This window comes from Scleropages formosus, chromosome 5 (genome assembly GCF_900964775.1).
Source record: "Scleropages formosus chromosome 5, fSclFor1.1, whole genome shotgun sequence".
NCBI lineage: Eukaryota > Metazoa > Chordata > Actinopteri > Osteoglossiformes > Osteoglossidae > Scleropages > Scleropages formosus.
In genome coordinates, this window is record NC_041810.1 from 18,364,711 (window position 1) to 18,609,538 (window position 244,828).

Consider the following 244,828-nt stretch of genomic DNA (forward strand, 5'->3'; position numbering starts at 1 on the left):
TGCAAAATTCATGTGAAAACTAGAATCACCATATGGTTTTGCACTGAACTGGAAGATAGCCAGTGTAATAGCAGGAATCGCTTCACTGTAACAATCAGAATATTTATGAATAATGGCAGTAATTTGGAGAGGTAATTGGCTATTTGAGCCTTTCAAACAAATATCTTTCTGTTTCACTTTACTGTCATCACTTAATTATTAGTGTTACTTTGTTGACAGCAGCCATGAGACCTGCTTTAATGTTATGACCCCCAGCTTTGAGGGGATGAGGCTCTATTGCTGTTGTACCGCTCGTGACCACTAGGGGCCACTAAAGCTGCGCAAAATCTGAATGCATGTTTCTTCATGAAGGGTGCATGGGAAGCCAGGGGTCCGGATTCGTTTTTTTTTTTTTTTTTTTTTTTTGAAATGTGCCCTGGACCCCTTAAGAGGTTTCCTTTTAGTTCCCATTTAGCTCCTTGTGGAAAAAAAAATTCACCAGCATTGCCAAGGAACAGTAAGTAGGGAAACTACTTAACCTGAACTGCTCTAGTAAAAGTTCCAGCTGTATAACGGGGTAAAAAATTTAAGCAACAAAGTAATAATGTGGATGTTGCTCTCGCGGAGGAGCAACATCAGTGTGTGGTCGTAGCACAATGAACAATAAAAATGGTGCAAGATGTTATTCAGGTTACCTGGTTGATTTCCCGCGAGGGGGTGCGGTGGTGCAGCGGGTTGCACTGGGTCCTGCTTTCTGGTGGGTCTGGGGTTCGAGTCCTGCTTGGGGTGCCTTGCGACGGACTGGCGTCCCGTCCTGGGTGTGTCCCCTCCTCCTCCATCCCTACGCCCTGTGTTACCGGGTTAGGCTCTGGTTCCCCGCGACCCCGTATGGGACGAGCGGTTCAGGAAGTGTGTGTGTGGTTGACTTCCCAACATGAGATGTTAAAATTGGTCGTATAGCCCTTTTTACTTGGACTTTTTTTTTTTTTTTTTCATAACAACTAACTGGAGGTGCCTAGGAGGAGCAGAGCAAACATAGAAAGTGCTACCTTTTATCATTCTGTCACACACACACACACACACACACACACACACACATTTTCTGAACCGCTTATCCCATACAGGGTCGCAGGGAACCGGAGCCTACCTGGCAACACAGGGCGTAAGGCCGGAGGGGGAGGGGACACACCCAGGACGGGACGCCAGTCCGTCGCAAGGCACCCCAAGCGGGACTTGAACCCCAGACCCACTGGAGAGCAGGACCCGGTCCAGCCCGCTGCGCCACCACACCCCCTCTTTCTGTCACACAACATTATTAAATTATTATTAAAGCCTAAAATCTAGTAGAATTTAAGAGGTGGGTGCGGTGGCGCAGCAGGTTTGGCCTATTCCTGCTCTCTGGTGGGTCTGGGGTTTAAGTCCCGCTGGGGGTGCCCTTGTGACAGACTGCCGTCCCGTCCTGGGTGTGTACCCTCCCCCTCCAGCCTGATGCCCTGTGTTGCAAGGCTAGACTCTGGTTTGCTGCGATCCTGCTCAGGGCAAGCAGTTTCAGTCAATTTGTGTGTAATAGAATATACATACAGACTGTATGTACCAATGTCCCCTTTAAAAACTTTTGAATTATTACTTGTGCATCCAGTTACCTTTGCAGTTTAAAGAATATTCATATTTTAAGGTACTTTCTTACTATTCATTGCTCTTGAAATGTCTAAAAAGAGAGAAAAGAATCACACGCTCTCAAGTGAACTAGCACCGCTCTTGATGTGTTGGTCTCTTTGACTCCGCTTGAGGGTAACAGGGGCATGGCATTATTCTCAGTCTCTGAGTAACTGTTCTCACTTCCTGAAAACATGTCTTTATAATGTGTATTTCTCCTTTGATACTCGTGCTGTACATATATCATGGAATGACATCTGTACTTGACTCATGAATCCTGTTTTCATTCAGCATTAAGTTATCTACAGCTGATAAAGCTAATTTTGGAAACAATGCTGTATGTTGTGACAGATGTCATGCATTGACTGGTATAGGGATTTTATTACATGCAGTAATATTAACAGAAAATGTAACAATAATAAAAACAGTGTGGTTTGGAATAAGACCAACACCATGTTTGCCTGACCATCAAGCACTGAAAAAAAGCACTAAACTCTGGGTGTATGAGCCAGTTAATGTTATTAATATTTCATCACTTTCAGGATTAAAAGGATTTAAGGCATTAACTGGTTAACTAACAAAGATCTGACTAATGTATATGTAATCTTTCCACAGGCATATTAAAACAGCTATGGAAAGGTTTGCTTAACACCTCACAAAACCATCAAGGGTATTTTGCTGCGTTGTTTTGTAATGTCCCTCAGCCTTGTGTTGCAGTTTCCAATCTGGTGTAATTTCAAAGATGAGAAAGTGAAGAATATGAAGAGTGTGAAAGGCCGGGCGATGGGGGGACAATGGAAGGTGAGATGCCAAGCAATGGGAGACAGGGAAGGTGAGATGGAGAGTGTAGAAGGGAAAGAGAAGGGTGCGAGAGAGAAGTGCGTAATAAATTGTAGATAATTACCCACCATGGGCGACATGGGGTGATTGATGATAGCAAGAGAAAGACTGAGATCATAGAACAGACAAAAAGAGGATGAAAGAGTTAATTCAGAGTCAGACTGAATACACTACGTTACTCTAAAGCCACAGAAAAAGAGAGAAAGAGAAAGAGGGAGAGGGGTGTAGACGTTGGTTTCTCCAAGTTCATTCACCTCTTCTTTCTGCTTTAAAGGGTGAAAATGTATCAGTATGGAGTGGTTAATAAGTGCCTCCAAGGTGAAAACCTTTAAATCAGTCAGAGACAAAGAGAAAGACTGAAAAAGAGCATAGCCTGGACACTGACACCCGGGGAGACAAAGAGAACAGCCTGTGCCCTGGAAATAAAACAAATACACTCTGCTATGTCTTGAAAAATGCTTGAGAAGAAGGAGTAGGTCTATAAATAATGACCATGCAAATTTAACTTCTCCTTCCTAAACTTTCTAGGTGTGTTCTGCTTGATTGTTCATTTGCTACTCCTAGTAAATAGCTTGGAAAGTGTTTTTTTTTTTTTTCTTTTTGTCATATTGTAAAGTAAACTGAATTTTGGACAAAGGAAAAAGAGATTCAATTTTAGTTCAATATATAAACCGACTGCCACATTAATATGTTTTAAGTGACTTTCTCATGACTGAAAGTGGAGCCTATGAAATTCCAAAATTTGGAGTGAGTATTTCAAAATAAAAATAACATCTATTGATGCTTCCATCATCAGCTGTTTGTCCTAATGAAGGGTCACGGTGGTCTGGAGCCAGTTGCGGAAGCATGTGTCTGCCGCATTCTATTTAAGTGAAGTTTAAGTTTCCATGAATGTAGTAAAAAAAAGTCGTATGTACCTGTTGCTAAAATGTGAGGTCAGTATCACTTGAGCATGTAGTGTAGTTTGAGGTCCAGAGCTTTGGGGGGGGCGGGGAATCTTCCTTTGACTGTAATATCTCACACTGCTTTCTTTTAATTCGATTTCGCGCGTTGCCTTTGCTGGAAAACGGCTACAGAGTGATTTTGACGGCTGATTATAGGCAAGTAATTTGGGAGACTTTTATGTTGTCAAACCCACGTTCTTAACCGAAACAGAAATTTTGCTCCACTGTTTTGTGAATCGGTCAGCTTTGACCCTGTTGTATCGCCAAAGTCTGAAGTCATTCAGAGCTAAAATATACACTGAAACAATTTCTTCCATGGCCAAACATGTGTGGACAATTTTATTTCAATCAAACAAGTGAGGGGGAAAAACTGGCCCATTTTTAGATTGATTTCATATGGAATGTTTTAGTACTTTAAGTCCACTAATGCTGGAGAAGTGCAGATTCTTTCAGTCTGATTTATATTCGCTGACACCCGGAAAAGCGAGTGACACGGCATCCCATTCAGACAGTAAATAGTTACTCCAAAAGCAGGTGGAAGCTGAAAGACAGTCGTGACCTAAAGAGTAGAGAACGACTCTGTCTTTCGGTGACACTAATGTGTAAAAGTCTGACGGCACGATATTGTCCAGTAAAAAGAACGTGCCCAAAAATTTCTGCGGCTCCAAACCCCTCAGACTATTCTTCGTGTCTTCATCCATCCCTCCATCTCTCTCAACGCCACGTCTCTCCACACCTCCTCCACCTATCTCGTTCAGCGAAGCGTGAATGTACTGCTAATTATGTGTTTTCTTAGCCAAACACGGTTGCGTGTTTTATCGTTCTCGCTGGGTCCTCTTCAGCCAGTGCATGCATGCGAAAATGTGTGTTTCTTCTTCTGGAGTGTGTCTCCTACTGGCGGGTGGGGAGTGGTAGACATCCAATCCAATATAGTACAATTGGTGAAAACTTAAAGCGCTGCCACCAGGGGAACGCTTATAAAATCGCATTCAGCGCACAGACAGTCTAACGCAAGGATATTTTACATTTATAGCATAAAGCATACCTATCAGTATTGTTTCAGTTTGCAAAGATCGTTAGGGTACCCATGCGTGGTGGATGGAGAGTCGAACAAGGGTAGGAACAAGGGGGACAGTCGCTTGCAGATTCGCTTGCGTGACTTCGGGAGGCCCGGGCACTAAATTTAAGGAAAAAATAAAGAATCACTGATATAATTTAAAAAGTTTATAATAAAGAAATTATCGCGCTACAAAACCTTGCACAATAAAAAAAATTCTCTAGTTTTGGGGCTGGCCCAGCAAAAGAGCAGAGATGATCGGAAAAGTTGCCCCCCGCTGAGCAACATCCAGAGAGTGATGGGCATCCCTGTGACCCTGTCCACGCGAAACCCGTCTCGGTGAACAGAAAGTCGGCCGTTGCTGTGTCCGCGAACTCTTCTGTGCATCCCTTTCAGCAGAAATTGTCACGGTTCTTGTTTTCTCCAGTGTTTTATATCAGGATGATGATGTAAGTGAGCAGAGCCTAAATGTCTGTGTAGCAAAACAGAAGACAGCACGCAGCATTGTGTCTTATTTCAGTTTTATATCAATTTATTGAGATCCATATATTTCACTTTCAGAAAGCTTGTACGAAGAGACGTGCGGGAAGCCAGGTAAAATCATGGTCAGGTACAGCAGACAACAGCACAGGTCCAGAAAGGCCACGATCAGCTGTGAGTCTCACCGAGTTCTAACATATGGAATAAATGTTTTTACCATCCTGTGACCCCACACTTCCCTGGTGAATACAGAAGCAAGCGAGTCTTTCGCATCCCTGTCAGCTCATGTCTTTAAGCGTGTGGGTCGCGAACAAAGCAAACAGAACGAGACGCACGGGAAGCGGAACGGAATGACAGCCTGACGTCATGGGCCTGCGGGTCTCGAACTTTTAAAGGGCCAGCGTCTGTGAAAATATACACCCAGCCGTGTGTGTGTGTGCGCGCATTCCCCCCATTCGCTTTCACCGTATCGGTGCTGGTTTTCGCGCGACGTACAGTTAACATTTTCTCGGCAAATTGTAGCCTGCGCCTCTCCCAAAAAAATCCATTTGTAATGTTTTGCCTTGGGTTCTGCTACATCATTTCCTTTTACTTTAGTTGCCTTGTGGTCTTACGATATATCATTTCCCATTACTCCGGTGTTAGCTCCTTATGACAGCGCAATACTCCAGTGTGTGTTTTGCATCCGTCTTCCTGTCAGCTCATATGCCTGTCTGTCTTCTTCCTCTGCTATTCCTATCATCCACTAACCCTCTGTCTAAACATGAGTGCAAATCGCATCCTTTCTGCAGTCCTCTCTCTCTGTGTGGTCCCAGGAGTGCGTGTGGGGAAGAAAAAGAACATCAGATGTGGGGGAAATTCTGTGACTGCTCCCTAATCTCGCTCTTTATGTCTCACGGAGACACTAAAAGCTTTATATTTACGTTTCACGCTTGCTTTAAGGGGGTGGGGGTGGGCCATCAGGTAGAACGTTCAGGGTAACGTTCATAACCGAGCGTCCCGAAGTCCGCACGACGTACGGCACAGCCTACTGAACGGCACAGTTCTTTGTCATCTGCACCAATTTAGCACCCGGTCTTTAAACGGGCCTTAAAGTCCTCGAAAGCCGTGTCACGTTGTCAAAAAAAGTCAAGCTCCATGTTAGTTTTACCGCTCCAGCAGGCCGAGTAGCAGGAGCGATAGACAGCCACTGAATTGACCATGTAAGGGATCGTCTGTTGAAGGTTTGAACAACACGCCTTTGACACTAGAGGATCACTATCGGTAGCGGTTTGCTGCGTGCAGGTATGAGCCGTCCGCTGTTCCTCTCCTCACCTCTTGTTTTCGTTCCTCTCCCAAAGGGCTGCCAACAGGCTCGCCGGGCACATCTCGTTAAATACTGTCGAAGATCTCCTCTGTCGTGTCTTACTCTTCGTCGCACAACTGCACGAAGGCAGTCGGACAGGCCGTAGAGGTACACCCGGACGTGCGCGTGTACGTGCGGCAAGCCGAGACACTCCTCCTGTCTCCCGCACGCACGCACTTTGTATCCCAGAAAGCCAGAAGCATCTATTATGAATTACAGGTTCAGTTGGATTTGATTAGCCTCATTGGGGAGAAACACGCACACAGCACACACACCCGCACGCATGTACACGCCGTTGGAACACACACGGAGAAAGAGGCAGATATGTTTTATTCTTTATAAGTCAAAAGTCATAAAACAATGCTTAATCTCTTCTTGAAACGTGTTAAAAACGCCATTACACGCCAGACGACAACAACATTTGTTTTTCTTAGGAATCTAAGTCAACAAATACTGACATGAAAATGAGCGGGTGTAGCAGTCTTGTGGTTGACGTAAGTGTAATGGATGGACTGATTAGCGCATAAATCATATCATCATAGCCAACTGCCTCAGAGCCCCAGGGCTCATCCCTGGTTTTTAACAGTTTTTGAAGAGCGGCCCTTCCCAGTATGCCCTCGGCGAGGATGGGTGGGTGGGGAGCATTCCAGCACCTGGCAGTGCCCTGGGGCAGGTGTTGTGGGTGGGGGTGCTTGGGGTGGCGGTGGGGTGAAGGTACATGGGTTGGCTGAGGTAAATGAGCGGGCTGGGCGACATCGGGAAACATCAAGGCGGGGGGTATAGAGAGAGCCGGGAGCCGGGAGGTGGGAGGCAGAGGAGAATGCCAGCAGTATTAGGACCGGGGGGGCACGATGAAGGACAGAGGGGCAAAGGGAGAGGACGCGTGCAGGAGCGAATGGAAAAGTACGCCTTTGAAAAGTTACTCCTCCGAAGAGGGCGGGGGTGGGGGGGGTAGAGAGGAGGAGGAATGCAGTAAATCCCTAGGCGACTCTGCAAATCTCTGGAGAAAGAAAAGAGGAATTTTTATGTGCTGCAGGTGAGGAGGACTGAGGAGAGGAAGGAGGGAGAGCGAGATCGAGAGGGCCGGGGGGGGTAAGGAAAATCGGGAGAGCAAACATGCACGGGGGGAGCGTCAGATTGAAAGACGCGTTCTCCTTTCGAGGACCATCGAAGGGCAGGTAATGTGAGGAGGCGATGGAGACACTTTGGCTCAATAACAGGTGGACGAGCACGTGGCAGGCGGATGTGGGAAACGGCTTTGAAGAGAGACGACAAGATACCGGGACTTGGTAGAAAACTTTGCAAAGCGTGGACGTCTTCTGAAACCTGCGAGTGAGACGAAGCACAAGAGGCGAAGAAGTAAATAGGATACGACTCCTCCTTTCGATAAGCGACTTACAGCTAGTCCACCGCTGAGGTGTCCGAGCCGTCAGACTAGGACGGGAGACGTTTAAACGTCGTCATATTGCACTTCTAACCTAAGCAGTTATATCAGAGAGGGCATCGCGGCGAACCCTCGCACACGCAACCCGACACACTCATCGCCGAGACCTTATCGGGACGTGACACACAGAAACACCTACGCGCGGTGATTCACGGCCACGCGCGCATGCACGCACTCACACGTATACTCGTATGCACCAACACAGGCTCGATGTACGGTTTCCCCACACGCCGCGTGACACGCACGCACGCACGCACGCACGCACGCACGCACACACCCAAAGCTGCCGTCGTCCAAAGCCGCGGAGACAAGCGACTCCTTTGATATGGCCACGTGTCTCCCGCGAATAAATGGAGCGCTCCGAGCAAGCGCGTGGGAGGACGTTCGCTCGTGCGCCTCGACCGCACGCCCCGTGGGTCGCTCGCGAAGCGGCCCGGCCCGGTAACCTGACGGGAAGAAGGGCTCGGCCGGGGCGCTGCTCCTCCCTTTCTTTTGCCGGGCATCCCTGTCCCTCCCTGCCGGTGGCGACGGTGAGTCAGAGGGCAGGCCTGCCTCGCACCATTGTTCTCTCGCACCAACCCTCTCTGGCTCCCTGGGTGACTCAGGCCTCCAGTGTGACTGTGTGTCAGCACTTGGGCAGCAGTGACACACCGCACAGTGACACACTCTTTTCACTTTCTCTCACCCGACTGCCCCCCCCCCCCCCAACCCCCTGCCCCCTCCACGTCTCCTACATTTATGGGGCTCTTTTCTCAATGATTCCTGCTTTGCTCTCGTGTCAGTCGACTGCTTTGTCTTTTGTCTCCCTGTAGGTACCGGCGTTGGCATCGTACGTTAGTGGATGGGGGGGGGGGTGACAGCACTGGGGGGGGGTGTGGCAGGAAAAGAAGGAGTGCAGGTGTGTAGCTCGGAGGGAGGGAGACAGGGATTCTCATTGATCCCTTAATTTTACCGCACCAAACACAGCCTGAGGGGTGTGGAGTGGGGGGGGGGGACAGTTTCAGCGTGGGTGACTGTTTATACCTGCGTGCGCTCGGTAAACGTGTCTTCAGACGCCTCGCGGGTTTTACCGCTCGGAATCCTCTCTTCCAACTGCTGTTCTTTCCAGGCATGAGTACAGTTTGGCAGGACAGTGTCTGGTGCGTTGGGGCGGAAAATGGTGCGAAAGCAGAAAGCGGACAAGATAAAGGTTGTTTGTGTGTGTGTGTGTGTGTGTGTGTGTGTGTGTGGGGAGGGGGGTGAGCGGGTGGGTGTGTTCCAAGTTCTTTTTTTCGTTCAGACCCCCCGTATTGATGTCCGGGTTCAAATTATGTCTGCACTGTGCTCTGTCAGCCAGATGTATTACTGTACTGGGGACAGCTGGTTTCGTGGTGGTTAGAGCTGCTGCTTTTGAACCCAAGGGTCACAGGTTCGAATCTCACCTCTGTCCGTAGTACCCTTGAGGAAGGTGCTTACCCTAAATTGCTCCACTAAAATTACCCAGCTGTATAAATGGGTAAATAATTGTAAGTCGCTATGGAGAAAAGTGTCAGATGAATGTACTTGTGTTATTATTTCCAGGTCATACCATGCTTATTTTCACTCTTAACTGGGGAGTGTATGAATCCACCTGTCCCCCATTACAGCATGTTAAAGCTCCACTCTCCTGCCACCATATGTGCAAAGTATTTCACTGATACGCTGCCCCGAAAAGCGTGCAGGGGCGCGGCGGCACGGGGGTGTAGTGGGCTTAGCTGGGTCCTGCTGTGTGGCGGGTCTGGTTTTCAAGTCCTGCTTGGGTGCCTTGCGACGGACCGGCGTCCCATCCCGAGTGCGTCCCCTCCCCCGCCAGCCTTGCACCCTGTGTTGCCGGGTTAGGCTCCGGCTCGCTGTGACCCCGCCTGGGACGAGCGGTTTCATACTGTGTGTGTGAAAAGTGTGCTTTGAAATAGTTGAAAGTATTGCAGTTGTTCTTGATTAGAACATTTCTTTTTCTTTTTTATTTTACCACAGTACAGTGTCCACAATGGCAAATAAATAACAGTCCTAGCCAATAAATACTAACCATAGAAGTTATAATGATGTGGCGCTACAGACAGTTACACACACATCCAAGTGAACACAGGTCATCAAAGATATACATAAGGGTACATCTTTTTAGTCTTTTCGTCAGTTCGTTTTGTTCTCGGAGGCTTACAAAAGTAAATCCTTAGGAAATCACTGTAAACTCACTCACTGATAAAGTATATAAAACAGACAATAATACAGGACGCTCCCTACGTTAGTCTCACAAACTGATGAGTTTGCACAGAAACGGATGCCACGATGATGTTGTACACACGGCACGGCACAGCACGGCTTTCTCTCATTATGATAATTCCCTTCTTTTTACATATATTGTGTCCTAATATTAAAAAAATAGATTCGTCCTATGAGTGTAAACTGATTCACAATGCTACTTGAACAAGCTGGGGGATGTAAACACTGCTGCTAAAAAGAAGCTGGGGGGTAAAATCAGGAAAGGGGAGGCATTATTCCTTGGGATATAAAAACTGGGGTGAGGAGTGAAATTGAATATATGGAAAAGAGGAAAAGAAAGTGTTGTCTCACTCTGTGACTGTACCAGGACAATCACCCCTCACCCCCCCCCCCAGCCACCCCACTGGCCCCTTCACCCCCTCGCTGCCTCCTTTCCACTGTTCAGGCGCTGAGTCAGTGTCTGGCTTTTCAGTTAAACACCCTCTTCTTTCTCCCTGTCATCCTTTCCTCTCTTCCTGTCTTGGTGCACAGCAAATGAATGGGAATACCCAGTCGATCGTTCTCGGCGCTCCGTTAACCCCCTCGGCGCTTCTCGGTCCTCCCCTTCCACTACGGGACAGTTACAGAGCCGTGCCGCCCATGTCGCTGAGCCTAGGCCTCGCTGTAGTAAACCTGTGTCTCCCGGCGGAGCCCAAACAGTCGGTCCGACTGCACTAAGCTGCCTAAAACCACAGCTCTCCCAAAGCGGCGTCCCTCTCAGACTCGGAGCCGCTTCTTCAGCCGGTTGAAGTCTTTGGCTGACCTCCACAGCCAGCTCTGCAGCTCGCGTAGCACCCAGAAGCTCTCCACCTTCCTGGAGAAGTCATTGAGGGACGGCGGCGCCAGCAAGGGGGCGCCGGAGAGGGACGAGAGCATGGGCAGGGGGCTGCCGGGGGCCAGGTCAGCGAGCAGCGTGTGATCCTCACGGGCCCCGAACTGGTAAAGCAGGGAGAAAGGGGAGAGCGGCGGATGCAGCGTGGAGGTGTAGAAGGACGACGGCGCGGAGCGCGGGAAGCGGTGCCGCGGAGCCGGGGAGGTGGAGGAAGAGGAGGCCTCTTCACTCGCTCTCTTCATTTCTCCAGGCCTCCTTCCTTCCTGCGGGTGATCGTGCTTTCTGTCGGGACTCTGCTGGTGGTCCCCTCTGCCCGTGTGTCCTACCGTAGAGCTCTGGCTATTTATCAGCTCCCGTCTCGGCGAAGCCGCACGCGTTGTGGTTCCGGCGCGCTGGCCAGCATCGAAGAGGCGGACAGCTCTGGAATGGCTGTCGTGCGGACGCTTGTTTCTTGGGCCTGTGCGCCTATTCGTGAGTTGCGATCCCTCTGGACCACCCTCTTCTGGTATGCTGAGCAGCCTCCTCGTACTGCCCCATCCCTCGATTTCCTCCTCTCCTGTTAGCTCCTCGGGCCCCTCGTCGCTGTCGTCCCCAGCAGTCCGATCCGCTCGCCACCTCTCCTCCCTCTCTTCCTCCCCTTCCCCATCTCTAGGGCTCGGGTTTGGGCTGCTGTCAAATCCCACCTCGTCGCTGTGAGCGTCTCTCTCATCCGCCTGTCCCTCCACGTCTCCTTCGGGGTTCATCGCTGCACCTCCTCTTGCAGGAACGTTCTGCGAGTACCTGGAGCTCCACGGCAGTGCGACGGGAACGGCCGCAACCCCTGCCTCCGAGCTGTAGTAGGTCGCCGTCAGGGCATCGGGGCTAAGAAGAGCAGCAGCCCCTTTCTGCGAGCTGTAATAACTCGGGGGAAGCGCATAACCCAGCGTGGTCATGAGGCCCGAGATGGAGCCGAGCAGGCCATCCAGCCCCACGGAGAAGTGGATCAGGGAGCTCTGCAGATAGGGGCAGAGCGTGGCCTGCGCAAGCTCCTTAACCGCCCCCAGCAGAACACTGTAGGCTCTGTGGTTCTGGGCCAGCCGAGCCCGGTTCTCCAAGCCTCGCCACAGGTCCAGGCGGGTCGCTGCACTGGGTAGAGACAGAGCCGTGGTGTTGGGCCGCGGAGGGGAGAAGTCCGGATCGCTGAAAGGAGGACCCAAGTAGGACAGCTGGGGACAAGCGGGGCGGGGCGGGCGGGTTACAGTCGCACAAAAACACGCAGAACTCGCGCGTGACACACTAATTTGCATAAAAGCAAAACTTTCGAACTTACATAAGTGTCCTTGATCTCTCTCAGCTGATGCTCCAGGTATTTCGTCAGCTCGTAAGTCCTCTGAATGGAAGAGCGCTCGTTTTCTATGTTGAGAGCGGGGTCGGACAGCTGCTCCGAGGCCACCACCGCGGCCAGTAGCAGAGCCAGCCGGAGATGATGGACTTGAGAAGAGAGTCAATAAGAGGGAGCCGTAAGATGGCATAAAAGACCAGCCGGCGCTGCCGTAGCTTTATCTCAGTTTCACAAGGTGACCTAATGCGGAGGGTTGGCCTTGGTCTGCGTACTTTACAATCACAGAGCTGAACAGCTGTACACATCTGTATTAGCTTGCCTACAAATTAATGCTGCTCGCCCGTTGATTCGGAAAGGAGTCACTGGTAGGAGATACAGAAAGCGGCCGTTCGGAACGTGCGTGCAACCTGATTTCGAAAAATAAAATAATAATCCTCATGCCGGAGCCCGGTGCTCTGTCTTTAAAACAGGCATCGGTGTCCTCGCTTCGAGCTGGAAGTTGACAAGAACGTGCCAATGCAATCGAAGACTCGTCGCGTCCCTTCGCGATAACGTTTCTGTGTATATTTTGCCACTGTAGTGACGAGAAAACATTGCCATCGACCGCGAAAGAACCGCCAATAAAACATTTTTTTCATTTCAATTTAGATCGTGGAGTCACAGGATATTGGAGCTGCTTCCTGAACCCAGAAAACGTTGCGCGTTGAGACTTTAAATCGGACTACGGGACGTCAACGAGGTCCTCGGTAAATCCTGAAAACTGCGCTTCTCTCTTTTTAGATGTCATGAATACATGATTTCTGTTACTATTATTCTTGTTGTTATCACACACACAACCTTTCAAAAGACACTTCATGCGACCGCATAAGACGGTAAATTGTGGTATTTTCCTGCTACTTCTCTTACGACATCTAAGCTGTTGTGTGCGTCTGAGTCGCCTAGGACTCTCTGTGTGTGTGTGTGTGTGTGTGTGTGTGTGTGGTCACACACACACGCACACGCAGAGTATATACATTTGCACACGCGTGTACGTGCGCTGGCTGTGTGGCGCCCCGCACCGCGGCGAACACGAGTAAGACCGTGTTCCCTAAGCACGGCCGTCCCCTCCGGGCCTGCGTTCCGTCTTCGGCCGTCTCCGTCCGCATTGTGCGCGTGCCGTCGGGGGGCACCGGCTCCATAACGCGGGGACACTTTTAAGACCCCCTTTCTGCAGGATCCTCGCTGAGAAAATGGCGGTCAAATTATCCCTTCAATAGGAAACAGCCCAAGCTCTCCGCACTCGCGAGTCCCCAAGAGGGCCACAAAGAACCCTCATCTTCACAGATTGTCTGATCCGCGGAGTTTCTCTGCTTAACCCTCTCCCGCAAACTTTTCCTCTCTCCCCCTCGGACGGCGGGTACGCTCTTCGCGTTTGACGGCGTCCATCTGACCCCCCGCGCCGGTACGGCACGGCCCGAATTCGTTCATTCGAGCAAGGCCGATCAGACGTTTACGTACTGTACCTTGCAACGCTGGTACTTCATCACTTTTATGCACAAAAATATACATGGAGGTGAACTGCTGGCTACCGAATTGCGTAACCACAGTCGCGGCTTAAAACCTTTCGACCGCAGATGCAGTTCTTGTGATCGTCCAAGAAAATTAGCCTGCCTATCGCACGTAGCTCCTTCGTAATTCCGTCTGCCGTTTCCCCCCCCCTTATCCTGACAAGTAGGCATAAATTCGATGTGTAATTACTTGTCAGCTTTGTGCCGTCGTATGTTCTTTTACCACGCGCGAAATATGTCGAATTAGGTACGACCGCCTCTCCCCACTTATGCCTTTCCCTTTTCCTCTGCCGCTGCGTCTCTCGAAACAACGAGGTGGTTTCGCTCAAAAATGGAGATTTGGATCCTTAACGGACCCAAATCTCCATTTTTTTCTGCGAAACCACCTCGTTGTTTGGAGTTTCAGAAAGTATCAGCCGTTCGGCTGAAATTACCTTGATCCGTCATTTCTGCTTCGTTACCGGCACAATAACACGATCCCCGGAACAAGTAGACAGGATTATAATCAATCAGGTTTTCCACTGTGCAAACAGTCAAAACTTCAGAAAGTTTTTTTTTTTTTTTTCTTCCAATTTTTATATTTTGTTTTTTACGTTTAGAGGCCCTCGTCTCTTTTTTTGCCCCAGGCCAAAATAACATCAGCTTATTAACCTCAATTAGTGCTTTCTTTCTCTCTCTTTCTCTTTCCCCGGTCGTTTCTTACGAAACGCGCAAGAAGTGCATTAAAAGGTCACGGGTAACACCAAAACACTGCATCCACAAGCCACGTCACGTACCGCGCGGCCTGTTCAGAAAACAGCGTTCGGCATTACTCTACCAGAACGGCTTTAAAGCTATTAAAGGAATTAACATGTCTCTTTATTTTTCATTAAAAAAAAAAAAAAAAAAAAAGCTGCAAGGGGGATTGTCCAAAAAAAAAAAAAAAAAAAAAACACACACAAAAGCATCATCTATAATACTCTTTCGGATTAAACAAAGAAGTCCATCGAAAATGTTGAATGTACGAGATACTACATGTTAACTTATAATGATGGAAACCGATTACAGTACGTAAAAGGTGCTTCAAAAAATATAACAGATGCTGTAATAGTGACTGGCGCAGTTACTAACGAGGTATTACTGCGGTATTTGAGTTTTCGGCGAGAAAGGACTGCCGCAGTACAGTATATATACAGTTACTGAGTGGACACTATAGTGCATTAGATATGCGCTGGGAGAGTGAGAGAGGGAGTGGAGGTCAGGGTCGTTGTTGTGTGTCTGTATACAGTTAGAGTAGAGATTTATGTGCAGTCTGTACTCAATCAAATTCGCATTCCTTCACTAACTCAACACACACACACGCACACACACGCACACACACACACACACACACACACACACACACACACACACACAGACACTAGGTTGCAAACATGCATCTGTACATATACACGTACAAGCAGCACACACACACACACACACATGTAAGTGCACCCACACACGCAAACACACACATGCACGTACACAGAGACACAGGGGTACTAATTCTTTCGGCTTCTCCCACAAGATCCCCCTTCCGAGTTCAAATTCAATTCGCTCTGCTTGGTATAATCAGGACATTGTGTTGCCGAAGAACATCACATGGCAATAAACAGAGATATAAAAACAACAATAAAAAATACATTTACAATAAAATCTCCCCTCTCCCCCTTTTCCTCTTTCTTCCTCTCTCATTTTTCTGTTTCCTTTTTGTTTCTTCATCTCAGCAGCTCTTTCTCTCGCTCATGTTAAGCGGTCAATTTTAGTCCGACTTTTTTCATCCTACTCTTAACCAAGATCTTCATAAAACAACAATATAATGTTCTCGTCCCTGAAGAATTTCTTTCGACCTCTCCATCTCCTCCTCCTCCCTCTAATTCACCTTCTAGTACTGCCCTTCTAACTTCGCTTTCTTCTCCTTCACCATGTCTCCGTCTCCAGGATCCTTTTTTCAAGCTCTCCTTTTCCTTTCTCCCTAATTACCTACTTCTCTTCCTTTCCTTAATCACCCCCCCCCCTCCCCTCTTCATCTCCTCCTCCCTCTCTTGACCTCCCCCTTTCCTTTCTTTCCTTCTGGCTTCAAGACTTTGGTGTCTAATTAACCCCCCCCACCACCAAGTACCACCACCACCACCACCAAAGTCCTAAAAAATAAATATGTTAAAAAACAGACAAGAGTCCTGTTCAATTCATTCGGTCTGTCATTCCTTTTGAAAATGAAGGAGGGAAGGGGTGGAAAAGAGAACGGTGGAGACAGTGAAAGGGGGCTGGCAAAGTATGGGGCCATGTTAATTTGGGAAAAATGTAAACAGCATGTGTAACTGTTCAAACCGTGACCAACTCATTTTATATCATTCCCTTACTCTCTCTCCCTCTGGGTGCTGTGTCCTGTCAATAGGGAATCTGTACTGCATTAACTCTCTACCTCCATCCTCTCTCCCGCTATTCACAGGATCTATAAGGCACTATTTTTAATCTCTCCCTGCGCACACCTCTCAGGCACAATGCTGCATTCTCTGGTCAGTTGCTGTATTTATACAGTGCATGCTCTCTCAATACAGTGTTTAATCCATGTGGTATTCCAGCACGGAGCCTGCGTACGTCCTGAATACCATTGCCTAAATGACAGAAACATACTACCCAGCACTGCCAGTGGGAATCAGACAGCTTTAAGGGAAGAGAAGAAGAAAGTAGCCCAAAAGTGTGTGTGTGTGTGTGTGAGAGAGAGAGAGAGAGGGGGAGAGAGAGGGAGTTCGCAGCAGTGCCTGAATTGGAATCAAGTTCTGTCCATTACTTTTCAAACGTGGAACGACGCGCCGAGTCTCTTCACACACCCTGACTAAGATGGATCTCACATTCTCTGGTGTAAATGTCAGTTAACAAGACAAGGATACAAGGATATATAGAGCCACATCTGACTTTTGACCTATCACCCCCCCCCCCCCCCCACACACACACACACACACACACACACACACACACACACACACACACACACACCTCACACATGCAGACAGACATTCACTCCAGACAGGTTTAAAACCTAGTTGAAGTTTTCCGCAATGAAGAAATTTTGCCATTGAAATGATTTATGAAAAATGTGTGAGAGAGCCGAGCGGTTTAGAAAATTGTGGAAAACAGCGATCATGATTTGGTAAAAAAAAAAAAAAAAAAAAAAAACTCCAGGAACAAAATATTAATTTACGTTTTAATTATGCAGAACACAAAGAATCAAAGTTGTCCAATTAAATCCGATTAGTCAAAAACTGGATCAATCAATTAATGTAACTAACACGTGTACATTGCTGTAAACTATGAGCAAAACTAATTTACACTAATAATTAATCTGCCATTTAGCACAATTTTTTTCCAGAACAAATTTCTTCCCAAGTGAACGTGTAAGGAAGGATGTGGTAAGCAGCAGTACAGTACCGCACTGGCAGGGTAAAACTAGAAGGCTCGTGCGAGCACAGCTGAGAGAAGGAGCGCCCTACCTTCCCCTTGCCGCATCTCCGCTCTCGATCCCGCGCTCCTCCCGCGACTTACTTGGGCGAAGAAAGTCGCGCACAACTTGCGAGCCCGGATTTTACTGCACACTTACTACACTTTCCAAACTTACTACACTTCACTGCGTCTCTGCGTCTGCGTAGGAAAGGCGCCCTTGCCAAGATCCATTGATTTTATTTTTATATATGCCACTTTTATTTAAATTTTCCTTGTTTTTTTTTTTCTTTTTTTTTTTTCCTTTTTCTTTTTAAATAAAGCGGGCAGCAGCCTCGCGGTCCTTGTCCGCTTTTGCGGTTGCAGAAACTGGGAGACGCGGAGAAGCCCGGCAGTCTGTCGCATGTGATGTAGCCTCAGTCAGTCAGTCAGTGAGTCAGTCAGTCAGTCATTCAGTCAGTCAGTCAGTCACTTTTGATTGACATGTCACGTCCGCGATCTTACGCTGTCAGGACAATGAAGAAGCGCGCGAGTGATCAGTGCGATCCAGCGGCTGCGGATGACGGCCTCCCGACCTGACGGGTTCTGTCTGCGGTTCTGACTGACTGACTGAGTGACTGACGGCGGTGCGGTTTATATACCGCGGGCAGAAAGACAGAAAGTTCTGTCCCCCATTCCACCCCATTCCACCCCATCCCACCTCCTTTCCCTTCTGTCCGTGATTCACACAGTTGACGCATCGTCTAAAAAGTGCCGGAATTAAACTTGACTCGTTCTGGCGCTTCATTATCACTCATTCCGCTTTGCCCACAAGTTTTACATATTTTCCCTTTCGGCAATTGGAGTTTTTTTTTTCCTCTTCTTTTCTTTTTTTTTTTTTTTTTTTCATCAGCCACTTCCTATTTTCAGGACCGATATTTTCTTTTCCGTTGCCCATCCCGTTTTAACACCCCCTCATCAATTCCAAAAATGTCCCTCTGTTCTCGACATCGTCAACACTTTTTTGTTTATCGGTAATATTTTTCTGGGCTGGATCTTTGAAATGCTCGCGAAGCGATCAAGGTTCCTCCGCGTTACATAACTTTGAAACTTTACGTGCTGCCATGTGATGTGACGTGATCTATAGATCATGTGCGCAAATCCCCGAGCGCACAACACAAGCGGGCGCGCGGAGCACGGAAGGAGACCTGAGGGCAAAAACGCACCTGGGCTGCAATCTGGAGCGCGCGCGCCTCCCCTGCTTGCGTGCCGCGTTTCATCTCGCGCCTTTCGTCACACTGGCGGGGGGGGGCGATCGCTGGCCATTAATGAGGGTGTTAGTGGCGTCGTGTAACCCGGGGGATGATATATTGTGGCGTAGCGATTTGTACAAGAGCTAAGCGCTTGACTTTCTGGGCGGCGCGCGGTGTTTTGTACACATGCGCTGCCGCTCATTCCAGGGGCATTAGCTGTATTGACAGTGAGATTACGGTTGAGCTCCCTCTCTCACCTCAACGTGTCACTACCGTGTGCCGCTGTGTGCAGAGCAAGGGCCGATCTGCAACCTCTGTCTTAATGCAGCTGCTCTTATGGCGTTGTACTTCTGTGGATTCGCCGGTATTAAATAATGGAAGAGTTCTGATGCGAAGATTCATGTAGTATTTCCATTTATTCATTCAGCAGACATTTCCTCCGAAGCGACGCACATGGTCTCAGACTACAATGAAAAGGGTTCATTATACGAACAGAAGGAACATTATTGAACAGAACTGAAGTAACAATTGAAAGTAAGTGTAATGTAGAAAAAAGTTACGCACAAAATATTGCACCGAGAAATATTCCTATTTATATTTTAAGTATTTATTTGTGTGATCCGAGCAACGTGAAATTGTGTTAAAAAGTCGTCATAGTTTTGTCTGTCAAATGACTCGTTTTAAATTTGTACATTTCTTATCTTTCTGGTGTGGCGGTACAGCACTATAACGCACCATGACGCCGAGGAGCGCGCGACGCTGCTCTGGTGGACTTTGGCGACACCTACAGTTCCAGTGTTCCGTTACACGCCTTATTTCCCCGCTCCAGGTCCGTGGAGCAGAGGCGGGCGACCGAGGTTTCCTGACCTGTCTGTGGCCACTCAACCGCAGAAATGCCCACACTGTTATTTGAATGAATGAATGAATGAATGAATGGTTTGGAGCTCTGACATTCAAAGTAATAACGCCTTAGCTTGACATTTACGTTTGTTTATGTAGCAGACAGCGACTTCCAAATGAACTCTATGTAGTGTTACCAGCCCACACACCTTATTCACCAAGGTGACTTACACAGCTAGATACACTACTTACACTGGGTCACTCATCCGTACATCAGTGGAACACACTACACAAAACCTTGACAAAAATTTAACAAAACCTGGACATTTTTCCCTAAGTTATATAAATGACAGAAATATTTTGTAAATATTCATTGGATAATAATTCGGTTGATCACACATTTTACGAAATACTCACTAGTGGCCATTGGCCAGTGGGTTGCCCACCGCTTGTCTATGGCGTTGTATTAGGAATTTACACAAGCTAAGTACTACAGTGCAGTGTAAACAGCATTTATGAAATAGCTAGGACTGCTGTGCTTACTTTCCCACAGAAACTGCACTATTTATAGTACAATTTTATGGGGAAAACGCAAAAATGTTGCCTACAAACATATTTAAATGGTTTGAAAGTTGCTCTTAAACATTCTTCAAAGTATTTGGCAAGTACTATACTATAGTATTCATTTTTAACACGATTCTAGATATTTATTATTGAAAGTTTTCATTCCACAGTATATTACCATTCGTCACGATTAAATGATGCACAGTTGAAATAAATATAGTATGGTATTGTGTAGCCTATGATTTGTAGTACTTTGAATCACAACAGGAATGAGTGAAATGATGCGGATAGTTTTGCAGATACAGTGTACACCCTTGGTATCTAAAATCTGTTAAAAAATGTATACAGAAGAATTGTCTTCATTGGTGCGTTGAATTCTCAATAAACTTTGCGGCGCAGCACTCGGTTGTTGTCACTGTGTTGTGTTTTTAACTGTAATGCATTTTTATGTGCCCGTGAAAAACTGTTCAGTTCGCTTGTTCTAAGGCCGAGTAGCTGCTCACCCTAACCTCTCTCAGCAGGTAAACCTCAGGAATGAAACCAGGGAAATATTCTCACACAGTGAGCTTTTCTCACTCACATTTTTGTATTTCATTCTTTCCTTTTTCCAAAAGCAGGGTTCTTACAATACTTGATTTGTGATTCCACTGCTCCGATCAGTTTAACTGACACACCAGAGTACTTGTTACACCGAAAAACTGTTGTCACTTTCTTACTGTGTGAAATACAGAAATTCACCTTGATTGAAAAAAATTATTAAAATTTTGCGCAGGATTCATATTAGAATAATGTATTAAATTAATAAACTTTTATAAGGTGGGGGGGTTCAGTGATTATCATCACACAGCCGTGTTGCGCTGTAGGAGATACGTTACATTAATTATATATTTAATCAATTTAATTAAAAAAATTAATATTTCTCTCAGTTTATTTAAAAATGCACCAATCGCACCGTGCACCACGGTTGTACCGCACTCGAAGCGAAAAGGAGACGCATTCCACGCGAGACCACCAGGCATGCGAAGGGTGAACGGAAGTGAGGTAACGCGCCCAAGAACTTCCGGTCTGGGTCGAGTCGGTGAGTTGACGCTTCACGCGGGAAATAGTAGCATCATCTGCACGCAAGTGAAGCGAGTATTTTTAACGGTGATTTGAAAAGCATATACATTATAGTGTTGTTTGCCCACTGTGAGTATGAACTGTGTAGTTACTTAATAAGGTTGGATTGCGATTGTGAAGTTTTACAAACGTTCCAGGCGAGTTAGCATCTCCAGTGAATGTAGCCCTTTTAGCTAAGCTAAGCTACGCCGCGGCTAGCTGTGTGTGCGCAAACTGAACTGTAGCTAAGTGTGAAACAACAGGTCGTTGCCGTCGCTACGTGGTTTATTGTTTAGCTCGTACTTATGATTGATAGAGAACGCGGAAAGCTTAATAATTGTTCCTATGTATGTGCATGAATCGATGGATTTAGTGGTTTTTTGGTTGTTGCCTGGGTGAACATCCTCCTGATCCAACCAGATCCGATCACTACGCTGCGGAGTCACAAGTGTCTGTGTGTTGAGAGTGGGTATCCAAACTTGGTATCGACATAGTGATAAAGAATGTTACTTCATATAGGAAGAACGTCAGGCTGCAGTGAGTGATTTCTTCTCCATTCTCTGCACATGCCATGGCAGGGCCTCAGTGATGAGGGGTGTCCAGTGTTATAGGCTCAGTGACAGGGCACTCAGATGTGTGTTTTATTGGTCTTATTCTGCAATAAGAGCTGTAAGGGGTCACAGAACACTTTTTTTTTTATTCTGTTCAATTAAGCTGTTCATTCGCTGAATTCTTAAATCCCTGGCTTGTAAATGTCCAGACTTGGTGCCTGAATGCTGACTGAGGTGTCGGGTCCAGTTTCACACTGATTTTCCTGCTGGTTGATTGCTGCTGTATGCATGATCATGGGTGTTTATTTTTTTGTCAGTGGTGTTTTGAAAAACACTTATGTACCTAGAAGGAAATCTTACTGTAAGTTATGAAAAGGTTAAATCAGAGATGTCTGTAAAAATGTGGTAACATTTACTAGTCAGTAATCGCATGGATGGATGGCACTTCAGTTCTTTGCAAGGCAATCTCACACACACATTAAGGGCAAATGAGAACATGTTCTGTGATTCTAACTAAAATTCAGAGATGTCCGAATAAGACACATTAGGATTTTATTAAGCGGTCCTTTTTATTCCAGTGTGGTAAGAAGAATTTTTAATAGTCATCTCCTTTTTTGTAGAATGTAGTATCCATTGTTCATTTTAAACTGTATGCTTTGAGAGTGGAGGAGTGTGTGGGGCCCGCAGTAAACACAATTTGCCATATCTCACCAGGCCAGGGTAACACAGTTTGGTGTTTACGGTAATGACCATGAGTGTTCATACAGTCTCTTTGCTCCCACAGTTGTTTGTTACAGGACCTGGGGGCAAGATGGGCGACACTCTGGAGTTCAATGAGATTTACCAGGAAGTCAAAGGGTGCTGGGTAAGCATTGTACCCCATACAACTGCAATCCTCTACTTATTGTGCTTAGGTCTTCTGCCCTTGGTTTTAGTACCACTTTATTTACAGATCGAGACTTCTAAACAATGAACCTCAGTACTAGGATAGCTGATTACTTGGATGGTAATTATTTTTCAGCTAATGTGTAACTGCTCTGCTAAAGTAAGAACCTGTACACACTGCAGTTTTTCAGAGCTAGGAGTGAAGTCCCTGCTTCTCCTCTCTCCCTCTGCTCTGTTTTGTGCTTTATTCTAAGTGCATTGTAGGTTCGTCTATATGTTGCCTCCATGATGTTCTGCAGCAGCTTTGTGAATCATAAAGCAGCTCTAGCTGCTAGTTGACATACTGTATTGCATTAATCCCCACTGCAGAATGATGGCCGTCTTCGGTTCAGCAAGCAGGCAGTAGTGTATAAGAGCAGCAAGACGGGGAAGGTGGACAGTATCTCAGTGCCAGAGCTGATCCAGGCTCAGTGGAGGCGTGTTTGTCTGGGTCATGGAATCAAGTTGGCAACCAGCACTGGGCATGTGTACAAGTATGATGGCTTTCGAGACACGGTGAGTGTGGCTGTGGAGGAATGGAGTGGTGTGTGGATGCAGCAATGACTGACTATGAGAGGCAGGAGCAGAAAACCCAAGGTGTTTTTACTAAGTTTTAAATTTAGGCCAATTTTAAGCAGTGTTATAAGGATTAATAGCAATTTTAAACACCACTTAGGTTTTTATTGATGTTGTTTCCAATTGAACCGTTTCAAAGTTAATTTGGTTATTTTACCTTGCAAGCCAGTGAAACATTTAATGATTTTTTGAAAAGAATCCACTTTATTAATACTGTAGTAAAACTCTAACAAGGTGAATTGTAGTGAAGTTCTGGCAATCCCCCTTCTCACTGGACAGTCAAATTCACGCTCCATTCTTTACACTCATTGGGTTCCATAAGGTTGTATAAAGAGCCTCAGGTATGTTTTCTGATTGCAGTCTGAGAAATGGAATTTATCATGTCTGTAAGCACAAAATTGTGTATTTGGTAAATGGAGGTTTGGGCGGCTGCAGTTCAGGCAGGGGAAAATTTTCAGTGTGTGCCGGAGAACAGAAGGGTGGCGTTACGGAGGTGCGTGAATGACTGCCAACCCAGTAATTACAGAGATGGTTTCCGGGGGATGACGAAGACTGCTCTGGCAGCAAAGCGCGCGCGCACACACCTGGGGCCGCACATGTGGAAGTCATTGCGGTCCAGATTTGTGCTAATAAACCCTGCTGGATAAATAAACAGCCTGATTGTAAGCGGCGGCCATTGGGGAGCCCCTTTGCAGATTACGTTCACCTCCATATCCTGAGAACAGTGAGACGGGACCGGGCGTATTGAGCCGTGTTTAATCGGCTGTAATGTAACTCGTCTCGATCTGCAAGCGCCACCCTCACTGCTGAAGGATGCAGGGGGAGGGGGTTATGCTGAGTGATGGCTTTTGAATGGGGGGTTGGTAAAGAGGAAATGGGGACAGAGTTGGCGTGAAAGGAATGGAGGGAGCAGGTTTATTTATAAGGATTTGAAGGAAGGGGAGAAACTGGACTGAAACCTGATATTTGGCATGAAGACAAACAAAATCTCTCTTCATTGCTAGAAGCATGAGCTGTGTTCTTTCTGCTGTACCGTTGCTTCTCCATTACCCTTTTCCCAGGATTTTGAGAAGATCTCAGAGTACTTCAAGGCAAACTACAAGGTGGAGCTGACAGAGAAGGATATGTGTGTGAAAGGCTGGAACTGGGGAACTGCAAAATTTTTAGGTAAACAGAATAATAGCAGTCCTGTTCTTTATTCATGACCTGTGTTTGTTTTGAAGAATAAAAACTAGCCCTGCAGCACAGTTTGCCATTGCCAGTATTTTTTGTGCATACAACTGATGGCAGATCAGATGCATGCGTTTGGTGTTTCATTTTTGAACCAATGCCACATACAAAAATGGAGATCAGATGAGAGAATATGAGCCAGAGAGTAATGCTGGCTTTTACCACTGACATGCTATGAAAAATTTAATTTTCAGATCTGATTCTCCTGATGCAAACAACACATTTCCTTTTTACACAGACAAGAAATATAAATCTCAGCATTATGTTCCCTGCAATGTTTCCCAGTCTTACAACATTGCCCTGACTTGCTGCGCTACAATATAGGTAAAAGTATGTTGATCATTCACTTTTTGTTCTCTCGCCAGGTCCACTGCTCTCCTTTGACGTAAACGATAGTCCAGTTTTTGAGATCCCCCTCTCCAGTGTGTCACAGTGTGCAACGGGAAAGAATGAGGTGACACTGGAGTTCCACCAGAATGATGATGCAGAGGTGTCCCTCATGGAGGTGCGCTTCTACGTGCCTCCTAGCACTGGAGACGATGGCGCTGACCCAGTCGAGGTAACTTGTTGGCTGTGTGTCTTTTCAGTGTGATATTGTGAAGTGTTTTTCCCCGTCTTTTTCCTAGTGGTTGTTCGCTTTCATTTTTTGTGGTGGTGTTTAAAATTATTGTAGGATTTAAAAGCCTTGGCTGTGCTGGCTCAGAATATGTGCCACCTCCTAATTAGTCCTGATTGTGCAGTTGTAAAACACTGACTTAGATGTCACAGATTAATTTCCATTAACCAAACTTCTCAAAGTATTGGTACATTTTACTTAACTGATTATTAAAAACTTACATTTTTTTTCTTTACACTGCCCAAGAACCACAGAGATATGAGTAAATATCTACAGTACGTAGGCATCAATGTGTCCGTGTTACAGCAACCAGGTTTGTTCACTTTTGCAATACAGATCTATGTTGAATTTGCTGCTGTTCCACAGGCATTTGCTCAGAATGTGCTATCGAAAGCAGATGTCATCCAGGCCACTGGAGATGCTCTTTGTATCTTCAAAGAGCTGCAGTGTCTCACCCCTAGGGGCAGGTGAGTCGGCCGACACAGGATGCACATCTTCACTTAAACTGCCTTGTCATTTTTATGTAGTCAGGCAGTGTACAAGTCTCTGCTCATCATAAGACATCAGTAAATATTAAATGTTGTGTAATCATTGTATAATAGTGCCGGTCCTTTAAAACATGTTGCTTTTTTCATCTTCCAGATACGACATCCGTATCTATCCCACCTTCTTGCATCTTCATGGTAAGACTTTCGATTACAAGATCCCCTATACCACAGTGCTTCGCCTGTTCCTGCTGCCCCACAAGGACCAAAGGCAGATGTTTTTTGTGGTAAGTTTATACTGTAGATTCATGCTAATACTGCTTTTTATTTGACAAGTTTTTTTTTTTTTTTTTTTTTTAAAGGCAATTGTCCAAACGTATGTAAATTACGTTATCGGTGGATCTTGATCAGCTGTTTGTTGTGTCTCAGATCAGCCTGGATCCCCCCATCAAGCAGGGTCAGACACGTTATCATTTCCTCATCCTGCTGTTCTCCAAGGAGGAGGATATCACTCTCACCCTGAATATGAGCGAGTGAGTATACATGATTACTGAAAGTGGGACTTCTGAGAATATGTGTCTCGAATAAATTCCTCCCTTCTCCCACCCCCTTCCTTACGTCTTCTCTTTTGCATTCTCCCTTTGCTTCCTTCGTTTCCTCCACAGAGAGGACGTGGAGAAGCGTTTTGAGGGGAAGCTGAGTAAAAACATGTCTGGCTCTCTCTACGAGATGGTGAGCAGGGTGATGAAGGCACTAGTCAACAGGAAGATCACAGTGCCTGGAAGCTTCCAAGGGTAATACTCCACACACATTACTGTATACTATTGCTTGCCTGATGTATACCTTTTTTGTACTGGTGCTGTTAATCTCAAGTTTTTAGTCTTTTTCACTGCTGTCTGTCTGCAGGATGCCCCTCAGTCCCTGCTTTTTCAGCACCGTATTAGTGAACAGTTCCTAGTGTACAACACATCAGCTGTTGTGTAACCTGCTGTGTACCCTGGCTTTTTCCTGCCTCTCCCCAGCCATTCAGGAGCTCAGTGTATCACCTGTTCGTACAAAGCCAGCTCAGGCCTTCTCTACCCGCTTGAGAGGGGCTTTATTTATGTTCACAAGCCACCCGTGCACCTGCGCTTCGAAGAGATCTCCTGCGTCAACTTCGCCAGAGGCACCACCACAACGCGCTCCTTTGACTTTGAGATTGAGACCAAGCAGGGCTCACAGTACACCTTCAGCAGTATTGAACGGTAAGGTCACCTCGCTCACTTCTCTGCCCTGTGGGTGGGACGCCCTTCGTTATTGTGGTGTACCGCCATTTAAAGCACACACATAAAAATCTGCTTTGTTGTGCTCTATCCTTTTCTGTCTTTCAGGGAGGAGTATGGGAAATTGTTTGACTTTGTCAGTGCTAAGAAGCTCAACATCAAAAACAGGGGGTTCAAAGAGGTAAAACAACATCACAATCAATCTGGGAGTAGACTGGATATGTTGTTTTTTCTTTTTTGTTCCTTTTAAGTCTCTAACTCCTAGGATATTTCACTGAATACTGACAAAACTTTTATTTACCCTTTATTCCCTTTTTTGTGTTCCTGAAGAAGAAGGTTGGTATTGTTTTTTGGGGTTTTTCTCTCTTTCTTTGCGGTGTTAATAACTGCCTGCTTGCTGTGTTTGAGCTTGCACTTTGGGCTCAATTAACCTGGACTTCCACAGGCCAAAATCAAGCTTGCGGGGGTTAATCCAATTGACTTGGTGTTTATTGTGGGGTGTGGGCAGTGTGAGGTGACAGCAGCAGAAAATTGGCTCTCAGGAGGGGAAACTTGAGGAAAGGAGCTACAGGAAGTGACATTACAGGACGATAGGGCGAAGTACAGGTGAGCCTGAGGACAGCTCAATGAAATGACGCTGCTTTACAAAGCTGCAGCGTAGGTGGCTGTTAGGCATTTTGCAGAAGCACAGTTTAAACTGCAAATTGTGATTTTGTTTAATTTCAATGTATTTGGTAGAGTCTTTAGATCACTCTCAGGTAAACAACAAGCTGTTCTAAATCACCATTTCATGATACTGGCATCACAAGCAGGTTCCTTCCGGTCTTCACAAGCCTTTTGGAACCAAACTTCTGTACCTTTTGACAAGCTTGGAAAAGAGGGAGTGACTTTCCTAAGGCATTGAGCACTACATCACCACAGTTTGTCACAGTAATCTGCAGTGCTGCTTCACTGGACTGTAAATATTAATGTTTCTCACAGCTTGATTGCTGAACTAATATGAAAAGGTGTGTCTTGATCTGAAGAGTTTATGTTGCTGATTAACAAATACAGGACAACAATCAGTATTGTTCTAGTCAGGGCGTTGGTCGGGGTGTTTGTTTAATGCTTGGATGAGTTTGTGCTTTGCTGGGTGATCCTTGCATTCAGTGTGTTGTCTGAGTGACAAGTGCAGGATTTAAAACATTTAGTATGTGTGTGTTTTGCTAACTGCATGTCAGGCACTATTGTGTGTTTTTACACTAAGCAAAAAGCACTTTTCATGCAGACTACACACTGGAAGCCTGAAGCAAGAGTTTTTTTTCTGTACAGAGTGTCATTTATGTAATGAGTTTGTTTTGCTGTGATTGAGTCACTATCTCTGAGTTTATGGCTTTCTTCCTTCCTACCCCTTCCCCACCTGGCTGGTTGTAACTGTTTTTTTTTCTGATTATTTCAAGGATATGAAGGGCAATGACAACATGTACAGCGACTCAGATGATGACCAGCATGATGCCTACCTGGAACGCATGAAGGAGGAGGGCAAGATTCGTGAGGAGGCCAACGACAGCGATGACTCTGAGGGAGAGAGCGGTGAGTGGTGGGAGATGACATGAAGGTGTGATGCTGGGGCAGAATAGTGTGGATTAGATGGGTTTCTACAAAGTTTCCACATGAGTGAACTGTGCTGTTGCCTGATGTTTGTTAGAATGTTTTTTAATTTTTTTAAAATCATCCAGATGAATCTTTTAATCCTGGAGAAGAGGATGATGACATTGCTGAGGAGTAAGTTTCACCTCCTTATCACTCTTTTGTGTGGTTCATGTTCCTTTGTCTAATTTTTTTAATCATTGATCTTGGCTTTCAATTTGTTTTTTTATGGCAGTATTTTAATCATTACTGGATTGTGTAAAAAAAAAAAAAAAAAAAAAAAAAAAAAACAGAAGATTATATGTTGTACATTCCTGACATCTATCACATCTTCATGAAAGTTTTTTTAGCAGATACTCTGCTTTCGTGGTATTAGCTCCCCAGGGTCCCTGATTCTGGTTCACGTTGAGTTGAATAATTAAATTACAGTCACAGATCATTTGTTCGTTCTTCAGGTAAAAGACTTAAAGATTTAAATGATCTGCCAATTTCTCAAAGGTTAAGAATAAAGTGCTGTAATATCAATGATAAAAACATAACTTCATGGCTCATTCTTCTGCTCTACATGTCTGAAAGGCTGCAGTGGTAATTTATAATTGAATAACTGTTATTATTGGGTTCTTACAATTATTATAGTTGAATAAGTTAATTGCTCTTTGACTGCACAAGTGCAGTTTATTTTTTTTCCACACCTGCATATGATGCCTTGCACCTTGGTGTAATAAAAGTGTAAGTTCTCTAGTGAAAGCAGGTGTCATGCGTTATCGCTGCCTTCTTTCCGTCAGGTATGACAGTAATGCCTCTGCCAGCGACAGCAGTGGTGATGGAGGAGATGACAGCGAGGATGACAGCAGGAAAAAGAAGCCTGCAAAAAAGCCCAAAATGTCCAAAGAAAAGGAGAAGAAACCACGGAAATCTGGGGTATGAGAGGGAGAGGAGATGGTGGTGAGAGTGTTTGTGTGAGGGTGGTGGGAAGCTTTTGGCACGTGTTAACACCATTTGCCTTTTATATCGACTCTGCAGGCCAAAACCAAGGACACTGGCGCCCCCAAGCGGCCAATGAGTGCATACATGCTGTGGCTTAACTCCAGTCGGGAGCGCATCAAATCAGAAAACCCTGGCATCTCTATCACAGAGATCTCCAAGAAGGCTGGTGAGATGTGGAAGCAGCTGGCCAAGGACAAGAAGGAGGTGATAATACGATGTCCCGTTCACCACTGTATATAGTTTCTAGATGCATCTCTCTCAAGATTTGATAAATGAGTGCCCATCATTGATCATTCTGCTGGATGCCACATTTTTACCTACAGAAGGCCAAGTCGTATCGCCCTCTGTGCTGTGCTCTTTCACTATGTGACAATGCTCTGTGCTTCTGTCTTAAATGTCTGGGAGCCTGGGGCCACTTTATTTCTCATCAGTTGTCTCTTTTGGTTCATGTTCTCTCTGTCTCTCAGGAATGGGAACAGAAGGCAGAGGAGGCAAAAAAACAGTACGAGAAAGCGATGAAGGAGTACAAGGAGAGCGGAGGGAGCTCCTCGACTCCCTCCAAAAAGTATGAGCCCACGGACAATCAACCATATTTACATTCACAACTTGTGATTCATCCCACTGTAAATATAGCAAAGGCTCAGGTTCGGTACCAGCCCCACACTTACAATTATTTGAACAATAGAGGCAATGATAAGAATTGGAGTAAATGGAGATCGTGGTTGACTGATGATTAGTACAGGATTATGGCAATTGCAGTGGAATAAATGTTGCCAGTAGACATTGCGTCACGTTGGGATATTGAATGAGTATGAGTGTGGCGTTAATGAAGACGCCAGTGGTTTGGACAGTGCTGTTACTCTGGGTTTTCTCGACCTGAATGCTCATCTCTCCTAACCACCCTTCCCCAGAGAAGCAAAGAAGAAGGGAGGGAAGAGTGAGGACAAAAAGAGGAAGAAGCCATCCAGTGGGCGTGGAGTGGAGCGGGAGAAGGAGAGGGCCGGTGGCAACGAGAGCTTCAAGAGCCGGGAGTTCATCTCCAGCGAGGAGAGCTCATCCGACTCGGAGCAGGGGAAGAGCAGCAAGCGCAAGGTACCCACTGATCCCAGTCCGGTTCCATTACACACCCGCCTGTCTGACTTTGGCCCATACAGCTCATATCCCTTATCCTTTGTACCCCGATATGCTAAAGAGTCCGTTTTACATGTAAAGAAAAGGTGTGTCCTGGTACCTGACAGTGCGTTAATACTTCCAACTTTGTTTACACTTAACATTGTTCAATTTGTGCCTGAGCAAAGCAGTCACTTAATTCCCCCCTTTTTCTTTAGGGATCAGATGATGACGAAGAAGAAGTGGTCAGCACACCTCCCAGCTCGGAAGAGTCTGGTTCGGATTGAGCAGGTCGAGTTCCATCGCTGTGGCTGATATCCACATGCTCATCGACAGACAGTGGCAACGTGCAGAACATCAGACTAACAGACTTTGCAACATGTAAATACTGTTTTGTTTTTTTTTGTTACACAGGATCCTTTGGTCACTTTTTTCCTTGTTTTTTGTGGGTTGCTTATCAGTTTTTAAAGTTGCCCTCATTCCAGGAGTCAAAAAAATTGAGTTATAAATTTAAATATTTTTTTTTAATTTTCAGTGTAGTGAGAACTTTTCCATGATGACTTTTGGAATATTTTGAAATCTGTGTCCTATAAAAAGAGAGCTGTAGCACTGAGGAATTTGGTTGTAGGGATGAGAATAGGCTGAATCATTAAATTATCTCCTTTTTTATTTGAAATTGTGTGAAGATCAACTAGAGATGTGCTTTTTTTTTTCCTGATTCAGGTGCTCTTGCTACGGTTAGCATTTTGTTAAAGAAAATAAAAATGATATTCTTTCCTTTGCTTATCCACATTTCTTTGACGCTCATTCACTGAGCAATGTGTTCACAGGTCTTCCTTAAGTTATTTTGTTGATACAGCCTATTAATGTGGACCCTGAACTTTACCACGTTGTCATATCTTAACCATATCGTACAAAATTGCGGTGCATCGACCACATCGTAAACGTGTCGAACAATATTCTTTCAAGGTTGCCTCCAATAATTTTGCTGACATATTCCAAAATAAAATGTTTGGAAATGGTTAGTGGGAAGTGTGATGCTGAATATCCTGAGCTGATGTTTCTGCTCAAGGACATGAGTGAACATGGCTTTTAACGAAATTTTTCTTTTTTTTTTTTTTTTTTTTTAAACTTTGTACACTAAACCAGATGCTCTTGTAACGGTGCACCTTTTTTTTTTTTTTTTTTGTTACCCTCTGTAGGCCGCTGTTTCTGGTTTGTGTTCCGTTCCTTCATCGCCACATGTTTTTAGAGTGCTGTGTTAATACACGTTTATCTGCTCGCTGTTCACCGATACACTTCCTCTGTCACCTACCCCTCCTAAGAGGGTAATGAGATGAACGTAATTGGTATCTGTGGTTTTTGAGTGAATCATGGGTGAGTGTCCAGTGTGGCTTTTGAGTAGTGGTGGGGACAGAAAGTGCTGCATTAGAGTGAAAGGATCGGTGAGGAAGCGTGAACCTACTGGGACTTTCAGTTCTTTTCTAATGCAGCCTATATTTATCAGGCTGAACCCTATATAATTGCGATGTGAAGATAAAAACTCAAAACTCGTCAGCCTTCCAGTAATCTGCCATTGATCAGGGCTGCAACACTGGTACGCCGGGAATTTCAGCCTCCGCTCTTTTGGCTCCTGGGGTCACGGTAGACAGAAGGTCGCCTCAGTTTGACGCCGTTACTTTGTCGACCATAGAAGAATGTGTTACCTGTCTCTCTCTACTGTGATGCAGCAGCGTCCGCTGAGATGTGTGCATGACATTGCATCCTGTAAGTACCCTTTCAAAAATTCAGGAAGCCTTTGATTAGACAAAATTTAAGCAGAATTAAAAAGCTTTCGTATGGGGAACCCCCCCCCAAATATTATGCTGTCAATTTTGCTTTGCTGTCCAATCGTTTTTTTTTTTATATATATATCTGATAACGAATTTACATTTCAAGCTAGAGTTCTCTGTAGGCTTTACTCAGAGTTCTATTCCTGTCCCTTAGACTAGATGTCAATGAGGTGGAAACCTGAGGGAACCTCGCGGATACCATTAGGAGTCCAAATCTCAGCCAGTGACTCCATGGAGCCCTATTGTGTCATCGCGGTTAAAAATTTGCCCAGCCCTCAGTTGTCTTCATTCCAGTCCGCATACCCTAAACATTTTTTTCCTCCTCTTTACAAATCAGGCCTTGCTTTTGCAGTGGCCAGGAAAGGGGTGGATCATACAGCTCCAAACAATGAAAGCACAAAGGATGCGGCAACTGTGGTTTCGCCCTGGTTTGTGTTCTCACTAATGGCTTTGCTTCTGTTCCCTGGCACTAAGTGTATGAGACAGTGTAAAAATGATTTTTTGAGCTCAAGAAGCGTTACTTAGCTGACAGGTTAACAGAAAACCTTCATTTATTACATGTCTTTGTCTGCAGTTGTACATATAGTACTTTAAAAATGTGATAAATGCCATCGACAATTTGTCAGTGGTCCCTACACCTCATGTTTTTATTATATGCGCATCGCTGGGTGCTGAAGTTCCCCTGGATTCTGTAAACCTCTTTAGCGGGTGTGTTTTGTTACACCCCATCCCCTCAACGCACTTAGGGACAGGCCCCTTGCTGAGCACTGAGCAATGGTTGTCTTTCAGCAAACAGAAGAACTAGAGGATGTCCTCAGTACTCACATATGGGCCCAGGTTTGAATGTACACACTCTGATGGTTCCTCATTCCTGTGCCAGGACAACCCCTGCCTTGGCACCCTCAGATTACTGATTAGGAGATAGCATTGTGGTCAGAGGTGCTCCCTTGCAATCAAATCACCCAAAAATAACACCAAGACTTGAATTCCCGCTCCCGCGGTAGTACCTCTGAGCAAGGTACTTACCATGAATTGCTCCCATGTAAATTACTCAGCTGCATAAGTGGTTAAATAATTGCAAGTAGCTTAACGTACAACTCAAACATATTTAGATGCTTTAGAGAAGAGTGCCAACAAATGAATAAATGATAATACTCCAAAACAATGTTCGGCCGCATAAATGGACAAAACCAATGGGAAGTATCTGATGAAAGCCATACCACATAAATAAAAGCGCTAATTGATGTACCATGTATGTCAGCTAGAGTTACCCTTGTCTCTTTGCAGAAACACAACTCCCTGCCATGTCTTTTCTCGCTGAGAGAAGGACCCCAGCTGTTCCTGTGGAGCTTATGAGATCACTGACTAGTAAGCGTTGCTACTGCAGTGTGTTGATTCGTACTGCGGTGATTTAGGCTGGCCGAAGCTGGTAAACATTTTGAGGCTCACTCCCTCCATGTCATTCTTGTTTCGCTCCCTCCAAGTCCTTTCCAGATGATTACAGCCTGAATTTAATGTATTTCTAATGGTCATTGCCGAGCACAGTCCACGACCTCCCCCACATTCCCTGTCTGCCCAGTCTCCTCTTTCATGGGAATCTAATTACAGGAGGGGGACTTGATCACATCTCTGTTGACTTTGTTCCCCGCCAAGCAATTAGGTTATTTCCTTTCTTAATTTGTCATACAGTTGTTTTCCCGCTGCTTTAACACAGTGCGGAATCGATTTAAGACAGACTATTGGGACCAAATTGCGGGCATGGTGACGAGAACACAGCCGTGTTTATGTGATGTGTATCTGGAGCGAGTAGTGTTCAGTGTTTTGTGAAAGTGAACCGCTGTATTGAGTTTGACTATGTTGTGGGTCACGGTGTGTGTCTCTGTGATGGGGCAAGCAGAATCGTTTCACACATGATAGATGCTGTTGAGTGAGAAGTGCACTAAGAGAAGTCAAAGTCCTAGATATGGGCCAGAAGAGAGAATTACTTCCAAGTGTTATGATGCTTATTGTTCACCAGGATATATTTTTCAGAAATAGAAGTGTCTACTATTAGCCTCAGCCTCTCCTAAGAGGTGTGGGGGGAGGGACAATTTGAGGTTGAAGCAGTTTGCAACGGTAGGTGAGTAGGTCAAGGGCTGTGTGGACGACACACTGATTTTCAGCTACTGGATGGACAACTAATTTCTTGGATGACCTTTCCAGGGTACACTTACAGGTCCATTTCCATCCGAGGTTGTAACCTCTGCATTTGAACTGCTTGCGACCTGTTGAAATGCTCTACCTGCCATGCCCTTAGATCGCGGTGAAGGCTTCCCGAGCTGCAGGGACATGTTTTCCCACAACTCTCCCCTTGGCTCCTTTGCGTTGGCTCCCATTGGTCAGTGTAACGTGCATGAGAGAGGAGATGAGGAAGGAAGATGAGAAGGGAGAGATAAAAAGCTCCTGGGAAAGAGGGTTGGAGATAGAGGTGGTTTGAGAGAGCAGGGCGGAGGGGAGAGGACGCGTGAGCGCTGTGGTTAGCGAGAGAGAGGAAGTGAAGGCAGGACGGAGAAAGAGCGAGAGACTCCATTCTTCACCCAGTTGAAAGACGGACAATAGAGGGAGAAGAAGGGGGAGGTTTGTAGTCACGAACAGCAGACAAACTAACAAACGAATTCAAAGCCGTTGTCTGGAAAGCTCATTCTCTCTTGATCAAGATTCCCAAGGACTGGTGAGGGAGACAGAAGGTTATCCAGAGATCCAGTGGTGTACAGGAGGAGCCCAGTTGGACAGTCAGTCACGAGGGACTGGACATCACAAGTAGTCAGAACTTTCTTTGCTCCCTGTCCATGGTTTCCCTGACAGGATGAGTGCCTGCATCGCAAGCTTCTTCAGCTATGAGACCACCAAGTCGGTGGTGGTCAAGAGCTGGACCCTTGGCTTGATCAACCGCATAGTGCAGCTGCTCATCCTTGCCTACTTCATTGGGTCAGTACCGCCGAGACTGTTTTGTGTGTCATGTCACCTATTCATTGGGTGGTTAGTCCTGCAGTCATTTTGTATACAAACGTCTGATTGAGTTTCCAGAATTTTCTGTTCCACAGCTGTTAGGGAAAGGCTTGCTTGGGTGCGGAATTTCCAGCGCTTTATTGAACCTTATTATTGTCCCAAACTGAAGACACACCACATGAAAGGCTTCAAGTCTGCTGGCAAAACAAGGCAGCCACTCCGCTTTGTGCTCAGGATAAAACTAAAAAGTTAAAGTTATGCAACGTGGGGACGGTGGAGTAAAAGATGGTTCGTCCAGGGATGTTCGCTCTTAGATTCATCGAAAAAATAGGAATGGATTCTCTTGTCGGGTTGATGGTTGTGTGAAAATGCGACCTTTTTCCCCCTCCTACAGCTGGGTGTTCCTGCATGAAAAGGCGTACCAAGTGCAGGACACGGCCATCGAGTCCTCGGTCGTCACAAAGGTCAAAGGGTCGGGCGTTTACAATAAGACGATTATGGACATTACAGATTTGGTCAGTCCTCCACAGGTTAGTGATACCTTCGCAAGAAAACTGATTCTCATTGAACATGTGAACAATGCACTCGGTTTCACTCAGACTTTTTTCATGCGGCACAAACCATGGCTCTGGGGGGCGGTGTGGGGGGTGTTGCGAAAAAATGATCTAGGCAGTAAACCCAGGTTTAACACAAGCAATAGTAAAAGCAAAGCTTCTCTTAAACCCTTGTTTACTGCCTAGATCACTGCTTTGCAACACTGGTCTGAGAGACCCTTAAGCTTCCAGCCGAGCTCTTTATTAATTTTCATTGACTGAGATGTTCATTGATGCTTTCACTATTCACATAACGTTAAAATGTTGTTGTGAATTTATTCCAGTTAGATCGAACTAACTAGCTGAGGGCTACCTGACACAGGCCTCCTGAAAATCAGATTGTCAAAAAAATATAATTTTGATATATATAGCTGAGGTTCAACAATAAGTTACTTACATTTTGTTTGGTAAATCGGTTAATAAATTATGCATTTAACTTTTATTTAATATGCAGCGTGAGCTCAGTTTTGTGCTTCATGCCATCAACCAATAAATAACTCAGGTTGGTTAAATAAAAATAAACCAATAAATACCAGGGATGGTCCGCCTTTGGTTCGAATCCCATCTCCAGCTGCAGTACCCTTGAGCAAACTACTTACCCTAAATTGCTCTAGTAAAATTACCTAGCTGTATAAATGGGTAAATGATTGTAAGTAAAAAAAAAAAAAAAAACAGAAAGCATCATATACATTTATATTGCATTTATTCATTTATGTGAATAAGAGTTAAGTTAGTGGAATCCTGACTGGACTCCCTCGGGATAAAGGTTTAGAACCAATGAACTGAACTAAACAGCATACAGTGCGGGCGGACAGTACTGCTAGTACTGGTCAGTTACCGCTACGGACAGTATAGCGGGCAGCTGCAATATTAATGAGAAATACCTCTTCTTTCAGAGCACAAGGAGTTGAGATAAATAACTGAACTGCTTTCGCTCTCCTTGTTTGTCAGGGAAGTTCAGTGTTCTCCATCATCACAAATATGATCATCACTGAGGACCAGAAGCAAGACCACTGCCCTGAGGTTAGTTCAGCAAGAGCTGATCCTTCCACTCGTGGGCCTTCCGGACACATCCGCCAAGAGCCGAATTCCACTTCCGTCTCCAACAACAGGCTTTTCTAAGCCAAGCGCTCATCGGTACTCAGCACCAGGAACATGAAGCTCTCCAGACCCATGAGGCTCTTCTCTTTCTCAGTGTGCACCCTGCTTTCGTATTGCTTTTCCATAATCAGTCAAAATAGATAAGTAGGCAAGCAGGGCAAACGCAGGAAATGTCGCTCAGTTTCCCCTGCTTTTTCCTACGATACCAAGCAGACACTAATGTCTGATCATCTGTGTCCATTAGAAGCAATTAGTCACCATGGCAAAGGGCAATAGTCTGGTTATCTTCTCTCAAGAACGTGGATGTCGGAGTTTGTCGGTAGAACGTGAATCGCCGAGTGAAGCCGAGTATCTTATGCGGCTGCTGCTCAGATGTGTTTTAAAAACTGTTATGCCCCACCTTCACTGACTGATATTCTTCTCCTAATACCAGAGTATCAGCGAAGGTCATCCAGGAAGCGGTGAAGAGCGTTCTGGCAGTCCAGATTAAAATGGAATTGAGTCTTAGTTACACTGACATTTGGCTTTTTTTTAGTTTATTAGTTTATAAGATATAATGCCAGAGGAATTGAATTCAGTTTTTTATTATTCATGCAGTGCTGCTAACGTGATCATGTTCATCTCTGTGTGTGTTAAGAGGAACCCAAAGTACAACTGCACTGGCGATGCTGAATTCTGCGTGCAACACAGGAACGCGTCTGCCGAAAACGGTGAGCCTGCTCTCCGACTCTCTGTTCCTCCCCTTGGATCCTGGGTTGGAATGCAGAATTGAAACGGTCTTGCCTGAGCATCTGGACACACTAGGCCCACTCATCCATTTTCATCTTCATTTTCTCTGTCAACTCTTTCTACCTCTTTTCCCTCCTTTTAACCCTCTCGTGTGCCTGTTACCAGGTATTATGACTGGCAGGTGTGTGAATTCCAGCAACTCTGTCGACTCCTTCTGTGAAGTAAAGGGCTGGTGTCCCACTGAGAACGACACCGTTACCACGTGAGTCTGCTTAGCACATTTCTCTCTTTGCTCCGTTATTCGGCCGCACCCCACTCCTTTCTTAATTTCATTTTAAGTTCTGCCTCATAGCTTCACCCAGTTCTTCTCTCTGCTGCAGAAGTCCCATAATGGAGGTGGAGAACTTTACCATCTTCATCAAAAACAACATCCGCTTCCCAATGTTCGGCTTCGCCAAGTGAGTGACGGTTCCCCTGCGCTCCAGCATGCAAAGCGTTCAGACGCATAACCGGAAGTTATGGAGGAATATACATTGTCATCCTTTTGTTTGTAGGGCCAGCTGGTAGTGTAGTAGTTAAGAGTTGCTGCTGCCTTTGGACCCAAAGGTCGCAGGTTCGATCCCCACCTCCAGCTGTAGTACCCTTGAGCAACGTACTTACCCTAAATTGCTCCAGTAAAATTACCCAGCTGTACAAGTGGGTAAATAATTAATAGCTTAACATTGTCAGTCACTCTGGAGAAAAGCGCCACATAAATGTGATGTTGTATTTTTTCATTACATCTCCCCATTTTCTACACCTTCTCCCACCCCTCATTTCATATCCCTTCTTTCCCGTTTAACGACCGCTTCGCAGCATGGACAGGCCATACATTTATTCATATTTACTCTCTGATACTGAGACTTCTGAATTTCACAATTTCTCTTACGGTCACTTCTATGGGAAAAATATGAATATTACTGGCAGTCAACCCACCGCTCCCTCCATCCCTTTCAGGGGTAATTTGCAGCCCGACATCACTCAGGATTTCCTGAAGACCTGCTCATTTCACACGCAGGACAATATCTACTGCCCTATTTTTAAAGTGGGGGATGTGCTGCGATTTGCTCAGCAGGATTTTTACTCGATCGCCAAACACGTGAGTCTCCTCGCGCTGCCCGTCAGGTGTCGGTCACTCTCTGTCCTCGCTAAAATGAACCCGTGTGCATGCTCTCCTTTCCTCTCTCTTGCTCCGAAGGGAGGCGTGGTTGCGATAAAAATCGGATGGGTGTGCGACTTGGACAAATCGGAGGAGTTCTGCAACCCCTCATACAGCTTCGTGCGCCTGGACAAGAAAAACAACGTGTCCAAAGGGTACAACTTCAGGTGCAGTACCGCATGAACCCGGTGACTTCGCGCCCTCAGATGCTCATGAACCTGTTCTCTAGGCTCTAGGTCAGATCGGCAGCTATAACCCTTCACCAGCGCCATGAAGGATCTTATAAACCTCAGGAGTCATGTCCAGTGATTGTTTCCCAAGACAGCTTCCCTGTTAAAGAGGAAGAAAGCAAGTGAGCAGATTGTCAAACGCTCTAATTGAATAGTTACAACCAAAACCGGTCTTAAAGCGGCATTTGGAGCTTAACTGTGAAATGACTGAGGTGACGCTTTTACCCCGTTTATGCACCTTTACCCCTTTCTTGAACTTCCCCTCCCTTTTGAATACACAGGTACGCCAAATACTACAAGGCGGAAAATGGGACCAAGTACCGCACGCTGATCAAGGCCATTGCCATCAGATTCGATGTGATCGTCTACGGCGCCGTAAGTCTCCAGCGAATCTCCCACGTGCCCTTTGTGGGCCCAGGCTGACATGTTTCCAGGAGTGCCATTGTAAAAGATTGGGAAACGTAGTCATGTGAGCGTGTGCAGTATAACAGGGTCTTTTACTGCGTGCACAAAGCAGTGGTTCTTGTCTCTCTACCCAGGCTAGGAAATTTAACGTGATCCCAACACTCATCAACATTGTGGCCGCTCTAACCTCAGTGGGATTGGTAGGAGCCTCTCATTTTATTGCTCTTTCAGACAGACACTCAGTAAAAGTCTTTTTGCATCCTACTCACTCAAGTAATAACGTTAAATGACTTTATTAGACGCATTAATCCAGGCAGAGCGCATTGAGAAATAAGAAATGGTTTTGTGGAGCAAGCTAATCTTATTTGTTTCATCTGCTGTACTTGTACAAAGCACCGGGAACCCGGAAAAAATGTAGTAAAGCAGTGTAACCTGAGGGTTATGCAGGATATTATTAAATGCACTCTACCGCTAATATATTGGTGAGTCCCAAAGAAACCGAATCAAGAAATCTCGCCTTGTAGGCGGTGTGCTGCCATCCCCCCGGTGCGCTGCGGTATGGATGGAAATCGCTCATTCAACTTGTGAATTGGTTTTATTATAGAATAGAGAATTTAGCATAACAAAAAGATACACACACACACTGCTATGACTGTTCTTGATGCCACTGCAGCACAGGTCTTCCGTTGCCATCCTTTACAGAGCGCTCTTTCGCTTCTCTTTGACCGGCAACAGGGCACCGTTCTCTGCGACATCATTCTGCTGAACTTCCTGAAGGGGGCACAGCAGTACAAGGCCAAAAAGTTCGAGGAGGTCGAAGAGGAAGAGCTGGAGAAGCAGACGATGAAACTGACCTCTACGCTCGACAGCATCGTCGATTAACGTCCCGGGGGGGGCGACCCGTGCTGCATTCTGTACAGCTACACTTGCTATACTCATTCACACCCCAGTAGGTTTTCCTTCTTTCAACTTGCCGCAGAGCCATCGCTTGGTGCGGCTTGTACCGCGTCAGGGGTAAACGTGGGGCTAGGGGTCCCGGCGCTCTGTGTCACCGAATTGGAAATGCAGAATCCATACAAGAACCGTAATGTGCGAATGAAGCTCTGGATGGAAAGCCAGTCTGAGAGCGCTCTTCCATGTTGGCCACATCAAGCTGCCACCACTGTTTCTGATATTTTCTTACATTCCTATTCATAACTAAGCACAGCACTTGTTTGTTTTAATAAAACTAATTAATTCTATCATTTGTGTGTCATGTAACAGTGTTTTTTTTTTTTTGGAGGAGGAAAAATTATAGGAGTATGATTACATCCTGCAACCTATGTATTTGGCAGCTATAAGATTTGGGGGGGGTTGAGCTTCTGCATATTTAATTATGAGGGAATAAGCATGAAAATGTTTCCTTTCGTTCTCCGTGTCATTTCCTTTCTTCCATCCTCTGCTCTTGTATTGTACTGTTCCCGTTGTTCCCTCTCACTCCCTGTTATGGTGTGTTACTGGTTGAGGGAGCACCTTAATCGAGCTCCAGTTCAGATGAGCTATTAGTCCAGGGCAGGAGGGGAAAGGATATGTTGATTGTAGTATTTCACCATGTTTCAGTGTCGCTGTGACTCGTTCAGGGTTTTGTGTTTCTTCAACCAGCGGGGCCAACGGGGTTGTTGCTGGACTCATAGGATCCCGAGGGGAGGAGGGCCGGGACACAAACGCTTGTTCCCGGCGCTCTCCTATCGGACCGTAAACCCGATCACATCCAGCTCGACCCCAGGATCACATCTGGCTTTGTCTGTAAAGCAGTTGCAACACATGAAACAGAGATGAACTTGCCCTCCAGCACACTTACAGTATCTGTGCTTTACTCACACGTAACTCGAACAAACACAAAGTGCGTTCTGAAAAAAATACTGCAATGACTCATCTTACCATGTTTCCCCCACCAACTCACGCCTGTTTAACCCCACAGAATAGCCATTGCTGTCACACTCACACTTATACTATATATGAAGAGATGGTGTGATTTTTAATATCTTGTAAATGTTCCTGTATATCTTTTCTTGGTTCACTTTTCTTTTACCCACGTAATGCAGTTTAGGAGCCGCATTGGCTGCCGTCACCCTGCAAGTACAGGAGAAAGGAAGCGATGGTGTCCAGCGGCCACAGACGTACATTGAGAAGGAGTGAGCGGCCCTGATTTAGACAACAGCACAGCATTTTATGCAGGAACACAGCCTGGAGCCGTAATGCCGAAAGATGGACAGCGCAGCTACTTGAGAGCCAATGAAAATAAAATCGGATATAAACGGGTGGAAAATACATTTTAGGAACTGATTTAAAGCTGTAATGTAAATGAAGCAGATTACAGCATATTAAAATATGGTAGAACAAGTATCGGGTAAAAAGATTAAGAATGCAAAACAGGAAAGCAAGGCCTCTAGATAAATGTAGCACCGTCGTTATGTGTGTTGAAAAAGCTGGAAAGGGAAGAAAAAAAACTTAATTTTTCCAAATTAAATCTTGTGATCGTAATGCTGCTTTAGAAGTTTTACTCTGTTTTGAGGTACAGCACAACTCCATCAGTTTGGTATTCAGCTCGCACTCCTGTGATCCTACATTAATTATCCTCTTATATTATAACATTAATCACTGACTGGTCAGCAATACGCAGAAACTTGATTTTAATTCTGCATACTGTCTTTTGCCTCTTTGCATAGAACTTGAAAGCATTATTAATTTCTGTAAAGTTTTTACGTGTGGCTGACAAATGATTTTTACACTACTCTGTATACAGTATGACAGGAAGCGAACAATTCTCACTGCTTCAGTGTGAAGGTGTTACAGTCTGCATTGTGTTTTAACGGTTCCGTAATTGTAGAGTAAATCGTGAGACATACGCTGCAGACTCGACGTTTACAAACTGCAACGTTTTTGGTCTTCGCCTTCCCCTCTAAAACAATTAACATTAAAATTTAACATATAGCTTTTATTTATTTTAGCTGCAATAATAAAATGTAGAAGGTCTTTAATTCCCAGGCATCTAAACAACACACATTGATGCCGCACACAAATACTTTAATTGCAAATAATAAGTAGAACTGTGTTCTCTTAGGGGGCGTGGTGGGGCAGTGGGTTGGCCCGGGTCCTGCTCTCCAATGGGTCTGGGGTTCGAGTCCCGCTTGGGGTGCCTTGCGACGGACTGGCGTCCCGTCCTGGGTGTGTCCCCTACGCCCTGTGTTGCCGGGTAGGCTCCAGCTCCCTGCGACCCTGTATGGGACAAGTGGTTCAGAAAGTGTGTGTGTGTGTGTGTGTGTTCTCTTAATTTGCAATTTACAACTACGGGGAAATTAAGGGAGTTTAACGTTTAGCTGTACTGCAGGCGATGGAAATGATAAAATAATACTACCCGGCAACACAGGGCGTAAGGCTGGAGGAGGGGACACACCCAGGACGGGACACCAGTCCGCTGCAAGGCACCCCAAGTAGGACTCGAACCCCAGACCCACTGGAGAGCAGGACCCGGTCCAACCCACTGCACTACCACACCCCCCATGATAAAACAACATTTTAAAAGTAAACAAAAACAGGCTTTCAACACCTTCCAGGTCCAAAAAACATGGAATCCCATATATTTTATTCTTTTCAGGTGATAGAATTGTAGTTAGTGTGTGGAATACTTGATTTGATTTTTTTTTGGGGGGGGGGGGTTTAAAAATTTGCATGAATTTATGTGCTGAGTTACATCTTTAGGTGTAAGGTTTTTTTAAAGAAAGTTTAGTTACTAGTAAACATTTGAATGTACAGTTTTTTGCATTTATTTTACTTGTCAATTATTTTCCTCCTTGTTGTAAGCTGTAGGAATCAACTCTGACTGCAGGAAACTCTGAAAGTACCAGAAAATTATTGCTTGGGATTTTTTTCTACGAATAATGATAGATGATAAATATCTGTTGGTCTTTTGTTTTATTTTTTATTACGTTAGTGCATTACGTCTCCACTTTGTATTGCCCAAATCTACCAATGCAGAAGCATGACCAAAAATTACTGTGATCTTTGTTTTGAGCAAGCAGGCTGCAGCTGAGGACCTCCCTGGATGTTTTTTTTTTCTTGTGATGCAATGAGGGGGAAGCTTACAAACACCTGAAGTGCCCATAAATCAGACACCAGTAGCACCCAGTGACCCCATCTGGAAATGTTCCTTCTCCCCAACATGTGTTCAGAGCAAGAACTGACTCAGCAGCTCATGCATCATCACAGCACGTCAGCTATTAAAGATGTTCACAGTAAATGCAAATGCACTGACATTTATTACATGTAGTCAAGATAAGAACTCAGAATAACCATCTGATGCATGCATGTGGTTATTTTTATTTTTCATATATTTTGCCAAGCATAATCAATTTCCCCTTTATGATTTTTTCTTCTTTAACCTTTGCGCAAATTAATCTGTAACCCAGTTTGCCGTAATAGTTTCTTAGCATTGCCAGAAAGCACTTGCAATGATGTTTATTCAGACTTTGCTGCTGAAGGAACACATATAGCTCTTCTTTACGTGGCATCGATCGTCATTCCAGTGCCCCGTGTCTGAAAGAGAAATAGGTCTCGGAACACAGATTCCTGATTTCACGCAAAAACATAAGGTGCCGAATCTTATTTCCCCGACTAGCAATGCAATCATTAAAAACAATTAATTTAAATAACAGGAATTTAGTTATGTTGAACTTTAGGGGTTCCTCACACTAACTTGTGATCATGCTCTATGCTTTTGATTCATACAACGTAAGCAGAACTGCTCTTTTTGTTTTAGGAACTTTTACACTGAAGTATTATGACACCAAATTTGCACTGGACAAGCAAGGTATGTTCTCACGTAACACACGTATATTTTACTGACACCATCTCACAGACTGGCACACCTCCCTTCCTCTTCTATTCTTCCCTCCTTCACCCCTTACTTTTCCAGTTCATCTCCACACAATCCTCCTGGTTCGCTGTGTTGTCAGGCTGACCCGGGACCCAGAACTGGAAATTCCATTCCGAACCGTCTGTCCAGATGAACTGGTTTGACTGCAGCAATAGAATGGGTAGAAAGAGATGGTCACTGGGGTCATCAGGCCAGTATGGGCCTGGCTGTCATGCAGTTGTATTGCTCATAGGAATTTTGTCATTTTTCCCTGCCCTCTCTCACTGTGAACAGCTCCAAAGCCCCCAGCCAGACGCGCGGATTGGTGTAGTTGTACTTCATCACCAAGCACAGGAGATTCGTGTTGGCCTGGTCATTGTGCACTGACACCAGGTGACCCCCTGGAGCCTTACTCCTACAGCTGAACTGAAAAAGTGCAGGATTGTTAATGCACAGCGGTAACGGCCCTGAAACACACTGGGGCGTAAGCAGTGTGGTGCTGCCACCTCGCTACATGGACTACATGTCGGAAGCTTTACCTCGGCATCGCTGAAGTTTGCAGGAGTGCTGAAATATTTGACACAGAAGGAACTTATTTGATACCAGTCCTGGTAGTCGTTCAGTTTGCAGGCCTTTGGGAAATGGGTGGCACAGTACTGCTGGAGGTCCACAGAGACGGCGCTATTGTCTGGCAGAAATCAGGGCACATGCTGGCTGTCATGATCAGCAGTAGGGAGCATAACCATGCTTTCAGAAAGCAAGAGACCCAAAAAGTGTCAACACACTGATCTAACACATGAACGATCCGCATAAAGAGGAAATGAAGAATGAAAGTGGAAAATGTGACTTAGGGGAGAAAGATTTGTGACAATTCATCTGAAGAGATGGCCTTTGAATGAAGGTGATGCCAGTAAATGATTACCTCCCTCCAGGATCCTGGCGTTAGCAGACAACCACAGCACCGTGATCACCAGCATGTATGAAGCCTTCATGTCTTCGACCTCCAGTCCTCCACAACTCCACCAGTAGGATCATTAACATTAGTCACAATTCATGTATTTCTGGTACAGGTATAATCCTTTACAATCATGTTTTTGACTTCTTTGCATTTGATATTTAAAGAGGTGAGCCATCAACTTAACAGTAAAGCAGATACACACGCCTTCATGGTTTTTGAAATTCCTATTACAATTATTCCCCTCTGCTCATTAATTGAGATTAATCTTTTTGGCCAGAAATATCTGGCATTGTCAACCTGTCTGGATGAAGATTTTAATTAATGTTAAATTATTATTATTATTATTATTATTATTATTATTAATTATTGTTATTATAATTATTATTTGTGTGAACTCTTGCATACAGTAACATCCCTGCAACATTTAAATTAATGAAGAAGAAAGTCTTACCAGCGATGAATGCGTCTTGATTTTACTCACTCGCGTTCTCGTTCTTTCCTTCATTTATATACATGTACATGTCGACTATCACCTCTTGATCCTCCCATACACACCCCCATTTAGCACAGACGCCCCTTAACCACAGGATGTATGCAGAACATCAAAGGCGTTGCCAAAACAGTTCAACGATAAATATTTCACACCACAGCAGGTGACAAATGAGAACCAATGGCCTTGACTTACTGAAGAGTTCATATAAAGACAGTAAAGACAGAAGCAAATCAAATAAAGCTGTGCTTTGTTTTATCCCATAGTGCAGAAGCCCCCTACCATTTATATTGCAAAATATAAATATGCGCAAATGTTAGGAAACTGACTTTGATACAGTATAGTTCAGCAACAAAGCTCTTCTGGGAATGTTTAAGTGAATTGTTGATTAAATCATTTTGATTAGTCTTGTCTAAATAAATGGTCTGAATTCTGATTGACAAGAACTATAGGCTCAAGGATGGGTTGTAAGTGCTGTGACGATTAAAATAATTATTGCCCCCAGTGACTTTTAATCTCAGAAGTAATACTACCTTACAGTCTGAAGTAGTATTTTAAATATACATTGCAATTTAAAACTCCCCGCAGAAGTATGGTGTATTATTAGCCATCATTAACCATTATTCATATTTTCATGTATCAAAGATTTTTATATCTCCAAAGCAGCGACCATCACGGAGTAGCCAAAAGAGCATTTCACAAAAGGCAAAGAGTAACATCTGAACTTGTTTTTTTTTTTCAGTAGGTATTTTTCGATGAGCTTAAGAGAAAATATCCAGCTGCACAAAAACCTTCAGTCTTTATTACTTAAATATATTTCCACAGACAAACCAAGTGTCGGTATGCTGTGATCCTTTGTACCTTTTTCACTATTATCATTAAATCTCAAGCCCTTCAACACTTAAACAGGAAGAGTAACACTGGCCATGACTAAGGAGTAAAGATGTGTATTTCTGTTTCTACACTGACCACTCAGTATTCATGGAAACTACAGGGTCAACATGAGCAATAGTGTAAGAACACAGTATTTCTGAAGTATTTCTGTCTGAAAGCCTTTCCATGTACTGGCTTTTTGGAAGGAGTTCCCATTGCTGCTCTTCCACTCCACCGGGAAAGGATTCAGTGCCTTGGCTTCCTCTCTCCCCTCTTCTTCTTCAGAGCCAAGATCCATTGGGGGAGGGATGACTCTGAGCCCATCTCATCTTCAATGTCAAAGTCATAGGATGGGCCACATGGTATGGCAGTGACCAACTCCTCTGCAAACCAGACATGGCGGGTGTCCTGAGGGAGGTCCCTTATCTTCCTCTGAAAGAAAGGGAATGGAATAAGGGAGGGGGTTTGGTTAGGGTTAGGGATTGTTTAATGTTAGGGTTAGGGTCTGGATTGGGGTTAAAGTTAGGGTTTGGGTTAGGAATCATTTAAAGTTAGGGATCATTTAGTGTCAGGGTTAGGGTCTGGTTTAGGGTTCGGGTCTGGTTTGGGGTTAGGGTTAGGAATCGTTTAGGGTTAGGGACCATTTACTGTTAGAGTTAGGGTCTGGATTGGGGTTAAGGCTAGGGTTCGGGTTAGGAATCGTTTAGAGTTAGGGATCATTTAGTGTCAGGGTTGGGGTCTGGATTGGGTTTAGGGTTAGGAATCGTTTAGGTTTAGGGACCATTTAGTGTTAGGGTTAGGGTCTGGATTGAGGTTAAGGTTAGGGTTAGAGTTAGGAGGGGATCATTGCAGGACTGGGGTGTTTCCTCAATGACGTCCTCACCTTTTTGATGACCGTTTCAAAAGAATCTGCATTTGGAGAGTCAAACGGGTGCCGGGAGGAAGGCAGAAGACAGGATAGTGATCGATGAGGGTCCCGCAGGGGATACAGCGGTATTATTTCAACATCTGCCTCCCTTTTTTCATCACTCGTCTGTGCTTCAGGAAGAAGCTGCTCACTTCCTGGACCTGTCAGCAAGAGAGGCACACTTCCTGTCATGTATTCTGTTTGAAAAGGCACTACTACAAACAGACTATATTTCTGAATGTTATTTTACCTGCAGGGTCTCGAAACCTCCAGGATCTCTCCTTTCCTTCCAGAAGCTCTTCCAGCTCCCGCTTCCTCTGGTCCCAGATGCTTCGTGCTGGCATGCGGCGCTCCCTCTTGCGACTCACACGGATCCGGCTCAAAAGACCAGAGTTGTCCAGAACATCTACCGGCTGTCGGAGGAAAACGTGGAGGGCAAGAACAGAAATGTTCAGCTGAACATGTGTGATGACAAGTGTCTCTTGGTGTCACAAAGCAGCTGGTATTGTAGTGCTTAGAACTGCTGCCTATGGATCGGAATGTTGCAGGTTTGAATCCCACCTCCAGCTGTAGTTCCCTTGAGCAGGGTCCTTACCCTAAATTGCTCCAGCAAAAGTTGCCCAGCTGTATAAATGAGTAAATAATTGTAGCTAGCTGAACAGTATGCATTTCATTGGGGGAAAGGGTCAGTTAAATTAATAAATGTGAACATGTAGAAAGCGATTAGTACCGGAAAACCAAATCCAGTACGCTGCGGCGGTAACGCATGTTACCTTTAAGAAAGAGAAGTCCACTTCTTTTTCTGGTTCCACTGTTGGCACTGTGTCCATCACAAGAGGCATTGCGCTTCTGAACCCACGGGTCTTTGGATCACAGAATACATAACTTTGACAGCCACTCTCCCCAGCATCGCTGCTGTTTTCCTCTTCCATGTGAACTCTTGCCTCCGATGGGATGCTTTGGCATCCTGCCTCCTGTCGTCCACCATTGGTCCACTCTTTCTGAACCCAGATCCCCCTGTCTATTTTTGATAACTGTGAAGTCCCAGTGGGCATGGGACCTTCTTTCTGCGACAAGAAGTGTGACCACTCCTCTCCAGTGAGAATTTCCTCCACCAAGTTTATGGGGCTTAAGTTGAATTGAAAGTCACTGAACGTCCTGGAGAATTGCAGATAAAAATACAAATTCACCGATCTTGTGACAGCAGGAATAAGAGGCACGTTCCCACATGCTCTACATAGCCATACCAGCACACCACAAGAATGCTCTGCCAAATATGTCACCGGTAAATGTGTAATTCAGGCTGAATTTTACTATTTTGGGAAGCTTCATACAAGTTGGTGGTTTTCTGCCTGTCGTTTCTCTGGTCGCAAGAAATGGACAGAATTAGTGTCCAGACTGAAAGTCCACGTAATGTATGTCATCGTGTCCATGTGATGCAGTGACAATGATATGACAAGTACTCTAGGAATCCAGTCTACATTCCTCTCTGAGACAGAACTTGTGAGAGCAAAATTCTTGGAAGGCAGAAAAATGACTACATCACTCAGCAAAACAATGGCATGTGGGCTTATTACAGTAAGGATGATATGAAAACAGAGCTGGATTGCTATACCTCACATGTCTCCCAGGGTACCTCCCCAACTGTGACTGGCAAGATGTATCCTCTTCCTCACCAGGAGTGTTTTTTACCAGGACCTCTGTAACTTGCTGTTGGTCTGCATCCTGCAGAGGAAAAAGACTGTCAGATTGTTTGATTTGTGTTATTTTACATATCTGGGTTTCCATAATACATGTATATTATAGACAAAGATACATTGTACAGAGTACATATAAAAAGCACAAAGGATGTATATTGTGCAAATGTTAATGACATATTGGAGGCAGGATCTCAATGACTTTGTCAAGCTCACAACCTGTGCTTTTGTCTTCTCCACTGCTTCTTTGCCTTCCTGTGTCTCTCTCACACCATAGCCCATGGCTCCAACACCACCCCTTTCTCCTTTCTTCATACTGTCTTGTTTTGATCGCCACCTCTCTCTTATTCTCTGGCTCCAGTGCTTTGTTTTCTTGTCGATCCAATTCCTCTTCTTCTTGGCAGCTCTTGGTGGCGTATTCTCTGCTTCTCTAAGGAGTGAAACGTGCTTGTTCATCCCAGCTGCTTGCTCCGGAATTTCAGTCGTGCTTCCAAAGCTAACATTCCCACCTAACCAGCCTTGACTGAGATCGTTGCATGGTCCAGAAGAAGAGGCCACATTGTTTTGTAATAAGTTGCCATGTGAAGCTGTGTAATTACTCAGAAATTTGAAAGGTGAGGCATCATATGTAAGGCATTCTCTTCTATCTGGGTGCTGTGAAGAGATTGACATTTCACCTGGCACCATGAAGGAAACTTCAGCGGTAGAAATGTTACCCTCTGGAATTTTGGCTAGGGTGGAGCTGTTGACATTATGATGTTTTAAAATATTAATCTCCTGGAAGCCAAGTCCATGTGTCAAGCCTCGTGTAGGAATTAGATCATCTCGTCCCATTTGTCCCATGTGCTCTGTCCTGGTAGGAGTTCCTGCAGCTCTCCAGTGGTAAAGTTTCAAATGTGGAACCAAGCTGCCGTTCTCCCCCTTGGCAGTGTCACAAAATGCAGCAAAATTTAACTCGCTGTGTGGTTTCACTTCACCAATGTCTGCCGGGACAATAGGCATGGGGTCCATAATGTCCCGGTGGCCTCCAAGCTCGGTGCAGAAAGATTTCATGTCATTGTTTGGGTATTTACCTGCTGTGTCCAGAGTGGGTACATTCTTGCATGCCAAAGTCAGGTTTTTTTCAGGTTCCTGTCTGGGAGAGACAGAGAGTGTGTCCACAGCACCTGTAGTTGGTAGCAGCTGCTTCCTTCTCCATCTGGAATCAGTGTTAGGAGAGCCTAGGCCACCATTAACAGGTGTAGAAGCTCTGAAACCATTTGAAGTGGAACCTGTAGGACCCCATGCTGAAACCTGATTATCAACATCAGAATGCCTATCTGAACCAACGCTACAAACCCATTGCTTGGTGTGATCCTCATGTTCTGTAGCACCATCAGTGCTAGATACACATTGCTCCACTCTGTTATTTTGACCCAGTGTCACAACAAGGCCAGATACCCCATCATTCTGGCTCTCTGAAGGTGTTTGCTGGCATCGCTTAACTTCTGAGGAGTTGATCTTCAGCCTCTCCAGCATAGACAGCAAGACAGACTCTGTGTCTGTGGCACAGTTTTGTTGAGACATTCAGAAGAATTATTTGGTATTTACCATAGCAGAGGAACTTGATTCGTCCTTCTCAGTCTGATGTTCCTTCTTGCTGTGATTTTATATATTGCAGTGTCCACTGAGTCTCACGGTGTGTCAACGGTTGTATCCTCTAAGCACAGTGTGATCTCCTGTGGTGTCCAGACGTGTCTTGTGTCCACAATCCTCTGTAAAAACAGAATTTTTCTCTCTATCTTTTTCCTCTGTTCTCCTTTTCATTGCTCCTTCTACATGTCCTCCTAATGCTCTTCTTATATATCATGTCTTCAAACCCTCTGAAAATGACAGGTTCTTTATTTATTCTCTTTCTCCTTCATCCCATCTGTCTCATGTGGTACAAAGGCTATGAATGTCCTCATCTTTTCTCTTGGATTGTGTTGTCCTACACCGTCAAAGCTCTAGTATCCATTTATTTCTCAGGGTCTGCTGTACAAGAGTTCCAGCCTCATTCGCTGCCTGTGTGGCTTTTAAAGTGGAATGAGAACATGGAAGCAGACAAGTTTTTTAGGTGTGAAGAGGAACCTGAAGAACTAGACAAACGAGTGGGATGGTCCAACAGGTTTATTTCTCCTGCTTTCACACAGCTGTTCGCACCAGGCAGCTTCTGCTGCCCCACCCTCTTTATAACTGTGGTTTTATAATGTGTGTGTTTGTGTGTATGTGAGAAAGTGAAACTCAGAAGTGTTAGGTGAACAGAAAAAGGGCAACTCTTTCTCAAAATAGGGTAAATGTAATGTTAATTTTAGTGCAGAGGCATATGAATAAACCTGCACTTTGCAGCAGAATGTCTCAGTATGAAAAACAGGAACTCTCCTCAGGAGAGAGCAACAAGCTCTCTCAATGATTTTTTCAACAAGTAAAGAAAGAACATAGATTATCATGTAGGCATCAAACGTAGAAAAGAAGGGATAAGGAGTTTTGGAACGTTAAGGTAAGATATTACTAGCACTCAATGCTATTTACAAGACTTGATCGACCGCTACACCCCAGCCAGACCCCTTGCTCGTCTACTTCTGATCGCTTGGTGGTCCCGCACACGAAAAGTAAAGTGTGGAGGTTCTCAGTTCTGGCTCCTTTGTGGTGGAATGACCTTCCCCTCTCACTCAGAACTGCGGAAAATCTGTCTACGTTCAAGAAGGGTCTGAGAACTCACCTTTTCTGGACCCATTTCACCCAAGATCTCTCCAGCTCATGTATGGTGTAAATGTTCATTCACCGTAACTTCATGATCTTCCCCAGATAGGCCTTTACACAGCTGCTACTCCTGTATTGTATGTGACTGTTTGTTTGTGTACCTTATTCTTAAAATCTATCCTGTGTTTCATGCACCTACTCCAGCGATGAACATCGGTGCATAAAGTGGAAAAAAACAAACTAGATTTGCTTAAGAATCACATGTCTGCAGCCATGACTTTCTCTTAATGTAATGCACAAATTGTATTTTCTATGAGATGTACGTCACTTTGGAGAAAAGCGTCTGCTAAATGAATAAATGTAAATGTAATATGAATCTATATTAATCTGTCTACGAATGTTGTAATGATACTAGACTGAGGTTTAGCAGAAGCATTCACCTTTGTTTAAAAGTGGACAAAAAATCTTTTCTGCTTATTAACTACCAATGCAGATAAACCAGAGTGAAAAAACAGAGTTTATGGCAGTTGGGCCTGCAGGTGCTAGCAAAGCAGAGCACAGAATTGTAGGGAGTTTTCTGTGGATACCCTGGTCTCCAACACCAAAGTCAGTAATAATGAAGGTACCCCCAGTGGGCTAAAGCCTCTCCAACCCCTTTATGCAGAGCCATAAAAAGGCAGCTTCCCCACCGGCAAAACTGCCAGGTACCGGCTGCTTTCACACCTCTATAACCGCTCTTGACTCTCAGCAGGTGCTGTCGACTCACGTAGGGCCTTTCGCAACAACTAGCTAGGAAGAGCAGAGCACAAAGTGTAGAAAACAGGGCAGTGGAAAATGTAACAAAAATTCTAAACCTTAACATGTTTTCTTCTAAGATCTTAACGCCAGTAATACTGGAATTGAAGATACTAATCAGCATTGAACTGGTGTCACATCCAAAGTGCTTGTACAGCACTCTGTGCTGCGGGGATTGGCTTTGGACCAGCAAGAGCCACCACCACATCGTCTGAACCGCCTGTCCCATACAGGGTCACGGGGAGCCGGAGCCTAACCCGGCAACACAGGGCGTAGGGTTGGAGGGGGAGGGGACACACCCAGGATGGGATGCCAGTCCATCACAAGGCACCCCAAGTGGGACTGGAACCCCAAACCCACCGGAGAGCAGGACCCGGTTCAACCCACTGCGCCACTGCACTCCCCCCCCCAGCAAGAGCCTACACATCAAAATGAGTCATGGAGAATGAATGAATGAATGAATGAATGAATGAATGAACTGCTTATAATCACTCGAATGATTTTTTCTTCAAAAGTTTCTTAAGATAAAAAACATTTTGATGCAGAATTTCTTGCAGCGTGTTTGACAAAACAGGGTATGTTCACGGTTTTTATTTAGCATATTAATAAAAGCGTAAGGTCCGTCACGTTGTGCATAAACACAGACTATCCATTGTGATACAACGAAACGGCGATCATTCTGCACCAACGTGTTCATCGATTTAAAGACTTCTTTCGTTTCGTAGTACAGCGCTAATATGAACTCCAGGACAGTAGATGGCAGCAGCGCTCCATGCAGCGAATTTGCACACTCATAGAGTGGCTGGCGAAGAAGAAGAAGAGCCAATGGGAGGCTCCCATATTCCAGCCAATGGCGTGTGGCGTAAGACGCGCCTTCTGGTTTCAACGGAAGTGAAATTGTAAGTTTATTGTTATGGCGATTTGTGACACATGCTTGTCACTCTTATTTTAGTTGTGACACTGTCCGGAATCCTTGTGCAGGTGCTTTTGCTGTTGCAGTGATCCAACCAGCTAAATGTTAGATTTGTGAAGCGGTGTTTTTGTAACATTATATTTCATTATTTGTGAGTTCAGTGCAAATTTAGGTTAACATCTGCAGTGTGGTAGCTAAAGATTATTATTCTTGATCTCAGAGCTAAGTGACATACTTTTAAATTTAGTCCTGGTTTAGCATTGGCGGTGTAATATATAAGTATTGTAATATGGAGTATGACAGAGACTGATGTGATGATACTAGTTTGTCCCCTTGCGATGGCAGTGCTGATCATGATGTTTTGTTTTATCTAAAAATCATGTTGCCCACGATAGTTTTACTTTCCTCCAAGTTCTAATACTTCTGTCAATCATTTCTGATAATCCTATATATTGAACCCACTTCCAGGAGTTCTATTACATAACTGGGAAAATTTCTCTGACTGAATTGAACATTGTTTACAGTTGAGAGAGAGATTATTGATTTTTACTTTTTTTTTTGCTGTTCCTGAATAGGTGGTTTTTCAGGCTGACACTATGACATCCACCAACATTTAGATACACAGCCACGCATGCTTGTGACTGCTCATCCCATCCTGCGGACACCTAGTCCCCCAAACAATGGACTGCGTTGTGACAGGAAGCAATGTAAAAGGTAATTCAGTTTTACTCCCTGTCTTAGATCTTTACCAAAAGGTGTCATTACATTTGGTATTTGAAGAAACAGTGACAGATGTATGACCATGTGGCAAATGTTACAAAAATGCAGGTGATAAAGACATACTTCTTGGGGAAAGAGGTTGGTTTAGATCACTTTTTATTGTTACTGTATACATATATACTGTTCGCTTCTTAATCGTCATCTGAGTTGATGTATTTTGGATTGTTGTGACGAATTCTGTATGTCTCCATCCCAGTGCTGGCAAAAGCTGTCCACTCGCTGTCCCGCCTGGGGGACGAGCTGTACCTGGAGCCACAGGAGAATGGGGTAAGAAGCGATGCTTCCACTTTTTATCTTGTTTCTCTCGCAGAAACTCCCCTTCCCCCACTCAGGTTACAGTACGTGTTGTTGTGGAAGATTCTATTTTTCTCAAATCTGTAATATGGTTGAAGCTGAAAGCTGAGTAACAGCACCCTAGTTTTCCCTCACCTCCCTGGTTTGTCACTTGTCATAACCATGGCATCGCTTTAGACAAGTGTTGTGTGAAAAGCATGCCTTTTTGTCCTTCCAGCTGGCCCTACGCACGGTGAACTCATCACGCTCAGCGTACGCCTGCTTCCTGTTCTCTCCGCTCTTCTTCCAGAAGTATTGCTTTCCTCAGAACTCAGTTCTTCGCTGCAAGATAGTCGCCAAGGTGTGTCCCGTACTGACAGGTCTACCTCCATCTTTTACTTTTGTTATCTGTCCCTCAGTCCCTCGCTGCTTTTGCAGATTTCACTCTGACATGTGTATAAAATGTGTTTTTAATCTTGGTTCACCCTGGAAATCCTGCAGACATTGGTCCAGGCTCAGTTCACCACTACATCAACAACTGCAAGATCAGTATTATCAGAAAGTTTAAAAGTAGTCTTTGCCTTTCAGTCTGTGCAGGCTGTATTCAAGTCCCTCTCCTCTCTGGAGAAAACGGTGGAGAAGTGCCGCATTGAACTCAACAGCGAGAAGAGTCGTTTGACCTTTACTCTACACTGCAAACATGGTGACGCATTTACTTTCATGTTCACCCTTCCCCTGTTTTCAGGGCTCAGCTGCTTTTTTGATCTACAAGCCCTGCTTTGTGTAACGTCTTTTGGACACTGTCTCCCCTTAAGCTCTCCTCCTTGTTACATGTGAGACTCTGTGTCTGCGTTTGTCCTCTGACCTATAGGCTTGCTGAAGACGCACAACCTGTCCTTCCAGGACAGCGAAAGCCTGCAGGCTGTCTTCGATAAGGACAGCTGTACCAACGTACTTACAGCTCAGCCCAAGTATGTACACTTTCGCCTCTATTTTTTTCCCCTTCTGTTCTTGCCATGTTGCATGGGTGAGGATTTCATTCAACACAACTTCTCATTCTTTACTGGAACAAATCAGCTTAAGTATTTTGCTTAATGGTTCTGCTGCTAAACTCTTATTGGGAATCAAAGCAGCAATTCCATATCCTTAACCACTTTGCAGTCCGCAGTCCACATTCACTTCAAGGGTGAGAAGTGGACTGTTATCAACCACCATGTTAAAGGTTTCCTCCTCCTGCTCATTCAGGTTGCTGGTGGACACTGTGCTGCATTTTCCTCCCTCCTTGGAAGAAGTGACCATGTCAGTGAATAATGAAAGAGTGTTGTTCAGAAACCATGTGGAGGAAGACACAGGTTTGTATCATAACCGGTGCTGAAAGTTTCTCCTGTCTCTGTATGTAAAATGAATATGCTCTACATACTGTGTTTCTCAGAGCTGTCCAAGGCCATGATGACCGAGCTTTGTCTCAGTGCAGTGGAGTTTGACCAGTTCACTGTGGACACACAAACAGAAATCACATTCTGTCTTAAGGAGCTAAGGGTGAGAGTCTTGGGAATGGACAGGGAGTTGGGATCAATGGACGATGTGTTTTAGTAATGTGGGCGAGTGCTGTCCGAAGAGACAGCGAATACTAAATTATTACGTAATGTTTCTCTCTCAGGGCCTGTTGGTTTTTGCAGAGTCTTCCAGTCTCCCTGTCTCAGTGTACTTTGATGAGCCTGGCAGGTACTGTCCTAGTGCAGATTGTCCTCCTCCCAGTGTTCGTGTTCGTTTACCTGCCTATCCCCTGTAAACCACAACCATTTTTTTATATTTCTTCTTCATAGATCCTTTTTTCCAAGCCTACGTTTAGATCCAAGGGTGCACTGTGTTCTTCCTTAATTAAGTTACAAACTGTGTTTGAATAATTAACAAGCACATTAAAATAACAATTTATAGTTATGTTTTATGTATATTTTTCTTTTCTCTGTTGATCAGGCCTGTGGTGTTCAGTCTGACAGACAGTGTCTTGGAGGTGAACTTTGTTTTGGCCACTCTGTCTGAAGAGTTTCACCCACATAACTGCAGCAACAGCAACACAAACCGGTAAGTCATGGCCACAATAAAACAAAACACTGTTTCAATTACTGGAAGAAAACTCAAACCAACACTAACTGAAAAGAAGAAATAAGTGTGGTTGTGTCTGAGTACTGCAGTACAACTTTGTAGCTGCACAGCATTAACAGGAGCTCTGTACATCTGTGCATGTTGTTTCCAGACTCCCAGCCCCACCTGCTCCTGACGACTTCATGAACGATGACATGGACTCGTACATCATTGCCATGGAGACTAGTGAGGTTGCTGGAGACTCCAGTTGTCCACTTCCCCCCCAGGATCCTTTGATTCCCCAACAGTCCAAATCTAATGAAGAGCAGCACAAATTTAGGGTTGAAAGTGAGAGTGAGGATGAAGATGAGCAGCAGGAGGAAGAGCAGGAGACAGTGGAGGAGAATGGCAGACCTCCCAACAAAAAGGTAAATGTCACTCAGTAGAGAAACCTTAGTCCTGCAAAAAACATGGCCCAGTCCTCTGCTTTCCTGAGAGTGCAATGATTCGTAAGCGCGAATTCCACAGTGACAAGTACGTACAGGCTGTACAAATGACTGTTTCATTAATATCTCACTGCCCACCCTTCTTTCTCTTCCATCAGTTCCGCTCCCTCTTTTTTGGGTCAGTGCTGCCATCATCCTCCCAGATGTCCAATAAAACTGTCCGGAGCCAGAAGATCCTGGCCAGTGACAGCGAAGATGAAACAGCACTTGACTCACCATAAAGTCAGTCGGCCCACAATGATTCAGGATCAGCAAGAAAAGGAAAATGACTGGTGAAGGATGTTTTCTCTTTTCTGGTGGACACACTGCTGCATGAGAGAGTAAATCCAGCAGTTTACCCTGACTTCAATGCAAAAGTAATACTGCTGCCAATTCAGAGACCAACCCAAAGGGACAGATTGATCATGTGGGCACGTTTGTAATGATTTCTTTTGTATCACAAAGGCCAGAAGTTATTACTGTAAAGATGACTGTAATGATCTGTGGAAATAATGGAAAGAAATAAAACACCCACACTTCTTTTTGAAACATATTCTAGTTATTGGACAAATTCAAAATAATATTGTTTTCCAGACATATTTGTTTTATTTACATTTTGTACAGACCATAAATGTTGGGTTACATTTTTGTCAGTTTTTTTTTTTTTTAAATATCACATTTTTATATAAAACAACTTTGTTCACCTCATCTTCTCAGATATTTTATAATTATTGTATAAAATCATGAAGTCCCATTTCTATCTACAGTTTTTTCCTTCTCTATGTCCCTCCATCACTTAGAAGTAAGTGTCAAAATATGGAGCAGAGTTTCTCTTGGAAACCGGAATAGAAGAGCTGCTGTTCCTTTGAGGAGGAATGACACTTTCAGCCTTGCTGCTGCTCTGCACTTGGAAACTCTTTCCCCTTGTTTGTGGTTTCCTTCTCTCCTTGCTTCTTTCCTTCTCAAGTTCCTTCTCTTTTTTCTTACGTGCTTTCTCTTCTTCTTTCTGTCTCCTTTCCTGCTCTCTCCTCCTCTTCCTCCTCTCTTTGGCGTTCAGGGCTTCCTCTGGTTCCTCCACCACCTCACTGAAGTCCTGGATCACTATGGTTGGCACAGTCATTTTGGTCTTGCTCTTTGCTCCCCCATCGCTATCCTTGGCGTGGTCGCCTCGGAGCCTGCGGAAGAGGCCGAAGCGTTTTGGGGAATCTGTGTGCTCACTTTGAGATGTTTTGCGATGTCTGTCCGTGTCCTGGAAGACTTCAGGACAGGGAGAAGGCTGAGAGCCCTCAGAGTGTGGCTCTTTGAAGGTGTCCTCCGAAAGCCTCCTGGGATGGGAAGTCCTGGAGCTGGACGTCTTACGGAGTTTATATTCTGCAATGCCTCCTGACTTCCCTTTTTCAGCAGACATCTTGAGGGACTTGCTCTTATCGTCCGTTGTTAAAGGAGGCTCGGTCAGTGTGGAGGAAATGGGTTCATCCTTCTGGGTTTCATCCTCTTTTTGTGAGGTACATTCTCTAGGTGGAACTGTGCTACTGGGTTCTTTATGATAGGTATCCTGCACATCAGAGATGGAACATCTGATATCCTTTGTATCTCCCTCTCGTTTTGTGTTCTCCTTCTGCCCCTCTACATCTTCTGTGGTTTCACTGGACTGAGCAGAGTAACATGGCTGTGGTGTTTCTGTGACATTCTCATTTATTTGAGTTTCAGCTCTCAGTTCCACAGTCGATCCCTGGTTGTTGAAGGATTGCGCTTGGTTTTTACTTGCAGTGGCAACAGTTTCGTTGGGCTTTACAGATTCCAGTTCCTGTGCTTCGTTTTGGTTTATAGGACAGGATTGCTGCAATTCTATGCTGTTGCTCTCATTACAGGGAATTGGATCTGTTGCTTCAACCTCTCTGAGATCTGTATGCTCTGTAGGTTCCAATATCGCATCATTCTGATCTGCGGGCTCTTGGGCTTCTTTCATGTTGTCATCATCAGACATTTGAAATTGCTTGCATTCTTCGTGTCCGAGTGTAGACGCTGTTGCTGCAGGTAAACTCTCTGGAGGTTCAGTCTCATGAGTCTCATCTGTCACTGCTGACTGAAACACCGGGTTTTGTTCTTCCTTGCTGGTTACAGTGGTCTCACCCTCTGATGCTTCACTTGGGGTGTGACCCTGAGTTTGTAAGCAGAGGTCTGACACCTGCAGGATTTTTGTAGTATCCTCAAGTGTTGGTGATTCACCAGCAACCAGATTTTCACTTAAACTTTTTTCTATACAAGAATCGCATGTTATGAGGCTCTCTTGTACACTCTGGTTGTTGACAGAGTCTATGTCAAAAGCCTCAGTCTTGGTGGAGTCATTGGAATGCTCCTGCTGCCCTGGAGGACAACTTGAGGATGAAGACTCCTCTGATGAAGACTCCCCTTTGTCCTCAAGCTCTGAATTGTCTGACGGTTCATCCATATCAGCTCCACTGGAAACAGGATTCGTTTGTTCAGAAGACTCCCCTTTGTCCTCAAGCTCTGAATTGTCTGACGGTTCATCCATATCAGCTCCACTGGAAACAGGATTCATTTGTTCAACGTTTTCTGACAATTCACCCAGGACTGACTGGGTTTTCCTTGAAACTTCAGTTTCGCCTGATATGGGGAAAGACACTCCGGATTCCTGGATTTCTTTGGAAACCGGACAAAGGGTTATTGAGATTTCCACACTGCCAACAGGTTGTTTTGTGGTGTTTTCATCTGGTGACAGTTCACCGGCTTCGTCAGACGCCTCTGCGATCTCCTTGTTAAACTGCTCAAGGGTGCAGCTACAATCCTGCACCAGCTGTTCTTTGCTTTCTTCCAGCATTTTATTTTGGTTTGGATCTGGACCTTTGAGATTTTCACTTTGTTCATTTGTGGTACTTTGTGTACAAATGTCTGTCACTGTGTTGCATTCCTCTGTTGCTATGTCTTGTTTTTCTTCATGCAGATTGGACTCTTGTGTTCCGGTCACAGTCACTTCATTCAGCTCCTCAGCAATTGCACATTGCTCCTGAGAGGTGCTCTTTTGCACTGAGGTTTCTGTGGTTTGCTGTGGTATTTCTGACTGACAGTGTTCGATAGGAGACGTACTGCTTGTTAGAACAGTCTCACTATGGTTATTGTTGCACCGGAGCCCTGTTAGTATACCATGTTCCTCTGAAGGGGAACAGTTTGTTGTCTCACTGAACTCAGGGCCTGTCTCCAGAGAGCCAAGTTGCTCTGCATCTTCTTTTATTTCAACATCTTGTATTGTTTTGTCTAAGGTTGGAGTCTGCAGTGCCAGCTGACTTGGTTTGTCCTGAGTCTGTTCTCTAAGATCATTGTCCTCTGTGCTCATTGCACTGTCACCTGGTAGAGCGTGAGAAGAGTTTGCAGCACAGCTGTGTGGTTTGGTGTTTTCACTGGGTGAACCTGCATTAATAATGTTCATGTTAAGTTCATCCCCTGCTACATTCTGATTTAGTTCAGCCCCTTCTATGCTATGCACTGATGGCTTTCTTTGTTCAACTAGGCTTTTGTTCTCATCTGCGGAAACATTTTGTGCCTTGTTATCTTCATCGTTGCTCAAATGTCCTTCCTTGTTGCTTTCTGTATATGTCACTACTTCTGGCTCCTCCGCTAGCACTTTATTCTCTCTGTCTTCCTCTCGCCAATCATTTCCCTCCTTTTCAGTCATCTCTGCTCTGCTGCTCCTCCTCAACTTCCGGAGGAAAGAAGGAGAGAGTGAGGATGGAGACCGGTTCAGAGGTACTGTGAGGTTCCCTTTCTCTCGTTCCTTTCTCTGTAACTCCTCATCCCTCTCCTTTCCTTTGATCCAGGCTGCTCTGTATCCATGGCAGCGCCCCCAAGGGTTAAAAGTTGAAGATGGACGTTCTTTCTTCCACTTCTCCATCTCCTTTTCAGTCTCTCTCTCCAAATCTTTGTCTGACAGAGATACTGAGCACACCTAGGATGTGAGAACATAAGTTACAAGTGTTCTATCAGCCGGTGCCCTTACCTCGATCGGCAGCCAACCTGTGCTAGAATCGGTATCAATATTTCAAAGAGCAGGAGTGAAGCAGACATTGGTGTCTCACCTCCTCGATGAAGGCGTCGTCCTCCTGTGAGATCCAGTCCTTGATACTCCTCAGCCGCTCTAGCGTCTCCATCTGCCCCTCGCACTCATCTCTCTGCTCCTGCCGCCCCAGACTCCTGCGAACCAGAACCACTGCCACCTGGAAGAGAACCCGCACACCTGCCAAACAAAGAGCCAATGGAAATGAGGGAGCGGGCAACCCAGACCTGTGCAGATGTTCAAACAAGAGGTTTACTGTCGGAAATCAGGTGTCAAACATGGTAGCAAATTAAATGGCTGTAAACTATTTGTAGGTTTGAGGGGAGAGGCACACTGACCATAGCAGAAAAAGAGGTCCCAGACCCTGAGCAGAGTATTAAAGGGCAGATGTCTGGTGTAGAGACACATGAGCCAATCTGTGGCAAACATGAGTGGCTCCACCCCATGTTTCTTCAGGTGTTTGGAAGCGGGAGGACATGCCTTACGAAGCACCCTGTTGAGTATGCCTGCATCGAAGAGCACTCCCTCCTGCAGGCGGAGAAATTGTCATAAACAAAATCAGGAGTGGTAGACTACGGTTACGATACTGGCCGACGAAAGATAGATGACTACAGCAGCCAGGGGTACCGAGATCTCACCAGCAGTGGACTGTAGTACCCAGGAAGATACTGCTCGCTGATCTGCACCAGACACCAGAACGCCTCCTGGTGTATGAGGTGAGAGAAAATGTGAAAAGGAACAGCAAGAGGAGAACTGACTGGTGGATTTCAAACACAAGGTACAGAGCCCCACCTCTGCTGGCATGATCATCAAAAGCACCGCAGCCACGGGTCCTTGGGCCTGACAGTAGCCCTCATCTGGCCTGAACTGAGTATATGCCTTCAGGACCCGAAAGAGTCCTCTTTGCCTGTTTAAAGAAAAATTCTGTAAAGATATAGTCAAGTAATAACAGACCTAAGGTATTTTTGTTGTACACTGCATCTGAAAAGGGAGGCGAGTGAATTCAGCTTAATGCACTTACGGAAAGGAATGTGGGGGGGTGAGATAACTGCCAGCTTTTATGTTTTATTTTGGGAAAAATAAAAGTGACAATGAGAGGTAATTTTTCTGCTAGGAGTTGTGCAACAATGTATTATAGACTTAAGGAATGTTTTCACTATATTCAAAAAAGGACATGTCAGTACCCATGACCATCCTTGGAGAGGAACATCTCATGGAAGGGGAACTGTCTGTCAATGTCTCTCTCAATCACGTCAACCCAGCTCTGCAGAGCTGGTGCTTTGTCCAGTTTCTGTGTATGGAAAGAGAGCAAAAACACAGTATAAATTGTACCAGAGTTCCATGTCCTGTGCTTCTTTTTAATCCTCTTCTAAGCAGGGATGGTAGGAGAATTTAAACAGATTAATCTGAAAATAAGGACTGTTGAAGTACATGAGGTGACTGGAGGCAAAACACTTTTCTGCCAGCTGGAGTTCCTCTTTCTTTGATTATATAGCCACCAAAATGGACATTGAGTTCCTATAACAAACAGATGTGTACTGGTGTAGAATGATGCTGTTACCTCATACAGTGCTTCATTTTGGTTCTTTCTCTCTGTAGCACGACAAAGGAGCGGCCAGCACCGGGCCCTGAGGGATGCTGGGATGCCTTTCCTACATTGATCTTTCACCTGGGACAAAGAGGTAGGAGAGAGATTTTAGTGTTTTAAATTTTTTTTGTTATTCATTTTATCATAAGTCAATTAGTCTGACTGATTAAGAACAAATTTTTATTTATAGAATCATCCTGGAGACAGGAATTTTGGTTGTAAAACACTGTATTCTATATCTTTACAAGTCTCAGGAGAATTCTGTCTGAAAAGGTGTTTATTTTCGTTCCGTCTCTGCTAAAGGAACTATATTATTATTGGTTTTTCCATTAAAAAAAAAATCACCCTTCGGTATGTCTACAAAATGTAAATGCTGCAGTACTTCACTGTAGAACTTACACAAGTCACTAGTGCTGGATTTTTCAAGATTGTTTTTCTAATATCAACTTTCACAGAACATTCCTTGTTGACACACGTCCTATATTTAGACATTTATGCTGCAAGGTTCCCACAGACCCTTGAAATGTCTCATCCTCTTTTCCAGTTCCTGTTCCATGGCACCGTTGAACGGTACTTTGTAGCCTAGATCACGACTAGACTGGTGAAAACTACCAAGTCTTTTGAGCCACAGACCAGACAAGAAAACCCTAAAATGCTTTAAAAAGTGTGTGTGTGTGTGTGTGTGTGTGTGAGAGAGAGAGAGAGAGAGAGAGAGAGAGAGAGAGAGAGAGAGAAGAAAAACCACAGTGATATGGGATGGTTTTAATAATGCATGTTGTGTTTGATACAGTGTACAGCAGGTGGAGCGGAACTGGTCAGTGGAGTGGTGGCAGCACACATTGTGTTTTCAAAACGCACACACCTTGTTGGTCTTTTTCGTCAGGAATCGATCCCATTGACTCATGATGTTCAGCCATTTTGTTTCCCTTTGCCGGACCACTTCAGGGGGAGGACCCTCGCTGGCGTCACAAAAAAAAAACGCAGTACAGTCAATTAAATACTATATAATGAACATTATCAATGAATCATGCTTTGCTTTCACAGTATAGAGGCTCTTTCTGGTCACTAGCAAAATGTTTCACAAAGAATCTCTTCAATACATCGATAATAATAATAAGAGTGACACCTCTGTAAGTGACTTTGTTTGAAATGCCTTAAAGATGTCAAACACTTTCATTTTAAGCTGGTGGGAACTATTTCGCCAGTGTAGAAAAAAATGAGGAAATAAGTTTCAACTGAGCAAAATGCTTCCATTCTGTATAATTCATACAAGTGCATTGGTCTGATACTTAAACTGGCACGGATAGCATTGCTTCAAGAGCCAATTTGTTTAAAGCTGCAGAAATATATTACAATTGTCGTATAAATGGCCATTGCCAGACATCACGGTACTTGTACAACTGGACTTGTTAGCTTAGAATTTCAGCTGTAGATATTAAAAGGAACCTTGTGTTTGGGTGTAGCATTTGCGAATATATAATTATACAAAAGGACTGAAAGCTGTTATAAGCTGCAAGTTTCTTTGGGTGCATGTTTGCAGAGTAAATTAATAGGCACGATGGTAAATTTAATTTAACAACAGAGAAAAGAGTGTTTTGATTTGTAACTACATGCCACAATTCGTGAAATGATTTGGAACCATTTATTATTCTTCGCACTGAAACATCTTGCAGTTACTGAAAAGTTTTTAGGGAGGTACAATAATGGCTCAGCAAGTCATTAAATTAATGGCTGCTACTTGGCCTTACACCCAGATCAAAGATCAGCACAACTGGGGCGGAGGAAGAGAAGGCAAGCATTTCTGAACTACAGTATTCCAGTCTGCAAATGCAAGGTCATTAAAAGACCATTCTAACATTATTGCTCGGACTTTTGTTCACACTTGCATCACTAGACCATCTGAGGTATGTTTTGAAAACTATAGATTTTATTATAGGGAACAAAACGAATAAAGTTACATTGTGTTTAGCTTTATGCCAAAAAACAGGAAACAGGAAAACCACAGAGTGACGGTGAGATCGTTTCTATGACAACATGTCAGGATGTTGAGTTAGAGTAACAGGGATGAACATACACACAGTAACTGACAAGCACTTTCACTTGTATTTAACATTTATTTCTCTCTTTGCATTCTGCTCTTCTGCATTACTGACCCGACAGTGGACCCTGTCCCCAGCAGAAACCCGAAGCGATCAGTCTCTGTTGCTGGGATGCTTATGCTTTGGGAGGACAATGCATCAGAGCCAGAACTTTCTTCACTGTTAAAGTCAGACTGGGTCACTGCATCCATCCCTGCATAAGAAAGAAATGGAGAGTACATGTTATCATAATGGGTCATCAAATATATCTAAGGTAATTTCCTGTCTTTAGTGAATGAGAGACTATTATGCATTGTATATTTCAAAATTAAATGTTAATTTCTGAGCTCACTGAACTTTTCTGTGTTCGCTGTATATGCAACTCAGAAATAGAATTTTGGTATATTTGCAATATTTTGTGTAAACTTTCACATACACACACCGGCTAAGGCTGCTTGTCCCAAGCAGGGTTGCAGCGAACCGGAGCCTAACCCGACAACACAGGGCACGAGGCTGGAGGGGGAGGGGACACACCCAGGAGGGGATGCCAGTCCGTCGCAAGACACCCCAGGACTTGAACCCCAGACCCACCAGAGAGAAGGACCCGGTCAAACCCGCTGCGCCACCACGGCACGTCCCCGTCTGTAAACTTTTTATTTCTTTTAATTGCACGGAAGAATAAGCTAGGATGATTCACACAGTAACATATTTTATAAAGAAACTTTTATAATCTAATGTTATCCATACTTCAACATTTTAGATTGGGGGGAAAAGCCCCGAAAATCAGAATTTATCTTGTAGTAATTTAACCTGTCGTAACTGACAGGTGCTGTCAACATCTGCCACAATCTAGCACCTTCTATCAGTCCATTTCCTGCTTGGGATGAAACGCTTTATAATTTTCGTTGCATCTGAAGACTTATAGAAGCAATAGAGTGAATTGTGTTTTAAAATGAAATACCTCAAAGAGCTGCTTCCTGTGTCAGTGCATCAGCAAGACGCTCGCAGGTGGCCCTAGTCCGCTGAACAGAAGACTGACACACACACACGGTCTTCCGCAAAGGAAAAGGCAGTGGGAGTGTGATTTCTCTACCCATCTGTCTGTGTGCATGTGTTTATTTCTCTTCACTTGAGCACATCTTTATGTTTACACATGGTTGGAGCACCTGTGTGTGTGCAGGAACAGCGTGAGCCACACATTAAAAATACTTATTTGAGTTTTTATTATTTGGTTACTTTTGTATTTAACATATTTGCAAATTTACACAACTGTCCGGTGCCTTAAGCCTGCTGTACCATGTCAGGGGGTTGTTACGAAAGGGACAAAAAAACCAGTATGAAAAAACAAAAACTTAACGTTCTGGAAACTTTGACTGGAACAAAAGTTCAATATCTCCTACTAAAAGACATTTAAACATATATAAAAATGTTCCGAACTAACAGTAATCAATTACGACTAAAAATTCATCTCAGTTTTGCCACAGAGGTTGTTAGAATTGCTGGTGAAAGTTGGACAAAGCGATAAAGAAAACGTTGGCGATATGATGAGAAGCAGCCTTCCGTTGTGCCACAATAAAAATGGCGGACGCGCCGCGCTCGAGGCGACCTGTACTCACTTCCGGTTGTCCTCGGCGAAAATCCTCAGTCAGTCGTTCTTCTGACGAAGCGTGAGTGGTGGCGGATCTGTGAGTTTGAAACGCATTTTCCGTCGATTCGTAGTGTTCGCACTTGGCGGGGGGGGTTGCGTGTTTCAGTTACACAGTATGATCTCTGAGTGATTTAATGTAAAGGGCGTGTATTTTGTCATGATTCGCAGCAACGGTCTTTCAGAGTCCTTGAGGCGCGCTGGTCACGTGGGCCGCGTGTACCCCTAGCTGTCAGACACGCGAGTGGTCGCTGCGGGGCTCGTTCCTTGCGCGTGAGGATATACGGATGAGGGGTGAAATGTAGCGTTCCCTGCACTCCTCCTTCGTCTTGGCCTCCCGCGTTCGTCTTACTTCACCTTAGTCACTAATCCTTGTGCTTGAGTTTGAGGTCATTCTCATTGCTGTATGCAAATCGGACCAAACGTAAATGAATTATATTTTTAGCTATTTGCGCAGCCACCGACATTTAGACCTCATTTTCAACTGTAACTGTTAATGTCGTTTTTCATTCTGCATTGTTATATTTGAAATATTATCGAGCATTATTATATTATTTTAATATTTAAATCGTATTTACTAGTTTATACTGAATAATTTCAGTAGATTATTTTTGGGCACTTATTTATTTTGTCACACTTGGATTCTGGAATTGCCACGTCCATCTTAATATTGGCTCCTGATAATAACCCACGGTTACCTTTATTTGGTCATTAGTTTATTGAAGTATTATTTTATTAGTGGTTCCAGTTACATGATTACCAAGAATTAGGACAGGGTGCTTAAGCTCCTGGCAGGAAAGCGGGAGCAGCCTTTGGACAGACGGTTTATAACTCGCTGGTAGCTGTCCAGTGACAGACGGTGACCTCATAAGATGGAGCCCAAAAAAAAACCTGAATTAATTACTTGCTCATCCATTACAGGATCAACATTCTACAGCACACTCTTTAAAAAGTCAGTGGAATTTACATGATATGATCATTCTTGTCTTTGTCTTCAGGTTTGCCCGTTCTCAGCGATGTCTGTGGCTCTGCGGTTGCTGTACTCTGCATCCAGACCTGGTAAGTGTGCATCTGGGAGAAGTATTAATCCAGCATTTTTATGTGGGAGAAATCAGAACACAGCAGGACATTCCAGAAGGAAGAGAAACACTACGCTTCAGTACCAGTATTTATCTTTTCTGTAATAGCATACAAAGATTTGACTTATTTGAAGGTAATATATGTAACAGCTGGTGTCTACTGCTATGTGTGCCACATTTCCAATGTCATTTTCATTGTTACCAGGCACTTTTGCTGCCAGTCCTGGCCTGATTCGTCCCTTCAGCCTTTCTGTCCAGAGAGAGGGATACAGTAAGTCCTTCCTGTGCGCACTTGTTCCAGGAAATGTTTGTGCCAGGACTCCTTGCAGTTTTTAATTTAGTTATAGTTAGCCTAGAAGTTTCAAATTTATTCATTTAGCTGATGCTTTCCTCTAGAGCGACTTACAATGTTAATCTCCTATAAAAGATTTACCCATTAATACAGCTGTCTTTTTTTTTACCGGAATTAGAAAAACAGTATGTGCTGGTGCAATGGAGCAATTCGGGTTAGGTACCTTGCTCAGTAGTACTACAGCAGGAGGTGGGATTTGAACCTGGGTCTTTCAGTTACAAGGTTTTGCCTTTAACCACTATGCCACCTGCTGTCCCTTTGTGTATTCTGTACCAGTGTCTTGTGTTAACCCTTCTGTGCTTCTGTTGGCAGAATATGTCAATGCTCAGGAGCTGCCCACTGATATGAAGTCCATAACTGACCGGGCTGCCCAGACCCTTCTATGGACTGAGCTCTTCAGGGGTGAGATGTGTTCTTTTACCCTCTGTCTTACCACACTTGGTGACCTCAAACCCTTGTTGTTGCTCACCAATGATTCCCTTCACACAGGTTTGGGAATGACTATGAGCTACCTGTTTCGGGAGCCGGCCACTATAAACTACCCATTTGAGAAAGGCCCCCTGTCTCCCCGTTTCCGTGGAGAACACGCCCTGCGCAGATACCCGTCCGGAGAGGAACGCTGCATTGCCTGCAAACTGTGTGAGGCTATTTGCCCTGCCCAGGTATCTGATGTGCATCTGTGATGAGTGGCTCTGTTACATAACACCACTTCCCCCAAACATTAACAGATACCTTGGTCCAGCATTATTTTAGACCATCCTTTACCACTCCCCTTTTTATTGCCAGTCACATCTCTGCTAGCACTTTTTGAGAATTTAAACACTTATGCCACTCCAAGTTGTGCCGTTCAAACTGCCTTGTGGAAGGACCTGGCCTCATCTTGCCATCCCTTCTCATTCTCGAGGCAATCACTATCGAGGCTGAGTCCCGTGCAGATGGAAGCCGACGAACCACCCGCTACGACATCGACATGACCAAATGCATCTATTGTGGATTCTGTCAGGAGGCTTGCCCCGTCGACGCCATCGTGGAGGTACCATACCATAATTCATTCTCCTTCCTGCATCACCCTTTCTCTGTTTTGATGCGTGCAGCTGAAGCAGACTTTGTGTTGCCATGCACTCAATGAACCCCCATTCACTTCTTTATCTCACAGGGTCCAAACTTTGAGTTTTCTACCGAGACTCACGAGGAGCTGCTGTACAACAAGGAGAAACTGCTCAACAATGGAGACAAGTGGGAGGTGGAAATTGCTGCCAATATACAGGCGGATTATCTGTATAGATAAGCAGGTGATGGAAGCGCTGAAACGGGATGCAAGACCAGTAGGATCTGTACACTGACTGACCAAATGACCAACCCACTGCATGCTTCAATATGCTGAGTGACAACATGACTTGATTGGCGCAGAGGACAGCATTGACACACTGACACACCGAGGGATGGACACATGGGTACAAAAGCTTGGAAAATGGACACTAAAAGGACAGGCTAAGATGAATGTGCACAGTGCTTTTCAGTCTCCTACACCTAGAGAGCTCGCCTCAGGCTTACTCAGTTGTCAGTGAATTCAGAATTGCAGTTTTAGGGGTGTTAAACAGTACTAACATGTAATTAGGTGTATTCACACACAAGCAGACGTGCACCTTGTACTCGGTTGTGTAGTTGATTGACGTTCTTGTAGACATTAAAGTTGTGACAAATAAATTTGAATTTCTCTTAAATCTATTGGATGTTATGCTTTTGTGTAATCAAGAAGTAATGTTGCAGAAGTGATTGCTGATACTTATCACAAGGTAAAATCAACAAGTTTTTAATTTGAATTTGAAGTGTTGGGTATTGGTTCTATGTTGGTTCTGTTACTGTAAGTGTTCATTTGTTTTTAGAATTATATACATTTACTGTATATTAAATTGTAGTCGAACAGAGACGAAATGAAGTGTTTAATTCCTGTTTGTTCTGGTACCTCGCAAAATTCTACTGACGCATAAATGGGAAATCCGAAAAAATCTAAAGTTATTAGCCTTTAAAATGTTTAAAGCAAACAGGGCAGGCACTGTTAGTTTAGTTACGTAGAAGAATATACATTGCCTCAGAAAGTATTTCTGCGAAATTTCACTAATTTTGCCATTGCGAATCATCGCCCCCTGGGAGCAACCTTTCGTTTAGCGCGAGCTTCCGTGACACACGACGCAAGCCTCTTGGCCACGGATCACGTGACGCAGGCGGAAGTTACGTCCGACTCACGCTGAAGCTTGTATGGAAGGTACCATTTGCTCTTTTTCCCTTTCCTTCTAGCGCCGGGGTAAGTCCGTAGCCACATTTCTCCTGTGATAATTCCATAATAATGTATCAAAAAGGACCGCATAATGAAAATAGCGCCTCACTTATAACACCGGGAGACTCCGTCAGTACATATTTCGGCATATTTTACTCGTTAATGGAAGAAATACTGAAGTAAGGCAGCTAGTTCGTTAGTTTTCGCGCTAGCCTAGCACGTCGACGCTGCTGTTTCCAGACATGTTTATTGTCGGAGTACACGGTCATGCATAAAAACCGTGTATTTTTGCTAACTTTTTAAAAACTTTAGTATAAGATTGCTAACAAAGCAGCAGGTGTTTTAAGCGGTCGGTAACTAGATTATATGGACTGAAGTACAGCAGAGGAAGTGGCGCGCCGACTCTGCACGCTGGGGCTCGCTCGGCTCGCTAAAACATCAGGACTTGTGACTGGCCCTGTGGCACATTTTCGTGTTGCGAAGTCTTTATTCGGTAACTCTGTGTTAGTAAAGCGTCTAAAGTGTTTCGGATTCCATTTTATGATAACATGAGTCGAATAATAGCGCATAGATGCGCCGTTGAAGTGTATCCGGTTTGGTGAGCGTGGTGCAGGGGGACCTCCTTGAGGGCCTGGCCTCTGTGATTCGGGACGGGTGGCGCGCGCGGTGCGGCGCTGCGCGGGGTGGGGCGGGAGGGGGCGTCACTGCGTCACTCCGCGGGCTCGAGGCCGCCAGAATAATGACCACACTGCAAATTGTGATGTGGTGAGCAACTGCGGCCTGTGCACATGGTGGTGCATAACCCTCCTCTCTGTTCTCCTCTGGCCTCTCAGTGCATCAGACAGTGTCAGTGTGAAGCTCAGACATGGCCGAAGGGGAGCCCCAAGTCCAGTTTAAGGTGAGCTTCATGTCCATGTCGGTAATCGCATAACAATAACATGTCTCATAACACTAACAGGCATGTAAAGTGTGCGTGTCTCTACTAAATTGCTTACAGTGGTTGAATCTGTACAGCTGTAGGATTTTTGCAGTATTAGTTCAGGGTAAGTATCTTGGTCAGCAGAAGCAGGAATCTTTTTATTAGATTTTATTGTGGAAAGAACACTTCAGTGCATTTATTCATTCATTTATACTTTTAGCTGATGTTTCTCTCTAAAGCAACTTACATCATTAAACTGCTTCCAATTATTTGCCCATTTTATAGCTGGGCAGTTTTACTGGTGCAATTTAGGCTAAATGTTTTGCTCGAGGGTAGTGCATCGCAGGGTGAGATTTGAACCAGATACCCTGGGATCCAAAGTCAGAAGCTCTAACCACTGCGTTGTGAGCTGCCCCATATTAAACTAGGCCTTGTCATGTGAGATGTGAGAACTTTTTCATTGAAGCAGTTGATTTTTTATTCTTAATACTAGTTGACTTCTGCATATTAGAGTTCCTTTTTAATATTTCAGCAGAGAACAGAGTGTTATAGAAGTTCCAGCTCTGAAATATGTTGACAAATAATACATATTGTAACATAAAAATTGCTTCCTGGCAGCTGGTGTTGGTTGGTGATGGCGGTACTGGGAAGACCACCTTTGTGAAGAGACACTTGACAGGAGAGTTTGAAAAGAAATATGTTGGTGAGTGCTCCAGTGCCGCCCAGTGTTCCTCAGTTTCCAGCTGTAACATCGAAGGGTTTGGCCTACAAAGGCATATCAGTCACATTCTTATGAATTTTTACATTATATTGTGTCTTATATTAGCCTAGTTTTATCAGCACTTTGTGTAACTGTTTTCACCTCTGTCACTTTAGCCACTCTGGGTGTGGAAGTACATCCCCTGGTCTTTCACACAAATAGAGGGGCTATTAAGTTCAATGTGTGGGACACAGCTGGGCAAGAAAAGTTTGGTGGACTTAGAGATGGTTACTACATACAAGGTAATCAGTCGTTCTATTAAACCCTACACATTTCAGCTTTATTGTGAATTTTGTGTCTGTTCTATGCCATTTTAACCTCTCTGCTATGTATTTACCGACTGTACAGTACAAATTCATTTTATCCCCTTTGTCTTTTTCTCTTTTCAGCTCAGTGTGCGATCATCATGTTTGATGTGACCTCTCGGGTCACCTACAAGAATGTGCCAAACTGGCATCGTGATCTGGTTCGTGTCTGTGAGAACATTCCTATTGTGCTGTGTGGCAACAAGGTGGACATCAAGGACAGGAAGGTCAAAGCCAAGAGCATCGTCTTTCACCGCAAGAAGAACCTGCAGGTACTGGCATTTACCTGACAGCATGCCATTTTCAAGTTGCTTTTTCCTAACTGCTTACTGTTAGCTGTTGGTCAGTTTGCAATCACCATTATGTGGATGTGTGTTTTTACTCATACATTCCAAATCTACTTCACCTAATTGGTGTCATGTAGTTTTCATGACACATCCATATTTTTAAAAATGGGTTTAATAGTGTACATTTGAAGAGGCAAGGGACATTGATAACCTACTCACCAATCCATTACTAAACAGAAAAATTTGATTAAACAGCTGTGTAAGGTGAATTAAGAATACATGGACTCAGCCCTTTTTTCATCATTTCCCTTCTTTCTACCCAATGCCTCATTCTGAAGATTTTTCAAATATTGTTTGCATTGACATTTGTTCTGATTAACTTTATGCCTCTACTTTTCTTGTGTAGTACTATGACATTTCTGCAAAGAGCAACTACAACTTTGAGAAGCCCTTTCTGTGGCTGGCGAGGAAGCTGATAGGAGACCCCAACCTGGAGTTTGTTGCCATGCCAGCCCTTGCTCCCCCAGAGGTTGCCATGGATCCTTCGCTTGCTGCGCAATATGAGCATGACCTCAAAGTGAGTTAAAATGCTTATGGTCTTAGTGATAAAGAAATATTGTGCAGAGCTGTGACGTAGTACTTGGCAAAGAAATATTTGTGTTGGTTTGATCCAGTAGTTATTTGTTGAGACTTTTTTTTTTGCCCCTCACTGAAACACTTGTAAGTCTCTGATTACAGGTCAGCTAGTTACTGCATTTAACATAGATGAGGCTTTGCAATTAAGGTATTACCACTGACATAAATCATGCCTTAACTTTGTCCTTACAGGTGGCATCTGAAACAGCACTCCCAGATGAAGACGATGACCTCTAACCTGTGACCTTTCGATCTTGCCATGTATTTGGCAAGGTCTGTAGGATGCTGGTGTGTTTGGTTGACCCTTAACCTTTTACTGTAAATCCCATTGCAGATTATTTTATTTTTAAACTGTTTTTTGTTTGCATTTCGAATTGAAAATGTCAATATAGTCTCACTCACAGCAAAGTACAGACACACACACACATACACACAAACATACATTTGAAAACACACAGTACGGAATAGTCACTGTCATACAGTTTAGACTTATACAGTACTGATAGATGCAGAGGAAAAAAATGGAAGCACTTTGAACATAGCTTTGAATAAAAATTGTCTGTATTTAATTTTTCTTGTCGTCTTTATATCCAATGAATCCATGTGAAAAGGGTGGGTTTACTTTGCAAATTTATTTTTTGGAAATTTTGATTGTGTGATTGGTGGTCTGTTACCTAAAAAACGAGTGCTGAAGGATGGTGCATTTCTCCATGTTCCACCTATTTCTTTAGAGGCATCCTGTGTACAAAAGAATAAAGCATTGTGGCCAAAAGATACAGATCAGTTGTCCTCATTCTATAATTGTATCTTGGGGGACTTGTGATGCATGTCTCCTATTGTACTGTGTTTGCCTAAATGTAGAATTATTTAGATTTCCTGTATTTCTCTGTGTGGATTATAACTGATTTGTCACTGCATGATTACATCAGGAATAGCTCAGAGCTTTTACATTAGTCTGTAATAAGCTATTCCAATGTGTAAGATTATTGGAAATACTGTAATGTTATCATTAATCTTGTTATGATGCTATTTTATTACTCTGTTCAGCATCTACAAAGAAATTTTACAGTAATTTGACAAAATTTTTGTCTTGAGGAAAACTTGGTAAAAGTAAAATGATGTTCATTCTAGAAACTGACAGTTGCTGATAATTTCTGCTTTGTCATTGAGGGTTTTTAGTTTCTGTAGTTAGTGGGATGTGGTAAGTGTTGGTACTAAATGTTGGTATTAGTGGTAAGCATCTGCCAGCTTTTTCCAGTGTTTTAGCTTTTGCAGTCTTTTTACCAGTCCTGGTTGCGAACACTGCCTCTGCTACCTCCAGATTTCCAGAATCTGACACTTTTCCATAATTTGTTTTTGTCCCTACAAGGAAACTAACAGTTCACTGGTCATTTTGAAAACTCAAAGCAAAATGAGGTATGCTATTGATCCACTAACTGAAGCTGACCCATCAAATTCATTTGTATGTACACAAATGGATTAAATGTGTGAATTTTTTTTTTGTTAGAGGGTTGCATTTAGGGGTGTTGTTTTGTGGCAACAGTTACTTTTTAGGATTTGATGGCTTAGCAGTTTTTTGGTATGCAAATACAAGCTTGTGACCAGCAGAGGACAGACAGTGCTTGAGTGTAAAAAAAAAAAAAAAAATATCTGAATGAAAGTGCACAGCTGAGTAATGGTTCACTTCTGTAAATTAGATTAGTGTTTCGTTTTAAGATGTCTGTAAGAATACAGAATAAGCTTTTTTTAATTGTTACGTTCTATGATTGTTGGTGAGTCCAACTGCTACAGAAGACTAGTTTAAATTTTACAACTTCATAGTTTTGCCTATCAAACTTTTCTAGAGACAGTAGATGTGGAGCTGGAAAAGCTCCAGCCTACTAACTAATTCTGCTGAGGGCTTTCAGTGCATACTGTATATGAGTAATGGAGAAACCTGGTAACTGGGAAGAATGGCCTTCCTAATCTGAGCCCTAGTGCTGAGTTACTGGACTTCCTTGCAAGTCAAGGTTTGGCAATAAAATGCCATGTTGGAGCTCACAAGTGGTACTTTAGGTCAAATGTTGATCTACTTAATGGTTGTGTCATCTGGTCCAAAGTCATGTATTCTGGAAACCAGCTGCCACAGAACACACGCAAGAGGCTACAGTGAGTAGTGAATTGTTCTAGAGATGTCTGGTGGAGTAAGTCTGCAATGATGTTCTACATGCCTTACATGTTATTGTGGGTTAGCGTCAGTGTGTTTGGCGATACCGATTTGCGTGCTGCAGGTTTCATGCAGAGCTATGCACTCCTCTTAGCAGAGTGGACTGCCATTTCTGCAGCAATCTATGCACACATTTGAGGTTTCAAAACATTTTCATCACACTGCTGGTTAACACCAAGGGCTCAGTGCATTTAAGGCTGCGAATGGGCTTTCCTCTTAGCCAAGCAGGCCAGGGTTGGGCAGTTGGTGGTTTGAGCTGTTGCTGGACCCCTCCTTAGTCTTCACCACCACTAAATGCATGGGGAATAAAACGGGAAGGCATTATTAATTTACCTGACATCATTTGACATTGACATGCAGTGACGCTCCCCTTGCAGTCACACGAGTATTTTTTTCCCCACGTTTACAGATGGCGCACCTCCTTCGTGTGATAAAGAACTGTGATAACTATCATCATGTACAAAAAAAAAAAAAAACACTACAGTTCCTCATCCTCTGCAGTAATTGAAAGAGAACAGCACAGCCCTTCAGAAGTTTACTTTTCACAGTCAGAGGTTGAGTGCACGCAGGCACACACGCTGTTTGACTACACACTCCATAACAAACATTGCAAGGCCCTGGATGGTGCAAAACGGGCGCGTCTCCTTTAAGTGCCACCAGGTCGGCATCGGCAGGTAACGCACAGACCCGGGCGTTGCATCCCGGGAGCCCTTCAAGGTTGCGGGAGAGCACGAGTGCGCATGCGTGGACTGGTGGCTCTGCTTTGCAACGTTAGAGCGAGCGAGAGAGAGAGAGAGAGAGAGAGAGAGAGAGAGCGAGCGAGCAAGCAAGCAGATTAAGCGCACCGTACACAACTGCTGTTTTAATCTTCCCTGAGCGGATAGACTTTGCAAAAAAAAAAAAGAACCACACAAACTACTGGGTTTGAAAGAAGCAGCCATATTGCAGCATATTTACGTGTGGAATCAATAATATTTCAACTATAATTATTAGCAGCGAAATAGGCGTGGTGGTGCAGCGAAAAAGCCGGGTTTTCTGTGTAAATCCTGTCGCGGGCGGCTGAGCGCTAAGTCAAACACAATACTATACACAGAGTCATTCGGAAGTAGTCTTTTATTCGTTAATTTTATTCAATTATTGGAAGAAAGTTTGGGTTTTAAGTAGTCGTTGCAGTTTGCGAAGTTTTCAAATCAAGAGATGAAAGATCGTCTGGAGCAGCTCAAAGCGGTAAGTCACAGTGATACAGTGTTACTTTTCCACCACGCACGCACGCACACACACACACCTGTCTGGACAAGCCCTGAGGGACACGTCTCGTTTTCCGTATAACATTAACATTTTTTCCTTTTCGTTTCTCTCCTTGGCGTGTAACTGCATATATAATATGACGAAGAAAAAGTTATAAAACAGTAAACGCGCATGTGACGCTTGAATTGTTGGTGGGTGGATGGGTGGGGGGGGGCACCTGGTTACCTATATATATAATAATATTGTGTCCCGTTAATGAATAGTCATTAAAACACTGACCAAAGGAAGATACAGAATTATTTATTTATAACATGAAGAGCAATGATTGAGTAACGCGTGTTTGTTTTCTTGAGAATTGACGTATGAACACTGCTTCTGCTATTTTCTTGTTATACAACAGTTCTTATTTGTAGAGTGATTGAGATCGTAGTTTTTTCCCTTTTTTAACACAGGAGTGGACAATCATGTGCTGTTGTGTCATCACAACCTGCTCCTATATATTGTCTGTTTTAAATGGTGCCATATGTGCCTTTGTCATTCTTGACCTCTAGCCACTAATCCCCCCCCTCCCCAGTGGTCTCTGTGTCCCCATATGATGATATCCTGTGTCCTATGTCTGTGCATCCTTGACCCCCTGAGGCTGCTGGATGTGTCCTGCTGTGTGGGGGAATCAACAGTTTCCAGGAGCAGTTACGGCCTACAGGCTATTATGGGAGAGCGAGAATGCTTTGGGGATGGGCGTTAATGGCTGTGGTGAGGAGTTAGAGGTTAGGGGGTTAGGGTACCCTAGAGGGTAGGAGTGGGGTCTTAAGGGTCAGGATGCTGTTTGGCGTCAGGGTTTGGGACACCCTGGTACGTGTATGAGATTTGGGACCATCAGGGAAACCAGACCACAAGCATTTTTATAACCTATTGTTTCAATTTATCAGAGTCAACCACTTCTGTTTCCCTGTGGGGTGGCTATTTTTTTTTATGTTTTAAAGGAATGGTATGTTTTCATTGTGCAAGAGTTTTTGTAAATTTATTTCATGTTTGATAGGAACAAGACTGTGTCCTCTTAAGATTTGTTAAATTATTAAAAATTAGTAATTTTTACTTTTTTTCCCCCCCCCCCTTCCTTGTTCAGTTCAGAAGACTGTTGTCTTGAGCAATCGGCATTGTACTTTTTAGCCATATCTGCCTTCAGTAGTTTTCTTGTCATTTTGTGTTGAAGGTAGTAGTAGTGGCTGTATTGTGCCATTGTTACAACTGTAACTTGAAGAAAGAAGGGTGAACCCAAGTGTCTGGAAAAGGTTTCGGTCATGTTGACTTGGCCTTCAGAAGGATTTCTTTTTGCGTGTTTTCAGGGTTTTTTTTTTTTTTTTTTTAAAATAGTTCAGGTGTTTTGTCATGAGACTGGCCAGGCCTTGTCTGCATGGGAGAGGCAGTTGCACATAATAATAGTAAAACTCTATGATCTGTTACCATGGGGAGTGGTTCCTGCTGGTGAAATATTAGCAACAATTTTCTAATCAGATATTGCTTTGTTCACCAAGGTACAGTATAACAGGATATTGTAACCACAGAAAGGGGAAGAGAAAGGAGAGCAGAGAGAAATCCCAGTTGTTTGATATGTGTGACATATGGCAAAGACTTTTATATAAGACTGTTGGGGTAAGGCTGGTTGTGTCCTCATTGTGTTTAGCATGCAACATGGCTGGGACTGGTCTTACAGGTTCACCCTTCTCTGCCCTCTCTCTAATGTTTAACTAGCTGGTAGGGCCTTGATACTCCTTGATTGTGCTGCTTTCAGCAAATACCTGTAGTACCACCTGACAGAAGTAGGTACTCATCTTGCAGTCTCTTACACACACTCGAGTACAGAGCTCACCCCGTGTGGGACGTGATGACCCGCAGCACGCTCTGGTTTTCATTCTTAGTGCATAATGAATTGGACTCAGTTCAGTGTGATATAATTAGTTTGAATTCTCTCAAGGGATGTTTGCCTTCTGGCTTTTCCTCCCACACTTAAACACAGCTTAATTTTTCTTATTAGTAAATTGTTCTGTGGCTGCCTGTATGCATCCTGAGGCACCAGGGTTGGTTGTTGATTTGCTGTACATCCCTGACGAAGTATGAGTCTTATAAGCATGACCGTGAACAGTATTCCCTATAATAATTAAAATTATATCTTTCGGCACTTTAGGCTTGATGTTTATTTTGCTTGTATGCACCAAAGAGCTCTGAGTGCATTAATATAACATGTTAACGTTTGTTCATTTAGCTCTTCTGCAAGGTATATACACAAAGGTGTACCTATTAAAGGTTTGTTCAACAATCACTAGAGAAACGACCTGAGAATCCCCCCCCCCATAACCAACAAAACAATTGAGGGATACAATATTTAATAAGATTGGGTGGTAGAAAGATAAACTGCTGTAATCTTGCCTTTAATTTACACTTGTTATGAAGTAGATGTTTGAAGTTGTATAGGTGTATCACATGCACACTGCAGTAAAGAGTGACAGAAAAGGGTAACATTGACACAAGAAACGGGGGACAGAGATGAAGTCAGAAAGGGAAAGATTAAATGACTACCAAGTACATGAAGTAATCGGCAGGAGTTTTACTGCTCATAATAAGGAAACGTGATGAGTCAAATGCCATAACTTGTTGCATCTGTGTGCATATCAGCTATTTAACCAAAGATTTGTTTCTGAACTCAGCTGTAATAACTGGTAGCAGTGGTTTTAAAGATTTGATTTTTTTTTTTGTTTGTTTTTTCCCCCCGTCAGAGGTTATTCAGAAATGACCCCTAACCTGTTGAGACTTGCTGATGCAATAAAAATATTTTCTTAACTCTTAGCTGTCGTGGTTGTCAGTTTGGTCCAGTTTATTGGTTTGATTAACTGGTGTGATGTGTAGTATCAAATATTTGAGTCCTCGTTGCGGGAAATTTTTTTTTTCCCATCCAGACTTTGGTGAAAAGTTTGAGTATAAAATGAGCTGTCATGTCTTCTGAGCTCTACAGCAATCCCCAGAGCTGTAGGGGCTGCAAGCTGTAGCTTGCCTTGCTTCACTCTTTTATCCTATACTGCCCACCTATACTCAAACTTTTGACTGCTCCGATTAAGTTTGATCTTTTTATTTCATCACCAGTCTAACTCTGTGTCTGCTTCAGATTGAAGAGATCCAGACCTAACTGACCAAAAGATTTAGATTTTTTTTTTTATTTTATTTATATAATACATTATCAAATCGGCACCAAGGCCTCTGAGACAGCTGGAAATACGCAGTAGCCGGTAGTATAGTAGTTAGAGCTGCTGTCCTTGGGTCCAAAGGTTGCGGGTTCAAATCCCATTTCCAGCTGTTGTACCTTTGAACAAAGTACTTACCCTAAACTGCTCCAGTAAAATTACTCAGCTGTATAAATGGGTAAATCATTGTAGGTCACTTCATATTTAAGTTGCTTTGGAGGAAAGTATCAGTTCAATGAATAAATGTATATATTACTGAAAATGAATTTATTTCACAGTGAAGAAAGACAAAATGAACTTTGTGAGGAAAATCAACTGCCACATCTCTAGAATAATGTCATAGCCACACACACTGAGCCCAGTATTATGTACTACCTTGGGAACAGTATGAGCTACTGTAGGGTTGAACTGGTTAGGCCAGGTCAGCAATGCTGACTTAGTGAGATTTGAGAGTTTGTTTGAAAATACTCTTTTGCCCCGCAGCATGGAAAGACTATTGAGTTGTTTGTTGGGAATAAGTTAAGTATCGATTTAACTGCTTGAAGATGCTGTGGTCGGTTGAATATTTCTTGTACATGTCCCGGTGGTGTCTGTCCCCTCTTGGTACAGGGAGGTATGGGTGAAATGATGGCATTTCTTTCTCCAGGCTCTTATCTTCTACCTCAGCTGTATCTCTAGTCTCTCTCGCACTACAGATAGAACATGGTGTAAGAGACAGCAGCTGTCCCGAGCACAGTAGAGTTAGTTGTGCACAGCTTGAAGTTCTTAATGACACTGCTACCATTTGCATGAGTTCTGAGTACTGGTTATTTCGGGCTACTTAGTTTTAAAAGGGCAAAAATAGGCCGCAGAATCATGTTTAAAGTGTAATACTGTTCTTTCGTGCTCCTTCTGATCTGATGACTCATTGTACAAGACGTAGTGTGTGGAAATCTGACTTTGTCCTTGTCATTGTGTGCTGCTTTCTGTGTTGTGAACCCGAGGCCTTTTGTTGTGTGGGACAGAAGTGTTGGAATTGATAGGTGCCTCTGTCGGAAGTCAAGGGGAGATCAGAGCGTTCAGGTGGATGGCCTGTGAAAGGTATAACTGGAGTGTTTAGTGCTCGTCATTCAATGAATGTTTGCCTCTGCAGACGTGTGACACAGATGATGCCGAAGAGGTGGAAATCGCTGTGGACAATGCTGCCTTTATGGATGACTTCTTTGCCCAGGTAACTCTGTTTGTTTGGACATGTAAAGGACAAGAATCTCGTGCCATTGTAACAAAGTGCATACATTTATAAGGAAATTATCTATATGAATTAAAACTTTTTTTTTTTTCTTTTTCTTTCTTTTTTTTTTTTTTTTTTTTGCCTACATTTCAAAATGTAATCCAATGTTGGGTTTCTCACCTGCTGTTCCAATAGCAAATTCCATAATTTTCTTAGAATGTTGGTCTGGACTCAAGCCTTAAACCTTTTCCGTAGCTTCTACTTCTGGCCTGAGACTGAGTTCGGGTGTTTTGTGTTGATCTGAAATTCAGCACTAGTTTTAGTGTAGGAGGTAGAGCTATTACCTTAGGACCTGAAGGGTGCAGGTTTGATTCTCACCTCCAGCTCTAGTACTCTGTAGTAAGCTACTTATCCTGAATTGCTCCAGTAAAATTTACCCAGTTGTATAAAAGGGTAAGCAATTGTAGTTGGCTTGACATTGTAAATTGCTTTGATGAAAATTGGAAATCTTCAACAGCTGAGAGCCCTGTCATATTCAGCTATGAACTGAATCTTGAGACATGTTCAGTAATGTTTTTTTTTTTTTATTTTATTTTTATTTTTTTTATTTAATAGAGCACACTATTTCAAATGTCTTAAACACATTTTAAACCAGCAGTGAGCCAGGGAAACATTTACAGTTTTTATAATTTCAATCTATAGCAGAGACTGATCTAAAACCTAGCAGAACAGTTGTGGCAGAGCATTCATAGCCCGAACTAAAGTTTACTGTGCTGTAGCATTGTCCTGCTTTTTGGGTGAGGGGCCTTTTAAGTTATGGGAAATATTTCACAGTAAAATGTGAAATTAATGAGAACACCGCCGCATCTCGTGTTGAGCTTTCAGTGGTGTGACTGATAGACTGGTGACAAAAAAAATTGAACTAAGTCTGTGTCTGTATCAGATTGAAGAGATCCGGACCAGCATAGACAAGATAGACGAGAACGTGACCGAAGTTAAGAAACTCTATTCTGTCATTTTATCTGCGCCCACATCAGACCAGAGTAAGTGGACTGCAACGTTGTAAATGGCCCGTGTTTCTGCTGTCTTTTGAGTTTTGCGTTTTGCTTCCTCGTATTCCCAACATGCTCTGGTCTCTTCCCCTACACCATTGTCTTCCTGACAACACAGCTCATCAGTTCCTCTTTCTAACCTTCTTTAAGTACCTCTGTTTTCTCTCGTGCTCCCCAGAAACACAAGATGACTTGGAGGCAATCACGAACAACATCAAGAAAATGGCCAACAACGCTCGAAACAAACTGAAAAGTACATTTAGAGAAATTTATTTATTTTTTTTTCCTTTGTATAATTATTGCTTTCATTTTTAGCGCTCATAATTGCAGAAGAATGCAAAGTAGGTATGGCGGGTACAGAATGAGTCTCAGTTTGCATTAATATGGATTGTTTGGCAGGTATTGAGCAAAACCTTGAGGCGAATGAGGAAAGGGTGTCGGCCGACATGCGCATCCGGAAATCACAGGTAGCACAGGGATCTGTTTCCTCACAGCGATGGCACTCGGACACCCTTTGTGTGACACTGTCGGTGACTGCTCTTGATGTTCCCAGCATGCAGTTCTATCCAGAAAGTTTGTTGAGGTGATGACTAAATACAACGAGGCACAGGTGGACTTCAGGGAGAGGAGCAAAGGGCGCATTCAGAGACAACTGGAGATCAGTGAGTCGTCACCCCGTGTTCTGGGTTTCCTCTTCCTCTCCGCGTGCCATTTTTACAGGCCAGGTTTTTTGTTTTTTGTTAAGGCATTTGTAATCATTTTGAGCTTTCCTGGAAACTATTTTTAATTGTGACTTTGGGATAAATGCAGATGTCTTCTGGGTTTCTTCTGTCATGAATCCTGTACCACTTGGTTTAATGGCAATAAATTAATTTATCCCCGTCGGCTTAAACTATGTACTGTTTTGTAGTTGTATGGATTCTTGCTCTGCTTTAGTGTTTTTTTTTTTTTTTTTTTTTTTTTTTTCCCTTTTTCTCCCTGCTTTTACTGAGATGGTTGTATGTTTTGTTGCTGTATGAATTAATATTGTTTTAACCTTCTCCCTTGTCATGCTCCAGCTGGTAAAGCCACAACTGACGAGGAGCTGGAAGAAATGCTGGAGAGCGGGAACGCGGCTGTTTTCACCGCAGGGGTAAAGTGCTCGTACTGGGCCCAGTGTATGTGTGCATCAGCCAAATATGAACGCGTCTGAATGAGGAGTGGAAAAATCTGTAGTGTTTGAGTGTGTTTTTGGAGGTGAGTGTTATGTCGTAACTTTTTTCCCAAGCCTGATTCATAAAGTTTTTTTTTTTTTTTTTTAAATTTACATTTTTGATAGCAGTTCTTTCTAAAAATTTCCCAAGAACAAAATCTTTGAATTTAACAATTTTCTACAGCACAGTTTTACTTGTTTTCTAAATTTGATTGTTTGAATTAATGGACTTCTGAGATGCCTGATTAATTATTTTGATGGTCATGTTGTGTGTCTAGGCTTATTAAGAGACAATCTTTATAAATATTTAGTGTCTGTACAAGTGTTATGAGTTGATGTTTTTAATTTTTGTGGTTTGGAGGTGTAATGGTATGTGAGTAGCTTTGCTTCCTTTCTTGTATGTTTTATAACATGATACATTGTATTTTGGCAACATTAACAGTCATTTGAAATTGTCTTAAGTTCACCCCTAATAGCAGTAATTAAAAGGGTGGCACAGCAAGTAGCACTGCTGTCTCACAGCACCTGGGTGGTGCGAGAGGACGTGGGTTCGATCTCCGCTCAGTCTGCGTGGAGTTTGCATGTTCTCCCCGTGTCTGCCTGTGTTTCCGTCTGGGTGCTCTGGTTTCCTCCCACAGTCCAAAGACATGCTGTTCAGGTTCCCCCATAGTGTGTGAGTGACAGAGAGTGTGTTCCACTGATGTATGGATGAGTGACCCACTGTAAGTAGTGTATCTTGCAGTGTAAGTCACCACGGTGAATAAGGTGTGTGGGCTGATCACACTACATAGAGTTCATTGGAAGTCACTTTGGAGAAAAGTGTCTGTCTGCTAAATAAATGTAAAAGGCAGAGTCTTTAATATTTACCATTAATGCTTAAAGTTCATATTCATAATTTTCATGAAGTCCAAATGATAGACCTACAAAATAACACATTTTGTCAGACCCCTAATGCTGATTGTTTTGCCTCTCATTTGTATGTGTGTCTTGTCAGTTGCATTGACCAGTCTGTGCCCGTAGATTGTGGACTCCAGCATTTCCAAGCAAGCACTCAGCGAGATTGAGGCTCGACACAAAGACATTGTGCGACTGGAGAGCAGCATCAGGGAGCTCCATGACATGTTTGTCGACATCGCTATGCTGGTGGAGAACCAGGTACAAGCCTGCTTGAGACTTTGTGGCTAATGCTGTCTATCTCATTCTTTCTCTCTCCGCCTTTCATTTTTGTCTGCTTCTGAATGTCTGTCAGCGTGTGCCATACTTCATTCGCTGACAGCAATGTCTTTTTCCATCTTAGGGTATCTGTTAACGTTAACGCATGAAGCCTCAGAAGGATTACAGTGCTTTGACCGTTATTTTCCTTAATGCGTCAGTATCATTTCAGATACACTAAGACTGTATATAACAATGAGTTTTTTATTAATTATCCATTGCTGCCTGAGGAGAAACTGCCTCTAAGGTAAGCCTTTTAGTGCTTTGTAATAGTTGTTAGCACTTCTGTCTTTCAGCCTGTTTCATTGTGTGTGTGTGTGTGTGTTGGTGTGTCAGTGTTCAGTCTGTCACTCTATCAGTACTGTGCTTTGTCTTTCACTGTTTGTGACCCTGACCCTGTGTTATATTTCAGGGTGAAATAGTAGATAATATTGAGGCCCAGGTGTCTAAAGCAGTTGACCATATAGCTGTGGCCAAAGCAGAAACCAAAAAGGCTATCAGGTACCAAAGCAAGAGCCGAAAGGTATGCTACTCATTCTTTTACGAAACCTTGCTGAGCACAGTGTTCTCTGCAGACCGCCGTATCGTTGCGCGAACAGTCTACGCGCGCTACGCGTAATCTTTCTTTGTCACCTGTTCCGTGCCTATAAATTCTGCTGATTTCTTCCCCTTTTCTTGCTCCTTTTCTTCACCTCTGTCCCCTCCACCGGTTCATTTGTCGCTGTTAGGGAGGCATAATTGACAGGATTGAGAGCAATATGGACCAGTCCGTGGGTTTCGTAGAGCGAGCGGTGGCGGACACTAAAAAGGCCGTCAAGTTTCAGGCTGAGGCCCGTCGGGTGAGTGGCACATCTTGGTGCCCCCCCCCATAAACAACCCCAGACCATAACTGCTGTAAAACCAAAACCCAACATCCCCAATATATGACCACAGCAAGACTCTGATCCCCTCAGTTACTGGAGTGGCTGTGTACTCACTGAGAGAGAACACATTCTGTCTTGTCTAAATTCAAGTAAATGAGTACTTTCAAAAAGGTAATTGATGTTTTCCTTAAGTTTTCCATTTAGTTTTTTCTCACATCAAATTTAACCGAAGTAAACACGGTAAATTGCCTGTTACTATTATGATTAGTCTCCGGCATGTGTTTTCAGTAACCTGAAGCAAAGCCTCATTTATCCCGATAATTCCAACTTACGAGCTACATATGGAACAGTTTGTACACAGACATCGTGTGCCCTTTGCAATGTGGTGTTGAAACTGAACAGGCCAGTCTGGCGAAACTGTGCTTTTTGCATCTCCTTCCTGTGCCTGTTCGGTGAAATGTCGGCCCCTTGTGGTGTCTTCTCTTTGCTGTCCTGGAGCGCTCAGGAGAAAGGGCAACAAGCACCCCTCCCAGTTACCAGCCATACCCATAAAAACAGCCCTTTAAACACTGTACTCTATGCTGCAACGACATACAATGTGTACATACTTATATTTAAATGAAGACCTTGCTTCCCCATTGTATGTTGCAGCATCGGTCAGTATCTCCTTCCTTTCGTATAGAATCCCATCATTGTCCCTCTGGTTTTAGACTGAGCTGTAACTCTGTGCCTTCAAACCAACTTGAGGCTCAAATTCTACTGCAACATATAAAAACACACACTCGCATGCCCTGTCTCTCTTCTTTTCTTATGGCTTTTTCTCTTTCCATTTCTTTCATTCAATTTTACAAAATATTTTGTGTGTCACTGCGTCTGTTCCATACTTAACAGCTTGTGATAGCGTTTGAAGGTCGAGTGGTGGACCGAGCAAAGTTTGGGCGCAACTCCAGGTGATTGTTCAGTGTGTGCTCTGCGTGACTCGAGTGGTATGGTGTTGCTCACGTGACATCATGACAACATGCAGTGTAACTGAGCAGCGTGAGACGTGGTTCGGTGGTTTGGGAGGAGCAGTAGCTTGAGATGGACGACACCCCTGCAGCGCTGCCAGCTTGTCCTTTGTTGTATTTAAGCTATGTGCTCGCTCATGGCAGTTGAATAACCCTGTAGGGACAAGTTGATTGCTTAAAGAAAATAAGGAGCAAAATTTAAACCATTTGTTTATATTGAACTTGACTGTAATTCATTCATTTTTAAAGATTTTATTTATTGTCCCAAAGTGCCAATAAGTGTGAATTTGCGTGACACCAGGCTGTATTCTGTTGTAGCCCTGCAGAGCTGTGTCCTAAAGTTGTACAGTTTTTATTACACTTCTTAGAGAGCTTGGAGGAAAAAAGTGAAACGGATCAGTTCGGCGGGGGGCGCAGGGGGTTGGACCAGGTCCTGCTCTCCGGTGGGTCTGGGGTTCGAGTCCCTCTTGGGGTGCCTTGCGATGGACTGGCATCCCGTCCTGGGTGTGTCCCCTCCCCCCAGCAGCCTTATGCCCTGTGTTTCCGGGTTAGGCTCTGGCTCACCGCGACCCTGTATGGGACAAGCAGCTCAGACAGTATGTGTGTGTGTGTGTGTGTGTGTGTTTATCAGTCCGGTCACATGGGTCACTGCCTCTTCAAGTAGCCTTCAGGACTGTTGCCTTGCTTTATAGTACAGCTGACCCCATGCATAACTGTGTCCTACAGAAAGTGGTGATTGTAGTGGTTGTGCTGCTGGTGCTGCTGGCTCTTTTGGCCCTAATAATCGGACTCTCAGTGGGACTGAAACAAAGGTGAAAGGTGCAAGACAGGTTGCATAAGACCTGTGTGAAGGGTGAGTAATCCTTGAGTGGCCAGTCTAGAACTGACAGTGTTTGGGTGTGGATGCAGTTCTCTTACTGGCATTCTGTGGTTGCTTGCTGTATGGGGAACAATCTTAATTGTAGTGTGGCTAATGTCATGTGGATTGGCTTTTTGAGCTGTGCTGCTGGATGTGCTCCACCCAGCTGTGGAGTGCTGCTTCTCTCATCGTGATCCTTTTTTTGCTATGTGGTGAAGGTAGATGTTTCTGGTGCGGTGAAGGTGCTGCAGGTCCTGCTTTTCGGGTCTGGGGGCCAGTACGTGATTCCAGTGTTCTGCGTGATGCAGTGAGTGTGTGCACAAATGCCGATGTACTAACGCCTGCTTTCTCTCCTCGTAGAAGACGATCATTGTGGCCGTGTGCTGCGCAGTTCTTGTTCTCATTATCCTCGCCATCGTTCTGTCACAGACCGTGTGACAAAACCCGGAGAGGCAGTGGTCCCAGCAAGCCCTTCCCAGTTTCTTCCTCCATCCTTCATCCCCTTTCTACTTTCTGCCCAAATGGAGGATTTAAAAAAAAAAAAAAAAAAAACAAAAGCCAGAGACAATTTACACCTCCTTATGGACAGTTAATTCCCATGGCTCTTGCTAGCCACTAGGGAAAAAGTCTGAAGGATATGTAGGAGTTATGGAAATGTACCCTGTTTATTTTTTTCCCCTGAGATTCTATCCAAACCCCCCTTCTCCTGTGTGGCGTGTGGATAAGCGCAGAGACATGAGTGTAAGGACCAGGAGGACTATTCATCATAATGAATAAAAAACAAAATCCTCCCAGCAAACGCGGGACCTGATGACCTCTAACAATGATTCAAAGTGTACACACCCCAGATGACACACTTACAAGTACTCGCCCAGGCCCAACAGGAGGGCTGTACTGTCGCTTTGTGTACTTAAGATGCGTATTTTTACTGTATGTGTGGCAAGATGTCATTACAATCTGTCAAGCATCTTGCCTGCTGCTCCCTCGCTCTTTTCATCGGAACTAAAAACTTATATCCGCACATCACACTAAAGTGTCTGCGCTTTACCATGATTTACTGATCCCTGTAGGCTGTCCCTCCCCAGTGCTATCAACACTCCAGTGCCATCAACAGGACCACCTCTTTAGATGGTTGTAAATGTTTCGGATCGTTCGTCTTACCACAAAGATTCTCCTGTGAAAATGATGCATTAAAGATCAGTTTGTTTATTACGCTGGATTCTGACACAAGTCATGGTTTCCTCCGCATGTGTGCACAATATTTCCTTCTCAAAAGGACACGCTGGAAACTCGGAGAACTCGAATGTGTAATTTGACTGTGGTTGGGAGCGTGGTGAAAATCTTCTCGTAAAACTGAGTAGTTTGAGTTGGATGTAAAATGTTTTACAAACAACAGGTATTAAATGATTAACTTTTCTTTTCTTGTACTGCTGTTTACAAATGTCAGTGAAGGAATAAAGTTTATTTTGTACTCTCTGGTCACAGTTCACATTCACATCACACCAGTTTATTTGTCACGGTTTGCTTATAACAGAAATCCATTTGCAATTTTCTGCAGTGTTCCAGGGCAATGATTTCTTTCCCTTCTAGTGTTTTGCAGAGGTGTGACATCCCTGCAATGCAGATATGAGCATCATATGGGTCGCTCCATGATTTTATATAACACTGAAAAGAGATTATCTATATTTGGTAAATTAGATCTTAAGATTGTATGTTTTAGAGAACAGTGACTAAATTAAATGTTGTTCTGAGCTGTTGTATAGCAAAAATAAGCTGGATGTGTACAACAGTAAATGAATACATTCTCAGGCATTTCTACTTTACCATAATTCAGTGTTAATTTCCACATTCCATAGAGGATCTACTGTTATGTTTATGGAAACCTGTGTAGATATTGTATGGTAGGCCTGTCTTTTTGTTTTTCACTACTTACCTGCTGGTATGGGTATGGTAAAGTGGTAAGATATGGTGAAGCCTCCTTGGTTTGTGATGGAGTCTGTACAGTCCGTTAGGAAAGAGGTAAGTCATTCTCTCTGGCATACAAACACTACCAACTGATGTAAATGTACGGTAATAGCGCTCAGTCTAATTCCTCCTGCTTCCTTCTCCACCTCTCCCTCCTAGAGGCCTACACCTCCATCTAGATAGGGCTTGAATGTGTTTTGTCTGCAGTGTTAAATTAGAAATGAAGACTGCTATTTGAAAACTGAAGAATTATTGGTAAACCCCTCTCTTCCCCTTTTACAAATGATCTATAATGTATGATCTGTATGGGCCAGAGTACAAGTCCAGCTCTGGGTATACAGCCTAACTTTAGAACTGTACTTAATCTAAATAACAGTTGTACTTATCTATTCCTTTTTCCATACTGTTACAAGACCTCTTGGACTTATCTTTTTTTTTCTGAGTTTTTTCCTTCCTCCTGCCTGCTGTCTGACCTTTTGCAGAAGAAGATGATGATCATGTTATGCTGTACAATTCTTGTCTGTGTCCTGGGTGCAGTGGTGTACAACTTCTTCTTCTCCTGAATGCAGAGACCCAGCAGTAAGTTTGTTATACTGTTTATTAGTGGCAATATGTAGTACTGGAAGTATGAAGGATAATTTTGTTTAGAGGTTAACAATTAATTTTTTTTTTTTTTTTTTTTTTTTTTTTTAACAGGTATACAACAGACCACAACTCTTACTCTTGTCTTTTATTTAAGAAATTGGGTGATTTTCCCCCCCCCCCCCCCCCCCCCTCTCCTCCTCTGATTATGTGCATGCAGTATATGTCATGGACATTAATGGCTATTTTTCAGTTATGTTGTAATTGCCTATTTTTTGTGAGTAACCGATTTCTGAATTGTCTTCCTCATCTGTTACTATGTTGCCACCTTTTCCCCGTAGTCTGACACACAATTTAGTTGTATAATAGACTGGAAACTGGACATAATTTAGTGTCTGCCGAAATATCATCATCAGCAGGGAAATGCTCGGATGCAAAGTTAAACTAATTCCACCGGCAATAAAGACTGATTACAGTAAATGCAATCTACACAATGAAATCCAACAAGAGCAATGGCCTTGCTGTCACACGGAGATTGTGCGGTTGGCAGCTCTCATTAAATGAGAACATTTTAACTAAAATGTGACTGCATGTAAAATTCTCCATAAATACAGCTACAGAAGTATATGTTTATGTGAGTGTCATTTAATGACTAAAATTATGTCCTGTTTGAATGTGGCCTGAAATTGGTGCTCTTACTGTTTGAGATTGAATACAGTGGTCATGATAATCTGTACCTTCACTGTTCTGTCTCAGTTTCTATAAGTTCTGGACATGACAAGCAGGGAAATACGCAGATTCTTGTTTCTTCTAATCTGTTTTAGTGAGCTGTCAACTCACTTTCTGGTTTAGGTTTTGATATCTCAGCACTTTGTATGGTAAGAGCTAAGAGAAAAATAGTATTTATTGCTGTATTTATTGTCTGTGCCTCAAGTAATATAGATGTCTACAGCGTTTAAGAACTACTTAATTTAAATTTCTAATTCGGAGGCATAGAGAAACTGAGTTAATGCCCTAATACATAATTGTAAAAATATGCTCAGTTTGACAGATTAGGTGACAGGTTCATGAGGCAGGAACACTGGTGTATTAGGGTGAATGTGTTGTACACTCAATATGAATATTTCCATATATATATATATATATATATATATACTGTATGGTATGGTATACAGTGTCAAAGGCACACTAATAGTATATAAATGGGTATTTCCCAGTGGACCACGTGCCTCTCTGTTAGTACACACCTCTCTGTTGTGTATCCTCCAATAAAACACATCTGAAATTGTGTAAACTTGCTTTGTTTATGTGGCTGGCACAATTTTTCCTTGGGATCCGATATAATAACCATGCATTAAAAAGTTGTGCACGTGACGTGTACACCGAAATGAGTTGTGTTCACGTCCATGCTTTGAGTTCGCGAGCAATACTTTTGCAACAGTAAGAAATATTAATTTGCACTGAAAACATGTGGACACCTAGCTACAGCAAGGTTTTAAAATCATGAGTTACGTTGATTGTAGTTTCACGCTGATTTGTAACACAGTTCACGAGCATAAGACAGCACAGGTTCGCACGGAGAAAGCGGGCTCAAATGAAACATTCTTCAACACATTAATCGCATGTTTACGATGCAGTTTAAAAGTACATTTTGACATGGTCGCGTCAGCCAAGTCAGCTGTGTGGTACAGCGTTTTAGTGGCATTTTTTTTACACTGTTTCACTACTCCTGTGACCTCATTTCGGAGCCCCAGCAAATGGTTCCCCGTGACGCCAGGCCCCTCTCGAGACCCAAATCTCCCCCACCCACGCCTCCATTGGTTCTCGCCTCGCCACCCACCCACGTGGGTGTGGCCCAGCATTTTTTGTCCACTGTACCCAATCCCATTCGGCCATTTCTCTCGTTGATTGACATCCAGTCTGCCCAATGGCTGCGCAACCGGCTGCGCTTGCCTGCGTCAAACATTGGAGTCAAATGAAGCCGAAGGCGGGCATTTCTTACAGCGTAATAGTGTGTGTGTGTTCTGTGACGAGTTGAAAATGGCGGCGTGAGGCAGATCGTACAAACTTTATCGGATAATAACAAGAAGCTCGGCTATTTAAAACCTCAGTTTGGATTTGGAGGAGATTACAGTTTGGGGAGACGTTGAATTCCATTTACAGTGTTTCCCTGGGTGACATTAATGATTAAGAGCAAGACGCTGAAATTCTTTTTTCCTCCGAATGATTGGTAGAAAGTTCTTCCAAATAATAGCGTTAATTTAATTTTATATACGCAGTGAACTTCGACATTTTGTCTTCTCGGGACGCGTAGACATTTTGTTATTCGATTTGCGTGACATAAGGCAACTTTTCGCGTTATTGAACCGTGTAGCTTCCTCAGTTCCTCCGAAACACTGGGTTGGCTGCTTCTTAGCTAGCTGCTGAATAACACAAACATATGACGGAACTTACATCTTAAAACGCTTTCCGACGAATCACTACAGCACAATATCTCGGCCGTACATCTCTGTGAGACGAGTGGTCGCACTACCCGACGCCCGGTCGACTTGTTTAAATTCTCAGTTTACATTTTGTTGTGGTGCAAGAATGTTACCTTTTAGTGCTGGATAGCTAGCTGGCTAACTAGCTGAACGTCAATGCCGAGGGAAGTTCGTGTTCGTGAGCTCGTCGTTAAATGTAAATTTTCGGAATATACTAGCTCTCTCTGTTATTGCTTTCGTTTGCGGGGGCCTTGTTGTTTAAACTCTACGTGTGTGAATTATTATATTGATAGCTTGGGTCGCTCACTCGACCGCCATGTAGGCTCTGGCTCTCCAGAAGTTGTACGGCGGCGGACGGCGCTTCTGAACAGCGAAAGCTCGTCGGCTCTGGCTCTCCAAAATTGAACTTTGTTTGACACTGACAGGCTACACACGTGACGTTAGAAGATCTTTTGCGCGCAAGGAGCCGCGTCTTTTCTGCCGTGGAAGCGAGGACGTTTTCCGCTCGACATTCTCCGAGGCGCTAGTTTAGTTCGAGACCACCTTCCACCCTGGACATTGATTGAATTTCCGCTGGAGAACTGCAGAGTGGGAGTTGAACGCTGAAGATGGAAGACGCGCCCCGTTACAGCAAGAGATTGGTGAGTGTCGGGTGACCCTCGGCGCGATCCCTCCGCGTCTTCCCGACGCCCTGTCACCCGCCGTTGGCATGGCGATGGACCAGCGCACGCCCCTAGCGCGCGAGCGCGAGACCTCAGCCCGAGCACGTGCCGCACCCAAACAACCCCGCGTACCACAGCGAAGCGCACATGGCGTTTTGTTTTGTCCGTGTCGTTTGTCTTCGAGCAGAGAACGTCTGCGATGAAGTTAGTGGGCAGCGTGAGATGCGCAGATGAGAAGGATGAAGAGAACACTAAAATAAGGATTGCAGTGTGTGTGTGTGTGTGTGTGTGTGTGTGTGTCTCACACTGTGTGTGTGTGTGTGTGTGTGTGCGCGCGCCCGTGCCCCTGCCGACCGTGTTGGCATGGAGAGAGAGTCCGGCTGCGTGAACGTGGGTCTGTCACTCTGTCCACATTCACCTCTATGCATTATCTCGCCCCCTTGTCCTCGCAGGTTCCCTTCCACAGCCCAAAGACACGTGTTTGAGGTGAATCGGTAATAGTGTGTGAATGAACATGTTATCTAACTCCTAGGTGTGGCTGCGTAGATCAGTGTAAATATCTTAGTAAGTACGATTTACTAACTGTTTCACTAAAGCAGCTTGTTTAGGAACTGGCCAGGTACTGGAGAGGTTTGCTGCTGACCCGAATCTGTATTCACCTGATTTATAATTAATCTTTGTAAGCATCTCTGGGCATCTGACACGAATAACATTTATATTCACCTTTAAGTCTGTGTAAGGGAGTTTAAGGTCATTGGGACATCTTTTTGTATAGTTTGGTGGAATGTGGTTTGAAAAGTAACTTTGTGAAGGTTTTGTTGCTCAAACTAAACATAGTAGTTAATGGACTATCTCTTTTTGGTTTGTGAACCAGTTTGGAAAAAGCTTGTTGCCACTGTTGTCAAATGAAGCTTCCTGTCTGAAAAGTGAATATAAGGGTCATGGGTTTGACTCTCACCTCTAGCTGTAGTACCTGCAAGCAAGGTACTTACCCTAAATTACCCCAGTAAAATTAAAAAAGCTGTATAAATTGGTAAATAATTGTAAGTAGCTTAACATTGTAAGTTTGCTTTGGAGAAAGGCATCAGCTAAATGAATAAATGTATATATTATGAGTTTGAGCTTTCCGAATTAAAAAGTTAATTTGAAGCAGTTTGGCTTATACCAGAACAAGTTGATTGGCAGCCTTATATCTATAGCGAAGTGTGTAAATGATAAGCTGGTTTGCTGTATGTGTAGGGGGTTTACTTTCTGTTCCACTGGTACCTTTTCTTTTAATGGGATCTTGAAGATCTGTAGGTGCTGGCAAATGAGAAACGGTTTGTTTTGGAAGAAGGGAAACTATCTATGAAATGTGCAAAGATATTTATACATGGAGGGGGTGCGGTGGCGCAGTGGGTTGGACCGCAGTCCTGCTCTCCGGTGGGTCTGGGGTTCAAGTCCCGCTTGGGGTGCCTTGCGGCGGACTGGCGTCCCGTCCATGGGTGTGTCCCCTCCCCCTCCGGCCTTACGCCCTGTGTTGCCGGGTAGGCTCCGGTTCCCCGTGACCCCGTAAGGGACAAGCGGTTCTGAAAATGTGTGTGTGTGTGTGTGTGTGTGTGTGTGTGTGTGTGTATTTATACATGATATCTAATGAATGGCACTGTGCTTAAACATCTCTCTTCTTTTTCTTTAAATTAATTTAGTATTATGATGATTGGTAAAATCTCCAAATAAATGGCATACATCACTACAGAGGGAGCTACTGGCTGAAAAATGAGCAAAACATTGTCCTCAGCAGACTTTTCTTTCTTCCCTCCTCCTCTTCCCCCCCACTGTCAAAGCATGCGCTTCACTGTTTACACTTCATGTATGTAAACCTGTTTAATTTCTGGAAAGGTTTTGGGTTTAATACCTTGCTCAGTGAAAAGACTGCTCCCAAACTAGTATTTAAAAATAGTCGGAAGTCCTGTCCTTTGGTTTGCTTATGAAGAGTCATACCTTGTATTTGCAACCGAGCTTGTCATAACTTCACTAAATCAAATAATTCTCATTTTATGAGCAAGATGGGTCCTTTTACACAAAGGGAAGTTTTTGGAATATGTGTGTATTGTACAAACAAAAGTTGATTCAGTAGAAACAACAGGGGGAATGTCTAGTTTTAATAGGAGAAATGGCTACACAGCGGCTGGGTGTAAACCCAGTTCAGGCAGAAACATGTCTCCTGGGATTTGGGAAAAAGAGAACATCTGCCTGGATTGAGTTAATGATGCAAGTGAGCTTTTCTGGAAGACATCTGCACACCAACAGTAAAGGGCTATAAAAATCCTTTGGCTTTCTAAAAACTGTACCTTTGCTCAGTCTGTCTTTTTGTTTATGAAATGGGAAAGCACCATTGGTGTGGTGATAGTAATTGTGACATGCTTGAGTAGATACTCAAAACTGTTCCCCCCCCAAACAGCGCTCAGGAACACGACGACGGTACCAGGATGATGGTATCTCTGATGATGAGATTGATGGGAAAAGAACTTTTGATCTGGAAGAGAAACTACACAGTGAGAAGTTCAGCTCCAACCTTGTGAAGCGCATGGAAGGCAAAGGTGCAGACCGACTGTCCTGCATATTCTTTTCAATCCAAATACTAACTACAGCACTGACAACTTTCCTATTTCTGGATTTGTTTTTGCCTTTCCAATTACTACTTTATCATTCTGCAGACTTCACATTAGAGTACATCCAGAGGGAGGGGCTGCGAGACCCCATTATCTTTGAGAAACCAGATGGACTTGGCATCAAGTATGTCTGTCACTCTTCTTTTTTCCTCTGGCAAACTGTCCAAGTACACTGCTTTCTATGTAAATTTTTCACGATTCTGTTTTCATTGGTGCTTTTTTTTTGGATTAATCTGTCATGGTCTCCCTTAGATTTAGATTTTTGTCTAAATGATATATAATTAAAATCTGAGATTAACTTTATAAGCACACATGGGACTGTTTTACTGGTAGCTAAACAATATTGACTTGTGAAATGGCAAACAAAAACATTATTGGGCACATATAATTTCTGGTTACAGCACATGCCTCTCCAGTGTCATTAGTGGATGCTCATGGATTAATCTGTTCCTCTTTCTCAGAATGCCCGATCCAAATTTCAGTGTGAACGATGTAAAGCTCTTTGTAGGTAAGTGCTCTGTTCTTGCTCCCCCTCCCATTGCTTTTCCAGTTCATTCAAATTGTATTTAATCTTCTTGCTTACGTTTCCCTGTCCATCTCTCAGGAAGCAGAAGGGTAATTGACGTAATGGACGTGACTACGCAGAAAGGCATCGAGATGTCCATGGCTCAGTGGAGGAGGTACTATGAGACACCTGCATCTGAGAGAGAGAAGCTTTACAATGTTATCAGTTTGGAGTTCAGCCACACCAAGCTGGAGAACCTGGTCAAACGTCCAGCAGCGGTGGGTCTATGCCTTTCCGTACACCTGCATATATACATGTGCATCATTTACCTCTGGCTACCTGAAAGTACTAATGTAGAGGAAGTAAACATACATAGTTACAGCTTTATTATCCGAGTGACATTGTTGTGTGTCGTTGGGGTAGCCTTTGCTTTGTTTCACCAGAGGTTTCTTTATGCTCTGCAGGTGGATGCCATTGACTGGGTTGACAACATGTGGCCACGTCATCTTAAGGAGAGACAGAGGGACTCCACTAATGCAATAATTGAAATGCAATACCCCAAAGTACAGAAGTGAGTTTTTTTTTTTTTTTTTCCCCCCCCTCCCTCTTCCCTTCTCTACTGCAATTTCTAAATCAGAGTTAAAGTTGTGTATAGTCTCTGTTGTTCCTGCTGTTACCTCTGCTGTTCTGCCCTGCCTTTTCCAACAGGTACTGTTTGATGAGCGTAGAGGGCTGCTTCACAGACTTCCACATTGACTTTGGCGGCACTTCTGTTTGGTATCATGTACTGCGAGGCGGTAAGGTGAGATGGCACTGTAGAGCACATTGAGACAAAACTGTCAGTCTCATCGCTTCCAGAAGGCTACATATTTAAACACTGGAGTTTGAATAAAAGATTTAACTGTCATGCAGGTGACATGTATTGTATACTATTAGAAACTAAGTGTTTAGAAGTTATGCAGAGGTTTAACCACTAAATGTTCATTCAAAATAGGTTTTATCTTCAAGTAGAAACTTGAGCTTTTATAATTGGCCAGTTGTAGCTAAAACTGAAGTAACCATAAACCAGTTACATTACTAATAACTTGTTTCCGCCATTCCTCCTGTTGGAACGAATTTTCCTAAATAACTGAATTTAGCCGGCTGTACAAAAAAGGTGTTTTGGCTGTGAATCTCACAAGCACATCAGCTGATTACCTTGGATTCTCAACTGAGAACAGTGTGATCTTTTGCCCGTGTTGTGGGGTTGGTAGTGACTGAAGAGAAGAGAATACTTTATGGTTGTCTGCTCCACAGGTTTTCTGGCTTATTCCACCCACATCCCAAAATCTGGAGCTCTACGAGAACTGGGTGCTGTCAGGGAAACAGGGCGACATCTTCTTGGGTGACAAGGCCGCAGCCTGCCAGAGGATAGAGCTGAAGCAGGGCTACACCTTCATGATCCCCTCTGGTATAGTCATGTACACATGGCTTCACAAACACAACCAGCTGTGAATACAGTGTCTAATTCTGTCTTGTATTCTCTGGTTCTCTTGATCATCTATATTTAGTTTTTCCATACCACATATTTATTACATTTTGCACAGACAGAATATTTTTGATCTTTAAAAATATTCTCAGATTGCTGGACCAATATATTTGTAACTTTTTCTTTTTTTAAAAAACATCTGAGCTCCCGTGTCTCTAAAACATTTGTCTGATTTATCAGGAAGAGTAATTGGGCTATTGTTTGCTGTACTTGGATTGCACCCTAGGATCATGACTAGAGGTTAATTAGATTCTGGGTTTAGCATGGTGCTACATTATGTCGGCATAGCTTTCTCTTTGATGGCTCAATTTTTGTGCTGTTCATGGATTCAGATGTGCATTTTGTCATTTGCCACTTGTGAAAGGATGCTGATGGTCTTTCTGGGCTGTCACGTGCCTGCAATTTCTGACTGCTAGTGAGGGTTCGCAGTTTTTAAAGAATTCAGGAAGCAGCACAGTGGCACAGCAGAAAAACACTGGTGTCCCACCGTGTATGAGCTGCACGTTTGGGTGTAGGTACAAAACTGACTCGAGGTGTGCAGAATTTGCATGTTTCCACGTTTGCAACCCACATACAGACACCCCTCTACTTAGGTAAATTTGACTTGCGTAATTTGGATTTGGGTTTTAAAAAAAGAATTTCCCAGCATACACATTATTTGCTGTCAGCGCTTATGCATAACATCTGAAATGCATTTAGTGCAAGTCGGCATAGCCAGACCTGGCAAGAAGCTGCATCTTTCCAGTTCTCACGTGTCTTCAGCTGTGAACGCATCTCCTCTCGTTAGCGTAGTGCTCTTTTCGCATATTTTTACTCATTATTCACAATGCCTGGTGGTAAATGTGCACTTGAAGGATTCACTTACTGCTGAATCTCTGTCCGCATTTAAAAAGGGTCTTGAAACGCACCTCTTCTGGACTCATTATGACAATGATGTAAGTTCATGAATGTTCAATATAAATGTTCGTGCTCTGTGACTTTGAGATCATGCCTGTTAAACAGTGGATAAACTTTCATGCAACTACTCTTGTAGTGTGTGTGTGTGTGTGTGTGTGTGTGTGTGTGTGTGTGTGTGTGTGTTTAAAAAAAAAAAAAAAACTAGGAAAGAGTAATTGATATTCGAATATGGTTTTATACAGCTACTTGTATATCAGTTTGCATGGTAGTAAGAAACTAACTGTACTTAAGAATCACACTGTCTGCTAATGTAATGCACACATTGTATTTTCTATGAGACGTAGTCACTTTGGAGAAAAGCGTCGGCTAAATGAAATGTAAGGAAAACGAGAACAGCCTTGCAAGCGTACAGCGATCGATTTGGAGATGGAGTTGAAAATACTAAGGAAGTATGAAGGTGGACCAAGATTATTGTCTATAGCACGGGAAACGGGTTTAGCCGTATGGACTATGAATACAATAGTGACGGATGCTGCACGTGAAAGGAACAGCTAGCATAAAACAATAACGGAAAAGCGTCAGGGTGTAATAACTGAGATTGAAAAATTAATCTTACTACATTGAATGGTGGGGGAGGAGGGGGAATCTGACACATGTAGTTTTTGACTTGTATAGAGGAATAAAGAATTGTCTATTTGCGTAACTTAAGGGGTGTCTGTATGTGTGGAATAAAGCAGTCATAAACCACTTCTGTACCCTTCTTTACCATGTAAACCGCAAGATAGTTGCTATGAGCCAAATTTGACTTGATGGGCCTTACCCCCTCACACTACAGAATTTGAAGTGGAACAAGCACCTGAGTTAGAGAAGCAATGCACTTCAACTTGCATTGTACAATAGTTTGTTGTTCATCTCAGTTCTACATTATGTAGATAATGTTAAAGCAAATGTTAGCTCTGAATGTTTTTTGCAGTTGATAAACAACTTTGACATAATCCTTAATATTTTATTATTTGTAACTGATTCATAGCACTGGAATAGTTGTTAAAGGTGTAGTGGCATTGTTTTCTAATGTCTGTTTCTTTGATCCAGGTTGGATCCACGCGGTCTACACCCCCATGGACACCATTGTTTTTGGGGGCAACTTCTTGCACAGTTTCAACATCCCCATGCAGCTTCACATTTACAACATCGAGGACAGAACACGGGTAAGAATACACAGCAGTGTGCATCTGCCCTCTGCGGTCTGGTCATTTCAGGTGTTTTGTATCTGTGTAACTGGACAGAACTCAGACCCACACCACTGCCTTCCCTCCTTTCAGGTACCAGCTAAGTTCCGCTACCCCTTCTACTACGAAATGTGCTGGTATGTGCTGGAGAGGTACCTGTACTGCCTGACCAACACATCACACCTCACTCCAGAGTTCCAGAAGCACTCTCTGGGTATCGGTCAGTACAAACGTTCTTCCTACAAGCCTTGGTTTTCCATTGTCTGTCCCCCCCCCTCGTAATCACATTGGTTTCCTTATATTGTCAATGTGATTTTTAGCTAATATAGATCATGCTACATAATGGATTAGTAATACAGTGGATCCTTTTTATCTGGCAACAACTTGTTTTTAAATATGTATCAACATGCACCCCCACAGGACTGAAGCGGGAGGACTGCCCATATGTAGAAGACACCCTTAATGACCATGGCAAAGAGGAGGAGGAGCAAGTCACCACTCCCACGAAGCCTGGAGTTAAAGTGCACCTGACTCCGTTTGAGCTCGAAGGCCTGTGGAACCTGCTGGGGAAGCTGGAGTCTCTTCCATCTCACAAGAAGTGTGTCCCAGCTGGGATCCATAATGCACCAGCATTGCTGCATGGCATCCGGGTAACTCCCAGTTGTGTTTAAGTATACTGTTTTGATTAATTGACTCTTGTCCTACATGGTTTACATTTGCAGGAATTATCTGCTTTTCTATATTTACATTAATATGCATATGACTCCAAGCAGTTAGTGTTTTTAGGCTTTTATCCAAACCCTCTTCAAGTCTAAAGGGTGTGTAAATACTACTCCTCTACTTCTATGAAGTATTATTACTTGGAAAAACTGTTCCGAATTTGTAGGCATACATGACAGATGATCAGACTACTTTTCTCAGACTCTTTTGCAGGAGCACGCTAATGATGACCCCAAACTTTCCTGCACTGGAAAACCTATTGTTAAGTGGCCTCAAAGGGTGAGAGATTGTGGCTTTTTTTTTAAATTTTATTTTTTTTAAAAAACTTCCTCCTCTCAAACATGTTCTTGCATAGAACCATGGACCCTTCTAATACTGTCTTTTTTTTTTTTTTACTTCAATGGAAGCCACAAGCTTTTTATATACTCTAAATTGAGTGACTCGCACTACAAGACATCACGACAAGTTGTACTTATGTCTTTTCAATCATTTTGTATATTTTCCTGCCTCATCTATGTTTTTCACATATCTTTCACTCCTCCACAGCCTTCCTGGTACCAGCCCCCTCACCCACCACCCTCCATGTTGCCTCGGCCACGTCTCTCTGGTTCGTTAGCACACCCCTTGCCCCCACCACGGCCTCCAAGGCCCCCATCTTCTATATCGGCGCTACGAAGGAGGCGCGTGCGCTGCAAGCGCTGCACAGCCTGCCTGAGGAAAGAATGCGGCAACTGCAACTACTGCAAGGACATGAGGAAGTTTGGAGGCCCAGGCCGACTCAAACAGACATGCGTTCTACGCCAGTGTCTCGCTGTGAGTTTGCACTGCAATCTCTGTGTGGGGGAGAGCTACCACCCCCTCTGTTTCCATCTTCTTCATAAGCTGACCATTTTTGGCTGCTTGCATGACTGCGTGTCCCCCCCTTGTCTCCCACTAGCCGGGACTCCCGCTGTCAGCGGTGTGTGCAATCTGTGGTGAAAGCGGCCAGGAGCCCGGCAAGACACCCATCTCCTCCCTCACACTAATGGAGTGTTCCAACTGCGCCCAGATCACCCACCCTGACTGCATCAAGGTAGCGGTTCTCCACTTGGACAGAATGCACAGCGTACAAGACATGCACCATAGTGTGGTGGTACTGACTGCAGCATTGGTGGTGACATCCAGGTTTCTGTTTGTTGCTCTCCTTGCAGGTGCAGGGAGAGGGTGTGGTGAACAAAGACCTGCCGAGCTGCTGGGAGTGCCCTAAATGTACCCTGGAAAAGAATGCCAATATGGAGGTACCAGGTTCTCCTCTCTCCTCCCACCTGCCTTCAAACCTGCTTTCCTCACCGCCTCAGTAAACCGATTTCTCATAGAGACGTCCATCATGTTGAAATCTCATGTCTTTCTCAGTCCTCAGATAGTGATGATAACAGTATAGCCTCAACTGGCTCTGAGGCACCAGTGTCCACCACAACCTCGGTGAAACACTCCACCAAGGTGACAATGGGGCAGGGGGATCATGGAGAGGGCAGGGCTACCCGCCGCGGCAGGCCTCCGCTCACTCTCTCCTCACTCTCCCTATCGCGCACTCGTCGCATGGTGCCACCCCCCTCCCAGACTCTTCTGGAGCAGCAGCAGCGGCAAAACAGAAAGCGTGCGAGGGTTTTGGAGACGCGTCTCAGGAAGAAGGTGCGAGTAAATCTGATGTTGGACTGTGGACATTTACTACGTGACATTTGGGATGCTGTTTTTTTTTTTTTTTTTTTCCCCCTCCCCGCCCCCTTTTTTCCTTTAACTTAATATGGTAGCACCCCAATGGTTGTTGACTCCACATACAATTAAAAATATGGGGACAACAGGTGGCATAGTGGTTAGAGCTGAGCGACAGACCCAAGTTTGAATCCCACCTTCTGCTGTAGTACCTTTGATCAAAGTACTTACCCTGAATTGCTCCTGTAAAATTACCCAGCTGTATAAATGGGAAAATAATTTTTGGCTTACTGTGTAAATACAAAGCTATTGGTAATTGGCAAAAAAGTAAGCTAAATGAATTAATAATAAAACTGCAGACAATGCTGCCATGTCATTCTTCTTACTGGTAATCTGAAGTTGCAGTTTTATCTTTGTGACTTTGTATGTACTGCTAATTTCCAATTTTTATTTTTTGCAGATAAAGTTAGATCAAGGCAAAATTTTGCAGGCGGTAAGTATAAAAACTGTCAATCTTTTTTTTTTTTTTTTTTTTTTTTTTTTTTCTTTTTCTTTCCCCCTTCCCCCCCCGTAGATTCTGTGCTTCTAATACTTTTTTTTGTTTTTCTTTTCCTTACAGAAGCGAAAGTCCTCTCCAGATTCCCTTTCTCATAAAGTCCTCCGCCGGTACAGCCAGCGAGAGGACAGTGACAACTGCGTTGGCCGTCGTAATCTCAGGGGCTCATCCCTCATCTCCTCCAGGGGGAGTGGGTCTGGCAGACGAAGTCTCTGGAGGGGATCCCCCTACCGCATCATCCGAGGGGGCAGGTTAGCCACAAACTCACCGCTGAGACGGCATGAACTAGGGATGAGGTGTGACAAGGATGGCTGCAGGGAAAGGGCGCGGGTCATACGAGGCCGTGGCCAGATTCAGCAAACCAGAGAAATCATGGAGGAAAGGAGCATGGATGAAGACCAAGATGTTAAGGGAGATCTTGAGGATGGACAGCGAGGAAGACTACTGGACAAGGAGAACTGCCCACAAGGGCTGGGGGCACAAGATGATGGTGATGAGAGTGAGGAGAGGGAGCAAGATGGAGCAGAGGAAGAGGATGTAGAGATGGATGAATATGTGGGAGAGGGAAATGGGTCAGATTCTGAGCCGGACCCACCAGTACTTTTGGTGTCCGATATGCATGATGATATCATAAATGGCTCTCGTCTGACTGTGACCCTGCAGCGTCCCGCGAAGGCCAAGCGTGACCCTGGAGCCATTGTACCCAAGCTAGAGGCAGCAGTTACTGCCAGGAGCCCCGAGAACCAGGGGTATGTTCAGCGCAAGACACTGCAACGACCTCAGCTCAAGAATGGCCATGCACTCTCGGATGCCAAGTATTCCAGCAGATCTGTCCCTTCTGTCCAACACCCACAAGTTCATCCCCGAAACTCCACCGCCAGAAGAGAGGTGCCTGGGACCCATGCAATAGCCCCACTGCCTGGGCCAGTGATCAGTGTCACCTCTCCATCAACCTCTTCTTCCCAACATTCTGGCTCTGCCCTCTCCCCTTCAGTTAAAGACCTGGGAAGTGAACCAGGATGTGAGAAGGAGGTGTGGGTTTCCGTGTTCCGCTACCTGACCCGGGCAGAACTCTGTGTGTGCATGACAGTTTGCAAGAACTGGTACAAGTGGTGAGTCCATCTGCAATATCCATTTCTGTGTGTCTGTGTCCCACGTTGTTTTAGCAGAAGACTTGCACAGTGTTTGGAGAATAAATGAAGTTTTCTCTTTACTCTGTAGGAATTTGGCAGACTTCTCAGAATAGCTGTATCACACTATAAATGTTGTTATTTTTGGGAGTTCCATAATGCTTTTCCATGGTAAATATCTAGTTCATCAAAGCATGAATTAACGGTACCTACTTTGGAGTGACTCAGTCAGAAATGCATGTTGAGCTGTGGACTTTATTCATAAGCTAACTTTGGAAATTAACAAGGTTCATAAGAAAATGTTTACCTCCTTATTGGTTTCCTGGCAGTAACCCCAAGAAAGACATTTTGAATAACTGCTCTAAGCAGAACATGAGAGGTTACTTCTTCCCAGTGTCACTCTCCCTTCCTTGTTACAGGAGCTGCGACAAGCGACTCTGGACCAGGATCGATTTGAGCCGGTGCCGTTCCATCAGCCCTCAGGCCCTGTCTGGCATCATCAAGCGCCAGCCCGTTTCCCTGGATCTGTCCTGGACACCAATCTCCAAGAAGCAGCTCTCCTGGCTCATCAGCCGGCTGCCAGGTAGCCATCACTATACAGGACTTTTGTTCCTTACTGGAGGTTGCCAGCAGTTTAATGGTCTATCTTGATTTCTTTCACAGGCTTGAAGGACCTGACTTTGTCTGGGTGCTCCTGGTCTTCCGTCTCAGCCCTCAGCTCTTCCAGCTGCCCACTCTTGCGCTCCCTGGACTTGCGCTGGACAGAGGGGGTCAAGGATTCTCAGATCCGGGACTTGCTTAATCCTCCAGGTTTTTTTTTCATTTTTTTAAAATATAGTTAAACTAGGTATTAAATGCTGATTTTACTGTTAAGTGCATTTACAAACTGTAAATATACACTTCAGTTTATCTGTGTTCTTCCCTGCCCCACATTTTGTAAAACAGGTTGCAATAATCGCAGCAAGCTCAGGAACTTGCTCTCTTTCCGGCTGTCAGGCCTGGAGATAAGTGACTCTACATTGCGGCTCATCATCAGGCACATGCCCCTGCTGACACGGCTCGACCTTTCACACTGCCGTGGCATCACCGACCAGTCAGTCAACCTTTTGACTGCTGTAGGGTCCTCCACACGCAACACACTGACCGAGATTAACCTAGCAGGTAGGAAAGAGTGTGTAGGCATGTGGTGTATTCCAGCTGGTTCCTGTTTGCAAATATTCGCTACCTTTTCTAGTCATCTTCCCCTCCCTCCACAAAGTTAAATGAGCAAACTCATTGGACGTATAGTGTACTGCAAATAAACATGGCAATGTAGTGGCAGTGGGATTATAGTAACAGATTGATGCAGAAATTCATTGCATGTGAGTGTCTGAATAAAATTGGTAGCTGTATTTATGCTGCTTACTATGAAAGTACCTGTTCATCTACCTTAGTTTCGATTTCTGTATTATTGATACTCATAATTGGGTCAGCAGGTGGCAGTGTGGTTAGAGCTGTGACCTTGCTATCACAAGGTCTAAATTCAAATTCCTGCTCCTGGCATAGTACCATTATTAAACACACTTATCCTGAAGGGTTCCAGTAAAAAAAACAACAAAAAAAAACCCAACTGTAAAATTGTGTAAATTAACTGTGTTAATGTATAAAATATAAGTTGCTTTGAGCAAAGGCATCAGATGGCTGGATGAGGATAATAATTGAATTGTTTCGGTCACTCCACCACCCCAGGCTGTAGTAAGCTGACAGATGCCTGCTTGCGTTACCTGAAGCGCTTGTCAAGTCTCTCCATTCTGGACCTACGGGGCTGCAAGGGTGTGACACGGAAGGCCTGTGAAAACTTTATCTCGGAGCTCTCCATCAACACACTGTACTGCCTCTCTGATGACAAGCTCATACAGAGGATATCCTAGATATTAACTGCCATTAGGGACAAAGACTGTAGAAGGACCAGTACTGGTGGATGGCATGATGGTTTTTTTTTTTTTTTTTTTTTTTTTCCCCCCCCCTTCTTGAAGTGAAAGACTTCGAGCAGGGGGTCCTTGTAAAGAGTTTTACTGTATATGGAGAAGAAAATGTCTGGCAAAATGACTGGAGCCAGGGACTCTTTATCCCAAAGTTGTAGGAAAACGTATATAGGAGCCTCACTTTCTCCGAAGCCCAGTGTGAGTGACTTCACTGTTTCTCATGCAACTCATGGAGGGGTTTTTTTTTTTTTTTTTTTTTTTTTACATAAAAACTTCCTCAAACTGCCTTTAAAGTCATTAGGTGAAACACAGGTCTGGTTTATCTTTGCTTCTGACCAGAGAAAATGAGGTGCTTTAAAGAAATGGTGCAAATATGGTAAATGGTGCATGGTCTGAAGCAAAAAACTAAATAACACACAGGTATATACCAAGAATTGATCTTTAAAAATGGGAAGTTGTTGTATGAATAGTTGAACATGTAAGGCATGGTTGTGTGAACCATGAATTGGGCAGTCTTTGTCTTGAGTAAGTGTATATTCTGTTCAAATAAACTTTTCTGCCCAGGCTTTTTTTTTTTTTTTAAAAAATGCCCTACAGGATGTAAATTGTACTTTGATAGAATTCCCTTTGTTTCCATTTTAAAATTATTCTCCCTTGAATTCACTTTTCCCCCACTTTCAAAGTGTCTTCTGCAGATCTGATGGATTTCTCCGTATTGTCGTCTTAAATATAAATATATAATATACTTATGTAAATTTGTTTCCTTTGTCTGGTCTACAATGACAAAAAAGCTGTAGCATTTGAATTATTTTCTGAAGTCTTTCTGATTTTTTCCAGGAAAATAAAATAAACAATTTGCTGTTTCATAAAATGAAAGTGATAGTCTGATTTTTCTCTTGCTGGAAATTGTGGAAATGTCAACAAGCACCATCTTTGGTCCAAAAGTCACTGAAATGTTTGCAGGGGGGGCTGTACTTCCATGGTATGAGCTCAGGATGCTCTGGTTTTAACTGCCTTTTCTCACAGGTTGTGCTCTTTGGGGGCAGTGGAGTCCTGCTGTGCAGTATGTAATTTATAACCCTGGTGTCATAGTCCTCCTTATGAATATTAATCTTTTAAATTTCTTCAATATAAATCGGAATTTGTGGGCCTCCTTGCTTACTGGTTAGTATTAAAAAAAAATAAAAATTCTAAATAAGCAACAAAACATCCCAGTAAAATCAGAAATGAGATTTATACTATTGTATATTTTGTTAATTTCATCACTTATATTTGAACATTCGATTTGTCATTTCGGATCCGGAGCCGAAGACCGTTCCCTTACTCATTTTCATTCAACTGTGGTGGTGTAGCGTATCATCATTGGTTTCTTTACAGCTGTTCCCAGCAACTTCTTGAGACAGTAGTAGTAGTAATAATTATTATTATAATAATCGAAATAATTATAGGGCAAACGTTTTCTGATACTATTTGTCACACTTGTAAAGCCTTCTTATAAAAACATTTAAAGCGAGGTCATTCCGTCTAAAACCACATGTGAAATGTCAAACCTTAAAAGTACCTGCTCAACAATTTTCAGAGAAATTCATGAACAAATAAACTAAATAAGGAGGCTGCCTGTCTCTTTTCCATCGCATGCCTCCCTTCCTTCCCACATAACCTGGAACTAAAGCTTTGCAAAAAAAGCTGACGTGAAAATTAAATAAATAACAAAAAAAAAACGTCTCGCCGACAACGAATGCCAAGAGAAAATATTAGAAATAGTGGGGAAAAAAATACGTCGATGCTCGTAGGAAAACGGGATAAAAGTGAAGGGTGCACTGTTTTGGCTAGCGGTCAGGTGTCGCGGAAAGCGGCCGCCCTGGGCATCCCGCACCAAGGCCATTGCGTCAACTCGAGTGACCTGGATGTGAACATGGAAAGTAGGCCGCGCGTCGGTGTTGTGTTTCTGCAGCGGAGGAACGAGGATGACTGAAAACTGGGGGGGCAAACATTATCACCCGAGGAAGTATAACAACGGCTCCAGATTTTTCTTTTTGAAAATACGGCTGATATGGTAATGTAGCTCGGAATGCAAGCTTTCGTGAAATAGGTTGAACTGGTTACTTTTCGAGCTATCATGGGATGGGAATAACGGTGGGACGTGGGTCGTATCACCCTACCAACACACAATATCCGGCGTAGCTTAATGGAAAAAAGGGCGATTTGCAGTTTATTACAAAAAAGAAATGTGTTTTAGATATACTACGTACAGTTAACCATTCTCCTGTACAATTCGTATTTATAATATTTTCTGTTGCCCGGCGTGGGTGAGACGGCTACATGATTCGCACCCCCAGCGAACGAAGGAGTCCATTCATGTGACAGAATATTATTATTAACAGCGACTAACGCTCCGATATATACATTTTTCCAGCTGCTCACGGAATATTATCTCTAAGCAGGGCTTGCGGTTTCGAGGGTCGCTCAGTGCGCGCGCGCGCGCGTGTGTGTGTGTTTGCGCGCGTCTGTGTGTGTAAAAGAAACACGTTGTGTGTGAGCCTCAGAAGTGAGCGATGACGGCCCAGGAGGCGTTTCCCCTGCACCACCTGGTGTGGAGTAACCAGTACCTGGAGCTGGACCGCGAGCTGCACAAGAAACAGGTACAAGGCAGCGCGCTCGTGCCCGGGGCACTCACTGTTCCTAGTCAGTACGGCACTTGGTGTGGTCTACGTGCATGGTGATTTATTTGTGGTCTACATGCATGATGGGTTCTACTTGCATGGTGATTTATTTGTGGTCTGTGTGCATGATGGGTTATGTGTGGTCTTCATTCATGGTGATTGTGGTCTGCATGCATGATGGGTTCTACGTGCATGGTGATTTATTTGTGGTCTGCGTGCATAATGGGTTATGTGTGGTCTTCGTTCATGGTGATTGTGGTCTGCATGCATGATGGGTTATGTGTGGTCTTCGTTCATGGTGATTGTGGTCTGCATGCTTGATGGGTTATGTGTGGTCTACGTGCAAGGTGATTTATTTGTGGTCTACATGCATGATGGGTTCTACTTGCATGGTGATTTATTTGTGGTCTGCGTGCATAATGGGTTATGTGTGGTCTTCGTTCATGGTGATTGTGGTCTGCATGCTTGATGGGTTATGTGTGGTCTATGTGCATGGTGATTTATTTATGGTCTGCATGCATGATGGGTTATGTGTGGTCTTCGTTCATGGTGATTGTGGTCTGCATGCTTGATGGGTTATGTATGGTCTACGTGCAAGGTGATTTATTTGTGGTCTACATGCATGATGGGTTCTACTTGCATGGTGATTTATTTGTGGTCTGCGTGCATAATGGGTTATGTGTGGTCTTCGTTCATGGTGATTGTGGTCTGCATGCATGATGGGTTATGTGTGGTCTTCGTGCATGGTGATTGTGGTCTGCATGCATGATGGGTTATGTGTGGTCTATGTGCATGGTGATTGTGGTCTGCATGCTTGATGGGTTATGTGTGGTCTACATGCATGGTGATTTATTTGTGGTCTGCATGCTTAGTGGTTTACGAGTGGTCTGTTTTCCAATCTGTGTATGATCTACATGTATTATAGTTTTTGCAAGGTTGCTATGCATGATAATGTTGCATATTCTCTTTACGTGATAGCTTGTTCACGTTACTCACGCACAGTAACTGGAGACTGCCTTGCATGCACACTAGTTTGTGCATTTTCGTTGTGTGTGTGTGGCGCTTTGTGCAGGCACCATACATTGCAGTGTGCCGTCGTCTCTGTGTGGCACTGACCTCCCTGCGATTCTGCAGCATGATGTGGAGCAGCTGGACCCACGAGGACGCACCCCACTTGAGCTGGCGGTGTGCCTGGGACACCTGGAGTCCACGCGTGTGCTGCTAAGGCACTCCGCTGACCCCACGCACTGCAACGCTCAAGGCTGGACGGGTGGGTGAAGAGCAGGGGGATGTGGCAGAGAGGTGAAGTGGGAAGGGAGACCAAAAGGCACAGGCCAGTGGCAGCAGCTGAATGAGCCAAAAGCAGCTGCCAGTGTGTTGTGTAGCTCTTTAGTGTGTGCGCTGAAGCATAACTGATGTTGAGTGCTCTGTGTTCAGTGTTGCAGGAAGCAGTGAGTACAGGAGACCCAGAGCTGGTGCAGCTGGTTCTGCAGTACAGAGACTACAAGAGAGCCACAGAGAGGCTGGCTGGCATTCCGGAGCTGCTCAGCAAACTGAGACAGGTGATTGTGTGTGTGGACACACACCAGGATGGACACACACACACACACACACACACACACACACACTATTGTACATGCAACTGAGACTCAGGTCACACCACCATACTATATAGCTGTGTAGCAGTCCGACTTGGTAAACACTGAGACTAGTTTATCTATTAAAATATGAAATATGTTGTTTATATTTTAAATAAAAAATTTTTTAAATTCTCTGCAGTGTCAAGGTGACAAAATAAACCCTTGAAACGAAACTGCCAATGTCTTTTAATTATGATTGACCCCTCTGATTCGAAGCTGTGATTGATTGCATCGATCACTCTGACTTGGACCGAGCTGTTACAGCCTTGATTTAATTTGGCAGGATCATTAATAGCTCATTGACTCCAGCAGCATTACCACAGTAATCTTTAGTAAAAAGTGCCCAGCACTGTGTAGTCCTGGTCCGTTTTTACTGCGCTCTAATGCCTGTGCTATGTCATTTTAGGCACGGGATTTCTATGTGGAAATGAAGTGGGAATTCACAAGCTGGGGTAAGTATTAGTCCGGCCCGACTTTGCCCCTTGTGGGGGGTTTCAGCACCACACCAGGGACAGCGCCCACATGCACTTTCACAGTAATGGGCAGCATTTACTGTGTCGGAACTCTTTTCCCCGTGTCGGCCAGTTGAACAGGATCAGCATTTTTTTAGTGAGATGTTTAATGTAGGTCAGCAAAGACTGGAGTGCAGAATACTGCTGTATTTTTCCATTCGCTTAACTTTGCAGCTTCGGTTTGATGGTTTTTAATGTGGAATAATTTTCTTGTCAGTCATCTCTTACCAACAACTTCCTATCCAGCGCAGCATCACGGTGTTTCAGAGCTTATCCCAGAAACATAACGTGCAAGGCAGGGTATTCCTTTGATGGCACATAACTGTATCACACACTCATTCACTCACGTACACACACACTATGGACAATTTAAGGTTATCCTTTCCCTTGAAACATGGGGAGAACATGCAAGCTCCACGCAGATGGAGCGGAATTGAAATTCACACCCGAAACCCGTAGCACAGGAGCTGCGAGGCAGCGGTGCAGCTCACTGTTCCATCTTCCTGCCCTAATTTTTAAAAAAATCTTCGCATTTACTGTTTTACTGCACATGGCTCTTGTCTCACTGCTGCACATAACCGGGATTTATACGCAGCGTTTGTAAATAAGAATGATGCCGTGCAACATACTGCTGTTGTGAGCATATTAAATATGTGGCAGCGTTTTTGATGATCAGCCTCGAGGTAGACTGTGTACAGTAAATGGTAATAATTACTTTTTTTATACTTCATATAAGTCGTGTAGTCATGATAAAATAAGAATGGAAGCAGAAAAAAATTATTTTAGGAAATCAAACTGTAATGAATTCAGAAAGTACATGTATGTCATCATTCTTTCCATAATTACAAGCTTTGCTGATATATGGAAGGTGGTAATTAGTTTTTTTTTGGAATATGCTTTACACTTGTTCATGTTCTGACCTGTTGTGAACATACCACGCTGTTGAGTCATTGTGTCCCTGTGCTGTAGTGTAAAAATCCCTCTTGTGCCCTCTTCTAGTGCCCCTGGTTTCGAAGGTGTGCCCCAGTGATGTGTATCGTGTGTGGAAGAGTGGCTCGTGTTTGCGGGTGGACACCACGCTGCTGGGCTTCGAGCACATGACCTGGCTCAAGGGCCGCCGCAGCTACATCTTCAAGGGCGGAGGTGAGAGAGCAACAGGACTGGCTCTTAACCCAGCGTGGTGCATGTTCTGTGTGGGTCAGGCACAGCGATGTCGCGTCCATTTCTCCTCCCACAGAGAGCGGTGCTGTGGTGATGGAGGTGGACCACGAGAAGCAGGTGGTCTACACGGAGCCTCTCTCCCTTTCCCCACGCGATGCTCCCTCCCTGCTGGCTGCTATGTTGCCGTCACAGGAGAACACAGCCCAGCGCCTCACCTCTCCCATTGTCTCCACCCACCTTAATACCCGTAACATTGCCTTTGAAAGGTGAGAGCAATACTGCCTTTGGGATGTCTTGATGTCTTTAGCTGGGTGGGGGGCAGTGATAGTACTGTATTTTTTTCTAAAGTTTTATTAAACTCAAAATACCTCATTCAGCTGCCACTTTTCTCCAAACCTACTTACAGTGGTTTTACCCACTTTTACTGTATCAGTATAAGGTAAGTACATTGACCAGGGTGCTACAGCTGGAGGCAGATTTGAACCTGCAATCTCTGGATCTAAAGGTGGCAGCTAAAATCGCTTCTGTTATCTGAAAGAAGCACAACTGATAGCACAGCGTAACAAAAATTTTGTCTTTTTGCATTTTTCATTTAGTTTTGTTAGGATAACAGTTCATATTATAGGTCAGTTTTTAGAAAAATATTCCACATTCTTGAAATGAGTAAATTTTGGTGAATTTTGGCACCAGGTTCCAAGCACCAAATATTCCGGTAGGATCTTTTTCTTTCTGGAATGTTATGGTGCCTTCTAGAATCTTCCAAAGCTGTAAAGTACCAAAGTAAAACTGACATTCAAGGAGAGGCTAGTGGTATTTTTGTAATCAGTAATCTTTAACTAATCATAATCAACACAAAAATGGATATAAGTAAGAACCTTGAAAAATGATGTTGCAATCAAGAAAGTCCTTGTTCTGTACACTGTGGTCTTGGTGCCCTGTCATGGGTGTACCAGACAGTACAGCACGGTGAATTACATTTAGTTACTCACTGCTACAATGTGTGATCCCACTTCCTGCTGTTGTATCCTTTAATAAGGTACTTACCCTGAACCCACACACACACACACACACACACACACACACACACACACACACACACACACACACACACACACTATCTGAAACGGCTTGTCCCAAGCGGGGTAGTGGTGAACTGGAGCCTAACCCAGCAACGCAGGGCACAAGGCTGGAGGGGGAGGGGACGCACCCAGGACGGGACGCCAGTCCACAACAAGGCACCCTGAGCAGGACTCGAACCCCAGGCCCACCAGAGAGCAGGCACAGGCCAAACCCGCTGCGCCACCGTGCCTCCCTCAGTTATCTTGAACTGATACAATGAAAATTACTCAGCTGTATAACTTAAGAAATTGTGGTAACTAGCTTAACATTGAAGGTCACTTTGGAGAGAAGTGTCAGCTGTATAAATGAATGTAAATGTGAAACATTGTGTGAGATAACATTGACGATTAAGTTTATTCATTGCTAAGGTGTCAACAATCAAAGTGCATAATAAAAGGCTTAGAGAAGGAAAAGTAGAATATACAACTGTACTTTGCTGTTAGGTTTTTGGTTTCTTTATCAAGTTAATTTGCATTTCAGAATTTTGTCTTTTAACTGATGCCTATATCATCCCACCATGCAGCAGGGAGCTGAATGAGGGCATTGTATCCCAGTGGGAATCACAGCTCTTCTTTTCATCCCCTTTTGGACTTTTGGATGTGTTTGCTGTGACTCGGTGATGGTGTCAGACATTCCCACTGTTTCCTAAAATATGACACAGAAAGGCAAGGGCTAGAAGGAGGGAGTAATATTCGCATTCTGTGTGAGAGCAATGGGGCAAGAGATGGTGAGAGCCAGGCTGTTGTCTCCGTGGAAATCAGTGCCCTTTCCTCCTTCTCAGGAACAAATCTGGCATTTGGGGATGGCGTTCAGAGAAGACAGAGGTGGTCAGTGGCTATGAAGCCAAGGTGAGTACTATATCCTGCTAGCCATTGCAGAGCATGGGAGACTGATGTCTGCTGCAGCTTACAGGACTAAAGGAATACATCCATTCCACCAAAAATTAATAACACCAGTCCCTCGCAGGGCAATCACACACACTCATTCACTCATATGTACGCACCAAGGGCAATTTGGAGTCTCCGGTTCACCTGAAACACCTCTCTGTGGACTGTGGGAGGAAACAGGAGCACCTGGAGGAAACCCCAGTGAACACGGATAGAACAGACAATCTCCCCACAGACTGAGCAAGATTCAAACCCGTGTCCAATCCCACATTCTAGGAGCTGTGAGGCTGTCCTGCAGTAGGGATTACAGATATTGAAGATTTGTGCTATTGTGAAAGTTCAAGAAGCTACCAGAAAAGTTGGAGGGAGATGCAGCACTCCTATGAGTAATGTTAGAAAGGACGCATGGTGTGACGAGAGCAGCAGTGACCGATGGCATCATTATATCCGCATCCAGATTTCAGCCATTTCAGGTGAAAGATTCCTTCTGTTGTTGAATGCCTGAGCCACAGGCCATCTTTTGGGTCCATCAGCAAGAACGTGAAACGGCGTGAAGGACCGGATCCCAGAAACTAAGAGCCCCTTATGCGGAGCTGTTCGTAAACACACAAACAGATGCAAATGTCACCCACAGACGATGCCATGGGTGTAGATATGTAAAAATAGCATTTTTGAGTCCACGTTTGCTCGTTGTGCATTGTTCACTGTTTGCTCCTGCTCACCGTCCCACAGGAAACAGAGGAAGGGGGAGGGGTGCTCCGTTAGGGTATTCACACTGCAGCTAAAAGGGGCCTGCAGCAGGATGGTTGAGGAAGTTTTTCCATTGTCATCAGCAGTGGGAATTGAGTGGAATAGCTCTTATGTCCGCAGCAAAGGTCATAAAGTGGAATATATCAGGTGACTGTGGTGTGGTTCTCAGGTTAGATGTTTGGTTGCTTTGGGAGCCCACCACTTTTTTGGCTTTGTGACAGCGTACATTAAGCTAATACCCATGTTTTGACCAGACTATTTAATTCCTGATTGGCACAGGTGTACAGTGCTAGTAATGTGGAGCTGGTGACGCGATCGAGAACGGAGCACCTTTCGGATCAGGACAAGTCCCGGTGCAAAGGTACTGCGGGGGTGAAATGGTGGGGGGCGCGGTGGCGTGGCAGGTTCGGCCGGTGCCCGCTGAGTGGCAGGTCTGGGGTCCGTGCCCTGCAATGGACCGGCGTCCCGTCCGGTCCTGGCTGTGTCCCCTACTCCTTCAGCCCTGCCCCCTGCGTTGCCGGGTAGGCTCCGGCTCACCGCAACCCCACTCGGAACGAGCAGTTGTTGACAATGGATGGGGTGAAATGGAGATAAAGTTGGAATGGCAGTGTGGGAAATGGAAAGGTTGACAGTATGATGTTAATAAAAAAAAAAATCATGTTTTGAGTTCCTGACCTTGTTGAAGAACTTTCTCCTGAAACTGTGGTTGGCTCAGCAGTTCATTGTGGGAGGGGAGTGTATCTAAGGCATCTGTGCTCATGGTTAAAGTCTACAGATCCTGTCAGAGTAGAAATGAGAGAAGCTCAATATCTTCAGCATCATCCTTCCATCATTGCTCATTTTAAATATTTTCAGGTTCGAAGACTCCTCTCCAGTCATTCCTCGGCATAGCAGAACAACACGTGTCTCATAATGGAGTGAGTGCTGGAGGCCTCAAGATTTGTGCTGAGCGAATTCTCATTATTTTATCGTTTTGTACATTCGATCATGAATGATTATCATATCGGGGGTAAAGATGGAGCAGATGGAGATGACGGGTCAATTTCATTGCAGAGTCACGTGTCTCAGTGTGCCAGTCCTCACAACCCCACGGCCATCACTGCAGAGGAGTATTTTGACCCAGAGTTTCCCCTCAACAACAGAGACATTGGCCGACCTGTAGAGCTCACCAGCAAAGTACAGAGGTATTTTCTGTCCCTAAAACAGAGCTGAGGTTCAGTGTGTTCCGCTGCCTCACTTCTGATGTGCTGATGTCTCTTCTCCCTCCAAAAGCAGTGATCCCATGCTGCGATTGAGAAAAGGAGCTCACTATAAATAGAAACAGTACAGTAGCGGGCTCAGTCACGTAGTTCCTCTTTCAGAATGTCTGCACTTTATAGCCGGTAGTACTGATGTGTAACACTGGGTATGAGGGATGGACCAGACTGCACTGCACTGCACTGCACTGCAGTGGCTTCTGGCAAAAATAGTCTTTCTTTCTTTCTCTCTCTCTCTCTCTCTCTCTCTCTCTCTTACCAACCCTCCCCCTCCAGATTCAAGGCCACTCTGTGGCTCAGCGAGGCTCACCCCCTGTCATTGGCAGAGCAAGTCATTCCCATCATTGACCTCATGGCCATCTCCAACGCCCATTTTGCCAAACTGCGGGACTTCATCACACTCCAGCTCCCGCCTGGTTTTCCAGTGAAGATAGGTAGGAGAAACAGAAGTTACAGAAAAAGGCAGTTACAGAGAGGTCAGAATTTTGTGCATGATCAAAACAGAAAACCATAGAAATGTGGTTAGGCTTTTTTTTTTTTCTATTTGAGGCTTTTTATTGTTTTTTTATCTGAAACTCTGGAAGGCATCTGCACAGTTGAAGTCCACTTACAAAAGACCACTTAAAAACCAAAATCTCTTAAAGAACTCGTGTCAAAAACATACCTCTCACATCATTTTCTGCCTTTCTTGGGATTAGATCATGCAGACAGGCACTTCTTTATGATACATGAATCATCAAACTTTTGATAATGTTTACTGTTATATATTAAACCTCTTTTTGATGTTATAATTGCAGTTTACCTTTTGTGTCCTCTATCCCAGAGATCCCTCTTTTCCATGTGCTCAATGCCAGAGTGACCTTCAGTAACCTCTGTGGCTGTGATGAGCCTGTTAACGCTGTCACTGTCCACACACCAGAGGCGGCCCCCCAAGCAGGTAACACAGTCATTCTGTTATAGTTGCATCTGTGAAGCAGATACAATTATTATAGGTTCAAAAGTGGAGGACAGTGACAGTTTCCAATTTGAAATGAACAAAGGTGATTTTTTTTTTTTTTTTCTCCTCCTGTGTACTGCCTGCTTTAGAACTGTTGGTCTGTGAACACTGATCAGTTTTATTCTTCTCCTCTCACTGCCCTTATGCCTCCTTGCTTGTTTTTTCTGCTACTAGGGCAGGCCCCTCCTCCCCTGCATTGTGAGGTGGATCCTTCAGTCTTCGAACCCCCAGCAGAATACACTACTCTTGGCCCAGGCCGCAGTGAGCCCATGAGGGATGAAGATGACAACCTCTTGCAGTTCGCAATTCAGCAGAGTCTCCTGGATGCAGGCACTGAAAGTGACCAAGTAAGACCATGCCACTGTATGCTTAGCATCCCTCTAAGGAGAGGAAAAAGGCAGTCTGCGCATTATCTCCAACAGCTTTAAGAAGAGAAGGCAAACAGCAAATTGAACCACTCACTTGCTCAGTTCCTAATACTAAAAAAGGGTTGTGGAGGTCCAAAGCCTATCCCAGATACATGGGGTGCAAGGCTGAGTATGGTACAACCTGGACAGGAGACCAATCCCTACCTGGACATGTATGCATTCACTCACATTTGCACACACTAAGGGCAATTTAGAGTCACCAGTTAACCTGAGATAAATGTATTTTAACTGTGGGAGGAAACCAGAGCACCCAGACTGAACCCACACAGACAAGGGGAGAACAAACGAACTTCACACAGATTGAATAGAATTCAAACCTTTTCCCAAACACCAAACTTCCTTGCTGCCTATATATAACCAGCTGACCATAAATAATGTCCTGTCAAAATAATTTTCTTTTTTGCTGTTTTATAAACAGATCATTGGCAGCTGTAAACATTGATGGTGCTGTTAAAGTTTTAAGCTAAATATAACAATTTCCCTGAATCTTAAACACCTGCAAATTTTTTGTTGTTTAAGAAGTGTTACTTATGTAACTGTGTCAGTTGTTCAGTTTGAAGGAACTTCCTTCCATAACCAAGTCTTTACTGTAAGATTTGAGCATTTATTTCTCACAAGGTGACTATATGGGAGGCTCTCACTAACAGTCGGCCCGTCTCCCATTCGGCCCTGTATGAGGAGGACTCTCAGCTCGAAAGGTTTGTCCTGAACTGTTAATTTATTTTCACCATTTTTGCAGAAGAGATCTTGGTGAGAATTCTTTCCAAGCACAGAAAAACTAAGTGTAGTCTGAAGATATGCGGTGCATGGGGAAGTCCTTGCATGAAGAAACAGAAAAGTAGCCACGTAACTTATGTCTTATCTTTGTTCTGCTTTTTTTAGTATGGTTCTTTGCAGTAATAAGAATCTGAAAATTATGTGTGTGTGTGTGAAAATTAAACCCAGAAACTGCAGTAGGACTTAATAGCTTCAGTACTTGTGGTTGAAATGGCACAGCCTTGGTTTTTTAAATAAATGTCTGGGTCAGATTTTATACTGTTACCAGTGTTTAAAATGATGCAGTAAATAATACCATAATACAGCCAAGTTATGTGCTGTATATAATTGTATGTGGAACATATAGAATATGTGTAGAAAATGGTATATGTAAATGCAAGCGTGAATAAGAATGAGTATAATTAATATTAAAAGGACACATCTCGGTAAAGGAAAATGTGCAAAGTGTAAAATGAAATGCAGCATTTGCTTTCTGCTACAAATGGGTTCGTACTGTATTGCTTTGTCTCCGTCTCCCTCGTGGACAGGGCAATCCAGGAGTCGCTCTCACACTCGTTGGGTGAAAGGGGGGAGACCCTGGGATCATCGGACCCCCCCCAAACACTTTCATCACCGGACCGAGCTGTCCAGTACCCCCCGTCTTACAGCTCGCTGACCGAGTCGAGGGCTCCAGGGGTTGTCGGTGTGGCAACCAGCTTCGATGAGCAGCTGCGCATTGCCATGGAGCTGTCTTGCAGGGACCAAGAGGAGATGGACAGGTGAAGGACAGAGCAGGAGGTTTTAGATTTAAAAAAAAAAAAAAAAAAAAGTTAAAATGTTTCATATGTATGTCCTTTTCTACAAATGGTTTTCTGGGCTGGAAGTCTGCGCAAGAGCAGCGCTATCAAGCAAGTGAAGCGAAGTAGCGTTGGGTCATTGTGGACGCGTGTGTTTCGAAGACCTTGACTGATGTTGACTTGTGCTGATGGGGTTGTAAATTTGGTTTTTTGGCAGGAAGCGGCGGGAGGAAGAGGAAGAGCTGGAGAGGATATTACAACTCTCACTCACAGAGAAGTAATGCAGAGCAGTGCGCCAGCCTGGGGAGGGCCTTTGAAAGGAGATGATGCTATTTATTATTTGTGCTTTTCTTGAAATTAAATTATTGTTATTTGTTCATTATTTGTTGTTTAACAAGTTCGAAACACACCTTTGAAGGCAGGAGGGAAGCAAAAGTGGAGTGAGGGAGGTGTACGGTGTAGTACATCGTGATGTTAGACTCCCTGACTCAACTGTGGAAACAGTGGGGAAGAGGACTGAAGAATTGAAGAGTTTAAAAAAAAAGGACTAGAGTAAACTGCACTGAAGGACTGGGCTTCGTTTTAGAAATGACCGCACAGTAACAAGCACCCGTACTGTAGGGTTATGGTAATTCAGTACATATGATATATTCATCTTAATAATGCAGCTGCGCGCGCACGTCGAAGTGTAAGAGCTTCTAGTTTCCTTCGGTTTCTCACAATCGATCCTGCTGTCGTAATTTGAGGGAACAAAAACATCCTTAAATCTGAACAAAACTAAAACAGGGCCGAGAATGTAACGATTGAAGAAAATGTGTGAATCCGAAGTATGTTGGCTGTCTACTAATGTACGATATGGGAACTGACTAAATAAACTTATCAAACGTGTCTCTTGTGTGTCCTGCTGCTGCTGCTGCTGCCAGCGCTGCGATGCCTCCATTAACTAAGAATGTCGGAATGCAGAACCATCGAGTTTTACTGGGCTGTGTGTAACACACGAAGCACGCGTGTATATCTGAGCTCGGCAAGTTTCGACTGACACTCAGTGTTTGCTTCTTCATGTATCAAATATGTAAGAGACTCCTTGTGAGCGCGTAGTAATGATTATCTGCAGGAACCAGCAACATTCCTGCACTGAGAACACGCTCGCCTGAAGCGAAGAGTTCCGCCGCGACGCGTCCCCTTTAAGAAAACCCGTGCGGAATCGGCCTCTTCCAAATAAGGTCGTGTTTATTTTTCTCGGCCGAAATTATTTCTTCCTGGTCCGATGGCACTACTCCCCTTTAAGTGAATGCCGAGAGAGGAATTGGGACTTTTCACGAGCTGCATCAAAACAGAGGGGAAAAGCTGAGGGACGCTTGGAAAACGGGGTGAAGCCGCGCGGAGGGCCGGAGTGTGGAGGCAGGTAAGAGCAAGAGCAAGAGCAAGAGCGCTCCCTCGGCACTCGACGTGCTTGTTCACGCGCTCTCTTAGTCTTCCTATGTCACGTTTTAAGGAACTACACAAAACTGGTAGAAGAGCAAGAGGCAAAATAAATTGCAAAACGCAGCGGTTACATATGCAGTGCGCGGCTTCGCGGGCTCGGAGCTCTTCGTTCCGTTCGGCCGTGTTCGGCGCGTGGGGTCCACGTCACGGGACACTTTGGGCATGATATACCTGGCGCGCGCGACGACGGTGGACTGAGAGGAAACTGCTGCTTCGTGTCGCGGTGGTGGTGTAAGAACTGCGTTTTTCCCTCGGCCACGGCACGGGCGACGTGTCAGAACACGGTACACGTACACGGTACAGTAGTAGTAGCGTAGATAGTACTGCTGGCCAAACAAGGAAATACGAGTGTCAGTGTGTAGCATCCAAGTTATTAGTTAATCCGATCCGTCCGTGTGTGATCACTGGTGAGTGACGCGAGTGGATACATACAGCAACAGTGTGGAATGTGAGTGGATTCATTGAAAACAGTGTTTCTTTTGTGACAGTCCTGCATGTTCACAGATTTGACTGATACTCTTATATCTGCACTGAGACTGACAGTGAGTGGGGACCCCCTGCAGCCCTGTAACCCCACCTGGTGCTCCCGTGGGTTTGATCACTCCACATGTGACAGGTGAGCTCTGTTTCACACCCACAGAGAGCTCCGTTCCTCCCGTGGATCCTGGTGAGAGACCTTGGTGGACGTCGTCAGGGATGGCGCTGCTGACGCTCCACCGAACCCCATCTGTGTGCACCACGCCAGTGAGTCATGGGGTCGAATCCCCCCCCCCGGGATTGTCCTGTTCATGTGTGTTACGCGAATGACAGTTAGCAGTTCTTTTTCGGGATTTTCACAATCTTCACCCTTTTGATGTCTCCGAAGTCTCTGAGTATTATGCAGCGTGACACGTTCTCGGATTTCCTCTTTGCCGTAGACCTTGGCAAATAAATGATAAATCTCAGCTATTTATGTTTAAAACAGGACTTGGCATTCATGATTATAGGAAAGTATTGTTTAAATGGTGTAATTATATCATGTACAACTGAACATTACATTTAACAGTATTAATGAACGGATTATTTATAAATACCGAATACTGCAGTATGGTGTCTTCCTTACCCTTTAGTTTTTGTGGGGTTTTTCTGTGCTATTAATATGGTATAGTAAATATCTCTTTGTGCTACAGTCTTTCTTAGAAGGTGTTCAGCCTTCGTAAGAACATTTTCATTTATTACCAGTAAAAGAGTGACGGCGCAGGCCGTTATACATCAGTATCAGTTACATCAACACAGTCGTCCTTGCCTGAGTCATGGTTATATCGGCGGCGGCAGCAGCGGCTGATAGAGGATCTGGACGTGTAAACCTCTTTTTCTGACACCATCAGACTTAGCGCGGTGCCCTGTGCTAACATCTCATGGTTGTTTTCTCCTCCTCTTTTCGCCTTCTTTCCCTATTTCTCCCTGTGCCATTCGACCAGCTGACACACATTTTTCTTTCTTTGTTTATTATTTCTAGTTTTTTGCTAAATCATGTTTGAACTAGAAATCATCTCTGGTATGTTTAAACCCTGTTGTTTCCTTTCTTTCTCTGTGCCGGTCCGTGGTGCGAGTCCATGTGAGGCATGCAGTCAATCTAGTGCCTGACTGTATTAACTCATGTTCTGTCTCTTCTCTCCAACCTTGATCGCTGTACTCTACTTCAGCCCCTTTCTGCTTCTTCTTTTTTTCTTTATTCACTGTCTCTGTCTGGACATGTCAGTTGCATAACAGGTAATGTTACTGTATCAAGTTTCACTCCCCTCAGCCCTCGACGCCACTGCTCTCCCTCCCGGCTCCTGGCTCCCGGCTCCCTGCTCGCAGCTTCGCTTTGCTTCCCTCCCTTGTCTTTGTCCCCCTAACCTGCTGTCCACATCTCCACGTCTCCATCTCTCCTCCTCTCTCTCACATTCTCTGCCATTCTCTGTTTGTTTCTCAGCACACTGATAATCTAATATAATCCCCACAAAGAGCTTTTTCCATTCTTTTATTTAAAAATCACTTTGGATAGAGATCTCCTCCTGATCCATGCTGCATAATGTACTGTACTGTACTAGTAAACTGGTCGAAGGGCCACATCTAGTGGAATTTGTGACATTTAACTTATGAGTTATAATTATGCTTCCGTATTAATTATGTCCTGGTTATTTCAAGGATGAAGTCATTCCAAGAAGAGGAAGACTTCAGAAGAGGTATCATTTATCGATTCCATGTGCTTGCTGTCAGGTGGTCCGGTTAAATTTAAAATTACTGGAGCTTTGAGGAACAATTTCGTTCATTTGCCATCATCGTTAGCATTTTTTTGTCTTTGTGGTGCACAAACATCTTCCTTTGAGTTAAATGTTGATGAACCTTTTGCGCTGGCAGGGAAAGTTTCGCTCTGGTGAAAGGGGCGGTGCTTTTGCTGGAGGATGGGGCAGGGACAGGGGATGAGACTCCACCCACTGTGAGCAAGCACCGCCCCCCGGGGGCTGGCAAGGCAGTCATTCAGCACCGACACCTCCATGCCATGGTGTCACTGCTGCGACCCGAAGACACCCTCAAACTGGTGCGAGTCACACAGCATACTGTGTTTCCTGTGTCTCTGCTCTTTCATTTTGAGTTGCGTAGCCCGTGTTGCCCAAGAGTCTCTCTGTGGTCCTGTTTCATTGTGTTCGATGTTTCTGCAGCTCTGTCTCAGGCTCTCCGCCAAACCAGCCTGCATTATTGGAATGACAAGATCATTATTCATAGTCCAAGTCATACACACAGCAATAAACATAATGAAAAAGGACAGAATTCCTGAGAAGACAAAGGAAATGAATCTGCTTTCCTCTCCTTCCCGTCTCTCTGGCAGGCGGTGCGTTTGGAGTCGGTCAGTCCAGTCAGAGTGAGATACTTACTGATCGTTTCTACCACGTGCAATAAGCACGAGAGCCTCTTGCTGGGAGTTGACTTCCCCAACGGAGACAGGTGTGTTTGCATTGTGCTTCTGCACTGTCTCCGTGGCCATCGCACTCCTGGGAATGAAGGCAACGCCGAGGCCCTGCGCAAAAGTGTACCATGCATGTTTGCGTTCTCGTTTCGAAAGGGCCCATTAGTCGGTTAAATATGTTTCACCTTTTTGTCTCCCTCAGCGATCAGTGTACCATTGGTCTGGTCCTTTCCATATGGAGCGATACACAGGTGTATCTGGATGGAGATGGGTAAGGCACGAGAGCGTTTGGAACCCAGAGCTTCGGCTGCGAAGTGGTGACAGTCTGTGAGATGAGCTTACAGCGAGAGAGAGAAGTGCGGCAACGTGAAAAATAGCTGCCGCAAAGCGTGTGTAAAAACACAACTGAGTTGCTGCGGCTAAGGTCGGAACATTAGTCCGAATTTTTCGAGTGTGATTTTTATATAATCCATACCGTTTGAAACATACCTGTTCTGTGGCATATTTCACTTAGTAGTCAGTGTTCCGGCTGTTTACATTATTTATTGATAATTATGTAATAAAGCACTTAGGTGAATGTTGGTTATGCTGCTGTTGTGCCTTTGAAGCTGTTTTATGACTTATTAGTTTACACACCCATATTAGAAAATATTGTTTACATGCTATGGAAGAGACTAACTGGTTGGGCCTGCTTAGAGCAGCTTGGTAAATATTGAAGGTAGAGGTATGGTGGAAGCAGAGGGAGGAACAGCATTGAGGAGAGGGATCTAAAAGTCAACAAAGAATAACAGTCTCATTTCCACGGTGATCACTTCCACCTGTTCCAAGTGGGACCAGCGATTCGCTTACTGTGTTTGCCCTGTAACCCACACCTCAGAGTGTTTCAGCCGCTGAGCCGTGGCCCTGTCTCTCTTCCAGTGGGTTCAGTGTTACCTCAGCGGGTGATACCAGGACTTTCAAACCAGTGTCCATTCAAACCATGTGGTGAGACGGAACTCTTCCCTTGCTTTTCACAGCTTTATTTACATTCCACCCACCCTGCTTAAGTCGAACTGCCTGTAAATGTCCCCAGAACCATAAAATATCTCTGCTGTGTGGAGCAGAATTGAACCTTTGACCGTCTCTTGGTTTTATGGTTCGTTTGCAACTCCACGGCAAATTAACGCTTGACTTACACCCACAGTGTGACCTTCACATGTAGTGCTGCCCACTCAGTCCCCTTCATGCATGGGAGTAACGCCTATCGTGTTGAACCCTGCACACCCAGGTCAGTACTGCAGGCGCTGCATGGATGCTGCGAACGTGCAGTAAAGGGTGCCCTGATTCCTGGTTCTGGACTGAGCTGGGCTCGGAACTACGCTGCCCAGATTGAGTCGGATCAGCTCTGCATCAACGAGTGGTGCGCCATGACGGGGTTGGAGTCGGTCAGGAGGGACGATGTGGGGCACAGGTGAGCTGCCCAGCTCAGCCAATGCTCAACACTTCACTGTGTCTCTGAGTCGTCAACGTTCAGTCGTCCGTCTCTCCTACTAACCCAGTTCCTCGGAGAGAGCGACGGTGGAGAGGAGGATCAAAGCGCAGCTTCGAGAGATCATGCGGAGTGAGGACCTTGAGAACATCACGTCTAAACAGGTGAGACGAGAGAAGTAATGGACGCGACGCTCACGGCCACGTACCGTCCCTGGTCCAGATGATCATGTGATTATGACGATTGATATTTGTACACTGGCAGGTCAGGAGTGCCCTTGAGAAGAACATCGGCATGGACATGAAGGACTACAAAGAGTTTATTGACAATGAGATGATGGTCACCATGGCTCAGATGGACAAGCCCTCCCGAATATTTGACTACCTGTACCTGGTGGGCGAGCCGCATCGTGTAGTGTACTGTACTGTACTGTATTCCATCACAGAACACAAGATCAACTTACTAAAGGCAATTTAGCATAACTCCTGATCGGTGAGAAAACGATCAGATTAAATGTGCTGGTTTCCCAGGAGGAAAAGCTCACTTCAGACTGGACGGATGTATGTGTCATGTGTGACTAGGAGAAGTAACATGGTAAAATGAGACCTTTTGGACTGGTCCTTTACCGCTCTGGGTCTGCCATGACCAGGGCTAGAGAGCCCAGTGCTGCTTTCCTGCATCACCCTTCCTGACTTTCAGGAGGTTGCCCAAGAATTTTTTTAAATTATTATTTAAATGCGGTGTATTTTAAATAGAATAGTCGTATAGTAAATTAATTCAACTTTTCCTTTGTTTTTAGGGCTCTGAATGGAATGCAGCCAACTTCGAAGAGCTACAGAAAAACAAGTATTGGCTTTTCCCTCTTTTCTATTTCCTCTTGTGTTTAGTGTGACGCCGTTGTGTTGATGGTGTTCGTGTCACGCAAGTTATGAAAACACACTCCTTGTTGAGCTCCTGTTTGGTCTGTGCCGTGTTATTGTCTCCCGAAGCGTTCGCTGTGATACTAGAGATAGACAGCTGTGAAGATGGACGCTTTGTGTTGAAACACACAGAGAGTAAAGTGTGTGCGGTTAAGATGCCATCGTTGTGTTTTAACAGTGTCGGCTACATTTTGAACGTAACCCGGGAGATAGATAACTTCTTCCCTGAATCCTTCACCTACATGAATATCCGTGTGTACGACGTGGAATCAACAGACCTGCTCTCTCACTGGAATAACACGTACTCTTTCATCAACAAAGCCAGGTGCGTCTGCCTCCCTCTCTCTCGTGCACCTCTCCGTGCTCGCGATATTGGAAATGAGCGATTGGATCTCGAAACCCCAAGTCCAGCGTACTAAGCGCGTAGAGGGTGTGAATGCTGTGCCCCCGTCCCCCTCGCAGGCAGAGCGGCCAGGGGGTGCTGGTCCACTGCAAGATGGGCGTGAGTCGCTCGGCCTCCACCGTGGTGGCGTTCGTCATGAAGCAGCAGCACTGGACGCTGGAAAGAGCCCTGGCCCACGTGCGCGAGAGACGGCCCATCATTCAGCCCAACGAGGGCTTCATGAAGCAGCTGCACACGTACAGCGGCATCCTCTCTGCGAGGTAGGCGCCGTCCCGGGGTTCCGGCACGTTCTCGGCTGTGAGCTTGCGGAGCCGCCTTGGCCAGAAGGTGACAGAGCGGCTTCGTCTCTCAGTCAGCAGCGTCACAGCACTCTCTGGAGGCGAAAGTCACGGGAGATTAGGAAAATGTCGTACCAGAGCAACGAGGAGGAGGCAAGTGACGAGGAGGAGTTGGAGGAGGGGGAGGAGGAGGAGGAAGAAGAAGAAGAAGAAGAAGAGAATTATGATGAAGAGGAAGAAGGGGAGGTGAGACTGGAAAAGAATAAGCTCAGTGTTCGGTGGAAACTGCTCCAGATGCAGTTATGTCCGTTTTCCTCAGTGATCTGCGTGTCTTGATGTTCCTTTCTCTACATTGACATGCACAAGGAGCTGAGGTTATGTTGATGGCCGATCTCCAGTGTCCTCTCCTCTCCGGCCCCCACCTCCCTCCCTCCCTCCCTCACTCCCTCAGGTGTTCCACGAGCCCTGTCCTCCAGGGGACTCCCTCCCCCCAACACCTGGCCCCTCGCAGGAGTCTCCCTCGTCAACCCACCACATTACTGTCCCAGACAGCGACAAGGTAGCGTCACGTACAGCGTGCCTTCAGACCGCATGAGGCCCGGTTCCCTCATCAGCTCGGGATGACTGAGGGCCAGCGGAGCGCCACGTGTTGTCACTCATTCAGTTTGTCAGTGCGCTGTCTGTAGCAGCAAGTAAATTGAAACGGTTCTGCTGAAAAGAAGCATTACCATACTCTGCAGAGTAGGACGTGTGAATCAATCTTTGTGAAGATGTTACTTGTAATGAGAAGTTCGGTATTTTGAGCTCAGCTGAAGGGCTCCGTTTCCCTCCATCGGGGATTTTGAAAAGCTGTTCAGGGTCTCTGTGTCTGGCAGATTCTCCAGAGCCCCAGTCGGAGTGGGAGAATGAATCTCTTCTCACTGATGCAGTCGATCTGTGAACAGGATGAGGAGGACAGGAACACCGACAAAGAGGTGAAGAAAAGGCCCCTGACAGGTTACAGCTCGCATCATTTTTACTGCTCTCTTTTAAGTTTGTCTTTGCGGCATCTTTGATACAGACTGCTGCCGGTCAGTGGAGGTCACCAGGGGAGCGGAGGCGGAGCCAGGGAAGGAGGGGCCTTATTCATCAGAAGGCCCATGTGGACCTGTCCCCTGAGCCACGCAGCCGTTCCAGATGCGAAGGCGCGGTCAGTGAGAAGGCAGGTGCAGTCAGCCCCTCACCTTCCAACGAAATGAGTGGAGCGGGAAATGGGGGTGGGGGGGACGTGGGACGTGCAGCAGAGAAATAGGTGGGGCCTCGGCGGAGCAGAGAATTGGGAGGAGCCTTGAAGCGGGAGGGAAAAGCTACTCAGGAGATTCAAAACAGGAGAGAAGATTTTCCGCCACACGGAAAAGCGAAATAGTTCCAGGATGGTGACAGCAGTAGTTTTACAGCAAAAATGGAGTGACAGCTACGGATAAAACATACCGGTATACTATCAGTGTGCAGTACCTCACTTAACTGCACAAGCACTGCTTTTTGGATGGACTGGATGCCCCTGTGTCCAAGCCCATGTTCATACTGTATGTTACAGCGGTAAAATACTCACTGCAGGTTCACTTTATACACTGACATTAGCAGCTCTCAGTACTACTAGTCCTTGACTTTCCACTCCATGTGCTCCTTCTGCTTACTCGCTCCACTCCAGTGTTTACCACCTTATGGAGAAATCCAGATGTTTTTACTGAGCTGTATGGGCAAGAAATGTTTTCATAAATATTTGGACATGCATTTTAGGTTTGCTAAGTTATTGTATTACATTTGTGTATTATTTTAGCATTATTCTGACAGAACAATTTACACACACACCTTCACTGTCTCTCTGTTCCCTCTCTCCATTCTATGCAATATTTGATTTTAAGCTGTATTTTATTCCAAGAATGTGAAACATGCAGGAATTAGATAGTAATCAGGGCCATGCATTTTTATTTCTCTCTTGGCAAAAAATACAGGTTTCAACAGGACTCCTAGAGGTAGGAGAGTGTTGATATTTTTTTATGAACATGTGTTTTTCTGGGTAATAGGACTTTTTGCTAAAGTGTGTACCCCATTATAACTGCACATTGCACTAAGAATATGTACAAATTGTACTAGAAGTAAATCAAGAATTCCAGTTTAGTCTTAGCCATAAAGTATTGGTACAAATGTCAGGAGTATTTTTTTTTTTTTTTTTTACAGCTTGGCTGTTTTAGTGCCTTAAGCCAAAAGAGTTATGTTTTAAAAGAATGTGGCCCTCCATATTGAGATTTGATCTTGAGAAAGTTGAGAGCTGGTATTTTTTTCACCTGTTTTTGTCACTGTGCCTTGCTGGGAGTTTATAAATAGTTGGTATGCTTGTGTGTGTGTATATGAAAAGTATGCCTGTATCTAATGCATGAATGTGACCAAATGTATTATACTGTATGTATTATATGCGTGCATTTGCTTTAGAAGTAATGTAGTGCAGTATGTGTGCCTAACCCTCTGCAAACAGACTTAAGAGTTCAAGTTGACATCAGTCAGAATTGAACAAAAACCAAAGATGAACACAGTATACAGTGTATTGTAGTGGGTTGTATTGCATCTGTTATACAAAGCGCTGTTCTGAACTTTATTCTACTGAATGTCTAACACTGCTTGGTTCTCGAGTGTTGTTGCCAGTACCTATATCACTGAATGTTTACAGCTGTATAAATGACTATATTAAAATTGCAGACTGATCTTCTTTCGTACCACTACACTGCACACAGTACCAGTGAATGCCCTCAGTCACTATCCATACATACACTGAATGGACAGTGCAAGAACTACACAGGAGTATGAATAAGTGCGTTTAAGACTGCTACCTAAATAACCATATAAAAAAAAATTCCAAACTGAAGGTTGTCACTGTGTATTTGGCAACTTGGTACCAGAGGCAGAAACCACAGTTTATACAAGAGGACGAGACAATGGTGTATAAAAGACAAGACAACTTCACCCTTTATTTAGTGGAATTCCTGACAAATTCCCCTAGCAGTGGTCAGTCTACATATTTTCTTCTTGGTTCGCACAACTTGATTCCTCCTCCTTTCAGTGCCATCCTGAACTTCTTTACCTGGGAAATGGAGCAAGAGAATATTTCAGGGCCAAGTAAACATATTGCTGCCTGCACTGACATGAGTAGTACTGTACGGAGAGGGCTAGAGAAAGTGCTGAATCAATAGTTCTATATTAACTGAGCATAAGCGGTTGTTGTAAAATACTTTTGTGCATTGGAATTTCTTTTGCCCATAAATATTCCAGAATAAGTTCAAATAGTGATTACTAGGGACTTCAGATTTAAAGCAGTAATTTGTACATGTATAACAAGTGGATTGGGAAAGGTTTCAGTTTTTGAGAAACTCACCGACTCGGAGCGGAACGTCCATGGGACGACCCTGAAGGCGAGTCGTTGGAACCCAGCTTCTCTACAACGGGCTGCCAGCACCTCTCCAACTGCCTGGGAGGCAGCGACTGAGCGGGTGGAGTGCAGCTCCCGCTTCAAGGCCCACTCCTTTGTGGAGCAGGATAGCACTGGTGTGGATGAGTGGGGGGCGAAGATCTCTGCTGTGATGTAGTTCTGAGAGCGGGAGTACACTAATCTGAGGGGGAGAGCAGGACGAGCACACGACTATGTTTATTTACAAACCTGCATTGCTTAGTAAAGTGTTATAAATCAGCTCAGTTTATTATGATAGATGCATTATAAACAGACATTCTTGGTTGTTCAACTCTTTATATTAGGACTTAATTTAGCCAAGAATATGCTTTTTGTCCATAGCCAACTACATACCTTAATACACTTCAAAAACATTTTACTGACAACTGAATACAAATTTGTATTGTGGCTTGAAAAGCAAAAATAAAAATCCAGTTGAGGTACGTGTAAAACAAAGGATTTGTGACTTATAAGTAAATGTTATATGTAAAGAGGGGAACTTCACAAGATTGACTGATAGATAGATATGCAAATAAATAAAACCAGGCAGCTTTAGGCATGTTGACAACACTGTCCAATAAAAACAACTTTCCAGCTCTCTTCACAGTATCAATTTCACCAGTAGCAGTGTTTCTTTTTTTATGAAAGTGCACAAATTTACTTTGCAATTCCAAACTTAAATTTGTGCTTAAAGTAGCAAATCTCTTCTAAATGTGAATAATCATGTTTCAAAGGTCCAACCAAACCATCAGAAGCAAAGGGCTCCGGAATGAGCAACTGTAACAAGTGGGCAAACACAGAGCTTCACTCCAAACTACTTTCAGTACAAACATCCTGGCCTTCAGTATGCTGGAATCTGTCCTTCACGTTACGTAAGTAGCCCGTACATTGCAGCAAGGGGGCGTCTCCTAGGATCTGAACCATCACTGCTTTGAAGACAATCTCTCCATCGCCATCCTGTCCTACAACACCACATGTCAGCTGCTGAGATTATGCACCCTGGCATAAAACAGGTGGGGAACTCCTGTCCTCCCTCTACCTTATATGTGTAACAGAAGAGATACACCCAAGTGGAGGACAGAATCACACACTCCTCCATCCTCCACCCACACATCGCTCCTCTTTAGGTGGATCGATCCATTCGAGCTGGTTTTTCTGGTGTGAGGCAACCACCAAGCGGTCAAACAAGGTCGAAACATTGCAGCTGCTCCACACTTGATACCTGTGATAATAGTGGTTTGAAGGCCACACTGTCTCCCATCCTCTGTCCTTCCTCGCGAGGGCCATTTGCTCCAGATTGCGGGGGTTTCTGTTCAGGAACTCCTCACTGATCTCCTCATCCTCATTGAGCTGTGGCTCGGCCTCGGCAGCTGACTGACTCATAGAGCAGGCTGAGAAAAAAGGAAGGAAACGGCGCACCATTAATTCTCTATTCCGGTTCTTTACCGCACACTGAACTGCACCCCAGGAATAAAAACTACACACACGAAAACAACAAGTCAAGACTTAGCCTAGGCTAGTAAGTTCCAGCAAAGCAGTGGACTGTCAGTGTCATACACAACATCATCATCATCATCATCATCATGTCACGTATAATACATGATAAGTGTTTCAATCGTTAGTAACGTAAACTAGGTTGACAAATTACGTAGCAGTGTGAAACGAAGAATTTGTTCGAACTAACCCGATTTCGTCGACGACGGCGGGCCATGATGAAATGTCTCACTTAGTCTCGTGCCCGCTTTTTGCCGCTGCACCACTTGACCAAGCAGAAGTCTAACTGTGCGACCTAAATTCCCCAAGGCTGCCATTACGGTGGAACGGCCAGTACTCCTACTGCATGCAATTAAGCACTGTCTGTGCTCAAACAACCGTGTGGACAAAACACCGACATGACATTCTAACACACATACTACACCAACACCGCCGATGCACGGGACGGCGCCATGTTTAGCTTACGTATTTCCGCTTCCGGTCGACGGGTGACACTGCGCGAGCGCCCGCGTGTACGCCAATGGTGTAGAACGTTCGAGGTCCGGCGTTATTGCTCTCGTGCGGCGTGTTTTACTAACGCGTGAAACGTGGAATGATGGAAAAATGACAATTCATATTAAAACCGAATGGACTGTAAGCAGCCATATAGTTATTACAAAAATATGTGAGACTCACAGTGAGTCATGCACGATTTACCTTAAAAATATGTAAAGTCAGAGCTACATTCGACGAATTAAACCACACAATTACAATTCATGATAATTAATTACCCTTATAGACTCGTCTCTAATATATATTATATATGTAATTCTTATATAACTAAAAATAATAGAATGACACGGAAATATATATATCCTCCTATATGAGGGGCTTATTATTCAGCCCAGTTGTATTATGGCGGGTTATTTTGATCAATTCACATCCACAACATGCAATTCTGTATCGGAGTTTATTAAAATATCTCCTGAAAAGGTTGCAATAAAGATGCAGAAGACATCAGAAAAGACTGCAAAAGCAGAGAAGAATACAGTACATGTAAAAAAAAAAAAGAAACATAATGCTATGCCCTGGACTACGCTGAAGCCAGATCCCGAGGTACAGTACGGCCTGTGCTTCCAGGATAGGCTCCGGACCACCGCCACCCTGCATCACACGACTGGTTATTGATAATAAATTAAATGAACATGTAGAAATAATAATTTTGTTACAGATGTATTCATTGTCAAAGATCAAATACACAGACATTTTCAGAACCGCTTGTCCCATAGGGGTCGCGGGGAACCGGAGCCTACCCAGCAACACAGGGAGTAAGGCCGGAGGGGGAGGGGACACACCTAGGACGGGATGCCAGTCCGCCACAAGGCACCCCAAGCGAGACTCGAACCTCAGACCCACCGGAGAGCAGAACTGTGGTCCAACCCACTGTGCCACCGCACCCCCTATAGATCAAATACATTTTTAGAGATATTTTAATGAATTGTAGGTGAAATGTTTTTTTATCCAGGGTGGCAAGGTGGCACAGCAGCGTTTGTGGACACCCTGTCCCTATGTGATAGGCTTCAGGCTATATTTTGTCCATGAACTGATGCTTATTGAAAAAACAAATACTGGGAATTTGATCCTCTCACAAGGCAAATTCATCTAATGGGGTGACTTCAAGGAACGAATTGAGTCCATTATGAGGAATAGGTGTATAATGTTGAAGTTGCGAATCCCTGAAATAACATCTGTGACACCAAAGAGTGGTTTGATGTAAAAACAGCAATATTTATAAAGACATTAGAAGGGCAGAGCTGCTTTTTGCCCAGGTCAGCCTGGTAGCACAGTGAGTAATGCTGCTGTTTCACAGCACCTGGATGGTGGGAGAGGCCATGGGTTTGATCCCTGCTCAGTCTGTGTGGAGTTTGCATGTTCTCCCTGTGTCTGTGTGGGTACCCTCTGGGTGCTCTGGTTTCTTCCCACAGTCCAAAGACATGCTGTTCAGGTTTGGCCATAGTGTGTGAGTGACAGAGAGAGTGTGTTTCACTGATGTATGGATGAGTGACCCAGTGTAAATTGTGTATCTAGCAGTGTAAGTCACTGCAGTGAATAAGGTGTGTGGGCTGATAACACTACATAGTCTTAGTTGACTTCCAATCAACTCTAACATCACCTAAGATGTTTAAATGCTTTAATATGAAAGAAACGCATCTGATTTGTTAAAGTATTAAGGACTTGAATTGATTTTTACTGTTTGTACCAGTCTGTACATGTCCAAAGTAATCTGCTTAGGAATACTCAACTTTATTGAAAATGTTCTATCTGAACACTTCACAGAAATAAGCTATCTCTCCTGAAGTTTGTCATATTTTATTAATTCATAATTTCCATTAAAAAATATTACAGGCTGATCTTAACAAAAAGCAGAAACACAGTAACCATAGGGATGAATCTTCTTCATTAAGGCAATTTATGAAATATATAATTTCATGTAAAAGGAAGATAAAAAAAACCAAATAAAAACAAACATCTGCACACAGTTGAAGTACTTTGCTATAAATGTAAAACCTTACAGTATGACAAACAGACACTTTCATGCTGTACTCAAAATGATGCTCAACTCATCAAAAACACCTGTGAAAAGACATACTTGACACACTGCAATACGCTAGTTTTAACAGCATCCCTTTGTGTGGATTACATTGGCGATGAAAAACAGAAGGATGTACGGTAGATCTGTCTGTGCTGACAATGCATGCTTTGCACTGCATCAATTTGCCAGTGTATTAGTTACGTACTAACACAACATGCAAGATATACGTTTTTACAGATTTTTTTAAAAACATTTCAACCACTTTTGTTAATGTGTGCCTTTAAAAACGAACAGGTCCCCTTTAATGATGTCACGTGTTAATCATTTAGTTCAATCAGATTTACAGAGTAAAAGAAAGTAGAAGCACCAGACACGTGCAGGCTTGCCTTGCTATTTCGTCGGGGGCACTGCACTACTTACCTATGCTAGACTTCATGTTGTGGCTCCACTGAGACACAAACATCTGAACCGATCACTTTTCCTGAGTAAGTCAGAGCTCATACAATACAAATAACTGCTGGAAGACTGAAATGAACATCTCTCCTTAAGGACATATTCAAAGAACTTCCTACTCAACAGAAATGGCATAATGAAAACAGAAGCATCCTACAAGTGTTGTACGAAAAGGTACTGACACTCCCGTGGGGGCTCAAATAGTACCCGAACTTATTTGGGGGTGTGAAAGACTGGACTTTTGCTTCAGTAGTTTAGTCTCTGACAACTGAAAGATCTGGAACAATACTCCATTACAGGCAATACTTACAGAAAATTTTTGATTAGACTGAATTGAAGAACCATACCAACATTCCATGGTCACTGTGCATTCAGTATATATAGAATTGGAAGTGTTTCTTCTGAATTTTATCCTTCAAAATTATACAAATAGATGGCCTTCAAAATGCATAAATGGCTCGTGATGATAAATGATCATAAATGAAAATTTTTAATACTAAATTTGGCACTTAATTAGCTACTGAGGAATGTATGATGGAAGCAAAAGAGAATGGGCAGAGCTTGTAGCCAGTTCCACTATAGAACTTGTTTTGAAATTCCACCCTGTACAAAAAAAAAAAGGAGAAAAATTTCAAAATCATAATGGGCAATTCAAAGTGAACCGAATTTAGTGACTAGAGCTCAGCAAAACCACCCTGCAGATGACACTGTTATTAGGTTACTGCAAATTTCCACTTCACATAAAGTCTATGTTCTTTGTCTTCCAACATATCAAAATCTGTCACAAACTCTAGAAGCAAAGTTCATTCGCGTTTACATAAATTCAGACTGTGTCTTCTCTCACCAGTGTAGACGGAGGGCGTGCAGGAAAGCTGACAGCCCCTCCATGACCAGCAGAATGGAAACCGTCAACACAGCAAAGAAGGCAAAGATGACCACAAGGATAATGGAGGCCACATAGTCCTTCCTGGAGAGGGGCATCCGCATCACCATCACCCACAACACCTCTGACAGCTCTGAAAAACAAGACACTCATCGTACATACAATGAAACTCATGACACCTTCTCCAAGCAAGATGATCCTTTCCAATATACCCCGAGGTCCAGGACATCGAAGGCACCATCAAACACAGGGGGACTTAGAAGAAAGAGAACTGCTGAGAATGGACACAGAGACAGGTTGGTTTGTCGCTACGGATACTCACGTGCATGTGCCAAGCTGAGCGCCCACAGCCGTAAGTAAGAGGCAGTGTTGGAGATACAACCAAGGCAATACTCAATAGTATGGATTGCCTGGTGCATGAACACATTTGGCAAGTCAAACTCCTGAAGATTGCAGCAGGAGAAAGCGAGAGAAACCACTGTTTAGTGTTAACTCCTGATGAAAGAAAAGACTTAGCTTTTCAGCAAATACCAATAACTTCAGAAAATGTAGGGATTTTCAAACACTTGGGTGTTTCTCGTTTCTCCACATGTTCCTGACCTCTTCCTCACCCACGTGGCCTTCTTCCACATCCCCCTGCAAAGCATTGATGGCACCGTTGTCCGACAGTAGTGGCCTTTGGTCTCCCTGATGACAACACAAAGCAAACACTGAATTCAGAACCATTCAGATATGGTACATGCTGGATATGAGAGTCAAAATGAGAACCCCCCCGGAAAATTCAGCCAAAACACACACTTACTCCTCGATGTCGCCTCTTTCTCTTGTGCGTTATGTATTGATGGACTGGTTTCCCCAACAACAAGACAGGTACTGAACACACAGCCAAAATTACAAGCACCTTCTGTACTATCAGCTGCAGAGAGAGAAAGAAGAACATTACTGTTCTCTGAGTCCCTTCTTCGTAAATTTATTTATCTGACACTTTCCTCCAAAGCAAATTACAATGTTAAGATACTTACAATTATTTACCCATTTATACAGCTGGGTAACTGTACTGGACCATTTTACTTTGCTCGGGGTACTAAAGCTGGATTTAAACCTACAACCTTTTGAGAGCAAAGGCAGCAGCTCTATCCACTACGCTACAGCTGCCCCTTATGGTTATTCCGCATTAGTCTATTTATCACACAGACCTTTTTGACAGCTTCTACTCACCTGTCCGGTGTACAGTGGTGGATTGGTTTTGTTGTCAGTAAACAGGAACATATCAATGAAGTGTATGAGAATACTAGGTGCCTGGTTTGAGTCCATGGGACCATACGCGATCCACTTGAAGATAACCATGAACACCAGATAACCAAACAGGCAGAGCATGAAGATGAGCTCTGGGATAAGAACCAGGAAAATGCTGCTGAACTTCCTGAAGTGTCTGCGGAGAGCAGGAGCACAAAGCACCGTTAGCTGAAAGCCACTGACTGCACGTGGCGAGAGTAGAAACAGCCAACGAGAGACACAGGAGAGCGACTGACATGTAATTGAAGAAGGAAAGGCAAACCCCAAAGGTCATGTGGATCACACCGATGATCACAGACATCTTCATTTTGTAGGAGTTGAGGAATGTCAAGTGGTTATTTGCCAACCCCCAGATCTGCAGAGGAAAATATTTCATATTTTTATGACTGTCTCTCTAAAGTCATCCTGTATGTAAATGTGGGGAAAAAAGGGGTGAGACCCAATAGTATATCTGCATACCGGGTCAATACCAAATGGGTAGGGTCCCTGAAACACTCCCGTAACATTTGGGTCCAGACTGAGATACTGGTTCGCTTGAAATGTTGCGTCACTGTAAAACAGTGCATTTTTAAAACAAATGTATTACTGAGGGTTGGACAAGCATCAGACTGGGCACTGAAGGCAAGAGAAGGCAACAGCACCTCCAGTTGTAGTGCGCGATCATGGGCTGGATGTGCCAACTGGACGTGTACACACTGAGCCCTCGGCTGAAGCATTCGTTATAGATGGCCCCGGTGTAGATGGAGAAGAGACCCATCAGCAATATCAGGTATCTCCCCCCAAACATCATTCTCCAGATCTAATGTTGACAAAGCAAAAGCAAGAGAGATGGTGACAATTTATTTACAATCCAGTACCAGGAAATGAGTTTGGCTTTCCACACAATATTAATAAATTAATTTTCTGGGCTGGATGGACAGTGCAGCAGTATTTATGTATAAGAGAAACAGTCCTGGCATTGATGGGATATTACGTATATTTAAAGGGAGTAGACGTGATTGCTGATGACTGATAATACAGCTGTGACATATAGAGGACCGTGAAAGTTATTACCTCATTGGTGTTGTTCCTCAACTTGGGGTCTTTCTCCTCCAGGACCATCCAGAGTGCTGCAAGGGTCATGAGTAACCCATGTCCCACATCCCCAAACATTACCGCAAAGAGGAAGGGGAAGGTGATGATAGTGTATACCGCTGGAGGAGGGGGGGGGGTGGGGGAGTGAAGGGCCAGAAAGTATATATCTCAAACCCTAAATTTTACCCATTTCTTCCTGAATCTTTGGATTTTTTTTTTTCTTTTTCATCCTCTGAAAATGTTAGTAACTAGGAAGAGGGAAAATGGAAAGAGGCTCTCCTCTACCTGGGTTCACCTCCCTGTACATAGCCACTCCGTATGCATCTACAATGTTCTGGAATCCAGCAGTGAAGGAGTTGGTGGTGAAGAGTGTTGGTGGAGAAGCTGCTGCAGGCAGGCGGTTGTAGAAGGAGTCCACGCTGTTCCCACTCTTCCGCTGTGCAAGAACAATACCGCAATGCTGTACTCACTCACCACTGGGTTTGGCCACAAAAAGTTTGGAGAGGTTGATGAGCAAGCCAAAGATACACTGGCACATACACTGAGAGAAACACTGCTTTCAAATTCTGTCTGATGAGAGCACAGAACCTCAGTCTCTCATCTTTTCTTCTCTTTACATGAACTGACCCATCAGTTTGTTCTGGAACCAGGGATCGCAGCTGGTTCATGGCTCCGGACCCCATTGAGCGCATCTCTGCCTTGCTCCCCACTCCCATCCCCGTACCATCAACACCCGCCACCCTCCCTGACACATCCCGCCACTCACAGTTCCTTCTCTCAGCGCGTTCTGCAGTGCCGGCAGTTGGCTCACAGGACACCAGGCCTCAGCAATGAGACACTTGTCTGTGACGGACGGGCTGCACAGGTTCAACACCATCTGAACTGCCTTGCACTTCTGAACCCGGACTTTCCAGTGCGGGAGGACTGCCACGGCACGATCCAGCAGCTGCTGCAGGTACTGCTCCGTCTGGGCGAGCACCTGTGTGAGAATAAACCAAAGCTATTAATTGATCCAGCTGGAAAAATAATGTTCAGCATCTCTCTGCTGTCTCAATGAGGAGAAATCCCGTGCGTCCAGGGTTGGTTTTCCACCACAAAAAATGCAGTTTATAAAAGCAGCCAGACTCATCTAACAAAATATTATTCCAACTAGAAACTTCTGTAAAACAGACTCAGGGTAATGATTTTGGCCAAAACCAAAAGACATCTGGAATAGAAAAGTACGGAGTGCCGTGGAAAAAAGTATTTCCAAGGGACTTACTTGTTCACACCTATGACTACATTCTACCTTCCACACCAAGAAAATGACACGGAAACAACACTGGTGTCATTTGTTCCTCTCTTTGTCTCTGCTCATATACTTCTACAACTGACAAAAAGATTAGATTAAATTTTAAATTTCGAAATGCTGCAAAACCGGGCTGAGAAATGACCTGAGACAATTACTTTCTCACGGCACCGTGTTAAACCACACTACCAGTGTAAATATCCCAGTGATAAAAATCTAGGGCTCCCCTCTCCTACCGTTTTGATGTCCTCAATCCTGTTCTCCAGTTTTTGGAGAGTTTCCACTCTTTCTGTTGTACTTTCGGGGTAGGCGAAGGTTTGGGTGTGGAAACTGTTTTTGCAGCAGGAAGAAAACGATACAGCAGGTCGCATATCAGTGCCAACGAACAATGTAACCTCAGGTTTCGTCTATGTTTGCACATCGAGAACTTTCGAAGAAGATGGACAGAGGCAATCTTACCAATCACAGATTTTCTTGACTTTCTGACCAATCTGGTCCCCCCAGTAGGAAATGAGGAAGACTGTCCACTGCACCATTTCTCCCTGTGATTGACAGACATGACGGATGAGCACTTTAAATGGGGCTTTTGTATCTTTCTCATCTACTCATTACTACTCGCTACTAAAAATTACACAGCCCTATGAATAATAGTAAATGGCTTAACACTGGAAATCCCTTTGAAGAAAAGCATCCGTTTAATGAATAATTACCTGAATAAATTCAAAGCATGCATTTGCATTTATTCGTTTAGCTGACACTTTTCTCCAAAGCCACTTACAGTGTGACACTACCCTCGATTATTTACAAATTTATACAGCTGGGTAATTTTATTGGAGCAATTTATGGTTAAATACCTTCCTCAACAGCCAGAGGTGGGATTTGAACCTACAACCTTTGGATCCAAAGACAGCAGCTGTAACCACTACGCTACCAGCTGTCCTTTAAAGACTCTAAAATAGGCCACTTCTCTACTTTCTACATTGTCTTTCATTACAGGGATCCCTCTTTTAGAATCATGTGTCTGCCTCTAAGCGTCTTCTTATGTTCATGTAATGCACTCACTGTCATTTTCTGTGAGACACTTTGGAGAAAAGCATCTGGTAAATAAAACTTAATAAATGTAAATGCAACTTGTACAAAAAGGTCAGTTGTTTCACAAAGTAAAAAGTACCACAATTGGAATTTTAATGAAGGACATCAATGCTGAGCCTCAGTGTCCAGCACTAATTCAATAGTCTCTTACAGAGTCAGGCATTTCCAGTCTCTCTTTCATCTCCTGAAAATCCACTATGATGTAACCTCGACAAGCACGCCACAGCAGCCGTTCAAAGGACGGGACTTTCCACGGATGCACGACACCTGCTACGAAGCTACAAAAAGAGGAACAAGGAAGGTGCGTTGGAAGAGTTTTCACATACAAAACACCCAGCGCACCCTAAGCCGCAATATCCCATGGGGACATGCTGACAGCGCAATGACGGGCACTGAAGTGAAGCATGTGAATGAGAACAGCACCATTACCAGACCCTTCCATGTAAACAGCATTACAGGGTTGGATGGTAAAAAGACCTTGAAGCAAGTGGTCTGTGGACTGAACAGAACACTGATCAATCAAGCTCACCTGAGTCGAATGTCCTGCCTGTTGTCCGAAAACCCAGACGAGTCCAAGGTGTGGGGTGGCATCTGTAAGGATTTGTGCGGGATTAGTGCCGCACAGTATGAAGGAAGGAAAAAATTATTCTGGACCAAAAATCTCATTCTCAGAACACAAGAGTTTCACTACAGTAGCTCTGTTGAGCAGCAAAGGCTAAAATGGACAATGCTGCAACATGGGTCACAATCAAAGTACTTTCTTTACTCATCTTTATACCAGCATGGTTACTTAGCAACAGACTGGGATGTTTACAGCAGCAACCGAGGCCTGATGTATAGTTGTATACTCTATGACCTTTTCATGTGAACACTTTGATGTGACGGACTGTCTTTATAAAGCACAAAAACAAGGAATTTACTGTAACTACTGAGAGATAGAATTTTCTTTACCATAGTACTGCTCATGTACTTCCAAAAAGTATAAAGGAAAATGGTTTGGCAACATAGCTGTGCTAGATTCCAGAATCCAGAACAAGTTGTGACCTGATTAAGTTTTAAAAAAAAAAAAAAAAAAAAACCCACAAGCACACATGCTCGTACTAGTCTGGGCTCTTTACTCTGGATGAAAAGCCAAGGAAGTAACAGCAAATAACCTGTGTTGTAGTAAGGGAGTGCGTCTCAGTCAGCACCCCTCTGTACTGAGAAAGCTGAGTCAGCTGGGCCTGGAGGCTGTCTCGGTTCCGTGACACCTATGGAACGACGACGACACAACTAGGAACAGCCTGACAACCAGCACCGAAGCTAACCAGGGTCCTCGACCCCATCCGTGAACGTAAACTCTAACCCCACGCACCTCCTTCAGCTCTCTGGACAGCCTCTCACTCTCCTCCTCGATGGTGAGCAGCTCTCTGGGCTGGGGTGCAGAAGGGGTCGGATAGGGTGGGGACAGGCGTCCCTCCAGAGGAGGGGACCGGGACCGGTGGATCTCCTGCTCCAGGAATGCTGTGGTCCATGGGCAGAGGACAAGTCAGTAGAAAGGCTGATAAAAATTACAGTACGTTCATAGTTAAAACCAAACTGTGAGACTACAAGGGTGAGAAGCCAGAACTCACAAAACGTTTTCTCGAGCTCCTCGCATCGCCGCACTTCCCCAACAAACTTCCTCTGAAAAGCGTTGACGTTTGGGTTCAGCTAAGACAAGGAATGGCAGAAAAGCATGAATGTGGGTCAAATTAGGAGTCAAATTAGATTAAATGAGGAAGTGAGCTAAAGTGGAGCAGTAGGGGGTCTGTTTTATGGTGACTTACATCTCGGAACTCGACCAGTCCCAGCTCTCCCAGTTCGCTGACGCAGTCGTAGGCCGATCCCGACTGGAGAAAGAGCTGCACCAGACAGACTTCCTCGCTACGAAACAGAGCCCCCATGGCAACCTGAGAGACAGGGAGGCAGAAAGAGTGCATAGAAGGAGGGAGGTGGACGGGGGGTAATGCAGTCGATCATGTGATCCTCTCGTCCTTCCTCAAATCTATTTTCTCTTGACAGGAAAATCTGAGAAAAGACAACTGCCACACGACACAGGCTGACCCCCCGCTGCAAAATCGGAGTGACTAAAGCGGAGTCAGCTGACAGGCAAGGACACGGTGACACAGACAGAAACCCAAAGTGTCACAGAGTGTGTGTGGAAACGAAGCCGTTTGCACAGCGTGACCACACCGCAGGATCCTGAGGACACTATGGAGACACTCATTATCCTTTTGTTTAAAAGGAGGATTTAATTAGCTGGGTATCTGGGTGACATAGAGAGAAACATTTCACATAGCATCTGATCAGCTGTATTTAGTTAACTGAATTTATTGGATGTGGAATAACAAAAGGTCCTGCTTAAGAAAGACAATCAAGGCACAAGGAAAATGAATGATTGAAACTGTCGCCGTTATTCACACATTCCCTTAAACTTAAAAAGAAAAGATCAACACCGACAAACATTCATGGGCAGTTTACTGACTGGACAATATGTGCTGTTCAAATTCCAACAAACACCCAAATCAGATTACTTTGCAGACTTGTGATCTGTCCCCCCATGAGTAGCAGTGAGTCTAACTGAAAGCATGTGCAAATCAGCAGGCTAAGGAGCCACTGGCAACATGAGGAGAAATCAGTGCAGGAAGCAATAATTTTGTTAAAAAAAAAAAAAAAAAAAAAAAAACCACACAAGCAAAAACAAAAAACTGTCGAGGCTAGATTAGTTTCAATATGAGGTACCACTGAAAACTAAACCAATAGCAACTGGAACGACCACACAGCAGCAACAGTCTGTGCTGGATTTCCCGGCGGGACACGCACTGCCCATCACTTTGTTATTCACATCTGACAAAGTAGGCTCGCTGACTTACTATACAGTGTGCTGCTGCCTACTGCAGTGAAGCGAAAATGAATATGAACATCAAACGGGACACGCTTGTTTCGGTAATCTGTTCTGTTCAAGTTATCCCAACTTGTGTCTGCCAAGTATTAACACCAATTTCATGTTGTTTTGTTGAATGGCCAGAGTAGTACTAAATTAGCAAATAACCCGTAGCTGTTTGTTTTCAATTCATGAATTTAAATAAAATCACTGATTTCACACACGTTTAGTTACAGAAACAACGTGCACCACAACGAGCTCGGGTGGAAATAAGTTTCAGTAGTTGTAATAAAAACACTCGTGGATGTCATACCGCTCTCTTGCCGAAGTCACAGTCCACGACGGGCACACAGAGCCGGCGCCGCTGCCGAGTCCCCCGCGATGTGCAAACAGACCGACTATAAAACACACATGAAGAGGCGGAGGAAGAACCGTGATGTCGCACTTCCTGTTTCCCAACGGTCACATGACGCTGCCTTGTCACGTGAGAAAGAACGACGGAGGAGGGGTGGCGTCGACGACGCGCATGACGAGGACTTTTCCAGAGCCCTGCCGCGGTCTGTACTGTAGTACAACACGCTAACGCTGACATGGAACGCGTGCGTACAAGCCGTGCATTAGAGCATTGACATTATTAGAGAATATGATACGTTATAGGGTAGCGCAGAATTACCTTGTGAGGTTCACAGTGCAGGAGGTGGGCAGTTGACCCCTTTGTGTGTGAAATATATTTTATTAAATTATTTTTGTTTCTGAAGGTGAAAGGTTGTGTATTGCATTTTTTTTCCATTAATCACAGCATTCAAGGTATGGGATTTAAAGTATTTATTGAGATTCAAAGTCCAACAGATGCTGCCACAATCTGACACAAAAATATAATTTGTTAGCCATAGCATTCACTAGTCACACACAGGATGTAGAATATCTGAAGGAAGCAGGGGAAAAAAGGAAAAAAAAAAAAAAGTTGAAACATTGAATTTTGCATATGCCAAATTTAAAAGTGTTTAGCAACTCTGTTACAGCAACAAACATATGAATGAACAGACCAAAATCAAATGAAAATACAGTTCATACCCTCCAACACCATCCACAGAAAGCCAAGGGAGGGGGAAAAAAAGATTGCAGTAAATCTACCAAGATCAAGTGGAAGGGAAAAAAAAAAAAGGGTGATGGAATTACTAAAAGCAAGGAGTCTGCATGGTGCTACTGAGTAATCTAAATGCAGTTCATGCTGTGAAGCATGGTGGTATCTGCTAGGACTTCCCATGCGCACCACTATTTTGATACCAAATAAAATACCATCGCGATCTGTTCCTGCCGCCATCTAGGCTGTCATTTTACAGGCTATAGAACTTGAGGCTCCTGTCCATTCCAGCAGAGGTGAGGAACTGAGCATGCTCCCCGAAAGCAACACCCGTCACAAGGCCAGAATGATCTAAAAGGGAGGAGGACGTGGGTTAATAGCTTTATATACATATGACAAAACTAGTGTGCTGTTTGCTAGTGTTACAGTACAAACAGTCCCACTTCCCCTACTCAAAAAAAAAAAAAAAAAAAAAGACATTCTCTCACCGGTGAAGTTGAGGACCTCAGACCACTGCTTGCAGACATACACTCTGATGTCAGAGCCAGCCACAGCCAGGTACGTACCACTCTGGTCAAACACCAGAGACTTCACCTGAAGGGACAAAAGAGGAAAACTGAGTTTACAACACTGTACCAGAACTATAGGGCTATGATCCCAGTAATACATGGGTAACATGTATAACATTGAATTAATAGTCCCCATTGGCTGTGCGTAGTGCTAAGTACTTTGTTTATGTTGGCTTTCCTCCAAAACAGATCTGTTTTTATAATGGTAAGGGAAAGGCTTGCAGTGGTCTAACAACTTCCCAACAGAGACGATAAAGCAATGATGAATGATTGTGGAAGTGTACATATCTGAATTGCATTAATTTTTGTTTCCATATTTTCTTTTCAACAGCTAGACTAAAATAAAGTATTATCCTGAGGATAACGACTGTGGCAATCTTCACCTCATAACCACTGTCAAGTGTAATGGTCTTGAAGTTCTTCAGTTTCCTCAAGTCCCAAAGTTTGAGAGAGCTATCCTGAGCACCTGCATTAGACACATGAAAATTTGTAAGCTTAGCAATTACATACAAGAGAACTCAGGCTGCAAGAAAGATAGGCAAAAGACTCTGTACCATTGAAAAGTGAGTACACTTGCTTGAAACTAGTTCCCCTCTTGCCTGTGTGTACACAAACTTTTGACTGGTACATTCTAACAGACAGCAAACAAACACACAGCAGTAACAAGAAATACAATGCAGTTTACCCACCTGTAGCCAGGTAGTAGCCATTTTCAGAGAAGGCAATAGCAGTCACGGGTCCTGAGTGGCCTGGGAAGTTGGCCACATTAGTGCGCTCCTTCAGGTCCCAGATCTTAATCTGCGAATCCGCAGTGCCCGTTCCAAAAATGAGTCCGTCAGGGTGAAACTGCGCACAAGTCAAAGCTGGGGAAACAAGACGAGAAGAGCAAACTTACTGGGACAACTTTATATTCATTCTGAGGGAAGAAAAGCCAGTTAAGAAGCTAACTGATGAAAATATGAATTATTTTTTTTTTTTTTAAGTACTATCGCTAACTTAACAGGTAAACACCAAGATGATGTAATTCTGCTTGTATTACTAAGGATGAATGTGTTGTTTTTATTGTCATGAATGAAAGAATATCCATCATTCCCTCTACTTCAGTTCAGGCCAGTGTAAGGGATTCCGGCGATATTAGATGCTGTCTACGCTGTCTCGGTATCTTTGACTTAATTACTATAGAGAAAATTACCATGCTAATTTGCTAAAAGAAATGTACTACCTTTCTTTAGACCCAGTCCCTACTAAATTACTTAAGTCGCAGATTCCGTTCCCACGTAACCTGTCATCAATATCTCATTTATTAGACCCCTTATTACCCATTATTAGATTCCTACTAAAGAAACTGTATCTTGATTATAATAACCCAAGTAATTAGACATCGCTACCATTTTTATTCAAAATTTTAGAAAAGACTATAGCTTTCCAAATGTCTTATTCATCATAATGTAATTGAAAAATTTCAGTCTGGTTTGCACCCTGGTAACAGCACTGAAATGGCGCTCACATTAATGATATTATCATCTCCTCTGATGCTGGTCATGTCTCCGTTATGTTACAAGACTTGAGTGCTGCATTTGATACTGTTGACCATAGTATCCTACACAGTAGACTTAAAAACCTGTTTGAACTAAGAGCACTGTTTTGAAGTGGTTCCATTTGTATTTAGCTAAGCGTAAATCTTTATTGAAACTGGATGACTGCGCCCCTTTGTTCTCATCCATGGTTCAATATGGTGTGCCTCAGGGCTCTGTGTTGGGTCCATTATTGTTCTCACTATGCATTGCCATTGGGTGATATTTGCAAACAATGCAAGTTTCCACTCATATGCTTATGACACAGCTATATATTTAGTTTAAGCCTGATGACCCATCAACCTGTGGTGTCTTTAAAAGATTGTTTCACCCAATATAAAACTATGAATACATACATACATACATTTTTTTTTTTTTAAATGTCTGAATGCCAGTAAAACACAGATGTACTTGTGGTGGGTGGTGATGCTGAAATTCTTGACACAATCATATCAATCTTTACCACCAATGCCATAAGCCTGAAACATACAGATTGTGTTAAGGACTTTGGTGTTTTGCAGGACAGAAAACTCAGCTGTCTCATGTGGCTACATTGAATAGGTTGTGCTTCCTTCAGTGGAGAAATATAGCTAAATTTAAGCAATTCTTATGTAGACAAAGTTTTGTTTAAAGCAGGCCAGACCATTGTAATGCTTTATCATCGGGGCGTCCATACCAGGCTGTCCCAAGCTACAATCAGTACAAAATGCTACTGCTGGAAGTGTTACTAAACCTAGGAAGTACAACCATATAACACCAGTACTTATATCACTGCATTGGCTCCTGGTTACGCTTAGAGTTCATTATAAAAACCTACTTCTGACCTTTAAGGCAGTAAATGGCATTACCCTAGCTTACCTTTGCAAGACTATTGATGCTTATATTCCAAGACAGTGTCTTCATTCATTGAATGCAGGTTACCTTCAAGGACCTCTGATCAATAAGATCTCAAAAGGAGGGCATGCCTTTAGTTACAGAGCACCTAAACTGTGTTATAGTCTACCAGTTACTGTTAGGAATACCTCGTCTGCCTCAGTCTTTATTTCCCGGCTAAAGACTTGCATGTTCACTGTGGCATATAAATAGCAGTGCAATTCCAGTTGGCTGTGCTTTTCCCCTTCTGTATTAACATCTCCAATCATCGAGTCTTAGGTCATCATTTACTGATCTTTTTTTTTTTTTTCTCTTGTTGAGCATTATTTTATGATAGGACCTGAGAAGGTCGACTGGCAGTTGACTGGCTGTGATACCAACACCCCATGCTGACTAAAGCTTATGACCGCCTGCCATGATGGGCTAGCCATACCTATGTGACATCAAGTTAACACTCAGCCACAATGTTATGATTAGTTAAATTGACTTAAGTCTTTTTTTTTTTTTTTTAAATCTATAATGCCCAGGAGGGGTGGGCAGCCACTGGCACATGGACCCCCAGGTTTTTGTCCCCCTCCCTTGACTTTCAGCTGGGAGTTTTTCTATTCCTTTCCTCCACGGCCAGTAGGCATACTTATAGCTTTAATAATTGCAAAGATAATGTACTACTCTAGCATACAGTCCACTATTGGTTTATTTGTCTAATTTCTTTTTCAGTGCTCTGTGTCACAAGATCACTCTATAAATAAACTGAATTGAAAAAGCCGGTCTAGTTAAAGACTCACCACAACCTGCAGTTTCATCAGTAACCTTGGTGAGGACACGGCCCGTCTGGATGTCAGAGAATGCCCAGAACTAATGCAGGGAGAGAAGAATGAAATATATATTTCCTGAAGGTAAGTTTCAGAGAAGGCACAAGCAGGCAACACCAAGTGCTTGACAACAACCAGTCACAAATGTGTGTGAAATACTGGTGACCTTACCTGATCCTCAGAAGAGCTCAGCAGGTAATCACCAGTGGCATGCAGAGACAGTCCTGTCACTCCTGCCTCGTGGGCACGGATCACCTGTGCACAGTTCCCTCCAGACACAGACCACACACGAATGGTGCTGTCCGGAGATGCAGAGAAAACCACCGACTGAGGGGAGAAAGGAAACAGCAAAGAGTGGGTGAGTCTGCATGGTTCATTTGGTGCAAAACACCCATACTGAGCATTAAAAACAGGTTTGGCCATCCAATTTCACCTGGGAAGGATGATAGATAACAGAGGTGACTTTCTTTGCGTGGCCCTTCAGAGTGGCCACAATCTGCTCCTCTCGTTTATCAAACACCACCACGTTCTTATCCGCGCCACCTGAAAGGAGCAAATGGGATGAAGCAAGAGCACAGAACATCTACTATCGATATTCATGTGTCCTACGGAGTACTGTGGTGGTCCGCAACCTTTCACACAGGCACAGGGTGAAAAATAGAAGGGACACCCTCTATAGGACAGGGGTTTAATCACAGAGTAAACACACATGTAATAAGGACAGTTTAGAATCACAAAATGACCCAAAATATCACCTTTGGACTGTGGGAGGAAACAAGAGCATTGCAAGGAAGTACACACAAACAAGGGAATCATGTAAATTCCACATAAACTGAGTCAAATTTGAACCCCCAGGTTAGATACAGTGAGGCACCACCGGTATCTGTTGCACCACCATCCTGCCCTGAGCACAGAAAATTATGGGCAGAACCATAAAACATCAGGGAAAAAAGGGGAGTATATGGGCATACCAGTGAGAACTTTGTTGGTGTCTGTTGGGCACAAGTCCAAAGACAGGATTCCAGGAACACTGGCACTGTGCAGACCCTGAGAGATATAACAAAATCTCCAGGTTACACAAATTTCAGTGAAATACAAACACAGCACAGTACACACATACACACACACCGTCAACGAGCTTGCCACTTACAACATGAGATGCCACTTGTCTATACTTGCTGAGGTCCTCAGCCCTGACCAGTTCTTCAGGAACTGTTTTACCTCTCTGACAGGGGGGGACATTTAAGAAACAATTTAAGTCCAGCTGGGACAGAACTAAATACGATATTGCACTGCATCAGTGTACACGGACAGTGAAATTTTACCTTCTTTCTCTCCGTGGTAAGGACAGTGGCCTTGTCTTGCAGCTGTGAAAGAGAGGGAGATTTACCCATGTTCTATCCGTGATGAATTTCCTAAAGGTTACAGGCTGTCCTCTTTACCCAAAATGTAAAAAAAAAAAAAAAATGTAATTCCATCATGGGCTGCTGTTTGTGTGGTTTATTTATGAGCACAGACTGAATGTTAATGTTGCTTGCTCTAGATTCTGACGCAACTGTAAGGTGAAAGAGTGCCAAGCCAGAGGATTTATGAATTAAGCACTTTATTTGCTGGAGTTAAACATTTTAGTTCTGGTGAATTTGAGACTACAGTGGATTTATTAATGTTTTTTAGTTCCAAGCAAGTCAGGAAAAAAGGAACCTGACATTTAAAAAATATTTTTGGATCTTTGCCCTTATTAATTCTTATGCCACTTATCATCATTAAGAGCTTAATCATGCCTCCAGGATCTAATCGTTCAACTAAAAATATAAATTTACAAATCCTAAATTTAATTCTCTTACCTTCTGTATGATCTCAGGGGTCATTCCAACTTGCTCACTGATTTCTATTGGCTCTCCTCCAGCACCCTGTGGGATAGAGAGCAAGACAAGAGAAAATTGGTTTTTTGATTGAAGAAAAGTTAGATTCTCAACATCACCAAAGGAGTTCAGATGGAATGTGAACATAGCAATTCTGTCCAAAGGTGTGACAGCAGGTAGTTTTAGTTTTATCACTCACCACAGCTACAGGCTGTGATGCGGGAGCAGCCTGAGGGACGACCAATCCGGCCTGTGGCTTCAGCGTAGCCAAGGCTACGGGGGGGGTTGTGGTTATCACACAGGGAAACAAAGCGAATGAGACACTGCAACAATAGCAAAAGTGAAATTTCTGCAGATCCGTGGTGAGACCCTGCACTCACCCTCACGAGCGGCAGTAACCTCCTTGGTAAGTCGGGCAATGACCCTGCAGGCAGCATCATGTTGGTACAGGGCATGCGATAGCTCCTGGCGAGTGGTCTGCAGCTGCTGCCTCAGTGTGAAGCTGTGGAGCATCACTGCATCCTTGGGTGGCAGTCAAACACACAGGGCAAATATTTTAGCACCAAAGATTTAAAAAAAAAAAAACATTCAGAATAAGAACATCTGCATCTAACATTACTTATGTTACTATCCATGCACCTATTTACAGCCACTTGTCTAAGATTATGGTGTCCCAGAGCCTATGGTGGATGCATGGAGCATGAGGCAGGGAACACCCTTGATGGGTGCCAATCAACCACAGGGCAGTCACACACATTCATTCACTCAGATATGCACACACTAGGGTAAATTTAGAGCCTGAAACACATGTGGGGAAAAAACAAGAGTACCAGGAGGAAACCTACACAAAGACAGGCAAACTCCACAGAGAATGAGCTGGATTCTAACCCAAGTTGGAATGCAGAACCCAGATATTGTGCGGCATCAGACAAGCTGCTGTGCCATTGTCCGAACCCACTATGTCTTCATGATACATATGATGTAATGATGTGAACTCACCCACTCATCCTGCAGTGCTTTGAGAATAGCAGGAATGCTGGTGGAAGAAGGGGCCTTGGGGCGGATAGGGTGAGACACTGAAAAACAATTCAGACACGGGTGGGGGATATCCCCAACACACTTTAAAAGACAACCTTTTTCACGTATCCCCACAAAGAGGAAAGCGTACAGCCAGAGTATGGCCATTCACCTCACATTGATTTAAATCAGCTCATGTTACTAACGGTTTTAGCTCAGTCGCTAAGAATCTGAATTACTGCAGAGTATAACGAATTTTGATTTACCCACTTAAACATCCTATTAGACTTATAATTCCGTACGTAGCTGGCAGCAACAAGAGGACCAGATGAGTGCAATTCGAAACCGGATTAAGTCGATCAGATCGTTAGTTAGCGTATTATTTCATCATGCCTGAGAGAAATGTAATGATACTGCACGATGATCATGATGATGATGATTATTATTATTGCTGCTGCTGTGCTTATTCTAGACTAGGGCTTAAGAGTCACCCTTGATGTCGACGAGCTGCTCCTCGGACAGCGGCTGGCCCGTCACCGGGTCCGCTCCGTTCTCCGCGATGTACTTCTCCACAAGCCGCCGCTCGAACACCTGGTTCGACACTGGCGACACGCACGGGTGCTCGGGCACCTCGTTCGAGACTGCGGCGGAACACACACACACACACACACACACACACACACAACACGCATATTAAAATCACACAACAATATTAGAGCAGAAGCCCGCGGGGGAGGGGGGAGCTGCGAAAAAAGTTGAACTCACTGGCGCAAATCAACGACATCCTGAGGCAGAGAAGCGCCGCGGATATTCCAAAGAACACCAGATAAAACTGAAAACTACGAAGCCACCCGAAATCTTTAACTCCTAATTCGCGTCTTCTAGCCTCTCGCGTTCGCCTAAATGTTTTATTTTCTTATTCTTTTAATATTTTATTTCGTTTCCACTATGCGCACGCAGAGCTTGCTTCCACGCGCTACCGTGCCGCCGTTGCCGCCGGGAAGCCCGTTGCATGCTGGGATAGCATGGCGCCTTCCGAGTCCGCCGAGCTCCGCCTGCATTTTAAAAGGGCGTCGAACGCAGTCCTGTGCGCCCGCGTGGAGTTCGCTTCAGTTGTGCAGCTCGAGTTGCAGGCGCGTGGACTTCCATTTCTCGTGCAAACCGGCTTCTTTCTTCTACTTCCAGACGAAAGGTTTAGAAAGCAGCACACAGCTCTTCCTTTCCATGTTATGTGCAAAATAGTTTTTATTACATTTTAAACAGGGTCACAAACGCCACACAGTGAAACCTCGTGCAGATTTCTTGTTCGCATGCAGTACATACATTTCGCTCGGGGAACGTGGCAAGGGACGCTAAGCAGTCGCCGAGAGCTTTGCAAGACATAAAAGATGCCTGTTTTTTCGGATAAGACAGCTCTCCCCGTACCAAGTCCGCTTAGATTTGGTCCATAACCTGACGAATCACAAACACGCCACCAAACATGTCTAGTTTCACCTAAGTATCTGTAAAAAATAGTTAGACTTTACTCTGATTCACATCATAGACACTTCTGAGAATTTTGGGTAATGTTTGACTTCAGAACCAGTTTAAATGTTTTTGAGAGTATGTATGTTGATAAGTTCAGTGCTATTTTAGCCAAAGAACTTCTTCAAACCCAAAATGCACATTTTAAGGATCTTAATCAGAAATGTTAAACTCTTATAAAGAGCTTTAAAAAAATAAAATAATGGGTTTTTATGAGTTGAATCAACTATGCAAAAATATCTGGTTAGAGCCGCTCCCTTGCTTTGGACCCAAAGGTCGCCGGTCCGATCCCCACCTCCAGCTGTAGCACCCTTGAGCAAGGTACTTACCCTAAATTCCTCCAGTAAATTTACCCAGCTGTATAAATGGGTAAATAATTGTGACCTTAACATTTAAGTCGATTTGGAGAAAAGCATCAGCTAAATGAATGAATGTAAATATGACAGCAATTGAGTGTCCTTTAAAAATCAGAGGTAGTAGAAAAACGTTACGCAAAGCCAATTGTCCTCAACAATCGCCACGACTGTTCCTCGTCTCCTGCTTGTAGAGAAGGCACTGTTTCCACTGGTTCTTTAACGGGCCACTCCTTGAGGGATGGTGACGGACACCATCTGTGCAGTTGTTCCGATGGAATGACTGGCTAGGAATGTTACGAGCAATATGTCAGCACAGCATCAGTGACGGCACTTCGATGGCAATTAACTGACGGCACGCCTGTATTCACTGCTATTTTGTCATGGGGCTTCCCTTTTACCTGTTCACAGTACACCCAATGGAAGTATAATTTAACAAACTGGATGAATGCTGGCTAACTGTCTGATGTGAAATAAACAATGATCATCTCATCCCATCTACTTAAACAAAGAAGCTAAGGTTAATAAAACAATAATGTTTGCAGATACTTTGCTGCATCGGGTGACTCAAGAAGAATGTGGGCCAGCAGGTTGTGTAGTGGTTAAAGCTGCCACCTTGTACTCTAAGGACCCACCTTCCCACCACCTGCTACAGTACCCTTGAGCAAGGTACTTACCCCAAGTTGCCGTAGAAAAAATACCCAGCAGTACACATGGGCAAATGACTGTAAGTAGCTTATTACTGTAAATCGCTTTGGAGAAAAGCATGATCTAAATTAATACGTGTAAATTGATACAATGTCTTTTTTCCTTGATACAGTTCATAACTGATGGTGTTTAGTCATGGTAAACCAAGCACTGAAATGATAATGTTTCTCACAAACATTCCTTCAACGTTTATGTGTATGGGTTCCCACACAGAAAGAAAACAAAGAAAAAAAAAAAAAAAAAAATCAACACGCTCCCCTTGACTTCCTCGAGTTCTCATCTCCTATAAAAAGTTCAGCTTGTCAGAAGTGTACACACTGCAGCTCTGAGATGTATCTGTGTTGAGCGGCAGTGCAGAAAAGTACTCTTTCCCTTCCTTCCCTGGCTCCTTCTCCTCTTTTTCAATCTGGAACTGGGCACATGAGTCGGAGGAGTGTAAACAGTCGGAGTTCACCGGAAGAGTAATGGACGTCGTCATCGTCGTCGTCGTCCTCTCTCTCTCCGTCTCCTGTGAAATGTTTAACAGCATTAGAGGAAACCTTTTTTTAGCGTTTGTGTGTGTGTTGGTACAGGATGTTCATGATGACCTACTTCAGTGCGAGAAACGAGTGTAGTGGTGCCAGTCTCACTTCTACTTGCACTCTCTTCTTCTACCTCTGTTGCGGCTGGAGGTCCATACGCACCACTGAGCACAGGAGTGTAGGCCTGAAATACACGGACTCGGAGTAAGGTTAAAGACACGAGAGAAGAGAGAAAAAAGATGATGGGAAATGTGAATGTGAAAATTAAACTTACTGCATTCATAGAACCATTGCTCCAGTTAACAAGTGGTTCGCTCCACTGTGGTTGACCTGGTAAACTCTCTGGGTTTGGATGACTGTAGGCCTGCAACACATAACACTGGTCATTGCCAGCCACAGACTGTGAGATCACGACACACTAGAGTTTTGGGACAAAAGGGGCTGCATTTAAATGCCAATTTATTTAGAGATACAGAAAACGAACAAACAAAAAAAAAGATCTACATGCATTTGGGAAATTCAAAACACACAGGGTGGAAAAATGTTCACTTTACCTCATTGTATACATGAGGACTGAAGGCTGTCATATTCTGATTCCTTTGAGCATTTCTGTTCTTCATATTCCACGAGGAATACTTTTTCTTGAAGTAAATGATGAGGGCCACAAACCCAAACCCACTTAATGGGGCTGCTATGGACTTAAAATTTGCTTTCCACTTTGGCTTTTCTGAGGGGACATGAGACAAAGGAAAGAGTCTTTTTCAATAAACTGCCTTAAAGAGCAGGAAACAGTGATATTTCGATTCTGACGGAAAAACTTGCAGCGGCGCTCACATTTAGGGATGAAAGACATTAAATACAGCCCGTGATGCAACAAATTTTAATTCGTCGTGAAATATACTTGGACAAGCAGTTATTGGTGACGGACGGGTTGACGGATGGGTACATCAAGCTATATTGAAAATGAATGATGCAGATCACTGGGATCCGTTATGCAAACAAATGGACTTACTAACAACCTCCAGCCAGGTGGAGGACACAAGGTTTCCCTCCCTGTCTCGAATCTCATACACCCCACTGTCTTCAAGCCTCAGCTGCGCGATAACAATCTCGTTGGCATCATCGACCTGGGCTAATGTCAGCTGCCCTTTGTACCGCTCCTCCTTTGTGACGACCTGTCCGTCTCGCACCAGCAGGACGGTGGCGCGGTGCCCAGCGAAGGAGTGCGATGAGGTAGAGGAAGGGATAAAGGATAGGTGGGCTTTAGAGAAAGGCAGGAACAGAGGGAGGATAAGAGATTCACCAGTGAAGTAAGTGAAACTGAAGGAATGCTCTGGGGAGGAGAGAGAGGGCGAGAAAAAAGGAGGAGAGCACAGTCAGAAGAGGGAGCAGAAAAGGAAGGAAGTGGTTCACAGAGGGACTCTCTCTGTGGTCAGGTTCGTAGGTGTTGTGAGAGCTGGAAGACTGAACGAGCGAAGACCTCCTGCTCCTCAGCCTATCCTCATTCACCTCCAACATTCAGACGGACCGTCGACAGAAGCTGCCTGCTCCCGTCTCTCAGAGTGTAGTTCCCCTGGTCCGCCTGAGTCACTCCTTCCAGGATCCAGTGTCCGCCCTTGACGCTTCCCCTCCCCCGCTGGCTCTCCCAAGGCACCGAGCTGTTCCACAGGATGAGCGACTGAGGAAACGATTGGGATCCCTCGGGGGAGAACTCAATCACAGCGCCTCCATGGGAAATGTCAATCTTGAAGTCATCGCCATAGAAGAGGCTGAAGCTCTTGATGCAGTCTGGGTGAGAAGGAGAGTTACTATTCCTGTATCACACTGATGTTTTTTTATGAGGCAAAATTCACTTTGCTGTGACTTAGTCTGGAGCACAAAGTCTATCAAACTCAGATGAGTTATGGTACGAGAAGAGATCAATAGTCTTGTAAACAAGGGAACAAAAAATGGGACTCAGATCTGCAAATATGAAGTTAGTTATGCGATAGGAGTGAGTGGAAATGGAAATTAACACAGTGAACGGGGCTGTCTTGCCTACAACAGTGAGCCGAATCTTCCTGTAGATGGTTCCAGATGACATCTTCAGTTTAAAGAGGCCCTGGTCTCTTTCTGTCACTTCCTTTAACAATAACATCTTGTCACCTGTCCACTCATACCTGGGGTCCATCACCTGCACAGACGAAAGACTATTACTGCATATATGCAAAGGACTATGAGCACCAACAAGTATAACATGAGGAATAATTTTATTATCTATACCCAGAAACACACACTAAGCTGCAGGACCCTATAATAATAATAAGCATCATCATCATCATCACCACCACCACCACCATCATCATCATCATCATATTTTCAAACATAGCACAGCAGGGCACCTCCCAGCTCTCGTTACCAGCCTGTGCCCTTAATCACTACAGTACCTGCGGCTACTAAGGCTGCGTCCTCACCTTGTTGTTCTCCAGCACCACTCTTGTAGACCCTGGAGAAAACCTCGGACTGAAGAGCACCACTCTCAGTCTCGACTGAACAGGGAGGCTAAAATCCTTCCCCGAACACACAACCTTCTGCTCCTCATCCATTACTAAAGGAAGGATAGTGCCAGGAAGGAAGGTTAAGGCTCACTTAAAATGTATAACATAAACAGTAAGATGCTCAAGCGCATTTAACCAATGTAACAAAGATCAACATGTTTATATACACATTTTCTCCAAGACTGTGCTTACCTGCAAAGGAGTAATCTGGGAAAAAAGGAAAAGAAATGTTGCAAAATTAATGGAAGCAGCGCGAGTGTGTAGAGACATTTAGCTCATGAGCATGTAACGGCAAGGTATCGATCGGTATTGGTTGGATAGATAGAAGGAAATCAGTGCCTTTAGATAATAAAAATTAAAATTAATTTTAAAAAACCTCACCAGCAGAGAGAGCAGCACTGAGCAACATCCACAGGATCATTATCTGCAGGGAAAAGGAAGCAAGCCATTTGCATGTGATCTCAATGTGAGAGATCAATTTCTGCAGCTGAAATGTCTCACATATTTGCAAAGCCGTTCATGTTGGGAGTGAAGAGCAGAGAGGCGGAGCGCTGACCCCGATGACCCCAGAGGACAGAGGGACGGACGGACAGACAGTCGCTCTTACTGTACAGTACAGTACAGTACAGTACTCTACTCTAGCGCCCCTTGTGGTTCTCAGCCGCCACAACATCTTACAGCCAACCTCGTTATTCCGTCCCTTATGGTTTCTTTCATTTTATGTTAATTAAATCAACGCAGACAGTCGCGCCGATCGCTATTCTTTAACAGATCTGATCGCTCATTTTTTAAAAAAAAAAATGCAGATTTACCGCGCAGCTCAAAGTCGGTGTGCCGTTTTCCATTGCAAAGCGTGGCAGTGCGACTCAAACGATGCGCGCGCACCCTGCCAGTTACCCTGTCTGTGTACCGCGGGCAAGAGCATCATGATAACAAAACAGCATAAGAACACAACGAGTTCGCACGTGAGGCTCACCAGCGCAACGGTGTGCAAACGCCCCCTCGACGTGCTTCACGTGGTTCCCTCGCGCGCTACGTGGCTCTTATGCTACAGCTCGCGCATGTTTGAGCGTAAACAAAAGGCAGCGATGCGGCGGGCCCTCGCACGCAGCTGTGCGCGCGACCCCGCACGTTAACTCCCTCTTCTCCGGCCCGGGGAGCCGCGCCACTGCGCCCTATGGCGCCCTCTGCTGGACAGATTTAGTATGTACTCGCCCAAATGGGGGTAATAAGCATTGGAACGATAACGCAGGCTGTCAAACTTGAGTGTGTGTATGTGTTCTCCTAGGTTTCCTCCCACAGTCCAAACACACACACACACACACACACACACACACACACACACACACACACACACACACACATTTTCAGAACCGCTTGTCCCATACAGGGTCACGGGGAACCGGAGCCTAACCTGGCAACACACACAGAGTGTAAGGACAGAGGGGGAAGGGACACACCCAGGACGGAACGCCAGTCCATCGCAAGGCACCCCAAGTGGGACTTGAACCCCAGACCCACCAGAGAGCAGGACCCAGTCTAACCCACTGCGCCACCGCGCCCCCCTACAGTCCAAACAGACGTGTTTAATTTAACCCGGTGACTTTCAACTGCTCTTGGTGTGTGATTGCTCCGAGATGTACTGCCTCATACCCTGTACTTCCAGGATAGGTTCCAGACCACTGTGACCCTACACTGGACAAGAGGTTATCAATAATCAATGAACAGAAGTGAGTGATAACAGAGCTAACAGCTTCGCTTCACCTCAGTGTGTGGTAAAGGTGACACAGTGAAGAAGAGGAACTTACTTAAAAATAAACACTGGGGATTGAACGAAGTCGGCTGCTGAAAAGCAGTTTAGGGCATGAAATATTTCATTGAGTACGTCTATATCCGCATGTTTTTTTTAACTTTGAGAATGTATGCATACAGTAAAAAGTTTTCCATGCATAGTGTATTTAATAGCATTAAATATGTATAATTTGCTCCTTCACGGAAGTGAAAGAGGCCATAAGAATAGAGCATCTGAAGAAATTTTTGGTATGATTCTGGAATGATAAAAGGTTAAATTAAAAGAGAAGTGGTACATGTAAGAGGAACGGTGGCTCTAATAATTTAATGTACCTGGCACTCTTGAAATGGAAAAAAAAGAGCATTCGTTGTTTTACACTTGCAGTCCTCTGTAACTGAAAAATACCTCAAATATTTTGCCTGTTGCTGCAAAAGTTGAACCGATATCGGTGTCTTTCAACATAGTTTGATATTCCTTTTTTCTCCCCTCTCATTAGACTCCCAATCTTTTTGCCCTCACCTTGCAGGACCAGAACGCTCCCAGGAGTGACAGAAGTACTTTGGACGATGACTCTGGAGCACCTCACACACTTCAGTCCAATGAACTGAGAGTAAAACATCTCACAGTTGTCCCATGTTTCTCTCCAGCCCTGATTCTTCCCTAATCACAGATTTAAATTTTTCTGGAAGTTCCACAAAGGGTTGCAACCATTTACACTCTCATTGATCAGTCCAGATTAATTAAGATTATGATTCTGCATAATTATCCCTTCATTACAACCATATGCTTTAGAACACTGTTTTAGCTGGCAGCCATAAATGATTCGCTCAGTGACACTAAAGGCTCAATTTGGTCACTCTGCAAGTATTTAAATTAAAAGCAGAACAGTAGAAACAAACTAGCAGTGTATGATTACATTTACTTTTCACTGTAGGGTAAATAAGCACTAGTGACAGCACTATATGTTGTATGAGTATGACAAATGGACAGACATACATTCCATTTCCCAAACAACGATTATTTTATTACAGATTGTCAAATACAGTGACACAACTCCCCTTCTGCGTGCATTTAGTCCCTTTTTCTCCTGCGTTCCACCTCCCGCAGCCGTCCCTCGAAGCTTTTCAGGCGGCCCTCCAGGTGACTGGACCGGTCTCCTTCGGTCCTGACTCGGCCCAGCCCGAGCAGAACACAGGCGACCACCAGGCACGCCAGTCTCCATGCCGTGATGTCTGTACTGGCGCTGGTGTCGCTTACGATGAGCACGAATAACCACAGTGCCACGCACAGTTTCAACAGCCACAGCACCCGCCTAATTAGCAAGAAGGCCAATCGGAGGATGAGGGACAGGAGCCAGTAGCCAGTCAGTGCCAGCAGAGCCCACTGAGCCACCGAGGCCACGCCTTCCGGTGTGAAATGAGGAAAGGGCAGCTGGACTGGTGACGAAACAGAAAGAGACACAGAGAAGTGATGTCACATGGTGCACACATTTCACATTACAATAGAGTCTATTATCGAACTGATTTTTGTCTCAAGTACGAACAGGTTTGAAAAGGGTGTGGCCCCTCCCGCAGGCCACGGAGCTGTTTATCCAAGGTGTTACAGCTGCTCTTCTGAGTCAGAAGCACAGGGATATTTTTGTAATGTTGCCGTGTGCCCATCGTATAAAGCAGTGCAGTGCGAAATCAGTATTACAAGGACACATTCTCACCGTTTATTCCCGTCGCTCTCAGGATCTCAGTGACATACACAGCGATCACATTCAGTCCACTGGCTGCTCCCTCTGACAGAAACCTGATTGCCACTTGAATGCACTGAAAGGAAAAGAGAGACATTTTGAATGAAGAGAGGGAGTGATTAATTATTTATAGTAATCATAATCCAACCCTGATTATAATCCAAGAATTTGGTAATTCACAAATGTATGTGCGTGTTTGCTCTGTGATGGAATGCATATATAATCACTTCAGTTCAGATGCAGCAGAGGAGCATTTGCTGCTTCCAAAAACTGACAGCTGCAACTCCAACCCCCACTTGCACAGATGTAGCATGTGCTCAGTGCAAAGATGGCATTAGCACAGGACATTTACTGTTTGTCTTCAGCAACCATTATTAAGAACACTGTGGTCTGTCTGTACTGATCTGCATGACGGTAACAACAGAGGAATGATCAGTTATGCAAACATGATCACGCATAACGATAATCTGCAAATATAAATATCATGGAAATGAAATGATGTGTTTATCAGTTGGGGGGCAGAGCTGGCACTGGTGTTTCTCACCTCTAACACCGTTTGCACTTTATCGTGGCCAGGAAGGGAGTCGAGGCACAACTGTGCATTCTGTGTGAGAGGGACAGGGCAGCAGGGCCACAGGCAGAAGAAGGAGGAGGAGGAGGAGGAGGACAGAAAGAAGTACAACAGCAGGGAAAGTTATAGGATGGTTAAAAAGTCAAGAAAAAGTTTAACAGTAGAGGAGTGAGAATCTGAATAGTTTGAAGTGAAGCACAGGTAAGTAATGCTTTAAAACAGAGGTTCTTAACCTTTTCTAGACCATGGACCCCTTTATGAACGCAATGAAATTTAGGGACCCCTCCTAGAAAAATAACCATGAATTACTGATTTTACTCTGTTGCACTTCAGATTACTTTCACAGAGAACTGTGTCAGGGACAGCAACAGCACAGTAATGCTTTTAACTCTTTAGTTGGTGGATTTATAAGCCACTCTTGTTCAGAGGCCCCCAGGAGCCCAGGTTAAGAAGCCCTGCTTTCGGAGAATGTAGGATGGGGGATGATGGCTCAGAAGAAGCACTCAAAGTTAATCACTTAATGTTAATGAAAGGTAAATCGTGGATTTAAACTTAAAAAAAAAAAACGTACAAAAAACTTTAATATAAATGTGTAGATATGAATTTGTCAAACGGGATCTGTGCACAAACGACAAAGGGCTCCTTTCCTTTCTTACCTCCACCGTTCTTTCAACCGTCTGCTTCCCGACGACGGACACCACGTACCGGTGCGCGCTCTCGCACAACTCCGTGAGCGCGCTCCGAACCTCGGCCAGCACTCCGTCCGAGTTTACGGGACCGGAACCGGAACTGGAACTGGACCCGGGGCCATAATCAGAAGCAGTCTGGCGCACGAGCGCGCAGAGCGCGAGCAGCACGGACGCCCACAGCCGGAGACGGGAGGACATTTCAGCCCGCAGCGGACACGCTTTTACTACAAAAAAACGTTCTTATGCGACACTGACAAGTTTACCGTGAAAACGTCGACTCCCAAATATTAATTAATATTTCTCAAAATACACAACGATCTACTGCGCGTTAATAACACTACACAGCAGGCAGATTACAAAAAGTTTTCACTCAGTGAGAAGCAAAGGACTAAAAGTAAGGCGAATGACTCCGTTATACTGATGTAATGTATTATTAGTAACAGCGGGACGGAGAGCTCCGAGTGCCCAGGACAGATCAACTTAACACTAACTGCCCCCACACACAGTGACACACACCGCGCAGAAAACCACACGTGACAGACGCGGTTTAAAACCCAACTACAAAAATCGACATTTCGAGAGGTTAGAGAACAGCTGCGACTTAAAGAAGAGACCTTTGCACCAAATCGGTGATATTTAATCAATGTATACTTTGTTTGGCAGACTAGTCACCCCGAGAGTACAGTAGTTGGCTCTGCTCCAGCTATATTTGGAGCTCAACAGGAATAGAGCCTGACGTACTTGTGCGATTCGTGTAAAACAAGCAGCACAGAATTATAGCGAAGTGGAAAGACGAGGATCCTTTTAGCATGAACCTCCGGCTTCGCCGTGTTAAAAAAACAGAATAAAAACTGTAGCGATGTGATCCAAGCTCGCGCCGGACGGAAAGGTGGAAATCCTGCGGCTCCCGGACACTTGGAAGACTCGGGAGAGTCGCGCGCGCTCGGTACAACAAGGCTGCGGCTTCACAATCACCGTCCTGTCTGTAGCGACCCGGTGGTGACGGTGCGCTGCGCCAAGGGACTCCTAAAGCCGTCCCGTCCCGCCCCGCCCCTCTCCCAAGACTCCGGCTCATTTTCTGAACTTCTCGAGAGCCAAACGTTAACGTGTGGTTTTGGACAGGAGTAGGCTGGAAAAGTGCACGACGGGAGTTGGTGTTTGAACCCGTCATGGCGTCGCAGTTTATGCGATTAACACAGAGCACAACCTCTAATCCTCAGGAAAAAAAAACGGACATAACGCTACTTTATATGGACTTTTATTAGCAAATAAGCAATTACACATCTGCACCATTTTAGGACAACAGAAAACAATATAGGACAAAACAGCTTGTAAATTAAAATGAATAATTAAAAAAAAAAAATATACCAAAGACTCTCAGTAGACCAGCAGCATCCAGCTTTGGAAATATAGTTTGGTGAATTTTCCAAAACCAGTTGGTTAATACCAATATAGATACCTTTGGACCTTTTCCATTTGTATTCCAGAACTTGTAATAAGTCCGTGACAGCATTGCCAGTTTGGGACCAGGATCTGTCCCCACCAGCACTGGCATCAATCATCCAGTAACAAACTAATGAATGATTCAGACATTTTAAACTTTTGCATGACAAGTCAGGTAGGAAACCTCAAAACTCAGGACAACAATTTATAACCAGGATGACTTCTGGTATCCACCATGGTCAGCTTCAGGAAGGGCTAAGCCCTGTCTCCTGAGCAGTGGATATTGGAGGGGTAAAGGAGGCATAGAGGCTGTGCTGCCATGGAACCTTGAGAAGAGGCTTTACTCACCTGATCACTGTCCATGGGTTAAGCACAAATGGTTTACTTCATGGAGTGCAACAACAGTCCCAGAAAGTCACCACACTACACCCCAGACAGGCTTCTGACGCCGTGTGTAGTAATGTTTCCACTAACTTTTATACAACCTCTTTCACTATTCCAAAAACCTCTGTGACGAGATCTGCCCGTTTCAAAGACTAGCGAAGTAAGACATCACTATCTCAACCTTCACACACTACTGGTCAACCTTCATTTTGCCTTCCTCACCCTCTCTACACACCTTCCTGAACAAGTCTCTCAGATGTAGATGCGGTGGAAATCATTGGCCCCAAATGCTGCGTTACACTTGGGACACTTTCTCTGACGGGTGTCGTAGCGTGTTTTTACACACTCAAAGCAGAAGACGTGGAAGCACTTGGTCAAAACAGCATCCTTCACACGAGAGTTGCAGCAGGGACAGGTGAGACGTGCCTGGGTAATATAAAAAGAGTCAGTGTGTTTAAAAATTCATGACATTAATATGAATTTCACTGCAACCACACAGAAGAAATCTACCTTATACTCTTTAATTTCCTCATTAAGAATCTCATCACAGTTTGGAATGTTTTCAGCTGGTTTCTTGGCTTTCTCTAGTTTCCTCCTCAGTTTTGAAATATCCTCCTGCAAAATGATACATAAACATGATGTGGACAAGAAAAAAAAAAGTCAAAGAGCAGCAACCTTGGTATCAGTTACAAAGAGAACACATTTTTACAACTATTAACTTACATGCAGCATAACCAGTGTTGAACTTTAGATACACTAAGAGCTAAAAATCACTTGAAATCTATTTAACCCACTGCTTGTTTTTAATATTACAGCTTCTCTTTTCTGAGGTTCCCTTTTAGTTCTTATCTTCATCACATGAAGCAATTAATAGGTGATTAAGAAAATCTAAATTTTGAGGCACCTGATGTGGCAATGAAGAGTGAACAACTCAGCGGCAAGTGAATCCATTTCAATGTGGTAAGCAATTCTAAAGCAGATGTGCAAAGGAGATTTGTGTTCTCCATGGTGGGAGATTGTGAATACGACATACCTGTGCTCTGCGAGCATTGAATGACTCCTTCTCCCGTGAGATGCTATTCTCAATCACCTCCTCGCGAACTGAACTGAGCCTTTGCTGTACACCCTCCAGCTGAGCACGGATCTCTTCTGAGAGCAATGCTGACTCCTGGGCCTGAGAACAGTACATTTACATTTATTTATTTAGCAGACACTTTTCTCCAAAGCAACTTCAAATGAATTTTATAAAGTGTTATCAGCCCACACACCTTATTCACCAAGGTGACTTACACTGCTAGATACACCACTTACAATGGGTCACTCATCCATACATCAGTGGAACACACTCTTTGTCACTCACACACTATGGCTGAACCTGAACTGCATGTCTTTGGACTGTGGGATGAAACTGGCGCACCCAGAGGAAACCTACACAGACACAGGGAGAACATGCAAACTCCACAGACTAAGCGGGGATCGAACCCATGTCCTCTCACACCAGCCAGGCACTACAAGACAGCAGTGCTACTCGCTGTGCCACCATGCCACCCAGTAAAAAGGAAAGTGGGCACTGGACCTAGCCTGAATTCAAATACATATCTGACCACAGCATTGCTGATACACTGACCCTGCAGGCCTTTTAATCTTTACCAAAATAAGAGCTGTTAATGCAGGACAAAAGTGATTAACATGCATTAAACACAGAACCTGTTTTCTGTGTGGGAAATCTATGCATTTTTTTGGTTAATAATATACAGGATCTTTCCTTTGCAGCCACACTTGTTAAATAACAATTTTCAGAGAGCAACGTCTCTAGTCTGGCATGGCTCAGTAAGATGATCCTACCTTGCGCTTGTTCATGTCCAGGGCCTGTGTCCTCAGTGCTAGCTCTCTCTCTGCAGTACTTATGGTGCCCTGTAAGAGACGCTCCTTCTCTTCTAGCTTTCGAACGACCTGCAACTGGGCATCAACCTGACAAAGAGCAAGAAATATGAAACATGAGAGGTGGAAATCTTGCATGGGAAAATGACAATGTGGGCTATACCTCGCTATAATGATTAATGACTATGGAGCAGACTACAGCTCTGCCCACCTGAGTCCTGAGAGTAAGGAGCTGGTCAGCTAACTCCTCCTTCTCCTCTTTTAGCAGCTTGTGGATCTGGTTGGATTTGATCCTCTCACTCATCAACTTGAAATTGGCATCATCCTTTTCCCTCAGCTGCTGCATGAGACGAATGTTCTGCTCCTGCATGTCTTCAAATGCCTGTCCTGTTACGTCCATTTCACTGAGGAGGGCTTCTTCCTCCTGAAGGGCAAGAGTGCCACAAGAATGACTAAAAATGCTGGCACCCACACATACAGAAACAACACACACAAAAGACACACACCTGTTTGGCCAGAGAAAGCTTCTTGTTCAGTATATCAATCTGCTCTTCCACAGAACGGATCTTCCTCAGTGCCTCCTCGTCAGCCATCTTCTTTCCCTCCCTTCTCTCCCTCTCCTCCAGTTCCCGTAGCCGTTGCCTGAGCTCCTCTGCCTGGTGGACATATTATAATACTCATGTCTCTTTCCATCTGATATAACACCATCCTGTTACTAAAGCCTCATCTCTACTGTGCTTGAAGTTATCACACAACTAGAGCTGCAGCAGCGGAACTCTGATCTGTGACTTATCCGAGCATGTTGACAAAATTCAATATATGACATTAGTGAATGAGTATATACTGATACAGGTTGGGTCTGCACCTCAGATTTGTTCTTCTTCTCTGCAGCCATAAGCTGCACCTTGTCCCTCTGCTCTTTTGGGGCCGAGCGGTACATGTCCAACAACAGCTTCATCTCTCTCTGAGACTCCTGTGCTTTCCTGGTGAGAAAAGAACCATGATCTGGATTATCTCCATCATTGTTGCCAGGACCGCAGACATATCAGTGTAACATATTAAAACTAAATGTGTCAGATTTTCTCATTTGGAATTGCTAGTGGTCTAAGTAGTGGTCTATTAGTTAGTGGTCTAAGCAGATTAAATCTGTCCCATTTGTGCCTGTCTCCCAGCAGACATTGCACCTGACCTCCACACATCACATTGCTGTTGGTAAACCCCCAAGGTGGAACAGCTGGTAGCATAATAGTTACAGTTACTGCCTTTGGACCAAAGGTCACAGGTTTGATCCCCACCTCCAGCTGAAGTGCCCTTGAGCAAGGTACTTAGCCTAAAGTACTCCAGTAAAATTATCCAGTTGTATCTGTGGGTAAATAAATGTAACCTTAAAATTGTAAGTCACTTTAGAGAAAAGGCATCAGATAAATGTAAGGTAGCTCTGCAGTCTTTTAGGGATGAGTCTGTCCCAGTCAGACACTTGCTGATGAACATCACCCCAGGTCTTGATCCAAAGGTGGAGCCTGGTAGCTCCAATTTGGGAGAGGTACCCTCATCACTACTTTGTACTTTCATGCAAGGCTGTTATTTAGATTGCTCTTTGTCTGGCCTCTCATTTTGAACTAATCTGCCAAGAATGACCCCACCAGGAGCACAACTCTTCAGGCAACACAGCTGTCACAATAGATGTGGAGCTCAAGTCCCTCCACCTCAGCGAGAATACTGGGAGGCAGATCTGGGGCAAAACAAGGACAAGCTGGAGAAATTATATGACCAGCCCAACCTGGGAACTTTTAGGGAGCTCATAGAAATTGCAGATTGTTGATGTGGAAAGGAAAATATGTTCTACCTTGCTTGGTCTACTGCCACTGCAATGTTCAGCAGAATAAGGGGTCCTGAAACTAGATGGATGGCTGTTGTTTTTTATCTCAGTGTTTGTAGTTATTCTTTTAATGTAGGAACCACAGTTGCTTTTTGTATTTTTATATTTCAGATATTTAATTTAAAAAATGTTACAGTTGAAATAATCATTAAAAAAAAAAAATCAAAGGGTAACTTACTTCAACTCTGTTTTAACAATCTTCAGCTGCTCCATTTCCTTCCTTTTGGCGCCACCAATTACAGCACATCGTTCTGTTGATGACTCCTCTGATTGGCTGCTTGTACTGGCCCTCTCCCTCTCCTCCTTGACAGCTACACCTTGTCCTGAACGGGCAGTCCTTTCTCGCTCCCTCTCCCGTTCGCGCTCTCTCTCACGCTCTCTTTCTTTCTCTTTATCTTTCTCTTTCTCCTTTTCTTTTTCCTCCTCTTTTATTGCTCCTTCTGTTTCTATTCCAGGCTCAGTCTTTACTGGTACAGCTAAAAGATTGACACAATAGAGGCAACTTCATATTTCAATGATCTACGTCCATAGTTCCAAAAGAAGTATTCAATCACAATATTTGTATTGGGAGAAAAAAATAGTTTAAACCCAAATAACAAAAACAAGTTGAAACAAATATTGGCTGAAGTTGAAAGAAAAATACTCTATACAAAGAAGAGTGAAAGCTACTCCATCACAGGAGACTTACAAGTGCTGGTGGGTGTATTAGAGCCAGTGTCAGGCTCTACCTTGACAGTGATGTCACTCGAAGGTGCTGGGGTTAGTGGTGAGGCGGTTTCTTCCTTGACATCCAGTTCTGTGCTGGACTGTGACTGCAGCACAGAGCTTCCCTTCAGTGCTCTGACCTATTATATAAAGAGGTTGAGGGTAATGCAATGTAATGTTTTCGGGAACAAACTTTTAACACTCGAAATCATAAACTGAAATACTGTATATACCTGGCTCAGTTCACCCTGGGCTTCTCTGAGTCTCATTTTGTACTTCAACACTTCACCCTTCATCTGTTGGTTGTGTGTTTGCAGGGTGCTGATCAGATGACGCATCTCCCTATTAATTGGGCCTGACAGTACGAGAACAGATCTTTGGGTTCCAGAGTTACTATGGCTTCAATTTTACAGCAGTCTCTACAGCATTGCTATATCAGACACCACCACATAGCATTACGGCAATGGTTAAATATCGGTGACAACACTGTGACAGCTTACTATTGTAGTTATTAAGTTGCATAGCTAGTGCACAGATAGTGCTGTTACCTGCTTGCTCATTGGCAGCGAGGGTCTGCTCAAACTCAATCCTGAGCATCTCATACTCCTTGCGAACCTGAGCCAAAGTGTCCTCCAACTGAATTACTTCTGTGCGTACCTTCCTTTGGAGAGAGACCTCATCATTCTGCAATACAATACATATGATCACTACGCACACTGAAAAAGCCGATTTAAAGTGACACAACACATATATATTCTATACAAATAGATATGAACAAATGATTTTTAAGTTAATGCAACCTTCCGGCACTGGAACTGTTTTTCATGACTCTGCAGTTACCACCCAAAGACACACCTCCATATGGTCTAGCTGCCGGAGCCGAGCAGCCCTGGTCGTGTTGAGCCTCGCACGAGTTTCATCAAGCTGGGCCTTCAAGACCAGGGACTCGTTATACAACACAGAGAACTGCGACTGTAGGCAACGGTATTCTGAGGTCTCCCTAACCATCCCCTCAGCACGGCTCAGCAGCTCCGTCTGACACAGACAAGGGAAATAAAGCAGGAGGACACATGAATGGTCCACGAATGCGTGAAAATTTTACTAGCAGATGACTGATACAGTAAACAGCACAGAGGACTGCTGCAGTGGACTTACACTCTACAGGAGAGAGGAATACACTGCAATACACATGCTGTAACTGACTGGAAACTGTATTAAATCTGGAATATCTGGAAGGTGAGTTCCAACAATTTAGATACATTAGCCAGCCAAATTATTTAAATGGGAAAGCATTCCAGACCAATATGTACAGCAGGTCATCTAACACTGGTGCCTTGTGTCTCACCCTCATGCTGCTGTTCTCCTGGTAAACATTCTGCAGGTCCTGCTGCAGTTTCTGCAGTTCACTGAGCCGGTTCTCTGCCAGCTCTCTGTTCTCCTCCAGTTCACTATTCATCTCTTCAAACTATAAAGAAAAACGTAAAAAAAAAGAGAGCAGGAAAGCGGAAAGAAATAGACTACTTCACCACCCCATTCTGAGCTTAACACTACTACAGACTTGCGTACCTTCCTCTTGTTGATGGTAATAGTGCCACACACACTGCTAGCCTCCCCACACACCTTGTAACCTTTACTGTTCACCTGCAGACAATGCAGAACATCATTAGATTTTCCCCCATCAGTCCTACACTGGAAAGATGAATACACCCGTGTGTATATATGCTCAAACACACAGGAAGTAAGGAACAGATGGAATCAGCGCACCCTCTCCAACACCTCCCCGAGGTGGGCATTGAGTCGGTTCTCCCGTCGCCGGATCTTCTCCATGTCCCACTGTAGTTCTTCAATCAAAACTTGAAGCTCACTGATCCGACTGTCAGCACGTGACACAGCACGGCTCAGAGAGCGAGACTGATGGAGAGATCAGTATTGACAGTTAATATATATAGCAAGACAGACAAATTCCATTAAAATTCTGTCACCTGCACTGTGACATAATAAACTAAAAATCGCTGTATATAATTTTAAAGTTTAACAACTGTATCAAAATTTGCACATCATAGGCGATTTATCAAGTAATGCACCTCATTGGTCATATGGCTATGCCTCTGTTGAAGTTCGTCAGTCAGCTGCTGCAATCGCTCATTCTCACTGGACAGGAGACTATTCAGCTGTGACACAACTCTCCAGACACTTCCCTCTGAAATTCCATGCACAAAAAATAATGATCACTGAAGTACAAGAGCAAATGTCAATCATCAAGTGTCTTCACACAATAAAACACAGTTTATAGGCATTCTATACATGCCTTGTAAGACACAAAATTTAAATAAATTAATTCTCGCTTTCACCTCACCTGCCCCTGATTCAAGGTCCTTTTCCATTAAGCCAACTGTGTTCTTAAGACCATTATAGGTCTCAGCCACCCAAGTGACCAGCTTCAGACTTGACTGCACCCGCTCCTGCAGCTCAGCCTCCATCTCTTCGCTGCTGCTGCTGGCAAGGGTGGCCAAAAAGGAACTGGCTGTCTCACCTTGGTGTCCTGGAACATACAGCATCCAACACATCACTTCCAGCAAACACAATGTAATGTAATATATAAACTGTATTGCATAATTCTCACAATCTCCAGTTTAGCTGTTACACTTTATCACTTTTAATGCCACTGCACACAACCATGCATGCCCAAAGCACTTCTCAAAAACTCACGTGTTCTTGGCATGATTAGGTCACTCGCAACTTTATCTCCATCCCTCACCTTTGTCTCTGACCCTCTCCTGGTTAGAGTCTCCATCGGGCTCTGGGGTTTCTGGCTTTAGGCTTCGCCCTTCTCCAGGCATCTGATCTGCAGAATCAGCTCCAGACTGGTCATAGCGTCGACCAATCAGACGTATGTTTTCATCAAACTGCAAAAGGCAAGAGGAGACCAAATGGCTGAAAGCTCAAATGATATACCCTTTTTTGCACAACACTGATTACCTTGTGATAACTGAAGCGATCACCAGAATGTAGTCCAAGATACCTGATTCCAGTACCGGTTCAGGATGAGAAGGCTGGCATCGTCAGTGGCCTGACGTGTCTCTAGTCTCTCAGCTCGCTCCCTTAGCTCATCTTCAATAACCTACAGACCAATTATTATTATTGTTAAAATTAATCCATCCATCTGTATCATTTTATACTGACCTGCAATTGTTCTTTCACAACAGCAAAGCTGTGCAGCCCTGAGACTTCAAAAGGAAATTCTTCTTAAAAATCTATTTCAGCACATCCCAATATCCTGTGACATGACCAGTTAATTTTAAAACAAACTGCTGATGATCAGGACTTTTCTTTAGTTGTCACAAAAGAAACACCTGCAGTGAAGAGCCAGTGTGAGGGGATGTACTGTGTATTACCTGTCTCTGGTCCAGGGCTTCCCCCAGCTTCCTGTTCTTCACCAGAAGAGCTTTGATGTCCTGCTCTTCCTGAATGAAAGAGCCAATATTCAGAACTGTGTTACACATTCTATGCGGCAAATAGAAAACACACACAAGATTCACGCAGACTCATCAAACACAGCGAAGCACAACTACTAGACATTTCACACAGACTCACCATATTGGACACGCCTCCTAGTTTGATGACAGTCTCCACCGCGGTGCTCCCACCTCCTGTGCCCACCCCAGCGCCCTCATCACCTGCGTCACGTTCTCTCCGTTTCTCTGGGGGTGCGCCGGAAGAGGTGGAGCTACAGGGGTCACACGGCCGTTTCTGTCCTGACATCCTCGGCGCTCACAGGTTGGGGGTGGCCCTAAAGACAGCATGGCTTAGTATGATATACACAATATGAGTGAGTTTTTCCTTTTTTTTTTTTAAAAAAAAAACATCTACCATTAAGAAATCAAAAGGCTACATGAAAGCACTGACTCTCAATTCAATAGACCATCATTTGAGTAACATGATGGTCTCAAACTGCTCCATTAACCAAGTGTCTGTAACTAAAGCGCACTCTTTTGTGAACTGCACTTTGTTGACTCCAAATTGTAAATAGTTTTTGAGAAAAATTAATGAATAAATATATAAACATGTGTGGAGCCTCGTATGGTTTTTTTGTTTTATATCAGCTATCATTTACCAAGCCATTCTATGGTCACCCAGAAAGATCTCACTGCACTACCTGGACTCCTAGAGTTGAACAACATTTCAGCTCAGGATTAACCAGCGTTACGATATAAGTTAACTGTTAAGCAGGTAACATTTGGAACTAAAACCGTGAGTGAGAACTAAATAAAACGGCTTCTCTCAGCGCAAACATCTCGAGCCAAGGCAAGGGGGGGGCAAGCCCGTGCGTCTCGTTCTTCTCATTCTGCACGTCAAAACGCCGTTCTTCCATATTTTCTGACACATGAAGGAATAAGTTCCTCAACATTCTCAAAGAGGTGTGAAACGCTTACCAAACAAACGATGTTTCCTAATTCTATTACATTTACCAAAGCAAGTTGACGGTAAAACACAAAAATCATGTCAGAGCAGACCAGTCCAGTGCTGCCCGGGACTAGTATTTCGCAGCAGTGTGTGGCCGACTGAATTAAGTACAAAACCTGAACACTACGTTTAAATGATTCTCCGGGACCTAACGCTTTGCCTGAGGAGTTTATGGAGGCTGTTTTAAGTTAGGCAAAGTACATTCTTACCAAAAACGGAATAATGTTTACCAGTGAAACTCTTCCTGTGTCTTTCCCTCTATGCCTCCAGATCCGCTCCAAGAGAGGGCAAGACCCTGCGCACGTGACAGAGTTTTAGCCAATCACGACTCGCCGATCTGCTTCCAGAAGTCCTGCTGTCGCCACCATGTGGGCGGAAGACTAACGTGACTAAACGCAGGATTCCATTTGTTGAGATGACTGAAGAAGACAAATGGTTTTGTTGATGAAGTCGCGCGCTCGCACACGCACACACACACTGTCTGAACTGCTTGTCCCATACGGGGTCACGGGGATCCGGAGCCTACCCGGTAACACAGGGCGTATGGCCAGAAGGGGAGGGGACACACCCAGGACGGGACGCCAGTCCGTCGCAAGGCACCCCAAGCGGGACCCGAACCCCAGACCCACCGGAGAGCAGGACCCGGTGCAACCCACTGCGCTACCGCGTCCTCCTTACAAATACACACTGTGTCTGAAAAAATTATATGTGTGTCGTTGTAAGTACGTGAGATATAATTGTGGAAATATATTAATTTTTGTGATTGATTTCACATATTGCAGTTATTACAGTTCAACAGAAGGAATTTTTGCAAACACAGAGTACGGAATACGTGAGGGGCAGAACGGTGTCGGCAGCGCCTAACATGCCCGTTCGCTCGTCTTAGGATATGCAGGGTTGTCTAACACTTACACTTATGTAATTTCTCCAACGCAACTTACGATGTTAAGATACTAACAATTATTTGTGCATTTATACAGCTAGGCAATTTACTAGTGTAACTTAGGGTAAGTAGTACCACACTTAAAGATTACAGCAGCTGGGATTCAGACCTGCGATCTTGGGGTCTAAAGGTCTATTTCAAAAAAGGCTTACTAAAGAGAACTTGCAAAAAAGTGCTGTTTTAAATGTGGGAGTTACTCTGTTTGTCATATTTTCAGCACTGCGAAGGACATTTCAGATCGTTATTTCCTTTTCGCAACTGCTGCACCGTCCGCCCATACTCTTTTTACTTAAGTTGTTTGCGCAACTAACTATTGACTGCAACGGCCGATACAATCAGTAAATCTTCAGACCCTCCTGTTTATGATTTTTATTTATAGGAAAACTAACTTTTCAGGGAAATGTGGTTTTTCAGTGGAATAAAAAATAATTTCACGCATGAAACCTTCATTTCGATCGGTGACTCCTCGGGCAAACCCTCAGTGTGTTCAAGTGAGCCCATGATTCGATATGTGCGTGTATAACTGAGCATTCATCACGTATTAATATTTTGGTTCCCTCCAATACCTGACAAGACAAGTAGTTACACCCATGTCCTACAGTAATCACAGCATGCGTTCTGCCAGATAACATACTTTACATTCTTGCGCTTGCATGCACACAGAACGAAAAACACAGCCTTATCTCACAAACTCCAGAACAGACTAGATTGTATTAATACACGAACTCCAGCGAGGGGGAAAAAGAATGCGCGCTCAATCCACGCCCACTCAGTTTCTCCTGACCAATCAGCGCGCCGGAGGCCTTAGACGCCTATGCCACATCGAACGCGGAGTCCCCGCCCACCTCGAGCGCTGCCACCGTTCGGGTTAAATAGCGCGTAGCGCGCGTGCCCCTCCTTCCCCACAGCAGAAGACGCGCACCGACACATCCCTGGACGTCAGGACCACCTCTTTCCCAAGTAAGAGCTCTTAACGTTTCCCTTGTACTTTCCGAAACCTTTACAATTGTTGATCATTCTTTTTGACTTCAGAAGTTGCAAGCTTGAAACTGCACCAAATTCCCGAATTTCTCGAAAGAACAGTAATACAAAGTCAAAAGTGTACATGTGATGTGTCAGTTTCTGACCAGCAAATAATCAGGATCCCATCATCACATTGCAGCTGTCGTCTGCATATAAATGATTTCGGTGAGTGAAATGCGTAATGTAGAAGTTGTAAAAGTCATGTTTTGCGTAAACGATAAAGGTCTGGTCCAGCGCTCACGTGTTTTACTTATTCCATGAAATGCTCAGTGAGTGTCTTTGATTTAGAGTGACATGTCTTGGAGGGCTTGTCAAGAACTGTTTACTACATCAGACACGGTGCAAAGTGTGGAAAATGTGGAGTCTTGCGCAATATCGGGCGGAGCCAACGACTGAAGGAATCGGGGCAAAGGTACACAAAGCTGTACCTTCCTTTTCACATAATTTACCACGAATCATTAACTGATCTGGCCTTTAAAGTACCAGGGTATCAGTGCTGAGCAGATGTGGTGGGTCCTCCATGGTTGTGTTGTGTACTGTGAACCTATTTATGCGGAAGACTTGAACTTTATTCTAAGAGGCCCTTGTTTCAATTCTGGACACAAGACAAATATTGACAGAGGCAGACAGATGGAAGACAAGGGAAGGGAAGCACAGGAGGTGTGACTGAGCTGCATGTGGAAACACAAACATCCTTCTGCAAAACATGCGCTCAGTGGTGTCTCTTTGTATGTCTCTTGTAAATTAGAAACTCATTAGACCTTCAGTCCTTCATGAGCCTCATCTGTGAAAGGTGATAGGCCCCACTTAACCTTTTTTTTTTTTTTTTCTATGGGCTGACTGCCCCGTCCATGAGACAAATTAAATGCAGACTCCGAAGCGTGGCGAATGTGGTGCATTGAGTAAATGTGTTCTTTTTATTTTTCCTGCATTCCAGGATGACTCACCAATACCCATGTCTCACCCCGGAGCAAAAGAAGGAGCTCGCCACCATTGCTCAGCGCATCGTTGCTTCCGGAAAGGGGATCCTTGCAGCAGATGAATCTGTTGGTAAGGCCAATGGTGGTGGAACTAAATGAGGAGGAAACCTGCGAAGATCTTGGTCCACTACGATGATACTGATTTGGTCTCCTCCTCCGCCTGTTCCAGGTACAATGGGGAAGCGCCTACAGAAGATAAATGTGGAGAATACAGAGGAGAACCGGCGCTGTTTCCGTGACATACTCTTCTCTGCCGATGCCTCTATTGCTGACAGCATTGGTGGCGTCATCTTCTTCCACGAAACACTCTACCAGAAGTCTGACAAGGGTGTCCTGTTCCCACAAGTCATCAAACAGAAGGGCATTGTGGTGGGAATCAAAGTGAGATGCCTGAGTGGTTCTGATTGTCAGCATAATCGCTGATCTCTAGCTGACTGCTTACGTAATGCAGCACTCTTCCTAACAAGAAGCATAACCGAAATGCATGTCAAGTGTCCTATGTTAATTTCGCCAGGTGGACAAAGGAACAGCAGGTCTGAATGGGACAGACGGTGAAACGACAACACAGGGTAAATGTCGCTTTCTGTTCCGAAATGCCCAAATTTCCTAACGTCTGTAAATTACAGCATTTTGTTCTTTACCTTGCGCAAGTCGGGTTAAACTTTGAACGAGAACCAAGGTCCAGTAGTCACTATACATGAAAGCTGCGCATGGAGTCCAAAGTCTTCATTTCACAATTCTGTTAACTACATTTCAGTGTTCCCCAATTTAGTGCCAAGGAATTTTGCTGAAGGAAGAGTCATAGGAGTAAATAAGTGATAATGAATGGCAAGGACAGACAGGACCAGTATCACGTAATAGGTGTGATCGTGCACTTTTTTCCCAGTTTCATTTTTCCACAAAGGCATACTGCATTCTTAAGGTGAGTGAGCATTTTCCCTTAGGGCTCGACGGCCTCTCGGAGCGTTGTGCTCAGTACAAAAAAGACGGCTGCGACTTTGCCAAGTGGAGATGTGTGCTGAAGATCTCGGACGGTTGCCCTTCGGCCCTTGCCATTGCCGAGAACGCCAATGTTCTCGCTCGATATGCCAGCATATGTCAGCAGGTGCGCCCAAGCCTTTATATCCGACCCTTTCCTTTTTCACGTTCTAACATCCTGAAGCAAACCTTTGTTATCCTGTCATTTGCTGCTCAGAATCTGTTTGCTTTGTTAACTGCTCCCTTTTTTTTTTTTGCCCCCAGAATGGCCTGGTTCCGATTGTGGAGCCAGAGATCCTGCCAGACGGAGACCATGACTTGCAGCGCTGTCAGTACGTGACTGAAAAGGTGGGTCTTGGAGACGTATCTCTTTGCACGGTCCAGGTCGCTGGCCGTATTCTGTAGTCAGCCTAGTTAATTCTGGGTTTTCCTCCAGGTTCTGGCAGCCGTTTACAAGGCCCTTTCCGATCATCATGTCTACCTGGAAGGTACTCTCTTGAAGCCTAATATGGTCACTGCAGGTCACTCCTGCCCAAAGAAGTTCACCCCTGAACAAGTTGGCATGGCAACGGTCACTGCTTTGAGCCGTACAGTACCAGCTGCCGTCCCCGGTGAGAGGCCAAACGGAGAAAGTGTCTTGACAAATGTATGGGGAAAGCTGCATTTCCTTGTTGGCACCCAGGTGTTTCCATGGAATAAGAATATGAATTCTTTCTATGCTAAGGGGTACCTGGGTTGTTGGGGTACAGTTCTTTTGAGAATCTGGTTTTGGAGAAGTGGGTAGTTTAGTGATTAGAGCTGCTTTATTGCACTTGAAGAACCCAGATTCGAATGCCACATCCGGCTGTTGTACCCTAGAGAAAGGTACTTACTTGATTTTCTTTAAAAAAAAAAAAAATTGGTAAATTACGAAACTGCATAAATGCATTATTACACATAGCTTTAACAATAAATGCATTATTATAAACAACTTAACATTCTAAGTCACTCTAGAGGAAAGCGTGAGCAAAATAAATGTACATTTACATATTAACATATATTAATAATTTTGACAATGCACTTCAATTCTGCTTCCTGTTCCTGACCGTGTTTCCAGGTATCTGCTTTCTGTCTGGAGGGCAGAGCGAGGAGGAGGCCTCCCTCAACCTAAATGCTATTAACCAGACGCCCCTGAACCGGCCCTGGAAGCTGACCTTCTCTTACGGCCGTGCCCTGCAGGCCTCAGCTCTGGCTGCCTGGCAGGGTAAAGCAGGAAACAAACAGGCTGCACAAGAAGCCTTCTGCACCCGAGCCAAGGTAAGCAATATGCTGTTAATGCTGAGATCCCATATTTACTTTCGCAAGTGCTCAGTGACGTACAGAGTGCCGTATGAAAATTGAGAGCTCGGTCTTTGTCCCACGGCAGGACTGAAAACTCGGTAAAAGTAACCAGGAAACGGTTGCATGAAGCACAACTTGAATTTCTTGTTTCCTGTCTTACTCAGATTAATAGTCTGGCATCGAAAGGGGAGTACAAGCCAACGGGCCTGGCTGACAAGTCTGCTACACAGTCCCTCTACACTGCTAGCTATGTCTACTAGATTCTACACCCACAGCTGCGATAGGAACACAGAGCTAACAGTGATGTTGCAAAATTTTAATGAGAACTCATCCTGTCAGCAAATGCGGTTGCATTACATTTGCAACTGGTAACTTGCAAGCTCACCGTGACATCATAAAATTAATACTGACTTGTGGGAAATGGAAAAAAACTGAAATAAAATGATTTAAATGCTATTCTGACTTTTTTTTCCTTTTTCTGCCAAATAGACTGTTCAATGGTCCATGTCTGGTTAGCATTGATTAATATTGATTTTTATTTTTTTTTTTTAAATTAGCAGGTTCTTGCTTTCATGCAGTGGTACCTGGTTTCTTTGTCAAGACAACAGTAAGAAATGGCAAATTTATGACAATTAATACTGAGAGTTTAGCAAATATCCAAAGCGACTTTCACTATGCATAAATAACATAATACGGAAAGTGAGAAGATTCCTGTGGCCTGTTACCTGCTGACTCAACGACGGCCACGGATGACAGTTAATCCAACATGTCCATGCAACCGGAAACAGACCAAAAAGAGTGAACTGTTGACTAATGAAACGGAGGGCATGAAAGTGCAGCCTGGACTGCAATGAGATCATTTACAGCTGCAGGGCTGTGAGTTTGAATATAATCCTAAAGCATGCTGTCATTGGATTTCATTTCTGTACATCTCATGTGATGTTTCAGTTAACTGTTTTACAGCACACGAATGAACTATTTCATGCACAGAGAACCAGTTTTCCTCCTCATTAAGAAATTCTGAGCCGTAGGTAGTTTGAGCTTCGGCCGTGCAGTCAAAGAGCTCAAGTTTGAATCCCACCTCTTGCAGCAGTATTTTTGAGGAAGATAATCTGACAAATCATAGTTGTAGTAATAATCACTGCTTCTCCACAACGTTCTATGTTGGTTTTAATGTGAAGTTCAAATAAGCGACACCAGGTGGCAGTGCTGCCACAAATCTGCCCATACAGTAGCTCCTGGTTGGTTTTATTTTATATATACACACACAGTCTGAAACTGCTTATCTCAAGTTTGAATTGTGTTTCTTTAAAATGCTTTTCACTTTCAGTATTTCACCTTAAACAAAATGCATCTGTCCCCCAATTTTGACCACCTGCTTGTCCTATCTAGGGTTATGGTTGTCAAGAGTCTATCCTGGACATCACCAGTGCAGTTACTGGTACTCCTAAAAATGGACCAAATATAAAAAAATACTGGTAACGAAATTACATACTTATTCCATTAAGTCTTATGCAAAACAGTTCCAATTTGTTCCACACCTATCCTAAGTTCACCCCAAAATCACCTTAAATTGTGTTTAAAATCATAAGGAAAAGTTGTGTAACACATTAAAATAGAAAGAATCATCATTAAAACATTATATTTAAATTTTAAAGACAAAGATAAACTTTAAAGTAAACGCTGTGGCTGTGTGAGTGAACGGGGCTAGAGGAAGATGAATGCTAAATGCCATATTTAAATGAATAAATAATTAGAAAATTATTGTGCAGAACACAAGGTGTAAACACAAATGTGTGTACACATTTACATTTATTTCTTTAGCAGATACTTTTCTCCAAAGCAACTTCCAGTGCAGCCCACACACCTTATTCACTGCGCTGACTTACACTGTTAGATACACTACTTACACTGGGTCACTCATCCATACATCAGTGGAACACACTCTCTGTCACTCACACACTATGGGGGAACCTGAACAGCATGTCTTTGGACTGTGGGAGGAAACCAGAGCACCCAGAGGAAACCCACGCAGACACGGGGAGAACATGCAAACTCCACACAGGCTAAGCGGGGATCAAACCCATGTCTTCTCACAACACCCAGGCACTGTGAGACAGCAGCGCTACTTGCTCTGCCACTGTGCCGTACACGAGCAGGACAACAGTGACACACCGGTGCTAAGAGTGTGGGTACGCTGTTTCTAGAATGCAGTGTGTCTCGCAGTCTTTCTCAGACAGCTGTCTGGCAACATTTTCAAAGGCAGGATCACAGTTTATTGCAGCGGACCGAATGTAGCAGACTGGAAAAATAAAAATTTGGTTTGATTGGGTCTCACACATCATGACGGACTGGATAAGCGACAAAGCAGATAAAGTGTCTCCAAACAGTGGATGATTGTCGTTGGGTTAAATTTTTGAAAAAATGTGACTATAATAAACTGCTTAAAGGGTTGTCTCCACCCAGTGCCTATATTGAGAGAGGAGTCCAGCCGCCACCATTCATAGGTTTACTTTGTACGTTATCCTGTTATTTGAGGGCTCAGAGTGTTTCAAAATTATTCTGGACTTTTTTCACAAACACAGTCTTTTAGGTATTGATTAGTATTAAGCACATAACTTCCTGCAAGTTTAACTGATATCCCAAGTGGAAACAACATTTCAATATATATTTCAGGATGCACTTTCCAATATATGTAACTGGAAAAAAATCCCAATAATGAATTTAGCATGTATAAAAATACATGTGGTAGATACGTCATAGATTGGTAATAAATGTCTAAGTAAATCTGTAATAAGTGTTTGTAGGAAATAAAACATACCAAAATATATAACAAGTAATCTTTGCTTCTTTGAACACCGCAACTATGTTTCACTTTATACGCTATGGACTGTTGCTCAGTAAGATGTTTTTTTTTTTTTTATGTGCCTCTAACTACACTTTGATTACATGCAACTTCAGTAGAGCACACTGTACTGCACAAAATAACACAATGCGCGGCACATTTGGAACACATAAATCACACACAGAAATACACACAGCCCAGATATCCTCAATTATCAGTACATCACAGCTAAAAGTACTGCTGTATTGGGGGTTTACAGTCTGCGCTGTTTCCTATTTATTTTAAGCATCCAATAGCTGAGAAAACTGCTGCTTTCATGCTGTTTAACCTAATTGTTTAATTGAATTCGCTTTCGGCTCTGCCGTCACGTACCAGCCTTCTCTTCTTCTCATTCTTCCCTTTGTACTTCTGCAATTCTCAGCAGTCGAAAGGTCATTACAGTATTTGTGTGCCCCACTTCATATCTCACAAGTGATCTTTCTTTGTCTTCTTTTCCGAGAACAAAAACTACACTGGTTCAAATAAGAGGCCTACAAACATACAAAACGAGTGAAAAAAAATTCAAGATGACCCTTAAGCTGACAAATATTTAGTAACCCGCATGAAAAAAACTTCAGGTCAAAGTCAATGTTAACTCTATTGTCATTCCCACACTCTGTTTAAGACATACAGAGGAGTGAAACAGTGTTTCTCCTGGACCACAGTGTGAACATAATTAATATTATGTTAGATTAATATTTGTTAGGTTCGTTGGGTTGTTAATATGCTGTTTTATTTTTGACATCGGGACAAATAGGCTGGCTTCACTTGGTGTCATTGTTTGAAATTGGCCATTATGTGGTTTATGAATATTATTCTGAAGTTTGTTCTGCTTACTTATGCAGCTGCACATGCCAAAATCTCACTGGTTATTGTTAATTATTTTGCTCACATATCAAATTACTTACACATCTGATGTGGGGCAATAGTGGTTTGCAGTCCTCCTCACCTGCCCGCTATGCTGGTTTTTGTTAAAAGAAAATGTGTAATTAATTACACTTGTCTGAGATATTATTTGAAATAACTGCACGATTCAAACCATGCAAAAGTGGAAATGCTGTTTGAGTTTAGGTATTTATTTGTATTTGGCTGAGTAACACCTGCAATGGCTTGAATTTCAGCTGAAATGGCGATTCCATATAATCCTTAAATTTTGGTTGATTAAATAATTTAGCTGAACTCAACCTTTAGTGTAAATGCAAAAATAATTTGTTCTCTGTTATGTTTCATAAATTACTACACAAAGGGAACATATCTGCAAAATTTCCCAGTATCTTCTGTACAGTAAGTCGTCAAAGCAGATGCAGGTCAACATGGAAAAATACCTACTTTGCTGACAATGAAAGATGCAGAACAAAACATCTAACAGCATAACATAATAACATTATACCCACACAACAGTCCACACACCAAGCCGTGTATTTTTTTTCGGTCGCCTCAAACTGGACTTGCACTGAGAAGTACATGATAAGATACTGGCCAAATGTCACGAGTTCGATTATAACATTCATAATATTTACACTGATATGTCATTTCATAAATATCAGTGTGCATAACAAGTGGGGAGCAGTATATTTACATTGTTTCGTTTAGCTGACGTTTTTCTCTTACAATGTTGAGGTTACAATTATTTACTCATCATTTATTTATTCAGCTGGGTAATTTTACTGGAGCAATTAGGGTAAGTACCTTGCTCAAGGCTTGACTCAAGGGGTACTACAGATGGAGGTGGGGACCGAACCTGCGACCTTGGCAGCAGCTGGAACCACTATAATAGAGTAGAACAGAAGCAGGGGATGGATCATGAACACGTCAACGCAGGACGGACACCGGTACTTTGAGCTACGCGCGCAGGAGAGTCGGACGCAGTGACGGCAGTGAGCGGTGCTGCGCTGCGCGGTACTGTGCTGTACTGTGCTGTACCGTGCTGTACCGTGTGCGTACCTCACCTCTCTCTGTCTGTCCCCGGCAGCGCTGCGCCGTGGGCCAACTCAGCTGTGCTCTGTGCTCCGGCCCACGAAACGTTCACGTGTTTCACCTCGGCTCGCCTCTCCTCCCACTGGGGGGGTGAAGCGCTCGCGCGTCTGCTTTCCAGTGCAAATCGCGCTTCGGACGTCGTCTGATTTACACATGGAATAATATCATATGCGATATCGCCTCTCCTCATAGTCCAAACTAAGTCCCTCGCTTGCTCTTTTATTATAGTGCGTGTGCGTGTGCGTGTGCGCGTTCTCCGTCGCGCCGCTCCCCGCACGCCTCCGTCAATTTCGTGTCGCTCCTTCCAGTTTCTTCTTGAGTGCGTCCGCGCGAAAACACCGCTCGTGGGTCTCTGATGTGGAAAGAGACGGCGAAGCGACACGATCCTACACACTGAGTGAGACAGAAAGTGAGAAAGTGACGGCTGGGGGGGGGGGGCGCGCGCGCGCACACACACACGAGGCTGGAAAATACAGTCACGTACGAGAGAATAGTGTCGGACGGTGGTTTTCACGGGAAAAAGAGACTCACACACACACACACACATTTTCTGAACCGCTTGTCCCATACCGGGTCGCGGGGAACCGGAGCCTAACCCGGCAACCCAGGGCGTAAGGCTGGAGGGGGAGGGGACACACCCAGGATGGGACACCAGTCCGTAACAAGGCACCCCAAGCGGGACTCGAACCCCAGACCCACTGGAGAGCAGGACCCGGTCCAACCCACCGCGCCCCCCCAAAAAGAGACTCATGAATGTTAATCAGGTTGATGTGCGCAGCTGGTAGTGCGGTGGTTCGCGCTCCTGCCTTTATAATTATTACCCCAAAGGTCGCAGGTTCGAATCTCACCTCCCGCTGTAGTACAAGCCAGGGAGGTACTTTACTTTACCATAAATTGCTCCGGTAGAATAACCTAGCTGTATAAATGGGTGAATAATTGTAACTAGATTAACACTGCAAGTCGTTTTGGAGAAAAATCTCAGCTACAGAATAATAAATGTAAATGTTGCAAGAGAGTCACTTGTAGAAGGAGGTTCCGCAAAATCATTAGTTCTTCGCCGATATTCAGTTGTACAGAACTACTGGAACGAATTAAACCCGAAGTATGGGGGCCGAAATAAATATAATCGCACTACGTAGCACGTGTATAATTATAATTATATTTTAGTACGGAGTAAAAGTGAGAGAGAATTAATATTCAGAATAACTGCATATATTTCTCAGCACGTAAGAGCCGCACTGAGTCACAAAGTTGCATCGAGCTGTGAACTCATTATATATGTGTGCAACAATTATTATTTGTAGCCATGATACATGAAGAAAGATAATTGCTTTAGCTTTGTACTAACACCAGACGAGAGAAATTTATTACATTTCGGGTTAACGTTTTTTTTGCCCATTATCTATTTTCAGCGAATTCCGAAAATTCCGAACATTTGTGAGTTGTTTAGTATTAATTTATTCATGAATACACACTTCTTATCAGCAATTTATACTGAGAGCAACATATAATAGCAACATAAACAAAAATACTTAAATACATTTTATAGTACAGATTCTGTATCCCTGTTCCAAGAAAATAAGAGATTTTACTAAGTCGTTAAGTTTTATAATACTTTTACAGTATTTTATATTATATTTACTGTTGTACATTTACTGTTACTGTGTAAATGTACTATTTACTTTGATGCAATCTTCTGTCATACTGTTTAAATGGTTCTCCCGCATAGTTTCCGCAAAGAGTATTCGGTAATGTGTAGTAATGTAAACTCTGATCATACAAAAATCATTGTGAATACAGCGTGGAAAACAATATGACACACATAGTGGGTGTTTTCAGAGAAAACATGTTTGAAAAATATGGATGACCTGGGCAGCAGGCCTACACATTATTTCACAGCAAAATAACTTACTTTGTTTACAAAAAACTTCCAGTGAGCAAAATCTAGCTTTGAGTCGGTAAATAACAAGAGGAGAAAGAAAGAGTTGACGCCATGTGTCAGCGAATCAGGAGAGAGCACGAGAGGAGCCTGTTACGCTTAATGTCTTTCGGTAAATCCGTGAGTCGGTAAACCACCGGCGGAGGATAAAAGAAAGTGAAACCAAAAGAGAGGGCGGCATCGTGAGCGGAGAGAGGTGCAAACGAAGAGAAGAGGAAACAGAGAGAAGTGAGTAATTGAGTCGCACAGACATGTGAGTCGTACGATGACATGTCACCGTGTAATGAGTGGGTGAATGTAACGGAACACGAGGCCTTGAGTTCTTCAGTCTCCATACAACCACTGACGGGATGCTCCATCACCAGGGTACCACCGGAGTACCACCAGTGTACCATCAGGGTACCATCAGTGTACCATCAGGGTACCATCAGTGCACCGTCACTACGGACAGAAAAGGGAGACGAAGATCACCATGGTGTCGGTTTCTCGATCTTGTTTAATGCAGCTTTTGTCACCTTGTCACCTGTTTCTTTTAATTACATTAGCTTCTCTCTGTCACTTCTCCTTCACACGCTCATGTGCTGCACTGCATTCCCCACCCCAGCCCAACCCAGCCCCGCATCTCTCTCTCTCTCTCTCTCTCTCTCTCTCTCTCTCGCTGTCGTTTTTATTACTACCTTTGATGCAAGGAAGTTCTCGTATGCAAAGAGACCAAGCGAGCAGATTAGACGAGGGTGAAGAAGCGGTATTTCACATCTGCACACTTCCTTCAGGTTCATACTGTCTTCGTATTGCCTCTTCTTCCTTGACATTTCTTCTCTGTCATTCCCCAAAATTCGGCATCAAGGTAAGATACTGATGCGTTTTATTTATATTACACCATTTAATACCAGTGTTCTTTGTCAGTGTCCTTAAACGATTGCTAAAAAATGATGGAAGCTATCTAGCTCGTGATCAAAATAACACGATGCATTTTGTACTATACATTGTTCATTCTTTAATCAGATTTGAAATTTCTGGTTTTTGCAGTGTCAGATAATGCTCGTCTTTGTGCTCTGAATTTTAAATATGGATTTACGCATGGTGTTTTTTCTACTTTTTGTTAATGAAACTATAACTAGGTGAACAACAGTATATGAAGCGGCTTTACATGAGCATAATCAACAAAAAAGTAATTTAGCTGACAGTGACAATGCTCTCACTATCAGTTCTATTATCCTTTCAGTTTTAATGATGAAGGTGGCTGTGACGATTATTGCTTTATTTCTGAGTGACGTTGGTAAGTTAATTTTTACTTCTTCCAGTTACTCAGTAAATTGAGTGTCGCCCCTCTTGGAGTCGCTTATTTTGCAAATAAAAGGTTAACGCTAATTTTGTCCTCAGATGTCGTTATGATCCATTCGATTTTGTAAATCGGAACTTTGGCCTGTTGTTCTTACGTCCGAAAGCACAAATACGTGCGGGTTACTTCAGTTGGTTGAACCACTAGTGTCTCTCTTAGTGTGGCCTTTAAGAGGTTCCTTACGACCTAAGGTGTGTTTAAGTAGAAATGCTCTTGACCTCGACAACGATGGCGCTCGGGCACAGTCACTCTCACTTGTGTTCTCGTCTCAAGTGTAGCTTTTGTATACGTTACTACAAAAAGATCACATCAAGTTTAACACTCTATGGATCTGTTACTACTGACAAAAATTATTGCGATGAAATACGTGATTATTTCATTTTAAAATGCTTATTCTGCTTCTTCCGCCCTCCAGTTGCACTGGTGTCTAGTACAACGCCTCAATCTCCCACTGCCTGCCCCACAACAACACCATGCCCCTCGTGCCCTCCGGCTGTTACGTGCCCCCCAGCTTTGACCCCTGCCCCCGCTCTGCCAGTTCTGCGTACCATCCACGTGACCCCTGAGCCAACTCCGTGCTTGGGCAGGGTCAACCTGGCATCAAACGCAACCTTTTGGCTCCCACTCTGCCAGAGCAGCCAGGGCCACATCTCTTCAAAAAGGTTGTGTGACCAGTTGGGTTGCGGACGCTTCAAGTCTTGGAAGAAGTCAAAGGGCGCTAACGAGGGGTATGAAGTCCAGGCCGATGGATATTTGAACAACGTGACGTGTAACGCGTTGATGATCCAGTGCATAGGTAAGCGTTTGCACGCACATGCCTGTTCGCGTTGACTTGACTTGCAGGGATGGATTAGCTCTCCTTGAAGAGCGTAGTCTTTCTCTCTACAGGTGATGCCGTGTGTTGGAAGCGGGCACGTTTGTACGAGACGTGTTTTACTCTTTTCAGAAGCACCTCTAAATGTGTGAAATCCTTGTTTTCCTGTCTAGCGCGCCCTGCCACTGCGGAGCTGGTGGCCTACAAGACCGTGACTTGGCTGTTGAGCACTGTGTTTGTAATCCTGATTCTAATTCGCTTTGGACCTGGGAGGTGTGCCTCCATTAACAAGAAAAGTAAGTAAATGGACGAGGGTCGATTGCACGGACTGGTTCCGCATGCAGACTGGACTCTTTTTGCCCTTCTTTGCCCAGCAGAGCTTAAAACTCAGCCAAAGGCCTATTATTAATTTGGATTTTGTTAGTGAATAGGTGCATTTATTTAAAAAAAAAAATTTTAAAAAAGATAGCGCTGGTACTTTTACAATGTATAACTTTGCAGCATAATTTTACTTTCAGCCTGACATTAACAACGTCTTCGGGTATTTCTTTATTTATCTGTTTGTAGTATCTATTTTATTTATACACTCATTCAGCTGATGCGTTTCTCCAAAGCGAATTACAATGTTATGTTTTTATACTAAGCTACTACCATTATGTACCCATTTGTGTAGCTGGGTAAATTTTTTATTGGAGCAATTCAGGGTTCGTAGCTTTCTCAGCCGGGTTCAAACCCGGATCCTCCAGGTACAAGGCAACGGCTGTAATCCCTACACTACCTGATAACTCAGACCTCATATTTACGTTTAATTCAACTGTTTATAGGAAACCAGTAACGACCCAATATGAAATATTTGTACGATAATATTTCCAGCCAATACTCTGGGACACTAAACAATTTCCATCCACTGTTGTAAAGGATTAGCTGCTATAAACAATGTATATCTGGAGTTTCTGCTAGAATCATAAGTTTAATTACATCATCATTATCAGGTCACTGTGAATTGTGCTCTTCCTACATACCTGTGAGAACTGTGTTCTCTACATGTACAAGTGTGTAAGGCGCATTTTTTTATGCTGCAGTATTTGAGAGACGAAACAGGGAGTGGATCGGACCCACGCAAAGTCAGAGTGGTGAGCCAGGACTTCTTCGTTCTGTCTGTTCTCAGTTGTCTCTTTCTATCTGTAACTCACAATTTTATAAATCGAGCACACTGAAAAGTTAACTGAAGTAATTTGCTTTAAAATTGTCGAGGCGCCGCAAGTTTGGCCGTTTCTGGGACTGGCAGGCAGACCCCTTTTCTGCTGCTGCACACTTAGAGTGTGTACAGTGTATTAGTAATGCTGCAGATTAATAGTAAACGTGCTGTTATCTGATTTTACCTTCATGTCTTCCATGCTCTTTCTTCCCAGTGTCCTTTTACAGGGCACAGGCCGCTCATCCGAACAGCAGCGCCAGCAAGAGGTCGTCGTACCCTGGTTAGCAAACGTGAATCAGTCGGGTATCGCTGACAAATATAAAAACACACGCAAGTAAAACTGTTTAAATCCTCTCTGCACAAAAACAACCTTTGACATTACTCTGTGCTGTCTGGTTTTTCAAGACAGCCCTTTTTGCAATTTTGTACTTGTAGAGTTTTCATTCCCCACAAAGGTGTTCAGCTGATTTGCATCAAATGTGATTTTTTTTTTTTTTTTCCCCCTTCGTGTAAAAGAAGATATGCATATGACTAATTGTTTACGAGGAAGGGCCCACAATTGTAGTGTACCGAGTGTCATTTTGGTTTCCGTTTTATGTGCGACTATTAAAGAAGTTATGAGGGCCTGTAAGAATAAGTTTATATTTATAAATATTTAACAGGAAACGTAAATAAGATACATTTATCCAGAATTTCTGCTATATGATATTTTTAAATTTTGTTTTGTGTTCATGTCATGTACTGCTGTGATATTACTATTAATTGCGTCAAATTAAACTTTATCCATGTGTCACTAAATATGTGGGTGCACCCACAGTCCTTCGGCTACAGACGTGGCTCACGGCTACTGCAGCCGGGGTATTTTAAATGTTCATCTGTCTTTTCGCCCCTCATCCTCTACCTCTGCTCCCAGTACACGATAGCATGTACTTCTGTCCTGTATGCTTGGCATCTGCATTTTCTCCTTGTGAATAATGTCTGCTATGTGACCCTCATGTTAATAATCGTCTTCACCTCTGCATTCTGCCCAGCACTGGAGAGACTGTCCGTCCATCCCAGCAGAGAACCGTCCTCAAACCGGAACAGCTGTGATTCATACAACTGAACAGTCCACCTGGATCATCCTCACCATGAAACTCTATCGTTTTCACCAATGTACCTAACAACACATGCATTCGTAAGTCTTTATTCCGTATGCGTGCAATTTAAAATGACGTATTTTTTAAAGAAAGGCATGTGTTATTTACTGCGTACCGCTGGTGAAAAGTGCCAAATCCCACTGTTCTCAAATGAACCACTGAATCATAAGAAAAAAAAAAAAACTGCAAAATGCCCTCCCCGATAAAACATATAGATACGCATCACTTATTGCAACCGTTGGCCGTGGTTAATGACTTAAGAATCATTGCGCAGAATCTGAGAACTTTTACAATATAATTGCCTGTCCCACGTGAACTTTTAAAATGTTTCTGACGCCACCACTTACCCATCAAGATGTGCTGAGGTTGACTTTTTTGAAAAGGAGGAATTCATAGTAATTTAGTGAAAAAGGGAAACCTTGTCTTGACTGCTCTCGATTTAGCAGGGATATTGCAAGACATATCTTAAAGCCTACTTTAATGACAAATACCATTTAAGGTGTCAGCAGAGAACTATGAATGAATAAACACTGAATTTGGTTCAAATATGTAAGTATATTTGGTCCATAATATGATTATTTTATATTGCATCCTTCCTAGTACGTCTGTGATATAGGTCTATATGACGCTAGTGCTGAATTTAACTGTGTTGTTCTTAATATTTTTCTTCATAAATGGCCAGTTAATCAATGACATCAAAGTAAAGTAAAATTATATGAAGCAGAAATGGGAGCTGGAGAGTCAGATGCGTGAGGAAAGAAAAAGATTTGGGAAGACAGAGGAAAGAGAGATTTAGAACGTTAGTCTATTTTTGTGCAGAAATGGGGTTTCCTGTGCCGTTTTCATCCGTTTCCTGTACTTGCGTTATTTTTGTCTTTTGTTTTACACATGTTTTGGGCCTTTTATTGTTGCATTAAACCTTTGTACTAAGACTATTCCCTGTTTCTTCTTGATTCTCCTTTTTCCCTGTTTTGTCTAACATGCATTGCTTCATCTGTTTGTAGAAATTCTGAACATATTTGAATAATTCTGAAAAATGAAAATGATATATTTAAATTTTTTATGTATACAGTCAGAAACGCTACAATGATGCAATTTGAATTGATCAAAAATACAGACAAAGTCATGGAAACAATAGGTCTTGTAGGCACTAATTTTCAATGCATCCTGGGAGCAGAAATATTTAAGTAAATTCTCCTAAAAAATCAGCACCATTTTCATATGGATTGAACCAATGAAAAATATTTGAACAAGTTGGATGTATAAATATATTTTAAAATTACTTAAAATTCAAATTAGTCATGACATGCAAAACACAAAAATGAATTTTTCAGTGTACATGAAATAAAAATTAGTTTTATATTACTGCATTTAATAAGCACAGACTTTTTTAAAATTTATGTAGCAGAATATACAGATGACAACTGTTACCCACCAACTACCACATGCCCATAATGGGGAGATGGTTGGTGTTTACGTGCCTTAAGAATTAAATTTAAAAAAAAAAATCACAGAAAACTGTGATTACAGTGAATGCGAGTGGTGTGAAATTAAATATTTGTTATTTGTTTTGACTATTAAGCCAGCTTTTAATTAGCAAAGCGCATCGACGGCAGTTAATCCACGTGTTCAACGGACAGGCAATACCAGCTTTCTTTAATAATACTGACATCTCAGATAGTTGTCAGCTTTCAAGATGCTGTGACTTGGACTCCTGTGATGGACCGGCGTCCCGTCCGGGGTGTAGCCTTCAGCCTTGCGGCCAGCGCTTCTGGGATGGGCTCCTGGCCACCACTACCCTGACCAGGGAAAATGTTTAATTAAAGTGTGTGAGTGTGTTACTCCAACTGTACAGTTCATTCAATTCCAAGTACTCAGTGACCATGATCTGAGCCACAAAACAAACGCACACTGAGGGTCTCCAGTACCACAGCTGGCATATACTCACTGTACCTTCGTGTACCTTAAATATCACCAACAAAACTTCTTCATTTCGTGTGTTTACATGTATTTGAAATACAGTGAAATGGCACAAGCACAATAGAATAGTTCACATGATTTCTGCAGCAGGATGACCTATATTTGCGGGAGCAGCAAACCACGGACCGCGTTTGTAAACTCCATGTACTAACTCCCTCAGCCACGTGTTAAACTTTAAGTAAAAAAAATGTGCAAAACCTGCGATGTTTGAGAGATCAAGAAAGGAAAGAGGCGGAGAAAAAGAGCAGAAGTGCAGCGAACATCTGTTGTAGAGCAGTCGGTCCAGTCGGCCTCAGAAAAAGCCCGTTTCCAAAGAGTCGACGTTTTCAGCGGATTCGATTGTTGTCGAAATAGCTGTAACACCTCGAGTGTTAATTTATTAATAACACCTCGAGTCTTCGGTGCTGCCGGCCGGGATACTACTAACTTCTGCTGCTCCGGAAAAGCAATAAATTGGGTTTCATTGTTCGCAAACGAGGAGCTACGAAGGGCAGAAAAAACGACACAGCGCCGTGGCGTGAGAGAAGCGGGGAGCAGAGCTGAGAGCGCGAATATCCCTGTCACGCGTAGCCTGCTGCTGGGTGTATGACGCGCCTTTTTAATTACATAAAAATGTTACTGTTTCGAAAATAATAATGCAAAAAAAAAAAGCGCGTGTCTGAAAGCGGCGGCGCAAACACCGCGACCGAAAAGCGCTTCAAAGCGGAGCGGAGCACGTGACACGTTCCGAACGGAGAGTGACGTTCAGGTGCGTTTCAATCGCGGCACTGGCACCTTCGCGCTTACTGACACTTACATTTACGCTACTAACATTAACGTCCACACTAACACTTACATTTATTTATTTAGCAGACACTTTTCTCCAAAGCGACTTCCAATCAACTCTGTAGTGTTAATATCAGCCCACACACCTTATATTCACCAGGGTAACTTACACTAGATTATACACTACTTACTGGCTGGGTCACTCATGATCCAGTGGAACACACTGACACTCTCTCTCTTACTCACACTTACGGATGAACCTGAACAGCATGTCTTTCTTTGGATTTAAATTACGCTAACGTGATTTACACTTAGATACCGACATTAACATTTATTCATTAGCGGAGCACAGATACACACTTAATCACGGCACTAGAGGAGTGCGGACACCCCGAGCTCACTTTACACTTTACAACAGTTAGAAGAGTCACGAGCCAAGAACGAACCGCACCGGTGAAACGACGTAAAAGCGCTGCTCCACTCACTCACTGACCTCGGCTCGGTAGCTGCCTGCTATACCTCCGGACTCTCGTCATTTCACTTCACGAAACTGTTCCGATTCCATCGCAAGTATTTTTGCTGCTGACGGTCTTTAATATCTTTGATATTTTATAAATATATATTTTTTTTCTAGGGGGTGCGGTGGCGCAGTGGGTTGGACTACAGTCCTGCTCTCCGGTGGGTCTGGGGTTCGAGTCCCACTTGGGGTGCCTTGCGACGGACTGGCGTCCCGTCCTGGGTGTGTCCCCTCCCCCTCCGGCCTTACGCCCTGTGTTGCCGGGTAGGCTCCGGTTCCCCGTGACCCCGTATGGGACAAGCGGTTCTGAAATTAAATATTTTTTTCTCCAGAATGACTAAAGCATCTGTAACCTTTAGAAGCAAACGCCCCCGATCTCCGGAAGGCGGATAATAATAGGCGACAGTAGGGGGCGCTCCACCATAGGGGCCGGGGAGCTCCGTGGACTGGCTTCCTATCCCGAGTGCACTCTATCTCAAGCCCTGTGCTTCCAGGATAGGTTTTGGACCACCGCGACCCTGTGTTAGCCCAAGCGCATATCAGTATGGAATGAGTGAATGGTTCGTAACACAGCTATTTTACACTGATACAGGCTCATTAAGGAGACAATTTAATAAACTCAGTATAATGAAAAGACAAAGTGTTGAATGTAATAAAATCATGTATCTGCTAATAAGTCATCATTATGCAGAGTATTAGGGACAACTGACGTAATGTTCTACTGCCATCAGGGACCTGGGTTGTAAGAAGGTTTTAGGGAAACAACATTTTTCATCTGTAAGTTTATTTTTCATAGAATTTCTGTTTAAATGTAAGGACAAAATGATTGGTTCATCACAGGAATGAGTTAAGACACTAATAATGACATTCAAAAATTACTGGATTATAATAAATCTTTATCAGCTAGAAGACAGTGATTCCCTGGAATAAGACAGCATGGTCTCGGTAGTGCTGCCTGTGCTTCGACACAGTGAACAATATGAGCTGTCAGTGTGTGTGTGTGTGTATGTGTCAGAACTTTTTACCAAATTCTTAATACATACAATCTAACACATACTAGAACACGGTGAAATCAATTAATAAAATATTTAAATAATAATGATAATAATGAATTAGGGCTTTTCTCAAGACTCAGTGGGAGCTATGGGAAGTTTATAAACAGCTCTTCAGGTTGGGTGGAGGTGCAGTGGTGCGGTGGTGCAGTGGTTTAGACCAGGTCCTGCTCTCCGGTGGGTCTGGGGTTCCAGTCCTGCTTGGGGTGCCTTGTGATGGACTGGTGTCCTATCCTGGGTGTGTCCCCTCCCCCTCCAGCCTTACGTCCTGTGTTGTTGGGTCAGGCTTCGGCTTCTCGCAACCCTGTATGAGACAAGTGGTTCGGAGAGAGAGAGAGAGTGTGTGTGTGTGTCCCCCTGTGACCCTGTATGGGACAAGTGGTTCAGACTGTGTGTGTGTGTGTGTGTGTGTGTGTGTGTGTGTGTGTGTGTGTGTGTGTGTGTGTGCGTGCATGTTTTGGATTGGCATGTGTGATATACTTAATGGAAATAGTGGGTTCATTTATAATATATCAGGTATGAGTTTATTCATTTATTGTTGCAGTGTGTGATCCCTCTCACCTCTCTCCCAATTTAATGATCTTAACAACTTTTAAGTGTCTAGTTGTGGTCAGTCAACCACCAGCTCTGCTCTTTAATCCAGCAGACATCCACCCTTGGCAGCAAAACCCTGAATAAGAGAAACACCTTTATCTAAAGCTAGTATGAATATGACTGGGTTTTCTGCATCATAACATCTTGAATTGTTCTTCAACTCTTCTCATGTTTCATGACTATTTAAGCATTGACCCCTGGAAGCAAACCCTTATTAACAGAAGTGCCCATAAAGCTCTCTTCTCTATTTAAAATGAGACAAGAAATACTCGAGATCATAGTGTGGTGGACAGTGCAGTCCCAGTCCTTGGCAAAGGGCCAGGAGACGCTGGTGGGCATCATCAGGTCGGACGCCCCTCACAGCCACATTGCAATACGGCTCCTCGTATTCCCCGGAGATGATCTCGTCCTCCAGCTCGTTGAGCCACAGGGCCCCTTCCTGGTGCAGCTGGCGAAGGCGCTCTGGCCGGGCGATGGTCTTCAGGGCCTGCAGGTGTTGCGACACCACACACATGATGCCGACGAAGTGGCCCAGCGCGGGGAGGGCTGTGGCCGAGGGTAGGCGAGGGGGGATGCCGCACGCCACCATGAAGGCTGCCAGCAGGATGTCTACGCCGTATAGCTGCTGAATCCAATCACGCAGGTAGAAGCCACCCATGCGAGCGTTGATCTCAATGAGACGCGGACCCAGGGTGGTCATCTTGAGCTCCACGTTGAAGACGCCGTCACGCAGTCCGCACGCGAGGCAGCTGTGGTACGCGGCCTGCACCAGCTGCTCCCGCTTATCTGCTGGCAGGCTGGAGGGCATCTGCGCCGCCGTCTCCGTGAAGGAGGGCATGCGCGTGGGGCCATTGTCGGATACAAATGCACCTTCCAGCTGGCCATCAAACAGGAGCAAGTCTACATCGTGTTCCGTTCCACAGATGAACTCCATCAGGGTCATGGCATTGCCAAACCCGAGCCCAATACCCGGGTAATCTGTTTCCTCCCGCAGGTCACCAGCAATCTTCTCCAGATGCGCGAGGCTCTCCTCTAAAGACTCAACCTTCTTCACCCCCACTGCCCCTGCTCCGTATTCCAGCTTCATGATGGCTGGAAACCTCACCTTCTGTCGCTCCGCTTCATCGTTCACGGCGTTCTTCAAGTCCAAAGCGCTTTCAATGTGTGCACAGGGTACAGCATAGGCACTGGGGCAAGGGGACAGAAGGGGCATTCCAGGGCAGGGTAATCTGGTTGAAACAGGAGTATCAGAACCACCACAAAGTGGCTGATGAGTCTTTCCGTACTCCCCTTTGAGCGCCATTTTCTCTCTGTCTCGGCCAAATTCCATCATAGCCCTCAGACTGTTCCTCTCAATATCAGCAACATCATCTATGATCAAATCCAACTGTCTGCTTCTCTCCTCCATCCTGAGCTCTCCGCAATGATTCAGGCTCTCAGAGAGAGCAGTTTTCTTCTTCATGAATGGTCTCGTGTTGGACTCGTTGGCTGGCATGCCTCCAGCGAACAAGGCAGGCCTGACCTTCGTGAGTCCCAGCAGGTGCAGGTGTGTGCTGCTCTTCTCTTTGGCAATGTGGGCGGCTTCGACAGGGAGGCCCCGGAGCCCGAGTTTCTGACATACGAGGGCTGTGAGGATCACGCAGTCATCCCAGAAGCAAACGCACCCATCAGGCTGACGTCCGGCCGCCGCCACCCATTCGCAGATGCGGACGCAATGCTGGTCGTCACGACGATGGTCGGGGAGGTCAGGAAGGGGGAAGAAGTGATCCACTAAGTGAGAGGCGAAGTGGGATGGATCAGATTCCACAAGCATTATCTAAAGGGAGGGAGATAAGAGAAGGATAAATGAAGAGATGACCTCTGAGGTGGAAAGATATGTAAAATTGCTCACCTTCAGATGGTATTTCTTCGCTGCTTCCCAGACAAACTTTTTGCTGAACCCCCCTGCTCCGATGATCAGTATGGTCTTCCCCTCCATCAAATAGCACTGGGAACGGGTGAGCGGGGTGTGGAGGAGGTTACCATGGCAATCAGACTGAGTGCCAGACCCTCCAAACCCTGGCTTCTGGAAGGAGGAGTGCAGACAGAGGGAGGGGTGTAGCCCCAGGACAATGGTGCTGATCACGGAGTTGGAAACAGTGAGGAGGAGGTCCACCCCTGTCGGGGAAAAGTAGTATGGGGGGGTGTCGGAATCAGCGAGTGAAATGTAACCTAAATTCATTTGCATGCATTTCACAGAAATCAAACTAAGCACATGCAGAATGAATACAGCTGAGGTTTTGCTCAATATGCAGAAACAATATGTGTATTCAAAGACAACATGTACCCCTTCTTTTGGCTTTTAGAGGGTTAAAATTTGAAATTGTACTGAAATTATTCTTATCAAAGTATTTCTTGCCTTAATATGAAGTGGTGTTTAAATATTTACCATACACATGTAATATACTTTATAGTGTGAATAAGGAACAGGAACAAGGTGGATTCTGGCCACACACCAATGAGGTCACTTTGAGCACTGATTCCGCCGCGTTGCTCAGGAGTCATCCCAGACTCCGTCTCCATGACAACGCGAAAACAAGCCAGAGCAGCGTTGGTCACCTGGCGGCGCAGGGAGGCCACAGTGGCAGTGTCGGTGAAGCCGAGGTCAGACAGAGTGGTTTCCAGAGACTGGGAAAGGGAGTGCAGGTGGGAGAGGGGAGCGCCGGACGAACCCACTTTACACACCAGCTACGAAAAGACAAGTTGAAGGAGAAAGCAGGGGGAGAGAAAGAATTAAACATGAACCAATGATGCTGTCAACAGCACCTGTGTCGACACTATCTCAGCAACTAGAAAAATGGATGCGGCCTTTTTACACACATTTACACTTTAGTTCATGACAGTTGTTAAACCACTGAGAGATGTGGTGTGGCCTCGAATGGCAATATAAAAGCTGTACCTGGTTTCCTCCAGGTAGGTGTATACAGTGGTGCTCCAAAGTATGTGAACCCTACAAGAATGCTCATTATTCCTGTGTAAAATATTAACCTTATAAAGTCTAAATCTTATCTATTAAAATAAATGTGTAAAACTAATAAATGACTATGATTTACACGCCTGATTCCACTTACCTTCTTGCTTTAACCAATACAACTTGTATTTCACTTATTTTTACACCTGCAATAGTTGTGTGTTTCTACTACACACGATTTTCTGTAAAGCAACATATGGAATTGGTAATTACACACCTATTATGTCACATGAGAAACACTGATTTTCATTAAATAACCACACACACACACACACACACACACACACACACACATTTTCAGAACCGCTTGTCCCATACGGGGTCACGGGGAACCGGAGCCTAACCCGGTAACACAGGGCACAAGGCCGGAGGGGGGGGACACACCCAGGACGGGACGCCAGTCCGTCACAAGGCACCCCAAGCGGGACTCGAACCCCAGACCCACCCGAGAGCAGGACTGTGGTTCAACCCACTGCGCCACCGCACCCCCATTAAATAACCAATGCATGGTAAAACTAAGGGACGCAAGGAGTTCTCACACTTTCAAGCCAGCATCGTGCATTGTGTATGTTATGTTTTTGATGCGATGTCTTACTTTTCCAGCACAGTAAATATGCGTTGACTTAAAAACTGAATGCATGAGGGATCTGTTCGGGTGTTCAGTAGTATGTACAGTGCATTTGTAAATTATCTCACATGTTCAGCTGCCAGTTATACATTTTTGTTTTACATTAATAGTGAAACACCTTTTGCAGTATGTAAAATGGAATGATGAGGGCAGGGGAAGGGAGGATAAAGGAAGAGTTCAGCTAATACTGTAACATACTGTAAACTATGACTAAACTGAAAATAGTACAGACCACTACAAAAATAGTATAAAAATGTCCAGATATGTATGTCATATTTGAATATACAGGTTTACAGTAACAATATGTACTTTGACTTTCACAGAAGACAAAAAGCAAGCGATGCCCATAATGCATCCATAATCTCACCTTGTACAGCAGAGGCACATTTTGGGGGGAGCGAGTCACAATGGCACAGACTCTGAAAGACAACTCAGGGGTCGGAGAGCTGCAGTCTATTAAAAAGAGAACAACACAGAAGACGAAATGAAATTAGACCCCCTCATCACCATGTGTGTTCTTTTCATTTGTTAAAAATGGGTGAGAAACACAGTTTCCCACTTTTTCATGTTTATGGAAGCAAAGTAAATGAACTCCAAATCCCAAATAAACTCTTGAAGAGATCATTTCACTTACAGCTGTAAAATGTACTGTGTAGCCCTTACCAGTGTCCTGTACACATTTACCACTGTTCCCTACATATTTACCAGTGTCCTCTACTGTTCCCTACATACTGTATTTACGAGTGTGCTTTACATATTTACCAGTGCACTGTACATGTCTGTGGTCTTGTACTTGAGGTCCAGGTCTCAAGGGAGCAATGTAGGCCTCCACGAGCACCGACTGCCCAGGGAGCAGCAGGGACAACAACTGTTGCACCTTCTTACACACTTCTTCTTTGTTTCCTTGTGGCAGATAAATTGGTCCAGCAACACCATTCACACATCTGCCTCCGGTGGACCTCAGAACTACCTGCACACACCGTGGGGAGGGGGGGGGGGGAATTCAATTCGTCAAGGAAATGTGTGAAATGACTGTGAATGAATGAATGAATGAGTGAATAACAATCTTAAAATTGTCCTCCCTGTACACAGAGTATAATAATAAATAGTGCTGCATGAATTAAACTCAGTAAATGTCAGGTTGTACCTTTTCTGCTTGTTTCAAAGCGTCACACTCCAGGAATGCATGTATCTTGTTCTGGATGAAGTCCGTCCCTTTTTGTGTCTCTGAGTCAAGAAAGACTACCTCTGTGTCCCCCACATGTCCCTCCTCCACGCCCCTCTGAGCTGGTGGCAGGAGAAGGGCAAGAGTTGCGGGGCACTTGATCTTTTCTCTCTGTAGAAGGACCCTGGCAGTCAAGATGTCACCCCAAAACTGCCCTAGCTTGTCGGACCCCCCCATTGGACAGTCTGTCCCTCGAGTCAGATCTTCTCCAGCAAAAGGGGCACAAGACAGGAAATACGTGACCCGACGGGGCGGGTTGAACTGGAGAAGGCTTGAGTGGCCACCCAGGTCAAAGGCCACCGCGGTATGGACAAGGAGCATGGAGGCAGAACGAGAAAGCCAGGATGGGGATAGACACAGGAGAGAGTCCCCTACATTGAATGCAGGAAAGAAAAACAAATAAACCAGTCATGTGAAGCATGCAAACATCAGTTTTTTCTGCTGAAAATGCTACCTTTTCCAGAAAATCAATAAGAGGGTAGACACCACTTAAATATTTTAAATAATTTCAGTTTACAGGCAGTCCCCAGGTTACAAACATCTGACTTGCGAACAACCCATAGTTACGAACCTTCCCTGTAAATCCTATTATATTAAAAATTGGAGTTACTGTACACACAATGGTTCGTAATAACAAATGGGCGCTACTTTGCAACACGCATCAACATCTGGTCACCTGCCCGGAAGGGACACAACCTGTGGTGGTTCCCTCTGAATATCATGACCTCTGCAAAGTATTTAGTAAGACCCGGGCGATGGCTCCTCCCCCTCACCGGCCATGGGATTGTGCCCTAGATCTTCTGCCCAGCACCTCACTACACCGTGTTCGGGTCTATTCCGTCTCTCCCGGAATAGAAATCCACGAGAGACAACATCACTTAAGCGCTTCATGCAAGCATCATCAGGCCTTCCACGTCTCTGGCCTCCGCAGGGTTCTTTGTTCTTTTGCATTAGGAAAAATGATGGGGGCCTATGCCCCAGCATAGACTATCAAGGTTTAAACACCATCATGGTCCGGTACCTTCATCCTCTGCCCCCGATCACAGTCGCCTTAGAACGGGTGCATGGTGTGACCGTGTTCACCAAGCTCGACCTCTGGAGCGTGTGCAACTGGATCCGAGAGGGAGATGAGGGGAAGACTGCTTTTAGTATGTATCTTGGGCCATTATGAGTACCTCGTCATGCTTTTCGGGTTATCGAACGTGCCCTCTGTGTTTCAGGCCTTTTATCATGTCCTTGGGGACCAAATCAGCGAGTATGTTTTGGTATACCTCAATGACATTTTAATCTTCTCTAGGACCTGGGACCTACACATGCAGCAGATACAAGCAGTCTTGCAATGGCTCCTGCAGAATCACCTGTATGTTAAGGGGGATAAGTCTTTATTCCACCAGCCACAGGTGTCCTTCCTCGGGTGCATCCTAAAGAAGACCGTGAAGGCCCTTCAGCTGTTCCTGGGGTTTGCCAATTTTTACTGGAGATTTATCAGGGGGTTCAGCTCCATTTTTACTGGAGATTTATGAGGGCCCCGTGTGGTTTGGACTGATAAAGCGCAGCACGCTTTCTAAGAGCTCAATAACAGGTTGACATCGGTGCCTGTATTCCGTCACCCTGACCTCACTCTACCCTTCGTGGTAGAGGTGGATGCCTCTGTAGTGGGAGTTGGAGCAGTCCTGTCCCAGAGGCAGGGTGACTCCCCTAAGCTCCATCCCTGCGTCTACTTCTCGCGCAAAGTGTCCCAAGCCAAGCGAAATTACGATATAGGGAATCGAGAGTTGCTAGCTATCAAGTTGGCCCTGGAGGAGTGGCAGCATTAACTCAAGGGGGCTGCGCATCCCTTCCTAGTGTTAACCGACCACCACAATTTCGAGCATCTTCAGTCCGCATCCCGTCTCAGTCCTTGCCAGGCCCTATGGGCTCTGTTCTTCACCCAGTTTCAGTTTACCTTGTCTTACAGGCCTGGTTCCAAGAACATTAAGACTGATGCCCTCTCACACCTGCGTCAACCTGACCTGTCAACCAAAAGCCCCAAATTGATCCTCCCCAGGAAATGCGTGGTGGCCCCGGTTCGATGGCAGTTCTTCCAAGATCTCCAGGCTGGCAAGCCCAGCCACACTGACAGACCCGACGCCAAAGACTATGTGTCGTTGGATATGAGAACACCACTCTTACAGTGGGTCATGACACCCCCGCAGCGGGGCATCTGGGTGTATGTCGAACGCTCTCTCTCCTACAGGATGGTTCTGGTGGTCCTCGATGTAGGAAGATATTCAGGAGTACGTAGAAGCCTGTACTTTGTGCTCCCAAGCCAAGACCCCAACCCAGAAACCCACAGGGCTGCTGGAACCTCTGCCAGTGCTTTCCCGTCCATGGTCCCACGTGGCAGTGGACTTCCTGGTTGACCTTCCCCCGTCCGAAGGAAAGATCACAATACTAACCCTATTCGATCAGTTTTCTGAAGCTTGCCATTTGATCCCCCTGCCCAGGCTGGCCATGGCCCTGGAGACAGCTGAAGCTCTCTTCCAATAGGCGTTCCGGTTGTTTGGTCTGCCCGAGGACATCGCTTCAGACCGTGGTCCTCAGTTTACATCCTGGGTTTGGAAGGCCTTCTAGAACAAGCTGGGGGTGTCCATTAGCCTTACCTCCGGGTACCACCCACAAGCCAATGGCCTCTGCCAAGTGACTCCAGTCACGTACAAGTTTCTGTTGCCTCTGAGACTGCGCATCCACCCCACATTCTACGTCTCCCTGGTCAAACCCTGGGTAATGTCTGTCCTCCAACATCACCGCTCTGCTTCCCCTGGAACAGGTAGATGGGAGGTCCCTTACACTGTATGGGCCCTACTAGACTCAAGGCGACGATGTAGGGTTCTCCAATACTTGGTTGACTGGGAGGGCTACGGGCCAGAGGAGCAATGTTGGGTACCCGCGCGTGACATTTTGGATCCTGTTCTCATTGCTGACCATCACAGGGCCCACCCAGACCGGCTGGCGCCTCGTTCCTGGGTGCATCCTCCCACTTGGCAGAAGGCGGCAGGGGTACTATCACGTCCCCAACCACGTGCCCGACAACTGCACCTGTGTCTGATCAAGGAGGCAAGGGATAAAAAGGCAGCTCGGACGCTCCTGAGTGCGGAACCTCTTCTAGAGAAGCTGCAGCTCTTTGCCAATACCCTGTGTTCCTTACCATTGTTTCTCCTGTCCAGTTAATCGACCCTTTTGCTCTTGTTTTCTTGGTTCTGATACTGTCTGTCCCACTGTAGAATGTTTGCTAATCAACTGACCCGCTGATCACCTGTCCCTGACGATTCTTTTTGCCTGCTCCCACTGAATAAACATACTCCTACATTTTAGTCCATCTGCTGGATTCTGGAGTTCATTATGACACACGGATTCTCTCTCTCTCTCTCGCTCTATTATAAATACTGTAGTTACATTTATTATTATATTATTATTATTACATCATTGCACTGTGTTATGGGGGGTGCGGTGGCACTTGTGGGTTGGACCGGGTCCTGCTCTCCGGTGGGTCTGGGGTTCAAGTCCCGCATGGGGTGCCTTGCGACGGACTGGCGTCCCGTCCTGGGTGTGTCCCCCCTCTTCTTCCAGCCTTACGCCCTGAGTTGCCGGGTTAGGCTCCAGCTCCTCGCGACCCCGTATGGGACAAGCGGTTCATAAAGCGTGGTGTGTGTGGGTGTGTGTGTGTGTACATTGTATTATTCCTATTATTACTGTATTGTTATATTAAAGATATTTTAGTGTATCCAGAAGTGTTTCTTTAATGTTTTTTATGCATGGAAAGGTACATGATATACTATATACCAAGACAGACATTTGACTAACTGATGTTAGATACGAACTATATCTAACTGCTCTAACTTACGTAGAAATCTGATTTAAAGACAGACTTTGGAACAGAACTCGTTCGTAATCCGGGGACTGCCTGTACATTATTTCCACTTACTTAAGAAGTTCTCAATGTAAAGAAACAGCATGTGGACTGAACTACGCATTGCATTAAAATTTGACTTCATAGGCTGGCTGTTTGATGGATGCAAGGCTGGGGGATAGGATGCCCCACACACACATACTACAGGCAATTTGAAGTCACCAGTCCACCTGAACTGTGTGTCTATGGACTGTGGGAGAAAACCAGCCACCCCTCCAAATGTAATAAATTTCCCATTATTTTCCGTTTCACATGTAGTCTGATTCACACTCAGAGATACTCAGAAAGTGGGTTTGTAAGTGGCAATAATGTATGAAAAGTAGAATAATAATCTGACAGTTGTATCTTAAACATTATATGTTACAGATAAGGATATAAATAAAATACAGTGTAAGCTGATAAGGACCAGTTACCCCATAATGGTAGAGGAAGTTTACCTGGGCTAACTTGTCCAGCCTCTAACAGGAGAGAAAGGTAGGGTAGAGGGGACCCCAAAACACAGATACACATCTCCGTGTAGTAGCAGTCACCTTATTAAGACGAAACAGACAGACACACACACAACACACACACAGATGTCCAGTTTTAAATTCCAGCTGTAGAATTTAAAATTTTGAAACAGTGTGTAGTCCTTCTGGACCACAGTCCTCCTCTCCGGTGGGTCTGGGGTTCGAATCCCGCTTGGGGTGCCTTGTGACGGACTGGCGTCCCGTCCTGGGTGTGTCCCCTCCCCCTCCGGCCTTACGCCCTGTGTTACCGGGTTAGGCTCCGGTTTCCCGTGACCCCGTATGGGACAAGCGGTTCTGAAAATGTGTGTGTGTGTGTGTAGTCCTTCAGTACACTCTTCTGAAACAGTGTTTTGGTGTATCACCGCTTATCCTGCTCACCTGGTGTGGGACAGAGGGGGGTCCAATCTCTGGTCTTAGGAAGACCAAGCTCCTTCAGCGTGCTTTGAAGTGTGTGAAACAAAGACTTCTCCATGTCCTCCAAATAGACCCTTTTGTCCAGCAGGTCCTGCAGTTCGTGAGGTGGACAGCTAGAGGTGAAACTGCTGGGGAGAGAGCTGAGAGAGACCTGGAGGCAGAGTAGGAGTGAGAGAAGGAGGGGGTCAAAGATACGGGGGGTGGTGGAGGCAAAGACAGTTCATTTTTCTTAAACATTGGCTTTTGTGAGGCAAAAGTCCACGTCTATATGATACATATAAAAGACTGAAAAGGTGAATGTGAAGTAGAAGTAAAGATAAAGAGAAGAGGAACTCTTTGTTAACTTTTAAATGATAAGAAACTGAAGAACAGAAAAGGCTATAAAAAATGTGTATGACATAATCAGTGAGGTCATGATAAATAATTAAATCTTACTGCACAATATTTACCGTATCGATCAAAAGTGTCACGTCCACGCCCACACCTCATTCGACAGCACCTGACTCCAATCAAGCACCTGACTAACCGCTCACCATTTAAAAGACCCTTCTCAGCTCCCATACCTTCGCGGAATCTTGTCTGAGATAACGGGCCTCTTGCGCCATGTCATGCTCTTCTTCATCCCTTGTTTCCAGTCTCCGGCTTTTGACCCTTTGCTTTGTCCCCTGACCACGTCCTTGGATCCTCGCTCTCACTCTGACTGCCAATCGACTGACCCTTCACCTGTGCCCGACAACGAGAATTCGCCGGACCCCTCAGTTCCAGACGAACGATCCCGCACTTGGGTCCAACTGTCCTGGATTCCTCAGTTCCGCATGACAGAAGATTCCGCCTTACGACACATGGACCCAGCAGCATTCAAACAACTGCGAAATGCCCTGGACGCACTCCAGCGTACATTACACCAAAGCTCAAAAAGACGCGAACCTTCAAAAGAAGCAAAACCAAAGCCCAAAAAGACGCGAAGCTCCCTGCAATACCCATGCTCCACCAGTGAATCCTTCGGCCACCTCACAAGCTGAAGACCAGGAGTTAGATCAATACATACAACGGGTGATCGCCTTGGACAATCTGTCACACAAGCGTTCGCCACAGCCTCCACTGGTCACCAGAAAAACCCTAGCACCCTTACAGGTCGGACAAGGACATCTGACTCCCATTGAAAGGCAGGGACGCCTCCAAGAGGACCTTTGCTTTTATTGTGGAAGAGTTGGACATCATTTAGCAGCCTGCCTGGAGAGGCCTGTCACAGGGGGTCTCCGAGCTAGACAACCCAAGGCGAGTAGACCCCTCCAGTCAGTCTCTCAACTCACTGTTCCTATTGTCCTAACGTGGGAGCTGTGCTGGGTGCTTACACACATTTGTAGATTCAGGAGCGGCTAGCAGTTTCATGAATGCCACTTTTGCAGAGGCACACGGTTTTCCCACGTGCTGCTGTGAGGTCATGTTACGGGTGAAAGAGCTCGATGGGCAACCACTAGGGACCAGGGTGGTGGATATCAAAACGGTGGAGATTGGCCTCCAGACAGGGGTGTGTTATGTGGAGACCATCTCCTTTTTTATTATTAGGTCCTTTGATATTCTGGTGGTTTTGGGTTACACCCGGCTGGCCGTGCACAACCCAGTGTTTTCATGGAGTTCTGGGGAACTGATATCGTGGGGGAAGCAATGCGCCTCCTCTTGCCTTACTTTGCCTTGCCGAGAGAGCCACATTGATCAAAAGCCCTGACTCCACACAGCCTCTGATGGTGCCAGAGGACTATGCAGACCTCACCGAGGTATTTAGTAAATCCCGAACAGCTGCCCTACCACTGCACTGCCTATAGGACTGTGCTATTGACCTTATGCCCGGAACTACTCCTCCCAGGGGTTGTGTTTACACGCTGTTGCTGCCCTAACAGGAGGCCATGGAGGCTTATGCGAGACCCTATCCCTAGGCATTATTAGGCTGTCCACTTCACCAGCCTCCGCTCCACTTTTTGTGGAAAAGATGATGGCCTCCGCCCTTGCATAGATTACAGAGGTCTCAATGAGATCACTATTAAATATCCACATCCCCTGCCTTTGATCACAGTCGCACTTGAACACATACACAGCGCACGGGTTTTTACCAAGTTGGACCTATGCAGTGCATATAACCTCCCCCGGATAAGAGAGGGGGATGAGTGGAAGACTGCATTCAGTACCGCCCTAGGCCACTACTAGTACCTGGTCATGTTGTTCGGGTTAGCCAATGCCCCCTCTGTATTCCAGGCTTTCGTTAACCACGTGTTGGGTAATTTAGTGAACAAATGTGTCCTAGTGTATTTAGACGACATCCTGGTGTTTTCGCCTTCGATGGCCGAACACCTAACACACGTAAGGCAAGTGCTCAGTCTCCTCCAAGCCAATGGCCTCTTCTTCAAGGGGGAGAAATGTTTATTTCACCAGGAGTGGGTCTCTTTCCTGGGCTTCGTCCTTGGTCCTGTCAGGGTGGAGATGGATCCGGTTAAGGTCCAGGCAGTGCTGGATTGGCCCCATCCGACCACAGTGAAGGCCCTACAATGCGTCTTGGGGTTTGCAAACTTTTACCGCCGATTCATTCATGAATTCAGCAGCCTCACGGCACCCCTCACCTCGTTACTCAAAGGGAAACAGTCCCAGCTCTCCTGGTCTAAAGAAGCCTGTGAGGCTTTTCAGGATCTCAAGCGACTGTTCACAACCGCTCCGATGCTTAAGCATCCTGACCTGTCACTGCTGTTTGTAGTAAAGGTAGATGCCTCAACCGTAGGGGTCAGGGTGGTTTTGTCACAGAGGCAGGGAACACAAGCAAACTCTTCCCATGTGCGTACTTCTCCCATACATTGTCGCCTGCCGAACGTAATTATGACATTTGGTAAAAGGGAACTGTTAGTGATTAAACTGGCGCTAGAGGAGTGGAGGCACTGGTTGGAGGGGGCTGCTCACCCATTCTTAGTTCTCACGAACCGCAGAAATTTGGAATACCTTAAGGCTGCCCATAGACTCAATCCGCGACAAGCCTGTTGGGCTCTTTTGTTTACCAGATTCAGGTTCACCGTCTCTTACCATCCCGGTTCCAAGAACACCAAGGCGGATGCCCTGTCTAGGCTGTATGACAAGGACCCAACTCCAGACGCACTCAAGCCCATCCTGCCCAGCATCTGCTTCATGGCCCCCATTCATTGGCAGTTTGCGCAGGACCTCCAGCAGGCCCAGATGGAGGAACCCAGTCTGGCCGATACTCTTTACCCCCAAAATGTAAAGAGTATGTTCCTCCCAGGATGCGGCCCCAGCCACTCCATTGGGCGCACGACACCCCAGCTGCCAGCCATCCAGGGGCTCAACGGACCCTTGTTCTGCTCGAAGAAATACTGGTGGCCCTCTCTTTGAGAGGACGTACAGGAATTTGTGGAGGCGTGCGAGGTATGTTCCCACAATACAGTAATCTTGGTGGTGTTGGACAGGTTCTCTAAGTCATAGAATCTGCTTCCTTTGCCCCGACTCCCCACTGCCCTGGCTACAGCTGAGCTTCTATTTCAGAATGTCTTCCAGATCTTCAAGTTACCCAAGGACATTGTCTTTGACCAGGGTCCTCAGTTCGTATCCAGGGTATGGAAGGCGTTCTGGCAGAAGCTTGGCATATCCGTGAGCCTCACTTCAGGATACCATCTTCAGGCTAACGGACAAGTGGAGTGTTTGAACAAAGACCTTGGCTGTGTCCTGAGGAGCTACTATGGAAAGGACCAAGTCCAGTGGTCGCGTTTCCTGCTCTGGGTCGAATACGCCCATAATTCCCTCTCTCATTCCTCCACAGGTCTGTCTCCTTTCTAATGTGTCCTAGGTTACCAGCCTCCCTTGTTGTCCTGGCATTCTGCTTCCTCAGAGGTCCCTGCTGTGGATTCCTGGTACCTGCAGAGCGAGACGGCCTGGCGAGTAGTGAAAGACCACCTCCAACAAAGCGTCCACCGGTATAAAGAACAAGCAGATCAACACCGCCGCACCTTGTTCTTTCAGCCTGGGCAACGGGTATGGCTATCCACATTCACCTCAAACTACCCTCCAAGAAGCTCAGCCCCTGGTTTATAGGCCATATAAAATCCTTTTGAGGATCACCCCTGCCACTTACAAGCTACAGTTGCCACCGCACTTGAGTAACAACCCCACGTTTCATGTCTCCCTTCTCAAGCCCTACAGTACTTCCATGCTCCAAACCGCCTGGGGTGAACCAACACCCCCTCTACCAGATGTGGATGGGGACAAGGTCTACACCGTTCATGCCCTCCTGGATTCCAAGTGCCGACATGGGGGGCTGTACTATCTGATGGACTGGGAGGGGTACGGTCCTGAGGAACGCAGTTGGGTGCCAGCTCGCGACATCCTCGACCCATCTCTCATTGCCGATTTCCACCGGAACCATCCGGACAAGCCGGCTCCCCATCCCAGTGGCCATCCTCCTTCCAGGCACCGCAGGGCGGCTGGAGCCGCTAGTAGGGTGGGGGGTACTGTCATGTCCACGCCTGCACCTCAGTCGATAGCACCTGACTAACTGCTCACCATTTAAAAGACCCTCCTCAGCTCCCATACCTTTGCGGAATCTCGTCTGAGACAACCGGCCTCTTGTGCCATTTCCTGCTCTTCTTCATCCCTTGTTTCCAGTCTCCTTTGCTTCATCCTCTGACCACGTCCTTGGATCCTCGCTCCCATTCCGACCTCTGATCGACCGACTCATTGCTTCGTCCCCTGACCACGTCCTTGGATCCTCGCTCTCACTCTGACTCTGACTGCTGATCAACCGACCCTTCGCCCGCCCCCGACAACAACAATTCACTGGACCCCTGAGTTCCAGACGAACGATCCTGGACTTGGGTCCAACAGTGCCAGATTCCTCGGTTCTGTGTGACAAAAGGTCTGAGTATACCTGCTGGAAACCAAACTTGTCTTGGTCAGAAAAACATAGAAGAATGAATGTCAATCTTATGGAGGACTGAATAAAAAATTGATGTATTTGGATGCAACTGCCAAGTATTTGTAAGATACAGACAGGGGGAAAGCATGAGTTGTCCCTTTACAGTTCCCAGTATGAAATGTGGTAGAGAGTGTGTCATAGTCTGGGGTTGCTTTGCTAGTCACAGGGTTGATGACCTTTGTCAAACTGCATGGTCATCACAATGTGCTGAGGCATTGTATTCCAGAGAGTCATTGTATTCCAACACTATTACAACTGGTTGGGTGGTCCTTGATGCTCCAGCAAGATCACAAGGTAAACTTTATCTCTGGAAAAACTATTTTGTGAAGAAGGAAAGTGAGGGTCGGCTCAGATGAATGGCCTGTGGTTGAAAAGCTGTAACATGTGTAAAAATGGGCTTCTAGCAAGTGTACTCAAACTTAAAACATAATTATCTAACAACCCCCATTCCTGTTTTAGGCAGGAAACCTGTTAAACATACATAGTTGCATTATGGGGAAAAATGTGGACTGTAGGTGTACAACCACTGGGGGCACTTATGGGGAAAATGATGGGGTGACCATGTTTGCCAATATCTTGAGAAAAAACCTGGGGGTGCTAAGCTCACTGGGAAGGTTGGCTAGCTGTACAGGTCCTGGAGAAACAGGGGTCCTTGGACCAAGAGTATTATTTCTGTGTGCTGGTGTTCAAATAAATGTGAAGATTAATGCTCTCTCTGTGTCTTTCTTTGCCCTATCCAAACCTACGGCGCTCTGTGCCACAATATTTATAACACACAGAATTTGATGTTGGTCCCAAGGTTAATGCAGGGACTTAACCTGAACTGCATTAGTATTTTCTCAGCTTAAAGGGGCCAGAATGTGTGTGAGACAAATCAGGAGTAACATCACTTATGTTGGAAAAAGGCCAGTTGCTAGGCAAGTAGTGTAGTGTAATGATACATAATTCACTGGCATGTGCACATACTGTATTAAGGATTTGTAGACCATCTAAATTTGGCAAGAAGAAACTGGATGACCTTGTAATATGAACTGTGTGTACTTATCGATGCTGCCATATGCAATTGCCAGCATGACCTTTACTGCGTTGTCAGGGGGGTCTGTGCTGCAACGCAGCAGTAGGGCAGTAGGGCAAACAGCTTCAAGTTCATTTATTTCTGGAAAATGGGAAACACGGGTTTTACCTTGTTTTGGATTACAGAGTGTTTTTCTTGTGCAAAAATGCAGGATTATCCTCTGTTTGTTTTGTTGGAACCAAAGTTGGGTCAGAGTACCGATACTTTAAATGAAACCCCCCACACACAAACGTTCCCTTTCCAAATGGCCCCTTACTCTGTTTTACTCCAAATGTGTCACCTGTGTCTTTCGTCCACATCCTCTGTGTATAAACAATGGTGTCTTTACATTTTCACCATTTTCTCCACCGAGTAGCTACTTTACTGCATCCTTTCCATTAGTGTCTTTACCGCAATGTCCCTCGCTCATTTACTGAAAATATTGAATTTTATTTTACCCCGCTCAGTGTCACCCTTGTCATGTACTTGTCAGCCTCAGGGTCTTTTGCTGCTCATGTAGCCAAAGCTGCTCCAAAGAGCTAGAAAAACTAACCTGTTCATGTGTGCAGCAAGTATAAAACAAGTGAGAATAAAAATGCCAAAAGCTACGTTTTACTAAACTTTCCAAAAGCGCAAAGTTCACACAAATCCTGTTTTAACAGCTTCTCCGGGTTTTTGCCTGATTAGTGAAAATCATGGAGAAATCACTTCACACACCTTGCAGAAATCCACTAGGGTGAAATACCCTAGACAACTGTACAATGACAGCACTGTTCCACTAAACGATTAAGAGCAAGTTTTCGATGAAGAAAAGCAATGAGGGTGGCTGCAATTTTTTGCAATATTCAAGGGCTGAGGAAGGTCAGCGCCTAGCTAGTGAAATGTGGCAAGAAGTGATGGATATCATTCTGCTTGCCTCTTTCTCTCCCTCTGCTCTTTGCTCCCACTCTGTCGCCCTTTAAATATGTGTGCAGGGTCTAACTACTTCTATAAATAATCCTCACCATGTGCTCTCCCTCATTCCATCAACATGGATCTGATCAGTTTTACTTTATTCTGTTAAGCGGACAGAACAGAAAGACTACACCCTGATCACAACAGGCAAAAAAGTGCCCTAACATCTAGGATGTGAGTGACATTTGTATGCAGGGTCCCATCCCATCATAATTCAATGCAATCCAATCCAATTTCTAGAACCGCTTGTCCTGAGCAGGGTTGCGGTGAGCCAGACCCTATCCCAAAAACACAGGGCGCAAGGCTGAAGGGGCGGAGGGGTACACCTTGGATGGGATGCCAGTCCGTCGCAACCCATCATAATGAAAAAAATAATCTTTTATTCTCAAACACACTCCTGGCTTACCCTTATTTTTGTCCCAGATGAGCTCTCAATAAAATCAATTTCCAGTGATTTAACAGTTGATGGAATTACAGTTAAAATGGGGGGGCAGTTTCACTTCTAAGTGTCATGAAACCAAGGTGGAGTTGGTTTGAGATCCTTGTTAATGGTTCACTGTACTTTTAAAATGCAACCATTCTGGATTCATTGTGTTGAAGTATTGAACTTCTTACCAATGAATTAATGCCCTAGTTGTTGGAATATTATTAATATGCATAGTATTTGTAGTAAGTACATGTTTTTAAAACTATCACTAAACTAGGACCAAAATTAAACATGAGGTAGTGTAGTGGTTCAAGCTGCTGCCTTTAAATTTGAAGGTCTCAGGTGTGAATCCCGCCTCCTGCTGGAGTGTCCATATCAAGGTACTTACCCTGAATTGACGATGGAAAAACTGCCCTGCCGTATAAATGGGTAAATCATTACAAACAGTTTATTATAAGTTCCACTGGAGAAAGCATCAGATAAACATATAATTAAATAACATCTTCGCTGATATTTTGCCATTAGATGCATTTCCCAAATAACACAAATTCAGTTTTTAACAATAAGGTACAGTGGATGGTTAACTTGTTTTGACGTGTGCAGGGAATTCAACTGACAGGTAAATGAAGTATGACCAATGAAGAGCTGAGGCAACAAAAACCACAGTAAAAAAAATATATATATACATATATACAGTATATAAATGTTATTACTTGATTTATAGATTGCTGTAATGTAGTGGAACCATTCTACATGCCAAATGGGAGCAACTGCACAGCTGCTCAAGGTCAGTACAATGAAATCACTGCAATCGACACACATAAAGTTTCTCAAGATCTAAGGCTTGGAAAATGTGTTTTGACCAAACTGTAATGTTGAAATTGATTTCTTAACCCAGTCATTGAAATGAAAGACATTTTAACAGGAAGATATTCAGCCAACCATCCTATACATACAAAGTGATTTTCACCATTGTAAAGTTTGACAGTAATATTATTTACACATATTTATTTGCATGTAAAACAAATAGGAGCACTGCTTATGTCTATTCCCAACTAGTTACATTTCCTACTGTCAAACAAGCCAGTCTTTCTCGTTCATCCAGACTCACCATCGTGACAGCACAGACCAAATGGCACTCTGCAAATGACAGCAGAGGTGGGAGAACAGGAGAGAAGGCAAGAGGGGCAGAAGGGGGGTTTAATGACAGAGGGAGGGAGTGGACAAGTGTGTGTAGGTCAGGAGGAGAAGAGGAACTCAAGAAATCCTAGCCTGCAGAAACTAGTGTCATCTTAACCAAGTTCAGCTGTCTTTCCTCCAGTTAAAGTTCAGCAAAAAATGAGACACCTGGTTGGCTGTTCAGAAATGTGTGTGTGAGACAAACAGCAAAAACCAATCCTGCAAAAAGATTTCCAATTTCAGCCTTGTCTACATTATGTCTTAATGTTTTAATGAGAAAGTAGCAATAAAATAACCAGCCAATAGGAGTACCGCAAAATCAGACCAGCAAAATGATTTTTAGTTTCTGCTTAACATAGACATTATTAAAACTTGTTTTTTAACATTGTGTGGTGGGGGATATGGAGTTTGGTGAGGGACCAGGCAGGAAGCAACAGGGGGAGGTTTTGCACATCGTTATTATGAAATAAAAGAAAAATAAAAACAATCACATCACCACAGAAAAAGCTCCTACTGAAAAAACAAACAAGTGAAATGGCCTGCAAATATCACAATACGTAGGCAACAAAAACAACAAGATTTAAATGAAAGCTGAAGTTGTGTTGAACTCAGGAGTTTGGCAGGGCACCGATGAAGTTTCACTTCCATCCATCCATCCATCCATCTTTTGTCCCGCTTGTCCTTAAAGAGTCACGATGGCAGCAGGGAGAGCAGAGAGACCCAGCTGCCCCTGTCCCCTGCAACTTCCTCCAGCTCAACCTGGGGGATCCCCAGCTGTTCCCAGGCCAACTGTGAGATACAATCCCTTCAGCGGGTCGTGGGCCGACCTCGTCCCAGTTGGCCGTGCCTGGTATACCTCCAAAGGGAGGCGTCCTTATCAGATGCCTGAACCACCTTAACTGGCTCCTCTCAATGTGAAGGAGTAGCGGCTCTACTCTGAGCTCCTCCCGGATGTCCGAACTCCTCACCCTGTCACGGAGAATGAGTCCCAGCACCCTGCGGAGAAAACTCATTTCGGCCGCTTGTATCCGCGATCTTATTCTTTCGGTCATCATCCAGAGTTGATGACCATAGGTGAGGGTAGGGACGACCGGTAAATGGAGAGCTTCTCCTTATGGCTCAGCTCCCCTTTCACCACTACAGTGCGGTACAGCGACCGCATTACTGCTGCCGCTGCTCCCAGTCTGTGGCCGATCTCACGCTCCTTTCTTTCCTCACTCGTGAACAAGACCCCAAGATACTTGAACTCCTCCACCTGGGGCAAAAACTCTCCCCTTACCTGGAGAGGGCATACTATCCTTTTCCGTGACAGAACCATGGACTCAGACTTTGAGGTGCTGATCCTCATCCCCACCGCTTCACACTCGGCTACAAACAGCTCCAGTGCGTGCTGGAGGCAGCCATGTGACGTTGCCAAAAGGACAACATCATCTGCAAAAAGCAGAGACGTCACCTTCCGACTCCCACACAGAATGCCCTCTGACCTTGACTGCGCCTTGATATCCTGTCCATGAAAACCACAAACAGGAGTGGAGACAAGGCACAACCTTGACGGAGTCCAACACCCACACTGAACAGGCCTGACTTAATGCCGAGTATGCGGACACAGCTTTCGCTCTGTACGTACAAGGACCGAATGGCCCGCAGTAGTGGCCCTGATACCCCATACTCCCGAAGCACCTCCCACAGCATTTCCTGGGGAACACGGTCATAGGCCTTCTCCAAGTCCCCAAAACACATGTAGACTGGATTAGCAAATTCCCATGCCCTTTCAATGATCTGTGAGAGGATAAAAAGCTGGTCCAGTGTTCCATGGCCAGGGCGGAATCCGCATAGTTGAACCTCAGATTGAAGAGGAACAATCGGCCAGACCCTCCTCTCCAGCACCCCGGCATAGTTAGCACACAGTCTCCGGTCCCCTTTCTTAAAGATAGGGACCACCACCCCAGTTTGCCAATTCAAGGGCACTGTCCCCGAGGTCCATGCAACATTGCAGAGGCGTGTCAACCATGACAGCCCTGCAACATCCAGGGCCTTAAGCATTTCCGGGGGGATCTCATCCACCCCTAGTGCTTTGCCACTGTGGAGATTACCAACTACTTCAGTGACTTCCACCAGGGAAATGGACTCTGACAGCCCGAAAGCCTCTGACCCTGACTCCTGAAGTTTCACTGATAAAGATAATTGATTGTTGATTTTTCTGTGCTCAGTTACACTTTTCTGGAGCAGTGGTAACTGAAATGTCATGTTTATTGGCATGGGAATGAAGAACTGGCAACCTGTGACACAACTCCCTTGATTCTGATAAACAAAGAAGAACCAAGGGCAATGGAGAGGGAAGAAAAAACAAGGAACAACTTGACACCAGAACACATTAACAAGCCACACAATTTATTATCTTGAGACCCACTGTTAGATTAGAAATTGTTTTAATTTTTATCTCAGCTTTCTGCCACCTCAGAGCCGTCCATACACCAGAAACCAGTGATCACTGGGAGGAGTAGGACACAAGAACAAGCAGAGTGTTTCGTTCCAAATTCTCCTCAGGTTTATTCTATGTTCACAATGATTATATATTTATTATTTTGCAGAAGAAAGAAATAAGTTCTCATTGGTTTAGAAAGTGAGTTGAGGTCTAGGAACAAGACTATAAAAGGTAATATTAAACAACAGAACACTGTAATTGGTTATACACATAGGGAAGCTATAGGGAGGGTATGTGATATTCCAGTCACCTCCGTTTGCCCTTGAGCATAGACAAAGAGAGAAACGTTAAAAAATAACTTAATTCTTGCACATACATCAACAGGTCTGACAGACACACACACCAGAAGAACAGGGAGGACAGAGAGATAGAGGTGGAGAAAAGACACGAGAGCCATTTATTTCTCACACCCAGCCATAAATGATTTATTTTTGTCCACTGCAGAGAACACATCTTTATAAATGTACCACCCAACCTGTACTTGCTACAGTGTCCTACTTGACCTTCCAGAGGACATTGAGAAAGTACCGCCCATATCCTGACATTAGCAAGAACCCCAGTGCCGACCCCCTCGGCACCTTAATAACAGCTGTTGCGCGTAATACCTCAACAGAATAAAACTGAACTGTTTGGGGACATCTGTGGATATGTGCAGAACATTAGAACATTAATGTTTTCACAACATGGTGTTAATTTTAAAAAAAATTATATGAAAAGCTGTGTTTTGGCAGAGGCCCCTTCCACGTCCTTCCCAGAGTGTCAGCTTACAAGCAGTCTTTCCAACTGCTTCCTGATCTGCTCTGGACCAGCACTACTGTAGCTTACTCTGTTGTACTCTACTGCTTACGTGCCCTTCATATACTCACAATGTTTCCCTCAGGTAGCTTGCATTTTACCCTTGTAAAATACCAGCTGCTTCTGTCCTGTGTTGATTAACTCACCGCTCCTATGAGCTCTTTCCACACGTCTTACGTATGAAGACCAATGTGTGCGTGCGCGTCCCCGCGGCAGGCACCTTCATTACCCATAAATCACGTCTGCTTCCAGTGAGTAAAAAGACACAAACTTTGCCCACGTCAACAAGGCGAAGATGCGCTGAAGGCCGAGCGACAGTCACAAGTTGCGTTTCCGGGTTAATCATGAAGGGCGTCCTGTCTAAAATTTAAAGTTGTCTTTAGGAAAAAAATGTCCTCTCCGTTTAACTTGAAAATGACAAATCACATCCCGGAAATTATATAGATATCAGTATGAAGCAGCATTTTATGAAACAAAATTGAATGTGCAAGTACGCAAAGGATGTGTATAAGTCTTAGGCAGCCAACACATCCCCACTTCAAATTTCAATTTTTATACCTTTACATATCATGCTAATAAAACAAAAGTCGTACATCCCTGGTGGTCTAGTGGTTAGGATTCGGCGCTCTCACCGCCGCGGCCCGGGTTCGATTCCCGGTCAGGGAATAGATCTTTTTTCAACAAAAATACTAACACTGGCTCATCGTGTAACGAACGTTCGACATGTGTATTTTCCAATGTACAAAGATTTACCCTTTATTTATTTCCCATAGCCTTTTCTGCACGGCTCTATTTTGTAACATTTCAAAACACACTCGGGAACAAGTGTGGGAGCACCTTCGGGCTACTCACTTCCGGTGTCTAAAGCTGTGTCTTTTTCTTCTTTTTTTTACTAAAGCTACTGTAGAAGAGCCTACCCAGGCTGAATAAATGGAGGGATGTCTGCATTATGTTGTTTTATTGTTTAAATTAATTTGAATTACTTATAAATGTGGGGGCGCGGCAGCGCAGCGGGTTTGAGCGGGTCCTGCTCTCCGGTGGGTCTGGCGTTCGAGTACCGCTTGTGACGAACTAGCGTCCTGTCCTCGGTGTGTCCCTTGCGCCCTGTGTTGCGGTTTCAGACGATGTATGTATAAACCTTAGTAAGAAAACATTCAATTTAATGCACAAATTACTTTCGCTACGGCAGTTCAGTCTCAACCGGGGGTACTCAGAAGTACTGCGCTGCTGTGGACACACGCGAGTACTACAACTGTTGATGGAAAAAGTCCTTTTTTGTCAACAAACTGCAGTAACTTCTTCTCGGCCTTTTGGCTAAGATCTTTCTTGCCACAAGGTGCTACTGTGTAGTTTAGAGAGGATAGGGGTGATCCTGGTGCATGTCCAGTAGGTGGCTTGTCCGCCGCTGGCATGGGGTGAGCCTCTATCCTCTGGAAGGCTTTTATTTTCTTTTGGGTAGCCCAGCAATCCTAAAGCGTGTCTAGTGGGTGGCATGACCGCTGCTGTCACGGGCGGGGTGAGCTGCAGTTTTTGTTTCCTAAATCTCTTCTTTTAGCTTTATGTTGGCTTAAATATGACACTTTCACCAAGGATTCCATCTGCAAGGGAGGAACCTTTGATGGGTACGCCATTGAAAAATGCAGATGGACCATTGGAGAGAACAACAAATACTGGCAGAACTTCTTTTCCGCCGAATGGAATGCGGGCAGCAGATGGAGGACCGTTGAAAAACACAGCCCGTTTTTATTGGAGACCCCAGGAGGAAGATAGAGACTTCCATGATAGACTTACCTTTATAAAAGAGGTAATTTTGGGTCTCCTGGGCCTTACTGTGGAGGACGTTATTTGCATTCAACGGAATAACCCGCTGTGGTTCTTTGATGTCACTTTGACTACAGATGCTTGTTTTAAAAGGATGATTGAGAGTTGCAGGACTCTCGCTGATCATTCTGTATTGAAATTTTATGACGTTGAGAACCGTTGGGTTAATAACTAACGCATGGTGACTGTGCATGTTTTTAACCATTTTATTACGGCGGAGTCTATACGAGAATTTTTATGGAGGTATGTCGAAGTCCTGCCCGGTCATAAAGATATGAGGGATGAACTTGGCTTTTGGAATGGAAAAAGGCAGTTTCGGGTCCGTTTGCTTCCTGACCCACAAGGTTTTGATGGGTTTTGCCACCCACCCGCTGCTTTTAATTTAAGCACAAGCAAGGGCTATTTATTTTATTCTAACCAGCCATCCTTCTACCGAGTGTGTCAGGGGTTTGGGCGCACGGGGGCTGATTGCACCAATATGCGGTGCAATAACTGTTTGGAGAAAGGTCATATGGCTAGAGATTGTAATGGTCCACGCAGGTGTAATGTCTGCGGGGCAGAAGATCATCTTGCCCGCACCTGCTCTCTGAGGAAACCCACCTCTGCCGACGCCGTGTCGGGAAGCCAAGTGTCTGGTGGAAGGGAGGGAGAAATGTTGGCTCAACCTGATGTTGTTGAGGAGCAGGTGCATGCAGAGTTGGCAGTAGAGAAGGAACACCTGACGTTTGTGACCCCAAGGACCGCGCCCACCAAAGCCCAGAGTACGCCAAAGGATATAAATAGGAAAAGGAGTAAAGGCCCTACTCCAAAGGAACACAAGAAGAGCAGAAAAGAGGAGGGGGTGAGCAGGAAAGAAGAAAAGCCAGCAGCAAAGATAGAGGAGGACCGAGACCAATGTTTGCTGGTAGGGGATGGAAGCCACACGGATTGGCCGGTTGTGACTGCACCCCCCCCTTCAGTATGATGAGTTCCCCTCTTTATTCAGACCGGAATGATGATATCAGTGAGCAGCCATATGTTGCTGTAGATTTTCAGAGTATGATAGAAATGTCGGGAGGGGAATGATTTTGTTTTAAATTTGTTTTAAATTTGTTTTAATGAATTTTAGTAGAGTTTTACTGTTCTTATGGTTGGTTAATTATTTAATTTGTCCCCTTTATGGCTGATTTTAGAATTTTAACTTTAAACGTCAGAGGATTGAAGAATGTTTTGAAAAGGGCAGCAATGTTTGATAGGCTTGCATCCTCTGCCTTCCAGCTATTTTTTTCTGCAGGAAGTTCACCTTCGAGATCAGCGGGATGTGGCCATTTTCTCTTCAGGGTGGAGGAAAGGTAGATCATACTGGAGTGTGGGTGGCGTCCACTCAACGGGTGTAGGCATTCTTTTCGGAGAACGGAGTTTTGAGAATGTAAGCACGTTTACAGTTTTACAGGGTAGAGTATTGGGAGTGGACGCCACCTGGAGGGGACAACACATCTGTGCGATGTGTGTCTATGCTCCGGTGGAGGCTGCATCCCGCATATCTCTTTTGGAGGAGTTGACCCCCTTTTGTGTCTGTAAAAGGCACTTAATAATCGGGGGAGATTTTAATATATATCTGGAGGGTAAAGAGGATGTCAGCATCAAACATTTTAAGAATTTTATGCTCAGATTTAGTCTTTCTGATGGTTTTAAAGTATGCAGCCCCAGTCATCCAGGCATTACCTGGTCTAATAGTAGAGGAGCACAAAGTCGCCTGGATTATATTTTAGCTTCTGACTCTGTTGTTTTTAAACGGGTCCACCTCTCTCCTTATTCGCCGACGGACCACTTGATGGTAGAGGCTACGGTTTCCCTAGAGGCTCCGTTGCATGGTCCTGGGTATTGGAAACTGAATGTAGATGTTTTAAAGGAGAAAGAGTACAGGGACCTTTTTTATAAGCATTTTAAGGTATGGGAGGAGCTTAAATCTTTCTGTGGCTCGGTTTCGGATTGGTGGGAAGCCACCAAAACGAAGGTGCGAACCATTACTAGGCAGTACTGTCTTCGTAGGAGAGCTCGATCTCGCAGAGCAATGCAGAAAGTGGAGAAAGAGTTGGAAAAGCTCTATGCCTACCATAACAATGGAAAGGATTTTAACAGTGACAGAGAAGCGGAATTAAAGGCAGACTTAAGACGACTGTATGACCAGGAAGCTAGCGCGCTCCTCGCACGAGCCTGAGTAAGAGAATTGGAGGAAGGTGAAAAATGTTCCTCTTTCTTCTTTAATAAAACGACGGGCTTTCAACATGATAGGGGTTTTATTTCTCTGCGTACTGGGCAAGGAGAACTAGTTAAGGATACGGCCGGGATGATTGGGGTTGCTACAGAATTTTATGAAACTCTTTTTAAGGGAAGGGAAACTGACCCTGTCACAGGGGATTCCTTTTTTACAGCATTTGCGGGCGACCCTCCCGGCTGAGTCCCGGGCTTGCCTAGAGGCACCCATCACTCTGGGGGAATTGTCCGACGTGCTCTCCAGAATGAACCGGAGGAAAGTCCTAGGCTTGGACGGACTGCCAGTGGAATTTTATTCCACATTTTGGGATGTCCTGGGCCCTGTCTTCCTTGAGGTTGTCAAAGAAGTGCTGACTCGAGGTAAGTTGACGGACAACATGAGGTCGGGGGTTCTATCCTTGTTGCATAAGAAAGGCGATGGAGCCGACCTGGGCAACTGGAGGCCCCTGACCATGCTGAGTGTGGATGTAAAGTTAATTGCTAAAATCCTGACCGAGCGTCTGAGGAAGGTGATGACTTTCCGGGTCCACGAAGACGAGACGTGTGGGGTTCCCAGGCGTTCGGCAATTTGGAATTTACATCTTATAAGAGATGCGATCGCCTGGGTGGAGGACCGAAAAATTCCCCTAGCACTGGTCAGTCTGGACCAGGAGAGGGCGTTTGATCGTGTGGACCATACTTTTATGTTCAATGTTTTGGGCAGATTGGGATTGGGCCCCACCTTTCTCGGGTGGGTCCGAACACTTTATAATGATGTCGGTAGCCAGGTTATGATTAACGGCTCTCTCGGAGAGTGGTTGCCCCAGACGAGTGGGGTTAGACAGGGGTGCCCGCTGTCTCCCCTCCTCTGTTTTGTATGTGGAGCCGTTGGCGGCGGCAATTCGGGCCCACCCGGGAATAGATGGGTTGCACATTCCAGGAGGTGGTGGTAGGACTGTTAAGTTGGCCCAATATGCAGATGAGACAGTCCTGTTTGTGTACTCTGACCGCTCGCTTGCCCAGGCATTGCGCCTGACTCAGACGTTCGGTAGGGCCTCGGGTTCGGCGCTCAACCTCAGGAAGATGGAGGTAAAGTACTTTGGATTCTGGGGAGCGCGAGAAGACACTTTTGGCGGCCGTTTGCTCTGTAGAGGTCCCCTCAGAGTGCTGGGTGTAAGTTTTTTCTCTCGAAAGGAGCAGCCCGGGTCAACTGGGAGGAGCGTCTTGCAATAGCTAGACGGAAGATGGGGTTGTGGAAGGCAAGGTCCCTGTCCTTCCTGGGTAAAACATTGATTCTGAAAGTTGATGTCCTCCCGACCTTACTTTACTTGGCTCATTTCTACCCCATGCCTCGCAATTTAAGGAAAGGATTCGTGAAAGATGTGTTCGGCTTGGTATGGGGTGGAAGGCATGAGTTTGTGAGAAGGGAGGTGATGTATCTAGGGAGGGACAGGGGCGGAAGGGGGGTTCCTGATTTCCCCCTAAAATTTGATTGCCTTTTTTTTGCGCGGCGCTGTTTCCGTCTGGCAGCTCCCCTGGAGCACCCGCACCAACATTTTATTTGCCTCTGGCTGTCTTTCTCGTTGCGACATTTGGTGAATTCGTGGTCCAATGTTGGACCAAAGGCCGAGTCTCTGCTGGATCACTACAAACAGATGGTGAAATGGAGCAAGATCATACCAAGAGACACTGACGCAAATACCCTCCTCAAGCACAGGGTGTTATATAATGCCTTGTTGGCGAGGAGGGGAACGCGAGTGATGTTAGGCCTTGGGGAAGATATTTGGGCCCGAATTCAGCCAAAAGGGCTTGACAATAGGCTGCAGGACTTAAACTGACAGTGTCTCCACGATAGATTACCTGTAATGGAGAAACTTTACAGGTACGGGTTGACCGGACATCCCGACTGCCCACGACCCCAGTGTTTGGGTGCGGAAACGATTAAACACGTTTTTTGGGATTGTGGTTATGCCGGGACAGTCTGGTCTTTGGTTGAGCCCTTGTGCAGAGAGTTAGACGGCGAGATAGCATTGACTTTTGATAATATCATGAAGGGACTGTCCCCCAAGGCAAGTAAAGCAACCTCTGGTAGGATTTGGTTGATTGTGAGTTTGACAAAGAAAGAATTGTGGAATGCACCATTAACCTTGTCTCAAAGGGGTTGAAAATGGGAGCTTATGGTGCCTTTTTGAAGATTCGAGCTGAACTAAAGTTCAGAATAAAGCGGGATCGGATTGCCTGGGGCTACCACGAGGCAAAAGATAGATGGAAAGACCTCGCGGATAAATGTGTCTGAAGCTCTGAGGATGGACGTTTGCTTTATGGAACTGCATTCTTTTAAAACATATTGTACTTTCTTGTATCTTACCCCTTTGTATATTTATTTTTTTATATTTGTTTGTGTGGTTTTTATTTGTACAGTATTCACAGATTCTAGTGGTTTGGGTTTGTGCACTTTTAACTATTTTTAACTTATGTGGGTTACTTGTACAAGTGTTATTTATAGATTTTAATGGCTTGTTTTATGTGTTTCTGTGCACTGAGTTTTATACTGATGATTACTTATGTTTGTTTTGTATTTATTTGTCTGGTTTTAGGGGTATGACCAAGTTTTATGTTGTAATTTAGAAGTATTTTATGTGTTTTGAAGGAAGCATGTATTAAAATGACTTCAGCTGAGCTGCTACTGGGGGACAGTCCTTTTGGGTATGTTGGTGTGGGGAAGACATGGGTCAGTTATATTTTTTTGATGCCAGAAAGGGATTGTTATGGGAAAGACTTTGTCTTGACAATGTTTTATGTAATGGTTGCTTAGCAACTTTTTTGACCAACTGTAGGAAAATGGGTTTGTTGGATTGTGGATTTTAATATTTTTGGTTGTGTATTATTGATAACTTTATTAAAGTTTATTGAAAGAAATTCTTCATACCCGAGATGTGAACAAACCAAGTATCATTACTTCTGGCTTGGTTGATGGTGTGGTGGGAGGTAAAAGCACTCTGAGTACAGGAAGAGGCTGACACTGAACAGATCTGTGGTGTTACAATACAATTCGCTAGGCCCTCAACTTATACTGGGAGTGTGCAACTCAAATTGTTTGTAACACCAGTTACCTTTAGTGCTACGTGGCAATCAAAAACTCTGTAAAATGTCTTATAAAACTGATTAAAATCAAAAGTGCCAGCCATTGCAGTGGTGCTGACCTGGGGCAAAAGCACAGAAAAGCATCACTGTTTGCCATATGGGTTTCTGAACACTTGGTTGTTCTACAATTTGGCATTAACAGGAACACCAAACAATCCAACAAATCCAACAGTTTGTTACCAAAATGAGCACTGTTCCACATGTTAGTACTTTGAATATTTGCACTTGGAATATAAAATGCATATTTATATTAGTCAGCAATCATTGAAATGCTGCAGCAGTTTCCAAATTTAATTTGTTGCTTTCACATCCCTCTTTTTAGATCAGTGTGTACACATCCAAGGGTGTAGCATCACAAATAAACTGTCAACATTTGAATTCGCAAATAATTTCAATATTTTGTTACTTTCATATTCACAAAAAGCCAAAAGTATAGCATGCATATTTGAATACTTTTCACTTAGAATAGGAGGGGGGGCCCAGGGGCGCAGCAGGTTTGGCTGGGTCCCACTCTCTGGTGGGTCTGGGGTTCAAGTCCTGCTTGGGGTGCCTTGTGATGGACTGGCATCCCGTCCTGGGTGCGTCCACTCCTCCTCCAGCCTTGTGCCCCGTGTTGCCGGGTTCGGCTCCCGTTTGCCGCAACCCCGCTCAGGAAAAAAAAAGTTTCAGACAGTGTGTGTCACTTAGAATAAAAATGTTACAATAATGACTGGGGTAGCTGACCACTGACTGCTCTCAAAGGGAATCAAAATGTGTTTTACGTCATTAGAGCCCAGCTACTTTTGTTTTGGTCACTTGTTTATTTTTTAGCTAGTGAGCTTCTTATACCATGCATTTTAGCCACACAGAGCAGTGTTAGCAGAGAAGCTGATGCACAACTGCATAGACTCAGCCAGTGAACCAATATAAAAGGTACCCGAGTGGTACAGTTGGCATTAATAAAAAGTTATTGAACAAAGCCAAGCTACTATGGCTACAATATGTAATAAAACATAACAGCACACAAAATGCACTTTGCAGGTTATAGTGTACTCAATCACAAATGCTGCACTAGACACTGACATGTCTGCTCCACTTTCTCTTCAGTTAATGTGGATTTTTTCCTTCACTTAGAAAATCTAGAAAGCCACTTAAAGCTCCAAGTATCTTTGGGCTGACCAAATATCTTTAAAACATACTAATTTTGGAGTAGCCAGACCCTGAGCAATCCAAACAGTCTGAACTGACAGACCAAGTCTTAATTTCAGTAATTTCTCAAAACATCTCACTTACAGATTTTTGTTGTAATAAAATTTGTACTCCAGAAACATTTGTTTCTTCATTTGAGTTCTATTATTGTGAATTCTGTCTTCCTCTTCTAAGAGTAAAATTCAAGCATCAAATATTATTAAATGGAGGAGAGTTAACAATTCTAAACCATCAGGAAAGTACAGATGTGTCAGTCACTTCAGAAGGTAAACCTCCAGCTGCTGGGGTATCCCACTTTATCCAGGTTGGGGTTGCAGGCAAACTGAATCATGGGAGGGGGTCCACACATCAGGATAAGGGTGTCCTCCCCAGGCGGAGGCAAATGGTCCCGGATCATGTCCTCACTGATGAACCCCTGGCTAAACTGCCAGCCTAGGATGGACAGAAGATGTCAACACTAAGCGCAAGCCTGACCCATCAGAGCGCAGCACTGCTGGATACAGTAAACCGTGTGGTGGGACAACAGATGGACATGCTGGCTGAATGGAGTTACCCTCGGGGGCTTTGTCCAGCGTTAACCATATCTTGAAGCGGGATGGGTGTGCAGCTTCTATCTCCTCCAGCTCGGGACGAAGTAAAATGTCCTTTTCTGTCTGAAAGAGACACACACCAGTGCTGAATATTAATTGCAGTAGTCTTGTCACACAGATATTTATTCCTTAAGGGTTTAATATTCATAATTAACAGCTTGCTTAGCTAACGCCTTTATTATCCAGAGTGACGCAGTATTTGATTCACTTTTATACTCCGGTATTTTACTGGAGCAGTACAAGGTTAGTTTCTGATCAAGTACCTTCAGCTTACAAGTCTGTCTCTAACTACTATCTGCTGTCCCTACACTAAAACACAGTACTCATGCAAATAGCTTGACGGATGATCACACTGAATACAAGGAGTCCTTCTGTAACATTTCAGCCACAAACGTTCACAGATATGCTTTCTGTTTATTTTTTTTGTTGTATTTCTGGACCCAGTGAATAAAAATGTACTTCTCTATTACTATGGTTTTATTTATTGTTGTTACAGACAATAAAGCAAACTGAAAAAATGTGGTAAACATTGTAAAATAATTTTATTTTAAAGGAGGTTCCCAGGATAGGTGAGGGAGCATCAGACAGCATGCCTTGCTTACCTGGTTGGCAAAGAGCAGGTAACAGACAGTCTTGTCAGCAGGATCCTTCATTATTGCACGGATAATCTGCAGCATGGGTGTTATTCCTGTGTACACAGACAAAGCCACTGACATGGCTGTCGAGAAGCACAGACTCACAGCCTTACCACACAGCCGGTCACCATTTACTCCACAACCGAACCTCCACTAACAGTTGACACTTGACACTCAGGAATCAAGGAGCAAACAGGGAACACCATTCAGCCAAAGTATGACAGACAACAGTGCACAACACTCTATAAAGCTCTACACAAAATCCAGAAGGATTATTATTTGCCTTGTTATTAATCTGCGTGCAAGGAAGGCACAGCACTATGACTTACCTGTTCCTCCAGCAATCATGCCAACCTGCTTGGCTGTCTTGATCACTGCATCTGACTTCTTATCCGGTTTTATGGCAAACTGTCCTATTTTAACAGTTTTCTTTGGTTACAGCATCCATGCCATAATAAAGGATCTTTTAAGATATATCAAGATATAGACGTAAACAAGCAATTTCACTGTTACAGTAGTCACGCTGTTTAACAATGATCTGAATAAACTCAAGCGTGCTGGGAAAAATGTACATAAGAGGATGTCTTTTTGTCAGACCTGCTTAAGACAAAGGGGAACAATAAAATGTAACTGGGCTGACAATGAAGAGTTCATTCTTGGAGCTGTCCTTGTTAACATGTGTTGAAGTCTGTGTGACTAAGGATTCAGAGCCCGTTACAATTAAATAATTAAAAAAAAACTGTCAAACTACAAAGATGGTCATGTTTTCACTTTGATGTTGCACGATACATGACTAACCTTTGCCCTTATAGGTTAGCAACCCGCTCGGACCACGGAAGTCAATAGTATCACCAATGCGAAGATTCTCCAAGTACTGGGACATCTTTCCTCCCTCAGGGAACTTAGGATTGACGTTTTTGTAGTAAATCTTGAAGAAAAGTTTCAAATAAATTATGAAAAAACTACATTTACTCACTAAATTTCAATATTAACTACATTTAGAAGCAATGGTTATTGATTTTTTTTATAAAAGTTATTTAAAATTAAATTTGAAGGCTTGAATTTTTTTTTGGAATTTCAGATCTTTAAGACACTTCAGTTTCAAGCGCAAGTATAATTTTAAATGCAAGAAGAATATGAACACAATGCAGACATGAAACTTTCTTACCTTGATAACCAGGTCCACGAAACCTTTGTCATCATCGCTTGATACAGGGGTATAGGGCCTGACCACCAGATTACCGTCTATTTTAGCAGACAGGTATATGTGCTGACCTGAAAATAAAAGAATCATGCGATACAGCATTTAACAGCTTTAAAAAACTCAGATTCCCCAGTGCCAAAACAATAAAGAGCCTTGGACCAAGGTTCAAGTCCCAGCCATGGAAAACTTGCCATCTGTAGGAACTAGGGTCAAAAAAATTCTGTTCTGTGCTTCCCTGATTGGATTCAAGCTAAAAGAGGTATTCCAAAAAAAAAAAAAAAAAAAATCTGAGAATACAAAGTAATTATTCCTTTACAACAAACAAATAAGTAATAATACAATAAAACAAAATCATTTCAGGTAGGGTTTGGTCCAATATTTCAAGTGTACTATTATGTTTTTAGTAATAATTCTATGGTATTGTATCTTAAAAGCTTTGACTTTAAAATAATAGATTATACTAATATCCATTGGCAAACTGTAAACATTAAATCAGTACTAAATGCTATCTAAAAGCTTGGTGAATGTATTCTGCACTTCCAAAAAATGTTTTTCATATGGTCTCCGCTATACATTGTTTGCACTTCATTGTAACTTGAAAGTAACAGGACACAAGAATAAATATTCTTATATTTTTATTTGTTTTTATCTGAAAAATATACAATTCTAAAAAAAAATTTTTGAAAGGAAATAATGTACTGGTACATATCTTTTACAGTACTGTACATTACATTTTTTTTTTTTTTAGAGCAGAGGAGATGCATATGATGCTGCCTCCTGCCACTATGATTCTATTCACTCTGTGACCATAATGCTGCCATGCATTAAAAAACGACCCAAACACAACTGTTGGTTGTTATATCAGTAAAGTAATGAAGAATGAGTATGGCTATCTGGCTTTGGAGAAAGGTTTCTGATAAATGGTTAAATATAAATGTAATAAACTCTGAATAGATAAAATGTACCATGTTATCTCAACACACAGAAGACATCTGGCACAGTGTTGAAATACACAGAGCTACGTAACAAGGTCTGATCTGCAAGTCCAGTTAACACGGCTGAGCAGTAAAGAGGCACAGGGTTGCCATAAATAAGGCAACATTTTAAGCATCCTGAGAGTTGTGTACAGAACGAGAAGCTACCAGGATGACTCACCTATAGGCAGGCCAAGAACGTGGTCAGGGGAAGGCAGGGCAAAACGGAACTTTCTTGTGTCATGGCTCACAATCTAGTAATGGCATTTCATGTTAAAAGTTGTAAAAAAAAAAAAAAAAACTAAAGTAGGTTAAAATGACCAGCTGACCAATTGCAATTAACCCATCCCCCAAAATAACAAACACAGGGACAGAATCCAAAAGTAATATCAACTTCAGTATTTATAAACAGATAAATATTACACAGCAAACTGAATTCAAAGAAACATACTACAGCAAAGATTGAGAAGATGAAAGAAGGAGCTAAAGATAGAGAATCTCTAAAATGAGTAACCTCAGAGATAAGTTTATCTAGGTTTGTGAAAACTGAAGATATGCAGTTGGACTGCCTTGCCTGAAAAGCGTCAGAGAGAAATGTGAAAGGTAAATGTCACCTCCTTGTCGACGAGCCTCAGGGGATACTTGACGTTGGGATCTTCAAGGGTTATTGCCAGCCTCTTCTTAGAGGAAAAAATACTGAGGATTAAGTTGATGATGTTGTCAATACAGCCTCGCAAGAGCTGCAAAAAAGACAAAAAAAAAAAAAAAAAAAAAAAGAGAGATTTTTCGACATCGGCAAGCCACATCAGTATGTTTTCTTACACGTGTGCATTTTAAACATCTCTTTTCAGTACTGTACATATTAAAATTCCAGGATGATGTGTGTGCTGGCATTGCCCAAACCTGGTCACACTTGTGGGATAATATTTTTTCCATTCACACACTTTTCTCCAAAATATCTTACAACGATTTACCCATTTAAATCAACAGCAGGTTAACTTTTACTGTATCACTTCTGTGTAAGTTGATCAAGGGTACTACAGCTGAAGGTGGGATTTGAAACTGGGCTCTTGGAAAACAAGGCAGCAGCTTCAAACATTACATCAGCCAATGTTGACCTACGGGCGTAAAGGCTGAGCGACTATTAAAATACCAGCAGAAACAGAGTATATTCAGTGTATTACCATAAAGGGGCGTGGCCTATATGAACAGAAAGTGATGCGCCGCGGTTCGAAATGTTCATGCGGAGGCTTTTTAATATAATATTCTTCAATACCTCCTCCATTATTTTACCCTTCAAATACACCAAAGTGTTCGTTATTCCGAATTTTATTTGGGGGGGAAAAAGTGAACAAACAAAGTTTAACCAAAAACTATGGCAAAGTTACAGAAATGGCAACGTTAGCACAGTTGTGTTTCAAACTCTGTATATCTTACTAGGAGTGGTTTTCAGCAGACTATGCTGTGAAGTTTTTTTTTTTTTTTTTTTAAAAAAAAAAAAAAAAAAAAAGGTGAAGGAATTGGCATGCCTCATTATCAGCTAGTACAGACGCTGCCAGGCCACTTTTCCGCATATGTCATGATTCAAACTAAACATTTGATTTGCAATGTACTGCTCAACTTTCGAAAAGATCCACACGTAATAACACACGTCATAATACATTTTGACTGTTTTCAACGCGTCTAACAAAAAAGTGAAAAAAGTGCGTAACTACAGTCTGTGTACTTACGCTCACAATGTACGACAACATTGTCAGATTTCGTCGTTCTTCCAGTACCTCTTCAGTACTTTAAAGAACTTGCTTTGAAGCCAACTGCAAAAACAACTTCTGCAGCGAATTAACGACCCCTCCCACAAACAGCTACACTTCCCCCTGCGCTCCAACTTGGCGCAGCTGTGACGTTAACATTACGCGCCGGAGTGGGCGTGGTCTGCGGGACGCTCCCATTGCTGGATATAGTTGAATTATGTGAATTTTGAGCAAGAATGCTTTGAATGCCTTCACGGTAAAATGTTCTTTACATTTACTAGAACACATTGTTATTAATATATTTTTTTAAAACATTTTAATAAAAAGTCAGCTAAACAGGCAGGAGGGAGGGTGGTACCCCCGGTGTCCAAGACAGCTGTATCATCATGGCCCCAACATTCTTTCGTCCCCGCAACACACCTGTCAAGTTATTATTAATTTTTTAAAATTACCTCACAGGTTTGCAAATTGCTATGTGCAGCCTATTACAGTATGTCCGGTACATTATTCTATGTCAATAACATGACAGTCATCGCTATAAGTAACAGACATTCTGACAACAGTCATTGCTGTGATACAAGCAACTGTGTCATTCATTGTAACACGAGTCACTGCTAGGCTATAGCACAAGTAACAGTAAATTCTATAACAGTCACTCCTATATATAACACAAGTGAGTCATTCCTACACGTCAATCCAGTGACTCCTAACACGACTGTAATTTCTGTAACACAAGTAAGAGTAAATCCTATAGGAAAGAAGTCATTCCCACAACACTTTCTTATAGGCACGTGTAACGCTGCCGTTACTCGTGACAGGGCGAGTTTTCCTATTCCTCGTCCCGCGCTCCCATTGGACAGCAGGGGGGCGCGTGGCCGGAGGCTCCGCGCGCTTTGTTTTCTCGCTCCGCGCGCGGCTCCGCTACACACGCACGATGGCACGCGGGTAAGGTGCTGCTGTTTCCTTCTTTCTGCGCATCACCGCGAAGGAGCGTTTTGTCGTTTCTCCGGGATGTGACACGATGATTAAGTAGGCAAACAAGTCGTCCTGCAGGGCGTCAGCTGAACGCAAATACAAAGATTAAATAAAATCTATGCAAACATTACAATGTTGAGTTCCGAAATAATAAAACAATAATACAGTGAGTAATATGAAATTTAATACAACCATCGAAACTTTCGATGAAACTTGTGATTTGAAGAACGTTTGATTTGTTCGGATTGCATGGTTTACTGAAGAATACAGTTTGAGTTTCGCTTATTCTGGAAACACTGCGCACAGATGAGTTTGTCTATTTGGTGTGGAACGTTACTTTTCTTTGTTTTAACCAGAAAGCTTCAGACTCATTTGCAGTTCTTGAGTGAAATTCTTCTCGGGGTAAAAGTGTGCAGGGTTTGTGAAAACGTGCCCGCCCCCCTACCCGCTGGACCCGCCACCCCCGCCTCCAGCCGTCGGGGGCTGAGAGCGCAATGACAGCCGCACGTGGCACTTGATGCGCATGATGATGCGCGGATCGGTGACGCTCAGCTCTGCCTACGTTCTGGGGGGAAATCATGTGCAAAAAAGGACAGATAGTCTTTTGCTGCTGACCAGACTGATTGATGAAGGGCAGTGAAAGTCCACAAAAGGGTTGTATATACAGACTGAATTGAACCCCTTTAAAGTTTAAGGCACACACTGTACATTTACTGTGGTCACTGCACACATTTTCAGTTGTGTTGTTTCCCCTCAAAGTTCCTTGGTTACAGCTTTGCAACAGTTCTGACTTTGCTTACGTTTTCCCTGCCCTTTTCGCGTTTGCACCTTCGTCTAGGGATAGAAACTAAACGCAGCCTCGTTACTTGACATGTTTTGTCTTGTCCTGTCTCTCCTGTATGACTGTGGCCTTTTCAGATCTGTCAGCCGGGACATAGCAGGGCTCCTCCTGTGCTTGGCGGTTTCTCACCTTTATGCAAGGTACGTAAGGTAGTGAAGGAGAAAACACATTTGCACGCCAGCAAACATCTTACAACAGCGATAATGGCGATAACTGTAATTTAATCCTGAAAATAGCTTTATTTTCTGCAAAGTCAACAGGAAATCAGAATCAATGCAAAACAATGATGCTTAACATTGACATGTGTTCCCTTAGTGTAAACCTTTAGTCAAAATATGGTGCCAGTTTGCCCACCAAATAACAAGTAGGAGGCATTTGAATAGAAAGTCTAGTAATTAAGTTATTCATACTTGGACTAAATGTGTGGAATAATTTTCATTGAAGGAATAAGGGTAGTTTCTCTTTAGCCAAATTGTGGATCGCAGGCTTTCGGATATTCTGAATGAGTTATGGAAGCTGGATAAGAATCGTCTGCGTCCTGGGACGGACTACAACATCTCCCTGCAGGTGTGTAGACGGACACAAGTCCTTCTATTGTCGTCGAGATCCATCACAACGCAACTTTGAACACTCTTGCATGCGGGATCTCTCTCTATAGGAAAACGGGTACTAATCTAACTGCTGACATCAATAAACATAAAATACCTTCTGTCAGATAAAATAACCAGATTTTTTTATTGCTGGAGCAGAGATAAATACATTTGACAAAATGAGAAAAACTGACAGGTTGATACATTTTCTTTATTTTGTGTCTTACTGATGAGTATTATAAATATGTTAATTGACAGTAAACTTTCCTCAGGAATGTCTGTACTTGCACATGTTGCTTCAAGAACATAAAAATTGATTTCTACTTGCAGATATGAAAAACTGACAGGTTGATACATTTTCTTTATTTTGTGTCTTACTGATGAGTATTATAAATATGTTAATTGACAGTAAACTTTCCTCAGGAATGTCTGTACTTGCACATGTTGCTTCAAGAACATAAAAATTGATTTCTACTTGCAGATATGAATTTTAGTTCCTATTGCACATGTTCAGACATATATCAGCTCAACATCTGAGAATTATGACTAATAAGGGGTTTAAACAGGGGAGTCGTGGTAACACTGTCAAGCATTCATAGCCAATGATGGTCAGGCATGTCGGTGTGGTCTTAGTGGTTGTTTGCTCTGTTAGCTGTAACCAAGACAGGTTGCCAGGTGCGCCGTGTCAGGGTGCGGCTACTGTGCCGCATAATTTGTGACTGCCCTAAGATGAATGCGTGTTGAAAAATGTTGTTAAAATGATTTGTTTTTTCCAAGGGAAAAGCTGGCTATGTCGCTAGTGGCAGTAATGTTGCCAGGGATTATGCCTCTGCTCCATTGTTCTCCTATGTTAATGAAGAAAAGCTGAGAAGCATCAAGACCTTCTCTAGTAAGTGTGTGGGCCAGCGGGAGGTACAGCTGGAACTAACACAGTGTGGTTCATATAGTAACTTTACTGTATCTCCTAATATCTCAGCACATGGCCCCCAGGATGTGTTAAACCCTGAACATGAACTTATGATGATGGTAGAATCCTTGCCATTATTACCTATCTTCCGGGAGCTTGTAAAACTCAAAAATGAGAATTATTGAGGAATGACATAAATTCACAATTAGTTATTCATTTATGGATTTTATTTGTAATAAATGATGATATTTTTATATCCCACAGAACATTCAGAATTCTATTCTAATTCTCATTGTGGAGTCCATTCAGTGTACATTTATTTTACACTGGTACACTTGTGTACTTTCTGTAAACCGATTTAGCCCGCACATGGAATATAACATTTAAAAAATGTTGGTCCCGTCATAAGTATTTTGCATTTATATACAGTAGCTGGCATTTTTTTTCTCTGAAGCAAATCACAGCATGAAGCTACTTGCAACAATTTACCCATTTATATAGCTCGGTAATTTTTACTGTGCCCTTCAAGTGCAAAGCAGCAGCTCAGATTACTGCGCCACCTATCAACTGAGTATTTGCACTAATCTAGATTTGTGTGACTTGCTTGGAATATATGCGATACTAATGGTTTACCTGTCTACAGGCCTCATGAACCTGTTGGACAACTATGAGCCGTCCACTGGGGTGGCAGAGAAAGTCACAGCTGAGGAGATTGCGGAGAATAATCGCTTCCTGAGTGCTATCTTGGAGACAGAGGTTATGAAGGTACCTCGTGCCCTTCACATGACACCTCTTGGTCTTCCATGTTGGACTGCTGTATAAAATAAGGAATCGGGTTCATAAGTCAAATGTGATAATAGCTGGGCTCGAGGAAGGAGTTACATTGTCAGATGGTTTTAATACTGTTCTATGTATAAAAGTAATTTTGTTTGTTCCATGTATGGCAAGAAGAGCTACTGTGGCATAAGAAAGTTTGAAAAGTATAGAAAGTGTGTGTTTTATTGTTTTTTTTTCCAGCTGATCTTGGTAGGATATTCCTCAAGTACTGGTCTGTAGATTCCATAAGTGAATATTCTTTTTACTTCTTTCCATGGCAGAAATATTCCGGCTTCCCCATATTTGGCTCTGTGTATGGATTGTGTCATTTTCCTGAACATCCTGCCAACCCCATATGCTCTTATGACCTAAACTCCAAAAATCTGTGTTCACAAGGGACGCCTTGCTTCCTGCCTTGCCGTGCAAAGCAAAACAACTATAAAGTTTGAGAAATCTAGCAGGAGTGTCAGCAGCCATGTATTTAATCATATCCAATAAGCCATTAGAAGCAATGTGTGTTTTAAAGGTGTGTTTTGTTGTCTCTCATGTGTTTTTGTCCTCGTAGCGCGCTCACAGGTACTTGGTGGCCAAAGGACAGTCGCAGTCGAGTCTGAGGGACTTCAAGAACCAGCTGTACAACATCTGGTTCCGCCTTTACCACAGAGACCGACGGGGAGGGTAAGTTCAGCCACGTTGTTGGTCTCATTCCACCAGTTGCACAATGATAGCAAGAGGTTTAAAGTGTTGATCACCACATTTTAAAACAGTGTTTATTAAGATTTGTCAGTGTACATGGGATTTGTCTACACAGCGAGGACTCGTGCGGGTTCGAGCACGTGTTCGTTGGCGAGACCAAGTATGGAAAGGAACTTGTAGGCCTGCACAACTGGGTCCAGTTCTACCTGCAGGAGAAACAGCACCATGTGGACTACAAAGGCTATAAAGCCAGGGACAAAGACATGGTATGGACACACAGCTCTTCAGCGCCTTGTACAAATGCAGTTCAAACTAGGTAGTGTGTGTCAGCGTGTGTGCATAAACGTAGCATGAGGGAGGCTTAATTCAATAATCATACCTGTTAGTATGACATCTTTTACTGATACACTGGGTCCTCCTGTTATGAATGTGCAAATCCTAAAGTTTCGAAGACATGGACGTTTTGAAGTTTCAAATGTTACCTGCGTTCCCATGTCCCACCATTAGTTGGCAGTACAGAGCACCCAAATGATGGAAGAGTGTGGGATCAATTTATTCAACTGATTAGTCAATTTAATCAATGTATCAGTTTATTTGGTGTCCCTCCACAGTGTTTACGGCTCATGTGTAGCGTTTGTAAATGTTGGTGATCAATGAGATGATGGGTGTTGTGCGTGGTTTTGAGATATTAAATGAGAATTCATGACGGCAAGGTATTTTTGTTTTGTAATTTTAAAGTAGTTTTAATGTAGTGAAAAGTTAAAGTTAACTTTATTATGCATACAATGTGTTTTTATTTATTATAGCTTTATATTATACCTATATTTTATTCACTTATAGCTATTTCTCATATCGCTACACATTCTACCTTATTCTTTTATTGACTCTACAGATAACTGTAGATAGTAAAGCAAACTGAAAGTGCCTAGATGCTGAAAAATTTTCCACTTGTTGTTTGTGTGGTTCGTGAAGCATGATAAAATTAAAGTCTTGTGATGGGCTGGTGTTCCCGTCAACAGTGTTCCCTGCCACCATGCCCTGTGTTTCCAGGATAGGCTCTGGAACACAGCAAACCTGCATAGTGATTGATGAAGATGTAATAAATTAATAAAAGTAGTTTTTGTTTGCTCTGAACAGTATTTTGTCTTGGAGAAAAGCATCAGATTAATGAATAAATGTAAATTTAAATGTTTTGCACAAATATTTCATTCACTGTGGCTTTATCCGAGGTCTTTACAGAATCCAACCCCCGAATAAATGGGGCATTTCTGGAATATTAATTTTTTAGTCATTGTAAGGCAGGGGTGGGATTGACAAATTGAGTTACGAACAGACTTCCTAACGTTATTGTGTTTGTAAGTTGAGGACACAGTATGACAGACACTCCTGGAATAGTGTACGACCATAACCTTTCAGGTTACATAGAGAGTGTTCTGTTTTTCCACTTAGAGCATAACATGAAGAAATGAGTATCGCAGCAGATGTGTGTGAGTTGACAGGTCCTGGGATGGTTGCGCTGCGCTGCTGAAATAACCGTCACTCTGCTGAATGTATCGCAGCCAGAGAAAGACGACCACATCCTGAACCTGCAGTTCAGCTGGAAGGGCCTGGTGAAGCCTGTGGGCAGCGCCTTCGTCGGGGTCAGTCCTGAATTTGAGGTGGCCGCGTTCACCATCCTCTTCCTCACGTCCAAAGAAAAGGTGACCACTGCTGTTGTGAACCTGGACGAGTACCAGGTGGAGCTGGTGGTGTACCGGCACGGCCGCTCCATTGGGACCGCTTACCCTAAACTTCTGAGCAGCAATAACAGGCATGTGTAGGGGACTTGCGGCTGGACCACAGCGCCTAACTGGGATGGTAAAAGTAAACAGGCCAGTCCCATCTGACACACTGCTCACCTGCTGGTTTAAAACGGTGAAAGACATAGTCCAGCTAATCCTGACTTTCTCACTTTCGTGGCCCTTTCACTTGTACATGTCACATTTTGTAGTTTTATTCCAACTTGTAGGGAATAAATGTAACATCATGTAACAGGGTTTATAAAAATTTAAGTTGTTTGAGCTTAAATGATGGTGTCATTTAACTGACTGTTTTTATTAAAGAATTCCGTGAAGGTACTAATATTTGATGCAAATATGATTAATCAAAATTCTTTGAAAATTTCTCAGTAAATTCAGCTTTTTAAGTTTTAATAAGTGGGACATAATTAACTTTTTAATGTTGTTTGCAAGTAAATTCAGCCCTCATTTAGTGGGGTGGCATACAGGGAAAAGCTGCTTTAATTGCTAATTAAAATATATACCCTTTTTCATACATCAGACTTATTACTCATTACATTGCCATTTTTGCCCAGTTGCCCATTATGTTATTTCTGCAACGGGTATTTTATTCACTGCCTACTGTGTCACTATGACACTGATTCTTTCATAATCAAACCTACTAGTGTATAAACTTCCTTGACAATCTCAACCAGTCACAACTCTTGATTAAAGTAACTAGAGTATAATATCACTACTGAAATAGCAGATTCGGTACTATTATTCTTTTTTTTCCCCCAAGGTGACTTACATTGTTGAGCTACTTCCAGTGATTTACCCATTTATACAGCAGGGTAATTTTTACTGGAGCGATTCAAAGTACGTACCTTGTTCAAGGGTATTACAGCAGAAGTGGGGTCAAACATTTTTTAGAACCAATTGTTTTTATTCACAGTATGAATTTTCCTAGTGCAGCATGTCACAGAACAAAATAACCCTGTTACATGAGGTATGATTGTAACTGTAAAACAATACCAAGCTAAACTGGCTTACTATACACATTTTTATATAAAACATATAGCTAAAAACAATTATTTTTACTAGCATAGTTTTATTAACACAATGGATTGTAATGCTTTTGGAAGAAATACTGTAATGGTGCTGAATTTTTCATTTACTCTGTTAAATAAAGGCTTTCTGTGATTCAGTACTCTGTTTTGTGTTTCATGTCAGCGCGAAGATTGATGCATTCATGAAATTTTAACACCAGGAATATGAGACAGCTGTATGCTGATTAACCATAGAAAATATGAATAACATCTTTCTGAGAGATGTGTTGAAATCATTTGTAGTGGAAAAATTTCAGATGTGAAGTGTATTCTGTTTAACTTTATGTGTCTCTTATCCATCCGCCCATTTTCTGTCCTTGCTTCCTTCTGTTTCAGGTTATTAGTTATTATATTCTGTGCCTATCTGTGTTTTTTAATCTTCTTAATTGTTGCTTCCATCACAGTCTCTACAAAACTTTCTCTTTTAGATGTTAGCTCCATGTTTGCACAGTACATAATGTTATAATGATATTTGTTAAATAGTATCAGAGTGGTAACACATAGGAAAAACATGTTTTCTTCCATTATTCACATTTTATGCTGATCACAATTCTTGTTTCCCTGTGTGTGCATGTTTCTTATTCACTTATGCTGGAGCTGCATATAAAGCTCTCTGCCAGCAGGTGGCGTAACATCACACATGGACAGATATCCAGGAATACAAACTAATCAGGGAGGCACAGGGCACCTGTGCTACCTTTTGGGTGTCAAAATAGCAAAATGGAAAACAGACAAGTGTTTGCTCACCGAGACATTCAATTCAACTAACACCACATTAACTTAAAGTCTCCATTTGTGGTTCTTTTGTCATTAACAAATCGGTGAGGTGGATTTTCTCAAGAGTGACATCTGGCTATTTACAGAAAAAAAGGCACCTCCCGGGCAGGGATGGGAATTTGCAAGACTTTGTTTATGTTTGTTATCGTTTCACTGTACGCAGGAGTGCAGCAGAAAAGAGAGACGATTTGCGCAGGTGCAGTAAATGCGGTAAACAGTACATGCATAAATACAGACTTTCATTATAAACAGTGCACTCACAAACATGATATAAATCCAGTTAAGAGAAAATTAGGCACCGATCTCTCAAGCAGTGGTTATTTTTACATTCATATGAATATAGTACATAAGATGAGGTCCTTAGAATAAGGTGCACATGTAGTGGTTTATAAATATGTAGTATAAATAAGTATAAAAGTATTGTAGATAAGGACAGGTAGTAAAAAGTAATATAAATAATGATAATGTATAATGAGTCATAAGCATAACATAAGTAAGCATTTATTTAGTTAAATTTATTTAGTATTTATTTGTGTTTGCCCTCAATGTGAAAGTTGAGTCAAGTGCGAAATGCAAATTCGATCAAACGCAGACGAGCGCCATTGATAAGAAGCCTTTCAGAATTCTTTGTTTACGTCTTTCTTCACGCCGCCTCTAACTGATGTTTAATGCTGACGGATTCAAACTCTCCCTGAAGGCTGTTTAATGCCTCACAAACCCCATGATAATACCCATCCATCTGGGGGGGTAAGTGGCTGTGTGGGCAGGCGTCTCAGTGGCGCCTAATCTCGGCCACCGAGGGATGGACATGTCCCTCGCGAGAGGACCTGTTTCTGAGTCAAGGAGCGAAATGCAGATTAAGAGCGGATCATTCCTGATGTGTTACACTGCGCTGTACAGTGCGGTGTGCCATCTCATCCCGCGTCATGGAAACTCGGTCACTGCGGCCATTGTGGAAATGCTCCCAGACGCTCACACGTGGATGGAGCGGCGGACGCCGCCGGGCCCTCCTTAATCTCACCTGCCCCTCTTTCTCCCGCTCTCTTTATTAACGCCATCGCAATGTTCCTCGCTCTTTGTTTTTCTGTTTTGTTTACACCACAACCGCCCCGCCGGCACCCCCCAGCCCCAGCCCCAGCCCCAGCCCCCGACGCTCACAGTTTTCCCACCCGGCTGCTTTTGTTGCGGGAGAGATATGGAAGGGAACCAAAATCCCAGGCGCGGCGAGCGGAGGGATTTTACTGCGTGACAAAAGAACCGGGCTCTGACTCAAGCGATTGCTTAATCCCCACCCAGCTCTGATAATGTAATTACCGGTGCCTTAAGTCTTTTAATTTCCCCCAACCTGCTCTGGGGCGACGAGGAGCCCAGACCAGCCCTCTCAATAGGCTTAAATGCTGAACAGCGGCAATCCCCCCCAGCTCCCTAATTACAATTCCCCGACATTCAGCTAATTGGTCTGACTGTATGGCGGCAGCTTAATTTCTTTATTAATTTTACTGCAGCTGGTTTTGATGTATGTAAATGCTTTTGATGCGAGGCTGTCAAAGAAATTCACGCCGCCGGCAGAAGGCCTTTATGCCTTGAAGTGGTCCCCGCGAGAGCGTTTCGGGTGGACGTTATCATGGCCTCCCCACACCTGGTTATTAAATCTGCCGCCGCCGAATAAAGCAGGAATGGGGGGGTGGTGGCCCACGTGCCGGGTCGACTCCGCAGCATCGTTGGAACCAGGTGAGGCCCTCTGAGACCCTCTGCCAAGGGTTCGCTGCTATGCTCTGATGAGGAGTACCAGCTTTAAGGAAATATGAAGTAACCAGTCATAACCAGGTGCTAAATTGCTTTGAGACATGGTTGTGGAGGGGTTGCTGTTTTGTGTGGACATTTGTGTGTGTATATATATATATATATATATATATATGTATATACAGTGGGGGGCACGGTGGGTTGGCCCGGGTTGGCCCAGGTCCTGCTCTCCGGTTGGTCTGGGGTTCGAGTCCCGCTTGGGGTGCCTTGTGATGGACTGGCGTCCCGTCCTGGGTGTGTCCCCTACCCCTCCAGCCTTACGCCATGTGTTGCCAGGTAGGCTCCGGCTCTCCGTGACCCCATATGGGACAAGTGGTTCAGACGATGTGTGTGTATACACAGTACACTCTTTACTCATATAAAGGGTTCTCATACAGTGAAAAACTGCTACAAGAGCTTATGAAAATATACATATTTTTTCATTCAACAGGCTTATTGTTCTATATAACAGCATTTTCCACAGTAAACAGGTCATTTTAAATCCATAACAGGTATTTTATTTACTGCCAACTATGTACTTCACTCTGTTAAGCATACAGGCACTGTGCTTCTTCCATGACTACAGGAACTACTTTATACACTTCCTGCTTCCTACTTCCTGTCACATTGATGGTGTCAACCAATCACTGCAGTGATTAAGGTAAACCCAACTGGACTGAAATAGAAATAACCTGTACAAATGTGTAAATATTTTACACAATCATATTAACAGCTTTGGCAGCGTAAATACTCTTAGTCATAAAAAAAGTCTTTCTCTTGCGATTCATGAGGTTGAGTCCAAACGTATCACTGACGGTGCAAAAATGATCGACTCTTCTACACTATTCACATTACCAGTGTTAATAATTTGGATCATAATTGATAGAAGTCAATAAGCTTTGTTACAAATATAGAATATGTTGGCGTTATTATCATGCATCTTTTACTCTGGCGGTTTTTAAAATTTTTTGTTGGCATTTTTCATCTATCAAGTGATTATTTTTCTTCACAATAAATAATTGTAATTGAAACCTCGTAACAATGGGAATTTGCCTAATGGAGTGATTTAATGGAACAAAACCCCATATGAACTTTTACACCATGCAATCTCAGCACCCCAACACAAAAAGCTTGTCCCTGACCCCTCCAAGGCTTGGGGTGGGCCCATTTCCCTTCTTCAGAGACATTTTACAGGTGTGTTGCTATACAGGTAGCACACCTGTGCTCTACAACCCTGTCCGAAATCATCAGCAGGACGTCGACTTGAGAAGAAGGCTGGTCAGCCTCATGTTTCCTCCAAGTTGCCCTGATCCTGCCTCCTTACACAGACTCAAGGGCTCTTGATGGGGAGGAGCTCCAACATCATCTTTCACTCACAAGTCAGAGGTGCTTACCTTGATTTTACCAGCAGCAGCTCAGATGACCGGGAACAGCAAACTCTGCACAGAGAATCTGTGCCCTTTCGGTTGTACTGATGATGTTCTACAATTTTTTTTTATTGTTTCCAGCTGTAGAATCTTTTAAAATGTTTTATGACTCAGGATAGGGATTATTTACAAGAAAGCGATGAGTGTCAGATGCGTTTCCACGGCGAGCACCCCAGCCATGCAGTAGTGCGAAACTCACAAGATTGCCTGATTTAATGACTTTTGGCAGTAACTGAAATTTAAGAGTAACTTGCAAAAACGGTTGCGGATGCAAATTGAATACCAGCCCCCTTAAAGGATTAGAACAATGGGATGATTGACTCATTTAAACTCTGACATCTCTTCAAGGTGTCTCAAAACTGTAATGTTACATAGAAAAATGAAAAAAAATTTAACAAATAAATAAAACAATAAATATTGATTTCTTCTTAAAAACAATAATAAAACAAAATAAATATTTCATCAAAACAAAAGAAATATAAAAAAATAATAAAAACTAGTAACAACCAAAAATATGTAGGCAGAGAAAACCACTTGTTATTTCCTATATATAACCCACTGGGTGAAAGATTGCAGGTATACAACAAGGTGATGAGTACCACTGTAATACTGTACAGTGTTTACTACAGTAAAATTTTTTATTGCAGCCATGTGACATACCTCTGATCTTAGACCAGGACCTGGACAACATCAAGTTTATAAAAATGCAAATTTGGATTTTTCAGTAGTGGTGGTGAGGTGTTCAACAATGTGCCAGCCATAACCGTCTCCCTCTCCCACTGTCCCTCACATCTGCTGAGTCCCTTCCAGAATTCAAGAAAGGTTTCAAAACCCACATATTTCAGAGCTACTTTCCTTCTGAGCTCCTGAAACCTTTTAAAGGGAGTTCTTGTCCACCTGCTAGTTTTTCTCTGCCAATTTTCCTCTTCGTACACCACTTCAATAGACAGCAACTGCTATGTGCGTGCTATGACAATGGTGGTATCCAATAAACAAGCCGTGCTTCAATAGTCCTGTGTCTGCACCTAAACCTTCTGTCTGTTATTGATGCACTTCTGTTTACTCTGATTTGTACATCACTTTGGAGAAAAGCATCTGCCAGATCCATGAATGTAAGTGTAAATGTAACCCAGGGCATGTAAAAAGCCACCGGAGCTGTATATGCTGTAGTAGGTAAACAGAGTGACAAATCTCCCGTTGGCTGGGGATCATCATCCTCCTCCTCCCAGCCCTTCGCTAGGAGAACTTGTTTACCGAGGAAACGGCTGCAGATGAAGATCAGACATCAGACATGAACCCCCCCAGAAGCCTAAAGTGCCATGCTAATGCTGTCTGTCATATTCATGGGCTTTGTGTTTGTTGCAAACACCCTGCGATTGAGTAGAAACTGTGTGTGTGTGTGAGTGTGTGTATAATGTATATTTGGAAGTCAGATGCGGGCAGGGCCCCTCTGTCACCGGTGTGTGTTGAGACCCTCAGGCTGCCCCTTCCAATTGGTATTAGCACTTATTGTGTCACCGTTCAGGGGGTCAGTGTGCTCAGCTGCAAGGAGACCACAGTTTGCGTAGACGTCCTGGAAACCAAACAACTTAAAACGTCACGTCACTCCAGAAAGCGGCCCTGCCCCCCACATCAGTCAGTCTGACTCATCTTCCCAACTCATGTTTGGAGGACTTGGGCATAGTTCATTACCTCGCACCCACATTTGTCAGCACAGGTGTCCAAAGTAGCTGTTAAGAGCCATGGAATCGATGTCCACTCTTGTTGACTTCATATACAGAGTTTTTCTAGAAACTTCTCTCTTCAGCTGGTGTCCTTAGTGCGCAAAGGGATGCTTCCATTCCATATGTTACCCCCTCATTGGGTAACATATAGAATTTGTGCTGTTTTTTGCATCAACAGTGTATTTCCCTCTTTGGTGAGATCAGTCCACACGAAAAGAGTATAATAATAAAAGTAACCCTTTATATTATTGGGATGCTCAAAAAATGTAAAGTTTAAATCAAGGTAGAATCAGCACTATATATTAACATATTATAAACATTATCACAATCCCATCAGTGGGCTGTTACAGAAAGGGTCTTATTTTGGTGGAATTAGGGTGCAGCGCATCACGGGTGCGAACACTTCCTCAACCCTCAGCAGGCACCACTAGGGGGCAGCGCGCAGCAAGAGTAGAGTTGCGCACCGCGTGGGGGAGAGAGGCCTAATCGGAAGGCCATCGTACTGTGTCACAAGGCAACAAGTCACCTAGAAGGTCGAGGGAGGATACGATGGCACGTTTGACATGCTAGCACCTACGTAACATGTTCATTCACTTTGCATGTCAGTCACATGCAAGGTCAGTTATGCTGGACGCTGCTGGGATATAATAAGCAATATGGTCTCAGCTTCTGTCCACCTGTATGGGTAACAGGTTCGACTCCGGCACCGAGGAAAAGATTGCATGAGCAACAAAGCAATGCGACTAATTTATTTATTAGAATAAAGGTTATTTGGATGTGTGTGTGTGTGTGTGTGTGTGTGTGTCTCCTTAAGAGCAACAGGCTCAGTAGCTGTCACGGCAGAAATTAGCGTTATTTGAGGATCATTAACTTCATCCTGCTGCAGTAAAATGCAGCTGCTTCCCACTCCAGCCACTGTGACTTTACATTTTGTGCTGCAAAATATTAGAACAGAAGACCGATTACAAAAGGGCTGTAACAGTTCTGCTTTAAACTGTCAATATTACTGTTTAGTTATGTCTATATTCTCATTTTTAAAGGGCACCAGGGAGGACGCAGGTTCGGATCCACCTCCTGCTGTAGTACCCTTGAGTAAGGTACTTACTGTAATTTAACACTGTAAAAATGATCCTGCTGTATAAACAGGTAAATCAGTGTAAGGTGCTTCAGAAAAAAGTGTCAGCAAGAAACATGTAAATTCTCTCAATTTTATCATTTGAAATGTCTTTTTAGTATATGACATTAGAAAAATGTTCCATTTAAGAAAATAAAACATTATAACAAAAAAGATGTTTGTTATAAATAAAAAAAAAACAATAGCATGGCTTCAAAAGTGGCTTCACCTGTTCTTTCAGCCACTTGACAGCCTTGTGCATTTAAATTCAGATTAGTCAAAAAACTGTGTATTTTACATATTTAAAATGACATGATAAAACAGCTTATTTTTACAGCCACGGTGAACTGGAAAAGCCCATTTCAGTCAAAGTCTTAACACAAGTCAAAGGACACACTGCAGCCTTTAAAAACGTGCTGTGTGTTTAGTCAAGTTCCAGTGTTAATTGTTGCGACCCCCCCCCCCCCCCCCCCCCCCCCCCTTGCCACCACCAACATTTAAGGGCTGTTTTTCAATTAATCTGCTCTTTGTGATGTGCCAGACTATGCAAATTTATTACACCGAAGCAGTATTCCCCAGGTCCTGGGAAAAGTGTTTACAGCCCTTATTATCTTCCCACACCCCCTGCCACGAATGGAAAAAAAATCCTGATGATGTTTTAATCAGAAAACCGACTGGCGTCACACATAAATCTATAGCTCATTAAAAAAAAGTTGCCAATGGGTGGTTGGCACAAAATAAAAACTTTTACTCTGCTAGAAAGGAAGATGAACTGTAATACAACGTAATCAATCTTACCGCGGTGTGAAGCACACTAAAGAGACTTGGGTTTACATCTATGTTCGGGTTACTGGGGATCCTCTATAATTTAATATACTTTAATCTATCACTTTATTACTATACTTGATATTAATACTTCAATGCATGTAGTCAAGTCTCACATATTTTACATATTTCATCTAATATTGATATTTCCATTTTTGTGCTCATATGACACATATGCTCATGCACATTTCTGTAAATTATTTAACTACTTCACTAATATTTCTTGTATTTTCTTCAAACTTCGTTACTTTGTATTTGCTGTTACCGCGATGCCGTTCGACACGTTGAAATTGTCCGAACGAGCGTCTGCAGCGTCGCATTCCTTGTTTGTGCAAATTTACTCGGCTAGCACAGTTTTTTTTGATCATTTACACCCAACCCAAACCGATTACCCAGAGAGCAACGGGCTGGGCACATGGACGCGGCTGGGGATGCAGCCCTGGGTGTCCTTTGGGAGAATGTCTCTCTTATTGTGTAAAGTGCCACGGGTAGTTGGCATAACACGGTAAAGAGAGTAGTCCATTCCCACATAGCCAGGGGGAATCTGTAAGGGCATTTTAGTATGTGCGTTTCAGCAAATATCCGCAGAAACGGCCTGTTCGCAATTAGAGCTGCAAGTGTGAGTGGAGAAAACGCAACAACTGCTGATCTCACGTGCTCTCGCATCAGACATATGATAAAGGTTCCCCTTCTCAGTAACTTTCTGCAGATTTAAAAGGAAGACAAACATTTCAATTTTTTTTGTTTTTTAAAAAAAAAAAACACAAAAAAAAAACAGCAGGCTGGATCCAGTGCAGCACCGCGGTTAAGTCTGCCTGGAAAACTCCCAGTCTGAGTACAACACATGTACAATTTCACAATAAGGCCACAAAAAGTCTCTGGTGAGTCTGTCATGTTAAGCTAATTTTACAGGTTTTTGTGTGACTCTTATTAAATTCCCCCGGTACTGACTGCTCTCATAATAGCAGTCAACAGAGCAGAATAAGTTAATTATTTACTGGTGGGCCCCCGTTCGCCCAGTGTGAGGGGGTCCACAGCTGTGTTGGATGTGAGGGG

At 44.1% G+C, this 244,828-nt stretch overlaps 24 protein-coding genes, 1 long non-coding RNA gene and 1 other non-coding gene across 48 annotated transcripts; 14 read left to right on the forward strand and 12 right to left on the reverse strand.

Moving 5' to 3' along the window:
* Window positions 1–9,704: 9,704 nt before the first annotated feature.
* Window positions 9,705–18,389, reverse strand: clcf1 (cardiotrophin-like cytokine factor 1). The gene is made up of 3 exons (XM_018754868.2): window positions 17,235–18,389; window positions 12,164–12,324; window positions 9,705–12,059 (listed from the first exon to the last, which is right to left on the reverse strand). Exons 1-3 carry the CDS (start codon window positions 17,248–17,250, stop codon window positions 10,740–10,742), a joined length of 1,497 nt encoding a protein of 498 aa, XP_018610384.2. The 5' UTR covers window positions 17,251–18,389; the 3' UTR covers window positions 9,705–10,739.
* Window positions 12,245–19,394, forward strand: LOC108935962 (uncharacterized). Of its 2 annotated transcripts, XR_003797715.1 has the most exons (3): window positions 12,245–12,921; window positions 18,841–18,947; window positions 19,136–19,394. It is a non-coding gene; the product is annotated as an uncharacterized LOC108935962 (long non-coding RNA). The 2 variants fall into 2 exon arrangements; XR_001966244.2 differs by lacking the exon at window positions 12,245–12,921 and having other exon boundaries at window positions 18,575–18,947.
* Window positions 19,395–20,880: 1,486 nt separating this feature from the next.
* ssrp1a (structure specific recognition protein 1a) lies at window positions 20,881–31,062 on the forward strand. 3 transcript variants are annotated; one of them, XM_018754897.2, is made up of 19 exons: window positions 20,881–21,005; window positions 22,251–22,331; window positions 22,721–22,906; window positions 24,028–24,133; window positions 24,562–24,755; window positions 25,179–25,279; window positions 25,455–25,584; window positions 25,727–25,830; window positions 25,963–26,091; window positions 26,320–26,541; window positions 26,668–26,740; window positions 26,890–26,895; window positions 27,999–28,131; window positions 28,278–28,323; window positions 28,974–29,109; window positions 29,212–29,379; window positions 29,643–29,740; window positions 30,087–30,267; window positions 30,504–31,062. In XM_018754897.2, exons 2-19 carry the CDS (start codon window positions 22,278–22,280, stop codon window positions 30,570–30,572), a joined length of 2,136 nt encoding a protein of 711 aa, XP_018610413.1. In that variant the 5' UTR covers window positions 20,881–21,005; window positions 22,251–22,277; the 3' UTR covers window positions 30,573–31,062. The 3 variants fall into 3 exon arrangements, with proteins under 3 accessions (XP_018610413.1, XP_018610412.1, XP_018610415.1); XM_018754896.2 differs by having other exon boundaries at window positions 20,881–20,963; XM_018754899.2 differs by lacking the exon at window positions 26,890–26,895 and having other exon boundaries at window positions 20,881–20,963.
* A 3,667-nt stretch (window positions 31,063–34,729) lies between these two features.
* On the forward strand, window positions 34,730–40,563 carry p2rx3a (purinergic receptor P2X, ligand-gated ion channel, 3a). Of its 2 annotated transcripts, XM_018754929.2 has the most exons (11): window positions 34,730–35,084; window positions 35,500–35,635; window positions 36,650–36,721; window positions 37,437–37,509; window positions 37,694–37,790; window positions 37,909–37,986; window positions 38,525–38,666; window positions 38,766–38,893; window positions 39,238–39,331; window positions 39,496–39,561; window positions 40,097–40,563. In XM_018754929.2, the coding sequence occupies exons 1-11, from the start codon at window positions 34,963–34,965 to the stop codon at window positions 40,241–40,243; spliced, it is 1,155 nt and encodes a 384-aa protein (XP_018610445.2). In that variant the 5' UTR covers window positions 34,730–34,962; the 3' UTR covers window positions 40,244–40,563. The 2 variants fall into 2 exon arrangements, with proteins under 2 accessions (XP_018610445.2, XP_018610446.2); XM_018754930.2 differs by lacking the exon at window positions 39,496–39,561.
* A 3,151-nt stretch (window positions 40,564–43,714) lies between these two features.
* LOC108935955 (C-type lectin lectoxin-Thr1-like) lies at window positions 43,715–45,732 on the reverse strand. 2 transcript variants are annotated; one of them, XM_018754959.2, is made up of 6 exons: window positions 45,665–45,732; window positions 45,178–45,272; window positions 44,795–44,943; window positions 44,541–44,681; window positions 44,308–44,419; window positions 43,715–43,936 (listed from the first exon to the last, which is right to left on the reverse strand). In XM_018754959.2, exons 2-6 carry the CDS (start codon window positions 45,245–45,247, stop codon window positions 43,863–43,865), a joined length of 546 nt encoding a protein of 181 aa, XP_018610475.2. In that variant the 5' UTR covers window positions 45,248–45,272; window positions 45,665–45,732; the 3' UTR covers window positions 43,715–43,862. The 2 variants fall into 2 exon arrangements, with proteins under 2 accessions (XP_018610475.2, XP_018610476.2); XM_018754960.2 differs by having other exon boundaries at window positions 45,178–45,278; window positions 45,665–45,702.
* Window positions 45,733–46,529: 797 nt separating this feature from the next.
* On the reverse strand, window positions 46,530–51,220 carry LOC108935896 (uncharacterized). The gene is made up of 6 exons (XM_018754869.2): window positions 49,400–51,220; window positions 49,099–49,208; window positions 48,257–48,641; window positions 47,734–47,896; window positions 47,460–47,644; window positions 46,530–47,008 (listed from the first exon to the last, which is right to left on the reverse strand). The coding sequence occupies exons 1-6, from the start codon at window positions 50,744–50,746 to the stop codon at window positions 46,823–46,825; spliced, it is 2,376 nt and encodes a 791-aa protein (XP_018610385.2). The 5' UTR covers window positions 50,747–51,220; the 3' UTR covers window positions 46,530–46,822.
* Window positions 51,221–53,546: 2,326 nt separating this feature from the next.
* Window positions 53,547–57,783, forward strand: rad9a (RAD9 checkpoint clamp component A). Of its 2 annotated transcripts, none has more exons than XM_018754927.2 (12): window positions 53,547–53,595; window positions 54,185–54,323; window positions 54,586–54,656; window positions 54,901–55,023; window positions 55,251–55,365; window positions 55,534–55,633; window positions 55,908–56,014; window positions 56,095–56,201; window positions 56,323–56,387; window positions 56,640–56,747; window positions 56,920–57,175; window positions 57,352–57,783. In XM_018754927.2, exons 2-12 carry the CDS (start codon window positions 54,290–54,292, stop codon window positions 57,472–57,474), a joined length of 1,209 nt encoding a protein of 402 aa, XP_018610443.1. In that variant the 5' UTR covers window positions 53,547–53,595; window positions 54,185–54,289; the 3' UTR covers window positions 57,475–57,783. The 2 variants fall into 2 exon arrangements, with proteins under 2 accessions (XP_018610443.1, XP_018610442.1); XM_018754926.2 differs by lacking the exon at window positions 53,547–53,595 and adding an exon at window positions 53,610–53,677.
* Window positions 57,784–57,918: 135 nt separating this feature from the next.
* tbc1d10c (TBC1 domain family, member 10C) lies at window positions 57,919–66,145 on the reverse strand. 2 transcript variants are annotated; one of them, XM_018754879.2, is made up of 10 exons: window positions 65,932–66,145; window positions 65,046–65,184; window positions 63,755–63,851; window positions 62,866–62,973; window positions 62,489–62,595; window positions 62,097–62,211; window positions 61,943–62,008; window positions 61,643–61,832; window positions 61,327–61,484; window positions 57,920–61,196 (listed from the first exon to the last, which is right to left on the reverse strand). In XM_018754879.2, exons 2-10 carry the CDS (start codon window positions 65,180–65,182, stop codon window positions 58,029–58,031), a joined length of 4,146 nt encoding a protein of 1,381 aa, XP_018610395.1. In that variant the 5' UTR covers window positions 65,183–65,184; window positions 65,932–66,145; the 3' UTR covers window positions 57,920–58,028. The 2 variants fall into 2 exon arrangements, with proteins under 2 accessions (XP_018610394.1, XP_018610395.1); XM_018754878.2 differs by lacking the exon at window positions 65,932–66,145 and having other exon boundaries at window positions 57,919–61,196; window positions 65,046–65,225.
* A 440-nt stretch (window positions 66,146–66,585) lies between these two features.
* Window positions 66,586–69,981, forward strand: LOC108935950 (NADH dehydrogenase [ubiquinone] iron-sulfur protein 8, mitochondrial-like). 2 transcript variants are annotated; one of them, XM_018754954.2, is made up of 7 exons: window positions 66,586–66,655; window positions 67,614–67,674; window positions 67,900–67,965; window positions 68,359–68,448; window positions 68,536–68,708; window positions 68,951–69,079; window positions 69,203–69,981. In XM_018754954.2, exons 2-7 carry the CDS (start codon window positions 67,632–67,634, stop codon window positions 69,332–69,334), a joined length of 633 nt encoding a protein of 210 aa, XP_018610470.1. In that variant the 5' UTR covers window positions 66,586–66,655; window positions 67,614–67,631; the 3' UTR covers window positions 69,335–69,981. The 2 variants fall into 2 exon arrangements, with proteins under 2 accessions (XP_018610470.1, XP_018610468.1); XM_018754952.2 differs by lacking the exon at window positions 66,586–66,655 and adding an exon at window positions 66,810–67,039.
* A 258-nt stretch (window positions 69,982–70,239) lies between these two features.
* On the forward strand, window positions 70,240–74,005 carry ran (RAN, member RAS oncogene family). Its single transcript, XM_018754955.1, has 7 exons — window positions 70,240–70,351; window positions 71,158–71,222; window positions 71,862–71,946; window positions 72,120–72,245; window positions 72,393–72,580; window positions 73,002–73,172; window positions 73,424–74,005. Exons 2-7 carry the CDS (start codon window positions 71,190–71,192, stop codon window positions 73,466–73,468), a joined length of 648 nt encoding a protein of 215 aa, XP_018610471.1. The 5' UTR covers window positions 70,240–70,351; window positions 71,158–71,189; the 3' UTR covers window positions 73,469–74,005.
* A 2,206-nt stretch (window positions 74,006–76,211) lies between these two features.
* LOC108935944 (syntaxin-3-like) lies at window positions 76,212–88,115 on the forward strand. 6 transcript variants are annotated; one of them, XM_018754944.2, is made up of 11 exons: window positions 76,212–76,664; window positions 81,054–81,131; window positions 82,075–82,174; window positions 82,362–82,436; window positions 82,583–82,650; window positions 82,737–82,845; window positions 83,242–83,315; window positions 84,396–84,530; window positions 85,000–85,110; window positions 87,184–87,310; window positions 87,677–87,755. In XM_018754944.2, exons 1-10 carry the CDS (start codon window positions 76,635–76,637, stop codon window positions 87,271–87,273), a joined length of 870 nt encoding a protein of 289 aa, XP_018610460.1. In that variant the 5' UTR covers window positions 76,212–76,634; the 3' UTR covers window positions 87,274–87,310; window positions 87,677–87,755. The 6 variants fall into 6 exon arrangements, 5 of the variants coding, with proteins under 5 accessions (XP_018610460.1, XP_018610459.1, XP_018610458.2 ...); XM_018754943.2 differs by having other exon boundaries at window positions 87,184–87,759; XM_018754945.2 differs by lacking the exon at window positions 87,184–87,310 and having other exon boundaries at window positions 76,214–76,664; window positions 87,677–88,115.
* Window positions 88,116–91,870: 3,755 nt separating this feature from the next.
* Window positions 91,871–106,135, forward strand: kdm2ab (lysine (K)-specific demethylase 2Ab). The gene is made up of 22 exons (XM_018754880.2): window positions 91,871–92,987; window positions 95,449–95,587; window positions 95,705–95,783; window positions 96,121–96,167; window positions 96,264–96,442; window positions 96,629–96,735; window positions 96,873–96,966; window positions 97,461–97,614; window positions 99,682–99,797; window positions 99,912–100,038; window positions 100,239–100,468; window positions 100,740–100,817; window positions 101,085–101,351; window positions 101,476–101,610; window positions 101,729–101,815; window positions 101,931–102,209; window positions 102,691–102,723; window positions 102,850–103,898; window positions 104,336–104,499; window positions 104,580–104,726; window positions 104,862–105,077; window positions 105,645–106,135. The coding sequence occupies exons 1-22, from the start codon at window positions 92,955–92,957 to the stop codon at window positions 105,824–105,826; spliced, it is 3,942 nt and encodes a 1,313-aa protein (XP_018610396.1). The 5' UTR covers window positions 91,871–92,954; the 3' UTR covers window positions 105,827–106,135.
* Window positions 106,136–107,542: 1,407 nt separating this feature from the next.
* ankrd13d (ankyrin repeat domain 13 family, member D) lies at window positions 107,543–119,728 on the forward strand. Of its 2 annotated transcripts, XM_018754903.2 has the most exons (17): window positions 107,543–107,936; window positions 108,427–108,522; window positions 109,678–109,813; window positions 109,981–110,105; window positions 110,590–110,635; window positions 111,695–111,838; window positions 111,933–112,122; window positions 113,757–113,823; window positions 114,892–114,973; window positions 115,468–115,529; window positions 115,666–115,796; window positions 116,145–116,302; window positions 116,692–116,805; window positions 117,040–117,212; window positions 117,912–117,991; window positions 118,598–118,828; window positions 119,064–119,728. In XM_018754903.2, exons 2-17 carry the CDS (start codon window positions 108,436–108,438, stop codon window positions 119,125–119,127), a joined length of 1,890 nt encoding a protein of 629 aa, XP_018610419.1. In that variant the 5' UTR covers window positions 107,543–107,936; window positions 108,427–108,435; the 3' UTR covers window positions 119,128–119,728. The 2 variants fall into 2 exon arrangements, with proteins under 2 accessions (XP_018610419.1, XP_029108242.1); XM_029252409.1 differs by having other exon boundaries at window positions 107,543–108,522.
* Window positions 119,729–120,133: 405 nt separating this feature from the next.
* On the forward strand, window positions 120,134–129,062 carry LOC108935918 (protein phosphatase Slingshot homolog 3). Of its 3 annotated transcripts, none has more exons than XM_018754901.2 (17): window positions 120,134–120,251; window positions 120,972–121,075; window positions 122,504–122,541; window positions 122,717–122,897; window positions 123,186–123,301; window positions 123,466–123,534; window positions 124,182–124,247; window positions 124,531–124,713; window positions 124,802–124,895; window positions 124,996–125,124; window positions 125,531–125,577; window positions 125,830–125,976; window positions 126,114–126,314; window positions 126,407–126,578; window positions 126,784–126,891; window positions 127,208–127,306; window positions 127,393–129,062. In XM_018754901.2, the coding sequence occupies exons 2-17, from the start codon at window positions 121,028–121,030 to the stop codon at window positions 127,621–127,623; spliced, it is 1,929 nt and encodes a 642-aa protein (XP_018610417.1). In that variant the 5' UTR covers window positions 120,134–120,251; window positions 120,972–121,027; the 3' UTR covers window positions 127,624–129,062. The 3 variants fall into 3 exon arrangements, with proteins under 3 accessions (XP_018610417.1, XP_018610418.1, XP_029108241.1); XM_018754902.2 differs by lacking the exon at window positions 120,134–120,251 and adding an exon at window positions 120,521–120,779; XM_029252408.1 differs by lacking the exons at window positions 120,134–120,251; window positions 120,972–121,075; window positions 122,504–122,541 and having other exon boundaries at window positions 122,839–122,897; window positions 123,019–123,534.
* A 250-nt stretch (window positions 129,063–129,312) lies between these two features.
* Window positions 129,313–131,774, reverse strand: mrpl18 (mitochondrial ribosomal protein L18). Its single transcript, XM_018754957.1, has 4 exons — window positions 131,498–131,774; window positions 131,036–131,204; window positions 129,742–129,976; window positions 129,313–129,450 (listed from the first exon to the last, which is right to left on the reverse strand). Exons 1-4 carry the CDS (start codon window positions 131,622–131,624, stop codon window positions 129,376–129,378), a joined length of 606 nt encoding a protein of 201 aa, XP_018610473.1. The 5' UTR covers window positions 131,625–131,774; the 3' UTR covers window positions 129,313–129,375.
* Window positions 131,775–133,697: 1,923 nt separating this feature from the next.
* On the reverse strand, window positions 133,698–143,374 carry tcirg1b (T cell immune regulator 1, ATPase H+ transporting V0 subunit a3b). The gene is made up of 21 exons (XM_018754900.2): window positions 143,184–143,374; window positions 141,774–141,896; window positions 141,579–141,657; window positions 141,320–141,468; window positions 141,120–141,215; window positions 140,495–140,556; window positions 140,117–140,243; window positions 139,333–139,415; window positions 139,110–139,203; window positions 138,352–138,564; window positions 137,871–138,021; window positions 137,565–137,704; window positions 137,153–137,310; window positions 136,971–137,061; window positions 136,748–136,866; window positions 136,434–136,647; window positions 136,018–136,131; window positions 135,816–135,902; window positions 135,538–135,658; window positions 135,177–135,348; window positions 133,698–134,935 (listed from the first exon to the last, which is right to left on the reverse strand). Exons 2-21 carry the CDS (start codon window positions 141,888–141,890, stop codon window positions 134,842–134,844), a joined length of 2,481 nt encoding a protein of 826 aa, XP_018610416.1. The 5' UTR covers window positions 141,891–141,896; window positions 143,184–143,374; the 3' UTR covers window positions 133,698–134,841.
* A 306-nt stretch (window positions 143,375–143,680) lies between these two features.
* On the reverse strand, window positions 143,681–151,686 carry prpf19 (pre-mRNA processing factor 19). Its single transcript, XM_018754967.2, has 16 exons — window positions 151,427–151,686; window positions 151,153–151,302; window positions 150,644–150,720; window positions 150,025–150,166; window positions 149,844–149,917; window positions 149,627–149,692; window positions 149,108–149,149; window positions 148,933–149,007; window positions 148,754–148,829; window positions 148,216–148,325; window positions 147,954–148,109; window positions 147,756–147,825; window positions 145,213–145,386; window positions 144,907–144,989; window positions 144,443–144,548; window positions 143,681–144,305 (listed from the first exon to the last, which is right to left on the reverse strand). The coding sequence occupies exons 1-16, from the start codon at window positions 151,443–151,445 to the stop codon at window positions 144,208–144,210; spliced, it is 1,518 nt and encodes a 505-aa protein (XP_018610483.2). The 5' UTR covers window positions 151,446–151,686; the 3' UTR covers window positions 143,681–144,207.
* A 1,815-nt stretch (window positions 151,687–153,501) lies between these two features.
* LOC108935927 (uncharacterized) lies at window positions 153,502–157,454 on the reverse strand. 2 transcript variants are annotated; one of them, XM_018754917.1, is made up of 11 exons: window positions 157,281–157,454; window positions 156,686–156,728; window positions 156,497–156,511; window positions 156,221–156,354; window positions 155,805–155,940; window positions 155,277–155,555; window positions 154,780–155,100; window positions 154,322–154,494; window positions 154,042–154,131; window positions 153,838–153,951; window positions 153,502–153,754 (listed from the first exon to the last, which is right to left on the reverse strand). In XM_018754917.1, the coding sequence occupies exons 2-11, from the start codon at window positions 156,723–156,725 to the stop codon at window positions 153,530–153,532; spliced, it is 1,527 nt and encodes a 508-aa protein (XP_018610433.1). In that variant the 5' UTR covers window positions 156,726–156,728; window positions 157,281–157,454; the 3' UTR covers window positions 153,502–153,529. The 2 variants fall into 2 exon arrangements, with proteins under 2 accessions (XP_018610433.1, XP_018610434.1); XM_018754918.1 differs by lacking the exon at window positions 154,780–155,100.
* A 1,652-nt stretch (window positions 157,455–159,106) lies between these two features.
* Window positions 159,107–162,236, reverse strand: LOC108935945 (transmembrane protein 109). 2 transcript variants are annotated; one of them, XM_018754947.2, is made up of 4 exons: window positions 161,062–162,236; window positions 160,379–160,438; window positions 159,808–159,910; window positions 159,107–159,532 (listed from the first exon to the last, which is right to left on the reverse strand). In XM_018754947.2, the coding sequence occupies exons 1-4, from the start codon at window positions 161,290–161,292 to the stop codon at window positions 159,168–159,170; spliced, it is 759 nt and encodes a 252-aa protein (XP_018610463.1). In that variant the 5' UTR covers window positions 161,293–162,236; the 3' UTR covers window positions 159,107–159,167. The 2 variants fall into 2 exon arrangements, with proteins under 2 accessions (XP_018610463.1, XP_018610464.1); XM_018754948.2 differs by lacking the exon at window positions 160,379–160,438 and having other exon boundaries at window positions 161,062–162,234.
* Window positions 162,237–162,339: 103 nt separating this feature from the next.
* On the reverse strand, window positions 162,340–172,148 carry rnf20 (ring finger protein 20, E3 ubiquitin protein ligase). Of its 2 annotated transcripts, none has more exons than XM_018754884.1 (22): window positions 172,081–172,148; window positions 170,981–171,176; window positions 170,782–170,850; window positions 170,409–170,507; window positions 170,145–170,292; window positions 169,743–169,928; window positions 169,471–169,586; window positions 169,151–169,297; window positions 168,953–169,027; window positions 168,732–168,851; window positions 168,242–168,421; window positions 167,935–168,070; window positions 167,620–167,741; window positions 167,370–167,526; window positions 166,860–167,157; window positions 165,668–165,785; window positions 165,309–165,458; window positions 165,014–165,226; window positions 164,767–164,892; window positions 163,955–164,095; window positions 163,432–163,536; window positions 162,340–163,347 (listed from the first exon to the last, which is right to left on the reverse strand). In XM_018754884.1, exons 2-22 carry the CDS (start codon window positions 171,146–171,148, stop codon window positions 163,174–163,176), a joined length of 3,048 nt encoding a protein of 1,015 aa, XP_018610400.1. In that variant the 5' UTR covers window positions 171,149–171,176; window positions 172,081–172,148; the 3' UTR covers window positions 162,340–163,173. The 2 variants fall into 2 exon arrangements, with proteins under 2 accessions (XP_018610400.1, XP_018610399.1); XM_018754883.1 differs by having other exon boundaries at window positions 172,060–172,134.
* A 1,509-nt stretch (window positions 172,149–173,657) lies between these two features.
* On the forward strand, window positions 173,658–177,550 carry aldob (aldolase b, fructose-bisphosphate). 2 transcript variants are annotated; one of them, XM_018754933.2, is made up of 10 exons: window positions 173,712–173,753; window positions 174,105–174,228; window positions 174,754–174,866; window positions 174,966–175,177; window positions 175,311–175,365; window positions 175,741–175,901; window positions 176,039–176,122; window positions 176,211–176,385; window positions 176,871–177,070; window positions 177,259–177,550. In XM_018754933.2, the coding sequence occupies exons 3-10, from the start codon at window positions 174,755–174,757 to the stop codon at window positions 177,352–177,354; spliced, it is 1,095 nt and encodes a 364-aa protein (XP_018610449.1). In that variant the 5' UTR covers window positions 173,712–173,753; window positions 174,105–174,228; window position 174,754; the 3' UTR covers window positions 177,355–177,550. The 2 variants fall into 2 exon arrangements, with proteins under 2 accessions (XP_018610447.1, XP_018610449.1); XM_018754931.2 differs by lacking the exon at window positions 174,105–174,228 and having other exon boundaries at window positions 173,658–173,753.
* Window positions 177,551–184,590: 7,040 nt separating this feature from the next.
* LOC108935948 (T-cell surface glycoprotein CD5-like) lies at window positions 184,591–188,597 on the forward strand. The gene is made up of 7 exons (XM_018754950.2): window positions 184,591–184,741; window positions 185,120–185,173; window positions 185,652–186,032; window positions 186,224–186,346; window positions 187,133–187,183; window positions 187,463–187,528; window positions 188,280–188,597. The coding sequence occupies exons 2-7, from the start codon at window positions 185,125–185,127 to the stop codon at window positions 188,351–188,353; spliced, it is 744 nt and encodes a 247-aa protein (XP_018610466.1). The 5' UTR covers window positions 184,591–184,741; window positions 185,120–185,124; the 3' UTR covers window positions 188,354–188,597.
* Window positions 188,598–193,148: 4,551 nt separating this feature from the next.
* On the reverse strand, window positions 193,149–211,581 carry LOC108935907 (carnosine synthase 1-like). 2 transcript variants are annotated; one of them, XM_018754882.2, is made up of 9 exons: window positions 211,543–211,581; window positions 202,995–203,181; window positions 202,545–202,637; window positions 198,081–198,529; window positions 197,696–197,903; window positions 197,301–197,386; window positions 195,791–196,022; window positions 195,187–195,452; window positions 193,149–195,111 (listed from the first exon to the last, which is right to left on the reverse strand). In XM_018754882.2, exons 1-9 carry the CDS (start codon window positions 211,543–211,545, stop codon window positions 193,540–193,542), a joined length of 3,096 nt encoding a protein of 1,031 aa, XP_018610398.1. In that variant the 5' UTR covers window positions 211,546–211,581; the 3' UTR covers window positions 193,149–193,539. The 2 variants fall into 2 exon arrangements, with proteins under 2 accessions (XP_018610398.1, XP_018610397.1); XM_018754881.2 differs by lacking the exon at window positions 211,543–211,581 and adding an exon at window positions 203,594–203,644.
* A 3,903-nt stretch (window positions 211,582–215,484) lies between these two features.
* trnae-cuc (transfer RNA glutamic acid (anticodon CUC)) lies at window positions 215,485–215,556 on the forward strand. Its single transcript has one exon. It is a non-coding gene; the product is annotated as a tRNA-Glu (tRNA).
* A 7,544-nt stretch (window positions 215,557–223,100) lies between these two features.
* cyb5r3 (cytochrome b5 reductase 3) lies at window positions 223,101–228,561 on the reverse strand. The gene is made up of 9 exons (XM_018754939.2): window positions 228,412–228,561; window positions 227,296–227,421; window positions 226,863–226,935; window positions 225,672–225,778; window positions 225,302–225,431; window positions 224,833–224,916; window positions 224,471–224,556; window positions 223,832–223,931; window positions 223,101–223,710 (listed from the first exon to the last, which is right to left on the reverse strand). The coding sequence occupies exons 1-9, from the start codon at window positions 228,430–228,432 to the stop codon at window positions 223,538–223,540; spliced, it is 900 nt and encodes a 299-aa protein (XP_018610455.1). The 5' UTR covers window positions 228,433–228,561; the 3' UTR covers window positions 223,101–223,537.
* A 720-nt stretch (window positions 228,562–229,281) lies between these two features.
* Window positions 229,282–235,856, forward strand: LOC108935939 (poly(U)-specific endoribonuclease-C-like). Of its 2 annotated transcripts, none has more exons than XM_018754934.2 (8): window positions 229,282–229,377; window positions 230,326–230,388; window positions 230,716–230,815; window positions 231,616–231,727; window positions 232,389–232,510; window positions 233,127–233,239; window positions 233,373–233,523; window positions 234,817–235,856. In XM_018754934.2, exons 1-8 carry the CDS (start codon window positions 229,367–229,369, stop codon window positions 235,075–235,077), a joined length of 933 nt encoding a protein of 310 aa, XP_018610450.1. In that variant the 5' UTR covers window positions 229,282–229,366; the 3' UTR covers window positions 235,078–235,856. The 2 variants fall into 2 exon arrangements, with proteins under 2 accessions (XP_018610450.1, XP_018610451.1); XM_018754935.2 differs by having other exon boundaries at window positions 230,734–230,815.
* Window positions 235,857–244,828: the final 8,972 nt, after the last annotated feature.

Excerpts from the sequence above, each read along its gene's own strand:
- clcf1 (XM_018754868.2), bottom strand. Across the intron at positions 12,060-12,163 it reads GAGAGATCAAGGACACTTAT|CTGTCCTACTTGGGTCCTCC; the intron begins GTAAGTTCGAAA and ends GCTTGTCCCCAG.
- ssrp1a (XM_018754897.2), top strand. The coding sequence starts at position 22,278 with ATGGGCGACACTCTGGAGTTCAATGAGATTTACCAGGAAGTCAAAGGG. Across the intron at positions 25,831-25,962 it reads CTCACCCTGAATATGAGCGA|AGAGGACGTGGAGAAGCGTT; the intron begins GTGAGTATACAT and ends TTTCCTCCACAG. Across the intron at positions 28,324-28,973 it reads GATGATGACATTGCTGAGGA|GTATGACAGTAATGCCTCTG; the intron begins GTAAGTTTCACC and ends TCTTTCCGTCAG.
- p2rx3a (XM_018754929.2), top strand. The coding sequence starts at position 34,963 with ATGAGTGCCTGCATCGCAAGCTTCTTCAGCTATGAGACCACCAAGTCG. Across the intron at positions 35,085-35,499 it reads ATCCTTGCCTACTTCATTGG|CTGGGTGTTCCTGCATGAAA; the intron begins GTCAGTACCGCC and ends CCCCTCCTACAG. Across the intron at positions 39,562-40,096 it reads CTCTAACCTCAGTGGGATTG|GGCACCGTTCTCTGCGACAT; the intron begins GTAGGAGCCTCT and ends GACCGGCAACAG.
- LOC108935955 (XM_018754959.2), bottom strand. The coding sequence starts at position 45,247 with ATGAAGGCTTCATACATGCTGGTGATCACGGTGCTGTGGTTGTCTGCT. Across the intron at positions 44,944-45,177 it reads CGCCAGGATCCTGGAGGGAG|ACAATAGCGCCGTCTCTGTG; the intron begins GTAATCATTTAC and ends GATTTCTGCCAG. Across the intron at positions 44,420-44,540 it reads GGGCTTTGGAGCTGTTCACA|TCAAACCAGTTCATCTGGAC; the intron begins GTGAGAGAGGGC and ends CTATTGCTGCAG.
- LOC108935896 (XM_018754869.2), bottom strand. The coding sequence starts at position 50,746 with ATGTCTCAACAAAACTGTGCCACAGACACAGAGTCTGTCTTGCTGTCT. Across the intron at positions 49,209-49,399 it reads TGGAGAAGACAAAAGCACAG|GATGCAGACCAACAGCAAGT; the intron begins GTTGTGAGCTTG and ends TTTCCTCTGCAG. Across the intron at positions 47,645-47,733 it reads GAGGTTTCGAGACCCTGCAG|GTCCAGGAAGTGAGCAGCTT; the intron begins GTAAAATAACAT and ends TCTTGCTGACAG.
- rad9a (XM_018754927.2), top strand. The coding sequence starts at position 54,290 with ATGGACTGCGTTGTGACAGGAAGCAATGTAAAAG. Across the intron at positions 55,634-55,907 it reads GTACTTACAGCTCAGCCCAA|GTTGCTGGTGGACACTGTGC; the intron begins GTATGTACACTT and ends CTGCTCATTCAG. Across the intron at positions 56,015-56,094 it reads CCATGTGGAGGAAGACACAG|AGCTGTCCAAGGCCATGATG; the intron begins GTTTGTATCATA and ends TGTGTTTCTCAG.
- tbc1d10c (XM_018754878.2), bottom strand. The coding sequence starts at position 65,212 with ATGTACTCTCCATTTCTTTCTTATGCAGGGATGGATGCAGTGACCCAG. Across the intron at positions 63,852-65,045 it reads GGGACAGGGTCCACTGTCGG|CGAGGGTCCTCCCCCTGAAG; the intron begins GTCAGTAATGCA and ends TTGTGACGCCAG. Across the intron at positions 62,596-62,865 it reads AAAATGAAGCACTGTATGAG|AAACTGGACAAAGCACCAGC; the intron begins GTAACAGCATCA and ends TTCCATACACAG.
- LOC108935950 (XM_018754952.2), top strand. Across the intron at positions 67,966-68,358 it reads TGTCCAGAGAGAGGGATACA|AATATGTCAATGCTCAGGAG; the intron begins GTAAGTCCTTCC and ends TTCTGTTGGCAG. Across the intron at positions 68,709-68,950 it reads AGGCTATTTGCCCTGCCCAG|GCAATCACTATCGAGGCTGA; the intron begins GTATCTGATGTG and ends CTCATTCTCGAG.
- ran (XM_018754955.1), top strand. The coding sequence starts at position 71,190 with ATGGCCGAAGGGGAGCCCCAAGTCCAGTTTAAG. Across the intron at positions 71,223-71,861 it reads AGCCCCAAGTCCAGTTTAAG|CTGGTGTTGGTTGGTGATGG; the intron begins GTGAGCTTCATG and ends GCTTCCTGGCAG. Across the intron at positions 73,173-73,423 it reads AATATGAGCATGACCTCAAA|GTGGCATCTGAAACAGCACT; the intron begins GTGAGTTAAAAT and ends TTGTCCTTACAG.
- LOC108935944 (XM_018754942.2), top strand. The coding sequence starts at position 76,635 with ATGAAAGATCGTCTGGAGCAGCTCAAAGCG. Across the intron at positions 76,665-81,053 it reads GTCTGGAGCAGCTCAAAGCG|ACGTGTGACACAGATGATGC; the intron begins GTAAGTCACAGT and ends TTGCCTCTGCAG. Across the intron at positions 82,437-82,582 it reads CGCTCGAAACAAACTGAAAA|GTATTGAGCAAAACCTTGAG; the intron begins GTACATTTAGAG and ends ATTGTTTGGCAG.
- kdm2ab (XM_018754880.2), top strand. The coding sequence starts at position 92,955 with ATGGAAGACGCGCCCCGTTACAGCAAGAGATTG. Across the intron at positions 97,615-99,681 it reads CACCTTCATGATCCCCTCTG|GTTGGATCCACGCGGTCTAC; the intron begins GTATAGTCATGT and ends TCTTTGATCCAG. Across the intron at positions 102,724-102,849 it reads AAGGCAAAATTTTGCAGGCG|AAGCGAAAGTCCTCTCCAGA; the intron begins GTAAGTATAAAA and ends TTTTCCTTACAG.
- ankrd13d (XM_029252409.1), top strand. The coding sequence starts at position 108,436 with ATGACGGCCCAGGAGGCGTTTCCCCTGCACCACCTGGTGTGGAGTAAC. Across the intron at positions 110,106-110,589 it reads TGCTCAGCAAACTGAGACAG|GCACGGGATTTCTATGTGGA; the intron begins GTGATTGTGTGT and ends ATGTCATTTTAG. Across the intron at positions 111,839-111,932 it reads CTACATCTTCAAGGGCGGAG|AGAGCGGTGCTGTGGTGATG; the intron begins GTGAGAGAGCAA and ends CTCCTCCCACAG.
- LOC108935918 (XM_018754901.2), top strand. The coding sequence starts at position 121,028 with ATGGCGCTGCTGACGCTCCACCGAACCCCATCTGTGTGCACCACGCCA. Across the intron at positions 122,542-122,716 it reads AGAGGAAGACTTCAGAAGAG|GGAAAGTTTCGCTCTGGTGA; the intron begins GTATCATTTATC and ends TTGCGCTGGCAG. Across the intron at positions 122,898-123,185 it reads CCGAAGACACCCTCAAACTG|GCGGTGCGTTTGGAGTCGGT; the intron begins GTGCGAGTCACA and ends TCTCTCTGGCAG.
- mrpl18 (XM_018754957.1), bottom strand. The coding sequence starts at position 131,624 with ATGGCAGCCTTGGGGAATTTAGGTCGCACAGTTAGACTTCTGCTTGGT. Across the intron at positions 131,205-131,497 it reads GCCGTCGTCGACGAAATCGG|CCTGCTCTATGAGTCAGTCA; the intron begins GTTAGTTCGAAC and ends CTTTTTTCTCAG. Across the intron at positions 129,977-131,035 it reads TCAAACCACTATTATCACAG|ATTAGTGTACTCCCGCTCTC; the intron begins GTATCAAGTGTG and ends TCTCCCCCTCAG.
- tcirg1b (XM_018754900.2), bottom strand. The coding sequence starts at position 141,890 with ATGGGGGCTCTGTTTCGTAGCGAGGAAGTCTGTCTGGTGCAGCTCTTT. Across the intron at positions 141,658-141,773 it reads GACTGGTCGAGTTCCGAGAT|CTGAACCCAAACGTCAACGC; the intron begins GTAAGTCACCAT and ends TCCTTGTCTTAG. Across the intron at positions 141,216-141,319 it reads TGTCCAGAGAGCTGAAGGAG|GTGTCACGGAACCGAGACAG; the intron begins GTGCGTGGGGTT and ends GTCGTTCCATAG.
- prpf19 (XM_018754967.2), bottom strand. Across the intron at positions 149,918-150,024 it reads GGTTACTGCCGCTCGTGAGG|CCTTGGCTACGCTGAAGCCA; the intron begins GTGAGTGCAGGG and ends CCCCCCCCGTAG. Across the intron at positions 149,150-149,626 it reads CCCCTGAGATCATACAGAAG|CTGCAAGACAAGGCCACTGT; the intron begins GTAAGAGAATTA and ends TCTCTTTCACAG.
- LOC108935927 (XM_018754917.1), bottom strand. The coding sequence starts at position 156,725 with ATGATCCTGTGGATGTTGCTCAGTGCTGCTCTCTCTGCTG. Across the intron at positions 155,556-155,804 it reads GATTCGGCTCACTGTTGTAG|ACTGCATCAAGAGCTTCAGC; the intron begins GCAAGACAGCCC and ends CTTCTCACCCAG. Across the intron at positions 155,101-155,276 it reads GGTCCGTCTGAATGTTGGAG|AGCATTCCTTCAGTTTCACT; the intron begins GTGAATGAGGAT and ends TCTCCTCCCCAG.
- LOC108935945 (XM_018754947.2), bottom strand. The coding sequence starts at position 161,292 with ATGTCCTCCCGTCTCCGGCTGTGGGCGTCCGTGCTGCTCGCGCTCTGC. Across the intron at positions 160,439-161,061 it reads CGGTTGAAAGAACGGTGGAG|AATGCACAGTTGTGCCTCGA; the intron begins GTAAGAAAGGAA and ends CCTCTCACACAG. Across the intron at positions 159,911-160,378 it reads AAGTGCAAACGGTGTTAGAG|TGCATTCAAGTGGCAATCAG; the intron begins GTGAGAAACACC and ends TTTTCCTTTCAG.
- rnf20 (XM_018754884.1), bottom strand. The coding sequence starts at position 171,148 with ATGTCAGGACAGAAACGGCCGTGTGACCCCTGTAGCTCCACCTCTTCC. Across the intron at positions 165,786-166,859 it reads ATTGTTAAAACAGAGTTGAA|GAAAGCACAGGAGTCTCAGA; the intron begins GTAAGTTACCCT and ends TTTTCTCACCAG. Across the intron at positions 163,537-163,954 it reads TCAATGCTCGCAGAGCACAG|GAGGATATTTCAAAACTGAG; the intron begins GTATGTCGTATT and ends ATCATTTTGCAG.
- aldob (XM_018754931.2), top strand. The coding sequence starts at position 174,755 with ATGACTCACCAATACCCATGTCTCACCCCGGAGCAAAAGAAGGAGCTC. Across the intron at positions 176,123-176,210 it reads GTCAGTACGTGACTGAAAAG|GTTCTGGCAGCCGTTTACAA; the intron begins GTGGGTCTTGGA and ends GTTTTCCTCCAG. Across the intron at positions 177,071-177,258 it reads CCTTCTGCACCCGAGCCAAG|ATTAATAGTCTGGCATCGAA; the intron begins GTAAGCAATATG and ends TGTCTTACTCAG.
- LOC108935948 (XM_018754950.2), top strand. The coding sequence starts at position 185,125 with ATGATGAAGGTGGCTGTGACGATTATTGCTTTATTTCTGAGTGACGTT. Across the intron at positions 186,033-186,223 it reads GTTGATGATCCAGTGCATAG|CGCGCCCTGCCACTGCGGAG; the intron begins GTAAGCGTTTGC and ends TTTCCTGTCTAG. Across the intron at positions 187,184-187,462 it reads ACCCACGCAAAGTCAGAGTG|TGTCCTTTTACAGGGCACAG; the intron begins GTGAGCCAGGAC and ends CTTTCTTCCCAG.
- LOC108935907 (XM_018754881.2), bottom strand. The coding sequence starts at position 203,635 with ATGGCGCAAGAGGCCCGTTATCTCAGACAAGATTCCGCGAAG. Across the intron at positions 203,182-203,593 it reads TCAGACAAGATTCCGCGAAG|GTCTCTCTCAGCTCTCTCCC; the intron begins GTATGGGAGCTG and ends CTCTGCCTCCAG. Across the intron at positions 202,638-202,994 it reads CCCCCTCTGTCCCACACCAG|GTGACTGCTACTACACGGAG; the intron begins GTGAGCAGGATA and ends CGTCTTAATAAG.
- cyb5r3 (XM_018754939.2), bottom strand. The coding sequence starts at position 228,432 with ATGTTGTCGTACATTGTGAGC. Across the intron at positions 225,779-226,862 it reads CGTTCTTGGCCTGCCTATAG|GTCAGCACATATACCTGTCT; the intron begins GTGAGTCATCCT and ends TTTTATTTTCAG. Across the intron at positions 224,917-225,301 it reads GCTAACCTATAAGGGCAAAG|GACAGTTTGCCATAAAACCG; the intron begins GTTAGTCATGTA and ends CTGTTAAAATAG.
- LOC108935939 (XM_018754934.2), top strand. Across the intron at positions 230,389-230,715 it reads GTTTCTCACCTTTATGCAAG|CCAAATTGTGGATCGCAGGC; the intron begins GTACGTAAGGTA and ends GTTTCTCTTTAG. Across the intron at positions 233,240-233,372 it reads CACAGAGACCGACGGGGAGG|CGAGGACTCGTGCGGGTTCG; the intron begins GTAAGTTCAGCC and ends TTGTCTACACAG.